Genomic DNA, 288358 nt, shown 5'->3' with positions numbered 1-288358 from the left:
TTCACAAAAGTATTATAAATCGGATTTTGTCCATTAAAAGGATATTCGAGCATCGTCTTTTCGTAATCCGGGTGGTGAAATCGTTATATTCCTTGACACTAATCGATTAATCCCGTCCGCAAATTGCTGCACCTTGTATGGGATTCCTGCGAAAGTCGTTTTCATTCATCAAGCAAATCGAATTCGAGTCCATGGAATTTCAGCTGGACAACGAATATATCTCGCGAATACGCCAAATTTACGAAAGGATTTTAATTTTCCACGGTTGCATAATACTCGGGTCTCGGAGCTTTACGTGTACACGTAATTTCGGGTATATTAATTTTACAAATTTCAGTGGAACGAATGAACGACAGTTTTAAAAAAGAATGGAAGAAAATTAATTTTGCTTACTTTGCGGCCAGTAAGAATTGGTTACAAAATGAACTTTTAATGTCTCTCATTCATTCTACTCCTCCAGAATACCCTGCAATTAACCAAATCACCTTCTAATTACCCGAGTCAAGATGCACCAGCAAAGATGAAGCTGCGACCGCTTTCTAGAAGAAAGTATGTTTCTCACGCTTGAAATTATAGCAGCGCCAAGTCATCCCATTTGTTCTTCATCGTACTTGTAATCGATCCATTAGAACAATTTAATCTTCATCGTTCCCCTTACAGTAGGTTTACATTTATTCGAATTGGGTTTACCCGAACTAATGCTATCAACCACCGTCACAGTACCCGACCGTTTACTGAATATCCTTCTGAACTCCTATTATCCCACTACAATCTGCGCAATGTACCACTTATACGAATTAATTTTTTTGCCCTAGTACAGGTATTTTTACAAAGGAAATCACGTGGTTTCGCCCTATCGCAATTTGAGAATTTTTAAGTCCAAGCACCGTCATTCGAGCAAACGTGTGTGTTATTTTGCGTACAGAATTTCTAAATATTGAAATTTTGGGTTTATTTTTAGTTCGTTGAAACATTTTTTCGCTATAGAAAATCAGGCAACTCAAAGAAAAACCAACGACACTGTTTACACCTAGCATAACTCAGAATCATGCGTAAAGACGCTTAGAAGATGAGGATATTTTGCCAGAAAGAGAACGCCCTCGTTAGTGGTGTCTAGCATTGATGAAGAAGGAAACATTATATAATACTACATCATGTAATACTTTTTATTAATTGTTGATTCTTTTAAGTAGTTGATGAAAAAGATCACAATTCTATTAAAAAAAAAAAATGCATTTGCATTTTTTGTTGCACTTATGAAAAGAGTGAAGCTGTAAGAAAATAGACATTACCATATCGTTCAACTTTTCCCTCAACAGTTCGTTTTCTGTCTCTCATCAAATCCGTAAAACTCATTTTGTAACTCCATTCCCAATTACGTGACATACTCTGTATATTCATAAAAAGTGTTTTCTAGCTGAAGTTTCCGAATGCTTTCGTGAGTCTTTTCTTATCGAACGAAAAATTCCTCAGAAAAAGAGTTTCCATCAAACTCATTGTCTCTCCACGAACGCGGAGGCCTTGAGCGAACGAAATCGCGCGAATTTCAAACCCTTTGTTTCGCTGTTCACCCACTTTGTTATCTCGATCCACGCGCTTATCCGCCTCGTTTATCCCGCGCTCATAAAAGGATCGCAGGGAGAGATCGTGGTTCCGGTTGTGCTCGTTCTTTCTTCGCGTGGCCGTGCACGAAGAGACAGAGATAGGAAGAAAAAGAGAGAACAGACGAGAGAGCGAGCGTGCAGCCGGTACCATGTCACACCGAAATCCTTTTCCTTGAGATATGATTCATTGTTATATGCCCTCGATGGACCACCCAGTGTATCATGCTCTGAAATGCTCGTCGAAGAATCTGAGATCGATACAACGAGCTGCGCCCACGCTCTTTTGCCTTCGCGCGCGCTGATGCACTGTCAGGGGCGGATTGACCCACTGTGCCCGACAGCTAATATTTTTCGACATCGCTACACTGTGATCGACAATGTCTTAGGGATGTGTACTACGTGTACTTTGCTATCAACCAATGTGTTCGGTTTTCAGTTATATTGGAATGTTGCGTTTTGGAATAGGCTTTTCGAGAGAAACCGATGAATGCAATTGATGGTAGAAAATTTATTTAAATTTTAGCGGTAGATGGAGTGAAATTGATCGTGGCTATTTGTCAAACAATGGCTCTCTCATATAGTATAAAAATATGGTTCTATTGGGTTAGCAACTAAGTGATTGCGGATTTTGTCATTAGGTGGCATTGACAAAATCCGCAATCACTTAGTTGCCAACCTAATAGTTCAATGTTCAATGTTGAAGTTATTAACAGATAACTATTGTGGGACGTTGAAGCTAGCTAATTATACAGAGAAGGGCACATCCAACGATTTCTATGTCTTTGGACAACGTTCTGAACAACTTTTTTCTATAACATGTTATCGCCGCTCGGCTTTAGTTTCCGGGATATTGTGGAGTAGGCGGGCGCATTCTTATATAGTTCGATCACAACTTAACTCATTGATGAGAGAGACAACCATTTTTAATATTGTGTAACTAAAAAAGAAAAATGAGTGGGTTATGGGTTGAACTAGTAGCTAGAGTAGTACTCGGCCGTCACTAGGCGGCTGGCAATGCTAGCCTGAAATAATTTTCAATGAATCTCATCTATAACCCATTCATTTATCTTTTTCTTATCTAGATTAAAGATGATAGGCATTAATGAGTTAAGTTTAGATTGGGTTATACAAAAATGAAGCCACCTATAAGCCAGAATGAAGCGTAATGAAAACTAAATTTAATAAACGTTTTTCGTGAATATGCGGGGAACGAAGGCCGAGCAGCGGTTACACATATAGGAAAAAGTTGTTGAGAATGTTAACTAGGATAACATATTTCAAGATTACTGAAATCAGTGGAGTGTGCCCTATTCTGTATAATTATTTAAAGTTATAATAAATATTATAAGTAAGTCATTAATAATATAATAAATAATAAATATTAAATAAATAAATAATTAATAAATAACTGAAGGAGACACGACTTACTGTTTGACTACGTAAAATTGTGCCTACGACTATATAAACACACGTAGAATAGTTATGTGCATCAGATTTTTAACGCTCATTATTCAAATCAAAATATATTTCTTTCACTGCAAGAAGAGATTCTTTTAATATTAGACACGAATCAGTGTCCAGTTCAAATTTTATCTGGATTAGAACAGTAGAACTAGAGCTTCCAGAATGGCCAAAATAACCAATGTGTAGCTTCCAGAAATTGTATACTTTTACAGCGGTGCATGTTTGACAGTTTCTACAACATTTTCTAAAATATACGACTAAAAGCTTCTATTACATATTTTTTCATATACCATATTTCACTTTTATTTCCTCGCTACTTTTTTTTCTAATTGTCGATAATTTTTGTATCTTCGCTTATATTGTATACTACTATGACTATACACATATTATTCTCTTAATCACCGATCACATTTCTCCTTCAATGACCATTGCACAGACCTAGTATCACTATTAGTCAGGTCCATTGTACAGCAATTAGATCGAATCATAATAAACGAACTGCAGATTTTTATGCATTTATAGGAAATTCGAAGATGCAAATATGGAAAAAGTGCACGCAATATACAGAAATATATAAAATATACAAAGCATAGTGCTGTCTGTAATATTTAGCAGGAAAAGAATTTCCTATCTAGGTTTCATTTTTATGATTATATATATACATAACGCATAATACGCAGAAATATATGAAATATACAAAGTAATACCTGTACGTATAGTAGATAAAATAATTTTCTACCTACGTGATTCTTAATTATATTCATAAAAATATGAATTTGCATAAATATCCGTAATCTACTAACGAGCATGTAATTCAAATACACACCGATTAGATAGGTTTGCTATCGATCCGCCCCTGCACACGCCACGCTATAGACTATAGAGCAACAGGCCCACCTGGAAGGAATCGATACGAGAGATATCGGGATAATCTCACGGCGCCGGCCGAATTAGAGGTCTAGCGAGTCTTTAATTGAACCCCTGAATAATGATCGTCGATCTCATGATAGGACAATCTCGTCACGGGGGCGGTCGTCCTTCGTTTCTATTCGACTTTTCAGATTACTATCCGGACTTCTACCTACATGCATGAAACATTCTCGCAGGCAGAAATCAATCTGATAGTTGAGCTTGAAACGGCTCCAATGGTATTTATCGCGATGAAATCACGAGCGATGTTTGAATTATTAATTAGGAACACAGCATCCATTGCTGATGCATTGCTTAGTCGTCATGTAATTGATGTTTAATGCGGAGGAAGAAAGTATTTAAGCTCTTTGACTGTAATTTATCAAGTTTCCTAAATAGTCTCGACGAATGGTGCAATTTAATATTAGCTTTTTGTGGTTCTTATGTTTATGTAATATTATTTGATGATTTTTATGGTAATTGTGTTTGTCATAGTTAGGTATCTATATAAGTGCACATATACAAGTATTCTAGTTTCAAATAATTTAGAATATCAACGATACAATTGTAAAGTTACTCTGTCGTGTTAAAAACGACTATGATTGCCTATAACATGATTTTGAATGATTAGCAATAGACTGCGGATTTTTATGCAATTTCACATCTTTATTAACATAACTAGAGATATGGAACCTATGTAAATATTTATTTCGCCTATTAAATATTATAGCAGGTACTTCACTTTCGATATTTCTTATATTTTTTCATATTACGCACATTTTGCGCATTCTTGCATCTTTAAATTTTTCATAAATGCATAAAAACTCGCAATCCACTGACTACGACTAGTGTGATCTATACAACTCATTCGTAAATTCGAATTCTGTAAATTAGAACATAAAACGTAGATATACGTATCCCGGGAAAAGGAGAGGAAAACAGAGCGCGTCGAAATATTTTCCTAGAATTAACAAGTACCAAAATCAATTTTCGACCTGTGGACCACGTTTTAACTGCCAATCTGCTGTTATGAGTAATTGAAATTGAGCCTAAAATAATTAACCTAACCCCTTCTTTCCACGCACGTTCCTTTTTGCACAGCAACACTAAACCCACGCTTACGCACGGATACTATTGACTCCTTCAGTCCAAATCGTAGCACGAAAACTCGTTCCTATTCGATGGATTTTATCTGGACAAGCTACAGATCCGTGCGCGTAATTAACGAAAGAGCGATAGGCTTTCGTTGGACTGGCTCTCCCAGGAGGGACGAATATTTGCCCGTGTGAATCTTCGCTCGAATCTTTTGGCCACTATCAAATTAGCGCGGCCATGTCCAGATAAAAACGTGTTGGCAATTATTCGAGGATACGGTTGCTGTAACGAGAGCAGCTGGGCTTTTGCCTGTTCTCCTGTCGATTCAGGGTTGGGTAGATGTACATGTTACTTTTGGTGTGAGGTAACGGTGAATTTTCGATTTGTACGAAACACTCGATTATTGTGTAATTATTTTCAACTCATTTTCTGTGAGTTACATTGTAGCATGCTGCAAGAAAATAAATGGTAAGATAAGACTTGTAATGCGGTAGAATTTGTGGGACTTAAATGGATGTAATATATTCTTAATTTAAGAAAACAATTTCTCTTAAATATCTACATACACTGCTGACCATAAATATAAAAACACCTGTTATATATATTGGAAAATTCAGATTTTACTTCACATTATATTTTAAATCAAAAGGCACGTAGAATATGAATGAACCAACAGATTCATGATAAAATAACTAGAAAATGAAAGCTATAAAAATATTCACATTATATTACGTTCCAATACTTATAGCTGCGAATGTATACATATAACATTAGATCAATACTATTAAATATTTCTTAATTTTATCAGGATGTTGTTATTATTAAGCTTGTACCTTCTAATCTATAAGATTTGACTAAAAATACTATCTTACTCTATTACTATTTTCTTACTCTACTGCTCTAAAGCTATTAATGAATACCAACACATAGTAACAGAATATTCCTAGCCTCTTTGTAAACATTTTCCTATCAACACAGGATAGTTGCAACATTCCAACAATACGTATTCATCTCCAATAATCATCCCAAGTGCAAAGAAAATATGGAGAAAAAAAAACGAACAAAAGTGCAGACATTTTGCAAAGAGCAGATAAAAGGCTTCGATGTACAAACAAACGGTATTGCCAAGAGTTCAGAGTTATCTCTCTGGTCTTAACGTATCTCGAAAGGTTTCACTACACAAAGAGTAGAAATCTCGAGTGATGCAATATCAAGATCGGAAACTACGCGTTTAGCCAGTTCGATGTTGATAAATAGTCAAAGGCGAACGAGCGAAGCAGCGGTACACTGCATGGCTAAGATTCTAAGACCGTCTAAATCATTTATCGTGCAAGACGATGATGATGACCCGTTTGATATCTCGGTCCAGCTGGAATTACACGGCCAGATGAATGCCCACACTTTCCACGTAAATTCATCAACGTTCCATAACGTAATTGATAGCGCCGCCGCTGCACCGTTGGCGTTGATAGCATTAAGATCCCAATTGCGAGATATCGATAGCCTTCCAGATATTTTATCTGTCGCCGCGATGGCAGCTCGTCGTCGAATGCACACTTGTGAAATGAAATCTTTCTGGGCCGATTCGATACTACGTTTTCTTACAATTACCTTCTTATCGAATTTCTAATCTCTCATTGAAAAATTAAAGCTTTCTGCCATTGATTTCTTGAATTACCATTGAAAGAACCTTATATACTTTGTTCTTTTTATGTTGTTGTTTTTAATTGTAGTAAAAATGCAGGGTGCCATATTTTAATATAATACGTAGATAAAATTAAATTTGTATCTATATATTTAAAATCTTAATTCTATTATAAATGTTTCCGAATTTTGCGTTTTAGTTTTAATAAGCAGAAAGATTTTTACTGTTTTAACCCTGCTACGTTCTTTGGGCCATTTTCAATCGGATCATATTTCTCTGTTTTATTTAGATTAGGAAGTAATTTCTCTAGAGAAATATTCTGATTCTTAGGGTTTCTCTTTTCCATGAAGAAGTGACCTGAATATTCTCGAAACGTTAGAACAAAGCGCAACGTAAAATATTATCATACTTCTCTTCTTTATTAAACCTGGGAGGTGTCCACTGACTTATGGACGAAAGGACAAAATTTATAATTAAGATTCTCAAAAGATTACTCTGGAATATTTCCAACAAAAAAAATCCAATTTCTATATCTTCTATTACATGTATCTTTTCTGAAATTAAATGAGACTTACTACTACTAGTACTTCTTGCATAGTGAAAACTAATCCGACATAATTCCACGTTCTATGTTTATCAGCAGACGTAACGAAACAGTCTGGTAGGTTTTTATCGCCAATGATCTTAGCGAAAAGAATGCGTCTAATTGCCGACCGACAGTTAGTCTGCGGCTTTTCTTCGACTTCTGCCTTTCAGAGACACATGTCGTCTATAACAGGATCTCCTCGAAGTTCTCAGAGAATTTCACAAGATTAGGCCGACCATACGTCAGCGATGATGAAAAACGAGAATTTTCACGGTGATTGGTCGCAGGAGGGTCGCAAAAACTGGAAGCTCCGCTAACTTTGGATCGTTCAAAAGGATTAACCAGTCGGTTAACCCGTGCTCGGTGACCGTTAAGTCAGATCAGGTGTAATCAACAAGGTAATCATGTTTGATTGTAGCAATTAAGTCCCGGGATGCAATTAACTAAAATACGGCTCCCATTAAGAGGATAGAAATCCCGCATGATTCTTGTTAGTCAGAGATTTTAAGAGCTATGTAGGAGTTGATCATTATGAAATCAAATTTTAGATTCTAATAAACGTGATTCGTAGAAAACAAGTTAATATTCATTGAGTGGTTTTATTATACATTCTTTATAACGCTTGCTTATACCGAGAAATATTTACATATTATAATTTTCTATAAGCAATATGATTGAACTTGAAGATGTACAATGGAAGCAGTATAAAACATAGAATATATCTTTTGTAAGACGGATAAATAAATGCTAAAAGCTTGGTACAGTTATGAAAATATGCTCACTCTCGAGTAAAGACATTACGGATCTCGCAATAATGTTTGGAATTTTCAATCAACCTGTCGAGTGTTCACCAATTGTCGAATTATTTAAATTTAATATTCCAAGAACACTCCTATATACTTTCAATATTAAACTTAAAAAGTTCCTACTAAGAATTCCTTCGTCACTTATTTCCATCACAAGAATCCAGATCGTCGTGTTAGCATACTGGATCTCAGAGGAACACATCAAGAATTTTTGACTAATGTTAGTTTCATGAATCAAGGAAATATCATACATTACAGCACACACGGCAAATTGCAGCTATTAAACTCGACTCCCTCAAAAATGAAGACACATTGATGCAAAAACGACAGAAATCCACCTCTTTTTTTTTGCTCGAGACCACGCCACATAATTTCTCGAAACCATAGTGAACTCTCCGTTCGCTTAATTTCACCAGAGCAGAGCGTCGATCATTTTTAAATTTCGCACTGGGCACGGATGAAATATGATTTTCCAGCCACTGATTCGGCGCCGGTTGACGAACTGAGGCGAAACCATGCGTTTGCGTTTCTGCTTCGTGCCCATTACCATCTGGCGCAATTTCGGCGATAATTTATATCCCAAGCCCGTGGTACGCACCCTGCTGCGCCCTTAATTCCAGAATTAATCCCCGACCGTGTGCGACCGATTAATCTGCAATCGAAAGCGTGCTACCGACGGAAACGATTACGCAAGTTCGCGATGGCAAACAGTGCTGACATTGCTGACGATAATGAGTCACTTTGATGCAATCGGTGACTACATTCTTTTTTCTTTACGCGCCGCTTAGCCGCAGGTGACGTTGAATTTGTTACAGAGCGGACGAGAATTTTCCATCGATCGTGAAATTTGTTATTTTTGCGAGTAAATAATACAACAAAATTAAGATATATCGAGAGAATAGTCGAGGTTCGAAATAATTTCAGGTCCTTCTTATAAGATCTTACTACAAATTAACCAATTAGTAATAGACACCCTGTATATATTCGTTGGCAAAAGCATCAAGAAATTCTGTCTACGCACTCGGTCGCGGGAACCAGGTACCATTTTCTACCTGTCAAACAGTACTGCAAGATCAATCAAATACCAGTCGATAGATCAAAAGGCAGACTGCCATGCGAACTTATACACGACCATTCATAACAGAACAGAGAGTCGCTTAAATCAAAGTTTAAACGATGGAGCGTGTGGCTGCTCGATGGAGCGTGTACCAGGGGACACCGTTAATTTCCGAGCGATTCGTTATGCGAGCGTCTCAAGGTTTGCGACACAGGCTCGGCCGTAATCGTCGTCGTCGTCGTCGTCGTCGTCGACGACGACGACGACGACGACGCTGGCACCGTCTGACGCCAGATAAGCCACGGATGCAAATAGAGATTTCCAGCTGCGAGAGATGGATGACGCGACCGGTGATAAATGGTCCCCGCGATATTCGTCCGGCAGATTTCTTTACCGCGGCACGTTTCATGCTCGCCACCTACTAGATTTTTCTTTTTTTACGCTTTCTACTCGGCGAGGGAATCAAAGAGAGAACGGCGACGTTGAATCTTCAGTGGCGTATTTCGAGAGAACTCGCCACCACACCGTGATGAATCGGCCTTGAATGGCGTATGATTCAGAAATTGCGATCAGGGCGCGAGTTAAGTTGAATATTTCAATTTTTGAGAATAATCAGTGTCGGAGTGTGGTCCGTGAAAGGCATGATATTTCTTGGAATGTAGAAAGACGACAGTTGCAGTCAAGGGTGTGTCAATTGAATTATGCATATTGTGTTTACTCATGCCACTCGTTTTAGTTATTCTTTTCTACATTCACTTCTATACATAAAGCCAATTTGATTTCCAGTGCTTTATAACTGGAAAGAAAATTGATTGTTTCGAATTTATGAAATGAATTGAAAGAATTTGTTTGCGAGTTACTCGTTTTTTAAGTTCCTTAAATTTTAAACATAACGTACAAACATTTCAAGTCGATCTTTGCATTGTTCAAATATTTTAGTGTGGATTTGTAGGCATACTTTCCAGGAATATATTAGATTACACGATATTCGATAATACTGGCATACTTGTGATTCTTTCAGTCGGTTTCAATCTGGTTATTGATATGCTGCGTTTTACTCCGATGCAACGTTTTTTGCACGTCCTAATTCACTTTTTCACGGCAGACCTGAAAACTTATCCCAAAGTATCACAAATATGTCATTTCATAATCATCGTGAAAGTCTGAAATCTAAAATTCAACAATATTATTTTTGTCCAAGAAAAAGTCCAACAAAAAGTGACATCGTCAAAGTATCTTACTAACTAGAGCAATTGAAATAAAATCTAGCTCGTGTACGAAATATCTAGGATACTTTATAAACTCGGTATACCGAGTACCAAACAAACGAAATTGACTAACGTTGATATCGAAACCTACTTAGAAGAAACAGAAGAAACTAAACAAATTTCTATTCTCCGTTATCGATGAAGAACTCAATAAAGTATTGTATTATGGAACACTACCCCAATCGTATAATTATTATAATAATTATGTAATAATTAATTATATGAATATTGCAATAATTACTGTAATATGTATGTAAGTACACACATGAACATAAGGTATTATTGAGTATAAATATGTAATGATTGTACTAACTTATGCAAATTAATTTTAATCGTGTTCAATGTAAGAATAAATAAATAAATAAGCATAAAAATAAATAATAATAATAAACGAAATTGGTGAAAGCAAAATTCTCAGCAGGACCGTCGGTTAATTATCAGAGAGAGATATCAAATGCTCGCGTCCTCAATTTCCATTGAAAACAGAAGAGAATCTTCCAAATTTGGCAATGTTTCAAAGAATAATTCAGAACGGTTAAAGAAATTAACAGACGACGCCACTATCTTCGATGATTTCTCGGGTCTCGATCCCTAAGGGCACGAATATCCGAAATTACGCGAAACTTTCATTCGTGAGTCGCCAAATCCGCCTAAAGATTCATGATATTCCATCGGCTTATTTTTCAGTAGCGATCATGCGGACGAAATCAAAGAGAACCGGTTGAACACGAGCGAAAGTCGTCAGTTAATGTTCGCGATCGCTTGATACCGAGTCAACCAGATTAACTCGTAATTGCGCTCATTATCGTAGAATTTGATTCGAGCATGTACAACGCGATTTTTTTTTGCTGCAAATATATGTACGTGTACTTGCGTGTGTATGTAAGTGTACTCGCATTTGCCTTGATTTCGCGAGAACGCATGAAAATAGAGATTAATTGAAGGAACGTGACCAGGTACGGCTCAATCGCGAGATCGTAAAACGGGTATAAAATCCTGTTACTGAAGAACCCGCGTTGGAAATGAATCGCGTTTTACACACGAAAAGATTGATGAGACCCTGAGGATGAATCATTTTTTTAAATTGCCCTGTTTGGGCATATTTTTGGTTGGTTTCCTAACGATCGGAAAATTTTTTTATTTTATGCGATTCTTATGTTCGAGTTAATTCTGTAAGTTATTCGAGGGAATTTCTTCTTATGCTTTTAAATTTTGTAAATTCTTATAGAAATTTGAACTGCCGTTTAAAACTATTTTTCTTCAAATTCATGCTTTCCTTTCTCTATTTTTCTTCTTGTTTTCGTGGTAGCATGATAGTACTTACATTTATATCAAATGAAACTTACAATTCTCAATGGTATTTTTATCAAATTCAATGCCTAATACAACAATAAAAGAGAAGCTATAAAATAGAGGGCTCTCTTTGGAAGAAATCATTTCCTCTTAGTATTTTTACGGCTAAACACTTTACTTTCCAAAAAATTCTTTTTTCCGTTTCTTCTTATTATTCTTATTAAGGCAAATTTAAAGATACAAAAATGCACGAAATACTATGTGCAAAAATATATAACATACGATATGTGCACATACATGTATATATATTTAGTACTTGCTATAATATTTAATATTGTACATGAAACAAATGTTCGGTTACGTTCCATTACTTCAGTTGCGCTTATAAATATATAAATTTGTACAAATCCCTGTAATCTAACAAAATCTAATTATCGCATCATTCCACTCAGAAGCACTGTACATACCACATCAAAGATTAATCATCTAATTCTTCAAATTCCCTAGACTCTAATCAGCCTATGCTCCACTCAATCCCTTTCATCTCTCGTGAAAAGAATTCTCCCTCGTCGTATCGAAAGGCCATAAATCAGCCATAATTCGCGCTTCGAATTTCCATAATTCCATCTCGACGAAAACAATAATGCAAGGCGAGCTCGAAATCATCTCGTTTCCAGTTCTTCCACCCCGGAACGTCCGACGTGACAATAAAAGATAGTTGGTTGGAGTGACACGGGCCAAGAACGATAATTCACGATGATACGCCGGGTGACCCCACCTTAATATTAATGGTCGCTCGACGACCCCGCGAAGATTAATAGACGCTCGCGATGGAACGCGTTCCCTCGCTAAGTTCTAGGGAGTGCTAGCATGATGTACGGAATGCAAAGTAACCCGCGACTCAACGTCGATCATTGGTCATTTCAAAACGGCCACTCTCTAGCCTTCGTATGGCTTCATCGATTAGGTCGTCCGTATATCGACGATTCTAGCATGTTAACGACCAACCGCTTCCTCTCTGCATCCGTGTCTGTGATCCTGAATTTACTTGTCATTTATAAACGTCTACGCTCGAGTTGTTCGTCATTTAACTTGGTCGAGTACGTTGAAATTGTTGGTGTCTTAATTAATGGAATTATTTTCGTGTTCCTCTTTTTCTGGTGAGAACTATGTAGTTTTAATAGAGGGACATTTCAGTGAAAGTGTTATAATCGATTTTATGAGTATGTTTTTTGATTGTGGTCATATAATTATAGATGTATATGTAATTATGTTTAATAGTTGATAATTGATATATGTATGATTCTCTACGTTTCGCTCTTGTTTTTTATTAGTACGTTCGATTCGACGTTTCGCGAGCATTCCAGTTCACTTCTTCGCTAAGAAGAAGTGGAAGCAAAAAATTGATTAAAAAATTTTTAATGAAAAGTATGAAATTTATAAAAACACGATTAAAGGGCTGTAAGTTAACGGTAATTAAATCACCAAAGAACGAATTGTCACGTAAATTAAAATTAAAAATCTAAAAACAGTTTGGCAATTGCTTTGATTTGCTGAATGGTATTATATTTTATGACACGGAGCACCTGGAATAGAATTTCTAATCGAGTAAGGCAATCGGATAAAGTCTTAAGTAAAAATTTATATCATTCATTAACTCGTAGCTGTCAGGCGGATTTTACGTATTTTTCTTACTTGAGGGCCACAATATGTAAATTAGAAAAATTTACCAAATGTCCAGCTGGACAAATTGTAAAATACAAATTAAATTAAAAAAAAAACCATATGTAAATTGAAACCTGCACCATAGCATTTAAGTTTCGAAAAATATTACTTGTACTTGACTACTTTTTATGTGACGATGTTATCTAAATGATTAGTTTAGTGATGATTATGAAATGTATCTGATTTTAACGATCCTCAAAAATTTAATAGCATCGGTCACCGATGACCACCTTGACAGTTATCCTGTCAAATATTATACATATGCGTGTTAAATGTTATGCTATATTTTAAATATTTCACATGTAGTGGTTATAAAAAATATTCGTACACCATTGGCATACTAATTAATTAAGCCAAGCAAAAAGTTGACACTATAAAAATGAAACGTATATAGAATCTGATTATCCGTATATAGAATAAAACGCTTCAATTAGTAAATAACTATGTGTGTCTATACTATTTTTGCATATTACGTGCATTTGGTACACTAAATTTCAGTATATGCATCCATAAACATTCTTAGTTTATTTATGTGCAACGCAAAGAAAATAAGTAAATCAATAGAAAAACCAAAATTCCATTCTTCATCAGTCCTCTTTCAGCCCTAAAAACTGAAACTCCTCTTAGATCCAAATTCTCCGCAGTCTTGATCGGCAGTAGATCATTTTTCTCAGTGACTCGCGGAGATTATCATCTCCGGGTGAATTTCCGAGTCGTTTTAAACTTCGTAGTCAATCGTAGTCCGAAAAGACGAGCGTAAGACCACGCGAGGTCCATCACCCGCTGCGAGGGCGCGACGAATTCTCTGCGAGTCGCCTCCCGCGGCGTCAGGGCGGCTGGAGAACAATTTCCTCGTCACGCGGAAATAGTCCGCCGCTCACCAGGAGTTGTCGAAACCCGAGGCACGTGCCTCTATCCGGTTCCCACGTGCCGTTCTTCGTTGTCTCGTATTTTCGTTCTCGTCGCTGTGAATAGACCTCGAAGCATGGAACATCTCGTGATTTTGCGTAACGGGCGACGTAACAGTCCCGGCATCAGTCTATTGTCTTTCACTTACCGCCATCGTTTTCTTCACCAGGAAACAACCCTCGCTTACGATCCTTTGTTCGCTGCTCCAACGAGCAACTCATGTAAAAAAATAAGAAAATAAGTTTGTAACTCGAGCGGGTTAGGGAGAGTTTCTTGGGAGAGCAGAAAGTTTCTCTTCGTAGATTTTTTGGTAGATTCTGGATGTTTCTTGCGAGATGTTTGTGTGCTTTCTTTGTTCTCGAATGTAGAAGTTTCTCTTTACTTGTTGTGTATGTAAAATTAGATTCGTGTGATATTTGCTTTTAATAAGAAAGTTTTATAGGACATTTTAAAAACGATCTCCAAAATTTTGAATTAGATATATGTTATATGTTATAGAAAATATAGTACATTTTCATTGGATTTTATTCATTATCGGCAAACAATCAAATTCTTCGTAAGTAAATTGATACCCTTGAATTTCTTTCTTACAAACTTTTACCTTTATCAAAAAAAAAGGTTTTGCTAACGAACGGGTGCACGGTCAATAATTTTATGCAAAACTAGTTTTTTTACGAACATAATTAAAAATGGAACCTGAGCACAGATTTGTTTCAATCTCTAATATTAAAGGTTGAAGCAAATAAGAATATTACAACGATTGACATACTATTAAATTTTCTGTATATTTTTGCACGTTATATGTATTCTGTTACATTTTTAAATCCCGTGTAAAGGCATAAGAATCCGTAGTCTAAATATTCATAAGTATTCCGAGATTTCTTTAAATTTGTATAAAAGCTTGGAACAATAGAAAAAATTAAATTAGGGTATGAACAGCTCAATTAACTTACAAAGCGTGATGAAAAAAGAACTTCTGTACTTTATATCTGTCCCATTCCTATTACATTCCGTCATTCTGCGTGCATTTCGAATTACCGTAACCTTCAATCTCTTCAGGAACGATCGCAAAACGAAAAGCAGAACATTCTCCATAAAACGAGTACGTTACCTCGACGACGAGGTCGCTCATTAAGAGAATCTTGAGGATAGAAGATCGGTAAATAACACAGCCATTAAGACGTACGACTAAATTGGCGTCTGTCGAGCAGGAGGGCAGAACAAGGATATTTCACGAAACGATTCTACGGATCGCGATCGAATGAAATGTCAGCCGCGTGTTCGCGGCACAAGGCAAAAGGATCCTGGAGAAAATGCGGTAGCGGAGAAAAAGTGGTAGTCACCAAAGACGATCGAGCCTCACGATCGTTTTCTTCGCCTATGGAAGAGGTCGGTTGATATCGCACAGACTAAACGAATCGTAGGCTCGCTTCGAGTGACACTTACGAGCCTGCGAAACGAATTAGCCGATGTGGCCGCAAAAAAATCACGACTATTCCTAGTCCTTGAGGTCTGAACTCGTCGGTCGGGTGGCAGGTGCGAGGCTGAAATATTCAAAAAAAAGTCGCTGCCTCCGTCTTTCTTTCTTGTTTGTTGTTCGTAGTAGTTCAGAGGGACTAGGAAGATCTTCGAGACAGCCAACGAATGAATATCTTGCTCGCGCTATCTGCGAACACGGCCGCGAACGAGCACGCAACGATCTCTTCGACTAGTCGTTGAGATTGTTTAATGATCCACCTGCCATCGCGATAATATTCTCAGTCGATTTGATTAGGAAATTTCTGTCGGCTGGCGAGATTTATATTTGACGATGCCACTGTTTTTACACGGAGAAACACTATATAATTAATTATATGAATGATAATGCGAAAGTGGAAAATCATGATTTTTTCATTGAACGTTTTGTTCTTTTTTTTTTCATTTTTTCATGGATGATTTTGTTCAAAAACTATAATATACACGAACACCAATAATCATCGTAAAAAAATCTAAGAAGAATATACACAACGTTCCCCCAATTTGTATTACATTATCTAAATCTATTATATTCTTCCTCTTAAATTTAAAAACATAGCATTCTGCCCTTAATTTAATCATGAACAATCGTAAACTTGATCTTAGAACAAGAAAGTAAAGAAAAGGATACACATATACGATATTTCTATGTACAACTGTCTCTACATATAGCTGCTCTTCTCCTCGACTATCACGCCACACATCCTACCCCTAATTTAACCACGAATCATCACGAACTTCCTTTTCCACGTTCTATCCTTGCGTGTCCATCGAGCCTCCTAGGAACAAAGACACCAATCTAACCCATCCATTTGAGGAGCCGTGATTCGCATCGTATTCAATCGTTCGTCCCAATCGAGCGAACAACAGCCGAAGCCTTTTTCTTCCGGCGGCGTTCCGCGATACATTTCGCTTCACCTGCCACAAATGGCGGAGGCGTCGACCGACATCGAGGTCTTTCTAGGCATCTACTAGGCCACGCTTTTTGCCCGTCTCACCAACAGACCAAAAGAACGTCGGAATATCTGCTAATACGTTTCTCAGCCAAGAGATCACCTGCCGGTTCCTTTCGTCCTTGGATAATTGTGCCGGTCAGGATCACTGGGCCGAACAGTTCCGACTCTTCTAGCATTCGAGGTATGCCACGATTTCGAAAAACACACGGAATCCCGTTCGACCGAAAAGCCAACGTTCGAAATTCGCAGCGATTAACCCCGTAATTAGCCGGTGAAATCCGAGGAATGGAAGTCGACAGTCGGAGAATGGGATTTGACGAATTCTTTCGGTAGAATGTCACGATCGTTACGTAATTCGATAGCCTTCGGTCCGCGGTATGATTTTCGGGCATTTGGGTTTAGAAATGTCGATGTAGTCTTAAGAATTTTTAATTTGGATAAATATTTAATTCGTTACTATCTTGATCTGTATCTTTTATATATAGCTATATCCATGTTAGGATAAAAAAACAAATGGTACATAAAATAAATAATTTCTTTAATTTTATCAAAAATCTACATTAAATTATCAAAAAATAAAAAATGTAGATAAATAAGTAATATGTAAAAGTTAATGGATTTTCAGAGGACCTTCGCCAAAAGAAAAAAAAAAAAAAAGACAGAACTCTAACGAATACGTTGAAAATAAAATATGTTGTTTAGGTAAAATTTATGTTAAAATATGAAATTTAATTGATGAAGAGACAATCGCTTATTAAGAGATATACATATACAATTTACAAATCTTATTCTAGAATATCTTGTTAAAGTAGACTGTAGCATCCTTCTACATAATTACGAGGTATGATTTAACTGAAATGTTATTTAGAAACATATTACATTCCTAATATAAAGAACTTGATAAAAAATTCCTGAATTAATTTCATATCTTGAAGAACCACTTTGATCTCAGAATAAACTCGTATTCTGATCATGTCATCCCATTTCAGGTTAAAAAACTAAGTATAGACACAGTAGCAAAGAATATACAGAGCGGTCCGTAATTCATGGCATATAAATAGGGTCAGGGAGTGTCTATGGGTTAAAGTAAGACAAAAACAAAAAATAGCAAAATTTCATTTGGCCTTTGAGAAAATAGAGTTTGAAAGTTTGTAAAGTATACGTAAGTTTGCTTAATTCCTAGCTAGACAGGAGTAGATAATCGATAGAATGAAAATGAGCCGAAAATGTAGAACATTTTTCTTCCGAAGTCTCACTTTTGAGAACATTAAATTTGAAAATTTGTATAGTACGCGTGACACATTAAAATTCCATTTTCTCTAAACCGAAGCCATGAGCGACAAAATTTTATTTTTCATTTTCAACTGTAATTTTCAACTGTATTTTCTCATGTAAAATAATCTCTTGTCAAATGTCTAACCGGAAATTGGTCAAATTCACGTATACTTCACAAACTTCCAAACTCGATTTTCTCAAAAACGAAGCCTCCAACGCAATTTTATTTTTTATTTTTATCCTATTTCGAGCCATAGAGTCTCGCTAACTCCAATTGTGTTAAATTGCGAATCACCCTGTATAACAAGATTAGCAAAGAATATAGATTATAGCAAGATCAAAACATACTAGAATCTTAAAAATTTACGACTTTGTACGAAGAAACAAGAATCACGGAGCCTTCAAAGGACTCTCAAGAGATCAGAGCAATCTGACGAAATAGCTGACCGCAATTAAACCGACGTGCCTTAAATCAAACTTGCGCAGCTCCCGGACCGATTGTAATTCGGCGATTGCCTTGTTTAATTATGCGGAATGATACATCGTCGATGGGCTTATGTAAAATAGCCAATTAAAATGAAAAGCTTCCACTTGGTTTCCAGTAAAGCCTTTTATCAACGGGGCAGGATTTAACAGCGCGTCTTCCGCGTCTTCCCTGACCGGCGAATTCGAAATAAGGATTCTTTATGTACGGATGGAAATTAATGGGACGATAAAGTCCCCGTTAAGTTTGACTGGTCTCGCATCGAAAGAGCCGATAAAGGTATTCCATCGACAGGAAATGAATTAAACGAACCTCGTAACAACACTAACAACGACATGCAAGAGGTCTTTCATCTTTCTCTTATTTCGTAGCTCGAAAATTTCCGACTTCGTTCGGTTCGTTGGTTTCCCGCGTATACTAATCGAAAGGCAAGTCACGAAACGCGAAAGAGATCCAACGATACGAGGGAATTTTATCTCGAGAGGTTCGTGATCTTGATGGTCAGAATTTTTCGGATGCCGGCGTTGCAAAAGCATCTTTAAAGCCGCATGCCGCGTTCGTTCTCTGGTTTAACGATGTTACGCAACGAGACACGCTCGTGAACCATGCCATATGCAAAATTTGTGAGTATATCGAGTTGTTAATAAAACACATAATTAGTAAATATTATGCAAGTTCAACGGCCTCGATCGATCCGTTATCATTCATTTACGTTTTCTTAAATGTCCCGCTTTGTACGCTGTTGGCGACCATAATTGCCTTACCGTGAATTTCTGTCAAAAAGGAAGGACGTAAATCGACACCCAGGACCGCACAGAGATTCAGTACCGAGGTCCAGAAAAATATTTAAACGTTTGAAAAGGTAAAAAGTCGGGAATTATTTACTTTAATTAGTACGTAAGGTATATATAGGTCAAGATTCTGCTTCTTATTTTTTCAGAGTAAGCAGATTCCGTATCGAATATTTAATTGATTTAATAAGTTCAGTACTTCACAGAAACATATTTTAAAATTCTTCATCGATGCATTTGGAAGAATACAAAAAAGAGTTGGTGTGACAATCTAGCCAGTTTCATTTTTTAACCATCGTATCATTTTTCTAAATCCTACATTTAGAGAATTTTCCAAATGTTTCGCGTTGTTTACATTCTTACTTGATATTTTGAATAAATTGATACTGAAAGAAAGTGATTTTTAACTAACACGAAATACGAAATAGCAATTGAAAAGAAATGATAACAATTTAGCCAGATCCATTCTCTGAATATCGTAATATTTCATTATGATATTATTCGCAGTTTATTAACAATTTTTTCGAGTCATTTTTAATAAATATCAAGGTATCAATAACTACCCCTTCGATGACACGATGCTGCTTTTTGCATCATGCCACACACGTTCTTCATCCCATCCCCCAGACGATTTAACGTTTACACGCGTGCCCCAATTTACTGGAGCCTGCCCGAGATTACTTGAAACTCATCGAGGACCTCACCCCGTCGTTTAAACGACGCGCACCTTTTTACTGTCTCTGGGGGAACACCGCCACATCCACCTGCGGATGACAATCTATTACGAAGAGGCGTTACCCGTGGATTCCACCTCGACCACCGTATGTCGGGAGGCTCTCATCACGAGAGTTTCACCTCGAGTATGGTCTAATAGCGGTTCCCAATTTTCCCTTCGATTCCCAACCCTATCTTTTACGTTTCAGAGAGTTGCCATTCCTATTTTGGTCGAAAAACAAAGCGAGCTTTCGTTTAAAGTTGGAATGGGAATTACATAGGATGGTGTAAGGGGAATTTGCAAATTTTGAATTTCTTTATACTATTTTATATTGTTGTTTTTATATTTTATATACTATATTTTTATATTGTTATAGAACTCAGCAAATCTTCCTTTGGAATTAAAATGAGAACCGAGGAATTGTGAAAGTGATTCGGAAACTTTTAATTGTTATTTTTATCACCTTTACAGTTTTAATTCAAGAGGATTAAGAACGTTTTCGAAATTGCGAAAAATGTTTAATAAGCCGTGGGAATTACAGCTATATGCGTTTCGAAAATTGAAGGTTCAGTATAAATTACATATTGCAGGCAAAAAAAGGTCCGTAAAAGAAAATAAAATTCAATGTTACTTTATTTTGAAGTATATATACTGGCATATGGTTTCCAATATACAGCGTGAAAGTGATTATCAGATGAATCGTTTTTATTTGTCGAGGATTACAGAGGAATTTATCGTAACAATAAAATCCACTTAATTCACTGGTTTTTACACGTCTTGTCGAAAGAAAGTAGGTTGGCTGGGAAATTGTAAGAGATTTAAAATGAAACCGATGCTGAACACGCTGTTGACGAAGTCCGGTTGAGAATCACTTTTCGAACATAATATAATTTAATGATCTACAAGGAACAAATCCAATACTCGTAAAATCCTAATAAAAGTATCGGCAGGAGAATAAAACGGCAATAATAAACCTAGATACTCGAAATTATTGATAATTATGGTTCATTTAACAAGATAAATCTATGTAAAATGTTTTTATCCATCGAAATGTCGAAATTATTAATTGAATACAATTGTAGAAGCCTCCTCGCATGATGTTAGCAGTACACATAGTATTATACGTATGAAAAGTATTTTGGCAACTTACATTTCAGCAAATTATCCAACATACGGTACAATTAATTTTTTAATTCCAAAGGAAATTTCTTTTTATAATCTGTCTTTCTAAAATTTATCATTTAAAGAATCACCTCTTGCCAATCTTACTCCATCGAAATTCCGTCACATCTTGCGTTCTTTATTTTCAGTTCTAACATTAAATTAAAGTATTCCTTTGTATATATCATAAATTAATTGTAATTAATTGCAATTAACTAGCTTAAGATATTTTTACTTTACCTAAATTATAAATTCCAATATTCACATTAATATATCAATTTATTCATAATTTCTTACATACGTAAATAGTATTTGCACGTATTCCTATACTCCAATGAAGCGTTTTTGAAACAGGTTTTACACTTCATTTTCACAGTGTGTATCAACTTCTTGTAGTCATATAGAAATTCTATAACAAATACAGTACAAATCTACAAATAGGTATCTTTTGTATCCACTGTAACAATATTTCTCCGAATTCAGCACAAACATAAATTTCTCCAAAGATCTGTTTGAAAGATGCTACTAAAGATAAATTGAATCATAGAATTAAAATGAAGCACGTTTCACGCGTCACCGATAAAAGTACCGCTATCTGCGGGCGAAAAAAAGTGGCATCGTCGTTTTCGCGGAATTTTAACATCACGCGCGACACCTGCGTGCGCGTTACAAGCGAACGGGTAAAAAGTCGCAAGCTTTCTGGCTGCTGGTCGGCCGTTAGGTCTGAGATGAAATCCTGGAACAAGGGCAGGTACCGTTATTTCGCAGCGTGAGGCGCGTGCCCGGCGTCAGCACGCTTTCGCCTTTCGACCGCCACCTTTTTCCATCTCGGCCCACGCAGACACATAGATGCTCGCCAGAGATGACAATGGATAAAAATTTCGCCGGCGCCCCCCCGCGAGTTTGCCCACGATCGAACCACAGAAGCGTTGCAGCTAACGTTCGACCACCTGTCGAGAGAAAGCTCGTCGCTCATACTTTGCCCTCTGCTTCGAGACACACGGATCGCAACCAGAAGGTTTGCCAAAAACTGACCAGCTTCGACTTGTGGGATTTCAAGTTTCTATGCAGGGAATTCGGAGAAGTTGTAACGAGAAGAAAAGACTACCTTTTCTTCTTTTCTTTGAAAATTGAATAGATGATGTTGCAAATCCTGTTTTCTAAATTTACCTCGAAATTCCCTATTGTCAACGTAATATTCTTTTAAAAAATGAACTCATGAAGATAAGTAATTGCTTTTTAAGATTTAAACATTAAAATCGTACGTATTTTATGTAATGAAATTGAGAAATTAAGAGAAAGCGGAGTTGATTAGTTTAGTTTCTGGGAGATTCATACAGGTGTTTTGAATAACTGAAACGTTTTTCGAAAAATAAGAAATGGTTGTGTCAATCTGAAGATTACACGAGAATATCGACATGAAATATAATCAGATGATATGTATGGCATATGATATATGCGTCAACCTATGTTTGATTTTCAATTATGATCATAAAAAAGATTTTGATTTACTTAATTCTAATTAAAATCACGAGAAATTACTTTGATTTACTCTAGTAATTCAAAATGATACTTGAAGCGCATCACGATAACTAAAAATATATCCAATGAAAGCCACCTTAAGCCGTCAGAAATAATAAAGAATTTTTCATAATACAATAAAAAAATTGGTACGAAACAGAAGAGACAATAATCCCATCATTAGCTAAAAGATAAAAAAAAAACACCAAATTCCATAATATTCAATAATCTCGTCGTCGCTCGATATTGTTATTTAAAACTAAACACCCCAGCAGAACTATAAGCAGAATCAGAAACCAAGGAGTCGTAAAAATCACGCATTACGGAGAAAAAAGGAATTGGCTGAAATCACGCGACGAGAGAAAGGAAGAAAAAATTATAGTCGAATCGCAGAGAGTGTTTGGCATGATTCTCGACCAGTCGATTGCTCAGAGTGTTCCATTGGCCAGATAATGGTCAGGTAACAACTCGAGTAATCTGCCTACGCAATTTTACTGGATCAGCTCGAGGCGGCGTGGCTCGTCGACCTCCGTTCGTTCGTCGCGCACACGTTTCATTTGCACGAACACGCTCGTGTAGATACGGTGCACCGCGCAGCGGCGTTCTGCGTGCAAAAGTCAGCGTGAAGTCGTAACGATCAGGTCGCCGTGGACACGCACGTTCTGGCCCCAGGTTCTCCCACACGTGTGCCAATAGAGGCGAAACGATGTAATTTTCAGTGCAATTTGCGGATGAAACGGGGAAAAGTCATGACAGACGGGTCAGTCAGCGGGATTCAGTCGCTTCGAGGATAAAATGACAGAGTTCTGACTCGAAAAATTGCTTTCACTGCGAGCATTTCATTTCAATTTGAATTTACTATTGTTAATTGAACGTAGTAACTGGAAATTTAATTGAACGACAGACCAAGTTGGTAATTTATCGACTGGAAATTCTGTAGATTCAAGAAATAAATTAACTTTATTCCTTATAATTAATTCTATAATCACGATCGACAAATGGTAAACAAACTACGAAATAATGCTAAAAACAAGTAGGTCTTAAAATTTTATGTAAATGTTGATACCTCTTGTCAGTGGCAATTTTATAATATACCGTGGAATGACACATTTGTCATTTTATCCTTGAAAGGAGACCTGGACAAAAAGAAAGAATCGCAAGTGGATTTGACCTCGATGATTTACTCGCGTTACTCTTTACGATGCAAGAATTTTCGCGATCACCGATTGATACAATTGTAAACCACACTTGAAATGATTTCACGACATTTTTCTGGATTTTTCCTAGTCTGCCCTGAGGATGTTCACGAAACGTCGAGACATAGAATTAACAATCTAAAATAACGTAGAATGTTACCCTAAACTATAGCTATGCTAAATATATCGAAATATGACTCGTATTGGATCGTATTGAATGGTTAAGTTTTCGACTCAGCCGACATTAATCACATAAGCTCGGAGATCTCGTAACGTGAAACGTCGTCATCACCCACGTAAGACGACTTTACCACGCGTAAAGTACTTTGTCCAAAAGGCATACAAAGCTCGTGGAGTAGTTGGAAACTCGTGTCCTTCCACGTGCACCTGACGTCTGACATGAATTTGGATTTTTATTCGCCGGACCCCCGTGGATACCTCATGCGCACCGAATTCACCGCCAATTGAAATACGTCCAATTATTCGACCAACTACTGGCCAAATCCCTTTACGTCCACGTGGATAAGAAGTGTCCACCGGCTCCGATCGTCTCGTCTTTTTTACGCTCCGGGACGATAATTCGCCCAGACGCGACGCGACGCAACGAGGCAGCCAGAGGTAACGTGGTATCTGTCGCTAACGAACCGGTAAGACAACGACGCGAACCGTAACGTCGCCGCGTAAAGTCGAATGGAAACGAAGGACCGTAAAGTTACCAAGTGACAGCGGTACTAAAATCAAGAGACCGTGCATTAGCGCAAGGGTAATGGTCACCCCGAGGCTCTGCGAGCATCGTAGGAAGGTAAGCTGAACACGCAGGAGACAAAAGATGACGCGATTAAACTGCATCTAAAACGCGACGACGCGACGCGACGCTATGACTGTCTTTTCCAGTGCACAGTACCATTTAAGGAATATTCCAAATTACATATGTTGGATTTTCATTTGCTTCTTAACATTTCTCTTGTCTTTTTCAAAATTGGTTTTAGAATGCCATATTTTACAGTTGAAATTCTTGACGAATTTTTCTGTTTTTATATTTTTAATTCGGTTCTCAATAGAAAAAGGTTAGAATGTTCTATATTCAGCGCGATTTATGCGTTATCTTTTAGAATCGACGAGAATTTTTTAATTCGATGAGTTGCAAATTTGTTGTTTAATTTAGAATTTTAGATACGGTTCATTTTTTAAATTAAGTCGGGTCGTGTATTTCTAGTTCATTTTGATGTAACATTATTACTAAAATGTAACTCTTTTAACACATAAAGAAAATAGTTTGTAAGATGTTTAATACTAGTGATGACTACGTTTCAGTAAACATCCTAATAACCAACGACTAACAACCCTGAATGCTTCTCAATCTAAAAATACTTAAATTCCATACAAAACTTAAAAAACGAATATTTATTTGATTATTTATACATTTTTTAAGATTAAAAGATTTCGAGGTAAATGATTAATAGATTATAAGATACGTATAACATTATTGATAACTTCGTTTCAGGAAAAATTCTAACAAATCAAAACTTTCTATATTTTCTTCATCCATCGATCAATAACTAACAACATACAGCTCTTTCAAAACACGAAACAATAAATCATTCCAATCTCAATAGCACTCTCTTTGCTCTAAAAATACCTAAAATCCATGCAAAATCTACCCACACCTCCTTTCTCCCTTTTCAACCTACGAAAGTAAACTCCAGTCACATTCCCCTTATCATCGAGGAAAAATTTCAAAGCAAATAGAATAAGCTATCGCAAAAAAGAAATAAGTCAATGCTCGCCCCCCAGGGTTTTCTTTCAACAATAAACCGCGGCAAATGATTAATCGACTCATTGTACTCGGCGAACAATCGGTAGTCACGATCGTGGCGTGTAAACGTGGCTTTAAGTGCGGGTGGGGATGTCGAAGCGTGGCGGAGCGTGCTGCTCGCTCGACGAGCGGATGCTTCGCTCGCCCGGAGCGAACCGATTACCTTTCCCGGCGCATCAACCAGTTCGAGATTTGCTCGCACGCCACGTACCGTGCAACGAGCCGATACTTTTTTCCTTCCAAGGGTCTTTCCACCATCGAGAGGGAGACCTAGACCCCTCTGTCATTAACGTGCCTGGATCGATGATACCTCTCTCCCAACAACGATTCACCCTCGCCTTTCATTTCTAACCAAAACGTACGCTATCATTCCTATACATGAAATGTGAAAACACTTTGCACGTTTGTATTTTTCTTTTATATTTGCTATGCACTGGCAAGAATTGTAAGTATGTACTTACATTGGTATGTAAGAACATCAGCAGAAGTGAGAAACAATTATGGGTAGCTTGATATACGATTCGATCGTTGTATTTTCTTTTCAGTTTCTGCCTGAATTGATATGTAAATGCTTTTTCTTTGGATTGAGTGAGGATCCGTGTGGAAAAAGTACGCGTGGCGCCAGATAGAAATGTATTTCTCGAAAATGCAATGTAAGATATTTTGTTTTAGGAAAAATTTCTCCCCACTTTTAATATATAGGAAATTTATATTATAAAATGTATTGTAAAAGTTTGTAAAGCGTACTTTAGTCGTTTATTAGAACTTGTGTTTTGAATTGGTATTTTAGTATTTTGTATTATCGGGGAGTGATATATCATAGAAATTTCAATTATCAATATGGGAATCAATAATTAGTATATTCTACGAAATGAACTATACACCATTTTCTTATTTTTTGCATGTTATTAAATAGTAACTGAAACTCTTTCTCTCACAAATTAGTATGTACCTACAGAAACAGAAATTACTATTGTATCCCAATTGAACATAATATTAGTACTTGCTGTCTGCCAAAACGCTGGCATACTAACTCACAAACAATATGTTAAATTAATCCACAAACACTCGCAGATATTTTACAACTTCCAGCAACTTCCCTAACTCAAAGATGCTGAAATCATTTCGAACAATAATTTACATTTCTATTAAGGTGTCAAGTAAGGTGCAACAAATGAGTGCCGAAAATTCTTGCATCGTAAAGTGTAACGCGACTAAAAATCATCGCCGAAGCAGATCCACTTTCGTTTCTCCGAAATCCAATTTCTTTCCCGCTGTTGATGCAATTACCGTGCGAAGGTCAAATATATAGCACCGCTTTCGTTCGATATACGTAGGAAGTCCCTTCTTAAGGCACCTATTAAAAGAAATAGGCCCTGATTATACTTGGCCGAGTGAGGCACACAGCCGCATCGTTCACGAACGAAAGTGAAGGTCCATATCGTGGACAACGGTTCTTTTTTCTCGATACTTACAAAGTACGTAAGAAGCTCTCATTACCCGACCTGGGAATTCGTATTACACGACCGAGCACGTGAGAAAAATTACTCTGTACTCTCGCACGGATATGCAGGCGTCGTAATCGGCACCGTTGAATCGCATTCTTCGGCTACGGTGGCTCACGAAAGTATTTGAACACTTACCATACAATTTTCTTACAAGTATTTTCTGTGCAGTATACGAAACTTTTTAAAAACTTCGTTGGCACTATAATGAGGCACGACTATATTGATTACAGTAGTAAAATTGGAAAGCAGTCCGGACATGTACATACATGAATATACACATATGTAAATGTATGTCAATTATTCGTGACATTAATGAGCCTCGATATCCAGTAAGACCCCAATTTTAATGCTTATTATATGTTTAAAATGACTGTTTTATGCTGTATACTAACTGTTTATTAAGTGTATTTTTGCAATAAATACGATGTGACTTGTATATATATTTTCAGGTTGGCTTCAAATTTTATTAATATAATTATGAGTCGTGTCTCATTACATATATATGACAGTTTTCTATGGTAAATATTTTAGTTTTTTCATGAGCTACTACAAATATTGATTCATAACAGATGTAAATTTCGTCACTTCGTTCCGAATAGTTAGCGAATTATTGTGGTCTACGTAGAATGAATTATTCGAGTGTGATGGCATTAAAGAAAATATTCGAACGTTTTATCACCCTCGGGAATTTTCTTCAACTCATAAGTATGTGTATGTCGCGTGGGAATAACTTGTCGTTAGTTTACCAAATTGTGCGTCATTTAAGCGTGTTACTATGAAGTTCCTACGGCGCAAAAAAATGTCTCATTACGATTAAAATGGCCAGTGAATTTGTAATGCAAAATATTCTATAGAATCTTTTAAAGCGAGCATAAGGTTAATGAAATTCGTAACAATACGATATAATCGCAATTTATATTGAACAAAAAGAGATATAATTAAGCTAAATGGCAACCAAATTGAAAATTAACTATTAAATATTGAAATGCTAATAATAACAAATAATGCAAATACCTAAAAAATAATTAAAATGTTTCTAACTAAATCACTGTAAAATTGTTTAATTCTAAAAACAGCAAACACGCTTATAATAAGCCAACATTTCTGAAAGAAGAGAAAAATTACAAATTATTTTTTAAATAAAGGAATAATTAGTTTATACGTAGTTCGTGTTCGTAAAGAATAATTTCACGAAACACAAATATGTGACTGCATTTCTATTTCCACGAACAACGTTGTGTTCGGTTCTCGTCATGGGTGCTTTTCGCTGATGATGGTGATGGTGCACGGTACTTTTGCGTGCCCGATGCGTTACGGTGCTGTATTATCTTCACGAAAAAATTAGTACCTCCGGCGAGGAACACCCTGGACCCGTGCTTCGACCAATAGCAGAGTTTCGTACTCTTGTTTCATTGTGTGCTTTCAAGGAAGAACCATCATCGAAAGGGTGAAATGGCAGGCCCGATAATCTTCAATTTTTTATTCTGAGCTGCTTTAAATATACATTTTTCTATCATTTCTGAGAATTTGTGCATTAATTAAAATATTTTAAAATTAAAATATTTTATTTAAAATTAAAATATTTTATTGTTACGATTTTCGATTAAAAAGATATAAAATTTTGAATAATTAACGTTATATGAATAAAAGATTTCATGTGAATTCTAAATATTGTAGAATCTTTATGTGCTACATACATATAAATTTTCGTTCTTTTACATGTTATGATATATTAAATTTACTTTTTGAAGTTTAATGGATTATAAAATTTTTATAAATTTGATATTTAAAAAAGTTCACTAAATTCGAAAGAAGTTTGAAATAAGCTCAAACGAGGAAACAACACGAGCAAGTTCTGTAAAATAAAAATACTTTAATAAAAAAATTTTTACCGAATTAGAATTTTTGTTTAGGAACAATGGGATTATATTAGATCTTGTGCAGGCGTCTCATTATGCGGAATAATAATTTTTTTTGTTTTGCTTACTCCAAGCTCGTAACGCACTTGCCAGTGGAAAAGAAACAAAGAAGAACTTTGACGCACCCCACCGCCAGTAAAACCCGAATATATTTTAAACGCCCAATTTGGCAGCCGTAAAAACAACATTTATTTATGGTGGTTCGGCCATCGTTGGAAAAAACCAGTGCACCAGAAAATTATGCTGCTCGAGAAACAGCGTTACCCCAAGACGTTATCGTTTCCTTCTTTTTTGCTTAGCCGTGATCTGTTTCATGCTCGACTGTGAATTTTGCAAAGCAATCTATTTTGTCTAGCACGTCATATATTGAACATATTTGCAACGATAAAATTTACATAAATATTTATACGCTTCAAACAAACATGTTTTTCAATACTTGACTGATACAGTACGATGTATTCGAGTATTCGTATTTGGAAAACATTTATTTTATTTCATTTCGATGTTAGTAAAAAAACGTGTCCGAATTTTAATCTATAATAAATATACCGAAGACTATAAAATATATACACAAGTTATATAAACACGAGCTTCAAATTCAAACCTGTCAATCATTATTAGCTACAATTATTAGTAACAAATTAACTATTACCAATCACGAAATTGTCTATTTAAGCCCTTAAAAATAGTCTTAACGTTGTATTATCTTCTCACACTCTGAGAATTTGTTTAACGATCAACAAAGAACCTTACCACTTACTCTTTTAGAGCGAAGTTTCTTAAAACTAAAAGTTATGAAAATCTATCTTTTTTCTGCCTTCTATTTTACATTAAACAAACCAAATAAAATTACGTAACTATATATTACCAATGTGCTCGAAGCTGCTTCATTAAATCGTAAATAATTAAGATACCAAATTGCAATTAAACAATTCCTAGATCTCGAAATTCTAGCCGAGTTTCAACCGTACACTTGTTTTTAAGATCCAAATTAAAACTTCCATCATAAAATCCTCCAACTGCATAATCAAAGCCACGTACCATCGACCGTTATATACAATGTCTACAGTGAGTATTTCTATTATACATATCCTTATTTTTCAAAGAAGCCTTTTTCTTATCAGATTTCACATTTCATTTTCGTAGTATTAAATGTTTGTAGCGATATGGAAGCATTACCAAATGATATGAAGCTTAATAAACCTGAATAATAAATATGAAACTTATGTTGCTTGGATTAATTACAACACATAGTATACAGAGTTTGTCGAACAACATGTATAAGCGTGGTATGAGATGATTGCTTATGAAAAAATAAGGAAAAGATATAAAATAAAATTTAAGAAGATAATGTTTGAACATATTTGGCTAAGAATCGACCTGACCTACGAGGATATCAATTATTTTTCTTTCCAAAACAAAGCGTTTTGTGAGCAAATTTTATTCTACATTTTCGACTTATGTGTACATTTTCGACGGTGTGTTTCTGTCCAGTCCGAGATTAGTCACGTTCAAGCATGCTCAATACATTTCCAAACTCGAAAACGATGTATCATATGAAAAACTTTTATCCTATATTTTTTTCTTATTTTTCCATAAGGAATCACTTCACGTTCACTAGCACATGTCGCCACCACCAGACCTTGTATAAATAGCATAATAAATGCAATGGTGTACAAGCAGTTTTTGTAACCACTGTATTTCCTTCATAGCAACCATACAGCCTACCACAACCCCATATCTCTATCTTCATATTTCCAAGCTATTTATGCGCGTTTATCGCTGTTTATCGATAACCTTTGCGCCTCTCTTCTAGGTTCTCCCACGAGCATCATGATTAGACACCTTCTAGCCGATCACTTGGTTGCGTGGTCGTAATTATAAGCCAGCAATTAGAGAGGGAGAAATAATTAATAAGTGGCTGGCAGTGGTGAACACGCGAAATCCACCACGAACAAGGCGCTTCGTGGGAAAGGGCGAACCGTTTGGCCGGATTCCGGGATAATGTGCCGCCATATAGGAACGAATGTTCCAGGACCCTGGGGAATATCGCGTGACCGCTCGTGGGATGTTTGGAATGTTACTCGAGAACTCGAATAACCAATGGTTATGCCGCGCAACCTTCGTTCCGTATCGTTAAAGGCTCCAAGCCGCGTGCAATATCGTGGAAGCTGACCACGACGTGCGCGCTTATCCGCGCAGACGTAATTTGCCGAATTAATTTTCTCCCGGTGTTGGGATGCGATATCAAAGGAGTCCGACACTCTCGTCGCAGATTCCAAAAGTTCGACTGAGATTTTAAATTTAAAGAACCTTACCAGCGTTTTGTGCATCGTGAGTGCCGAAGCGTGAAAAATTTCTGAGGGAATTGTGAGGGAGGGTGCGCCCGGAAAAAAGGATTTTTTTAAAGGAGGAACGGCAGTATTCATTTCAGAGTCCGTTGATTTAGAGAACTATACTTTTTGTTAGTTTCTTAATTTCATTGCACCAGTACACAGTTAATGTTCGATCCTCATTTCATAAGGTCACGGAAAAGGTGTGACAAATAATAATGAATTATAAGGCAAATTTAAGACACGGCGTTTTAAATATCATTGCTTTTTTGTACTTTTTAATTTATCGAGGCGATCGATATAATTTTTGAACATTTCAAATATGCAAGAGTTTTAGGTTATAGGTAACTCGGAAATTAAAGAAGTTCATCTGGAAATAAAAATAAAAGCTAATTTCATTTACGATCTTGTTTTGTACGGGAGTGTTAATTAATTTAAATTAGGGAATTTAATATTTTTCTTCGATTTTTTAAAGGTGTGTATATATTTGCAGGAATTGAATTATTTAAATTAGAGAACTATATTCGATATTGAAATGAATAAAAGTTAAGATACTCAATTATGGTAGTTTAGATGTTCGTTAACAGTCAAACCACTTGCATTGGAATCTTGCGATCGATGTTGTCACGACCGCAATGAAGTCATTATAGCGATTGATCTTTCACGAGTCAATCACAATATATTATGCGGTTAACCAAATGAACGTTGAGCACATTAATAATCGATCGCTTAAGCACGTTGGTAGAATCGATAGTTAAATTTATTGAATCTTTCTATATCTATATTGAAAGATACAGTGTAATCAACTATAATTTAGACATCCTGCTAGACGATGGACTTTTTAAACGATAATCATTGTACTATGTATTATTATACTAAACGAGTTTGCGCGCGTGTGTGTGATACGCAATTATTAATAAATAGGCAAATTTTTAAATCTTTAAATTTTCAAAGTTCGAAATCTTCAAATATCTGAATTTTTAAATCTCCAAATTTTCAAATGTTCGATGAAATATACAATTAATCTATATACTGGCCAACATTTAATCTGCTTCAATTTACTCAGGAAACGAGCAAGAACACTGCAGAATTTCTTATTACACGGAATTTTGGCTCCCATCCTACGAAAATTTGCGAGGACAGCGTGAAATAGACGGTCTACCATAATTGTCCTCGAGACACGATATTGCCTTCGGAATTAAGGTCATTCGATATTCCAGTCGGTACTCATAAGCATCCCGGGACCATCGTTACATCGCATTATCTTGCTCTTCGATGAACCAAAAATCCGAACTTTTGTACCCTCTCTTCTTTCTTCAACTTATTCTCTCTCCCTATCAACATTTTGTTTTTATATTTTAACCTCTTTCGACACACTCTTCTGCTTCATATGTTTCTTATCAATCATCAGACCTTCTTTAATCAAAGACATTTATAATCTTTCCATTTTCCGATTTTTCGTGCCAATTTTACATTTATCCGTAGGATAATATGCTATGTATTAATGCTTATAAGAGGAGATAGGATAAAGATATGTACACACCGAGCAATAAATCATCAGGCTTATGAATGAAATATGTACATAGGAAACGTCATGTACATTATATAAAAAGTAAAGGAATGGAACTTAAATAGAAATTTATTTCACGTCCCAAATATCATAAATAATTCAATACTCTGAACGTTCAACATATTTTTATATATTGTGTGTATATTGATAGATGAATAAGAATCCACTGTTTAATTATCATATTCCATCCTACGTTATTTAATTACACTGTCGCTCAAATTTGTGGATATTTTGCTGAATTTATCTTACCGATACATGAATATTAGTAAGATATATGAAGTAATAGAAATAATGATGAGAAGCAATAATTCAAAATGGATAAATATTGGTCTTACTTGATTCTACTTGTGGCAAAAAGCATAGAATTAACACTAGAGAAATATTCTTTAGTCATAACTTTAAAAATATACCAAAATTATCAATCTTTTGATTGAATTTGTACTTCACAGCGATGCTATCAGCGACAAACAATAATTATAGGCTGCGAATTTTTATGCATTTATACGAAATTTAAAAGTGCAAAAATGTATAGAATGCATATAATATAGAAAAATAAATAACATATCGAAAGTATAATATTCTTTGTAATATTTGACGAGTAAGACAACTCTGCTTAAATTCCATTTGTTTACTTGTTTTTAAAAATACATAAATGTGCATAAAACTTCCCAGTCGAATCATTACAAAGGAAAATTCTGACATAGAGGATTCCCTTATCTAGACGATCGCAATTTTCTATTAATTTCTATATAACCGCATATACTTTCATACATCACGAAACGCATCTATGTAGTAAGGTATCATTGAACAAGTATGGACAACAATAATTTCGTAGAAATGGGACGAGCGAGGTCCACGGTTAAAAAGGGGCCGCTGGAACGTAAATCAAAAGTCGCTCGATAATAAAGCCAAGCGCACAGGAATTAAAACAATGTACGATAATTAACATGCATTACCCATCACCAAACATGGAAGCAAGGAGTCTCCGGGCTTTGTAAGGTAATACACACGTTGCGGCCATCGACCAGGCTGTAAATCACGTTGCATTACTATCAGAGAGTAACCGCGGGAAAGTCACGACTACCATGTTTGGCGATGTATTATGCAAATTTTCGGGGAACTTTATTAGCAACGTAAATCGTAAGACCGGTACAAATCGTGATCCTCCAGCTGAACTTGGCGATTCACCCCCCCCCCCCTCTCTCTCTCTCTCTCTCTCGTCAGGGAGAGAACTGTAGCTTGGAATAAAAACATCTCTCAACAAAAGTCCCAGAAGCTAAAATGCTTGTTTCTTGAAATATGAAAAGGTTGGTGTTTTCACTGATAATCATGGAATTTGTTTATCACCCCCCTTTTTTTTTTACCTTATTTTTGTCTGAAATTCATTGAGTATAGAGTATTTTACACGGAAGACTGAATTCTATCAACAGATATATGGTTATTTAGAATTGAGCAGGAAATGTCTAACTTAGTAAAAGCATTAATTTTTACTAGAAATAAAATTAAAAAATAATTTTCACTGGTACCACTTTGAAATTTGTGATTTCATAATACAAAGATTTTGGATTTGATGTTATTTATCGAAAGATATGAAACAAAGACTCCATATTATAGCATGTGTTCCATAATCAATCCACAAGCGATAACAAGTGCACTCCGATGGCAATCCAATGATTTCCAAGCTGCATTGATGCAAACGTACACCAACTCGAATATTTTATGGCGTAAGACTTGGTGCTTACTCTTGCATATATTGTCGAATGATCTTAAATTACGGGTCGTTGAAATCGTCTAAATACGCTTCATTCTACCAGAAATAAAAAAGTACAACAGCAAGCAATTTAAAAAAGTGGAGGTGATCTTGAAATCTCCAACTACAAAATTATTATTACTGCCATGTTATGGCACAACATGTGTAAACGAAGTTTCTCTATATTTTTTAAAAGAACGGTAGAAGTTACAAGACGTTTATTGCAGATATATATTTATATATGCAAAGATTAGTATACAGCATGAATAGTAGTCTTAAACATACAATTAGCGCAAAAAATGATTTCACTAAATTGTTGTTTATTAACGTAACGAATAATTGATAAGAGTAATTGATGATCAAATACGTCGATACTCTTTGCAAATTATATAGTTTCAATAAGTATCTCTTTTAATTTCTATAGCTATACATTTTCAGTTTCGTTACAAATTTTGCCAATATGATTACGATAGCCGTGTCTCGTTACGGTGCTAATAAGATTTCAAAATGTTTTGTATAATGCAGTGATAAGAACTACTTACACACCATTATATTTGTTACAGAATTTACATACTAATTAATTAGGTCCAAGTATATTAAATTTCGTATTATTAAATAGCACTTGGCTACCCTCACACAATTAAAAATTTCTTTCATTAGAAGATAAAAAAATGTTCCTAGGAGAGTTCCAATATTTTCGTGAACTGATATATCTAAAAGCGGCTTGAGAGGAAACGAAAATTTGTTAAACTTTTGGAAAAAGCCATAGCCGAGTCAGAGAAGAGTACAAACTCGATCAAAACTGTAAAAACCTCATCAACCTCTCGCAAAAGGGCGATGCATCTCCCCGAGACGTTCGGTTGCCTCACGGAGATCTACTGGATGACCGAAGAGGCATTTGAAAAATGTCGGAGCATAGTCGGCAGTTTTACGATCGCAGCTGCAAGCCCCCGGCGCGGCGGTCAGCGTGGAGGCATTTAAGCAGAATGTTTGCAAAGTATCCAGCAAATCCATTAAATCTATAATTTAAGAGCGAGCGGGAGATATATTTCAACGCGAGTTTCGGCTCTCCCGTAATCTGCCGAAATGTATTTTTACTATCTCGCCGTAAAAATAACAGTTATGTTCCCGGGGAGCGTCGAATCGGCTAGTAAGTATCAACCGATTTGGACGCACGATTCACCGGTTTCCTCCGGTTTCAAGTTTTAATTAGGACCGCGTTTAATTAGAATATCCAAAGAGACGCGATCAAACATTCCGAGAAATCGTCTGCGAATTGTGGCCTTTAGTGGCGTCATTTCGACGCTTTCAGGCATCTTGGCGCTTTTTATCGCAGCCATAATAGCAGTTGGTTCATCGAAAAAATAGCGGAACGAGAGTTTCGACTTGCATTTTCTGGTACAAGGTGCTTCCGAGTTATAGATAATAGCCTGAGTGGCTGATAGAGGTGATTAGAAATGTCTTAACAAGCTTGTATTTGGTGGTGGTAGGTAGTTTTACGATTTGTGGATTTGTTTCGGTTTATCGAATGATCTAGGCAACTGTGGATTCTTCGAAGATTCTTCGATGAGAATAAATGTATAACGAGCTGCCCAAAATCCAAGCTAATCAACTCTATTTTCTAAAAGTCTCTTGATTTTTGTATTGTTCTGTACTGTTTACATACTTAAATAACAAAATAATCAATTTGATATTACTTTGTTAAATAAAATTAGCAATCAATCTACGAATTTTTCTCACGGATTTTTCTTCTGAATTTTTATATCTTCATTTCGCTCTAGTTCCATCAAGTAGAAAGGTTCTTAATAGCTTAAGGAAGAAAGATGATTTCGGCATAAAACTGAAACTCGAAATCGTACATAATAGTAACGGTTGTTATCAATTCGCCCTGTTTATAACGATCACTTTGTGCGCGGTATTAATCTAGAATTTAGAGCATTTAAATAATGTGACTAGTGATGTACTTGTAAATCAAACAAAGATAGCCGAATAATCGTTACAAAAAACTTTGCCACTTGCTATTCCACGCACGAGCACGAATTAAATCGTAACGTAAAGAATTTACGATCACTGATCGCATTAACGTTGCGCAGACCATTCCACTTTACTGCTATAATTAACTTTCTGCATCTATAATCCCAAAGTATAAGAAAATGGACTTCAATCAGGCTTTCTTATGAAAACCAGTTATAAACCAAGCCAAAGAAACTTTTCCAATGAAACTTTCATCGACATTGCCGTGTAATATAAAACAATTTCTAACGTCATAATTGACCGTTTAATGACAATCTCGAAAAATGGCACTCGCCATTGCTATCTCGAATAAACGTTCACCGTACGTTTGATCAATCTTAAGTTCTCACAAGTCAGGCCAGGTACCTGTTTCTCAGAAAGTGATTCCTCATTCGACCGACGAAGGCAACATGGTACTCATTAGCATCCTTTTACGTCCCACTTTCAGTCACGAAAACGGTACGTCACCAGATGGTCTCCTCAACGTGGAACTACCGTGTTACGTACACCTGCCGCCTTATTCTCATTTACGTGTACACAAACCATGCTCGTCACTAGACTGCGCAAAGGTCACACAGTCGAGGTACGTAAATTATCGTTGAAAGTCAGTTTCTTTTCCACTAACAACTGTGAAAATTTTACCAAGAGAAAATAATTAATTCCTCAGCCAATTGTCCTAGGAGCGATTGACAGGTCAAATCTATCATACGATCAACGTTTGATGATCCTGCTGGTAATTTTGCGTGTATTTATTTCGTTGCGTTTAGTATTGAAGAACGAAACTTCTTCGTAGTATCTGTTTTCAGAAAATTGTATATTATATTGCTCTTGTGTATAAATCTGCTATTTTGAGTTTCGAAACTGCTGTTCTTTGTCTCATGCCATTTCAATCATCGTCTCAATCATAATGACGAGATCATTTTTTAAATAACTAAATAACATTACTAAATAACTTTTTGAATGATAAAACTTCCATATGTGCACAAAACGACCACGTTATAAATGACATAGATTTATAGAAGCAAACTCGGCTCATTACTCGCTTCGCGTGTACGTGCGTTCGAGCATAAGGTAAGAGGCTCGCGTGGTCAAATTCGCCTGGCTGTTTCGGAACCTCTAATTTGCGTTGGTCGGATATTTTTATCGGCCGCCGCCGCCGCGTGTACGCTACGTACGCCACGAGGCCACGGCGCTCTCGACTTATTTGCATTTTTTCAGCAAGTTTCATTAACCCTTGACCTCGGTCGCGGTGTACGAACGCGGCATAAGGAAGCGGCGAGCACGTAAAATAAACCCGGCTGAATATTCATACCAGCCGGCATTAAATATCCCGACGACGATAAATTCCGGCTTTCTTCGCGAATTCCTCGATCCGCTCTTTTCTTTTTCTTTTTTCATTTTTCTTCTCTTTCTTTCCCGTCTCTTTCTGTTTTGTCCATCTTTCAATTTTTACTCCGAGGCATTGAATAGAAGGTCTTTGCGCGTGACAAGCACGAGCGTCATAAAGTTACGCGGAAGCAGATAATGAATTGAGAGACACGTGGTCTCATCGTTATGGACAGTATACTTTACACGTACTACTCCATCGTACAAAGAATTTTCTTCGTTGACGAGTTCCCGATAATACGATGATTGCGCAAGTCTTTAGAGATACGCCGTTTCTTAGATCATGGATTTTGGAGAAGAGGCACTGATAAACTACTTTGGTTTGCGAATGGATGCACATTCTAAGTTGCAGTTAGCCATGGATTCTATGTTAGCTGTTTTAAGTGTCATACGTTAAATTTTTAATTTAACCATATGATTAAAAATTAAGTTGCGCTGAATCATTTCACTGTTAAAAAGTGTAATTTTTATTACGGTTGTGGACGTTTGTAACAGAAAATGAAACTAGTATCGGTTTAATTGAATGGCGTATCCTATATTCCTTTTAATGGTTTCTTGTAACTTATTGAATGTTGATGTTTCGTCTTTATGCCAGTGAATTCTTTGAAATAAACAAGAAATTACACCACTATTTTTATAATACACCAAGAAAGACATGTCACGGAAAGAAAAGAATACTAATGTAGTTTTGATAAAAAAGACTACTTGTAATTTATCATAGAAATTATCGTGAAATTGCAAAATTATCACAATCAATCGTAGCAGATATTATTATACATAAGATACGATAAGATACATAAAAAAAGGTCGCGGCAAATTTAAAAAACAAAAGGAACAACCTCTTTTTTGTTAAAAATCTACTGCATAATCAAATGTTATTATTAGAAAGAAATTACTTATGTTTTTTCAAGCTACTATAAATGATTCATATTTTCATCTAATAAGCAGCACGATATTTATATTATCGCTTCTTACACAAAGCGACAAACAATACTGTATTCGAATGTAAATGTGAGTAACTGAGATTTGACCCTATTCACTCTGAAACTCTAGAAAACCTCTGCCTTGATCGGAACTTTCTAATCATTAGAAGTCACACACCCCCACGGGTTCGGCAGCAGGTCTGATACAGGTGCACCACAACGCCTAATGGACGAAACGAGTTCCAGAGATACTGCCGCATCATTATAAAACGTTTATTTCGGCATAAAAGTTAAAGTACAACGTGTTGGAGCCGATGACTCGCGAGTAAAATACTCGCTCTTTGTAGCTGACCCTTATCTCCCCTTGATCGACCCTCGTTTGACCTATTCGGTGCCTCTTTCTCTTGCTCCCCCGTTTTCTCTTTTACTACGTTCTTTCTATTTCAATGTGCGAGTGATTGTACGTGTGTTTTAGTATGGACAATTTTTAACCGAATAGATTTTCATCCTAATAAAATAGGCGTCTCTCTCTCTCTCCCTCCCTCTCTCTCTCTCTCTCTCTCTCTCTCTCTCTCTCTCTCTCTCTCTCTCTCTCTCTCTCTGTTTCTCTTTCCCGAGGGTACTCGATTTCAGATAGTCAAGCTAATCTAAAAAGGGGACGATAATTATTCCAAACTCAGCGTCATCCGGCCTCTGACTATGCTCTCCCTCTCTCCCCCCTCTCTTTTTCTCTTTCTCTCTCCTTGGATCATTGCGGTAACGCAGTTCAGAGTTTACTGAATTTTCATCGCTATATGGCTCGCCATGGTGGATATGGTTCCGAAGCACAGTGACAAACGATAGGGGAAAATATAAAGACGAATGGACGGCGACCGAGGAAAATTTGTTGGAGGTTTTGGTGGATTATTTGTTCAGGCCTTTGACGTTTGAGTTGAGGATATGTAGGAGGTTGGAACGATGAAAATTATTGTGAATGATTTCAACTATCGATATGAGAGGATATTAACTAGTAATCCGATATCAAAATATTTAATACGATAGCATAAACTAATTTCGAAATTCATAGTAAGTTTAAGTCCAAAACTCTATCTTTCTTCTTTGATTTAATAATCTATATAGTCGGTATACTCTAATATTTTTTAATAGCGTACGAATTCTATCAACTTTTCCCAATTATCGATCAGTTTCTTAAAAAAGCGAAATACTTCTTATAAGTCTGTTTCATTCCCCTTAACATGGCTAATTCAAAATCATTTCCATTTCATAAATAATCTAAGTCTTCTGCACTCCACTACACTACTTCCTAAACCCTGAAAAATAAAATCTAAATAATTGTCTATAGCCAAAAATACCCTGCCATCAATCTCCACGAACTGGTTACATTCCATCTTCCACCCTTGGCCCATCCGCCATTCCATCCTGAAACTACAAGAAAGGAGTTGCAACTCGAAAGCAAAACCAAAGATCCGTACGTACGTTCGTGGCAAGTTTTTCCCCCCTTTGTCGTATTCATCAGTATCCATGGTACTTCCAACATGTTTAAGAAACACCCTGTATTTAACGTTTGCACGGTCGGTCGCGCGCGCGCGAGCTCCGAACGAGCACGCCCTTATTATGGCCTGAGGCCGAAAAAGTCGCGGAAGTTTCGAAGTGCATGCCGCGGTAATCGATGCCACCTGTTCATACGCTTCTCCGTTTTGAAGAAAATGCAACCGGTCGACGGTTATATTCAGGGAGGGGCAGACAGAAACGAGAAGGAGGAGGAGGTGGAGGAGGGAGAGAAGGAGGGGGGAGGAGGAGGAGGAAACGGGTAATTCTCGTCGGTTTCAGGTGAACGTGTATTAAAAGTTGGATCATAAAATCGTTCCTTCATGAGGGTAACGTTCATCCTTTTAATTGTGCAATCGTGTAAAATCCATGTATTTTGAGGAACAGATTTGTTGGAAAGAAGAATACGTTTTAGTGGGTTGGTGGAAATAAAGCTCGCAGAGATATTGTAACGATATACGAAATCACATGGCTCGAGAAAAGGAGGCTGATATTTGAGGATAACTATCTTTGGTGAGCGTTGTTTGATTAATTGTAGTGATTGCGATGTTTCCTTACTGATGAAGTTGGTACTTTGTGCAGAGGTTTTTCGTTCGGACTGGTTATGTCTTTAGAAACATGAATTTGATAGATTCTGGAGGTAATATAAATTTCCGTTCGTATATTTCTCCTCCTTTCTTTCCTTCATTCAAAAAATTCTTTCTAAGTAAATAGCACTTCTCTAGAAATTCCACTTGTTACTTTATTTCCGAACAATTCAAAAATAATCTTCAACCTAAACCTACGACTTTCAACCTTTCTTATTTCATGGCACACATAGGCTAGTTGCGGAATTTTTTGCGTTTTTATATTTTTATGGATGTTATTAAACAAATGGAACTTAAATACAAATTTGTTTTATCCAGCAAATACTATAATGAACACCCTAATTTTAATTCTTAATTTTAAATATATAAGTGAATAATATAAATAATAATATAAATTCTTTATTTTCTGTTTTGGATATTTTACATATTTTTGCATATCACATGCATTGTGTATACAATTTAAATTTAAATGGAAAATTTAAATTTCCCATAAATGCATAAAAATTCGCAGCCTAATAGCTATTATCATTAAAAGATATATTATATTATAATTGATTCAAGATAGGGCATTCACATCGAACGGCTATTATTGTTTTTATTTCCAATCAATCTAACAAGAAAGAGGTCAATGATTCGCTGATCATTAATCGTTTATTAATCAATTAGAAAGTATTAATATATATAAATAAAATGTTAATATATTATTAATTGTGAAATATTTCACAAATTCTTACGGCACATCGGTTGAAAATCACGGATATAAAGTATAAGATCTCCTCCAAGGCAAATCCAACAAATTGCCATTTCGCATTTAAAAACCAAGAGATCAAAAAAGCACGTCATTTCTCAAAGAGGAAGCTCGAAGTCGCTTTAATAACACTGGCGAGGTAAACGAGGGGAGGGGATCGACAAAGAGGCAGAATAAAACAGAGGAACCCGTTCCGTGGATCTCGATGCTGGGGGGACCACCTGTAGGCTCGACACCAGCGGGGCAAACCGCTAGCAAACCGCAAGACGCGATAATTACGCCGGAGGCCTAAAAGCAAAGGTGCGTTTCAGCGAAGATGCCGCGAGCTGTCCGACACAGGATAGAAAGAGAGCGAACCAAACGTAAAACGAAAGGCGAAGAAGAACCAGAAGGGGACCACGTGGGAGAAGGAGAAAAATTGCACGACAAAAGAAGAAGGGAAAAAAGGAGAGGTAAATCGTAACAAAACGGTGAAGCCACATAAAAAAGCACTTAAAGGAGGAGAAGTTGCGCGAGGACGAAACGAAGAAGGTGTAAGAGGATGAAAAGCGAAGAAGTAGCGAAACAACGGACGAAACGATTTTGGAAGGAGAGAAAGAAAAGCGAAGAAGCGGTAGAAGACGAAGAAACGAAGCAAGAGTTGCGGCCACGGGTGCACCAAGCGTGACAGTGGGTGCACCAGCACCTGCCCATTCTTGGAGAGCTCTGCCGCGCTGTGATTTATGGAAACAAAGAGTGGATGGAGCGGGAAACACGGTACGACCAGCTTCCTTCTCGTTGACTTTCGATATGTACTGGGGAACAGAGGAGATCGGAGTGTTTGGAAGAATATTTGGAAATGGAACGCGATTTTTTTAGCAAAAATCGTAAGTGGATATACTTGTACTTACGCGTCCGTTAATAAATATTAAAACATATATAAAAAAATAAGGTATAATGTCATATATAATATAGTAGAAAATTACTATATATTATATTTGTTTGGAACCTCAGACTCAAAGAAATCATATTATGTTCAACATCGTAATACAAACCTCGTCAATTATTGTATATGTAAACGTTGAATATTTTTTCTTTTTTTTTTTGTTTATATTCATTGTATCTCTCGATTATTATATTAATATACTATTTTAGTCAAGTTTGGTTTGTTCATGTTATTAGATTTTTGGTTACATTACATATTCTGTCATGTTTTCTATGTTGTTATTTGATCGCGCGGTATATATAATTTTGTTAGTCAGATTTAAATTTTGGACTATCTAATTCGTTTGAAACCTTCAATAAGGTTAAGAGCCAAAAATTAAACAGCTGCTAACATAAAATCGATAATTCATTATTACCTGTACAATTCTCGTGAGTAGTTTTCATAATTTTTCTTCAAAATTTGAATCGATTAATTACTTTTTAAGCAATCTAAATCAATTATGACGTTCGGTATGAAATAAGCAGGTGTTCTAATATTTATGAACTGGAGTGTATTATGAGTGGATCGAAGGTTAAAGAAGACAGTTCTAAACACTCTTCGTAATATAATGCAATGGGTATCATAGTAATATAAGTAAAGATTTGGAGAATTTGGCCTTAATTCAACTATTAATCTTTAACTATGAAATCTTTAGTGTCCCAGATGCCACAAATATTTTAGTAAATTCGCTTTCGAAAATGTCCAACAATCAAAGTCTAAATTTTAGAAGAGGAAGCTTACAGAAGGCGAAGAAATCTAAAAGTTACGAGGTAAAAACTAGTATAAAGGAAAGAGATGATCCTAGAAAAAATTTATTTTTAGAATACACATGTACGCTCTCAAACATCCAGCAAGTATTTCCAAACCCTTTAACGATTTCCCTCGCCTTTACATCATAACGCCATCAAAGCGCAACAGAACCATTAAAGGAAGCCCAGGGAAATCCGAAAAAACTGCAGGAAGCTTCACGCAATAAAAGTCCCCATTCGAGGCTATTACGAGGCACCACTATCCAAAGCACGTCAAAATAATCCCGGTGCATGGAAGAGGCGTGTAAAAATCGCCCCGTAAACGACGCCGTAACGACTGTCTTCGATAATTTATGTATATATACATATATAGGACTTATTTATAGACTAGTATTTATACATATGTATGGCCTTCGAGATACCGATGTGTATAAAATCGAGTCAAGGTGACGAGATCTTGAAATAGTTGAAATAGTCAAAATGATCAATTTGTAATTCTTTACGAAAACGATAAAATTGAAAATGGAACATCTTTCATATTTTCATACTTTCACTTACACTGCAGCAATAACTATTTCACTTATAATGCGACACTTATTGAAATTTAATACAAATTGAACATTTTAAAGCTCTTATTTTCTAGTTATTTTATTGAGAATTTCATTCGCGTTATTCGTACTTTGTAATGTAAAATATAAAAGCAAATAAAATTTAAAAATTTGTTAGAATTTTTCGATAAATACATAACCAATAGGTGATTCCATGTTTATAGTCGGCAATATACACCTTTTATGGCAATTTAAATAAATTTTACCCGAAATTTTATGCAAAAAGTACATTTTTTAAGGAAATCAGTTTGGAATAAAAAGTTCAAAATGGAAAATTATTAGTTATAAATATTTAGCAATGAAAATTCTTCTAACAATAAGTTTCTCCTCTAACAAAGCAACGATACGTTTTTCGTACATCATCCATTTGGTCTCTTTGAAACACATTCCATACTTTCTCTAATCATCAATAGCTTTAACACAAAAATTTCTAACCTATATCCAACTTGTACGCGTTTGTATTCTTAGATGGATGGAAAATCGTTTGAGAAATCCCCTGTCGAGGAAGCGTTTCATTGATCGTTTATCGATTACGCAGCGATCGACCCACTTCCTCTCCCTCTCCCTCTCTCCCTCTCCCTCTCTCCCTCTCCCTCTCTCCCTCTCCCCCCTCTCTCTCTCTCTCCCTCTCGTTCCCTCTTCTCACGATTTCCAGATATGATTTACGAACGAATAAATCTCGCTGAACGATTGCCGGTTAATTCGCGCGGACGCGATCGACGATGCATTCGATCGCTGCCGATTCACCGACCCTCAACAACTCTCCACTCTTCTCGCTGGCCTTTCTTTTTAATCGAACAACATCCCCTCGACGTAATAACCGTTAATAAGCGCCTTTGCCGCCGTTAAGTACCGGCGCGTGGGCGATCAACGGAGAAACTTGGAACGGCCCACAGGCAGGTTGTTTGCCGGTGTTTGTTGCTGTTGCATCGGTTCGACTGTTTTTCGACCAGCTGGCAACGCTCGAGCGCAGATTTACGGCTATTCCGCGCGAGGAATCAAATAGGTAGACACGGGAAGTGCTGGCATTTTATAGCTTGTTTCGATAAATTGTGATTCGTTACGGAGAATTCGTATTGGGTAGCCCAAGTAATAAGGATTTAATCTAGAGCAACTCTTCCAAGTAGTCTACAGTGAATAAAATACTATATAATATCTCTCAAATTTTTCATTTATCAATTTCTTAGCAATTTCTTAGTAAGATTTGATTTTATCATATTATATAATTTACAACGTCAATAAATTAAAGTTTCTATAGGGAATCCCGAATTATAAAATAAGTTACGATCTGACAGACCATCCACAGTCTGTTAATGATGACGCTTTCGAAGAAATTATTGACATAAATTCTAAGCAAATATCTCGACGAAACATAATAAAAAAATAACTAATAATAGACTTTGTAATAAAGTTTAATAATTTCGAAAGCCGATGATGAAATTAATTTTCTGTATTTAAAAAACCAATATACAAGACCTTACAGAATTACAACAAGACTCTTAATACACAAAGAGTCATCGTTCGATGTATCTACTCTTTTCAACAAAGTTTTTTACTCCATTTATACCAGACCATCATCACAACCCTTGTAACTATTCCAAAACTCAAAACTAGTGACGCTCATTTGAATTACAAACGATTCGACGTTCTTCAAGACCGACAACATATAATTGTCTGTCGATGAGAAGTAGGCTTTAACTCCTTTTAAAACTCCTGAAAGTCTTGCAACAAGTCTTAGAAATATTGAAAACCTCGAAAAAGTCTTAAGTGTAAGCACTGTAAGTCCTGGAAGTCTTGAAAGTCACTCGCGTAAATGTATTTCGGATATCTCGAATTCACTACATATTTCTCTAATATTTTATGTCAATGATACTATTTGGATTAACGCGTTCAAAATGCTTGTAAAATACTGACTGCAAGCCAAGCTCTCAAGCTTCAAGACATTCGAGACCTTCGAGACTCAAGATTTCTCGACTTCCAAGATTTCCAGGAATTTTAAAATCCAGTTCTACTCGAAGTGATTCGAATTTTTTATCACACGCACATACTCGATGCGATTCGAAGTGTTTGACAACCCATCACTGCCCAGACTCCGTTCCCCATCCCTTAGATAAGATGCCTCTATTGATCAATTCGACGGAATTCCGCCACCAGTTTAATTTAATTCTCTTCCGTTGCTCGATTTTCCTTGGTCGGTGGGATTCGTCGAGGCAAATGTCTATCGTTTCTTCCCCGTGGTAATCGTCGTAGGCCACGTGAAATAATGTCCGTGTCACGGGGTCCTTGGATCTTCGGGGCACGCCCACACGGAAAGTTCGAAAACATTAGCGGTCAAACTGGACCGGTGGAGCCCGTAAAACGATGTTACGCGTCGTTCGTCCGCTTCGTCTTTTCTTCATCCTTCCTCTTCATCCTTCCTCTTCATCCCCCGGTACGGTTGTAGCTGCACGTGGACGACGTCGTGACGCTCCAGGGCTATCGTCACGGCTCTCCTTTCTCTCTCTCTTCTTCTCCCTTTCCACTAACCGATTTCCAGTCGGTCCACGCTCGTTTCTCTTCGAGAGCAGCACGAACAGTACTTCCTCGGTACTTACGACCGTCCCCGAGTAGTTTTATTCTGTCTGGCTGCGTGGGCGGGAGCGGGACGATGCCGATGCAGAGAACTTAGGGGCCATCTCCATTTGCCGATTACTCTGCCTCGTTCTCTCCTTCTTACCCTTCTTCTCCTTCTGTGTCTCTTCTCTTTTTACTCTTACTAGAGTTTCACTTTCTGTCTCTGTCTCTGTCTGTCTGTCTCTCTCTCTCTCTCTCTTTTTCTCGTTATTCTGTTCGAGAGTATTCGTCCTCGTTTCTCGTTCTGTCGACTATCCTCTTCTTTCTTTCTCGATAATATAGCGTATTCTCCCTCTCTCTCTCACTCTCTCTCCCTCTCTCTCTCCCTCTCTCTTTGACGAAGGTGTTTCGTCTTTGTCATCGATTCGATACCGCAAACTCGCCTCCGGTATATACGCTGTCGAGAGTTCTATGTCGAAACGGCGCTCGTGAAATTGAAGGTTTCGCTCCATGGGGGCGACGACGAACGTTGGCCCAGTAAATCCCATCTTTACTGAAATTGCTCGACGAGAATTTATCTCGCTCGCAAGGGAGAGTCCGTGCTCGCGTCCGCCACAGAAAAGCACCCCTTTTCCGCTTTGGCCGCTTTCGAGCTCGAGGCGTTTCTTCGGACTCGATTCTCAGATGGATAAATTTCTTCTTTTTTTATACTTGTCTCATTGCGATGAAATTGGATTTTTTGAGTAACCTCCGAGGGATTGAATTCGAATAAAATTGTTGGAGACGGTATTTGTTACACCTTAGTAACATTCTTGAAGGCGGTATGAACTTAAGAGCTGAAAATGGAGAAATGGTAGAATCGATTTTTGAGCGTAATTCAGGACTAAAAGTGTTTGGAAATAGAATATACAAGTTGCTAATTAATATACTTGCTGAGCACTATTTATAGACGACAAGTCTAAATATCCAGGCGTTGCGTATAAAAGAATGTTATACTGAAAAAGTCATACCTTTAGTTTAGTTTAGATTAGATTAAATTAGCGTTCTCCTTCAGTTTACAAAATCAAACTAGTTGTTACCAAGGGATGATGTTGTTTAAGAGCCAATTTGCTTTCATTTCTTTTTTGTAAATTCATGCCTTAATTAACATTCGTGTGCATGAATCTTCCTCATCTCCTCGAAATGCCCTTGTCTAGAATTGGCCGTAAGTAGCGATCACAATTTATTAACGCCCCATAAGATATAAGAGCATCTTGCGAAGTATGCTATATAGATAAAAGTACCATAATTCATAATACAATCATTTAAATCTTTTCTCGATGCATTCATGTCACTTAAAAATTTGTTTTTAATATTATGAAAATTTTGTAAAAAAATTCACTCCCTAGTTATTCTGTTTTTATCGATGTTTGCGAAATAATTTTAAAATATTTGATTTAACAGTGATTTTGAGATCCGTGAGCAAAACCGAAACATATCAACGTGACCGCATAAATTCCTTTTCATTGGTAGTAAAATAATACGACAAACGCGAAACAGGATTATGATGCCATAAGCTCAATGGGGCGGTGCAGGAGTGTCGCGTTGGTAAATGTTAAATGAGTGTGTCACTGATATGAATGCATACCCCGTGAATCGATAAGAGTTTGAACTTTATAAAAGATTGCTTGTTCGAGACTTTACGATTAACCGCGAGTGAAACGATATTCAATGAAAAAGTTGCCTGTGCGCGTAGGATGGGTGGTCTTATTTGCATGAAATAATTTAACGAAATATTTTATTTCGTCGTAGCACGCGTGGGTTATGTCGCGGCAAAGAACATTCAAAGAAGATTAGCAGCGAGTTCTGGTCGATAAATATTTCTTAGTAAGATAAGTGAATAAAAGTAGGACGAAGGCAGATGATGAATTTTCTAAAATTTCAGGACTTATACTATAGTACATTTTCATACGTTTCATAGTAGGTATAGTGCGTACATTTTCAGCTCTAATCATTTATTTTGATATTGAAATTCGAATCAAATTTTCCAACATAAAATCATTGAAATAATTTACAAACATTCAAATCATGATACTCGAGTTTCCTGCATTAAAACTCAAATAAAAAAGCTATAGATTTTTATACAAATTTATATTCTTATCAATATCAGTAAATAAGATGAAATCTAGTAGATGGAAATAATTGCTGAAAATTATGACGAGTACTCTATATTTATATATTTTATATATATATAATATATTTTATATATTTTACTATGCACGTTTCAATTTGCAACGAATACGTGGAAATGCACATCTTATAAACAACATTAAAACTGTAAAACACAATGAATACAAATATTACTCAACAACTCTATTATACAAAATATTCCACTTGGTATTTCCACAAACCACAAAGCATTTCGTTAAACTGAATCATACAGATATTAAACGTAAAATTCGTGCAAGTTTCTGCCATTGTCGAGGGGCAGCTGCATCTCAGCGCGAGAAAAGCAAAGAGGAAATCAAGCTAGCCACGCGTTGACGGTAATGTGGCATCATACGTTCTGACAAACGCTTTCGGAGCCGCGTCAGTCGGCCAGATGAAACAGTACAGTGGTTTTATGGTTAATGCAGGCCACGCGTGTCTTATATCATAATAATGCAACGCAACAAGTCTTCGAAGCGGTTGCCTTGCTTCTACCAGTTCTGTTATATCTTAACACACACGCTCGCACACATCGAGCTCGCGGTCCGTGGCGAATTCTTAGATGAGATCATTTTCTTCGCGCGATGCACGCACGAGGGACGCAATCAGACTTTCCTCTTTAATGTGGCCCCGCCGCGCCACGCCGCTTCTTAGACGAGTTTCACGCTTTTCTGATACCGATCAGCGTGCCTTCGTTTCATGACAAGGGTGAAAGTTTATCGACGCGAACATTAGGAGATCGCGTGGGAATAGGCTAGAATAATCGCTTCCTATTAATTCTAGGTGGATACGGTTTGTTCGATGGTGTTGATGATGGAAAATGTGGATAATGGAAGTGAAATATAATAGAGAATTATCTGGGAGGTGTTTAGACAGTGGTTTTATTGTATTAGAATGTTAGATTGAATTATTTTGTGAGGTGTATGGGTCGATGAGAAAACGAGAGATGGTTTACATTAATTTAATATTGTTTCAAACACTTCTATAAGCCTTTCTTGCATGCATATTCTATGTATCTTAAATATCGTATATATATATAGAATATGCATGCAAGAATTTCACTGAATTCTTATAATAATTTTTTTGGATAATAATAATTAATAAAGAAATCTGGGAACAATTTCTTAATAATATCCAAACTCAACGACAAATACACAAACTAATAAATTCTACGTTCCCTTCAAAACACTCTCTATAATTACGAAACATATCTTTTATATCTCATATCCCCCTGAAATCTGTAAACGATTCCGAAACAAAACCTCGAAATATGAAGAGAAATGTATGAACTATTAAATTCTGTTCTTCCTTTAAAACGTTCTTTATGATTATGAAACCCAACTTCTACGTATATGTATCTAATAACCCGCTTACCCATCAAAAATCATCTTCCATGTCAACTTACAATAATGAACATAATCAACCCTCTCTCTTCTCAATTTTCACTTCCATCCCAGAAACGATTTCTTTCCCAAGCAATTCTCTTAGGACAGAGTCCCAAAGACAGAAGAACCAAAAGCTAAAAAACGTTTTTAAAGGGCTCGTTTAACGTCTCCAGGATCCTCCGGAACACGGTCCTTTCTTCGGCCAGTGCGTTATTTTTTTGTCGCTCGGTTGCGGCCAGACAAAGGCAACTCGACAACCGTAAAGGAAAAGAGAGATAGGAGAACTTTTACTCGCGTGGGCCCGGAGGCGAGGCGGCAGTTCGGTTTTTGGCCACGCAGAGGTAACCGGAGTGTGCCCCCATGGAGGCTTCAAGGGCCACCTGCCCTACCAGAGACCCCTTTTACGTCCACTTTATTAGCTATTATTATACGCGTGCTTTGGCTCCGGTTTCTCGCTCTTTTTCTCTCTGTCCAGCGTTCTGGTTCCGCCCGCGCCTGTTTAGAAATATTTCACCGAACGTTCCTTGCCTTGGCCCGACAACCAACGAGTTCGTTAATCCTACCGACGCGACGTAGCCTAAACAACGTGAACCCACGAAACTTCACGTGGAATCGTTCTGTGTCTCGCGATCGTGAGACTTTGTGTTTTGGCAATGAAGCATGATTATTTATTTTGGTCAAAGTTGAACTAACCGTAAAGTATGATTCCACAGTTCCTGTCGATCGTTTTAATACATTTAAGTTGTAATTGCAGATATTTCGCTAGAAGGTGATGTAATGTTGCACGGAAGAAGCGCGTTAGGTGTTTGAAACTTATGGAACAGTGTAATTTAAAAACTACTTCTTCCCAAAGTGCGTCTGAGAACCTTATTCGGGTTTTCTATTTAATTGTGGAGTTGTGAGGTTACATAGCGGTCTTTGAAAAGAGAAATTCTTTCTTAAGTTTAAATTAATTTAGTTAAAGAAACTGAGTAAAAAAATTGGAATATAGTAATACGATGCTTTTTCAAACGAATATTATCTATAGATCACGAAATATTAAGTATATTATATATGTTCACAATGCAAGACAGAAATACATATATTTAAACTTAACAGATCGACTGTTGCAATAATTCTTTTCGATTCCTTTCGTTTGGAATTATTTTATTCTTGAATAGAATGGCGATAAGGTTGTTCAAGTGTTACTGAATGTTATATTTCTTCCAAAAAAACGTCTTTTTTCACTATTTTTTTACCATATGATTCACGCGGTTCGCATAGTTGTAGTTTCTCACTGTAGGTAATGCGATAAAGACGAAACAATTATCTCTAAAGACTAATTCGAAATTTAGTAAACCATATTAATCACAATCAAGTATGGAATTAAAGAAGACGCTAAAAACAAGATGACTCATAAATTCCATGTAGAATTATCCAAACATCAAACAATTTCCAATCGTAAACGAGCTCTAAACGTAATTACAATTGTCCGAGAGAGGACAGAAAAATGATCTTTACGGGATTCCAAGACTTATTCCAGTTCTCTAATGCAGTTCAACAAGTTCAACCTCCTAATGCCACTAATCTTATCAACAGCTGCCGTTCCTATAAATTAACAGTCGGTCTAAATTACATAATTAGCTTTAAGTGGTGGCGATACCAGTCACGGTAGAAAACTCAAAAATGGCTGCTACATAAATTTGAAATCCCGGTTGAGTGAAAGTCTAAGTCAAGAATGTTCACGAAATAATAATGGCCGCATAGTGTAACCTAGGGTCATTTATCTTTCCCTTCATCCGGTAGCGGTTGTTCGTTGCTCGCGAACCGGATTAATCGATATTCAAGACAATCTCATTCAGAGTTCGCCGGAATATACGTAGACCGCGATAGAGTCTCCAACACATCGAAACCAGCTTTGGATTTTCGATGATGAGGCTTCACGGGCAATTATCTCGAACATGATTGCTCCCGAGCCTTTTCAAATACGTTCTAACGTTACATCGTTTGGATCGAGCACGATTTCCTACCTAGAGATTTTCAGTGTCTTATGAAACTAAATATCGCTCCATGAGAAGGAGGAAATGGATTAGACAGCTAGTGTTTTGGCAATAAAGCTGGATGAAGGGATATAGAGGTTTTAATTAATTGGTAGTTTCAGTAGTTTGTGGCGTAGAAAAGGAAATTGTTGTCTTTATTCCAGTAGAGATCACTGACGTGGATGTAGCAAGGTTAATTGATAGTATATGTGCCTCTCAAAAGCTAAAATGATTAGTTTTTTTATCAATTTCTCAATTTCATTACAGAAATATACGATATTATTAAATGCTAAAGTAAATTTAAAAAATTAAGTTAGGCAGATTATTACTTTTGTCTATATTTCAATTTATAGACATGATCAATATATGTATGATGCTTTTGAATATATGTATACTTTTGCCTTTTGCCTTTACTGAGTAAACAAATATTGATAAAAGGAAACATATACTAGTAGTTAAAAGTTTGGAATGTGTTAAATGAAAAGTGTTAAATAAAAACTAAGAATCTAAAAATAACTTAGTTTACAATACTTTTTAGTCAAATAAATTTGTCCATGTAAAAGCAATTAAATTTTCTGCAACAAGTTATAATTAACGGTTTAAAAATAAATTAATAAATAAATATAAAAACCTAAACGCTTCAAACGAATAAATTCAAGATAGTAAAATCTGGATTATGTGCCAATTAAACATTCATGATTCAGATATATTTTTAAATATATCCATGAATATATGAAAACTATATACATACTGCTATTCATATGTACGCATACACTACATAACAATATACTAAACTAGAAATATCTTCAAATAATCTATCACTTTCATTTCCCAGAGTATCAATGAAGAACCAACATCTTAATATATAAAACTTGGATTGAAAAAGAAATTTATTCGAGTTTCATATTTCCCTGAATTTTGTAAGCAGTGCTATTTTAATAAGTAGGAACTTGGATTATTTTCCATACCGTGGAAAAAGAAGACTGAATGATGTAACCAGTGGCACCGGCGCCAAATGGTAATAAACAGCGATTGACTATCGGCGAACGCGAAGGCGTGCAATTTGTCGCGGCTATCTGCGTCCTCGAGCTCGGCCCCTGTACGCGGTATAATCAATATTGGCAGCAACCAGTCTCTGATAAGGTTGCTGGTTCACCTACCCAGTGGCCCCACTTCCTTCGTTGAAGAAAGTACAAGAGAATGGACTACATCCGATAACACACGGTGCCTCTAGAGGAGGCCAAGGTTCTTCATCGGGCCATAACCATAACCTAAAACGGTAATCTTCTTTTGATGGACATAATCGATTAGAAATATCAAAGAGACCGAGAGACTTTTCCTTTTACGTTTCGAAACCTGATTCTACATCGATGTTTTATGTATTTATACGTCTTATTCGATTTTTCGATATCTAGAATTAATATCAAATCTTTTTGTTATAATCATGTACAGGAAATATAAACAGGATGTTGGAATATAATAATAATTACGTTCCAAACGAAAACTGAATCAAGACTAGAATTATTTAAACGTTTGAAAGAAACGTTTTCTTCGGGCGAATATATAACAATTCCGCGTCACGTGTTAACGTAAAAACGTGAAATTAATATCCTCAAAATCAGAGAAACAAACCGAAGAAATTCTTCTATGTCTGGTATACCTAATAATCCAATTACCACACATAAAAAAGAGCTAATATTTCCAGACTCGTAGAAACTGAAATGAAAGTAGAACGAAAGAATTTTCTTCAGTCGCCTACAACAATCCAGTCGCGTGTTATTAAAGACAAAATGACAAGAGCTTCAAAATACTGAAATTTATCTATATGAATAGGAGTTGCAATTTCGCGTTATTTTTAATTCCGCGACATTTGTGTCGGATTAAGGATTTGGTTGTTAGATCTATATACACTTAATAAGGAAACAAATTGTATTTACTCAGATAATCATCTTGAACCATAGAGATCAAAATCGACTGCACAAAAACACAACCCAAATATAAATTCAACCTATAACAGTTTTTTTTTTTAGAAAACAAATTCTAATTGAAAAATTTATTATGTCAACGTCATAATAATGATAAAAGAAATATATATATAGATTTACAAATATAAAATATATGTATATATGTATATGTATATGACTATATGTATATAAAAGAAATAGCTATAAGTAGCGTGTAACAAAATTTCTTCTTTTGCTTAAACCAAGGATCACCATCATGTCGAAGCGTCATGACGTCAGGTCATCGGTTACACGCTACACGCTCGATTTTGCTAATCCCGAAATCCGCAATCATGACATTCGCCCTAACTCCTAAAATTCGTCGTACAAAAATATACATCCGCGACTCTTCGTCTTCTAACCTGTGAATATCGAAAGAGATGGACCTTGGCACGTGTCGTTGCGACACATAGTCCCGCAATCCCTGCGGGATCTCGTATTTAACATTGTATAGGATTAAAAAATGATGCGGGATTGCAAATTTTTATATTTAACAGGGAAAGACATTTTGATTTATTTACTTCTTTATTAAAATCAGCAAAAAAAAGACACTCGGGTTATTCTATCGATTCGATATGATACTTGAAGAGCGTCACAATAATGTGACTGTGGATTTATGCAGATTTATATTTTTATAAAGATCATAAAGAAATAAAACCTCAGCAGTTGCACCTACTAAATGTTACAAGAGGCGTTAAGTTCTACATATTTGCACTTTTAAATTTCCTAATGATAACTAGAGAATGTATCTGGAAAAATCCATCAGAAATAATAGTTCTTCGAAAAGCATTGTAAAAGTGTACGAAACGAATGAGACAGAAAACTCGTAATTCGCTAAAAAAGAAGAAGAAGCTTAATATGATCAGAACCTGCACCGCAAAGTGACTCGAGCTGGCAAACGCTACGAATCTGTAAATATATACCAGCCACTACATTCTCGCATGCTGGGCAACAATGCCGTGATAAACTCGCGGGAATGTTTTTAAAAATATCTAGCCATTGGACCGCGAATATTTTCACGTAGCGATGCTTCGTTTTCGCGTGTCTAAAAGCGAGTCCGCGTTCCCATAAAAGCAAAAGAAAAACAACGAGAAATAAGAGCGATTTATCGTTGGGACGCCATAACGTTGTACAAAGGAAGAAAGCGAATCGGTGAAATTTTTACCCTGAAGTATTCCATGGTACTTGACGCATACTTTGCATATCCCACTTTTCAAAGCAAACGCGCCACGACTGACTTTCCTGACTGAAAGCACGTGCGTGCCTGTCATGTCGTTCGCGCATACTCTTGCTGCCTCCAACTCGTCGAGAGAGAGAGAGAGAGAGAGAGAGAGAGAGAGAGAGAGAGAGAGAGAGAGAGAGAGAGAGAAAAGGACTGCGAATACCGAGAACGGATGAGGAAAGGAAGATTTAAAAAGAACCTGATAATCGGAAATTTATTGGTCGTTCTAGGTGTTCGCGAGATTCTGCATTGAACTAAGGGGTTGTCATGGTGGTTCTCGTGTTGTATAGCGTGTAAAAGGTATATGCCGATATTCGCGTCATGAGAATAAACGTTCTGCTTATTAATTTATATTTTATTTTTCTATTATTAACCCTAATTTTGTTAGTAGGAATTTATTATAAATTGTGATACCAAGAAGTATGATATTTGCGTGATAGAGTTTGTGATAGAATTTGGTACACAGAATGTTCGAAAAAGATTACGAAGTCCAAAGAAATTTCCCTGTTGCCTGTTATTCTAGCTAAGAGTCTGTTAATGTATTTATTTCGGAATATATTCCGAGTACCTGTGTAAAATTTCGGGGATTTAAATATTTTTTAGTCGCGAGCTATGTTACGGCATATAAAACATCCAATTTTTGATAAGTTATATTTTACTGAATCTTAAAAAAGATACATACATGCATAAAAATTACAAAACTAGAATCTGCAGTCTAGTTATTTAAGCTTTTAGCATTGTTACACATCTTTTTATCCACAAAATTTATCTTATTTTTATCATTTTAACGAACTTAGCCGTGTTAAATCGATACATTGAAATAGGAAACACCCACTGTCTAAAACTAGACTTGTCACACACTCGCCAATCTGGTTATAGAAAATATTGAAATTTCAACGTAGAACACCTACAAATCTATCGATTCACACTACCAATTTTGCGTGTATCCATTGGAATCAGAACTGTGGCCATAAGGAACTCAAGAATCCGCGCGTTACCTCGCGCGTGGCCATATAAAGTGGCGTATCGAGCCGTGGTGTAAGAGTCGAGATCTAGCCGCGATATATCGACGAGGGAGGCGATTTCGCGTGGCCCGCACAGACGCGTGACAGTAAATGAAATATCTTGCGACAGGTTGGAGGCGCCACGCCTCTGAAAGTCGCTGCTTTTCAGAAAAATCGTGGCCGAGCAAAGGCCACTCGGCGGCGTTCGATTAAAAAGGACAAGCGTGAAACATCGAGAACGCCGTCGTATAATTTCTAGGGCAGAATGGACAAAATGACAAGGAAATCGCTTCTCCGTGGATTAATCGGCGCTTTCTTCGCTCGCGCCTGTATTTGCGAGCGATTTCGACTACGTTCGGCGACGACAAAATAAGCGTAAAAACCAACCAAACCGACCATATGGTAAATATTATTATTTATATTACACCAAATTCGAACGAGGACTTGAAAATATTTGAAAGATTGAGTCGTTTTGATGTTGGATAATCTTTTAAAGAGTTAAAATGGAACTTGGATCACTGTCTAGAACTGTTTTATATGACGTCTCTGATTATATGTGTTTCTAACAATCACTTTGTCGGAAGTAGGTAAGTGTCCGGTAAGTCGTGGAAAGGAGTGCATATATATGTATTATACAAAACAATTTCATATCTCATTAGCGCTGTTATGAGACGGCTATCGTGACTATATTGATAAAGTTTAAAACGAATCTGAAAATGTATGTAAAAGTTACAAGATATTTATTGAATGCATATAGTTCGCAAGGACCATTAAAATATTTGAACAATCAATTTTCACTTTGTTAATAATCCACGATATTTGAATAGATAACTTTTTGCGCTAATTGTACATTTAAAACTATTATTCATGCTGTGCATTAACTTTTCACTGTGTGTATTTTCGCAATAAGTGTCTCGTATTTTCTGTGTACATTTTCGGCTTGATTTCAAATTTTACCATTATAATCGTCATAGTCTTACCTCGTTACAATGCTAATGAAATTTCAACAAGTTATAAATATACGTAAATAAGATTCTATTTCTAGTCTTTAATAGTTAATAACTCGATGCGACATTAAACAAATGAATAAAGAAAAAAAGAATTCCATTTTAATTTAATAATTAGAATTCATCAGAATCGGCACACCCGTGAGGCGAAGCATAGAATAAAAAATTTCAAAAAGCAGAGCGTACTAAATGGAATACAGAAACAACTTTAGCACGATGATCATATTTAACAAATTCCGCGCAGAAATTTGTAAGCTACTCGGATTCTCAGAAATCTTGACGTGTTTATGTCGCGAAGTATTTCCAGGAAACTCGCCATCGTATACCTATTCGTATTTTCGTACTCACGTGCTCTTGTGAATTGTTTAATATATGAAATTATGTCGTGGTTCATATTCCGTAGCATTACAGAATTACTAACAATTAGGATATTTTTGTTCAATGCAATCTAACAAACTTATACACTTAACATCAGAATTATCAAGTATTAATATATATGTACATATCTATTTGTAGTTAAAGTGGTATGATAATAATAAATAATAAAAACAATACATACAGTTACTACAAAAAATATTTGCATACCATTGTATTTACCATAGCGCTTATATACTAATTAACTAGGTCTAAGCACATTAAATTTTGTATTATCTAGTAATGCTATTATGCGATTATGAAAATTTCATATTATGAAAATGGAACGTAAACCTGATAAAAAAAACGCTTTCTTAGAAAGTAAGGATATGTACAAATATTTTTTCTAGCTTCTGTATAATCGTGTAAAATATTAATATATTGTAAAGTGAATATTAATATAATTTCTAATGATTGTAAAAGTAAGGATTATGTAAGTTATAATCTTGAGAAATTTAATAATTCCAGCATTAAAATCATACAATAGTAAAGATTATTCCCAATTTAAAATGTCCATTAAGGGTTCCTTGTAATTTTATTTATGTATATAAATAGTTATCAAATATAGCTATTATAGTGTTTGATTCGCCCAATTAAATAAAATAATAATAATAAAAAGGCTTGCTCTGTAGAAAATTGTAGCACATGTTACAAAACTACGAAGAATAAAGGATTGTTACAATCACGAATGATATCAATACCGCGGAACAATCTGAAATGGAATATCGAGGATTGTAAGTACCTACTCGCATCGTTCGCTCCACATTTGGCTCGTGCTGTACATTGAGGCGTCGCGCGTTGCGTCGATGCAGATTACAGAGGCACAGCAGAGAAGGCGAACCACTTCAACCGGAGAATACTTAATGCGGCGCACCTTCAGTGGTACCTACTCGACTTAATCTTAACTGACGTTAAATCGGCGCCATGTCTTCTTCGAATACGATCGCGTCCATCCCGATGAAACTCTCGATACGTGGTCTCGCGTCGAGAAACCGAACCATGAAAAAATAACGTGTAAACGTATCTTACGTACAAATTTTACGATAGAAAAAGAAAAAAAAACGACTGATTTGTGAGAGAAAAGACAGTAGAAGTCATGAGCATTAGCATGTTCGAAAATTTACACTCGCTAGTCCAATATGACGGTCATTGGACGCAACGAACGTGAAAAAGTGGCAAATACGAACGAAACGACGCTAAAATTTATTGCGTGTTATGATTCGTGGAGCAACCATACGGACGTCTCACGACGAATGCTCTGCGTTCTTTAATAATTAACGCTGCGAAATATGTAAACAATCGCAGGTACTTCATATATATTGGCATACATACTAATTCACTTTATTTTATAATAGATTTCTACGTCTCGCAAGCGATTACTAAATCAAACTTGTTGAAAACTTTTTCAAACGAGAGTTTGGAGTTTAACATTCAGAAAAATCACCCTCTATCGTAATACCCTTCTTTTAAGTCCGGCATACGTAAAAGAAATAATGTTCATATAGCGTATTTAAATTATTTTGTAAAACTATTCTTATATACCGATAAAATAATGATTATTTTCAAGATTGTTTGTTCTGAATTGTTCTTTGGTTTGTTATGATAGAAAGGGACTAAAAATCTTGATTCCTCCATTATATTGTCTTGATCCCATTTTACGCATTATAACGGTTATTTTTGGAGAATAGATACTTCTAGAGAATAATGGATCCGAAGTTTTGAGATGGTACGATGTTGAAATCCATAAACTATGGAAAATATCGAGTTTCGTGTCGTAAGATAATTCACTTTAATGAGCACTAAATGATTGACGACTTAAAACGTGCTCGATGCACTTGCTTTCGCATGCATCGATGATAGATCCTCGTAAACCTTCGTCTTTTCTTACAATCGGACGATCTTCTCTAAGAAATTCAACATTGAAGAACTTATCTTTAGAAACATTATCTCTTCACTGAAAACAAGAAAGGTATAATAAACCATAAATATCTTTTCAAACCTATCAAAGAACAAAAAATTCGACATGAGACTTGAATACAGCTAAAATAAAATGCTAAAATTCTAAAAGCTTCTCAATTAAATTAAGAATAAAGCAATAATACATTCGTGACAGCGATTTTTAGTTATCTGATTTAAAATATGAAAGTATCTCATCGAATATTCATTTATTATTCGAACAGACGTGATTCTTCGATATTTGGAAAGAATCGCGTGTTAATTATCGATCGAGCTAAAAGTACTGCACTGTTTTCTCTGGCAAACGATATTTATAAAAACGATATAAAAGCAACGAATTCATCGAAATTCGGTATAATTTTTGCAAGTGGAATGCTTATCGAGCGTGCACGCGTCACAATGGCGACCCGCTCTCGTTTCTGTTCGGCCGTTTTAAAGGAAAGAGGAAACTGCAATCTTGGACCACGACAGGGTGCCGAGATAGAGGCAATCTGCAAACACGAATTGGCCATTTGGCGGGCGTGGCGTTGCGCATGAGCGTCGCATAATTTGCTTTGGATTCGTGACTGCACTTTTTTTCTCGTTTCTCTACCAACCCATCGTCGGCACGACTCCGTGCAACACATGCCGTCATCGTTTTCTTACAAATGCAAACTTACCATAGCGATCAGTACGTTTCAGCCAGACAAGAATGAGAAAAGAAATAAATATTCTTAAGGAAGGTAACTTTCTTAGCTTGGTAAGATCCGCTGGTATAATTTGATATATAGGTTTTGGCAAATTATTGGTGGCAAATTGGTTTTTGAAGAAGCGTAGCTATGATAAGACGTTATATTGCGAAAAACAACAATCTTGTTAAATACGTGCAACTCTTAGAAACTTAAAATAACTTGGAAAATAGTTCTTCTTGGAACATCTTTAAAACATTGAGAAACAATCAAGAAATGAGTTTATAAAAAATAATCTAGTAAAATCTGAAACAACTAAGATCCAAAAAAAAATCTAAGGAACCCAACAATCTAAAAAATCTAAAATTCTAAATAATTTAAGAAACTTAAAAAATGTGAAACAATTTTGAAAAATCCGATGATCTTTGGAAATCCTGAAACATTTAAAAGATCTAAAACGTGTAGAAACTTCAAGAAGCAGAGGAATCCATAGAAGGACTAATAACAAGGATTAATTTATTTTCTAAAAGATCTTTTAATCGCACTCTTAACGATGATATTAGTATTAAAAGAGAAGGTATAGCACTATAAATGTTTTAGTTGTAACAAAATGAAAGGACTCCGACTGCGCCTTCGTTCAAAAATTCTAAGGCTGCACACGTGTCTGCGTTGCAGCACGCATATAAGGGAACGCGAAAACAGGGCCGCGGGGCCTCTTAAAACTGCCTTAACTTTTGAGACTGGCAATTATACTGGTATTTACTGCCACAGCCTCTCCCGAAACGCCATTGTGCTCGCGCCAACATTTGCATCCCTTGTAAGCGCGACTGTCGATTGTTTTAATGGCCGCTCCCGCAGGCCTTAGCCCATAAACTTCATTGTTTAGGCACGCCTTTTTAGGCACACAACCGCGACGTTAGAATCGCATAACGAGGAAGGATGTATGGGCCTATGTTAGAATTCAACAACATTCCATTTTACGTGACAGCGGAATCTTTTCTTTAAACACCGATGGTAGTCCGAAAGAAATTCAGAGGAATACTTACATAAAATTAAATAAGAATAAGATATTTTTCAATTAAAATTTAGAAGCTTATGATATTCACAGGTATTTTTACAAGATTGCAAATATGTTCGCAGAATGATATAATTGGAGATTGTATAATTGTGATATACATATACAGTTTTGCTTCGAAATAAGAAGCACGTTCTTTATAATCTTGTAAGTTATTTGAATTACTTTTCTTTATCTTCCGTCAAGAGCGTTGTCAGTTTCTTGAAAAATGAAAAGCAAAATTCCTACATATTATTGCAAGAAATATTCAACTTCGATCGAACACAAAACACGAAAGTTTACAGAATAGCATCTAATTTGAACGAATAATCAAATCCTACTTAATTACTCATGCAACGGATAAGTCCTCCCTCGAGATTCTTCAAATCCACCTAACATCTGCGTCAAAATACCGATACCTTCGGGCTCCGAGAAAAATGATCGAGCTCTCCGTCATTTGTCAAAAAGAAGGTACACGCTGGCCCTACAAATTCATTCTTTCAATTCACGAAACAAAATTCATGATCAATCCTGTGGTCCGTTCAATTTTTCTCTGGAACAAGCTAAGAACGAACATCCTGCAGCTTTACGAAAACGAGGCTCGTGGCCCTAGAAATGGAAATTCGAGGGTGTGTCTCTCGGGTCGTCGCGTTTGGGATATAAATTCCTGCACAGGACTCCTGAAGGCGCGTGGAGAGCTCACAGTGTTCCCCTTTCGACCACCCCGCTGCGAGAAGTCACGGGACTTCGCGTGACGAATTTCAATTCGTTACCGTCGCCGCGATCATCGACGTTCCTCGCGACGCTGGCATTAATTTCAAGCTGCGGTACATATCGCATTAATCATGAGCGCGCGGCCAAATATTATTACAAATCGTGGGGAGAAATCGACCAACGGGTCGAAGGAAACGGGTATCGCGCGAAACGAAGATCGAGTCCCGTTCGATAATTACGGTCCGGGTGGGCTATCACGTGGTATCGCTCGTAAAATATCGTCCAATTATAATATTCATTTGCATCCGGGCCTTAATTAAATTACAGCGAGCCAAGGTTGCTTTTATAAGGTGTATAGTTAGGATAGAGGCGCCAATCGTTGCTCCAGGATCAACGGTCAAATTAAATAGAGCAATTAAATAGCCAGGCCCAGCCAGAGACTGCTAATTATCCGAGACTTTTAAAACAGAGGATCTCGGGGTATAATCAAAGCGATTTAGGAAGGGACCAACGCGACGGGGTGCCAGCCGCCCCCCCCGTTGAGATAGCTCTGGCCACTCGTGCAACTCGAAAACCCGTGCTGAGCACCATAAACCCCCTTTTCTTTTTGAAGAACGTGTGCAACTACTACTGACTGCGATTCACCTGCCTGTTCGAGAACCGGATGTATAGGGTCGATAGAGACGAACCGTCGATTCTTCGTGAAACCGGCGAGAAAAATGCCACCGAAACTGACGAATCTAACGAGTATAATCTCCGCGCGTCCTGTCGCGTCGGTTTGATCGATCGCCTGGTGCCTTGGCCAACATCCTTATCTGCCCCTGGGGAGAGAGAAAAGGGAGCTCGTTCTTTTGGACGGTCGTTAAGCTAAGCTTTGAACCGTAAATGTTGATAGGGAAGCGGTTGTGCATCAAGTTTTTCGGACGATGCTGTTTGGCATTTTGGTGATACCACCAGTTGATGGAATTTTTTGGATCCATCAACTTTTTGAGTGAATCAACTTTAATAGTGGACTTATTACAGTGATTAAAATAACAAGACTTTTTAGATGCGAACATTATGGTTGTAAATGGAAATTTCAAGGATTTCTTTGGTCACTTACATCTAAATTCATGCATGAAGGTTGAACACATTAAAGCATGTACTTACAACGCTATAATAAATTATTGTGTATTGTCTTACATTTTGAAATTTTTGTTGAGTTGTTTCTTTTTATAGCTTGGTTTTATTCATACACATCCGCTATTCGAATATAAAAGTGTATTTATAATATAAAATGTTAGAAAACATGGAAGAATAGAATATACGACGTACACACTGTGACGATCAAGTATCAACTAGTTGATCTCAATCGAACAGTGGATAGTCTTATGTGCATCTCCGTAGCATATCTTTCCGAAAAAATTAAAAAGGAGACTTAACCATGTGAACTCAAAATACAGTGACTGCAAAAATTATTTGCACACCATTGTATTTATTATTTCATTTAATACCAACTAGACCCAGGTTAATCTATTAAATTTCGTATCATTAATAGTACTTCCGTAAGACTAGAAAAATTCGATACTATCGTAGTGAAATATAGAAGACGATGAAAGAATACTTCATTGAAAAATAATGGCACGTACAAATACCTTTTGTAGTCACTGTATTTCTTTCGAATAGTTCTATCACACTCTTCGTACTCTAAGTTTTTCTTTTTTCAATCTCTTAACCAATACGTGGATATTTTCACGAGAAGAATGTCACATCGGTTTTTATCGATACCGAACTAATGGAATGACTATCCCAATCATATCCTAATAGGACAAAAATGCTAAAATATAAATCAATCGTTTCTTTCACTTTTTTCAAAATCTTGAACGAACGTTGAAAAAATGGAAAAGGAAGGAACAAATTGCAAAAGAAAAAGAATCTTTCTTCTGCATCCCTTGGACAGGTTCGATAAAGCGGAACTTAAAAATCCGTTCTCGAGGAGTCGCTCGCGATCCAACAAAAAAAGTAAGATCATATTTCTCCATGGCGCTCATTAACACGAAGCTCTCTGATGAGGTGTTCTGTCCGAACACGGTGATGCATTGTCTCGAGAATTAGTTGGTAGGCGCACGCTCACGAAATCGAACGCGGTCACCCCTGCGGATCTCTCTTCCCTTTCATTTTCTATACAGAGAAGACGCCCGCAGTCGATCACTTTAATCGATTTCGCCTGGCGCAAGAACCGAACGGGTCGTTAGATCGGCTTGATGAATGGCTGAATTATCGGCACGGAACCGCCAATGAATATCGTTAATGAGGGTGGCACGTCCTGGGGGAGGTCGCATAAATTTATCCCTCCCCCTCCATCATCCCCTTCTCGCCCAGGCTTCTCGACGAAATTTAATTATTCGCCTGCCCTCTCTAGGCTGTTTTTTCTTTCCTTCGATGCGAAAGGAATGATCGATGCGTCCAGCTTCGGTTCCGATGGCCTGCAGGCTTCTTTATTCGCACTGACGCGTCGCTTTCTCTGTGTGCTAAGCTCCTTCAGAGAGCTCTCGTTTTTATCTCGGACGGGATTTAATTCACTTTTGATTGAATTGTTATGTGTGACGAGAATTAAATCGTTGAAGGGACGGAGAAGAGGTGATGTATCTATATGAGAGGGTAAAGAGACAATTTCCTAGAAATAATTCTGTTCTAAATTCATTTAAAAGTTTATGTGACGATAAAAATCTGGACATAGTAATTTTTCAAATTGTAGTCGTTTGAAAAAGGAGCTCGAAGTATCAATTTAATTTATGATCAATTATTAAGATAACAGGCGAAAACCCATTGCTATGATTAATAATAAACGAGATCAAAGCACAATTATCAGGGGAGTGGCATTAGCGATTGCTCTATCTATAATTAGATTGGAGGTCACGAGGATAAAAAAAAAGAGAAAAACAAAAAAAAAAAAATAAACAAAAATAAAGTAGTTATGTAACAGAAAAGAAAGTCTGATGTTAACATATTTTATTCTCGACTTTGATATTTAATATCTTGCGTATGTTTTAGTAAAATAAATGACAGTTGCTTGTATTAATTTGGAGTTGAACGAAGTCAAATCTTCGCACCCTCAAATCTCTCAAAAGTGCATAAACATCCGCAGTCTACTTACAATTAGCAATCCATGCACTTGATACCATACCACCCACAGTACCTACAGATCACAGGACGAAAATCTGGCGAAATATCACACTTCCGAGAACCTTGTCCCAATTAACAGCCACGTATCCCGATCTCCGTTGGTCGAGAAATCTCACGAGTCAAGACGTTTTCTAATTAAGCCTCATTGTTCCACGATCCGCGCGAAACAAAGAACGTTCGTAAGTCGAGGTGGGCCGCGTAATCAAGCGTGAAAATAAGACAATAGAGAGAAAAAGCAGCCGTGTGTCGGTCGCTTTCGTCTGTGAAACTAACGCTTCTTTTTTTCCCTTTCTCCTTTTACGATTCGTCGGGGTGGCGGAACAGAAGTTACAAGACTCGGGTAATCGGCGCTGAAACGCTATTTAACGAGGCCGATCTTAACCAAAGCCGATCGTGCGTAACCGGAACGCCGAGACAATGGAAACTACGAGAATCTAAGACAATGCAGGTGCCCGAAAACGGGCGGTCCATGATGAATGGATGACCAGGTTCCTCGTTTCTAGGGACGCTTTTGAAGAATTGTGTAAAGAGGAAGGCGTTGCCGCGCGATTAGAACCGAAATTGATCCTCCATCATTGCACCTGCCACGCGTGTAGGATAGATAATGTGATCGATATTATGTGAATTCGTGGGGATGATTGAAATGGATGTGGTGCGGCGTTAATAGGAGTTAAAAATGACGAGAATCTTAAATGTGGGAAGAAAAATTTGGTTTTGAGACGATTACGAGTGTGTCAAGCATCAAGTCTCCACTCTTCGAGTTTCTTAAAGTTCCCAGCCTTTACGCATTGCGCATTAAAATACTACAAGAATTTTTCATTTATTCAAAATAAAAAATTCACCACAATTACAGAATATTATCAATTTATTAAAATAACTGAATAACAGAAACTGAGAAATAAAGAGGATATAATTACGAAAAGAGAAAAGGCAGGTTTCCCAGATCAGGATAAAAAATTCATCACCGTTATAGGAACATTATCGAACTTATTAAAATTCCCAATAATCGAAAATGGAATGAGAAGAATAAGGAAGATATTGATACGAAACAATGAGCAGAGAGATTTCCTAATCCAGGATAAAAAATCTATCACCATTATGGAACATTATCAACCTCATTAAAATATCGAATAATCAAAAATGGAGGCTAAGGATCTACGAAAGAAAAGAGAGGAGGTTTCCTAGTTCAGACGCAGCGGGACATTCGATCGCTCGGCTGGATAAAAAAGTGGTCCAAGTCTCTCTTCCTCTCTCTCTTTCTCTCTCTCTCTCTCTCCTTTTTTCCTCTGCAGGTTAAGACCAAAGGGTCCGAAAATAGCCCATTTAATCCATGGGGCTCCTCCTACTCAGCGCTATTAGCCTTTTGCATTTTTCCCCTATGAATTCATCTCCGAAAATTAACAACCCAATTAAAGCAGCTATTAACGACTCGGTATCTCATTAAACCGGGATCGTTCGCAACTTTTAATGGGAGGGGGCACCCAGTTTTTGTGGAAACTCACAAACGAAACGAAGCAATTCGGAACGAATTCTCATTTGAGGTAGTCCAGGCTCTATGATACGTTCTTATCGCTGTTATAGAATCGAGAACATAGCCCTAAGTCTCGAACACCGTAATTGATGCGAGTATGAACTCGATATCGCGAGTCACGTGTGCATACACGTGGTTATCACGTTTTAATGGTCATTAATATAACTTCATGTAACACCCACGCTAATCGTCATCAGGTGCCTTCCAAGAAGAAAGAAAAAGACCCGATTGGATTGGGGTTAGCTCTATTCATTGGATGCAACATAGTCACACTATCGCTTATTTTCATAAAATTCTTTTAATTATGAGAAATCTAATAGACACTTTAACGATTTGAAGAAATTCAAACAAAATCTACTTGATATTCATTGCTAAAGGGAATAAAAAGTTCCTGAAAAAAGAATTTAATATAATATTAAATTGAATATTTTAAGGATTTGAAGAAATTCAAGGGAAATTTACTTGAAGGTATTCATTGTTGAAAAAATACAAAGTTTCTCGAAAAACAATTTAATAGAACTTAAAATTTGTCTTGAATTTATACGAATTTTCCCAATAATTTGATACTTTATATGTACGTACGTACATATTGCACTACGTAGCTCTATCGTTGAAAAAACCTTGAAAAAGGAAGAACACCGAAGAATCGTGTCTGTAGCGAGCGTTTGTGGTCACTGATTTCACCCTGAAATTCTTAAGGTCACAACGATTTAAAAAGAAGGCACCGCGGTCGTTCCACAAAATTTAACGCTAAATATTTCGTAATTAATAACGCCGGCTCCACCGGTGGGAACCGGAGATTGCGGTTTGGTACTCTTGCTCTACCCATCGTTCGCAAACAGTTCTATATCAGAGATTTTCTGGAGTCGAGCTCGTTCGATCGTAAAACCGCGAACGACCCCTTTCTTTCTCCGCTATTTCATTTCTTACTCCTCCGTTACCCGCCATCGTCCTCCGCCTTCGCCGACAACCGAAGAAACTTCATGCTTCCTCAAATGTGAAATCGACGATTTGAGACGTTTACGAGTCGTTCGATCGTGAACGCGTGAACCAGTGGAACGAATCTCGATGTTGCTTCAAATGGGACGTTTTTGCCAAGATTGTACAATGTTCCGCGATTCGTGAACAGACATTTTGGTATCTGTGGGTTCTGCGGTGATACTGAAAAAGAAACAAACATGTTGAAAAATAATGCTTATACAAAAATTAGTAATTTATGTTACTAAACTTAATTTTTCACTGGTCTTGTATAAAATACGGCTGTTTTATAAAAAAGCAAAGGTATGATTGGCTATCCATTCATTCTCGCCTTTGATCCTTAATTATCACGTGTTATGCAAATTTTATCCTCTACATGAGATTCATTTAGCTCTTAATAATCAAAAACTACGTAAAAATCGGTTTTTCTCATAATACGTTGCTGTATTGTTATAGGTACTGTTAAGTTATTATGCATAATGTATGTATTATATATTGATAAGTTATTATGTATTAAGGTATGTATAATGTCTATTATCTAATACATATTGTTTATTATGTATATGGTCATTGTGGTACTAACGCTAATAACGGCAAGGTAGGTATGATCTTAAACAAATACATAAATAAATAAAAGATGTCTTTTATTATTATTCCACGGGGGATGATAACACCAATATTTTCGAAATATTCGAGAGACTAGCAAAAATACCTACATATATATTTAACTTCAAACCAAAATAATACAGTATTAGTTAGCAGATTATAGAATTTTTAAATTACGTACTTCTATACAAATTTATAATTTTACTGAATTTTAAAGTTACTCTTCTCTGGTTTTCATTTTTACTTAATCAATTACAATATTCCAACTTTTACACAAAAACCAATAAGAATATTCTAATCTTTTCCTATAAAACAAGCAACACAAATTACCTTCGACAAATCTCCTCGAAATATCATTGATATAACACAACATCATATTTCACGCGATAAATTATCAGCGAATAAGTCCGCCGCCGCGATTGCACAACGATTTACCTGTAATCGCAGCGCACCTTCGCTTTGAAGCAACGATAAATCAAACCTACTAATCAGTGTCGCGGATACCTGCAACGAATTCCCATTAAATAGCGTTTATGGGCGTCGTCCATTGGACAATTAGCGGTAGTCATTAAGAGATACCTTAACTACAGAATCGCGTTGCCTGGCTGTCGTTTTTTCCATGCGAAAGGCGTGAAACGCGTTGCTAATGGGTAGCTAGAAGTCAGGACGAATAATCAGTCATCCGTGAGATGCATCGTGGTTCTGATAGATATACGCGTGGCATAGTCCACGCGAGAATTATGTGACCAATATTATATTTATCGACTAAATATCATTATTAAGGCAGCGTAATTTCCATGTGTGGAAACGCCATTTTTAAGATGAACATTCGGGGCAAAAGGTTATTTGAAATATGAAAATTGGAAATTGGAAATGAAATTGAAAAAAGGAGAAAAGAATTCTTTATTAATCTCTAACACTAAAATTGCTAACCCATTCGAGATGACTGGTACCAGATGTTTTACCTTCGCAATTTAAACACGACTACAAACATGTATTTATTCATGCACGTATATATTAATGTTTACTTTTATCGCGACAGGGATATGATTACATATATTTATTTATTTTCGTCATATTGTTGTCATACTTAGGGACACGTATCAAACAGGGGTAGTTCTAGTGCGAAATGAATAGTATTGTATAGTATTCATAGCTCATAGTTATTTAAACGTTGTACATTTTGTTTTGAATGCTTTACTTCACTTCTACTCCAGAAATGAAGATTTGTTGCTATTGTTAAGTCACAAGTATGATCCTTTAGTGGAATAATAAACACAGCTTCCATTGCATTATTGTGCCTTAAATCTAAATTATTCAAGCAAATGTTCGACTTTGGAAGTCGTTCGAATAATTATTACCTGTGGTAATGTGTCTGCCTAAGATTTTCTGCTTTATATACCATATTCGAATCTACTCATAATTTATACTATCGGTAAAGTATCGGTGTAAATCAATAAATGTAAAATCTGGCCATAAATAAACTACTTTTCTTTCATAATCTACATGTACTATTATTTTAATATCTTAGTGTATGCGGCCTCCGAACAGAAATACATCCTTAAATAAATTATTCATCGCAGCGACACGCTTTCGAACTCACCATGTGGTTTGTCATTAACTAGAATTTTGACACGTTTCGTCTGTTTTGACATGTATATGCGAAACTCAACAGCCAATTACACTTGAGACCTGCTGATTCCGATGTTCATACTTATCGGCACCGCAAATGTTTGCTAGGAACTAAAGCCATTCACGGTACCCTGATTTCGAGGAACCACGCCGCTAGTTATCGTTCCGTCACTTCGATTCTCGTCATCGACTGATGACTGTTCAAGCAGGATTATCGACCGATCGTGCGAATTCTAGACATTTCAAAATAACTACTTTAGCGGTTATCAGAATAATTGTGAAATACAGTTACTCGCAATAATACTCGAACAGAATATTATCTCTGTACTTGTTGCTAGGGAAGATAATTTAAATAAGAAGGGTTTATTATAAATAAACAATCCCTTCTTGATAATAACATTTAATTATACAATAGATTTTTATCAAAGAATTGTCATAAAACTTTCATTCCCACGTCGCGTTAATATTTGGACAGTTGTTTACGCTCTACGATATAGTAATTTTTAAAAACAATTCCATCAGCGAAATAGATTTATTTTGCATACTTAACGTCGGAAGAAATTAATACCGATATATAATATAAAGGTGATATAATAAAAGTTAACGTAAATAAAAATTACGTAATTATTATTACTAATTACAGCAGATGTTATTAGAACACACAGAGAAGAGGACCGAATCGAATTTAAGAAACAAAGAGAGCAACCTATTTTTTGTTAAAGATATGTTGTATAATGAAATATATAGATATTAAATATAGTTGTTATTAGGAAGAAATTGTTTACGTATTTTCGAGGTACACTAAAGTATAAACAACACGCCTCTTATGCGAACCAACAAATACGGAGATATTAATGTAACTTACAATTTGTCGTATCATAACTTCTATCAGCCGATTTAAATTGTATACGCACAATTCAAGACTTCGGAGTTATTAAAAAGACGAAGTACATGCAACTTGCAAAACTGTCGCGAAAGGAAAAAGAGGTTCCGATACAATTACTCCGATGATCAACCAAAGGATCAATTAATTTTTTCCCGTTTATCCTAACGGGACCGTAATCGCATCGATCCATCATATTTCAATTGACCCACGAATTAATATGTCACTTACGAGGCAGAAGGCGAATCGAGCCCCGTTTCTGGCTCGCTGTTAACCCGTTAAGTCGTTAAATAATCAGTCGACAACACGCGAGGAACCAGATCACAGTCGACGTTACACAAGTCAACGTACGAGTTGATAGTTGCATTCTCTTCCAGTTGTACGCACCTGCAGACACAATGCTATTTATTCTATACAGAGGCTCACAAAAATACAGTAGATAGAGCACAGTAAGTACAGTATCTTCCATATATTAGGTTGTCCGGAAAGTCTTTCTTTTATAGACATGTCTTTTACAACAACGCATCTTTATACAAACATGAAACCTAATCAGTCGAACGTTGTAATCTTTATCTTGATAGAACAAAATGGATCATACGTAATTCGATAAAATAATATAAAACGGAAAATGTTGTGTATACATTATTTCCTTATAAAACAAAAGAAACTTTTCGGACGACCTAATAGATACTAATTAATAGGGAGATAAAAATTTTCTAATAATGCAACTTTCTGATAATAGAACAATTATTTTTGTGATATAAAATTTCATTTGTTCAGATAAATATCAAGGAAATTGTTAGTTTGTTTTACTTCTAAAATAATCTTAATCATCACCCTCCAATCATTCACGGTGCAATCTTTTTCCTATTCTAAAATTCCTAGGAATATTGAGGATATTGAGAAAATATAGAAATGTGCCAAGATTTTTAAACAAACACAAATTTACAGAAAAACGCGTCAAAATTCCGCAGAAAGAATAAGAAACTTTTATATAAAAAATTTATTTAACGATAACGAAGCACACGTTTTTGTAGCCAAAAACACCTCTTCACGGTATGAAAGTGTTAAAAGTCTGGCCACGATTTCGGCAAGGAAACGGATTTCGTAGCGAGAGGCGCGAGGCGACGCGCTCGACGCGGCTCGTTACCATTCGGGTTAATTGGCCGGCAGTGGTTGAGCCCGAGTGGGTGCAGCCGTGGTTATGCCCACACAGGCACGCCGCTAACGTAGCCTGTTGTGCCCGGTGTTGCACTCGCGACTGCCTCGAACGTGCTGCAATTATTCGCCGCAGTTTCGCGTTCCGCTTAAGTGTCACGGTGACGCGCTCCGACTATGCCCTCCAAACGCCCGATGCATTCAGGCCTCGCTCGTTACCTCCACCTTTCCTCCCCCTTTTCTCCCTCTTCTCCTCCCTCTTCGTTCTTCCACGCTTCTTTCCTGTCTTCCTTTCTTTTTTTTTTCGTTCGTTTCAACGAAGAACGAAAGCACGTTGACTGGTTCGAAAATCGGCAGGGCATTACGCTTCTTTCGTCTCTTTCTTATTTCGTGCTGCTTTGCTAGCTCCTTTGCATAACCACGTCGAACAAAGGAGTCACTCGAGCGACCAGTTCACAGTCGAAAATTTTTGGAGTCGGCGATTCTTTCCACCGTGACGAAAAAGACAACAGGGGGAAAGGAAACGGATCCTGCGCCGCTTTTGAGAAACGACGCTCGTCGACAACGCTATTACGTGATCAACGCTCGTGATTCTTTGCCGCGATGCGCGCCGATCATCGAGCCAGATACTCGCTCGCATAACGCACTGCTACCGGATGCAACTGGCACTCACACGTGAAATTTGCTCGATCTTGGATTTTGGGAATTCTTGGAAATTTTCGTCTTTTTCTATTGGAATTAATTAATTCATTTTGGGAAGTGTATTAATCAGCGTCTTTGTTCAATGATTGTTCACTTCTTCCAATTCTAATGTGACGGAAGGGATGAAAGATTACATATATGTTGGACATTTTACCTAATCCCGATATTTCAATAATAAATCATGGTTCTTTCAAGCTATAAGTGTAAGCAAATTTTTTATCGATAAGATTAAGAAATACCTTTATTTTTTCAGACTTTTCAAGAGTGGTAATCCTAAAGTTTACAACTTGTGATATATCTAATGTAATAAAATTAATTTCCGATTTCGGACTAATCTATAATTATTAGATATTTGTCCAAATTCATGTTTTTATAAATATAACAAGAAAAATGAAACTCAGCTAGGAAATTGTCTTATTTACTAAATATTATAGAAAGTACTATACTTTAGATATTTTACGTATCTTTATAGATATTATATGCATCTTCGCATCTTCAGATTTTCCATAAATGGAAAATTAATTTTATGATTATACATACAATTATACACACTAACAAAATTCTATCTGACTAAAATTGTATAAAACGCAATGTAATCAAACTGCATATTCTGTCCTTGTTAATTTTGAAAAATAAGTTTTTCAATCGAACTAATAAATATTAATAACTGTGTTCTTTGTATATGTTTTAACGTTCCCACTAATCTGTAATACTACCAAGAAAAGGAATTAAGAAGTATTATCGACTATAAGGACAAGTCATTAACTCCAATTTTCCTCTTCCATACACGGAATCACGAGACGAAACGATGCGAGGAGAGTCACGTGGAGCTCGAACGATCTGACGTCTAACTCTTACTAGCAAAAAATGCATGAACAACGCTCGGCACGATTGCCGCGCCGGTTTTGAAGGATCGTGGGTGCGCCATTGGGATCCGTATCGGCGAAGCAGCTTCACCTTCCGGAACCCGACGATTCGCTCGACTAGCTCTGTTAATCGAAAAACGAGCGAGAGACGAAGAGGAAAGGGAGCGAAAGAAAACCATTCGGAATCACGAAGTCGAGAGGTCAGAACCGGGTCGACTGCCACGTGCCTAACATGATATGGAACAGAGTGCATTGAGTCCCGTTATTTTCCTATAGTCTGATCTATCATTTTTCCCCCTTTTTTTATTGATCGATTGAACGCGAATAGAATTCCCGTTACTGATTTAGACGTCATTGAATCAAGCAACGTCTAATTTCACTTCTAAATCGTATTTTTGCGTACATAGCTTGTTACATTGTTTATTTGCTGGATTTATATCAATGATTTTTATTAAGATATCATAAACTCGCAACTTTTGTTTGTCTATTACATAATGTTTTGAGTATAGTTAGAAATACTTATTGTATCGTTATTATAATTTCATCAATTATCTTCATTTTTTGTTTTGTGGAAATAAGCTACTCAAGTGTTATAATATATTTGCTAATGTTTTACGTTATTTATTTGAAATTTTTGTTATGCAGTTCAATTGAATATTTTGTGGGACTATTTGTGTATATCGTGTATATCGAAGCGTGTTAAACGAAGAATTCATTAGGAATTCATCTTCACGTGTGAGATATTGGAGCTAGGTTGCTGGAACAAATAACACTTCCAAGTATTTTTCACTTACTTGATTCCTTAATTCATTCGTTTGTATCGTACTACTTAAAACCAAGCGGGGGATTGCGTGTCTGGAGAATATATAACTTGTTGAAGTTACGAGGATTGAGTAAATCACCAGAGCAGTCTCTTATCTAGACGATATTTTCGTTGTAGTTCCTTTAAATAAAGAAACATAATAATGTAAAAATGAAATAGACGCGTAATATGTTTTGCATAAATTTTTTTTCGAACTCTTAATTACAATGTAGTTCTGTTAATTAGTATTTTATCATAAAAGAAGATAGATCTTCCTCTTATTTGGGGTAATTTAAAAATTGATGATTATAATTTATCAGAATTACTTACACGAAGTATAATTATAATATGCCGTCTGTTTCATACGAATGAAAAGATAAATAACGAGTAGAGGATCTACATTTGAAGGGAAATACCGAATGGAAGTGCAGACAAAGCGATCTTCACTTTCAGACGTCACTTTCAGCGGCCGTTCCGACTACTGAGTTCGACCGATGCGATACGCCTAGCTGCTTAAAATTCACACCTCGAAGTTCATCCTGCCCTGTAACTTTTCCCAGACCTAGGCTACCATGCCTATTTGCTTCTCTCACCACGGAGCAACTATATCTTTTGGCTCTTGACGAGGACGGATTGGAAAAGCACGTGATAGGATTCACGCTGCGACTATGCTTACATGGCAGGATATTTTAGTGATTACGAATTTCAACCGTATTATTGGTATATTTTGTTTTCTTACGACGTTTCGATCCACAACATTCTTGTCCACTTTTTCAGGGCAGACCTGAAAATAAAGGAAAACTTGGAAACACAATCGCACCAATAACACGATTGAAACCTAAAGAATTACTAATATGTTATCTAATCATCGTGGAACTTTAAAATTTAGAAAATTTGACTATACATAGCCGATGAATCGTGTGCACTTTTGAGACAAAAATATAGATTCTTTGAGGCATATTTGATCGCCGAAAGATTATTTGCTTAAATCATTTTCCTAGGCTATACTTGACAAACTAAGTAGTTAGGTATCACCTATTCGAATGAAGATAAAGACGCGAATAATAAGAACCTTTTATTTTTTTTTATAAGTTATTAATATCCTTTTAAATCCTTAACAAATTCTTAATCCGTCTATTTTTGGGAAACTATCATGCACAAAACAAGAACAAAGACCTGTACCTAATCCTGATAATCCTATGATTTTAAAGCTTGAAACTCGAACCCTAAACATGAAAAAGGAAAGCAAGTTTTCATTCATCTATTCAATTTCACTAGCATTTATTCTCTATATCAACGAGCTCCAATCGATATTCTACGTTCTACATTGAATAAAAATCTTCCAGATACAAAACCAAAATTCCAAATTGAATCTTCTAACCTTAATTCAAATTTCACACTTAGTTTCTCATCAATTTCGATCACGCTCCAAGAAAATCAAGAAAAAGACCTGCTTCTATCTACGTAAGTACATACTCAGTCCAATAATACCAAACAAAGGCAAACCATTAGTAACAAGGAGCGAAGACTATGCTAATGATCGAGGCACACATTCCTGTTAACGCGTAACTATTCGTTTTCGTATGCCCTGTACGCATCGTACCACTCGTATATGCGCGATCCAGGCTTCCCGGGGTATGCACAGATCGTGCACGCACGCATGCCTGTGCGTACGTGCACGCGTGCAGCACACAGGTAACGTTCGGCTCGTCACTCACGTATGCAGATGCGATAGACACGAGAGATGGTCGCGATGACTGCGTCATGGACGGTTCCGGCTAGTGGTGCGCAGTTCCCTTTCGGTTCGTATTCTCTAACCGCTCTCTCTTTCCCTCTTAACCCCTTGCCCCTTACTTTTCCTTTTCACTTGCTCCTCTATGCGCTCACCCCATCACGTTTACGCGAGCTGCACCAGCATATACAGGGTAATCCAACCAGCCTCACTTGCGCAACTCTTACATATTTCAACTCTACACGTCGGACAAACGCGTTGCTTTTCTTGTTGCAACAGGCTTTTCGATGACTGAAACAAAAGATCCTGTGGTTTGGGAATGTTTGATGAATGAACGATCGATCGTGCCTGCGAGATGAATTTCCACCGGGAAGATTATTCTGACAGCGTACAAAAGATCCTACGTTGTTGTAATGAGAAATTGATAGGGATAATTGAATTTGACGGACGATTTCTTATTGACCAAATGATTCTCGGTAGAATGACGTAAGTCTTTTGAAAGTTATGATTGAAATCAGAGACAGGTAGATCAGATACGTTGAATGGAAATTTATAAGCTGCATTGTTTAAAGTGTACCAGACACTGTACGTTCGGTAGTTCTAGAATACTCTTGTTTTACAAAATAAAAATATATTTACAATATATAATATTTTATGACCCTTATAATTATCCAAATCTCTTTTTATCTGACTCATATCGCTAGGCTATTATCCATAGCTGAATTTATACGAGTTCTCTGTAGTTCTCTATATTCGATAGACACGAGCTTTCTATATCTTAACCAACTAGGACTAATAAAAACTAGGACTAATAGAAACAAAAACTACGCAAAGAATTACGCACATTACGACATTGATAAACAGACTGTGGATTTGTATGCATTTATGAAAGATTTGAAGACGCAAAAATAAGCAGAATACATATAATACACATAAAAAATATGTAAATATGGTATCTTTTACATTCGATAGATAAAACAATTTTCTACCTAAATTTTAGTTTTCAAATTATGTCCATAAAAGTATAGATCTGCATAAATATCCGTAGTCCACTAACGAAAAAACTATGTTGTTCTGTCTTGTATCGTTAAACATCTTCTACACCAGTAAAAACCAACGTGACACAATAGAATACTTCAAACGTTGTCCAACAAGAACACCCTAAAAAGAATCATATGAAAACAATACACCGTGTCAGAGATGAAAGGGCCACCCTGTAGATGATACGACAGCGTATATACTCGCATGGAAGTGTCCGCGAATATCCGTGGCTGCACGTGTGCCCCGGTATATACACGAGACTACAAAGCGTGCCACGTTCCGGCGGGTGTGCTTCCTCCGGGTGTCCGCTCCAGTGGGCCAAACCAACCGGCCAGCCCCAACCAGCTCCAACGAGCAGCCGGTCCGACGACCATTGAGATTACGCTCTCGCTGCGCCGGCTCGCTTCTCCGTGACTCTCGCTTTTCTTTTTCCCTTAAATGTCACGCGCTCGAGATGGGTCCGTTCGATTGTCGGCCCCTCGGCCGATTTATTAATTTTACCTGACCACAGGACAATCAGAGACCAGCCGATTCGATGATTACGCTGATTGCTCATAATAATGATACATTCTTTTTCCTACGGTTTCTTCTTTTTTTCTTTGAAGAATTGTTCGGCGTGCATTTGGTTGGTTGTCGATTGGTCCAAAGGTTTCGGAACGATTAGAGTAAAAAATTATCAATTCTTCGTAATATTTTTCGCGCGATCTTTTTCTCTATCTTTTTATTCTTTCGATGAATGTAAGAGACGAAAGCCGAAATATTTATGTGTTATGTATTCAGTGGATGAATTCATTTTAGTAGTTTTCGAAGGTTCGATTGGATGTAAGTTGATCCAATACATCTTGAAACTAGTTGAAACAGAGTATGGTATTCTTCATTTTCCTCTGTCAAAGAGTACATTTTATTCCCCTGTTCTCATACTCTCATTTATTATTAAAATTCTTAATAAACGACTGTTCAAAAAATAACAAGGTTCGACCAAATTCATATTCATTCGTACGATATGTGCCATAGAAAAGTGAACTAGTCGGCCGAATACGTATTTGGCACCTATTTGTAACAGCATGCACGAACATCATAAAATATAAGTTTATACTTGTTAGTACCGTTTCACTACAAATGATTCACCCGTTCGATTCATTAAAATTAGAAGAAATTTTATTAGAAATTATCTCTACTCTGTTCAGTGATCACTTTGGATAAAACGTAATGTTTTTCAACGAATCATCCACGATGATCATCTAAAGTGAATGGGCACAAATTCGACTTAATAGCTCGAGTATGGCAGCGATCTTTGATCAATGTGCGATTATCGTCCGATGTGAATGTCCTGACTTCAACCAAATATAATATTTTTTTTGGTATGTCGTAGAATTTTAGTAATTAATTTATGTGTGCCATGTGCCATAAGATGAAGAAGGTTGGAAATTGCTGAAGTATGGAGATTACGTAGTGTTGGAGGAAAAGATTATGGGAAGTCGAAAAATTTTTTGAGGGACGTTTGTGTTTATGAGATGTTGAGAGGAATTACGTTGGTACGTGTTGTGAAATGTTTCATTGTATTTGAAACGTGCGATAATAGCATGATTACTGTTCGCTCAGTATGGAAACCTGTCAGACCAATTATTCCGATAATAAGTATCAATTAACTCTGCCGTGGCTGACTTGATTTCTTGTTAGGGATTCACCGCGCTGGAAAAATATTCCATAATCTACATGAGAAATTTCCATATATAATTAGGCGTTGACAAGTTCCTTCGAATAATCAGACTTCCCAGAAGCCTCCTCAGGTGATTATTATAATCGGAAACACCTGCTACCCGAAGAAAAACATTAATTAAACAGGTATATTATTACAGACGTTCTCAGATAAAGAATCATTTCTTAAAAAATGGTTGAAAATAGAACTAACGCAATTGCTTATTTTTCTTTGAATATTCAAAGTATTATAATCAATCACAAATATGAAGTGTAGAGTACTCTATACAAATTTTATTTTCTAATTCTTTATTCACTAAATCCAGAAAGTCGATATAATGTAAAAACTGAACTATATTGTCTGTAATTCCCAAAAGGTTAAGCAATTCCCAACTTGTTCAGACCATTCATAATCTGCACGCATAACTAACTGCCCAAATGTACAGTGTAATAAAAATCTATTTCACTTCGCATGGTAACCAGGCAACATTGTATGGGCGATCATCATTCTCTACGGTGAATTGTATCGAATCTCTCGATCGTTTGCTATCGAACGATCTCGTGTCCACTAATGATGGATGAATCGAGTGGTCAGCCATCGTATAGTGACGTAAGCGGATTAGCCGTTTTCGATTAGCCTCTAATCAGCCGCGTTGCTAAAAACTGGCAAGACCGGTATTTACGTGCGAGGCAGATCGATCACGGAACAATCGAGCATCATGGAGATAGCAATGAGACCAGGGACAAGGAATGAACATGTTTATCGTGTATATGTCTCTGTCACTGGGCCACGAGTAAACAGCTCCCGTGGTTTATCACGAGAAACCGCTTCGATTATCGAGACGTTTATCAGACGCGAGGCTCTAGGTTATCGCCTAGCCGACGCGACATCCCTTTTTCCTTTCTTTCCAATGGAGTTTCCTTGTCTGACGAGACTTAGAAAATGACTTTGTGCGCGCAAGACATGAGTAATCAAGAGCGTGGATGCGTTTCTTAGAACTAGTGAACTTGGAACATCCTGGCGATCAACCGGAAACGTGATTAATCTCGATAACACTAGGCTGATGCGTGTGACATACTGATTCTTCAAACTCTGACCTTAGTGAGTCAATATTACTTACTAGTACGTTCAAGGCGGCAGAATTTTTACGATTCTTATTTCCTATTTGAGACACACCGAATAAATTCTTTTATTTAGTTTTATCTAAGAAATATCTCGAACACACGTTAGACTGTTCCAAAAAATATTTAATAAAAAATGATATCGATATCGACGTCGTCACTGAAGGACATCCTCCTCGATACATACTAGATATACTGATACCATATTGAATGTGTTAAAGTTTAATCTATCGTTGATTATCGAGCATATTAAAGAATAAAGAATTTGCTATAAATGTATTCAATATTAAAGAAAGGTAAAATGAATAATTGAAACGTTTGTGTAATTTTTTCATGTACGAGATTTTTGCAAAAAGTGCAGTAAGAATTGCCTGAACATCAGTTTAGCATTTAACAAACATATAATGTTTTCATTGTTTTAAACGAAACTGTAGCTTTATCCAATGTAAATGAAAATCGTGGAACCGGAAAAGTATATTAAGGAAGATACTCGTATTTGGGATTCTGAATTTTATACATAAGACAGACTAAGTTGAAACGTAGAATAATTGATAGGAGAATTTAAATCACATAAGTAAAACGTTATTAAGGTTGTACGTATGTATTGGGAAAAATATTTACATTATAAGTTGCATTAAAAAGAACAGCTGCTTTAGAAAAGCGCTCGTATGTAAATTTTGCAGCTATATTAAAATCTGGAAACCCGTACACTTGAGGCTTCAATTCCATTTATTTGCAAATCTCAGGTCACATTTGGAATCGATAACTTTTGTATAATCGAGTGGGAAGAACCATTTCGAACACAGACTTTCTGCATTCATTGCCTATCGGGCTAATATTCTTTCATCAATATGTATAATTTCTAAGTTGAATCTTGTTATATCTTCGTGATAGAACTTCTCTGTTAGTTCAACTTTGATAGAAAAGTGCTCTATACTCGCTAATTCGAGACTTCTATACAATTATTGTGCAAAAGTTTCGGAAGATTAATTTGTGTAGAATCAAAAGTTTGTCGACCCTTCCACTGCTAGATATATATTCCTGTGACAATACCTTTTGTGTCGAATAAATATTGTAATTTAATTTCGTATAATTCTTACCTTAGATGATATGTAAAAATCAAACAATACGCAGGTGTCTTGGAAAAAATCTCTTCTCATATGAAATTAATTAAAAAAGATACAAACCGAGTTTTATACTTCTCAGATAATATCTTCAATAAGAAAAAAATCGATTGATTATACGATATACGGAATCTGTAAAATGGCTTCAGCATGTTGGACGTGCATTTCGCAGAGCGCATTATTAGGAATTTAGCAGTGAAGGGGTTAAATCGATAGCTCAGATAATCCAGTATCCACTTCGTAATTCTGTTTGGTCGTTAATCAGAGCAATAAACGACGAAGAAGCAACCTTGAGATATCGTATATCCCGAGGAGCTCGGCTGGTCTCAGATCAAACCGCCTCGTTCCCATCACTAGGCAGCAGTCGCGGGCCTGGCCGGGTCACGAGGATGACCCAGAGCGTGACCCCGACGGAAGGATAGCCGCGATGCCCCCTGCGCGCACGCGATAACACGCGCGGTCGTAACGCCGTGCTGTGTTTTTCGAGCCTCTCGCTCTCCCGGAGAAATAAGAAGCCGAGCCGTAGGTCGTAGGTCGAAGATACCGGCGCACGCAAGCCGGCTTTTGTACGCTGCCGAACGGACACGAGCTGGCCCCACCGTGGACAGAGAAAAATGGACGAGCCACGCGAGGGAGAGACCCAAGAACGGCGTGATTCACCCTGTGAACCGACCAAGAAGTCCGGGGAATAAGCTGGAACGCTGGTTTATGAGCAAGGCGGGGAAGATTCGAGGAACTTTATGGAGTGATGCGTTGCACAGGAGATGGAGTGTAATGTGGATTTGCACGAGAAAAGGGATTGTTTTCCAGGGGGGTGAGAAGAGTTAATCGCTTAACGTACAATTTTTCTCAACGTAGGCAGCCAAAATGCACAATTTCTTCTTGGCTATATAACAATAAGCGTATATTTTGCCGTAATTATAATTCTAATGCTATATCTCGTTTACACCTTTAACTTTGTTCGTTTCATTATTTGACTATCAGATGAAATAATTTCTTATTTTATTCTTTATTTTGTGTTTGAACAAATTTTGATTTAAATCATTTCTTAAATGCTTCTTAATCCTTTTATATCAACATTTTGAATTGCGTCCGATGCATACAGATTCTCTTACAGTGTCTCTCTGGAGTGTAATGTGATGTTGTGCAGGAAAAGGGACTGCTTTCTATTGTATGGAGTGGAAATTAAGTAATTGGAGCAGTAATTTTTATATAACTATACAATTGTTTGTTAAGATTTTTTAGATGTTTGAACGAGTATTAAAAGATATAAATGTAATATACTGAGGGAATTGCAAGTATACGTAATCAATTATTAGCTAAATTGTTTATAATCTAGAATATTGTGGAGATATAATAGAATCTACATACTATATGAGTGATGTAAGAATGAAATCGGACATAAAACAGAACCTGATAGCATTTAGATTAGGCATTATAGATAGATTAGGTTAATATATAACAATATTGTACCGATAAATGAGAGAGATTGCATTCATTTAGGAACATTATAGGAGAAGAATATAAAATATTGAGGAAAGAAGAGAGAGATATCTATAAAAATAAGGAAAATTTTTACATAAATAACGTAACATTATTAAATACTTTTGTAAGATATAAACAACGGCGCATTAAGAAATGGTATAACTGAATGATTATAGAAGATTGCACGATTAGAAGTATATAAAGAAGAATATTTCTTTCTTGATACAGTAACCGTGCAATATGTATTGAGGACAGGAAAAACAGAAGGAAAGAAAATTCAACTTCGACTTCAAAATTTTTTTTAATAAAATTAAGCGCCAGGACGATAAAGAGAGCTACGTTCGTCGTAAAAGTATCGAACGATAACAAGATTGCACAATACCGTACGTGCAACTACTAGCAGATTACACCACATTTCCAGGAAACTAAACCAGCAAGTACTTCACAAAACTGACAAACAACTGTACAATATCGGCTCATATCATCGTTCCTACAAAAAATATACACATTAAATAAAATAGATAGAATGTTCCAATTCATTCTTCTTTAATCCGTAAACGTTGGAACCTGTTACAAAATCCAATTACAAACTTAACACGTCGGGAACGAAATTATTAATATCCGTTTTAATTTCTCAGTCACACTTATTTTAAATATACTTATAAATAGCAAACAAAATACGCAATATATACATGTATAAGTCGCTCATACGTCAAAATATTTCAAAATCACTAAAACAAATAATTTTTACATAATCAATTATCATATCTCTGTATATTTTTTCGAATTATACTTGAATTAAACAAAATCTAAAAATCGTATACGAAACGTATACAACAACATTCTCCAAGCAATTAATCTCAAAAAAGGATTATAAAAATCCAGATACGATCTGGCGTAAAAACAGGAACAAGATAAAAGACGTTCGAACCCAGAATGAAAAGAAATGAATGAGAGAAAAAGAAGAAGAACGAAAATAGAGGCAGAGAAGAGAGTTTCGTCGGTGATCGAAAAACGACGAGAGAGGAGAATCGACTTTATCGACGACGGAGACGATTCTTACGAGCGACCCGCATGCGCCGATAACACCACGCGGAGGTCGCGGGAAAGAATACCTTTTAGCCTCTTTTATCGGGTTCTACTCATGCGTCAATAACGGCGGTGGCTTCTTCCACGGAGATAATGCCGACCTGCCGGTTCAAGAAGGCCGGAATAATCGTTTTTGTGAGACACGAGCATGCCCCGACAGTGTGCTCCTCTGCGTACACGCGATCCACTACACGTGCTTTATGAATCTCGTTGCCTGTTTACCCTCTTTCTCTATCTCGCGCACAGATACCAAAACTAATTGCGGTACACTGTCCTAATTGATATCTAATTTAGGTTCTGATGACGATTTATCGATGAACTTCAATTTTAATAGTATCCTTTTTGTTCCTGATTTTTATACTTTTCACTTCGGTGCGTAGCACATTACTTTTTCCAACTACCACATGCCACATTCGGCTCTCTCAGGTTTGAATACGAAAAGCAACAGTTAATTGTAGCGTATACTATTCTAATGATATCTAATTTAGGTCCCGATCGCGACTTCTGGATGAATTGCAATTTTTTTTATCTTTTAGCTTTTTATTTTTACTTTTCTAATTCTGGAATGCCACGTTATTTTTTTTAAACTATTACACGTCACACTAGAAAAAGATTAAAGAATTTTTATTTGCAATTATTTCACAATACAGCAATGACAATGTGTTCACGAAATACTCCAATGTACCGTTTAGTTTAAATTTTTCTATACGCATTGATTGTACGTACCTACTTTATATGTTCTGACACCATTTTTCTGAAGAAAATTCGACCCAAGCTTTAAAATTGTATACTAAATAACGATATAATTTTTTTTGAAAAAATAACGGAATATATTATGATAAAAATAAATATAAATATACATATTAAAAAACTTACTTGTATTGCCTGATAAGGATCTTTCGAAAGTCTGACAATTCCAACAAAATTGTTGCCTTCTTACCTATGGCCACTGAAATCGTCCAACAAATCATCCCTTCTTCCCATCTTGCGCGTAGAAAGCAAAGTGCGATTTAACGACGTTCGAAGTGCAAGCAAATTCCGGTCGAGGGAAACGTTAAGGCAACGCGTAACGTAATAATAAACACGGGGAAAGTACGGTCGCCGCTGAAATTTGTCGATGAAATTATTTATAGTCGGTATAATGAGTGCCGCGAGAAAAATAAACCGACGACGACAAACACATGCCGTAGCTGCGGTATGACGCATTAATAGTTCACGTATAATATAATATGTACGTTGACTTTACGATTATTTGTATTCGCGCTCAAGTGCAGCCGAGAGTAATTAAGTATTGGTGAAATACGGCGTACTAACTAACCGCTTTCCAGCTTGTTTACAGTTTCCAGCAGTTAACGTTTCCCTTGGCTTACCGAACGTGTCATCCGCCGAAGGATATATTGAATTCTAGTAAAATTTCGTAACGAAAATCCTCGATTCAGCTTTGGTGCAAAGTCGATCGCGTTCGCGTCACATTTTATGTCGATGATCTGATGATAACGACGAAATAGAAACAGTTATCTTGATTAGAAAATTTTGTTTCCAGCTACTTCAAATATGATGGTCAATAAATTGATATTACAAGTAGAATATTAAAATTTAATATGTTTTGTATAAAGTTATATACTCACGAAAGTATTTGAACACTTACCACAGAATTTGTTACGAATGTATTATGTGCATTATATGAAAGTTTTTGCAATTTTGTTAACGCCGTAGCGAGTAGAATACGAATATTTATAAAAACTTATATTTTTATGGAGATAATTAGAAAAATGGAAACTAAGTAAAGAATTATTTTATATGCTAAATATTGTAACGAGTACGGTTATCCTGGATATTTTATATATTTTCACGTGTTACGTGCGTGCTGTAATATTTGCACCTACAAATTACCCGAAATGCATTATCCAAAACCAATTTGATGATGTATATAGAAGTTGAAAGTAATTCGAAAATGTATGAAGATGTTACAAAACATTTATTGCAAACATATAATTGACATTATACAACATATACAAACATATACAAACATATATAAACATATAATTGTATCACGAAGTGTAAGATTCGATGATGCATTACCAAAGTGTCACTTTATATCGCGACTTATGAATATGTTTCATAACGGACTGTTCAAATACTTTGATGATCTTAGTGATTTGTACGCTTCCAATAAACATCTTGTAGGTAACTTCTACATAACTACATTTTCAGATTCCCTTCAAATTTGATCAATATAATCACGATAGTCGTGCTCCGTTACAGTACTAATGGAATTTCAAAATATTGTGTAGAGATAATGTATGTACACATAAAAAGTTTCGAAGAGTGTTCGAATACTTCTGTGAGCCACTGTAAGTTTAACAAAGTTGCAAGTCCACTATTTATCACTAGAACTATCAAATTTGTCTAAATTACACGAATGACTGCTTTTGGCAAAGTTGGTACTTCGAGATGATTTATTTTCATCGCTTTAATTATAATTATCTGTGTAAAAAAATTTGACTAGATTCTAGATTACACACATTTTACAAAGTAACGATAAACAACTATATTGTGGAATTAAATGGAAACTAAGAAAAATAGAAAGAAATGATAATTAAATTCGTACTTTTCTTTCGTGTCAAATTTTTTATTAAAAAAAAAAGCGACGAAACTTACGAAACTGCGTAGTATATAAAACATTTCCTTTTCCTCACATTATCAATATCTTTAAGCGTGAGATATAACGATATGTCGTTTGCAGTATTACCGCAAAAGCACCAGAACAAAAGTCCCCGACCCCAGTGCGCCACGATGTCGGTTGCTGATTATGTCGGAAAGAAAGAAAGGGGAAAAAATAAGAATTAGGAACGCGAGTCTGGCGGAAATTATCGAAATAGAGCGTTCTCGACAACTAATCTAATCTGAGAAAGGAAAAGTCCGAAGCTCTATCGGTCTGATAACCCCTAAGATCATACATGCAATCTAAGCCTTTCGAGGGAACGGACGTTTCACGATTTAGGGTTTCTACAAGACGAAAAAAAAAAAAAAAAATACATGAAGATAGTTCGTGAAATATTATCATAGTTTTGTAACCCTGGAGTTAATTGATCGTTTGTAATATCGAAGCAAAAAAGGAAGAGGAGACAAATCGATGACAAATGTTGGATTTTGCGATAATGATTTTGACGATATAAGAAAATGAGGATGAAAATACATCGTAAAACGATCACTGTTGCATTATTACGTTCACCGTTTGTTTCTACGCATTTTTCTAGTAAGCAAGTTGGTATTAAAGAAACATTCGCAGTGTATTTAAGGTGATTGCCCAATGGACTTCAGTTTTGCAATTAGTTGGTGCGATAGCCAAAGAACTTACAAGAGAAAGTTAGTATAAATATATTTGTAAATAAAGAAACTGCTTTGTTCGCTTTAATAACTTAATTATTTTTATGCTCCCAACGAAGATTGAGATATAGAGATTATAAAGTATTCTAAAGTAAGAATTACTACCTTTTGCAAATTTCCCTAATTTCTTTTACTCTAAATCACTTCTGACAAGCATAGATGTTAAAATATCAATGAGGATAATCATCACTATAATGAGAAGAATTACAATTTCCCATTCTAAATAGCAAGTTTACAAAAAAGAAAAAGAAAGAAAAACGAATTCTAGTACCTCATAATCGATCTAGCTATCATTAAATTTGATCAAAAATCTGTATTCACGCTAATTGATCGCCAAATATCTAGAAATTAGAAGTACAGTAAAATAAAAATCCCATTTCTCTAAACTGTACTCATCGTAACAAAATCTAAGTCCGATTAAATGACTTTCTATCGACTGAATTTACCTATATGTACCTGAATTTATATCGCATAGATTGTTTGTTCCTCGATAGATTCGGACAAATGGAGTTCTACTCTGCAAGAACACGGAATACGAGAAACAAATGCCCCAAGATTCTTATTCACTGTCCAACCATACGTCTGAAAGCGATAGCACAGGCTACGGCAATCAGTCTTCGCGATTGAACTGGCGAAAAGCGAGACGACCTCGAGTCCACGAAGCTTTTATTGACGACAAGCGGCCGATTGGCGCATTAAGTCGGCCTATCGCGAGGCGGTGATAACGATAGCAGCCTCGTGCGCCTCTACACGCAGCCTGAAACCCGTAGAAAGTTATCGTAGCCCCACACGAAGCCGACGTTCGCGATTTATCTTTCGGCGACACATAAACACTTATTAACGGCGTATACTCATTAACCAGCGACTCGTGTCTGAGCCGCATGCAAAGGTTATCGCGCGATTCTACAGACAAAAGAGCCGCATTTGCGCGCGAAACCGGCTGCAATTCGCTTCCACAGACACTTTCGATCGAATTATTTTCGATGGCTTAAAAGCTTGATGATCTAAGGCAAGAGACATCTTAGATTTAAAAACTTCGCGATAAATAGGTGACATGGTGTCCATAAATATTTAGCAAGCTTGGATAATATGCAAATAATATGTGTATTTGAATAATACGGGATGCTTCAAAAATAGATGGTCATGTATTTTACTGTAAAGATGAAGAAAAATTCATATAAACATAGGTCGGAAAACTCTTCATTTTCAAAATATTTTTATAAATATCTTTTTTAAAACTTAAAACTTAAGCTTAAAACTTACTGTAAAAAGTTGTTGAAAATGAATCGCTTACAACAATACATGCACTGCATCGACGTTCAGACGTTCATCAACTATCGAAGACGTTCAAAAATTCCAAGTATATTTGCGACAATAATCCGGTTTTTTAGTGTTATTACACTCTCCATCAGTAATATTATTAAACTAATGTTTTCAAACGTCTCTACAAATAAAAATACGGAAGAAGTCAAATCAGGAGAACGTGCAGGATGCCAATGATTGGTATAATTGTTATAAAAATATTGAAGCGAATAAAATGATTCAACTTACTTAAATAAAAAGCTATTTGGTTGATTTGATCAATTTATTCGAATTTCACACAAGATAGTTATTTTTTCTATTTTATGGATACACTGTTAACGTTAATGTTGCTGTTAAGGCTCTGTTACTCAAACTACGATCGGACGTAATTTCAATTATACAGGTATGAAGCATGAACACGTGTGGATATATTAATATATGTGATAATCTGTTTCTATTTAAACAGCTTGTACGTGTCAAAGAAGGGATAATTGAAGTTGTAACTAATGAACTTAAATGAAGAACTGGGAGGATAGCGAACCTCTATTATCAGAACTATCATGTCTCCCAATTTGTTCCGATAAACGAGATTCTACCGTACATCTGATAAACCAAAGAAGTTATTAAAATCTCCCCATACTACCATCCGACTAAAACATCAATTCTCCAGTGCATCATTCAGGATGAATAATATTCCTACAAAATCCTCCATCATCGAACAATTATACCAGCACCGGGCAATTAAACGTTGATTTATTAACGAGGTGTCGAAACATGCTTGTCAAGCAACGAACGCTAATTTCTTCCAGTCGGTTGTTCACTGTACCGATCTTTCGCAATCGGCCAAACAAACACGAACAAACACGCGCATCCACTTATTCGTATAAATCATAATTAAATCGGGATGACGGACAATCATTTGTATCGGTTTTTGTCCCCGGAGCTAACAGAACGACGGCGGCAGCTGCATTATCGTGCATTCCCGATGCACTTTCGATCGCGATGAACCACCGCGCCGGTTAAACCAGTTTTCACGTTCTCCATGACGATTACGCTCGTTCACGATCCAAAACGATTCACGCGAGAACGATCGTACCTACATCTCGGATTCTTACATAATTTATCTTAATCTTTCCGCGACGATCGATTTGCACGATTCATTATGTCATTTGTCACTGGTCGAAAACCATTCGATCGCCACGATCTTTCTTCGGTTCGATCGATTTGTTTCCTCGTGTCTCTTTCGTTATTTCTTTCCTTTTTTTCATCAGTCGATCGTCGCAGATGCAGCTGCCAGCAATACTCGTAACGCACGAGTTATCCTTGACATTATACGTGCGTTACCAGAACGAACGAGAGTCCTCTGTTGCGAAATCACGACGCGTGCACTGGCTTTTTATGATTTCAATACGCCTCGCGGCGTAGATGCAGAATAAGAAAGAGAAGGGGAGATGAGATGGACGTAGACCTCGCTTGATATGTTCGTTCTCCGATCCGTTATTACGCTTGCGTAATCCCTCTCGGGGCCTTTTTCCAGTAGTCGTTCATTAACGAAACCTGTTGCTCGAGAGAAACGAAATCGGTGAACGTATGTACGATCTCGAGATTTAATTCGTGGCAGATGCAGCTGTGCGTAATAGCAGGACCTGTTTCCTGCCCGCGGAAGTGTGGCGAGTATTTCTGTAACAGGAAGGGATGAACGCGACGAAAGATCGTTTCTTTTGCATATGTTTCCCTCCATCATTTTTTCTTTCTTTTGGATTTACATCTTGTCGACGGTGAAACGTGCACCAACGGAATCTTTTGTTCGGCCGATGGATATTGCACGTTTGCAGTCGTACTCGCCGAATCTGTGTCACTAAAATTGTTTGAAATTTCCAAACGTAAGTGTACTGTAAGTTAATAAACGTAATATAAGTTCGAGAGAAATACATAATCCAGTTGTGTTCCGTGTTTGAAATTGTTTTTTATCGAAGTGACTACCACTTTATAAAAATGTATGATGCTAAAGGAAACAGTACACTGTAGTAAATTTTTAGGGAATAATAGTAATGATTAGGTTCGAATTAGTAGTTTGTAACTTTTACTATAATATACTTTTAATTAACTTTTTTTATTTGATTTTTGAAATAAGAAGAAACGAGTATCATATAACGTACAATGTACGTATTGAATTGAGTAATAAATTCGTCCGTCTTTTACTAATTAACATATTTCAAAGAATGTTATAAAAATTGTTTAGAGAATGTAATATTAATAATAATATTTGAATTTTTTATGAAATGGATTGACTAAGTTTCTTCTTGATTATATATAGAAAGACTTTATTGTATGAAGGCTATAACGCTTAATGTGTTCTTTTAAAAAAATGCATTTATAGAAAATCAAGTTGTTATCGCTAAATGGAATTGTTTCTTGCATTTAGAAGCACAGTACTACACTATACTATACTATGCTATGTTATATTACAGACGTATACATGATAAGTTCCTGGAAAATTGTTAGTTTATGATCTTTTATGATCCTTTTGAATTCTTCTAAATTAATTTTTTCTTAAGTCGCTTAAGAATAAAAAATTCCAAAAGTTAGAATAAAAGAACAGTATTAACCTTGCTGCATTTTTTCTGTCTTTTTTGATCCAATGGTATTGTTAAAAATTAAAAATATTTTATACTTGAACACGAAAAATCACGACAAAATCGTTATTGGTATAATTTCTCAAATTCACATTATACATATTTTTAAAACATTACCAAATCTTTTTTGTTTCCAAATCAAGGGTAAAATTAAAGTGTCAAAATTCAAGAAGGGTTCAAAAATCGTTGACCATCACCGTAAGATGATTCCTGCACCGACGAAACGGTTAACGCTTCCACGCGCATAATGAATCAGATTGAACCCTTTCTTGGACTAAATTAACAGGCGGCAGATGCACCTGTACGAACAGCGCAACCTGACACGGAAGCACAGCAAGCATTCCGTAACAGGAAGGGATGCTCCCGTGCCTTAACCCCTAAAACTCATCGGGCCGAGGTTTCCTGTCGCAGGAAACGTTCCAAGTTCAAAGGGGGCGGCCTGGTCGAAGCGTGACTATCATTTCGACAGGCTGCACACAGTTACGAAGTTAAGTTGTTGTTGGTATTACCGACGTTCCAACATTTTCTATGGTTTCGCTTAACTAAATTGCTCCAAGCTTTTTGTACCTCACGCTTCATTTCGTTTGATATTTCCTCCTAAGCCCTCGAATTGCCAATGGTAAATGGTTTGGCAAAAATTATCCGAGAATAGTAAAAATCGTTTGGAAAACATTTACAATTCATTTACATTTACATTTACTCGTGTTTCTAAACAAGTTTCCAAGTTTTGCCTTATGATTGGCATATAATTTTCAGATCTTTAGTATTTTATACTTGTCCTTTATTTCGAGAATCCTAGGATGGATTTATGGATTTATCGAATTTTATGTATCTGACTTTCCAAACAAATTAAAAATGCATTTTGTCAAAATATTTACGCTTACATATATATAGGATAGATATAGGAAGTATGTATTTCTAAGGGGAATCCAAAACATTGAAATATTCAATTTACGAAAACCTTGAGATAAAATTACGTCAAAAGTTACGACACCTTAAATTTTGTCAACGCCAAGGAAATAGCAGGACATTATTGATACAATAGAGGATCTACAAGATGTCGGTATAATATTAAGCTTACTATTTTTATGATTTCATGTAAATGTAACAGCTGTATGTAATTTTTGTAACGTTGTATTTTATATCTTTTTACTTCCCTTTTTTTAACAGAGGTAAAAACTGAATGAATTATGTTATATTTTAACAATTTAAGGAACATACATGGTTTTCAGCGACGAACTGTAGTAGATTCTTTGTAGTAGATGAATAATTTTCTAAGTATTCAAGAAGCGCTATATGGCGTAAATACAGACGAGAACCTACGAATATTTTATCTTTGTCTTTAGAATTAAAGCATATAGAGATTTTTAAAAATCGGAAGACTTCGATAAGATATATAATTCATGATTCATCATAAGATATATGATTTACCATATTGAATGTATTAAGTAATTCGCTCTCACTTCTCTGTAATTAGCGTGTGCCAAACTCGAGAAATTTCAAGATTATACATATCCAAACGAACGTTACCGTTATTCCAGACGATTGACAGTAGTCAAGAACCGGCAGCTTTTCGTTTCTCTCGGCATTCCCGTACCGGTAGCCGCACGAGACATCTCATAATTTGTAAGGCATGTATGTAGTTAATAAAGTATTTGTTATGTATTATAATCCAACTCTATGGTTTTCCTAATTGGAAGTGCATTGGCAAGTTAAAAAGAGCATAACGCATACATACGTATTTAAAAACCCTTCGACAATTTATTCCATGCAAGACGCGGGTACAGATACACGTCCAAACTATTCGGTTTACCATGGAGATCTAAATTTCTCACTGCATATACATATGATTATCTTAGTCACTTTTTCTGTCTCTGTCCTACATTCAATAGTGTATGGCCACCGATTGGAACCGGGCTTGGTATTTATGTAAATAAATACTTCTTATATATCCGGAAAGGTATATTTCCCAGAATTATCTGACTCCTGCCGTGCGTACATCAAGAGTAAGAGCGAGAAGTAGGCAGTGCGAATGAGACAAAATAAATAGAGTATAATACATACGATACCGTAGAGTCAATTCGTTTCTCCGATACCAGTCCAGATTATATCAATGCGAATCATAGATAACTTATCATGGTCATATATTCGGACAATATTGAATTCCAATATCTGAAGGAAAAAATGCGCCTTGGTTTTGAAATCGGCTCGCGAACTACTTTCCCTCTTTTCTTCTTCTATCAGCGACATCGATATGCCCGCAATTATAATCGCAATCGTACGAGATAGGTAGAGATTGGCCGTAGTGAGGACATCAGTAGAGCAATAATTAGTGGCGAAAAAGAAATTGCCCAGGCATACGTCGATATTCAAACTTCAATCCGATGACACTAACCTCGATATCACTGTTTACTTGCCATCAATTCAATTTCGAAGTCATATTCTGCTCGTTGTCACAGTGTTATTTTCATTATTGAATATGAATACACAGATGAATCGATTAGTAGGTTTGTTTACCTCGCGCCATCATACACGACGCAATTATCAAATACCTACTTATAAAATATACTTTCTCACATTTCTTATTGTAAACGCAGTTATTTTAGAACATATACATTAAAAAATATATATACGTATATTTTTTCGATCGGTGCATGGAATTTCATTAAACCATAAAAAGATTAATCCTTTGAGCACTATGAACGCATATATGCGTTCTCACATAACCATTCAATTTAGGCTAAAAGTGTCGTTAAAATGGCGTGATAAAAAAGACGTATGGATCTTACCCACCTCACATTCTGATGATTTCATTGAAACAAAAAAAATTAATTATCAAACTGGCAAACTAAAGCGAAAACCAAAATGCGTATCAGACTACAATGCTTTGACGAGTGCAGTTGATAAAAAAAGTGCTAATAATAAAACTGGAATATTTGAAAATTTTTATCTGCTTCTAATAAAAGATATTTTGCAAAAATACCCACCAGAGTAGAGGCCAAAGGAGGAAGAGTTCATTTGGACAACCTTCCATTTCGATTAATAGAGAGGCATTTCCCTACATTCTGCATAACTAAAGAAAATAATAAACATTCTTCACGACGAAGATGCACTGTTTGCACTAAACATCACAATTACAGGGCAAACTCGTGTTACGAATACAAAAAATGTAACATTGGCTTATGTATTGAACCCTGATTTGAGATTTACCGTATAATACAAAATTATTAAATTTTCAATTTAAAAGATATAATTTAAAACTTTTATATTGTTCATGTTATTATTGCTTAATGAAATAAATGGTTATTAAGGCTTTTGAGGTCATTACATAATTTATTTTAGTTACAATCAATATTGATGATGCAATGAAAATTCAGTCTGCTCAACTTGCGCTTTTTCGTAAAAAATACGCAGCCCACGGTGTGCAACATGAATTGTGTTTTTTTTTATGTGTAAGAGTGGACAGTCCACAGCGCACGCTTAACGTCGGACAACGCAGCACTCAAAGGGTTAAAAAAATGGTTGTTGAGGAACGAAGTATAGAATCATGGACAAAGTGTTTTCACAAGGCACGTTTAGCGCAGAAACGATCTATCTATCCGTTACAAAATGGAAAATGTGTTTACGACGGTTCGAGAGTACAATGACAATTTTCCACGTACCAGAGGACAAGAAGGTGGCTTACTTATTACATTACATAGGAGCTGAAGCTTTCAATATGATTTCCAGCAAATTATCGCCAATCGACCCATATAAGCGAAAGTATGCAGATCTAACGGCCAAACTGGAAGATCATAATGCATAGACGGTGCTAGAGATTGCAAAAATTTATCGTTTTCAACAACGGAAGGAAACGAAACGCGAATCTATACAATAATTCGTCGAAGCATTATATACGCTGAGTGTCAGAGATTACAATTTCAGAGATTATTTAGGAACAGCTTTGAGCAACCAATTCGTCTTTTTTGCTGGCGAACTAATGGACACAAGTGTATTTGTTAAAAATAAAGGATTTAGATTTTGATAAGGCAGTACAGATTGCTACTTCGATGAAACTGTCCAAGAAAAACAGCGAGCGATTAGAGCAAATCTCACCAGCACGGTTCAAACAAAGAGAGCAGCAAAGAACAAAGATATAACGCGACGTCAGCAAAACCGTGGCTGATCGCGATATGCGTCTGATAGATATTGTGTAAGTGGAGATGAAGATTTCATAGTAAGCGAAGATAGCGGCACGGATTCCACCAATATCAATACACGGACAGCGATTAATCGGAAGGCCTGTTTCACATGTCGGCGATACGCGTGTGATAGATGCCGAAGATATAATAGATTAAAATACGAAGCTGAGCATTTGGAGTGTTACGAGGGGCAAGAGCAAACTCAGTTCGCTCCGTTTAATACATGTACAATGTATACCAAGGCTTCTCTTCCTTGTCTTGTATAATTGCCAACATATCTTCTAAGAAGAATTATATACTTGTTTTTTTCTTTTCTTTTTTCTTTTTTTTACTTTTCCACAATATTGTTTTTGAAATCTGTAACACCTACAAATTGTCTTCCTTTTCCCTATAAACGTCTTCCACTAATTCTACCCAATCACCGATTGCCAGTTTGTTACCGCTCATTTGTTTGCCTATTAAATCAATGTTCCCCTTTTCACTCTTATTTTTCCTGTTAGCTCTTTTATATAACATCCAAATAGATAAAACTTCAAAATTCATCCATTTCTCAAAGAAAGAACCTTTGTCCAAGACGTGTACTTAGACGAGAAACTACTCTCAACTAGAATGATGAAAACAAATGATCGACATAAGAAGAAATGAGATCATATTTCATTCGTAGAAATGCATCATCTTATATGCGCATCGCGGTGTTTTTCACACAATTCCGGTACACGTATCGGGGTTCGCGATATGCGTATGAGATACAGATGCATATATGTATCGCCGTGTGAAAGTGGCTTCACTTTTATTCGATTTTTCTACATTTCCGACATTTCCATGCCGGTAGCTGCTCGAGATACATCGTAGTATGTCAGACATATAGTTAACAAAATGTTATGCATAACCCAACTCTACAATTTTCTTATCTACGTAATAATATATTTTACAAAACATTATTAAAAATCTCAGAAAGGCACCGCCATACAGCGGCTACATGAAATATTGGCATGCATACTTATTTTTCAACGAAAAGCTATTTTACAAGATCCTACATTACATTTTAATGATATAAAACTTTTGTACTACTAAATGACACGAAATTTAATATACTTCGATCTACAATAATTAGTATGTAAATATTACAATAAATACAGTGCTATGCCAATACCTTTTCTAACCACTGTACAAATCTATGAACTATTCATGAGAAATTACCAATTGGTAGTCTTCATCATTCTGATAGCTTCAGTGTTAACAACGTTTAACTATGAAGAATTACCTTCCCTTGATGGGTTAATTATCAAGTTTCCGGTTGTTTCGTGACAGCACGCATCGAATGCAAATCTGAAGGGAAAGTAAACAGCGGAAATAGCCGGTGTCCGAGCGGGAGGCTTCTACGGCCACCTGTCCTCCGATACAGAAATCAAAAGCGGAAGTCTGCCACCGTACAGGAAGCATCGAACCGTGTCACTAGCTTCTCGTCAGCCACGTTGCTTCCTTCTTCGTGGAATCAGCTTCACGATACAGGAAACGACGGCGAACTTTGGAAAGCGGAAACTGCGAATGTGTCGAACAAGTCGCGGATATCAACGCTTATGGTGTCCACGGAACTGTCCCGTACCAAGTAAATGTCATGTCCATGAAATCGAATTAATCTCCGTTTGATTTAAGTTAAAGTTAACGAAGTTGCTTGTCCGCAGCTATCTCGGCTTGTAATGGATAATGAAATTCTCTTTCTCTTACGATCAATTTGACTTGTCAGCTTGTAACGAAGGTTACTTGAGAGGAAGTTTGAAAATACGTTTGAAAATAAAATGGAGGGAAGAAATATTAATAAATCATAAAATAATTGATCGTGTTATTCTATGCTTAGTTTTTAGAAAACTGTGAAATGAGATCTTGAAACATCAACAAAGAGGTGAAATACAAAAATATACCAAGATCGATATGGAGATACTAAAAAATTCATTCCCTTTGTTATAATAAGAATTATTCATATCTATGCTAAAAACCAAACTTTATATTATCCGTTCATCGATAGTTACATGTGCTGTAGATTGTAAAACATACATTTTTCGTTTCGACATATTTCAAGTTTTGCATTTGACGCATGAACAAATCCAATTTTGACTACTTTACAAAAATTGTTTCACATTATTGTAATACAAATGGACGCAATACAAGATAAATGAGAAATTCACTTTTTTTTATATGTATATTTTACTTACAGTTGGACCACTTTCATAATCACCGGCACATATACAAAAGTATATTCTCGAAAGTGTATAAATTAATATGTAGTGTATAACTAGATAAACGAGACTCGCCACACAAATAATTTACCCCCTTTGAACCAATTAAAATAACATTACTTAACCAGCGAAACTAGCGCTGATTACTCCAAAGTAAAATCGAAATCACCGTACTTTCAACAAAAATCAGTAATGTCAAACTTTTAATTATCGTAATTAATCTTCTTCATATTAAAACTTCATATCAAAATACCAAAAGACCCGATTAAAATCTTGATGCGATCGCGAGGATCGATCAACGTAATTGTGATCCAGGCCACTCGTGCTTTCGTTAGGAGAAATTTCGTTTAGATGGCCGTCGGCGTATTGCCCCGGGAGAAATATTAATAAGTTCATCGATGGAGACTAATTGTCGGTCGTATGTATCGGTAATATGTAAATTAAAAGTCGGCGCAGAGAGAGATATCTGCGGCTCGGTGATTTTTCGAGGACGACCGCCGATCGTACGAGCTAACGGCCTCCTACCCCGACCTCTCTCTTTCTCTTTCGTGGGATTGAGCAATCAGGTAACCGATTATTTTCCTCGCACCGCGAATAATTACCGCACTTTAATCCGATCCACTGTAAGTCATCGATAACTCGCCCCGCACACCGCCTAATAAACCTAATGACCGATACAAAATTATCGTCGGGTCGTATGAACGTACGAACGCGACCATCGCGGCTGATTAACGATAATAATAATAATTCCAGGGATTAACGCGATTCCAGCGTGTTTCCAGCGAGAGTTAACGAGCACGAGTCTTTGACGTGACCCTTTTTGTCTCGTTTAATAGACCGATCCGCTTTTCGATGAAAATTCTTCTCGGATCATCCGGATAAATTAGAACGAGGCAGAGGATTGCTTTGGGAGAAAGTTAGGAATCTTGTTGATGGCTTTTAGACCGTACTGTTTATGGAATTTTTTGAGATTTAGTTTTTAACCATGTTAGGACCTCTCAGAATTTCTAGGTCTAAACTGCGACCTTTTATGTATTTGTGGGACATCTGAAGACACTAAAATGCATAGAATGCGTGTAATATGTAAAGGTATTTACACCTTTAAGTCTATTCGTCAATAATACTACGCCATAATTTTTTAAATACGACAAAAGCTTCCGACAGATCAATTTATCGTCACGATAACAAACGCTCTTTCTTTCCACGCGCCTCCCTATACCGAATCACCGCCATCGAAAAAAATCCACTTGCTCCAAGGTGCAGCCACCCTCTTCGCCGTTCCTTTCCATTAAGAAGAGCCATGAAATCGCGTCGTCTCCAATGGAGCGAAGAAAAATTCGCGGCGGGAGCTAGACGCTCGAAACCACCCCAGGAAGGTGCATCTGTCGATCTAAGCCGTGATTCATGGTGATCGCTCGGACTGTATAGAAAGAACAAGAACGAAGCGGAAAAAGGAGAAAGGAGAAAAAAGGATAGTCTCGACTACCACGCGACCGCCCAACCCAGCCTCTGCCTTCACGGGCTCCCATGTAAAATATCCCCTCTAACATTCCTTCGAGCGGACAAACCTCTGTAGATACCCCACAGCTAGGCCAGGGATTTTAATTACCACGAAGCGGTTATCAGGTTAAATCATACTTTCCGTCTTATTTATGAACGCCCTAAACGACACGGTCGCGTCCAACAATTTATACGCGTCTAGCTGGTTAATTAATATTTGTCGCCATTCACGCATCACCATGGTCTTATACTGGATGGTTGCCTATTTTTTTTTCTAAGAGAGAGAAAGAGAATACGAATTAGTCGAGCTTTAATTCGACGTGACACTTTTGCGGCCATGCTCACGAGGCTAATAATTAAGTCGTTAAAAGCATTGTTGGATGCTTGGGATCATGCTCCTTGGTTACGTGCAACTTTCGATTGTGACGTATAAAGACGATGGGTTTTAGAGGGTTTAGAAGTGTTCGTCATATTTGTGTTTTAATGTCAGAGTAGGTGGATTGTTGATTGTTAGACTCGCCATTCGTCATTTTGGATTGGAGCAGAAATTAAAATACTTTCAATAAAATTCAACGTATTTTGTCGATTTTTAATTGGGTTTGTATTTAAAAAATTTAACTGTTTAAAATTCATATTAATGCCTTATAATATACAACACATATTTACTATAAAACTATCTTATATTATTATATTATTATTCTTATATTATTTTATATTATTTGCTACAGAATAGTAACTATTACAAAATAAAATAATTTAACGGCAAACACTTTAAGTACAAAAAGTTACAGATCATTCGTCACTAGTCTGTGAATTTTTATGTAAATTTATATTTTTACAAAATCTTTTTATTACATAAAACATTTGCAATTTTTATCAACATTGTAACATTGTAGATAAGGCTGTTATGATTATAATAGCAAAATTTAAAGTCAACCTGAAAATGTACACCTATATGTGGAGATTACAAGATATTTATTGCCAACAAACATATAATTAGTTAAAAATTTAGGATACAAGCATGACTAGCCATTTTCAGCTTATTACTTAGCTTATAATAAGTTAGTTAAATATAATCTCACTTACTACTGAGAATATTATTGAATATCGAGATATCGAGAGACTGTGCAAAGTACATACTTCTATTAGATATCCAATCTATTAGATGTACCAATCTAGTCATGATAGTTGAGTCTCGTAACGAGGCTAATGAAATTTCAAAATATTTCGTATAACACAAATAATAAAATATATCCATTAAAAGTATCTACAAACGTCCTACCTACTTTCCTCAATCTGTGTATGTTTGTATTTTCAAATTTCATACAAATGCATAAAAATCTCTAATCTACTCGCCACTAAATTTTATCAAGAAACATGCAACTCGATCTCTTACCATATTTAACTTATACCTATACATCGATTGAAATTTCTGACAAGTCTTTAAATCTATCAGTATAAAAAAAAACTGAATCTCCAACGAGCCAGAACGACGTTCAAGTCGTCGTAGATTTTCCACGATGATTTTCCTCGGGACGAAAGTCATCGCAGGCGCCTCGCCACTATACCGCGCGACTCTATGAAATGACGTTCTAAACATTAAGAAAGGAATTCACATTCGAAATACTGTAAATACGGCGCGTAGATGTAAGCATCTTTTACGTCGGAGGCAAAGAGGCGGAAAAATTCGTACACTCGTATTTACATACATAATGTAGGGTCTAATGCGGCCGGTTGCCGCTACCGCCTAGATATTCATGTTTCAACGTTGGATACGCGTGGGCTTCGACCAACTGTTCTTGCTGCGTTAACTTCCAATTTTATGCACAGCCATTGCAATTTGTTAGAAAGATTTCATTTCAGCCCCGCTTCATGGTATATACGCACATTCTCCACTCTTATTACGCTAAAAACTCATTTACTTCTGTGTTTCGTTAACCGAGAAACGAGTTGACTCATCGTTTGGATCGTCAATATTTAATCTTTTTTCAGTCATTTTCGATGCAATTATATTTTTCTAGCGTTAAAAGATAATTTCAGTTTGGACAAAGTATGAAAAATATGAGGAAGGTCTTATCGATATGCAGAATTTCAATGTTATGTCAAACATCTTCTTAAAACGTTAGAAACTGTTTTTGTTTGCTAAAATAAAAGAATTAAATTCAACCTTTTCTTTTTATTTATTTATTTAGTTTTTAATGTTCTGTTACATTCACTTTAAAAGTACATTATCATACTAAAGTTTGCGATGGCTGCGATAATGCTTCGATCTTTGAATTTCTACAATCTTGTTCTCATTTTAGCAGACGAAAAGGATTTGTAATAATTTAAGGAGATGTTTCATGTAGTATTTAAGCGAGAAATCGTGTATACCAATAAGAATTTTTCATACTCTGTTCAAATTGGAGATATTTTCTAACATTAGAAAAATGTAATTAGATGAAAAATAGCTGAAACAACACTGAATTAATACGACTTTCGTTATTAACTCTATAATTATTCCATAAGAAGTTTCTGATTGGAGAAAGAATAAATTAGCAGGATAAAGAATCTACTATATGTTTACACATTCTTAAATCAAATAATAGAATCCTTTAAATAATTAATATTAAAATGGTGTCCTAGTAATTTTTTACTAAAATATTCGTTATTACTTCTCCTTTGTCTATAGATATCATATCCACATTTTCCACATTTTATTTCAACAATAAAAGAAACAAGAATTAGCACATCGTCTCCATTAAATTAATTATTCCCTGTTAACACCGTTATCCTACATTTGTCTCCATCTTCCAATAAACTTTCAATGCACCTGCAAAATAAATCACAAACCTGCAAAAATAATGAAAAATAATCAATCGAATTCCTTTCCCTCTCGCAACCATACGGATTCGATAAATACCAGCACCCCGACTACATCTGAAATCCTTCAATCGATCATTCCAAAATCGTCGTCTCTATTACACTACACAATCCAGTAATTTAGCTGCCCGCAAAAAGGAAGAAACGTCGTGTGAAACAGAAAAAAATGAGGTCGAAGATCCAGAGAGAAGAAGGATTATCGCGCGGCGTACGAAAATGATTAATTACATGGCGCGGCGCGGCGCGGCGAGGAACGAGAGATACGACGTCCTTGGTCGGCTTGACGTGACAGCAGCACGCGGCAGCGTGATACTTATCGGCGTGATTTACATCGCAGCTAAAACCGTTGACACGCCGCGACTTTCCCGACCGTGCCACGCCGAGTTACCGTGCTTATCCGTGCAATTAGACACTTGGTCCCGAGATCATCGCGGCTCAATTCGACGACTCGCTGGGATTAATGTCTTCTCAGAGTTGATGAATAACGATTGCAAAGGGAAAACAGCGAAGAGAGTTCAGTCCCACGCGAGTCGCAATGAACCGAGTTGTCGAGTCGACGTGATTTGAACGTCGACAGACAAGATTTTTGAGACCGACTGTGTTTGCCAGACAAGGATTCTAGGAACGCTTGTGGATGTTTGTGAGGCTGGCACAAGTGGTCTCTGAGAGTGTGTTCGTGACGCGTTTGCGCGTTGAGTTCGTGTGCAATGGGTATTTTCAAGAGTAAAGGGTAGAGAGAGGGTTTAGATACGAACCGTTTACACATCACAGTGTGTGAACTCCGCTTTTTTTAAATTTTTGAAATCGTATTGTCAATTTTTTGTTCTTCCTGCTCACATTTGTCTGTGTTAGATTCAAAATTTTTGGCTTAACCCTGCTACGATCCTCGAATTTTTATATTTCAATCTTGCGCTCATTGTAGCAAACAAATCGAATTAGTATCTAACGTCATCAGAAGAAGTTTAGTATAAGGTTGAAACAAGAAAAGAAGCATAGCAATAAGACCTCTTTCATATTTTGTCCAAATTGCGAAGGTATCTGTTAACGCTGGAAGGTAGCAGAGTTAATTAACATTAGAATTACTAGAGTGAACGAAATTTGTAATTGCGACTGATTCGTAATTTTTCATGGAAATTTTGTGAATTATGTTGTGTATCAACTGGATTGATATAAAGAAAGATGGTATAATAATAAAAGCTACTTATACCTTAATAATACTTCAAAAATACACAGTGACTACAGAAAGTACAATATATGCACATCATTGCATTTGTATACAATTTATATATAGGAATTAATCAGATTTAAATATGTTATGTTTCATTTATGACATACGTTACATGACATTTGGAAGTACTGTTACATAAATACAAAAATTCTAGATAACAGTAATTATAAAGCGTTTTTAGCTGTCTAAATAGTTAAAACTGATGCTATATTGAAGACCGGAATATGTTGTTTTGACGATGGTTACGAGGATATTTTATACGTATACTATGTAAACGCGATATAAAAAGAAGATCGACTTTTTATTTATAATTGCACGTAATTATACTATAAATCTTTAACAATGACTACGTGGTATATTATCTTTTAGAATAGACGTCACATACTTACGTAACTAACATCGTCATTAATTTCTTACTTATTCGTCGTTCTAATAATAGAAAAGAGGAGAAACATTGGAAAATCGCTAGTTATCAAATGTGATGTACGTAGACATTTGACTGTCTTTCTAACTTTAAAGAAAAAAATTTTCCTCTTCGTAATTGATATTAGAAATATCTAAGCTTATACAAATTTTGGGCGTTTAAAGTTCAAAATTTCCCCAAATTAGCTAATCGTAATCGAAGTGTCCATATACAAATTCGAAGCGATTCAAAATGTTGCATATCCCGTTACTATGTAGAAGCCACGAGGAGTAGATACGAATTTTGTTCATCGTCATGCTCGATCTCGGATCGAAATTAACGCACAACCGAGAACCGTATCCCCGGAGCCATCCTTGATGGAGCCACGATCCGAAAGTCGTTAACATTTTCTTTGACCTAACCCTACTAATTGCATGGCGGCAAAGAGACGCGATGCCTCGAGATGGTCTCACGAAATTGTTGCTAACACTGTAAGAGATCCTGGCCGGAGGGTGCAGCCGACGCCTCGGGGCGGGCAATTAAACGTGATTATCCTTCATTAAGGACGAATTCGAAGGACGGGGCACAGGGAACCTGGTTGCGTAATTGTGGGAATGATTCGTCGCTGCCTTCTCCTTCTCTTCTTTCGTGTCTCCCTTTTCTTTCAGTTCTCTTCTCGTGATGGTAGTTCACGATTCACGATCCTCGCGTGCACCCACGCTGAAAATCGGCTTGGATAACCTCCGAGCATTCGTGAATACAGGGAAGATGATTGCTCCCAGTTAGTGGAAAAAAGCGTGGTCCGGAAGGAGCGTTCCTTCTTTCGAACTCGATGAAATTCGCTCGAAATTGAAAGCGTAGAAGCTTCGAAGGCTTCGTAGCAAGTTTGCCTATTATTCAAACAATATATTTGCAAAATGTTTATCCAAATAATATATTATCTTGTTTGGCTATACGTTATTGTGAAATAATTATGCGCTAGTTTATTTGAACATAAAATGATTTTTCTCTTGATCGTTTCATTATTTGACTATAAAATAAAATGATATTTTATTTTATTCTGTATTTTGCATTCGAGTAAATTTTTCTTTAAACGATTTCTCACTTGCTTTGTTATCCTTTTAGATCAACATTTTGAACTGCGCCAGGAATATAGATTTCCTTAAAGCGTTTCGCATACACAAATACATATTATGCGATATTTAAACAATTTTCGGAGAGAAATAAGAATGTAAAACTAGTGTATACATAATATAAGTTAAAACTAGTACTAACTGTAAAGAGTATTCAAATGTAAAGAGAGTCTTTGTTAAATGTAACGTTATACCACCGCCATTTGCTCTGCGGAGAAATTGTTCTCATTTGCTAATAAATTGGTTGAACTAATTCGTTATTTCAAAGATTGTTATTTTTTATTTCGTTCCAAATAAAATATGGCCGTAATTTATTCGTGATTAGTGGCCATCGGTAGTCAAATTTTTGTTCGAATGAAAATCAAAATGTGGGAATTTCGGTGACTGGCATTTCGGTGTGGTTGGATTTTTGTATTTGTCGCAAAATTATAATCGGGTCCATAATTGGTCAGTGACGTTACGAGAAGAAACTTCATTGGAACGTTAATGGCTTCGAGTGTTTAGCTTAGAAAGTTATTTAACACGCTTGCATTATTGAAATACTGCATTCTTTAATAATTATTCGACAGGAAAAATTTTCGACCAATATTTGATCAAAATTTACTTTAACGTAGATATAATTAATGAAAGAATTTTTAACCTTAATTGCATTACGAAAATTTCGCTTTATCCAGCGCTATCACTTGATATTTCAAATTGCGATATCACGAGTTTCCAAAGAAATCTGATTTTAAATTCACCAGAATTTAATAAAATTAATCAGGAAATCGTACTTTAACTTTTGTTACGAAAATTTCCCACTCTTCAACGATATCATTTGATATTTCAGATATTGGTATCAAAATCCTCCAAAGAAATCTGTTCTAAAACCCATCAAAATCTAGTTTAACCTTTACAATTAATCAACGAATCGGACTTTAACTTCCGATTTTGAATATAGCTCGCAATAAAACAACCTAAAATTCTGATGAAGCGACTTTTATCCTTTGTCCAAGACATCGAGACCTCGAATAACACTTGGTCCAATTTTTCAAAGACCCTTTTCCTCGTTCGCCGGCGAATAAACGCTACCAATATTCGTCTGATTCCTGGCGGGCAGCGCCTTGCACTTTTATCTGCCGTTATCCGGTGTATCATTATCACGACAGGTTGTTTGTCTTGCGAGGCGAAGGGGAAGTGTTCCTACCAAATGTATGCCGCGAGTCAACACTTGGTGCGCGTGGTTGTTTGACTGTTTGACTTTCCCAGAGCAGAGAGGAGCGGTTCTGAACCGTATATATCTACCTGCGAGGCTCAGGTTCTAAGTTTCCTCAAATGTTGTCTCAGCCGGGTTAGATACCACACGTCGTGCAGTTTCAACCCTAGATAACAGCGTTCTTCTTCGAGATTAAATTTCTTGTCCATCAACCAGCACCGCTGATGGAGCCATTTAAAAAATTCCTTTCGCGTTTTGACGACCCATCATCAAATGACTATCTTCTTTCCTTACTATTTTGCTTTTGTCTTCTCTTATCTGTATAAATATGGAGAAACGTATACGCTGAAGATAGATTTTAATTTGCTCTAACGATGGCTCGTTAAACTATGGATTGCTTTGGAATCCGTAATATCAATGAAGAATTGAATTATGAATATCTTTCTGGAGATCGAAGGTTGGTAAATACAGGTGGAATTTGGAGAATTTTGAATTCTTTTTGTATCAACAGACTCCAATTTTTTACATTTATCTATTATTTATAAATGTAAAATACATTTTACAGTTATGCCAATGTCTAACACCTTTTTACAAAAATGTGTATGGTAAGAAGACACTTGTACTAACAAGAAAGTGCCGAACTGTATTCACAAGTATCTCATTACCATTTTTTTGATAGTTTCAACATTTGTACTCATTAATTCCTTCGGGTCACATTTTTCTTCTACCGATAAATGCGAAACCTCATAAACTTTTATCGCCTTTTAACTTTCTACGATATCGAAACTCTTTTTAAAAATTGTTTAACATCAAGAACGCGTTGAGAGAGAAAATAGAAGAATGTAGAAATGTATACAAACTACAAATTTGAAGGAAAACTCATGAGAATTTCCCAGAATGAACAAGAAACTTTTACACAAAAAAATGCCTACCAATAACGAAACAACATAGTCTAAAAATGCACCGCTGTAATGCTAAAATCCAAAAGAACTCGATTTTGAAAACTCAACCGTACTTTGTCTTTGTTACAATTACATATAATTACATAATTTATATTTACAGCGTAAAAGCATTCGGAGAATTCTGCGCGTGATTACCGCGTGTACATTTCCATTCTTCAGTGTCTGTATCATATCACGAATGTCGTCAAATTCCAGCGAAAAAGAAATCGGTTATGGCGATTTCGACGCGCCGAGGGACACGCGAATTTCATCGCGCGGATGTCGTGATAAACATAAGTACGTGTTCTGGCACACGTATTGCGACGCGGCGCGGCATCGTGATGTATTCGACGATGACGTTTTCGTCGCCTCACCTTCGGCCTAATCGCGTGATGGTGTACGACAGGCACGTTTCTGCGTTTATCGGCGGCAACGCAGCAATATGCCTCATAAAAATTCGCATAACGTTAACGACCGCCTACGTCTATCGGGCACGTGTTGGAAAAATGGGACGCGAACTCAGTAAAAAATATTTTATTTTCAAATAAGAGCGATCCCTTTTGCTCGCTGTTAAAAGCCAAATGATGAAGTGCTGGCAATTTTTTTGTATTCCTGGAATAAGTGGACCAATCACCTTTATAAATGTAAATTGCAAAGTAGACAAAAATGATGTTAGATATGCTACTTTCTAATTACTATAGAATTTATAACTATTTTTTAGTCTTGTATGACTTTACAGCCATAAATATGCTCTGAAGTGTAAATTTATATAATTAGATTGTATAAAATTTTTCAATTAGATATCATAACAATCTTCATTGCTTTCTTAATTAAAACAAAATCCTTCGATCAAGAATTTTATCGGATTTATTCCACTTATCTCAAACTTTGTGACCCTTTAATTGATGTGGAATCATGCCAGTTTAAAAATTCTACAATATTCCTCTAATTCTACTAACCTCGGTACAAAAATCAAAATTTCTGCATAATGTTACCGAGACAAACAAAAAGTGATTATAAATAAAACAATGCCAGCAATTTTGCTGACTTAGCCAAATACTAAATCTCCTTATTTAATAATTTCTTTGCAAAACTCTAAAATTCAAAAAGCTTCTATTGTCCAACCAACAAAGAATTAACGTAAATAAAAAATGTTCTCGATTCGACAGTGTCTCTACAGAAATTCAAGAATAAAGAAAAAGGTGACACTATAACGAACGAAAAATCTAAGCAGAGTATTTATGAATATATTGCATCCCATGAAGAATTATTAATGGAACGCGGACGGCTATTTATATAAATTTTTGTACGAATATAATTTTGAAAAATGAAACCTAGGCAAAAATTTGTTTTAACTACGAAATATTATAAGAAATACTACGCTTTGTGAAATACGACAAGTATATCTATATATATACAGATGTATGAAATATCCAAAGTATATATATATAATATAAGAACGAAATATAAAGACGAATCGTAAAAATTCAAGGTTGATGGAAGAAGCATGAAACGAAACAGGCTTTCATAACGAAGGAAACACACAGACCGGCTGGTCTCCAGGTTTCCGCAGTGGTCTCGGAATATACCCGGGGAAACAAGGTTGCATTTAATAAGGTGCAGCCGTCTGACCTTATTTTAACAGATACGCCGCTATTTGATCAGGTCCACCGCGTTGGCACTCGGTGTATATTTGTTTTACGTGCCGTTCGTGTGCCTGTCGCGAGACGACTTAACGAATCGTGGAAAGAGCTGACGCCGCCGCGTGTGCACTTAAACACGTTTTCCAGCGGAGGCACTCCGCGCGACCGGGGACACGTTCCTCCGTTTTTTCTCTTTCCTTTTCTTCCTCATAGTCATCTTTTTTCCTCCTTTGCCTCACATTTACTTAGAAGCAGATGCATTAGAAAACTCGTGTGACGAGCCTTGACGCGCAGCGCCACGATCAGAGAGGGCAGTCAACGCTGTCGAGTCGTCTGTTTTACCGGGAAGCGGAAAAAATTCTTAGAACGCGAGGATACTTGCAGTTTAATTGGCCTCCGCGTGGAAAAGGAGTGAAACATATTTGTTTTTTATGCGCTCCAACAGATTTCGAATTCTTTAATGTCATTTTTTTCTAGGCTTCCTCGAGTTCTTGAGTTCTTGGGAAATGAGAAGTCAGAGACGACAGACTGGAGATAAAAATGTGAAAGCTAGAAAAAGGGTACATCCAACTCTGTATATTTTTCAAGTCTTCTTTTAATGTCAAATTTCTTCAAAGGATGAAGCTTTTAACGACGTAGTAAAGTAATAAAAAATTCAAAGGAACATTCTCAAAAAATAATTATTCAAACATAAACATATGTACTTCTAATTTTCTATAGCCAGTAAAATTGAATAATTACGTTACGTTTAAGTTATGAAATCGATTATATCATATTGGACCATATTTTGAGTCTTCATTGTATTAGATTTGTAATAAAGAATAATTTATGATTAAGACATTAATCGCTTTCGTACATCAAGTGGTTATTATCCTTAATGAATCAATCTTATTAAAATTGCAGAATAAATTGTCTGACCTTCATATCTGTGATTCTATAAAAGACAACCTGCTTTCTCGTTAAGAATTTTACAAGAAATTATTTATCCTATGTACCACATAAGACATTTATATATGTGTGTCGTAAAAAAGAAAATTGCAGCACTGAAAAAACGTGTATCTAACCTCCTTCTATGCATATAGGTACCTACAATTTCCACATACTTTCTCCAGGCCTTAGACGCATTCCGAACCACCATCGAACATCGTTCACAAAATTATTTCTAGTAATCTAAACCAGTATAAGCCTATGTATAACTTTATAATTGCAATATCAGACCAAACAAATTTCCATCGTTTCAGTCTTCTATTAACTTCTTTATTTGAATAAATTTCTCATATTTTCCCAGTTTGATGCTATCGAACAATCGGGAGCGCAAGCAAATCGTCTCAATTTAGGAAATAATACCTTTGAATTTTAGCATCTTCGAATTTCCGAATGCCCGAGCTAATAAATTTTCAAATTTTAAAATATTAAAAATTTCGAAAATTACCGAAATTTCGATTTCTAAATTTCTTAATATCTATGATATCCACAAACCTTGATATTCCACTAGCGCTTTGTTTAACTAAATCCATCCAATCGTTCATAGCTGGTATCGAGCAATCGAAATCGAGGGAATACACGCGTCGATTCGCGCATACCTCCAAATTTATTTACCTCGTAATAAGGCACCAGGTATCTAATCTTATCAGACCAAACAAAGAGCGTAGAAGTGACTGTATCGAGGCGACAACTTCTTATTCACGTGACAACCGAGTACCATCTGTATCGATTCCCGATACGTTCCTATGCGATCCATTTTTCTTGCTCGTACCATCGATATTCCCTATGCCGTTCATCCGGCTCCCGAGATAAGGCGTTAGTCAGGCTACCCGGTTTTCGATAAAGTTTCCTTGGATCGCGATGAAACGGTACTTAACCGAGCCAGTAGTTGTTTCGATGTGTAATTGGGTCATTTTATGACGGTTGGCGATCTTTAATCACAGATTTGAAAAGTAACGTTCCACGAAACAGCAAAGCGAGAGATGAAAATATTCCCTGTTCCGTTGTTCTCGCTTATTTTTGCGCACGTCGCGTCGCCAGACCAGCCGAGTTCGTCGCCATTACGCCGTCGCTGATAAGCTAATCGACGCTGTAAAAAGCACAGTTCACGGGTGACATCGTCGTTTCGTTCACGATACTTGGGCCGGTACGATAACGCGATACGACCCGGAAACCTTCGATACACCTGTTTCGGAGCTCCAAAGATTACCAGGGCTTGCTGAGATATAAAACAGCATATATGGGGTTAGAAAAGGTTGGGCAGGTTTTAGAGTTTCGTCGAAATTCGATTTATGAGCAGAGGAAGAGGTATGTTATCTTTTGTGACAGGAGAAATTTTGTTTTTGAACGATGAAGAAATTGTGAAATGTATTTTTGCAATAAGAAAAGAACCATAAGAAATCGAAACAGTCTTCTAGTACATACATGTATATACGTACGTAGTATGATGGGACCGTGTAGACAGAGAGGTACGCATAGAACCTAAATATTAAGTGAGAAACTCAAGTAGTATACTTGGTGCTCGCGCATTTCCTATTTATTTTTATTATAACTGGCTGGAATTGTTGAAAAACTTATTTAGCTGGATGCAAAAATATGACGAATGTTTTGAATATTTTAATTCATCTTCTATATGACCAAATATTGTATATTTAATTCTACGACTCTTTCCGATATGTGTATCTCAACTGATTCATAGCTGACACATAGAATTCATGTTATCGTTCATATTATTTAACCTACCTATGTCTACGAAGCGTTGCTGCCAAATGCCAGATATACACGACTGCTCCCGAAAAATAGCGCAATAACGTGATATTTTATCACTGTAAAAGCCTGAAATATCAAATTACAAAGAATTTCTGGTTCTTGAAATGTCTATAAAATCGTCAGTAGCTATCCATTTATACGTAACGTTTTTCACAGATATAGACACGTGTAACAAGCAGCCATTGTATATAACAATATATTTAAAAAACATATTTCTGTTTTCTTGTAACGAGGTTTGGGAAAAAATTAATTAATGTAATACTCAAATTGTAATTGATATCTTTTGAAAAGAATTAAGCAAGAACCTAATTGCAATCTTCCATAGTCGCAATTTTTCCTGATTAAATTATTTTACTTTCCATTGTTTATAAGATATTTAATTCGCTTAAGATGTTTATCATTAATTATTAAATCATTTAGCATCAATATAGAAATCAATTTAGAAATCATTTAGCATCAATATGAAATTATATAATTGTAAATAGTACAATAAGTAATAATAAAATAAGACATAATTCTAAAAGTACAATAGAAATAGATCGATTTACCAAGATTGAAATGCTCCTCCAACGGAAAGCGCAAATCTTTCGAATCTGTAACAATATGAAAATTTCATTAGAAAAACATGACCTAATAAATCTCCTTAAAAAGGTTCCTGGCATATTATCGCAATAACATATGGAATTCTAAAAAAAAGTGATGTATAGGTAATGTTCGTGCTATTAAAATTAATGCACCAATCAACATTCCTGCACTGGTGTGCCAAAGAGAAACGAAATTAATCTTCTTAATCTATCCAATTTCCTGTTCCGATTCACATTATCTCCATCCTTTATCACACTTCCCTCTAATTTATCTTACAAAATCCACGAAAAACAAGAACACGAATCAGAAGAAATCCCATTTACTTCTAACACCTCTAATCACACTGCATAAAACATAGAATATATTTATGCTATCCTCTACAGAGAAATCTATACATTTGCGTCGCTAAAAGTTTATTTGAATGTTTATCGCAAAGTCTATTTTAATTTTGATATATTTTGTTAACATTTTTTTCTATTTTGTTATTCCATTTTACTCATTTTGCTATTCTATTTGTATTTCATACTATTTACTTATTTTATTCTACCTTGCAGGGCTAAAGTTCAAACTAATCTTTCTATGTTGTCATTATTACCATCACTATGCAATTTTCTTTGATAATTCGCTATTACCAAAATAAAATCTCTGCTACAAATTATTATCGTTAAATTGCGGATATTATTTTTTTATAAAAAATTTGAAATTGTCAAATCGTGGGAGATGCAAATAACACAAAAAGATACATAAAATATCCAAAGATTATTCTGTGAAAATTGATGAATAAAACAATTTTCGACAGTTGTTTTACTTTCTTAGTTATATTCTTGAACATATGAATTTGCATAAAAATCTACGGTCTAATTATAGAATCAAACAATTATCCGCGTAACAAACATTAACGGACACTCTTCAAAGCCCCAAATCCATCCTTCGAAAAACAGGAGAGTATCTCGCCCACTCGTTGGCCGACAAAACTGCACGAAAAACCACAGAGACACGTTGTCCCTTTCGAATTCCCGCGTAATTTCGCACGGTCTGCGGCGAACAGGAATTTCATCTCGCTGGAGGAGACGATCGCCAAAACAAAACACGACTCTGCCGCGAATAAAACGCGTCCAGGGTGGCCCATTATACCCTCCTCAATGACAGCAGATTATCCGTGGTCCTCGAGGGCGCGGCAGATTTTCGTGCAGTGGTCACAAGCCGTAATTTCCTTTTAACCAGCGCACCGCGTTATCAGAGTCTCGCGAGGCGACTTTTGCGCTCCACGATCATTTATCCTAGCGGACAGGTGGCGAAATGAAGGACCACACGGCTCGTTCAATTCCCCCGATACGCATGCACACCTGAAGATTTTCGGTACGTGTACACCCGGATGTACGGTTCTGATCGCACGAACCCGGCCAGCTTCCGTAATTATGACGATTGGCGCGCGATTACGTTTTTGTTACGGGACGCTGATGGGCTGCTTGGCCTGGACGATTGCGTTCGAAAGAGCTTCGTTTCCTTTCTTTCTTTTACCTTGCTGCAGTAATCTCAGCAGAGGAATTACTTGGGTTTGATACGATTTCGGTATGGACGTTTGTGGGGAGGTGTTATGTTGAGCTGTGAAGATCGAGAGTGGAAATTGTTCGAACAATTTGTATGCACGACGAAGATTGCGATTTGGGATGAGTAACAAAATTTCAAGCGCTTTATGCTTTGTACATTCTTTCTATTATTATTTAAAATCATATCAGTTGTCAGTGTTATTAGAGATTACTTTCTTGTCAAATATATATTCTCGTTCTTACTAGATGCTCTAGTAGATGCTTTAAATATCTACTAGATACTATGCTAAGAAGATATTTTCACTCGTGATAATCTCGAAATTACGTTAATACGAAAACAGAAAGGTATCTATAGAGTTTTATAAAAATGATTCACAATATTGGAAAGTTTAATTAACTTCTATAATTACGCGTTTCTTTTAGGAAAGTTCCCTTACATTAATACCTATGACTCAAAGGACCACCGAAGAAGAATTGGTGATTTTTGAAAAAGAACATCTGTTCGAAAACTTCTCAAGGCAACGAATACGATCTGTGATCGTTAGATGTTTGGTAAAAAAGTGGATGGGCCAACAAAAAATCAATATTCCAGGGCGTACGACGAATTGAGATACAAGGTAGTTGACGGCGATTAGAGCTACCGGTGTGGCCCGATTCTTGTGGTGTGACTAATCTGTAATTGGACAGATTCGCAAACCACCGAGCAGCGAGTCGTCCCACGAGATCTCTACCTTCGAAATTGCAACCTACCTGTCCAGAGACTTCGTTTTAACATACGCTATGTATATTTAATCAGTGTACAGTACGTTATATAGTTCTATAGTTATATAGTTCTATTAATACAAAAAATTCCTTTTTCAGATAACAGAGTACAGATTCGCTTCATTGATTGCGATAAGTAGTAATGCTGATAAATTAGTGTCTTCATGATTTTTATAATTTTTAATATTGGTAATAATACCTTGATCTTGGGCCTTCTTGCATAATTGAAGTAATATTAGTGAAACTTTATATGTCACAAGATATAAGTCACCGGTATTAATTATTTCTTTTGCATAATTTATTATGTATTATATTAATTTATCATATACATGTGTATATAATATTATTATATTATATATAAAATATTGTAATGTATTATTCTGACATCTCATTATTGTAACGAGACACGAGTATCATGATTATATTGGTCAAATTTGAAAGATAATTTATTGAAAATATATGCTTCGCGAGGGGACCACTAAAATATGTATTTGACCAATTGTTAAATTAATCATCTTATTTATAACCCACGATATAAGAGTAATTAATGAAAGCATTTTTAGCATATTGTATACTAATTTTCCATTAAGTGTACATTTAGAATAAATTGTCTTGTAACTTTCTACATATATTTTTTCATTGCTCTCAAATTTTATTATTATAATTACGATAGTTGCGTCTCGTTACGGCGTTACTGATATTTCAAATATTTTCGTATAATACATATAATATATTCATAAAAAAATACTTCTGTAAGTATTGGAATGCTTTTATGAGCCTCTCTCTTTCTCTCTCTTTCTAAGTTCTCCAAGTTAATTTTATAAATTATGAAACAACCGACTGTCTTTTTCAATGTAAAATTAAAAAATTGCCCGATTTAAAGTTAACGATTTGTCAGTTATAAATTCACTAATATTATTGGTTAATAAATTTTCCTGATGTAATAATAGTAGGAATAGAGAGTCCAAATTTACAAGCAGCGAAAAAAGGATGTTAGCACATATACTGTCAAATCCAATCATCCAGTGTTCCACACACACTGTCAACCAACTAACAAATATATTTTAAATCCCCAATAACCTGGCCATCACGGCCTTCCGGCTCCCATATCCTCAAACTCAACACCACTTGTCAAAAGATTAACGCAGTCTGGTCGATTTCTCTCGTACTGTCAAAGAACATTTCAGGAACTTCAGGAACGTTTCATTGGTAGTTGGCCAGTCGCGATCATGCGATCACGGTCGTGGCTGTCGTCTTGGAGAAACGCCAGGAAGGACCTTCATCCTGATAAATGATGCTCGCTACCGCCGTCACGGAATAATTACGCGGCTCTGGAAACACGGGAAGCGAGCTGGGGAAGAAAAACAGCGGCGATCATGGCGCGCCCAAGCTTGAAAAATTAAAGGCGAGTGTCGCGTCTCGTCGCGTCGGTACGAGCGGTGTCGAATCGTCGAGCTTAAGGGGATCCCTTGACAAATGAACGGCGGAAAGGAAATTGCAGGAGAAACGCGGGTCCCACTGACAAAACTTCTACCAGGGACAAACGCACACTCAACTGGCCGACAGAGAAATTACATTCCCGGGAATATGCTAAATTATGAAGCGAGCAATCAGCTACCATGGGGCGCCAGCATGGATGCAATCTCGCTTTTTGGTCTCTGTAGCACCTGGTGAAACACGGATGAAAAATATAGCGGACTGAAATCATCTATTTTCGTGTTGCCGCGTCGACAGAAAGGATCAAATGGAAACTTCGAATAAGGGTCTAAAGCATACACTGGAAACTATTAGATGTTTAACATTTGCGATTGGTAATTTTGCAGTAATTCAGTTGGAAAAGTATGAAATTGCAAATTTCTGTAATTAAGTTAATGGAAAACTATGAAGAGTTTTCTTTCAAATAGCATGGAATGATGGATCAAAGACAAGTTTTCGTATATTGTCATTAAGCTTTGATTTGACGACGCATATAAGATGCATAAAGCATTTGTAAATTCAGTCTTAATCTCAACAAATGTTTTCTGAAGAGGAATATACAGTCGCGAATATTACAATTGGTTTTGTTCGTAAAAGAATCGAAAAGTCGTAAATTTTTACATGGCGTTGGGGCGTTAAGATTTCCAAGATATCTTAAAAAAGAAAGAGATTAGAATTTTCAAAATAATTGGTTACGAAATAATTACATATGTGTTGAATACAGTAAAGGATAAACGAGGAAAGCAGTCGTTCGAAAGCTTCCTTCTGTGATATAAATATAAAAGAATAATTTCTATGAACATCAAATAAAGAACAGGTTCCGCAAATTATAGCCACGAGGATATGAGATGCGACTCGAAACTTTGTCATCATACATGTATGAAATATAGATAAATTTTTAAGATCCTGCAAATGTAAAACCACTTAAATTTATTCATGGACTCGTTAATCGTCTCTTCCCACAGAAATCTTTACTATACTTATAAACGCTTTATATAATACATGGTCCAAAAACAAACCAAGAATTAAGTATTATTTCAAAAATGAAGATTCTTTCACTTGTACTCAAACATTTCATAGAACGCGGAAAGATTTAAATAAAAGAAGCAAGACCATCGTTTAAGAAGTTACATATTTTTTATAGCTTCAAAAGCTTTTACTTTGATAAATGCGCTATATAGGATACGAAAGACTTTAGCGACAAATTTTAAAGACATTTAATATTAACAAATATTTGATACCTGACACGATATTAAACCATTTGAAAACAAGAACCGTAAAACACTGTATAAGCACGAGAGTGCAAATTCTTGAATGAAATTGACCAGAAGGTAGGCGCGCTGCTGAACGCGTCAGGAGTCAAGAGACGTTGGAATTTTTTTTTAACCTGGCGACGATGAGACGAAAGAGTCGTTGTTGCTGCAGGCATCAAGTGGAAACGAGGGTCCGTAGAGCTATTGTTAATGAGAGCGCGTGGCGTAACTCGAACCGGATGAAGCCACGAAGGGTGGCACCGGTAACTTCGATAATTAATACGAGGCGGCAGACAGTAATCGATTCCTCTCTCCGTATTCTCCCCTCTTTTCCTTTTTTTCCCTCTCCCCTTCCCCTTTTCTTTCATTCTTTCATTCTGTTTTCGTACTTTCTTTTTCTCTCTCCTCGTCTCTACACGCGTGTTCTCGTGCTCGGCGCAGCGATTTCATAGCCAGGAATTACGAGCAATAAAACGCACCTGTTTATTCATGACAGCGCCGATTTATTTGCGATACCAGCCACGGTCCATGATTATTGGGAACGGCCAAAAACTGGCCAAATTGCCCGACCAAACGAGCAGCGAATTGTTCTGCATTCGTTCGTATGTACCGTCCTGCATCGATGCTACGTACCGATCGTAAACGCGTATCGATTTCTTTGATCTCCAATCTGGTGTATCTCTCCTTTGAAGAACCCGTAATAAGCCTGCATCTTTATGCGCGACCTTTTTTTCTCTTATATCGAGAAAATACGTACTTTTGCAGCGGAGATGCTGTCAACCGGCAGTGCATTAATTTTCTCGTTCTAAAGGAAATCGAAAATTAAGCGGAATCAGTCTTAATTAGGTATGGGATTAATCAAGAACGACGTTAATTTTCGGGGTATAGGACGAAGTCGGTGATTTATGTAAGTTATGGAGAAATTGTGTGAAAAGTTGTTACAACAAATGGACTGGTATATTTTAAGAATTGGGTTCGAGTAAAATTTGCGAAATAAATCGATACTTTAAAATCTTTCAAATTTTTTAATTGCTTGCTAAAAAAGAAAAAGATTGAATTATAATTAGAAGAGATCTATACAAATTTCTAACAGAAATTTTTACCTCTATATGTTCTATTTGCAAAATTAACAACTCTAGTTCTAACGACTAATAGTATTCTAAAATTTCGATAGCACTAGGCATTCCGTTTTAACACGAATTACTACTAACTACACTAACAATATTTTAACCAGCGAAGTACCCGTTTACAAATAAAACTTTATTCGATTCCAGAGACTCAACCTACAATTCTTCAAAACCTACCAAGAAATATCACAATACAGAGAACAGCCACGATTTAATTTTTCTTTTCAACCAAAAATACATCTATGTACCTTCCCATTGCATAATGTCGATGAGTTCATTTTACAAAGAACATCGCTGTGAAATCCCCGTTGCATAATTGTCACTTGCACGTTCCATCCATCTTCAGTGAAATAATAACAACGTTTCGTAACTGATACCAGGCACGTGAGACGTTAGCTCGTTTAGCAAAACTGCGATATTAGAGAAATGTTAGTGATTAAGCCTCCGTTGCGTGACGTACTGCTAACTTCATTATCACCGTCTCACGAACACGTCCACATCTACGTTATGACCCCATATACAGTCAGTCATAAAAGTATCTAGTTACGATATATTCTATCTGGAACCATGAAAAAAGTTGCAACAAATGTTTATCGTTCTACTGCACGGTATTAGCTCTAAATAAAACAGATTGCACAATGAATGATTATGTTTCAATAATCGAGACCATCAGATTAATTCGCTATTTTTTTACAGAAATTTTATAGAAATCTTATAGGAATTTTATAAATTTTTATAGATAAAAATGACTATACAATATGACTATATATAATATATAACTACCTGTTATTTTAATTTCTTTCATACAAATGTAACATTTTAGTCGTCCATAATTCAATTTAGAACTGAAAACAGAATACTGGCGCGACTGGATACTTTTCTAACCGACTGTATACGTACTCCTCGCGTTCAATGAAAAATAATGCACGACGTGACGCTATTTTCAAAACGGCCAGTTAATTGCTCGCCATCCGGTATATTAACGCGACGTTCTTTTCTTCCTGTTGCTTGGGTGGCGAGCTAAATAAAGAGCTTCGAATTAGGGAAAGAGACTAATCGTCGTTGGTTAACGTACAGCTTGGCACCAACGATTCGTTTGACTGATGATTCGGGCGGAAAACGGCGGAAATTCGTGACGTTAAGTGGTGGTAAACGCAGTCGCCGGTCAAGGAAATCGTCGTTTTTCAGTGTCTCTATTAGAGAAACATCGTCGATTTCATGGATTAATGGAGTGTACTTAACTATTGAGCTGGATGGTTGCTTCAGGTGAAACTGTATTTAAGCGTCACTCGATCATGATATTATGCCACCTTTCTATGAAAAAACAAATTTTTTTTCGTTGCACGAAATAATTTAGAAGGTTTATGGATAGTGTGACGTCAAATGGAATCACATTAGATATCGATAATTTAAACAAAACGGAAAGATATTGATAACTTGAGAAAAAAAAGACATATCGATAATTAAAAGAAATTTAAAGAAAACTATATTTTGTTATGTGCGAGCAAATGTATTTTTCTATAACGTATTGTTGCTCTGCTATATCATTAAGTTATTATGTATTATGTGTTGCGTGTATTATGTTACAGACTGCAGATTTTTTATTCAAATTCATACTTTCGAAACATAATAGAAAAAGTAAAACCTTGGTGAATAGTGTTTTTAGTTACTAAGTATTATAGAAAGCATTATACTTTGCTCTTTTGTATTCTGTGCAATCGTGCACTTTCAAATTTCCTATAAATGCATAAAAAACCACATTATATGTTATACATTACGTATTGTTATTATGTACATATAGAATTATTCTAATCACTAGTAACCACTATAATGTACTGTACGTAATAAATTCCAAAATACACGTTCTAACGTCAAGGCAAATCATCCGATGACAGCACTTCCAGCGGCGTCAAAAATCAATCGATGGAATATATGAAATTCCAGGGGAACACGGGATAGGCGCGCCTATTCTGGCTCTCTGTGATGCGTTTGTATGTATTTACGAGCTGGTCGTTTCACGTGTTTGCATGGTCGATGCACAGTGACTGGCAAGTGTGCGTGTGCAACATACTGTGACTTTTTGAATGTGTGAATCGGAGTGTGTCGCGGAGGATACGCGCGAGGGGCCCTGCCAAGCGAGGTAATGACTGGAGCTTCCTGCTGTTCACAAACTGCACGGGAAAGGGAGTTCGTCCCCCGTGCAGGATATCCGACATTTAATCTGATTTCTGGATTACGCCGCCGCCGCCGTCGCCGCGCCGCGCCGTCGCGTCACGCGGGCAAGGGCTGAAAGAAGCACTCTCTCGCTCTCCCCCTTTCTCCCTCTTTCGTTTTCCTCTCCCTTTCACCGCTAAAAATAATGCCCCGTTTCGTTATCCCTTTATGAGGGACCAGACGGGTTTAATGCATCGCTTTAGGAGATTGCGAGGGGAGGTTGATGTCTATTTGATTGGTTATCGGAAGTTCGAGTTGCGTTTGATACGGTAAATGTGTAAGCTTTAAATCTGCTGTAGATTATAGAGTATAGGCGTATTTTTATAGCGTAGAACAGCGATTTTCAATCTTTTTCATCTTATGGTATGCATGAACTGATTACTAAAATTTTGCGGCATACTAAAAAATGTGTCATATTTGGTTCATTCAGCTGAGACTAGAGTCGAATGCTTGCTGTTTGCACGAATTTCTTTTATCTTTTATACGAATGAAAAGTTTCATTCCTTTCATTCCGTCAGAGCTTCCGAAACTAATATTATCATTTATTTTTCTGCTGTATTCTTATTGTTCCATATTACGCTTGCTCTATTTGTAAAAAAAAACAACGAATTCTCTTCGATCCATAGAACGATACATTAGAACTGTCTCTATCCAAAGTTGGTTTATCAGAATTAATGTCATCATAGTATCCGGTTTACCGAATATGTTTCTGAACTTTTATTATTCGACTCCCGATCACGCGATATATCGCTTATATGAATTAATGTTTTGCTTTTAGTATTCAGCAAATATTTATTACTGTTTCCGCTTGTACCCAAACGAGAATGAATGAAACTAATGATTGGAACGAATGAGCAAAACCCAACTATATGAAAACTAGCTCCTATTATACGAACGAATAAACAGCGAGGCAACTCCCATTATTCGAGTGATCCGATACGTCTTGTCTCCCGATCCGTGTCGTCCCGTGTTTAAACAATTTTTGTAAAATTATATTGTCCTTGTGCAGGTGCTTCTTATTTTATAAATTTCCTGTTATTCCCGTCACTATATATGGATCATGTTTCCAAATACCCAATCAAAATTTATCTTATCATCTCGCAAGGTACATAGAAACAAAGGATATAGTCGATCACTAAAAATTCTTCAGATGCCACAGATTTATCGTGGATCGAATCGGAGCATCGACCATCGTTTAAGCAAAGCGGTGTAAATTTATCGTTCACGGAGATTCCTTGATTACCCAGGACCCCGTAGTCTTCCGGTTTCACGACAATGTTGCCTTCTTGTTTCGACCGTGGGAGATCGTGCGATCTTCCCGATGTTTTCTTCGCATACCCATAGCCGTGGTTAATTGGTAGCCAGCAAAAGAAACGCGGAGGCAAACGCTTTAATCGCCGTTATATCAGCGCAAAATAAGGCTATTCTCCCGGACATGCAGAAAAACGTGGAAGGTGCATCGACTCTTATATCGCATAAGCGGCGTCTAACGTTGCAGTAAAACGACACGGGTCGCGTTTAATTCACGCGACCGCGTGTCTGGCAAAGACTTTTGTTCCCGTACCCTGAATCGCGTTTCCAGCGCATGACAGCAAGGTGTGAAAGTTAAAAACGAGCTTCCATCAACGACTCTTGTTCCACGCTCAGAGGATGTCGCTGGGAAATGGAGCGTTCTTTGGCTAACTCATAACATATATACTAACAGAAGCTTAGTTGGAAAGAGGAAATTCTTTTATTTGACTATTCAGCCCTTGTATCGATACTCGGGCACCTGGATGCCCACCTGAATACATCTTGTGAAAACGTTTCGCTTCCCAGCGATAATTTTTTAAAAAACCGCCCGGATCGTCGCGATTTGAACCTTTTAGAAGCGAAATATCTTTCCCATATCCTTAAACAAAGAAACTTGTTAAGTCAAAGTTCGTATAGTCGTTCTCGTATAGGGGTTCTCGACTTGCCTACTTCTAGAAATATGATATCTCATATTTCTATAATCTGTTATTAAATAAATAAAAGTATTTACAGTACTATATATATAATGATTACAGACTATAGACCACATTGACTTTATCCATTAGAAAGATTCGGGTTACGAATTCTTATCGCTCAGGCGAGAATCCCTTTACCCAGAGGTCCTATGAAAACCATCGAGATTCAAACAAATGTACAACGCTCTGCATGTGTTTGTGAAATACCTGACCAATGGGATTAAAATTAGCGATCGTTTATATATTTTGAAAACCGGTTTCAAGCTTTCTTCCAGGCAACAATTAACGCGTGTAAATTTGTAAGATTAAGATTTACCCATGATGAAATGGGTTTATTATACGAATTCTGGAAGTGAGCACCCGCTGGGTATCCTGGATATTGAAGAACGTTATACAAGAACATTGGGAGAATTTTAACTTCTTTTATGTCAGAATAATTATTGAATAAGTACGTAGCTCCCTATTCTTTAGCTCAGACGGAATGATGTTATTCAAGGTACATATAACTTCGTATAACTAAAAAGTGCCATTTAAACTTGAGACGGCCTCGTGCACGCAATTCTTGGTGACGGACGACAGAGAATGTAGGCTGTTTTGTCGACTGTTGGTATCCCAAAACAATAACATCCGCGACTCTTACAATTAAAACCGCGGTAGTCCTTAAGAGTATCACTGCTCCAAGCCGCTATCGAGTTTAAATCCTGATTACACATAATGGTTCCGCTAATGAGCAATACGATACTCTTGGAAATGGATCGAAACCGCACAATGCGTCGACCTTGACACGTGCATCTCTTCTATACAGGAGTCGCCGTTACATGTACGTTAATAACATATATCGATTCTCTAATTAATATTCTGATGTATTAAGCGAATTAAGGGATAAACAATCAAGTAGTTACACTAAAACTCTGTTTATACGAAGTCCCTTATTTGAACAATTTTGCCATCCTAGGCAGTACACTATTAAATAAATTACTGGTTAAATTCACGTATCCGAACGTAAATTCCAACTACATACATACATACATGAGCGAAAAATCACATATGGTAGAAAAATGAGTGAACTTCTATTATATGAACATCAATTGTATAAACTGTTTACCTTTTCACAAAATTTGGATAAATCAAGTACCATTACACATTGTGAATTAGATTGTTATTATTATAAACGAATAATAACATGGAAGAATACCACTAACTACCGCTCAACCATATGATTGAGGAGCATAAAAAAAGAGTTAAATCTACGCTGTGAACGTGGCATAAGAAGGCACGGGTCGCAGCGTACGTCCACGTGAACTATGGTGGGGATTGGCGTGCGTCAACTTCTCCCATGGTGGAGCAAGCCTCCTTATGCAGTCTCACCGCTAGTGCATTAGTCCGCGTGCATTCCTGGAACTTCGTTAACAGTGTCTTTAAATCAAAATAGAGGCATCTAATTAACGTATACGAGCCTCGAAACCAGAGAGGGTGCCTCAGAGATGGAGGAACATATTTATGAGCGGTTCTTTTGCTACTAAGACGATAGTACTCGCCTGGCGATGCCAACCCTTGTCGCTAATAGGCGAATAAGTAGAAAAAGTCTCGCCGTCGAGTCTCACGTGAAATATAAATCGCCGTTTCAAAGGTACTAATATATTCTTCCGAGCATTGTTATGGATGCTGTGTAGTGAACTGAAGTCTCTCGGCGAATTGCAAAACGAACATCGTTCGATAGAATGTTGTTTCTCTCGGATAATAGGCACGGTCAGTTCGGTTGCATACGCCGCTGTATAAATCGGCTGGTTCGCCTTGTTTTTCCAGGCGTTTCGAGGGTAAGCGACGCCGTTCGCGCCACTTTGTCTCTCGTCCCTGCCGGAATGCAGAATTTATTGCGCTAACGAGCTGTGAAATACTGCCGAGTTCTTTCGGTGACTCGCACTGGAAGAACCAAGGGTTTGTGCGTTCGTTAGCAGATTATGCTCTCGAAATCGAAGCTTAAAGGATTTTAAGATATTCGCTGTAGATATTTCATGACTTGCTTATTGTCTCGCCTAAAATACAGCAGGATCTCGATTATCAAAATTAATTATAAGACTGAGGATTCTTATGCATTTATAGAGAACATGAAAGTACGAAATTACACAAAATACACATGATATGGAAAGGTATATAAAATATTCAAAATAGGTATAGTGATTCCTATAGTACTTGAATATTACTTGAAGTAAAACAATTTTTTATCGACAATGAGATTCTACGTTTTCATTTAAGCATCTATATACTCAAAAATGTGGATTTGCATAAAAATTGACATCCTACTAAATAATTGAACAAGAATAGGGTGACATCGAATTTTTTGAATAACCGAACGATCAATATTGACTGCTTTTCATATGAAAAGTGATAATTTATTGCACATTATTACCTGTATGTACATGTTTCAATCATTTTCTTCTTGATCTTCCAATTTGTCTTCGCAATTTTTCTAAACCAATAAATTAAAAACTTCTTTTTAAATGACTAGTTCCGCAGGACTGCTTTTCGTTTGTGCTTCATACCATCTGTTCCTGCGTACCAACAAGCATGTTTCTGTAGCTATGAACGCTTCTGAATACATTATAATATGCTGAATACCGTTTACAGAAATATTATCCTATTCATCGCTGTTTTCGCTACTGTTATATCTTCCTTAAATTCTGTCAATCTTTCTTCCTCACATATATGTTTAACAATGAATTGAGAATCTGATTGATGAATGTACAGAAAGTATGGTGAAAGAAATTTATATATCCGATATTGTTCGGATAATTGGACGTTCGAAATAAGAGTTGCTCGGATAATCTAGGTTTTACCGTACTGATATTGGTAAAGTAATATAGTGAAGTCTTATTGGCAAAGTACTGTTCCCCAGGTCGAGATACGACATATTGTATTCATTTAAACAAATAGACGATTAACAGCGATTGATATATATTTAGTACAGGTCTATTCGGCGTCTTACGAAAGACTAACAGCATCAAATCAATATTACTATTCTCTCTGTCTGGCTATTGGTAGCTTATTCTACTTCTCGAAACGAAACTTCGCTCGATGTCCGTAATGGTACTAAAATTTCAAAGTATTTTGTCCTATTGTGTTGAGCAAGAAGCGATTACGAGTGAGAGAAATCCCAGTCGATAATAATTCAGACAACGCGGAATAAACATTGAACAAATCTTTCCTCTTCCGAGGTCTTTCGCAAGTGGAATGTCAGTAATGCCATCGAACTTTTATAAACGATTATTTCATCGGCGAATTCCTTTCCCTGTATCTAATCATCGAATTACCATCCGCTTGCATTACGACAATCGTTTCATTCTTCCCTGCGTTTGTCATATGAACTGTTTTGAAACGAGAAATTGGTAAACTTCCATCTATTCGATCTGAAAATATGCATTACTTGCACGTTCGTAGGGATACAAGGAACATTCAATCGGCGATCCGCTTACCGCAAGTCCCGTGTAAAGTGTCGAATTCAATTCTCAAGCCAGAACGATTCGTTCGTTTCGGTCAACGTCCCACGAGCTCGGATTCGCGACGCTAGTACACGCTGCATGCCCGTGACACGTTCACATGACCCTTTTCCGCGGCGTCACAGTTCTCATGAAACCATATACGAGTATACGAATGAGAGACGTGTCGTTACGATACTTCCGGCGAACAGTCAACCGCCACGAATAACATTAAAGTATAAATAATGCAAACGGGAAGTACTTGCTGTAACGAACGAGATCCTACGCGTCGAAAATCATGGTTTTCCTCTAAATTCATCAATGTACATGAAAATCAGTCGTTTCTCTTTCTGTTTAACACTGGAACTACCAGCCTGTTAAATACACTTGAATGTTCTATGTAACGTATAAATCATCATTCAAATGAAATTAATTAAAACAATCTCTCTATCCGAATAAAAATCGGTATTAATCTTGGTAAAAATACTTGTATGTTTTCAGTAATTGTAAAAAAAGAAAGAGTCTGAAGTCAGTCATTTTGACGAGTTTGATAGTTCTAATGTTACACAAATGCACTAAAAGGCTGATGAAAGTAATTAGCAATAGTAGAGAGTTTGTTAAAGAGCAATTTAAAGGTGATACGAAATGGAGTAGTCAATAATCTCGGAATTCGCTATGAAGTTAGTGTATATTTTTTCATGGTTCGGCTACGATGGTTTCTATTGAACATTATATATCAAGGACTAGCAAATACGCTTCTAATAAATACTTTGAAACTTCTACATATATACATTGCCGAATCCGTTTCAAATTTGACCATTTTTTTAAATTTAAATTTAAGATAAACTGTTTCTAAGGGTGATCGAATACTTTCGTGAGCTACTTAATTTCGTAGCATCGATCGTGATTCTTAAATGGAGAAACCAACGAAAGATACATTTTAATAAAGTTCATTGGAAAGATCCATAAAATTATATAAAAATTTTAGGGAAGAAATTGTCAGTTAATAATGTAGTTCAAAGATGAATCGTTTAAAAAAGTATGTTTCTTAAAAGAAGCATCTTTTTTCACTTCAACTTTTATCGGATATTTAATGTTAAATACGAGATGTATTTTTTATTCAACGTCTTTTTAGCTCGCTACGCTGAAGAGGATTAGATGCGGAGTTCCAACGTTTCGAGTTACATATCTCTCAGCACTTTCGTGTAACGCAAACTGCGTTAAATATAATAACGAGGTGAACAACATAGGTATGATTAAAACGGAGAAATATTTGCTAGTACTAAAAAAAACGTTTGATAACAATCTTTCTAAGGAATTTCTGATGGAATATTCACTTGAGCGTCTTGAACGTTTCTAGAAATTCTTAAAAAATTGTGAAAATAGTCATTCTCTCCTTCTTTACACAATAAAGAACTTTCCTTTAGTTCAACAGAAAAATCTTAAGCTTCAAATTTCAGCAACATAATTGAACGATTTCCTGCTTCGAATCGATCGAAACTAACAATGTTATCGAAGTTTTCACGAAACCATCACAATTTTCTCAAATGAATCACAGTACATCGATTATCCAATCACTGTGACATACAAATCAATCTGATAAACGTTAATAACACGCGAGTTATTGACTATGCAGGCAAAGATTCCAGATAAAAAGTAAAGTAAATAAGATATTAGCCATAATAACTTTGAATAAAAGTCTGATGATAGAAAGATACGTGCGTAAAGCTAGCCGTCCACACTCATCTGCAGACAATCTGATCCGGCGATCATCGACGGACAAGGTATGTCGCACTCTTTTCATGCTCACGCCCGAGTACCCGGCTACCCGCGGGAATTCGCAGATCCCTAATGGCCACATCTAATTATGCTATTATGGTTTATCGGGCGTATTGTATATTTTTTAATTTGCGGAAGAAGAAACAAAAAATCATGAAACTGTTGTAAATAGGTAGATTTTTAGTCGAAAGTTATAAGTAGACCGTGGATTTTTATGCATTTAAAGAAAATTTGAAAATATAAAATTGCACAGAATGTGATATGAGAAATATATAATAAAATACATATACTTTATGTAGTGTATATAATAAATAAAAAATATATAAATAAAAAAAATAAATAAAAAATAAAATATACAAAACCCTTATATGATACTTTGTAGGTAAATCAATTTTCTACTGACTTCAATCTTTTAGTCATCCGTATGGAAACGATTTTTTGCAGTAATAAGTCTAGAAGGCAGCTCTGAACTTAAGAATTTTGCAAAGATGTCGAAAAGTGACCAACATTTTATTACAAAAAATTAATCCGAAAATGGAAAGACGCGCGACGATCGTGGCAAAAGAAAAAATGTCGAAACAAAATAGTCTACCAGCGAAAAGATAATTGAACTGAACTGCGTGTTGCCTGTTTGCAACAACATTTATCCGTGAACGTTGTCTCATGTTTTCCATTACAATGGACACACGTCTGCAGATAATTGTCTGTCAGTGTAGACTAGGTTTTCGTCGGCGGACTGTCTTTGGACTTGAATTTTGTCTCCCGTTGTTTGCGGATTCTTTACGAGAGACAGATGCGAATTGTCTATGACACGTGTCTGCGGACAATCGTCTGTCAGTATAGACGAGGCTTTAAACAATTTATCGATATGTTTCATCAGCCTAAAGTTATCTGTCTTTTATGTCAAACGTTCAGGTAATCCAAACGTGTAACGAATCATACGTAGTATCTAGTTCTCAAAAATTAATGTTGGGGCTAATCAACCTTTTTAGGGTAAAACATATATTCAAGAGTAAACAAGGTATAGATGGTAGTCTACCGTCATTGACGAACTAACGCTGTCGTTGTTATCACACTTTCAGACAACCAAATGTCTAATGAATCATAAATACATGGTAGGTATAGAAATGAATTCCGTCCGACTGCCCCGACTGACTGACGTCCGAATACCGTGAAAATGTATTTATTTTAACTTTCAGTTATCGCCCGTAGAATTGAACTTTGAATTCACTCATTATCTAAACGCCAGTTTGTATTATGTGAACGAAAAATAATAGATAACGAGAAAAATAATTTAACTTCAATTATACTATAAACTGTTTTTCCTCTTTAATTTCTACGAATTTCATTGATTCAGAGACATCGAGTTTCTATCGCGATGATATTCGCAAGCTGTTAGATAAATGATAAAAGGTCATCTATACATAGCGGATTTTTATGCATTCACGAGAAATTTGAAAGTGAAAAATGCGCAAAATGTAAATAATTAATAAAAATGTATAGTATATCTAGAATGTAGTAGTGTCTATAATATTTGGCAGACAAAACAAATTTTCAATTAAGTTCCATTCCTTTAATTGCATTAATAAATAGACTGCAGATTTTTATGCAAATTCATATTTCTAGAAATATAATAGAAAAGAAGGATCCCGCCAGAAAACTGTTTTATTTATCAAGTATAATAGAAAGAACTATACTTACAACAATTTATACAAATTTTCATATTATGTGATTCTATATTAACAAAAATATGAATTTGCATAATCTGCGGTCTATCTAACAATACGATTCAAAAAGAAATGAAACCTAGACAAAAATTGTGCAGATAGTCATCAACAATAATGGAAATTATTTCGATAATCAACCTACATACGTACGTTCTTTCCAAGTAAAACTTAGTCGCCACAAATAGAAAAGAATTCATTTTAACATTTAATGGTATTCAAAATTCGATGTTGGGAAAAATCGACATAGTTTACGATAGTATATTTAAATTTAAACGAGGCTAGGCGGTAGTCAAGGATGATTAACGAATGGGAAAACCAAGAAACTGGCAGGAAACGCGAGTCGCGGAAGCAGTTGCGTGGGAGTAGCCGGTCTTGCGACTCGCACCGGATATTACGCGGTATAATAAGAGCAAGAGTCACGCGAGCACCCATGTGAAGGAAAATTTACGATGGTATTACGATGAAGCATCGTTGTGTTCCTTCATCGTCGTCGTCGTCGGCGGCGGTCTCATAGCTGGCGTCACAACAAAATTTCCGAGTCACGCGTATTTGTGCACGAAATCGCGTGGAATCGGCGAATTCCGGGATCTTTATTGGCAATGCGGTCAGGCGAAACAGGAAACCATAACCTACCACACAAAACTATGTACGTGCCTTCGACGCTTACGCGAGTAACTGGCCTCGTGACTGGCACGTCACGCCGACCGATCGGTCTCCATACGCCAAGGCCGTCTTTCAATTGCTACGTTTTACGAAGTGACGAAGAATGCCGTCAATAACGAGCCGTGTATTAACTCGACCAACGAAAATACGAATAACAAGCCGGTTCGAGACACGCTGTGAATAGCAAGTAAATTAGTATACTGGTTTTCGTTGACTCGTTTTCGTATTCGTCATCGATCGATGTGTAGATAATGCGTAAATGATGCGCAAATAATGGTTCTGGATGGTCTGAGCTCAGAACTTCCCGGAGAAGTTTGAATATCTTTACGATTGACTAATGAATTTTAATAACTTGGTTTTTTTTATGTTCATTATATTCCCGGTAATTCTTTGTTACAACTTATCAGGAATCGTAGATCTTTTTATATTTAAATAATAAGATATCGTATCTTATTATTTAAGGATAAAAAATTCGCAGTCTAGAAAGCCATCTATCGGCTCTGAATTTCATATTTGTAATAATTTTTATTTTAGTTCTTCCTCAAAATTTTCACGCGGATGACAGAAAAATGTTCGTATCTTGATATTTCAAGTAAGTAATTATACAACGAAAGTTTTAAAATCGCTCATGACTCATAATGGCTTATTGGAACTGCACAGTGTCGATTGCTTCAAGAAAGATGACCAACAGGCTATAGTTACTGACGATATTATTAAGGCTTCTTGATTAGATGATCAAGCAATAGAATCGTATTGATAATGATTGTAATTTCTTTGAGGGAAGACGATTTGAATATATGTAAGCAGTAATAAGCCTGCATGTCTATAATATAATAATTTAAAAGAACGAAAGAATTTTAAGAAAACTCTAATGATTACTCTATTTGTATATGTTGTCTATTTGAATATGTTCATGCATTTCAATATGTTAATGCATTCCTTGAAAATGATCACCGTTGGATAACAATAATTAGTTTCAATACTGCTACGTTATATTGTAGTTAAATGCTTTGTAGACGTAACATTTAAGTTCTTCAAAGATTGCGTGCGATTTCATGGTAAAACAATCTGATGTAACAATTTCGACGACTGCTATGTCCTAGTCACGTATAATCATTTGTAGAATCGATAAATAACCTCTTTGTTATATCATGCGAATTACGTATTGCACTTCGCATATGGAAAAGTTTCAGCGCAAGTTTCGATATATGTTATATTTTTTTCGAATGTAATTTTGTTGGAATCCTTCGAAGAAAAAAGAATATTTAGCAGAAGATAATCGATTTTCTAAACTCTACTCTGGTTCATTTCTTTGTTACGACATCAAGCTTGTATCGACAGATTTTCAATGAACGTAACAAGATTACAAAATTTCATAGATAATAGATACAACGCAAAACTTAAAATAGAGAATTTAAAATAAAAAGTTAAACTAAAGAATTTGTACAGCTATCCCTTAAACGGAAAAACAGGGTGGATCAAGTTCCTTTCTCCAACGTAAGAAATAACGAATTGCTTGACTCGTCCGTGTTCCGAGTTAATAATAATCGATAGAGCTTTTTTTCTGCAGCGCGGAATCGATGGAAATTTCTGTGTCGCGCTCGCTCGTAGTCTAGAAATTATTTTCCAGGCAATTACCCGCGGTTTTTATGCGGACTCTCGTCTAGACGATGCTCATTTACGTCCGTGTCGGAGCGAAGAAACGAAATGGCAGGTAACGAGGCGCTTGACATCCGTCAAAGAACTGGCGACCGACGATAACGGTGCTCCAGAAACGATAACCAGTTCGAACTGTCTGGCTCGCCGACCAATCGGGATCATTGACTCCCTGTTATCGCAACGAGCAAACCAGATGTCTACTTCGACTCACAAATTTTCGCAAATATTTTGACCGAGTCACAAGTTTCAAACCGATATCAGAAATTTTACGACGTTTCTTCGAATATCGTTTTACGTCCGAACCGCGTTACAGATCTTACATACGAACGTCTCTGACCATGTTTTTGAACTCTGAGTTTCATTCGTTCACTGTTCTAAAGTGTTAGTAACGAAGAATTAAAAATCTATAAATATTTAATAAGAGGAAATTTAAAAGAGGAATTTTAAATAATACATGTATGTATTATTTAAATACAGCTAACAATATATTTAAATTAAAGAAATGTGACTCTTGAAATTCGTTTGCGACTTTGTATATCCATTAAGAACAGTTTTTACCTTTTCTATGTGGAAAATAATCGATAAAAAAAACGTATTAAATATTTTGGGGAAAGGGGAAAATATTATGAAATTAAGTAAAAATTAGCGTACCTAAACTTATCTATATTCTCTATTTATTTTTGAATAAACGAAGGATTCGCATTATGTCACAGAGTGGAGATAAGAATTTTGCGCAGAGCGAAAAATGAAAATAAAAGTAGTTAGATATAAGCGGCTAAACAAGAATACGAGCAAAGATTAAAAATGGTAATGCGCACTGTGGATTATCTTATTCATTCAAATAAGAAATATCGATGTTGTTCTTGTGGTGATATGTAATTATTGCATATTGTGAGCTTGATGATTTTACCGTTAAATGACAGTATGTTTTGCATAATTTCTTTCTTGAGGTTACTATTTACGTTAAGTAACGTACGATCGTTACGTAACTAACGCGGGACGTAGTGATGAACTAATTTTGGAAGAGTTTCTTTTCATTCAAGACGATATAGATGTGAATATCAACATTAATATTTTGTCGGAAAGATTTGTCCGGTATATCGACCGAACTTACTTGTAATATCTCGATAAATATCGTACAGAAAATTCACATTGAATCGCCGATTACGACCCGATACATTTTACATTTACCAATAAAATCAATAATAATCGCAACTATGTTATCTAATAATAAACCTATTTCAAGATCCACACATAGCCAATAAATGAATTATTTCCTTCATCCACTTTATCAAATAATCAATTGGCGAATTCGAGAATCATCTCCTATTCTTCTCTGGAAATTTATCACCAATCCTCAATATCTACTAACACACCCAAAAAAGCATAGTCATAATTCATTCTGAAATGGACGAGTCAACTTAAACCAATACCCAAAGATTTTCAACGTCAGTACCAATCAATTTACAAACCATTCTAAGAATCATTATCTATTTTACTCTGGAAATTTACCATTATTCCCCGGCATTTTTCAATAGATCCAAAAGACCATAATTTATTCAACGCCAAGTATCTTTGTCAAAGTTTGTTGAGACTATCAGAGAATTTCCCCGAGCATTACTCACGCAATCATTGACACTACCGACGCGGCAAAGTTCTCCAAGAAATTGAGTGGAAGCGGCATGGAAGAAAAACGCGATTGATGAAGACTCTCCGCAGGCTCCGTGGTGTTCAAAGTCCGCGGAGGGTGTCATGTGCCATCGAAAGCGAGCAATATCGATAACGCAGAAACGCAGACGGAACGAGAACAGCTACAGTCGTTAGTCGTTAATCGTTATCGATTTAATTGCCTCGATCTCCCCTGTGAAGCCTGTCGCAAGAGGTCGTGGTCCAGACCGTGGAACTTGGACGCGGATCACGAGACGCTCGACGGATTTCTGTCGACCACAAAGACGAACGGCGGGTGATTTCCTTTCACAGAGACTCGTGTTTTATCGGCCTCCGACTAGAAGAAAGACGGGAACAGGGAGAGAAAGAGGGAAGCCTAACCATGCATTATAAATTATAAATTTCCACGAATAGAATCCCGCAGCCAAACATTCTCTGTGTATCGAACGATCACGTTATTCACGTTCACGGGCACGTGGCCAAACGTGCCGCGAATTACTTTTCAAGACGACTCGCATGCGCGCTTCAGATTCAAGCAAACAGCTGTTTATTGCGTGTTGCAGCGAATTTCTGTCTCGTAACTTGGAATACAGGATGTTCGAGTTCCTTGATTTTATACATACGATTTATGTGGAGTCAACTTTCCATTCAAATGATCACGATTAGATGATCTTTTCCATATTTCTTTTTAACATTTACATGCACAAATATTTTATGTCCACTTTTAGCGTTTTCGAGAGAAACAGTTGTAAAGGTTCAATAGTACTTAACAATTAAATAAATACTTTTTGCATTGTACTTATCTTTATCGATGCTATTATAAAAGTGATTGCGAATTTTTGCATTGACTTTTTTTATCAACATAAAATTACAAATGTCATTGATGGTTCTTGAAGATATTTCGATATACACTAAATATGGTAAACAAAAATATGTTTTTGATGACATTTATCAAGTAGATATAAATTTGATTTGTAAACACGACCTAAAGTAACAGTTAGAAATTACGTGTTCTATATAAAAAGTTAATTTTCTCAAAATGTGGGCAATGTTCGTGCAGTAAGCCATCGATATCCCTTACTGAAAAATTATGGAATATTATGGAAGATTATGGAATTTTTCTCATTTTTACATAAATAACAACATATTTTAAATGCAATTAAGTCAAAAATCAAATAATAAATATTTCTCTCGTGGAAGTATCAAATATCGCGTAACAAGGAATGGTAAAAAGAAATATCAAATGTAACTGTGGGAATTTTTTAGAAAGTGGGTGATATTTCGTAATAATCGTCGCGTCGAAAAGTATCCAAAGTGCCAACCTAAATTTGTTAATTCTAAGCTAAAAAAATTTTCTCTCTAAACAATTCAAAATATAAACTCAAACCTAATCTTCAAACTTTAACAATAATTCTACGGGTAATTTCACCATCGATTCGTTATAATATTTCACGGTTACCACGATAATCTAAAATTCTGTAGAGGAAAATGAAATTTGTTCGTTCGAAGCGTTTAGTGTACTTACAAAGGAACGAACAGTCATTCGAGTATATCGGTGCAAATCCAGGCTCGTTAAGCCATTAAATGACAACAGGCCCCGCGGGTTATCGTCGCGCTAATAAAGCCGGCGTTGCGGACACGGTACAACGATAAGAAAGCTCGTTTTATTTCTCCTAGCTCTCGATCTTCGTCGTAAACGTGCGTAACACGCGAGCCTGTCGAGGAATCGAGATAAGGCACGCAGATATATCGGTGAGTCGACGCGAACCTCGTCAAAGATTGCGCTAATACGGGACAACGCGGACGATCAGCCGACACGCGGCTTTTACGCTGACTCAGAACCACGCAAACACCATTTTTAATACGCTGCCATGTATTTTTTCTCAGTTTTGATCGATCGACGTTAACGCAAGCGAGCACGGGGTAAATACTTCATTGGCAAAACAAGTTTTGTAATTTAACGTTGTTTTTATCGTTTCCAATTGCATTTCAAGTGAAAGTTTTATCAATCTACCGTGCTAATTGCGGAAGTATAATATAATATTATACATATTAAGAAGTATATATATTATATATTTTAATGTCTTCTTCTAATGATTTAGTTTCAAATAATTATTAAGAAGATACACGAGATTTTTAATTGATAATTTTTGCAATCCAATATATCGAATATTTTTTAATACCTTCCCCTTTTCAGTGCTTTCCCTTGCGTCACACAAAAATTTCCTACCTACCTTGTCAGAAACCGCGTCCACTGTCCTCAATTCATCTTTATACCTTTCTAGGACTTTACAATATTCAACGTTTCTAAAAAATGTCTTCAAAAACGCACTTTTAGTCATCGATACAGTGAATCTGCCCCCAAATCAAGAATGTAAAAATCTTACATAAATCCTACTTACATATATATACAACATACATTTAAAAAAAGGACAACCGAGAAGAAGTATCAATCGTCCAATGCAAAAAAGTCCATCTTTAACTGTCAATCTGACGCAACGTCGGCCACTAATTGCTTTTAAAAAGCGATAATTCTGTTGACGTTGATTCGGCACAGCACGAGCCGGATTTTTCTCGGGATTTCCAGGTTGTTCCCTCGAGGCCTGGCTCTCGTTAATTTACATTGGACGCTCGATGAATCCTTCGGGCACGAAAGCGGCCAAAGCAAATTTGCTCAGTCCGGTCACGCGCGCACCGCTCCTCAGCACACGCGTTCCTACGTTTACCAGTGTCATTATTACCTGACGAGGTAAACCGAATGCGCAGGCTGGTTAATGGCAATGGTAGAAAAGAGAGCTGAACGAAAATCGAACGGTGAGTACACGTCTGTCTGACGTCGTTCGCGCCGACACGTGCTTCGCGGCTTAAGGAGATGTTTTTCAAAGAGATTAGGAACGTCGTCGCGTCGTGTTACTCCTTTCTGCGTCGTCCTTTTTCTCTCGTTGAAAGCGTAACGCTTGCTTGAAACGAATTTTCCTTTTTCTTCTTTAGGAAAGATGGGGTGTCGAAGAGCTTAGTAACCCCTTAACTTGGAGTTTTCTTTGGTCTTACCGGTCAGAAATGCACGATTTTGGTTTTAGCTTTGCATTGTTTTTTGGCTATATAATATATTATCTTGTAACTCTAATGTCATATCTTATATTATTAATATAACAAAGTACAAAACACAAACCAGGATCTGAAAGAAAGCAAACATTTTTATAAACATTGTTGGGAGAATATTTTCTTGAATGCGTAAATATCTAGTATATCAGTATTATTTATATTCTATATATAGCATTGTTAGTATCATATATAAAAATGTAAAATTCCTTTATTTTGTCAGTTTTCGTTCTTATAGTAGCATTTGATTAACGTAGCCACATTCATGATAGATATTTCCGCAATCACCATTGGAAGGAGTATGTGTGACTTTAGAAATATAAGAATAGCATTGCTTTACTTGTTATACATCTACGCCTTTTGTGCAAATAAAACAAACGATTATATCAAATACGAAAACGTGATTATGTTTTTAGTACGAAAGCGTTTAGTTGATTATGGTCGTGTCTCACACAGGCATGGGCATGGGCTTAATTTTCTGTGTAAAATTTGGTTCGTAAGGTAAAAAAGCAAGTTCCATTGTTAATCACTTCTTTTCACCACTTAAATTGACAAAACAAGTAGGTAATAAACACCGGAGATTTTTTGTAATTTCTGTAAAAACGTAACTCTACGATGTTGCTTTTTTGCAACTATAACTACATTTTTAAGAAAAATCCTAAAACCTTCCACAGGCTATTATGTATATCTTTTCCATGCATCTAATGTTTGAAAACGCTTATTCAATAATAAACATATTTGAAAAAGAATTTTGTTTCATACTGAACAATCTTTTGCCATTTACGCATCACAATAAAGTCTCGGACTCCTCTCAACAAAAAAATTTTTCACGCTCCATTATTTTCACAGTTCTTTACCACTCTTCCTACAGAGTAATTATCACAATACCTACATTGCAACTACGTATCTAAAAATCAGCACATTCTTTTCAGAACACGAAATCTAGAAGGTTTTAACCTGCAACGATAATGCATCGGCAATTGCTCTATACTGAGCTAATATAGAAGCAACATCGCGAGAGCAGAACACAGGGCAGTTTACCAAAGATAAGCCCGACACTATGGCTATAAGGCTATGGCATCTTCAAGGCCATGATACGTGAAAACACTACCGACTTACAACGATGTTCGGTTCCTCGTCGTCACGGTCCTACCTTCCTCTCCGTGTTAAACGACAATTTGCCGGTGTTACGCCGTCGAGAACACAGATGCTAATTGGATAATTATATGCAACATCTATTAAGCGGTGCGCGGTCCCGTGTAATCTTCGAATTTATTTTGTCGAAGGAAAAGAAACGTAATGGAAAAAAAGTAAACGTAAATACACGAAGGAACATGGATTGCTTAATAACGTCGAGCAACATGGCGGAACGCTAACGCTTGTAAAATATATAGGGTGATCCGTAATTGATGATTCACATGGGATCAGGGAGATTCTATGGTTCAAAATAAGACGAAAATCAAGAATAACAATATTACTTTACAAAGTATACGTAAATTTGCTTAATTCTCAGTTAGATAGGAATAGATAATCGATAGGATGTTATTGTACATGTGAAAATGAGTGGGAAATGTAAAACAAAACCTTCTCGCCTGAGACCTCATTTTCGAAAAAATCAATTTCAGAGAATTTGCCTAGTACCTGCATACCGGACTAATTCTTGACTAACGCAGGTGTTCAAATCCCATTTTCTTCAAAACGGTGCCTTAAATAACAGAATTTTATGCTTCATTTTCATCTTATTTTGACATATAGAATAATTTCTTGTCATTTCGTGATCAAGTTCACGTGTACCTCACAAATTTTCAAACTCGATTTCCACAAAAACGAAGTCTTCGACGCAATTTTGGTATTCTTGATTTTCGTCTTACTTTGAACCAGTGAGCTTTCCTGACCCCACTTTTATCATGAATTACGGACCACCCTCTATAGTATTCGGTTGATACTATTCAGCGAGCCACGCTGACGTTAATCGGATAATTCTACGCGAGCCCTGTCGTGCGTTAATTTAGATATTATTCCTTGTTCGCGACGTCCACCGTAGCTGGAGAAAATTCCATCGGGAGAGTCGTGAAAACAGCGACCAATGGAAGGGGTAATTATGATACCACGGCGGAAAATAATTAAACGTTTACCTGCGCTATCGGAACTTTCAGTATTTCGAGCGAAAACTCCGTTAGTCGCTAGCACGTATTAATTTGAGCCTCGGGAATGATTATACGGTAATTCGAATCTGTTCTTTTGGATTTATGGACTATCTTGTTCCTCGCTGATTGAATCTGCCTTGAAAATTCCCAAGTTGGTGGTTTTTGTCTTTGCATCGTTTTACTTCGTGTACATATATGGATGAATGATTGATGCTTCATTGAAATGAATGGCAAATGAAACGTTAATATTCAAGAATATCAAAATTATTGGGATATGCTTCACGAACAAGCTTAAGTTGGATTGAAAATGTTTTCAATCATAAGTCTCGTCTCCGTCGAAACAACATCGGACAACTTTTTGTCTCCTTTAATCTCCGTATTTTCAAGTTCGAAACATTTTCAAAAAATAGCAATCTATAGAGACATTTTGCTTTATACTGAAGCAACATTCGACAACTAACGGTGATTTTTTTAAAAAACAGGATCAGCAATAAGATACTTGTTCGATGTTGCTTCAGTGGAATCGAGACTGTATGTTAAGCCTCTGCCTTCTTAACTTTCATCCCTGAAAATTTTCTTTAACCCCTTAACTAATAAAATTATGACTTCCGGTCGACAAAATGTATAATTCTTTTATGTTCTAAAATACTTCCATGCACGATAAAAAATCTAAAAAAGTCATATTTTACAAGTACCTTTTGTAATAATTACGCAGTGTGGTAGATTTTGAAACACGGAATACACAATCCTTTTAGTTTCTTTTTTATTCCCATTTTGCAAATATGAATAAAGAAACATACAAAATATCTTGATGTTATTTTTATTATGTAGAAAATTATTGCATTGATATTTTGGAGAGTACATAGAAATACGAAAAAATGGGAATCAGGTCAAGTTAACTTGGTTGATTAAGGCAGAAGGTTAATAAATATAAGTCAATCGAATCAAGTGTTAACGACATCAGTTAATTTCATTCTAATCAAAATTTCAAATAAAAGTATAAAAGTTTCTTCCACTCTAGCCTTCCTTTAACATAGGTAACTATATTATCCTTTGCAATTGAAACTTATCCCATAAATGAAAATTTAGAACTTCAAGCCATATATTTCGAACAGAAAACATAAATTGTACATCCGTCTGTTGAAAACAGCTTTTGGACACACACTGTTTCTCAACTTCAACATTGTCCATCGTGTAATAGAATACACGGCGATTCGTTAAACCATTCAATTTTTACGAAACACCATATTAAATCTCAACGATACAGAGACGCCATAAAGGCTGATCACCGATATCCTTCGACAAGAAGCAGGACGTTCACTGTCTTCGAACGTTCATAACGACCATCTTTCTTTGGCCTTTTACGATACCGGATGCCTAAGTTCGAACGGCAGAACTCAAGAGCGAGAGAGAGAAAGAGAATCCATGGAGGCGTGCACACGCAGTAAAGAGTAAAGTTTAATTGCCAAATAATAATTAGACGAGGTAAAGCTCGCGACCCGGCGTAATTTACGATACTTCTAGCCTACCTCCTACCGGTGATAATAATTTCCATAAAAATTACGAGTGGCCCTCGACGTGGCTCTCGCTGCATTTCCTTTCGCTTCCTATATATGTATATATGTATAATGACGATATTCCCCCTTTTCCTTGGCTACTTAATTTGCGCAGTGCTTTATGAAAGGTCCTCGCCCACGGCAGTAATTTACCCTTCCCGAGGGACAGACTCGTGTCCTTGACGAAACGCCATTTTTTTCCCTCGTCTCCGTCAGTGGATAGGCTTGACACTCGTTTCTTCGTGTATAGAATCCTCTGCTGGATGTGTATATGGAAATGATTATGAGTTTCCAGATAATAATGTTGAAATTTGCAAAGCTTCATTAGTCTAAGGCGCGCAATAAAAATTATAAGAAAAAATATCAGCACGTGAGAGTTACAGAAGTAGAATATGATAAGTAAGTACATTTCTACTGATTCTCAGAATTTTTATGTTACTTTATGATTAAAATAGGAAGGTTTTAACATGGCTTAATTGAAAAGGAAAACAACCTGTTAGGTTCAAAGATATTACAACTCTTCTAAATAATTGATAAGTAATAGCAAGTTTTGTGAAAACCGAAGACATAATTGTTAAGACAAGCAATATTTTAATATTTATCGGCGTTATTCTGATGTTATAACTTTGAAGAATATGGAAAAAAACACATATTTAGGAACAAAATAAAATAAAAACAATTTTGATAAGATTGACAACGTAACAAATTAATAAATTATTTCGTTGTGAGAAATAGGAAATTTGAATTATCGTGTCCTCTCTTGTAATCTTCATACATAACTTTGTATAATAGCTCCACCTCAATCCATATCCTGGAAATTCCTGAAGAGGAATCGTGGTTGAAGAACGCCTTGGAATTCTATGGTATTTCGCTTGGGTGAATTTCATCTTTCTTCCTTGATATCTCTGATATTACACGTTTGCTGTTCTCGATTTTCATTGAAATTCTTCGTTTTACCTTCTCACGTTGTTTTCTTACTGGCGAAATTTATTATTTATCTGTATCCTTTTATTATTATTGCTTGTATGTATCACCTACTATTATTATTTGCCTCTACTTTTATCAACAAATGTAAAGTCAATTTTTCTTCAACATGGAATACCTATATATATATATATATATGGTAAATTCATATGTCATAAATATGCATGGTAGCATGATTCTTACTACTAATTGCAGACCCTGACCTGTATGCTTGATGCAGTTATAGTAGATCAATAACTTATAATTTACATCCAAACGTCTCAACAAATATGCGCGTTTGAAGAAAGAATAATTCAGACGACATACTGTCGCTACATTAATTGGCTACTTGATACGTTAATTTAAGTGAAATACGTAATTTTATAATGATTCTGTAGAAGAAGAATTATGGAGAATCTTTGTGAAGAATTTTCAGATTGACTGTGTGATAATATTTTAAAATTACAAAAAGTGTACTGATACAATGAACCTTGTGTAAATAATATTATCAAACCTTGAGACGCAATGTACAAAAATAATTTAGGATTAGTTTGATGCGGGCGTTTCTTCGAGAAATGTGATGTTCTGTTCGACGAGATGCATTGCCACTGGTAATGATTATTGCGATGAATCTGCAAGTTTGAAGCACTTGTGGAACATCCCGGAGCAAGTCTCGTTCACGCATCTGTATTTATCGTTGAATGCGTGACGAATTTGTACGACGTCCACGCGCGAATTAAGTTTATTTTTTATTTAAATAATACTTATACGTAATATACGTAATACTTATTATTACGTAATACTTGTAGTTCCCAATATGAAAAAATAAGAATCTTTCGAAATAATATTTATCATTTGCAAGTTCCATTCGAAAGTGAAAAATATCCAAAATTTATTCTTCCATCAGACGTCAATTTTACAAACTCGTAATTTCATTACGACATAATATTCGCAGTAATCTTCTTTTCAGACAATGAATAGGAGCAAGTGTGATACGTCGATCGAAAGCTGATGTTTCAAGGATTACAATGGTTATGATCCGAATTGATGCAAACTTGTAGTTTTCGAGTCTGCATAGTCCCCTTACCAAACGACATCACTACCTTCCCCACTCTGTGAACTTTTTCAGTTTAGACAAAGTCTTTAGTCTTTGACAATGCAACGTCGGGTCATTTGTCATCAATAAACTACCTCATGTATAGTCTAAATAGTCTAAACAGTCGATATCATCTATATTTCATAGCTCGGCGTCGAACCGAATTTGAATCGCTGGTTATCGACTTCCCAAACATTCGCTCGAGCATCCTGCCGAAGTCCTTACCAAGCCAAAGGTCCAGTCATAAATTACGGTAAATAGCAGCGAATTATCTGACATTATAACGAAGACGCGTCGCTGTTAATATACATATATCCTTGTAATACATAGAATATTTATTAACTAATTGAAATTGAATAAAAAATATTTACTCTTTTGTGTAAACAAGCAGTATTCAATTGATATCTTATTGATATCCTTATCCACACCCATTTCCATTATCTCTCCATTTATTTTTGTCCGAATACGCATTTAGTATTTAGTATATACCGGGACTAAATTTTCCCACGAATCACAGGAAAGTGATTATGTCTCGTTAGTTTAAACAAGCAACAGCAGCAGGATTATATTTCTCTTTTCAGAAGAGGCTGTCCTCGCGTTCCGCGTCTTTCGCAAGGCTTTAATGACCACCACGTGGTGCTATCATCGGAGGCAGTACGTGAGAAACACGGACGAGTATCATCACGCGGTGACTCGCTAAAATTATCCGTGCTTCGCTTTCGAGGCAACACCGAAGGATGAGAATTAAGCCGGCGCAAAAAACGACGAAGACCGTGAAGACGAACGATGGTCTCTTCGGTTTCTCAAAAGACTTCTCCTGGGAAGGTAGTCAAGTGGAACCTTCCCGTTTCTTCGCCGACAATGTTCTCTTTCGAAGATTTTTTTCTCTGAGTAATTTTTTCTCCAACCGCAAGAGACATTTCTTTCTTTTTCTCTACCATTGCTAGTGATGTTTTGGGGATCTTTTATTTTACTGAAGTTATGGTTGTTAGTTTATATATTGCGAAGTCTGGTTTACAATATGTACTTTGTTGGACTTTGTTGGATAATACTTGGTATTAGACTAAATACTTCATTCAGAATAATCAAGAAAGGCATAGATTTAATTACAGGTCTCTCTTTGTTCTTCGTTATATTCTACCCTCTATCAATGTACTCCTTATAGTTATAATTTACTGTCAATTATAAGATCATTCACTATACATGTATTATTTTTTCATATTATTACATATATTATGATTGTGATATATGAAACTATAAAAATAGTATGTGTTGCGTAGGAAAAAATATTGCGTAAAAGTAATAAAATCGTAGAGTTGAATTGTACATGACATTATTAGCTACATTCCTTACAAATACTAACTACGATATGTCTTGCACAAGTCGTATGGCTACAAACACGGGAATGGCGAGAAAATCGAAGATCTGGCGGCCCTTGGCTACCATCAATTGTCTCTAATAACAGTAACGTTCGATTAAATATAACCTCGAAACTTCTCAAGTCCGACATTCTCTAACGCTATGAATATCAAAATAATATGTGCGACGAAAAAATATAAATTAACAATAAACATTCGTCGATTTATTCCCAAAATGTAAAACACCGATAGCACTTCACCAAACCCGGAGCACGTGATTAATTGATCGACAATTAGAATGCAGCAGAGTTTATTAATTATGCAGCGAAAGTTCCGCGACGTTGCACGAGTCAGTATCTCGAAAGTAAATTAAGGATCATCAATTGGTGGCATACTCATTAAGAACCTCTCACGAAGGAAGATATACGAACGCTTGCTGAATGTACACGTTGGATCTCAAAGAATATCGCAAAGAATACAAATCGTACGATAAAAATAAATAATTGGAACAACGCGAATCAATTTTAGAAACGAACCAATAACATTAAAAAATTGTCTTTCCTTTCGAACATATATGCATTTCGATCGATACATTACGCTTTGTAATTATAAGATCCTAGTATCCCATAAAGCTTTGTACTTTGATTAAACGAAGATTGTGAAAAATATTTTGCATCCGATGGGAAATATGATTCACGAGTCATTAATTCATTCCAATTATTGGCTGGAAGTATCTCTCAAGTCGAACAGTTCGATATTACTCGACCGTTCAACCACGTTCGTCAGCATAAGGCTTGATATTTAATTATTGAGGCGGGTATTAACCACACGGTTAATTCGCAGCCGGCTCACTACGTGTCTTATGATTAATCACTAAGCTGAAAGCCAACCCGAGAAGTAATCGTGCAATCAATATGTAGAAAAAAATTCCCAATACACTGTATATTCGTTCGGTAATTAATAGGGGTAACTCTCCACAAGTATTTAAATTATATTCATCAATTATCGGGCGCTTTGAGGTAGCCAGGAATTTTGGAAAAAAATATGCGAGTTATTTGAATTTTTTGGAATAATGGCACGAGTTAGTGCAGCTTTATCTTTTATGGGTTGTTTTGTAATAAAAGTTACAAATTAGTAATTTTCTATTCAAACAATGAAACATTTTCGAATTTGAAAAAAGGAAGTAATTTCTGTGTATAAAAGAGCAACTGATTTCTTTATATAAAAAGAAAACTAGTGTTTGAATCACTAACATGTTACAAAAATAACTAGCTTCGTAATTATTTTGATACAAAATTTTATAAGGTATGCCACTATCTTGATACATCTTTGTCAAAAATTAGCTTAAAGAAAAATGTAAAAATTTAATTATAAACACGGTTTCTTCAGATTAAAAACTTTGTTACTGTTACGTTCTATTTATTTGCCGACGAGAAGGTAGCGTTAACTGACGTTTAATGCAACTGGTAATAAGCTCCACTTTTAACCTGCTATGTGCAGGAATACTGGCACGGGAGAGGATTAAAGTTGTTCGAAAGTAAATTAATATGTAATGATTTATTCAGATCTTACTTGATTTCGATATTGACAATTGACTGACAGACTGACGGATATAAAATTCTTCGATTGACAAAATGGTAATTTTTCGGCTGACAAAATGATGATTCTTCGGTTGACAAAATGATAACTAACTCTTCGATAGACAATGGTAATTATTCAGTTGACGAATGGTAATTAATTAATTAATATTCGATAGACGACCGGTAATTATTGTATACTCGATAGACGAACGGTAATTATTGTATTTTGATTTCTCTGAGTCGCTACATTTATTTATGTCTGTCGGAGATGAAAAAACGTCGGGGTCTTTCTTTTGAAAATGTTTGGGAAGATCGCCAACGTTTGTTCAACTGCTGACTTTGTTTACAATTTAAATTGTCTTAATATCGTTATAAAAACATAATTAGGTAAATATAAAAACATAGTTAAATAAGTTTTCGTAAGGTAAAGCTTTTAGCGGCTTTAACTGCCTTTCACTTCAAATACTGTAAACACGGTTTCAAATAAACGTTTTAAATTACCTTGATTTGAAAGAAATTACCAATTTCACTTTCGCTCTACGGATCGCGCGGGACGTGACAGTTATCTATTTTTTCTTGAAATCTCTCATATACATCTTAAGCGTCGTAGTAGATTCACGCGTTTGATCATGTGTATCGACCCTCGGATGTTTTAAATGGTATACGCAAAATCTACGTATGCGTAAGATTTTCTTTTCCAATGCTTAGCAAAACATTTGCTTACAGCACAACAATCATGGAATCAATTTATGTGAAACCCTGACCTGAGAAAAATAAAAGGCTTCTATAGTTAAAGAAGGTAGCTTAGTAAGCGATACACTTTAGAAGAATAACGTTCTCCTATTTTAATTCGGGGCGTCATATTTATGAAGCAAATTTAGAGATTAATTGTTTTAGTAACACATTCTCATTCATTGTCATTCTCATTCTCTCACATTCATGCAATTTTCACGATTTATTACGCTCCTTAATTCTGAATAAATTAATTGTGTTTTACCTTGTGCTTACGATATTTTCAAAATCAAAACTTCTTTTTAATTATATAATTAAGAGATAGACCACGAACTTTTATGCATTTATTGGGAATTTGAAGGTACAAAAATGCACCCAATACATACATTTAAAACTCATCACCCTCAACGGATAAATTCGAAATAGTGATTCTTTTTGTGACAATGATCCGAACGCATTGCCGAACGCTGAGTTTTACTCACCATAGTCAAATTCGAAGCAGCATATAATATAATAATAGAATAATGTATATAAAAATATTTATTATAATATAATATCTAGTAAATGAAACAAATTTCTATTTAGGTTCCATTTCCTTACTTATGTTCATAAAAGTATAAGAACACATAAAAATCCGCAGTCTATTAACCCTTTCACTACAGAAACCGTACTAAGTAATTCTGTGAATTGCGTCATGAATTGATCATGAAGTCATGAAATCCGCCACAGTGAATCCGTAAATTTACGAATCCCGCATAAAGTATAATCAATCGATTAAGCCAGAAGCATAAAACTCATTTAATTTCAGTTTAAAATTTTCAACAATTTCGTACGAGGGAAGGTGACTTCCAAGATATCCGAGTATCGTTTGATCTTCACACATTTAAAGTAAGAATTATATTAAATTAAATTCAATTGATAATTGCAAATTTTATTTAGCACAGAGTAAGCTACTCTTCTTCCTATCACAAGAGTAAATATTGCAATTTAGATTTAGCAATTTAGATTGTGAATAATTATTAATAATTTAACCATTTTCCAGACTCCTCGTGAGAACTTGAATCTTGGTTGCAGCTTGTAGGTACAACAGCGTTCAAAGTCAACGCTTTGGTATTCAGTTTAGCTTATAATCGTTTCACGAGCAAAAGGAAAGAACAAAGGAAGAAGTAGCTAAAGAAGGATGCGGAGAAGACAAAGAAATCGATGATACGACACGGTGTCCGCGACAGGAGAACACTATCGACTTTCTGGGCTCGCGATCAAGCCCTGTAGGTACTTTAGAGAATACGACCAGACGCGTTTTGCGCATCACCGAAGACATTAAACACGCCAGATGCTGGTGCATCGCTCGTGTAGCCAGCTTCTTACTTTTATTCTTCCTCTTCCTCTTTCATTCTCTCGTCATTGTTCCTCTCGATTCGAGTCTCCTCCTCGAACGGGGGCCACACGTTTTTGGTCGATCGCCCGTGGCGAATTTTTGAATCGTTCAGAACTGGTCAAGGAAGAGACTCTGCTTTTGCATCCTGGTATTTGCATCGTACCGATCAACGCATCTTGCATGGTGATTATTTTCGATACGTATTGATTTCTGACTTTACTCGAAGTTCTCCTGAAACTATGCTTTTGAATGAAAATATTTGTATTTTTTCTGTATTTATCACTGATAAATAGCATTTCATACAGTATAATATATAATATTAGCTGTTATAAAGTTTGAACGAATGTCTAACACACAGCATGCAAAACTTGCTCCAACGACTTTACTAAAATTGTTTAATGCTTCTCAGTACCAAATCCTAGTCCCCTCTAAAATTATATTAAAACGAAGGATGAGCAAAGCCACCCTCTTTCGATTCATTAAAACAACCAAGTCTCATCATCTAAATTCCGGGAAGAAATTTCCATGTCAAGGAACAATATACGTCTGAGTGGAAGATCCGAAAATTGTTTCATAGTGGCTGGAAGGAAACGTTCCGAGAAAATCATGCTGAAACCGTGCCGGGTGCACGTCACGCACCAAAGGCGAACACGGGAAATATTAGCGGCACTTTTTGTCGGCTCCGTAGTCGTATCGCTCTTTGTACACATTATTGTTCCACGTACGAACTCGCTGTGCTTTCATACGACACGCGTGTACAGTGTTCTCGTGTACAAAGCACGGTAGCGATATGCATATGCGAACGGTGTATGTTAATGACGTTCGAAGAGCCACGCTGCTCGCTACAGCACCGTTTTGAATAATACCGGGAGTATATCGTGTTTGCCTGATAGGAGCGCTGTGGAGCCTTGTAGCAGTACCAACGAGATGTTTCTGTGGTATAACTTTCATGGAAATTTCAAGGTTGATGTGATAGATTTGAAAAAATTTAGAATTAGAAAATTTGTATTTTGCTGGTAAGTTGAAAAGATAAGATCGATATAAGCATACATCTTTAAGATTGTAACCGGATTTAAAATTTTATAAGTGTATAATGTATGAAAGTAATAAGCTATTTGTAATTTATTCTGTAACGTATAATGTACAAAATATTGTAAATTATTTCTTCATAGGAATTTAAGGCGTTTCAATAAAATACAGAAAAGAAAGAGTAAACGGGCACAAAATATGATTCATGAGCGATCGCTGTTACCATTAATGGAGACTACAATTTGTGTTACTCTTATACTCGCAACAGTACTCGGAACAACATTTCAATATCCATAACATTCTAAAAAATCTACGATATTTTCGAATGAAATAATTTCACAAAAATTTCACATAGTAAAATAATAACAAAAAATTTGCATAGGATTTCATTTCTGCTTTATCCTTCGTATAAAAGGGAGCTAATATTAAAGCCACTAATATCCTGCAAAAACAAACCACCAAAATCCTACAAAACGAGAAATTAAACGAATCCCTCGAGAAACCACCCTCTATTCTGCGATGCTACTCGACGATCTGAACAGCTTCCAACTTGGCGGAGCGAAACGGAAGCGGGCAAAGCATGGAAGAAGCAAGACAGGGTCGAGCGGCAGCCTCTCTACGTGCAGGAACTGTAAAACGATCTCGCCGGTTCACGCGAGATAATATTAATCTCCGGTCTCGTGTCGTGCCACGTCCTGTAGCACAACGGCATGCACGAAAGAGGCAAGAGAATCTGTCGGCGCAGCGGCGCCGGCGGCGGGAAATAGTGCTCTTGCTCTTAAGGTCGCGGGATCACGTGCACGTGGCGTGAAGCATCGCGTGGCTCCGTGGGATCGCCAACCTTTTTTCCGCTGGATCGGTGCACGCACGTTTGTTTTCTTCGACCGGTTGCATCTTCGTGTCAGGCTTACGCAAGCAGATCTACCAAGATGAACACGACGTGTTTGATTCGTGGATGATCGTAGAAAAGTCGCGTGGCGAAAACGTGCTACAACGAAGTTTAGTTCTCGCTAGTTGTTTCTGAGTTTGAGATTCGGGACGAATGCTGAGAGAATTTTTAGTGGATTAGATGTTAGGTGTTTAATATTTTCATTTAAATAAAGCGGTGATAGCGCACATTTTTATAGAAGAGAGCAGAGATGAAATAGTGCAACGTTTCTAAAATTTCTGGATAGGTGGTTTTTATTAAATTTACCACCACTGACCCTGCTACATTTTTTCTGTCATCCCTCGATCCAATTATAGTTTTCTAACGTTAATAAATATCTTCGCAGTTCGAACAAAATATAAAAAGAATTTTATCGCATGGTTTCTTGTTTGCTTTAATTTTATATCAAATATCTTTTCAGAACGCTATAAAGTCCTTCCATTCGTTAAAGTAACGGCAAGATTGAAATATAGAAATTTAAGAACAGTAGCGGGGTTAAGATTTATCCATAAGCAATCTCTAAATAACAAGTTAAATATCTTAGAAATTCCCTTATAGATCCTCTAAAACCGACATTTCTCGAACTTAAATAAAGACGTACATACAAGAGCATACATTATTCCGCAGAAAATGTTAACACTTTACAAGTAAAACGACAACCACTACCTCTTTCTCGAACCCTCAATTACCCGAGCAAAATGTAACGACCCAATCTGTCCAAGTACCGCCTAAGTAGAATAAGAGATTGCCGATCAGGCGTGTCTGACGCTGATCAAGCGGACAATTTTGTCGTCGTACGACGACAAAATTCGAAGCCGTTACGTTAAGACATTAAGAAGGAAAATGGTAATCCGTGAATGGCCCCGCAATCAGACAGAACCAACCACGCTTACTTTTAAACGCGTTCCCCGTACGAGGATCGTAATCGATAGCGATGTTATCACTCGTTAGCACGAGCGCGAACGCGTGGCGACGAGGCCAAAGATGCTCGAAAGAAGCTCCAAAAGAAGCTCGAAGGAAGCAAAAAGGAGGAACGGAGAAAAGAAAGAGAGCGATACATCTTTTCGAAGACATCGATTTCCATTCGTTTGCATGGCCGTTGAACATTATCATCTTCGCCGAGTTTATCCGGCAAGACATCATCGTGTAATTTCCGAGCGCAGATTATATAGGGTGGCTGGCTCCGATTCCGATCTCTCGCGCCGCGAGTCATGTTTTAACTTGCTAAACCGACTCTCTTGGCCAATCGTAATTTTCGTTGTTCCGGCTGACCCGCGGATGCTCGTGCGCGCAGTCCACCACTTCGAGGACATCAAACGAACGACCTCTCTTAATAGCGTCGCACGCTCTGCGAAACAGCCCGCCCTGGTATTATCCGCCTCACAAAATCGCGTGGTCCGTCAGGCGCTTGTAAAACCGACGTTTCGTTAAAACCCACAAAAAAGGAACATTGAGTTAGACATTGTCGACAGAGGTTTTACGGTAATCCCGAAGCCCCTGTTATGGTTGAAGATCTATCTTCTCTTGTTTCGGGAAAACGAATATTTCAAAGCGTTTTCATTGTAAATGTTTTCTTCGCTAGATATTGTAACAAACAGTTGTTTCTATCGATAGTCAAAGCGTTTTGGTATTGCTCGAAGATAATTGCATATTACATTTTGAAGATTAATTAAAGAATCTATGAATATTTGATAAGAAAAGTTTAAATCCTTCCAAACTCTCTACAACTTTAAATCGTTGTACATACTTGGCAGTGGAAGAATTAAATACGTGATAAAATTACGCAACTACTTTACACTGGTTGTAAAAAATATTTGTTCATCGTACACAGTACATTGCACTCTTATTTTCCAACGAAGCGTTTTCTTTATCAGGTTTTACATCTCATATTCATAGAATCAAACTTTTGTAATCATATGCAAGTACCACTAAATGATACGAAAATCAATATACTCGAATCTAATCAATTAATATATATGCATAGTAATTAGAAAAAGTATTTGCACATCCTTGTAGTTATTATTGCATTTGCGTACTAATCAATTAGTTCCAAGCATATTAAGTTTGGTACCATTGAATAATACCAATAGCCACTGTAAATGCAATACTAAATAATGCACAAATATCTTTTATTTTTTACTGCAGCAACCACGGGTACATAGATCAAATCGATGGCGAGAACCTTTCCGAAACTTCCTACAATCTGAAACCTACTTCCACCCTCTCACAATCCACAAGAACCTTCGTACTCCAAAAAATCCCATCTTAACACCGGTTCACTTCACACCTCAGCCTAAAAAAGAAGACTCTCATTTTTATCAAACGATCCAAGCAAACCGACCGAGGATCCACGAATCGAAGCTCGCGCGTTCGTGCCACAGGGTGAAACGGTGCGATCGGCAAAAACCTATGGGTTCGAGTTATTTATTGGCACGTTCATAGGACAGAGAGGACGAAGCAATACGATGAAGGTGGAGCTTGGACGGTGGACAGAGGCATCGGTACCCCGTACCCGGAGATATCTTATCTGAGACACACAGTGCGCGGCGTGGAACTCGCCGCGTATACTTACATCCTCGCCGTGGGCCTGATACCACTCGTTGATAACGGACAGACTAGTATCTGATGTACGGGGCAAAAACAAAAGGCGCCGTCCAGCCCTTCTTCTCTGCTCTCTCACCCCCTTCCTTTTGACCGGTAAAGCCTCGAGCTCGTCGACTGTCTACGCCGCGATGCGGTAACGAGGATCGATCTCGTTGCGCGGTCGATTTATATCGCCGGGGAATGTTTTATGTCGCACGAGGATGCGTCCGCGAGGGAACCACAGGAACACGTGCAGAGGAGCGCGTCGCGTTATCGGATTCGAAAAGGCCGCGAGGAACTCCTCGCATGCGAGACCGGGGACCACCACGGAGGAGTATCGCCGATCGATCGCAGGTGCAGGGTATTCCACGCACGGACCGACTATGAAGTTATACTCCAGGCTCCGGGGGGTTATGTAATGCGAGTGTTGTGCAATGATGCGAAGTGAAGATTTTTGTCGTCCCTTGGGGTGGGTGGGACGCAGGAGATTCAAGGTTACTTCCGCTTTGATCAGTTTCGGAAGTGTGACTTTGTTTTTCGTCATTCCGTTCGCGTTAAAAGTTTTAATGGCTTTCAAAGGTATGACTTCGTTTCTAAGCTTGGGATCAGCTGACCGACATTAGTTTTCGAATATTCAATACCTCTACCTGATCTATATGTAGGTAATGTTTGGAATGAAAGCTATTTTCGTTACGTTGTGGATTCGGATGACTTTGACGTAGTTTAGTTGAATTTTATTGACTGAATTTATTGTGCGATCTTAATTCAGTTATTGAGTGCTCGGTGGATCTGATCTATAAGTAATGTTAAAAATGAAAATATTCTAGTTATTTTTTGATATATAATTTATACTCTACATACGTAACAGAGACGAGAAGATTAATATAATTTTAATAAAGATTCGTCTATTTATAGTAGTTACAATAAAAATGTTGGATTATCGTTCAGATGAATTTACTTTAGACGCTGAGTCGACTTTAATAGGTTTTGGTATTAATTTTAAATAAAACCAGAATTAGCGAGACAAACATAAATAGAATTCTATTTAAATATAAGATTGTAGAGTTAGCATTGTCTTTTCATTAGGATACATCTTCCAAACGATCAGCACAAAGACAGCAGTCATTGGCGCATGAAACGAACGGATGCAACTCGGTGCATCAACCTTCGAGGAAAAAGAGGCGATAAATTAGGCGAGTTTATCGACGATCGTTCGCGCGTGTATAAGCTTCGGTTCAGAAGCTCGGAGTATATGTAGACACGTTTCCGTTTACATCCTTTCGACGCTGAGAAAGCGGCAAGGACTCGCGCAGCTTTCGTTCGCTGCATAAAAAGTCGGCGTATTGGTTTTACGTTCCCTTATTTATGAGACCATAAACTCAGGTCCAGGATTCGCTAAGTGCAACCACGCGAACTTTGCAACCGAGCTGCCGGCTGCACATAATCAACAGTTCTAGAGAGAATGTATTAATAAATTTCAAAGTCAATCGCGCGACGGTGTCGATGACTGGATAAGATTTATAGGATTTCTGTTCTGATTATCCAAATGGAGTGAACATCTTCGAATCGAAATAAAACGCAAATTATTTGAAATTTGTCTGACTTCTTTACTTTAGTATAAAGTCAGCTTTATGATGTTAATTGTGGAACGTAATATCGTTCAAGTGTCATCCTTGACACTTTTTTCCACTATATTTTCACGCAAATGGAACTAAAATTCATCAACGTCGTCTATGATATTGTCTTTTAGCTTGTCAATCGTCTTTGGATTATTGTTCTTATTCTCTTATCCTCTTCGTGAAATTAAGCATCTATTGTATTACGTAACAATAAATGTCTACAGCGTTCAGTGGTGATTTGTTTATATTTTCTGATTAAATCTATCAAGAACAAATGAAAACACGCCGGACCGTTTCTCACTGTCAATTGTTGAAAGTTGTGACGCTCAATTCGGATAACCCTGTAGGAATGTTATTGATTCGAACTATCCGAAGATACTATTATTCAATGTGCAAAATATTTTGAACGTAAACTTTGAAATATACGTTTGAGGTATACGTTTGTAGTGAACATTTGCCTTGATGCTTGTGTATTTTTCCACATTGAATTCCAATCTGTAATCAGATTTTTCTATCATTTGTATTTTTTTATATAATTGTATCTTTTATTAATTAATAGTTGCTAAATTTGTAGTCATTTTTTCAGTAATAGTTAATAATAGATAAAAGCAGAAGTTTTTCAGGGAAGTAAGAGATGATTGCATGAGTTGAGACTAGTGTGCAGAGGCGGCTGGTTGACTAGAAATCCGCAAAAAGCAGTCCGATATCTCAACCGGGGTAAGGTATTTGTTCTGGGTAAGACTATCGGAGACGTAAACATTTTTCGCGATAATCGACAACGAGGAGTGTCTCTGTTATCTAGCTGTGAACTTATACGACTGTAGATAACAAAAGCTAGTTCTTCCGCGACTCGTTTCAAGTCCTGTAACTACTTTCTACGAACGCAATCGAACTAAGGTGTAAAATTGATTGTCACGAAAGTTCCCGTATCTACGTTGACTAACAGAAATCTAAGAAAATACATAAAATGTCAAGGATATTTACCTAGCTAAATCAAGATAATAGCTATGTTTTCTCATTAGTAGTTTAATCGTATGTGTAATTTAGAGAGAAATTTTTAAATTCCAAATTTTCACCAGGATATTGAATACTAGGTGGCATTCAACAAATACAAATATATAAATTTTTCATTGATATGTTCCAGACTATTTTCCAAGTTCACATTTTTCAAGATTGATTAATTTCCTTTATTCTTTATCATCCCTTAACCTTTCCCTTATCTGCCAACCTTTTTTCGTCCATCTTCCCTTTTCTTTATCTTTCTCATTTTTCTTCTGTCATTCTTGTTTTCCCTTATCTTGTTCCCTTTCTTTCTTCTATCCATTTCTTTCTTCTCCCTTTTCCCTTTTTTCCCTCCTGTTCAGAGTTGCTTTACACGGTCGTGACTCCAAAGGTATGGATTCTCGCTTTGTCTTCATCAAACATTACCTTTCTCTCTTCTTCCTAGTTTCATTTCCCCTTTCCGTGTTCATGAAGGATACTCACGATGGATTTACACGCGTAACGAGCTTTTTATCGCGGCACACGTTGGAAACAGGCGGCAAGTGTGCCGCGAGTTCATCCAAGATCATTGGAGAGGATTTACCGCGGCGCGATCCTTAACTGGACGTATAATGCCGACACGACGGAAGCAAGAAGCCGATCCTGCGTTTGTTTCGTTAATAAATGATCGTTTTTATCCAACACGGAATTGGATGGGATAGCACGATGTCTAGAGATACTCGTAGCGTGATCATCATCGTTGCGAGAGCCTGGATTAGCCTCTTCAGCGACTTGTTTGTGCCATGGGGATTGGTGATACTGATGCACGGATATGGGAAATCCGTGTTGTTCGTAATGTGGCGAACATTACGCAAGGAAGAAGCAGATAAAATTTGTCACAGAGATATTAAAGCTAGGATAGGTCTAAGATACTCGTTCGTTTATCTTCACATAAATCTTTCTCCAGAATAATTTTGTGACGAGTTCTCGTGCTATTCCAAATATCGTAGATAAATAAGAAACATATCTTTCTGCATCGCATATTAAAAAATAAGTATCTTACTATTATACTACATTAATTACGCAATTACGGAAAAAAGTAAGAAATATAGTAACTTTTTCAAGATATTCTAAGAGACAAATACAATTTGACATATAATTTATTTTTTTGAATCGAAAGAATTTCATTCTAGAAGTAGTATATTTTTGCAAAGATACGAGCATTTAGTTTAGCTCGATGACATATCTTCCTCCATTTACCGTAATGTTAGTCTATACTTGCTACCGTGTATATTTCATCTTAGAATTTGATCCGAGAACATCCAACTAATCAGGACTGAAAATCGACGAGGGAGAGGACGACTTGTTTAACGATTTATAATAAACGATACTGAGTTCCAACTTGTTCGATACACTCCGTTAATCAACGACAAAATTGATACACATTTCGCCACTGATACACAGTTGCGCAGAGAAATTTTCATTAAGAATCGCAATCTTCGCGTTCTCATTCCTTCGACGACAAGGTATACACACGTAGCATGCGCCATTCTTCGACGTTGACGACGCGAAGGTCGCACAATTTCCAAGTTTTCTCGACGTTTGTGGGAACTCAAAACTTCTCACGTCGAGACTAGATACAAACGGGCCGTGAGGATCTCTTGCAACGCACGAACTACATGATGGGAAGCGTCTGATTACTCCCGTCTGGATTCCCTGGCGGCGGATCATCGATATCGATCCGGATTCCAGCCGTTTTACATATCGCAATTTTCAACTCGTTCTAAACGTTTTATCCACTTGTTGTTGCGTTAATTTCATTGCAACTGTGTGTGCTCTTATTTCGTCACATTTTACATTCACCTGCTATCAATATGCATCGACGTGTGTAACATTTGCTACGAGCATTGCTACGTGAAAGAATGTCGTATCTTATTTTTATTTCTTTCGGCGTAAATATGATTAACATAGATAGGCTGGGAAATTTTCTGCATATTTGTAGATAAACTGCTCTTCGCTTTCAGTATGCTAATATAAGATTCTGGTTTGGAAGGAACGAAGGAAAAAGTGAACACCTTTTTTCATAAATATCAGAATACTTATAAAAACTTACGTATACTTGGAAAATCGTCACAAAATTATTAAAGTTTCTGAGCATTATTATCTCATTCCAGATGTTAGACTTAAAGAATACATATTTAACATTATGAAACTAATCAATTTAATATGATAAAGTTACTACATTTTCTCTTATCTGTCACGTCTTTCGATTACAAATTTGACCAATTTTGATATTCATACCATTTGTGAATTTATTGGCATCTGATTCCATGTATGCTAAAAACAATTTTACGCCACAGATTCGGGTTTTGTGAAAATTTCTTGTAGTGTTTTATCTGATTCGTGTTCAACTTTTTCGACAAGCTTTAGGCTAGAAAATTACGGACGTCAACATATACCTATTATACTTTTCTATATTACTGCAACTTTCAGAGACAGATCCAATAATGTTTCGCTATGTATTGTTGAATAATGAACTCATTCTCATTCGCATTCGGAAGAACGTTATAAAAATTATCTGAAGAATGTAAAAGTACGTGTTTGGATCTTGTGATGAAATTTTTAATTCTATACTAATAAAGACATAAATTCACTAGATAAGTTTCATACATATAAAAATCGTAATTGCTTAATGTGCTCTTTTAAGAAGACGCAAATAAGATACGGTAATAAAGAAAGACGTGGTATTCTATTTTATTGCACTGGTTCGTCGCCTCAAGGGTTAATAATTCAAACGTAAGGTTAATTTAGAATCGCGTTTAAATTTAAAATTAAATTGAATTTCCTGTGTAGCTTGAAATTAACAATGCACCATCCTATCAAGTATTAATAATACTCTATCTCCAAGTACCGGTTTTCGTGACAATGTTAAGATTTATGGATTTAAAAACCAATTGGTCAAAGCCTACATAACTCACGAACTAACGTAAACGATCCAATACGTTCGTGACCACAGACCGGAGACACACAGACCTACATCGGTGGTTGGTGGGGCTATCGACGAGCATTTTGGGGTGTGGGTTTTCGTGGAACAGCAGTAAAGCCAGTCGAGGTCGGGCGAGACCGCAGATTTATGCGTAGTAAAGGCTGGCTAGCCGGTCTTGCTCTTCTTCATCCCCTTTTTTCCCTCGAGGATCGCGCTCGCGCGAGCCAGGCCACGCGAAGAAGGACATTAGCGTTGCTTTCGTCGGTACTTACGAACAGTTACCGCGTAGCATCGTAAATTATTGCCCACGCCCCGAAACTTTCAGTCGTACACGGACTTTTCGACTGGAACAATCGTTTCCAGCCGACGTGGTTTCGGTTGAAAGAGAAGAAAAAAAGAGATATTTAAAGATCGTTCGTGAAGCAGAGAAGGCTAAAATCGCGTATAAAAATCGTTCTTCCATGCGTTCTATCTGTATTATCGTAGCCTTATGCTATATATGTATATATAATTAGCAGGTTAATTATAAGTTAAACGCGTTTTGAATAATTAGTGCAACTGATTGATGGCGTTCTTTTGCCATAACGTAAAGATGCAGCCGAGTTTTTACCGCTTTTTTTTTTATTTCGAATCTTGTGAGAAGTGGTAATTTCCTTCGAGCGTTTTTGTGTTCCTAGGGTTAATTTATGGGTGCAGCTCAGAAGCACTGGCGTTTATTGATTTTCATTTTGGATCCTGTTTTAATTTGGTTCCTCGTTCAGCGCTTCGTTGAAGCGCGTTAAGAATTATAGCGATATTCAAAGATAATTTATATAAAAGTGATTAAAGGTATTTCAGCACGGAGATATAGTTGACCGATATTTAAACATAGATCGGTATATGTACGTTTTCTTCCTATTTAAATGACATTTGACTATGTCTTTGTCTTAATGTCAAAGAGCGTAACTTTCGCTATAGGAGTTATATAATGATGTTAATTACAATTGCGTATTAGATACACTTGCCCAGTTTGCGGTTAGAAATTACTGCTTAATTAGTTTCAACATCGGCTATCGTAATTAGTCGTGTGAATATTCATACCTCAAGCGTATGATGCAGGTACCGTGTTTATATAAAGAAATTTCTGTTTATCACGTATGTTACTACTTCTACCTATCTGTTAATAATAATTAGTCTACAAACTTTTATGCAATTTTATATTTTTATTAATATAAATAAATTAAATCTTAATTAAATCTTACAACAAGTAGTTCATTTTGAATATTTTTTACATTTTTACACATCGATGGCTTCCTGGTCAAATATTGTACGTCGACTTTTATCCTTTTCGAGAAAAACGATTCTAAAAATTCAATGATATAAAATTACAAAGGCGGATCACAGATTTTGAAAATATTTCTACATAAACTATATACAATAGATAAAAATATCATTTTCCGCAAATTTATGTAGCAGATATAAATATGATTTTTATATAGCATAAAGAAACAGTCAAGAACTATTTCTGGCATATAAAATAAACAGTTACGTTTAACAAAAGGCGGACGTACAATGTCTGTACAGTAAGCCATCGATATTATATACGATTTGCACACTTTTGCATTTTTAAATTTCTCACAACTACATAAAAATTCACAATCTAACAATAAACACACCGAAATACTCGATCCCCCTAAACCATTCACCCTTGAATCACACCGAACAAACGTTACAATTTCGAGAACGATGTACCGTCTGGCGAGCCAGCGCGTCTGCGGCACGATAAAATCTTCATAAGGTCCGACTGTTCGTTATCGTTTTCGTCGATTAATCGGGCAAAGTCCCAGCGAAATCCTTACCAGGTATTACGACAAGGTTCCCGTGGTCCGTTAACAAAAGATCGAAGGGGGTGAACGAGGAGAAACGACAGAGTACAAGGTAAACAAAGAAGGAAACGAAGAGAAGAAAGAAGCAACGTGGTTGCTGGTCCACGTGGGATCAGCGGCGATCGTTAAAGAAATATCGACGTCGTATGCGCCTCCTTGCGAGCGGTCCACGTCGAATACGCCGGAATAGTATCTGTAATGCGATCGCTTTGGCACTGTATGGCGATAGCATCATTAACCCTCCGTGCGGCGAACGCTGAATAAGATCTTGTTATGCGATATCCGACCGTGGAGGGATAGCGGTCGCCCTCTCGCTGCACAATACTCGCTAATTAAACGACCGGTCGGCCCGCCACCGCAGATACCAGAGCGCGATTGCTTTGTCTTGGTCCACGCGGGGCTACGCCACGCCACCGCGGCCCGAATTAATTGGCGGCGAGAAAATAAATAGGGAAGCGCGGCCGATTCTCGCGGACGCGACGCGACGTACCACGCAATCCACGCCGGCCTCGCAAAGTGCCTGCCTTTCGCGGAAGTTGCGAGAGTTTTGTGAAACGGCAGATGATCGTAACGGGGCTTTACTATACGTGATTTCTAGATTGCGGATATTTATACATTTATGGGAAATTTAAGGATGTACAAATTGCATGCGGAATGTACGCCATGTACGAACATGTACATATATAAAATATTCAAATTATGGTACTCGTTATACGTAACTACTTATTAAGCGAAGAATTTTCTGTATCTAAGTTCTGTTCCTTTAGTTCCGTCTATAAAGATTCGTAAATTTGCACGAACATTCGCGGTTTACATAGTGATTTCAGAAGGAGAGAATTCGGCTTCTTCGAGGTCTTTTATAGGTTCTTTCAACACGTTCACTGCTTACGACGCGTATTCGAATCAGCACATACATACATACTTACGTATTCATACGTATACATACGTATTCAGCAGGTATGTAAAGTTTCACAATATAAAGACAGGTAAATGTTTTATTAGCCCAAAGCATTGTACGAAATGAAAATCGACTCCACGATAAACGTGTTAACGCTCGTGCTTGTGTGAGATGCAGCCAACCAATCATTTGTAACATATTTTTTGTAGTAATAAATAATCATATTCTCGTATTTGTAAAATCACTTGTCTTCCTTCCATTTCTAATCTTGTGTTTTGCACCTTATAGTATATAACGTAAAATATAACATTAGTATTGCAAGAAATATCTTATTATATAGCCTAGAAGCAATTTCGTTAAAAAAATGGTGCATTTTTGACCGGTTGAATCGAATAACGTTATATGTTAAGGGGCTAAATTATCTCGTATTAGGTGTGCATCATTATCATCAAATTCACAAGTTAATAGATCCAAGTTGACACAATCCAAAATATTTAAAATTAATTCTACAATAAATGCTTTCAAAAATATTATAGTAATCTGTGAATAGTGAAAAAAAGCATTGGAACGTTAGTTAAAAGTAACCACAAAATAACAAATTCAACCATAAAACAAGAAAACTTTTACAACTATATTTTATAAGTTAGAAATTCGCCGATAATGACTGCTACAATAAAATGAAATTGTAAAAGGAAGTCTAGGCTACGACTTTTCACTTGCCAATTCAGTAATATCGTTAGTCATTAAGAGTTCAAAATACCAAAACTCGCCACAACCACATAAAATCTGAAAAACACATCCTTTACTATCATACTTTAATTTACCTATCAACTTCATTTCACATTTCACGCACCCTAACAAATTACATTCTGTAAAATTACCTACGAGCATATACTCCTTTGCCCATCCATCATGCGGGTGATCTACCAAACAAAACATGGCGAGCCATCCATCTTCCCCGTTTCTCTCTGCTATCACAACCCGGCAAAACTATTCGACTACCCTCCATCGCATCGTGCAGAACCAAAGCCACAGAGATCGGATACGATTCGTTTCTTACGGCCACGCGATCGAAAGCCAGCTACACACCCGGTCGATCTCCGTGTTACAACCTGCCAGTCTTTAAATTTCACGGCGAGCATCGACGTGCTAATCGCACGACAGTCCAAGGAGAACCTCCGGCGGAATGAAAACATTTCCAGCCGCGAGTGCCAGTCTGTCCAAGAATGGAGCCTTAACCGGCGATAAATCGTCATCCGATCGTGCTTGAAGCTCGCTTAATTGGCGGTATCGGCGACTGGTTCAGTCAAAGAGTTGTGAAAATCCGGCGTAACCTGTCGCCGGAAGACTGGACGCACGTGTCACTTCTTTTTTCATCCTTTTTCTTCGTCGTTGGCGAACCAATCGAGGAATCCCGGTTAGACAGAGCTCGTAGAACGACCGAGGGACGCAAGAACGAGCTTACGTTCTTACTTGGGAACGGAACAGCTTCTTCTTTTTACTTTTTTCTTTTTTATTTTTTCGTTCATCTTGTTGGTTCTCCAGGCTGTTTCAACAGGCGTGGTCGAGCAACTGACGAGCGCAAAACTTCCCTTGAATCGAAAAGTATCGTCCACAAACAGTATGATGCTGGTCTAACCTGTTGTCAGGAATGTTCCTTTTCTTACAATATCCACTGAATTTCTTCTCGCGTATTACTTCCTGATGTGAATGCATCGAGGGTGTTTGGAATTCGTGGAATTCGTTCCAGTTACAATGTTAATTCGTTTCGTAGAGAAATTAGGTTCGAATCGATGAAATTATTATGTTTGGCAGAGACGATGTTAATTGGTCTGGAGCCCTGTAATTATTGGAATATTTTACTAAATAATATAGCACGAATTTTTGTTTAAAATTCTTCATCGCTATCAGCAACAAATTCTTCAGGTCCTTAGAGTATTCATTTTCTTCTAACTAAAAGAGTTTTATGAATAAAAAGCGTGACGGCATTACGTCTTGTTAAAATTTGGTATTGTACGAATCCATCTTCTAATATTATAATAAATAAATTTAAATAAATAGAAATAAAATAAAAATAAATAAAAGCAGATATCATAAAAATAAAATAAAAATAGAATAAAAATACTGAACATAATTAAAAATACATTACATAAAACTAAAGTAAGAATACAAATTCTTCTATAAGCCAAACTACCAAAATACCATTTTAAATTCTCCGCCAGCTAACCAGTTAAACCTCTAAAAATTTCACGTTGCGCGGCCGAATATCCCCTCCATCCCTAGAGACGATCCATCATTTAAAATTAATGTGATTTTAAGACCAGACGACGATATCGATAACAAGATAATTAAAAATAGGCGCGGCTGGATTCTTCGTCAGCCTGATACATCCGTTCGTGACGACAAACAGGTGTGGCTGTCTCCAAAGATTGCGTAGGAACGTCACGCGGGTATATTTGAAAACAGGTGTTCGAGCATCGATAGAGAAAGGTGTGCTGGCACCATTAGATACGCGTGCGATCGTATATATGCATATTACACAGTCCAGTTAATCCGACGCGTTTAGGAGACTCGATGACTCGAATATTTAAAGGTCATGGGTTGCTCCTTGAACAGAGCCAATGACCTTGATGTCCAATGTATTATAATTATAATATATTATAATATAGATTCATAGTATAGTATACATTTGTTAAATCTTAAATTTAAGAAAATCTACAACGTTACAGTAATTACACAGAATACTGGCGCGCACCTTTATTTTACAATGAAACGATTTTTATCAGATTCTATACATTTTATTTTCATAGTATCAAACTTAGTACTCAGTCATGATATGAAATTTACTATACTTGAACCTAATTAATCAGTACAACTTCTGGCAAAAAGTTTTCGATCACGAAATTGGCTAAAAATATTCATGTTTAATAGTTGTAAAATATTATTATACGTGTATATCGTTGAAACTAAATAAGAAAGTAAAGGAAGCTTGGTCTAGAGTAAGTAACGATAATATATCAGAAATTCACGAAAAAAAGCTACAAAATAAAGATGATACTTTTAGTCAATTCTGTATTACTCTGTCTGATCGAAAACATTTTGTCAGCTGTTTCATGTAAATGTTATAACAACTAAAATAGTGTGCCAATACCTTTTGTAGCCACTGTACGTTCACAGCAATGTTTCAAAATGGCACCACATGTGTACTAAGATACCAAGTTAATTGAAAATTGTTGAAAGTCCAAAGAGAAATAGGGTACGAATAAAATTGTTAATTAGAGAGATTGTAAAATTAGAGAAAGATTCTCTAAAGGATTCTTTGTATTAGCGTTGATTTCATATGACAATGGATTTTCTGTGGAAAAGAGTTCATGAGTTTTTTCGCTGATGACGACTCAGATATGATGAAATGTATGAAGACTGTGATTCCTTTAAGCTATTTACGTGGTCTGGAAAGTAACTACAATGGAATCTCGATAGTTTAATTAGCGATAAGTTAGTTAAGAAATGTAGAACAGGACCACTATTGTACCGAGGTTAATGGATTAAAGAATTTATGAGGCATATTCGTTCAGAGAAAAAGTCATTTGTAAACCCAATAGAACGCGATGGATTTTTGAATACAAAACTAAAGTAATTACATGTAGGTGCGAGAGTTCTGGTTATACAGAGATACTCCTTCGATAGCAATTTGTAATTATAATGAAAGTTTCTAATTGTACACTATTTCATATGTCAGCTCTCCGATTCTTCTTCTTAAGCTTTCAATGATTGCTCGTCGTATTTAAAATGTTTAAAACATTCGAAATGACGATATCGTTCGTGAATTTCATCTGCATTACATTCGACTAAAAATTTGTCATCGAATATTTATCTAGTAATTGCTCATCGTTCTAAAGAGAGATAGATGCTGAAAAATAGCTTCAGCTTGGTAATCAGTAGGAAAGATATAGGAAATATGTATATAGACTTTCTTTATTTTCTAGCAAATCGCTCTTAGATGAAACGATTTAGAAGAAAATATTTGTCTTAAGGAAAAATTCTTCTGCATTCGTATAAATTTTTACAAATATATAACGATATTGTGAAATATTGGCAACGTATTTCTCCATGTTAATTTAACAACTTAAGAAATCATTTTAAAATACAAAATCTAAATTGATGAAGTTTTCTAAACCAAGCTAATCTAAACCTGTCGTGGATCGCTTACAATTCGACTCGTTTGAAAATTACATACAATTAGAACTTGATAATTTTCAAGAAAATCGTTTACTTTCCACCAAACCTTTCTTGTTCCATCAAAATGTACAAATTATGCAAGCTAAAATGACACAACACGAAACATGCGATATTTTTTTAAATTGTACAAGTACCTAAAACGAATTATTCGTCTATTAGACAAGAATTCGTAACGAAATAATGAATCGTCTGTCGGATAACAATTTTACGATTTCGAACCTATCCGGAGAAATAAATCGTGGAAGATACTTTCCAACTACACGCAGTTAGAAAAAAAGAAAAAAGGAAAAATCGTCGTTAAAGCGGTGAACAAACACTTGACAGCTGTCCGGCGATGAACGCCGTGCCGCGCAAAAATCACAAGGTTGACTTTGCCTCGGTACGGAGGAGTCGATGAACATGTAAACGCAGCTGCAGGGCTTAAAGGTCCGTTCTCGAAGGCAAGCAGCAATTGACGATGCAATCGCGGGGGATGCAACGATCCGCGAACGGAGATTCTGATCGTAGCCTGTACTTAGGTCGCAGGACGAACGAATGCACCCTCGAGGACTCGCCATTGTGATAGTAATTGCCTTCACCTTCGATGGGACCAGAAACCGGATCACCACTCGTTCGATCCAGATCGAAGATCGTGGTCGCGTACTGGACTTCGATCCTTCCTTGCTCGTCGCGTAAGGTCACCGAGAAAGATCTCTGACATTATCTCTTTCTTTTTTTTTCTTTGTGATTTGTTTCTTTCGTAGATTAAAGTTTGAAAACGTTGGAGAACCGTAACGATAGAGATAATGATCTGCAATGTCGAGTGATCGATACGTGTAACATGATTAATCTCCTATCTTCTCTTTTTATTTTGAGGTATTTAATGTTTGTATATTTTATGTCTTTCTAACATGGAGTTTAAGAAATTTCAATTGTACAATTATTTATTAATTATGTTAAGTTCGTTACATATTTCTATCGATTTTTTTGTTCTGTCTTTTAAATTTCGCAAGTTGTACAAGTAACTAATCTTTTTTCTGCATTGCATCTATTCTAGAGTTTTCCCAAAATATGTACATATTCATTATTTATAAGAAATTTTTTAATAACGTGCACCAATATTTTCTACACCCAATGTAACTGTGTTTGGAACTTTGTAAATTTTTGCGGAATTATTTCGAAATAGGATAGAGAATCAGGATTACCATTTCAAAATGAAGAAAAAGAATTCCACGTTCTGGCATTTTATCGAAGGGTATAATTAAAAAGATAATAGAGGAAATGCCTGGGATATTGTAGACTTACAAAACATGTATTATGAAGACTTCAACAACCACTAATAAAGCGATTGATGCATACAATAATAGAGTAACTAAAAGCGTAATGTTTTCTTCTTTGAAAAAAGAAGAATCTGCCTTGTGAAATGCTCTACGTCCGAGCTATTGAATTCCCATAAAAAAAACATTTATTTTAATATATCCAGTTACAAAAGTATAAAAGAACTTATAATACTGTACAATTCTACATTCAAGATACTTCACATTATCAAGGAATAGAAAACATTATCAAGGTAACCTTAGTATTTTAATTCTTCTGCGACGCTGGAAATGGTGATTAAAACAATATAAAGCAAATAAAACAAAGAACTTTGCTTTCCACAAATCGAATTCATTTACTATCGGTGGCTTATTGCACAAACATTGTATGTTCACATTTAGCGAAAGAATGAATATCTTTTTGGAAGGAACCGTTCTAAAGATTCTATGGCATTTTCTAATTAAATAAATATGTATTTGCCTTTATCAATGCTACATAAAATTGTTTGTAAATTGTACGTTGATCGTTTTTAGCAACATAAAAAATACGACAAAGATGGATCATGGTTCCTGAAAATATCTGTACATAGACTACGTAGAGTATTATTTGCGCACATAAATGTGATTTTAATACAGAGTACAATAACTAAACGTTAGGACTAACTAAAAGTCAAAAACTATTCGTTACATATAAAATCTCAAATTTCATAAAAACTAAATATACAATATTTGTTTAGCAAGCCATCGAACTAACCAAATTACACAAAAAGAAGTTAAAGGTACCGCGAAGCTCAATTTGTCATTTTAGTCAGCGGCTGCTTCAAACAGCTCAATCCTACCCGATTCGATCACTTTTTCCCGACGCGGCGTTTTTTCCAGATCGGCGTTTTTTCGGAGAGTTGCCGAAGGCGCAAGATAAATGGCCGCGCGGATATTCTGCCTGCGGCATGCAATCAGCTTGACACAATAGGTTCTTCTGTAAACCGGAATACGTCACAGCTAATGGTCCACCTTGAACCCGTTATCCTGAGGACTCCATTTGGGCTCCGATTGGGCCGTCGAGGAGGGAAAAGAAGAGGAAACAGGCGAAGATAGAAGGAGAGGAAAAGAAAGAAAGAACAAAAAGGGAACCGTGTCGAGGTGTATCTATGCCGGTGTTTCAAGGGTGCAGCGAGATATGCGGTTGCAGGTTGCCGGCAAAGGTCGTCGGGAGGCTTCGAGGTGAAGAGTTCCCACACTTCGAGGCTGCCTCGAGCGCGGAGCGCTAGAAGCGCATGGGTCAGACGCCTGTGCGCGCCTCGAGCGACGATCATGATTCAAGTAATGTTACACGAGACGAACCCTCGCGATCCAACGTGTCTTTGGCAATACATATTGTGATTTTAGTGTTCGACACTTGAGGCGAAGCACTGAGATATAACAGATAAGAAAATATTTATGAAAGATTCGCGGTACTTGTAGATAAAGTAGCAAGTATTGAAATTTCCTCTTGTCAAAGGATAATTTTAATTTTGAAATTTATTAGATGGATCTAGAATCTGAAACTTGGTGATAAGAACTGATATAACAGATAAAAAAGATACTTCACGAAAAATTCATGGATTTTACTGTACATGAAGCGGGGAGTGTTCAAACTTGTTTTTGTCACAGGGGTAGTTTTAATTTTGGAATCGATTGCAATTTGTCACTGATTATTTTCTTTTCTTATCAATCGTGTATTATATTTTTGAAACAACCAGTAGGATACAGATACGTAATATACATATACTTGAGAGATTTTCAATAGCCAATTGACATTAGATATATATATATTATATATTAGATATAAGATATAGATCTTCCAATAGTTCAAACAGCACTTATATATCCTAATCGATAATACACTGAGCGTAATAGTTAGCAATTTTAAGGCAGCAATTTAGAAGTGTCTCTACTTTTCAGCCCTCTTCATTAAATCACGAAGTATGTACTCGTGGAAAGTACTACTCTTACAAATTCTTAAAGATACTGTTCATTCGAGAGGTCAAAGTACTCGATACGAAGTATTAGAAATATAAACAGATAAAAAAGAACAAACAGACATACTAAGATAATAATAAGGAAAAAACATTTTGATTTATTCGATTCTTTTTTAAAGTCAGCAAAAAAATAAAATGCTTTATTCTACTGATTCAAAATGATAGTTGAAGTGCATCGTGAAGCTAAAAAATATATAGGATGAAAACCATTCCAAGCGAGCAAAAATAATAGAGTTTTTCAAAGAGCAACATAAAAGTGGTATGAAGATGAGGGAAACGATAAACATATAATTCGCTAACAAATACATATATTAACAAGCATTAGATGCGAAATTAAACTTACACGAAAAAGAAGCCAAACGCAAAATCACATCTATATTTCATTTGCTAGCGGCTTCATCGTGCCTTAGTAAGTTGCACGTGCTCTAGGACGAAGCTTGCTCGGAGAACGTAGAGTTTCCGACATAAAAACGTACTTTGCGTGTCCGGAAGTCGAGGAAAGGAGAACTGGTGCCTCGTGTAACAGCGTCTGAAAGTGGCTCCAGGCACGGCGCGTGCAGGACGTGATTGTGTCGCGGATTTCTTCTCTCTATCCGTTTCTTCATTCTCCGTATACAATTCTCTTCGTCTGCCACCACCTTCTCGCCGTTCATCCCCTACCACGCAGACCCGCGCCTTCTCGTCGTGCGGCTCCTTTTTGCTTCTCTTTCGCTTCTCCACGTTACGATAGAGCGGACGGCTCCCACCGCCTCCGCTCGACCGCGACTACACGACTACACAGCCTCGGCTCGTGCTGCTTTTGCTGCTCTTGCTGTACCTAGCAGACTTCCATTGACGTAGGTAGCTGGGGTTTCGAAAAATACCTCCAGCTTCTGCCACTTTCCTCTCTATTTCCTTTTTTCAGGAAGTAGCTCCACCTTCTGTCACTTTCTTCTGCCTTTCCTGTTTTTCGAAAAATAACTCCGGCTTCTGTTACTTTCCACTCTCTTTTCCTTTCTCTGCCTAAACCGTACGGAGGCTTGATCTCTCTGAATGAAAAACTTGGAAAATGTTTACGTTCCTTCTCTATGACTTCGTTCTTATTGGCATGCTGATTTTTAGTTTTAAACAGATTCTAGGATGTGTTTCAATATTGCTTCGTAATACAGCGTCGGGTTTTTGTATGGTCTCTTTCTTTGGAAGTAGGAAGATACTTCCTCGTAGTAGGATTATAGCTGCCTATGATAAACGAATAAATTTGAGTGGTGAGAGGTAAATTATGGGGTACTTAACTGTGATACAATTTATTCGATAATATCCAAATGTTAAGATAAAGAAGGCGAATACACGTTCGTGAGATAATCTATGTGTGGTAGAGAAAATTTAATTCGAACCCATTTATTCGAACATCTTACCATGCAACCTTGTTGTTACCTATGCTCGTTGTTGTGCTCTACTGATCCAGAGTAAAGACAATCGGCAAAAGTCTCTTCTTTCTAGGTTTAACATAAAACAATTTCGCAAATGTCATACAGGAACCCGTATAATTCTTCTTTAATAAAACATTTTTCACGAATGATTCCTATAAAACTTCCCAGAAGATCTAAACTCTGACAAACGTCCACACTATAGGAACACAAGAAAATCCAGTTCCAGAGCTATTGAATCATATAAACCATAGAAACCGCGTCTATCCGACAGCATTTGCTCCATTTACAACCTTTTTCTTAAGAAAGTGTCTTCCCTTTGTCTAATGGATGGGAATCGCAAGAAACGTAGAAAATCCCACGAGTGCCGTTTTCAATCAGAACGCCAAAGCCACAGTAGTATCGGTTCACCGTGTAACGTCAGTGGAAATCGTGTCCGATCACCGGTGGCATTTCACGAGCGATTGCTTGGTAATCGTCATCGCGGTCGACGTGTCTTCTTATCGAGGGCCGGTGGATAGGCCACTTGACAAATCGGCTTGTTAAGGCCGGTAGTTACGCCAGTGTTCCTAGGCAAGGCGCGTGGCTGGAATGCGGCGCGACCGTGCTGTCGCGAGCGACTGAAACGCGTCGTGGCCAATAGGAAAAGGGAATTGAGAAGCTGGCTTTCCGGCTAGCTGGCGTCAAATCAAACGATTCTGCAGACGTGAAAATATCCCACTTTTTTTAAAATGTCGTTCCACTGCTTTTTTCCAGTAAAAACTTGGATCGTTGGATTGGGAAGCTGGCTCTCCAGTTAGCTGGCGTTCGATCAAACGATTCTGCAAACGTTCCGCTTTCTTTAACGCTAATCTTACCAGTTCCGGTCAAACGACCGGTTTCAAATTATCCGATTAATCAGTTTCTCAATTTTTGTTAATATAAAAATTTACATACAGTTAGGTGAACAAAAGAAATAACAATGAATATACAATTTTGAATTAAATTTTGAAACCGGTCATTTGACCGGGACTGGTAAGGTTAGTGTTAAGTCGTTCCACTGCCTTTTGTACGTCTTTTCAGTAAGTAGAAACTTGGGTCGTTGGACTAGATCAAAGAATGGTCGTGTTTCTGTTGTATTTGTAAAAAATGTGCAGACGTCCCCTCTTTCCAAGGTCGTTCTCAACGTCCAAGGTTTGACCTTTATCTTGTCTTTTTAGCAAGTAGAAACTTAAGTCGTTAAATGGGTTTTATTTCTGTTTTTATTCTGTTTCATTTTTGGATTTTAATTTCGTTTGTATAAAAAAGTCAACGATATGGATCTGTGACACTCTTTTTCAAAAGGTAGTTCTGCAAGAATTGTGTTCCTGCTTTATTTGTAAAAAAATGTGTATTAAGATATATGATCATTCTATAGCTAAGAAGGGTAAAACGTGATGATATAATAATAATGGTGGTTTGGGAGACAGATTTGCAAAAAGCGAGGATGCCGAGGAAGATGAAGCAAGAGATATTTATGCAAAGTTCCAAGTCCTACGTTAAGAATCTTTGAAATATTTTATGGAAGGTAATTCCAGTAACGTGCGTTTAGTGATTCAACGAGTAGAATAAGAAATAGTTCCATTGAACGAGAAACAGAGGAGAATCCTGCATCCAAAGAGACGTTTCTAAGAATTCTATTAGTTAACCACAAGTTTTCAACAACACCTTCACGTTCCTTTCACGAAAAAAGACAGAAGGATTTTCCGAAGCACAAATATTATCAGCATAACAGCGATTAGTAAGTAGATAATCACACCGAGGATATCGATGAATTTTCTTCCTTTAGCAAGAAAAACAGACCATTTATACTTTAAACCTCTAAAGCAATTTTTAGAAAATGCTCTCTCTCTCTCTTTTATTTTTCAGCTTAGTAAGTCAATTAACTTTATTCTCTCGAAAATTCAAAACCTCAAAATTGACAATTAAGTCTCTCTTGAGAAAATTTTTCAATAACCATATCGTCGATTATCCTATCTAAACCTTTCAAGCTGGCCAATGTAACGTTTGGAAAACGAAGACTACTAAAGTCCACGAGACGCAACACGCGCCTTCGAAGAGGAGGATCGTCGCCAGGGGCTGTGTCCTTTAATCAGCGACACTATATATCTAGCGAACGCACGGTGCTTAATAAGAGGGACCGACTTAATTACGAGGATATATGGCGAACGACGGAGGCAGCAGTCCCTTCGAATCGCGCGCACCTTGGCTCTCTATATCGAAGCTAAAGTCTCGATTTGCATACCGAGTCTCTCATTCTCTCTTTCTCTCTGATCTCGCGAATAAACCACCGTGTTGCTACTCTTTATTTCTCCCTTTTTCTCTGTTTCTCTCTGCGTCTCTGTCTCTTTACCTCTATATGTATATTCGAATGGACACCAAGACACAGATGTGTACGCCTCCGCAGCAGAAATATTATTTCGAGCGGTAGAAATTCCGGTACGCGTCGTTTCTTCCCGTCTTAACGACCCACCTAATGAACGTTAATGTCTAAGGGCACAGATTCTGCGATTCCGGCGCCACCACGATATACGGTCTCTGCTGTTTGCGCCTTCCTCGTGGATTTTAACTCGGTCTTCCCGTTCTCACGCGAGGGTGGGTGGTAAATAGGGAAAAATTTGCATAAGTATTTATGGAGACAAAGAGGAAGGTTCGGAAGAACAAAAGGAATCTGAACCAAGGGCACTTGAGTGCTCGAATATTTAGAGATAATATTTAAAACATGTTTTCGTATTATTTGGTCTCGTTGTTTGTACTTGATCTTGTATTTCACTGTATTGGAGTATCGTTAAGGTAAAAATTGTTATTTGGTCTTTTACATTAGAAGCTTCATCTATTGCAAAATGTTGTAAAATCCTACAGACAGATAAGTATTAGAATAAATAAAAATATAAACGATTCAGTGACGTAGAATGAGTCGTAGAATGAATGCGTCAATGAGATCTCTATATAGAAAATATAGATGTTCCTATAATGTAGGGCTTCTACGATACATACTTCCATAGCTCTTACGAAGAAACCGAATCGAATCTCAGCATCAAACAAGTATCGAATCGCATGACTTTTCGTCGATAGCGTTTCGATAAAAGGAAAAAAGGGGGCGCCAAGTATTTCTGGGCTACACCTACCTGGCCGAAGCGAGGCAAGGGCATCGATGCGCGGCACGAATCGTGATTTATGCAGTGGTACCACCAGGCTATATGGGACCAGGGTATATCATTGTTGCCATCACAATGGCACGAAATGCAATACTCGTACTCTATCGGGTGCGCTTTCGCATAATGTGTCATAAATAGGCGGCACACAACGCCGCTCGCATACCGTGCTGAAACAATAACCATTGTGGTGGATGGTGGGCACTACCTATGGGCTCACCACTGCACCGTGCCGCGATGCCGACTACGCGAAGCGCAAGATTTTTATCTGAAGAGAACCTTGACGCGCAGGTGGTCTTATCAGCTCGGGCGGAAACACCTCAGTTCGAAGACCATAAGCGTTGAATTCGAACGCAAAACCTGATCAATGGCATCGATCGTTTTAAAAGACGCAACTGATTTGTCGTCAATCGTCTAGCATAGATACTTAAACGAGAATATGAAGGTCATATGGGAACAACACGATAAGTAGATCACGAATATTTATGCAATCTATTTTTGTGGAAATAATGGAAACAATAAAGCCTACGCAGAGATTCCTTCATATAAATTAATAGGATTAATTAATATTTAATATAGCAGCTATTAAATAGTATTACGAGTACTATATTTCTGATAGTTTACATACTTTTGCGTATTAGTGTACATTTTACGAATTTTTATACCTTTCCCATAAAAGAATAAAAACTCGCACTCGAGTGATAAGTCACATTGATTTTGTTGGTTTTTTAATTTTGATATCAATTCATAGCCAAGTGGGAGTACCTTAATGCAACATAATCAAAAAAGCGGAGTAGCCTCTATATTTAGAATTACGTCTTTTAAAAATAGACGATAGGTAAATAATAATAATTAATTTCAATAATAAACGTGTTTAGGATTAAATAAGCCCATTTTGTTTGAACAGAATTGATTGACCGTGTTTATGAGAAGATTTCAGATTTTAAGATTGCACCCCTGCAAAGAACAGAAAATATTGCTTATCGTTATACCGTAGACTTTCATGTATTTAAGGGAAAGTTGAAGGCGCAGAAATGCACAGACAGGCATAATACGGAAAAATATATGAAACACACACAGTGTAATATTTATCATAAAGGTGGTACTGAACAAACTAAACAAATTTCTTTCTAGATTCCATTTTTACATTATATTCATAAAAATATAAATTTGCATGCATATCTTTACTTATCTCTACTTATCATCTATTCTCCTATACCTTTCACACATGAACACACAGAGTGTTTCGTCAACTTTAAAAGAACCACATGCTACAAAATGCTATACATCTATGACAATATTCTATTTTTCATTCCACGTTACAGCTTTATATCCAGCACCTTTGTTCCTAAACCACTACCAACAAAATCCCCCATTTCTTTCATGCAAAACGACTACCGACTTTGTCGATCTCAACGGCATTTCATCGTAAAATAAAGTGCTGCGGAACTGAAAGTTCCATTTAACGGTACAACTTGTGGTCGATCGTTTAGTTTTGCTCTTGATCTTGCTTTTTGGATGACGATCGTGTTTGCGGTTCGCGAACTGGTGGCGCGTGAACTTTCCTCTCCGAGCAACACGCCATGTCCTATCGTGCTTCGAGTACACCAGGAATTTGCTGGCAGAACCTCGATTATTTCACGACTTTTCTGCCTGTTGTACCTCGGCTCTAAAACCGCAACCTTGTACCGACGTTTTTGCCAGAATCTCTTGTTGCTTCGTCGCCGGGAGTATTCATTCAATTTTCAATTTCATTGTCCCGCAAAATGCCGCAGGAAGAATTGAGCTACAACTTGGACATTGTTGTACATTTCCTCTTGGTGCACGTCTATTTGGATTCTTTCGCTTCATCGTTATATTTTCTCCTTTTTATAGTAAAAGAAGGCAGCTCCGCTTTCCAGTAATTTAACTAAACTAACAAAAACCAATTCAAATCGCTTTTCCAAACGTACTATAAATTCATAACCGATTAATATTTCTAATAGTAAATTTTCGCACTTTTAAACATCAACGTTACACTCGTCTAATAAATTTAATTTAAATATTAGACTTTCTTATTACGCAAACCTTTCAACCGTTAATGTGAACGAATTATTGCTAATATATGAGATTTTCCATTCCAATTTCATTCCAATTCTAAAAAATTGCTTTTTAAATTAACGTTATAATCTGTTATATCTTCGATTTCAAATTCGTGCCAATTCGTAGAAAATATTAAAATCCTATATATAAATATTGCTTCATGCTTAAATTACATACTAAAATTTTGCATATTTGTACGTAGATGTGTACTGCTATATACTTGTATTGCACGATTTGCTCTATATTTAAATTACATATTAACGTTTCGCGTGCAAATATTGCTTTACGTTCAAATCGCATAATTTCCAATTATACTTGACAAAATTTTCAATTTCAGTCGACTCGAACATGACTAACCTCTTGCATTCGAAGCAACGACCAGTCAAGCCACGTATTCTTTTCCCCTAAGCTCCGTCTAGATTCTGAATAATCCCTTTCAGCGTTCCGAGAAGCGTAATCCTTGCAACCTCATCTTCGTTTCAAACTTCTAGATCCGCGATGTGGGAGTCGACTAGTGGCCGACTGCTGCGCTCTCGACCGTGGGTGTTGGAATCCTTTCACGGATGTTAAAGATGGTTTACGGGCTTGCGAGGCGCCCGACCTTGTTCACCGTGGCTAAAGGTCGGAACACGGCCGTATGCGGCGGAATATTAGATGTTATCGCGCGATCCGTACGATTCGCGTTGTCTTGTCCCGCCATGAGGAAGCCTCGACACTCGCGAGAAACGATTACGAAGGCATACTGCAACCGATTTGTATTTATCTGTCGTGTGTCTTCCCATTCGTGTGTTCTTCTTCGCGTCGTTCGTGTTGTCAGGTTCAACTAGTTTGATCGAAACAGAAATTATCACCGCGATTGCGAATGTCAGAGAACAGATACGCTGCAGAATTATTGTAGAACGAGGATTTTGGAGAAACGATGAGATACTGGAGAATCGCAACAAGGATTGTACATGATGCAAAAGTCGCGATTAACTTACATGTTTCGATTCTCTTTCGCCCGCTCAGTGATCCTTCGTTTGTTTACGTATACCTTTTTTGCTTACAGTATCCTCAAAGAAAAAAAAAAATCTAGAGTTGTCGAATCTGGCGATCGAAGGCTAATTATATCTCGAATTTCTGGAAATTAAATCCCGAAAATGAGACTTTATAATTGGTGACCGAGATGGCTAATTGAATCTCGAATTTATCGAAATTACACTGCTGGCCATATTGGTATTTAGTATAATTTGAATATTTTTACCGCTTTTATTTTTTAGTTATTTTACTATGAATTGTACGAATACCTTATGATTTTAAAACATAAAGTGAAGAATTAGAATTTTTCAATAAACACAATCGATAGGTGTCCTAATGTTTATTACCGAAATAGCAATATACTAGGTTGTCCGGAAAGTGTGTTTCTTTCGCAAACGTGTTTTTTAGAACAGTGCACCTTTATACAAACGTAAGACCAAGTCTGTGAAATGTCGAGGTGTTTATCTCAACAGAACAAAATGGATCGTACGTAATGCGACAAAATAATATAAAACAAAAAACGTTGTGCGTCTATTATTTCCTCATAAAACGAAAGCAACCTAAACCTTTTTGGGCAACTTAATAAATCCCGAAAATAAAACTTTAAAATTTCGGAAGCGAATGAAAAACGCAGTAACCTTCCATGATAAATCTCTCAGGTGTACTTTAAATGTTGTGGAAAGAAAAGAAGGAAAAATTATATCGAAAAAAATTAAATACTTCCGATCCTCTCATAAATTTTGCATCAGCCTGTAGACGCAACGAAATGTTCAAGTGGGATATGATTTAGAACAGCGTTCGAGTAGACTTGCGAAGAAATTATCGACATATTGAAATGAAAAAATATAATTGGTAGATGACGACAGATATTTTAGAAAAAACGATCTGAGCTTCGAGGGTGCGATATCGTAACAGGCGTGGGTGATACTGGCACTCTTTATACATACCAGCATAGTTCCGAGAATAGTGGGCAAAGGTCATGCATGACGCATTCGACTGAATGAAATTTGAGGTGAATACTTATTCGTTTAAATCACATATTGCAGACTGACTCATTTTACGTCAATGAAAACATAATACGCATCCTGTAGTTTTTTAAATGTTCCATTTCGACTCCGTGACGCATGATCGTCGTTTTTACTTCGAATGGAAATTCTTTTTAGGAAAATTAATAAAAATGTGGTACTAATATATTTACGTAACGCGTTGTGTGTTACAATAATTCCCCTGTAAAAGAATTTTCAACACATATAAGAAAAGGAGAAAGACTATCGTATGAATAAATTTACGATCATTTGTACCGAGACTCTTGATTTCTAGAAATTTCCACTGCTGGTGAATGGTATCATAAAAATTTGCAAAACGTTATGGGTTCATTTTTCAAAAGTCAGACGACTAATTTTAATAGAATTCGCCATTTTAGCTTTTGTATAACCGATTTATCATAACATATCAAATCGATACGTATGACAGACGAAGATTAAGTACATAACAGAACAATTGCTTTATAATTTTTGTCTCTAAGTGTTATTTTCCACCAACATATCTAAGATTCAGATAAATTTGAAGCTCGTTAGCATCGTTAAAGCTCGATAGCTTTAAGCAAATAAGCCAATAGGTAGAAAAGTATTTACATAACACTAGATGAGCTTTTCCACCGAAGCTTAAGCTAGTGGCTAGACTATTATATAGGGTATTCTAGTAACTATAGGCAAGCGAGTGTAAAAGCAAGAGTGTAGTGTAAAAGCGAGTTCTGTGTAAAAAAGTAAGTTATTTTCGCGAAAATCCGATTTGAAAATCTATCGATCAATACACCAATTAGTCTCATTCCCGATAGAACAAGAACGAATAATCGAAATGAAGTTATTCTATATGTGAAAACAAGTTGAAAACGTAGAACAAATCTTTTTTGTTTTTAACACATCGAATTTAAAAATTCGTCTGAGACTGTATTGGTATTTCCCATTTTCTCTCCATTTTCTTGAAAACAAGGTCTTGCTCGCAAAAATTTTATTTTACTTCTAGTCGCGTGCCGGAAACAAAAATAAGTGGACGTAGACAGGTAGTAATATCAGTAGGTATCAATAAAATTTAATCCAACTAGTACTACTGTTATGTACATAAAGTTCTTTTTATTATATGTATTTATGTATATCATTATAGTACATAGATTATTTAGTAAGTAATTGAAATGAATATTTACGTTTTTGTGTAAACAGACTGTACTTAACGAAACTTCATTAATACTATTCATTAATACTATTTCCACTATTTTTGTCTGCAATTGTATTTTCTTACGTAGAACGATAGTTCGGTGATCGTTTGTTCGTATCCAGTTAAGAACTAGTCAAGTAAACCAATACATTTTTAACAAATTTCTAAATCCGGTTTCCTAAAAAAAAGAAGCGTAGCATGAAAAACGTTATTCTACACATTCACTATTACTTATCACTGCCCTGTACGTGCTAGCTAGTTTACATACCGTCTACAAGTAAATGAACGAAATATTCGTCTAGGAGCCACCACAGCAGTGAAAGTTTGCTTGAGAAATGAAAATACATCCCGCAGTTGTATGTATATTTTTATGTTGGAAGAAGAAATCGCGAGACATGCCTCTCACTGAGAAATTCAAAATTGTAATTTTCACATGTATACAAGATCGTTGCTTCGTCTCAACATCGGATAAATTTTTTTATAGCCTCGTATCTAATTTATTCCATACCAAACTTACTTAGGTTGACCTTCTGTCAGATTAATTATCGTTAAGCACTTCAAAATCCATTAGCACGAACTTTTCAATTACTCGCCATTTTAATCGTCCATCGAGTAACTGGACATAAATATTCAACAGGAACTTGCTAATCTAATATTCGAAGTTTAACAGGAACATTGAGAAAGTGATCGGTTTGATGCAAAACTAAGCACAATGATTAATTATCAATTAACTGTGACGAGACGAGGTCTCGTCGAAATATCGATAAACGGGGACATGACTCAAACAACGTGTCACCAAGGGCCATGCTGGCGTCATCATGCGCCGATTGACTCATGTGCGTGGGCAAGGTATGCGAAATGCGTACGACGACCGGTGCGGTGCGAGAAACGACGCGACGCGGCGCTCCCGCGCTTTTCTGGGACACCGATAAATCCGCGTGCGAGCCGATATAAAATGCCGATGACGCCAATGGTGACAGGGAACAAAGAAAGGAGAACGAAAGTGAACTATTATATTTTGAAAGGAGAGCGAAAATACCATTACGATGCAATTAGTATAGTTAACCATTGTTAAAATGGGGAAAAATTAAAGACGCTACGCTACTGGTAGAAATTGTAATATTTTTATTTGAATGTAGCATTCGTTATATATCTTTATATCTACTTGATAGATGTTTGAAAAATATTAATTGTCACAACTAGAGCGGAGATTTTTGTGCAGATTTATATTTTTATGAATACAATTGAATCCCTGACGTAGCACCTATGCAGAAATTTTATTTACCTATCAAATATTATACAGAGATATATACTTTGGATATTTTATATATTTTCGCATAGGTATCATGTGCATCCTATGCATTTCTGCATCTTTAAATTTTTCGTAATTTCACAAAAATCTGTAATTTAGTCCTATAACATTAACTATACTTTTGGTCCTATGTAAAACTTTCTAAATCTGTTGAATTAATTCCTACAAGACATATCTTTGAGCCTAACAAGTAGGGGTCATTTAAAAAATATCAAAATCAGAAATCAAAGCTCACCATGTTTTTTTCTTACAATCTTCAATTAAAATCTTCAATTAAAAAAGAAAGAATACGACATCCAGCCTTTTTAAATATTTTTAAGCATTTATTACATATTAATACCATGTTATAATTAGGTAATTAGAATAAATCATGGTTTTGCAATTAACGTATGTCTTGTCAAGAATAAACAAAGACTATATATATATTTTTTTTTTATATAATAAAACATATTTTAATTTTATAAAATAAAAATATATATATATTTTTTTAAGACTACTATTCATACTGCATTAATTTGTCACTAATTGTAAGTGTATATTTGCGGTAAATGTCTTATACATTATATTTACGGATTACTTCCAAATTTCAGTATTATAATCACGCCAGTCGTGCTCCATTACAGTACTAACGAAATTTCAAACAGTCTCATAATATATTCATAAAAATTGTATATGGTAAGTGTTAGAACTTCGAATACTTTCGTCAACCACTGTATTTGTATTCTTAAATGATAGTGTATGTAACGCACGAACGGTAAAGCCACCGTGCCCCGTGCCCCGTGCCACGTGCTCTGCTCGGCGACCGATACGCAAGCCTGGTTGCAGAAACTTAGCCGCCAAAGCGCGTTTCTCTTTTCTCCAAACTATCGACTCGATATTCCACGCATTCTTTCTCAACCCACAGCTCAAACCGCACGAATATCGAAATTATCTCCCAGTGGAAGCAGTTGGTCTTCTCGCGCTCCAAGTACAAGAGTGAGTCATAAGAGGAATGGGAATTCAATTTTAAGATTGCACATAGTCCGCGGGTTCCGCGCCGATTTATAACGGTGCGGCGACCGTTTTCCGATCGTGGGTGTGAGCAATTCTCCAGTTCATCTAACAATTCCTCAGACTCCCACGCGATTCCGGGGCGACGACGACGACGTGACTTCGGGCGTCGACGTCTGTTCCCTTTGTGTTTGACCAGCGCAGCGTAACCGAGAATCGCGCGCTGACTTTATCTTCGAGGGACACGGCAATTCTCCTCTTGACCCGTGTCGATCAATTAATCTCCCTGTCTCGGCCAATCCGAAAAATGAATCGTGAAATGCGCCAGACCTCGCGCCACTATTACAGCCTTCGCCTCCAATTAATTCCGCCGCGCATTCTTCGCGTGTATTTCGATATTGAAAGACGGATAGTGGGATGGCATTTTTTGTGACCATTCGTGAATTAAGAAGTTGAAGCAGTGCATGAACAATGGTAAAACATAAGCCTTGCGTCCGAGTAGGTATGCAGTTTTATGATACGCGTGTGATATCGATTAAGATGAGAGATGCAAATTAAAAATCATGAAATTTTGAAAATATGATTTAAGATAATCGATGTAGAGTACAATTCATCGCCCTAGTTCTTAACTGTTCTAATTCAAATTTTCAAAAGAATGTAATTAACCACACATGCCTCATAGATATACAGTATAAAGTATAAACAATACAAATTCATGATAATATGATGGAAATTCTATTTAGAAAGTAACAAATATTCAGTTCTTTCGTGTCCTAACTTCACACGATAATATTAAACTTCATAAATTTTAAACTCAGTTTTCTCAGTTTGTGAACTAGTGGAGATAGAACAGTTAAGAATTAGAGCGACGATATACTGTCGCACTCATTAGTGTGTGAATACTTTGATTTATATCAAGGGGGAATATTAGTAAAATATATGAATAAATGGCAAATTAATAATCGAGAGGAATATTTACCATTTTCTTGTGGAACCGACAGATATATACATATCATATAAAATATTAATTGTTTATGTAAAATCTTATCGATCGTATGTATATTATAGTTAATCGAATGCACGATTCCTCTACGAATGTTCTTAATCAATTTTAGATATTAATGCTAGAATTAGTTAGGACAGTTCATCTGTCAGTTTGGAAGTACCTTCTCTTTTATCCATACGTTGATAACTAAACGAACAAAAAATAACGAGCTCGTTGAATGATAAAACTGCATCATATCTGACAATTACATATATCAATGTTTATTTGCATATTAACATTTTCAGATAAATTATATCGTGTTATAATAGCCTATATATCAGGTCTAATAAAATATAAAATCATCTTGAGTCTTCCTATTTGTACACTTGCAACTACCTTATACTGTGTTAAAGAAAGCAAGTATTCGTATATTTTCATATTTAAAATTTCACGATACAGAAATAACTTTCATAACTTGTACAATTTTATGATATTGTCCTGAAATATATTAGAGTCGAGTGAATATGGTAGATATTTAGTTCGAATATTTCGGAACACAGTTTTTCACAGAACCAATGTCTCTGACAAAATAAAACTTAATGATCGAAGAAAAGAAAGCAGTAAAAAGAGCTGCAAAATTATTTCTACATGCGATTCGCCGATTACTTTTCTTAAAAAGGAAGAAACCACCTGCAATAACTCTACTTGATTACAAATCGAGCTAATGCAACTCGCAACCGTATAACTTTCCCTCTTGGAAAACTCAACTTTCCCACGGCTTAAAATTGACAACAAAGTTACAGCTATTTAAATTGTGATCATAAATCATAATCTGATCGCAAAATGAAATTACGTAGATGAGAAGACTTCAAAAATAGAATCTTATAGCGAACAAAAGTTCAGAGTAAATATTAAAAAAAAAAAAAAGAAATGGAGAATTTATAAGACATTATAATATACAGGGCTAAAAGATATACATAAATACATAACCATCATTGAGATTTTTCCGTATAAAAGTAAATTTGGTTTTCACTAAGGAAAATGAGATTTTCTACATTCCAAGATAAAATTCTATTACGTATGTATAATGACGTACAGAGGAAAGTTGAAAATCGATACATATTTGTTTCTCTTGTCAGTTATAATTAAACTGCAGATTTTTTATACAAAGTCATATTTTTATGAACACAATAAAAAAAATTGAACTTAAGCAGAAATTTATTTCATCCACTAAATATCGTAAGAAGTATTCTATTTTGGATACCTTATATACTGTGTATTTATGCACTTTTACATTTCCCATAAATGCATAAAAATTCGCGGTCTAACAACAATTCAGTTTTGTAAAATTACAGGATTTTTTCCCATTTCACTATTTAAACTTTCTTTTCGCCGTTACTGTTAATTTCTAATTATTATACTGGTACAAGGAAAAGCAGCAGACTTATAAAATAAATGGATAAAACTAACCTTATCCATAATCTACCTTGAAGATACTAATTTTTACCGAAATAACGATCATCTAAAGTTCCAATTATAATTTTTCGTTGGCAACCATTAATCTTCCCAATCCACAATTTCTTGACTTTGCTAATCCCAGGTAATTGAAAAAATCATGTAACCAGAAGGAAGTACAACCTTTCACAGGCTCCGATATCTCCTGAAACGTTCAAGTGAAACGAATACAAACTCCATCCTCGACAAGTACAGACAACACGCGCGGAATGTCAAGCTGCGAATACACGAGGCGAACGAACACACGTAAGAAGCGTTCATCTGGAAGACCAGCCAAGAACGTAAACCATATTCCACGGCAACAGGAAGAAGACCACCAGGAATCGTTGGACTTAGTAATTGCATAACTCTGGAGGTCGCGTCAGTAACAAGCGGCTCGTTTCTCAGATCCTTACGATCGTAAGGTTAATCAGAAATGACTAGCATTCTGAAACACTGGTTCCTTATCCGACTATACATACCGATGATTTATTGCACAAATATAGTATGACTGTTTTTAGCGTTTCTGAGAAAAACAGATTTAAAAATTCACTAGTACTTAGTAATTAAATAAATATCTTTTGCGCTGTATTTATCTTCATCGGTGATATTACAAAATTGCTCGCAAGTTGCGTATATTCGTTTTAGCGACATACAATTACAAAGGTGGATCATGGTTTCCGAAAATATCGTTATATTACATATAAAGTATATACTACAATATATAAACTGCATACAATAAACAAAGATATTATTTTCGACAAATTTATCAAGTAGATATAATTGTGATTTTTATACAGCATAAAGAAACAGTCGAGAACTATTTGCCGTATATAGAAGCTCAAATTTCATAAAAAGTAATACGCGCAATATTTGTGCGATAAGTCATCGATATATTCCACGATCTACGAAACATACACTGGCTCGTGAAAGCGTTCAAACACGTAGGAAACATTTATGTATTGGGTTGGCAACTAAGTGATTGGGTGACATTAGGTGGTAATGACAAAACCCGCAATCACTTAGTTGCCAACCCAATACATATTGTACATATATGTCATATAAGACATTTTGGAATCTCATTAACGCTGTAACGAGACACAGGTGCCATCGTTATATTGCTCGAATTTGAAAGCAATTTGTAAATGTATATAGAAGCTACAAGATACTTACTGTAAATATATATTTAGCAAGAAATGAATATACAGCACGAATAGCCATTTCAAGCATTGTATTACTCTTAATTAAGTATTAAATATGTTTCTACCCAATATTGAGGTTTATTAATATAATGAATAATTGACTTTAAGTACTTTAGTAATTTCTTTGAAATATATATTTGTGCTAAATATTTTGTAATTTCTGTATACATACATATATAATATATATCGTTGTTACCTCTTTCCTTTTGACCTTTTCCATATTTCGTTTTTTCCATTTTATACGATGTTGCAGAATTGTACGCATATCCGCGACACCTGACTTTTCGGAAAGACTCATCGATAAATCACGATTTCCTCGGGTCTGAGTCAAATTCGGACGAAAGCAAAAATAAGGTAATAGTGTGCAAGGAGGGATACCTTGATCTTTTGATGTTTTATGGGAGAAGGAGAATGTTAAAAATTAGCATTTAAAATAAATCATCTTTAAATTGAATTCGTAATTAATCAAACGTAACTTTCGGGGTCATATGATAAATCGAGAAATGTCACCTGTCTGACTGGGTGATAACAAGAAATTTACTTATTCGATAGAGTTCATGAATAAAATATTTCAATGAAATAAAAAAAGTGTCACGAGATGATAGATAATGATGATAGCATTGTAATAACAGATGGTAATTACTAAAATGAAAATTTTGACCATGAATTTTGAATAAACAAAGATATTATTTAATTCGCTTGCTAGCATTGAATACTCTATAGAGAAGATGCACGTGTCAAGGTCGACGCTTCGTGAAGTGTCTAACCATTTCTAAGAATATCGTATTACAGATAGCCAGAACCATAAATATGTCATCAGGGTTTACGCTCGATAGCGGCTTGAATGGCGATACTACCGCGGTTCTAATTGTAACCGAAAGAGTCGCGGATGTTATAATTTCGGGGTGCCGACAATCGACAAGGCACTCGACGTCCTTTGTTTTCTGCCCCCGAGGATCGCGTGTACTCTACATAGGGCCGTCAGGGCCGATGTCTCGGTGTCACGGTGCCTCGTGGAAGACGATAAGCATTTTCTCGAAGAATCTGACCACGAAGTGGGCAGGCCGAACCCTCTGGTAAGAGGACTGACAATGAAAAAATTCAGTACTTATCGGAGAACTTTAAACTTTCGCGATCGATATACGTATTATCTAAAACACTGATAAAACAAAAGATCAAAGAATCAATTAATCCGCGTTATTTCAACTTTCTTATAATTAAACATCCTAATGGAACTTTCAACTTTGTTTTAAAACTCTGCTGAAACTATCAATCTCCCCGTGTCTCAAGGAACACGGTAAATAATTAATACCACTCAACGCTAATCCCATTACACTTTCTATTAAACTTACAGTTTCTAACGAATAAATCACCAACTTCCACTCGGAAGTCGACTGTTCAACTCGATCTGTATATATATTTATATACAGAGTGTCTCACATAATTGAGACAATCTATAGCTCTGAAACAGTAAAAAATAGAAATGAATTTCATTAGACAAAAATTAAATGGCTTTGAATGATGAACGATCTGTTGTATTTGCTCACTCTGAAAGTGATCATGTCTGAAGCATTTTAAAGTCACCTATACTTGTTTAAATGAAACTATAAATTTTTCTATACGTTAGCCGATACACTTGTTGCTTCTTTATAAAAGAGTATTTGGTCAATTTGTACGTCTAAAAATGATTAATCTTAAAAAATATTTCAATTTTAATGTCGTCAAATTTACTGTGCGAAAGACAGGGAAAACCTAAACGCAATTCTGCGTATTTTTTCCTTAACTCTCATATGCATAATTTTACAAAATTAAAATTAAAAACATCTTTTAAACTAATCAATTTTCGGCCAGAATACTTTAACACGTTGACCATCACGGTGGTCATCGGTGAGCCACGTATTACTAAATTTTTTAGAATGATCGAAATGAGATGAAATAGAAAATTTTCGAAGATGTGAATGATGTAGATTACATTTGAGAAAAAAGTGCTCAAATACGATAGAACATAATATTTTGCAAAAATTGAATGTATCGTGTAAGAGTAGTATACCTATTTCGGTTTATCACTTCCAAAATATCGGCAAAATATATGAAATTCGTATGGTCAACGTATTGATATTTTTTATAGAGAATACAAAGAGAATGCACATCGATTGATGTATGGAAAACTGTATAGTTCTATCTGAAAAATACAGATGATCTTAAGATATGCAAAACTGGGCCACCTACAGTAGATGATACATCGTATGACACTGTTTAAATTTGTCGAATAAAATTCTTTTATATCTTAGACCATTTCAGGATGATAGCTTGTCCCGGTTGCGCGAGACACCCTGTATGTCTCGAGATTTAATCGTTTTTCTTGCTTTCGTCGCGCGACACGCGCGAAGAATCGCAGCTGCGCCTGCGCACACGCTCGCAAATAGTTTCTCCGTATAATTAATTCGCACGATCTTTATTCCTACACAGAGAATTAATAGCTAGCAGCTGGACTGTGACCACATTTTACGCGTGTCTCGATAATTTCGCAGAATCAAGAGCGTAGCTATAAATCCAAGCGATCTAAATGAAGTTCGTTCATGGGAAACCAGTTCGTGCAAGGCCAGAGACGCGAGCATGATTTGTCATAGTGTTTCACCGTCTTGATTGTGCCGCAGCCACGCAATTATTCGGTGCTTACGACTAATTTAGATGATTAAGACGACATAAACGGCGCAGCCCCTGCTCCAAAATAATTCTCGTATTTGCGTTCCCTTTTTTTCTTGGCATTCTGCTTCCTCTTCCTTCTGCTTTCTTTCGACTTTTTGCTCTATCGTATCGTTGTCGAGTCTCGTGCGTCATGGCGGCTTATAATTATTCCATTACGAGAGCAGATTTATGTCGCGTCGCGCGAAATTTCTACCCTGCTCCAACGACTTCCGCCTCGCGAAACCGTGAGAAACGCGCCTCGCTGTTCCGCGAAAGTTGATGAGCGCTTCGACTCGCGGCTCTTGTCATCTCGTGTGCGTAACCACGGAAGTTAATTAAAGCCGCGTTTACATTAGGAAACTACAGTTATCAGTATCAACCAAGTATCAAGCAAAGTTGACGTTTTGGCTTTCAATCGTTGAGCCAGAAATAACCCATTCGTCTGATTTTGGTTCAACGACCTATTCGTTTCAACCGCAGTCGCCTAATATAAACGCAGATTTACAGAAGTAATTGATTCTCAATAGAACTTGAAAATTTGAATAAAATTTTATTATAATTTCCATATCGCAGTTACCGGTATAAATGTACTTAGAAATTAGGACAAGCTTTTGCCAAATTCAAGCATTGTTAAACAAAGAAATTTAAATGCATTATAGAACCGATATGAACATATGGTATCCAAACCTGGGGATCAGTATCAGACCAATATCGAAATACTACAAAGTATTTGGACATTCGATTCTTCGTTATATTAATAAGTCACAATATGTAAGTGGGTCCATCCTTAGGAGGAACTGTACGTTTAAGACTACTACTCATACTATGTATGTATGTACATACCTATTAATTTTTCACTAAGTACACGTTTGCAATAAATGTAACGATCTTCTAACTTCAAATTCGTTGCAAACTTTATTATTATAACCATGATATTCGTGTCTCGTTACAGTGCTAACGACACTTCAAAAAAATTTCGTAATGTAGATAATATATTCATTGAATAAATTTTTGGTAAGTATTCCAGTACTTTCGTCAGCCGCTGTATTTACTGCAGACTAAAAGACTCGCTTATGGTTAGTAATTAACACGTTCAGGCCCGATTTTCACTTCCTACGTGCTGTATGCTGGAAAAATAATTTTCATACAATACCTGTCTATATATCGTGAAATTTATTTATTTAACACGAATTATTAAGAAATACTTTTTCATAATTCCCAGATCTGCAGTTCGCGTATAACATTTCAATCTATACCATACTTAATGTAAAAATAGGATGCCGACCCGAGCGAGCGTCATATGCGTTGAACAAAAGAACAAATGGCAAATAAACGTAGATATATTTAAAAAAACGAATAATAAAACTCTTTTCGAACGACCCTCGTAAACTAACGTCTGCCTTCCTTAAAGTCGGCACCAAACTGAAACCACCCTCGCCTTATAAAAGAACTCCGAAGGGAATCCGATAAGGAGTCGAATGGTAACTGCTCCATTTACCAAGGCGGTCTACCTGCCACGCGAAGATTTACAATATTGATCGCCGACGCGGCGCTAGGATAACCGAAACAATGTGGCCACGATTCGATTACGATTCCGCGGTTCATCTCTCATTGCCGCCTACGGGGTTCCGTATCGAGGGAGCAGCCTGAAATTGCCAGCTGCGCCCCGCCAGATTTATAAAGGACCGGTCCCGGACCCGTGGCCAGTCGCGATCCGATCTTGTCGATCTTCTCTCCGGAGCTCGTTTGTGCAAGTGTGTGTCAATCGAGTTGCCGCGCGACTAGCACCGTTCTCGAGTCGAGAACGAGCTCTGGCCCGCTTCCCATGAAGCCACTGTCGGCGGCAATCTGCGAAAGAAATCGCCTCTCTCATTGGTATTCCGAACCGATCTCTCCTTCTCTTTCCCTCCTATTCTCCGTCTCCGGTTTTGTTAACCTGGGATGGAGCGCTCTATTTTACGAGCAACTCTGTCTGTATGATGCGGACAAATTGGTCAGACGGCGCGAAAATATTTCACCTGTTTCTTCGTTTCTTCCACCGGGGCTCATTGGACGGTTATGACAACGGAATTTCGGTCGGCCGGCTCTCAGTTCCGAAGAATCCGTTTGTAGCACGGTACGTGAATTTAATTACGGGTTTATTGCGGTCTTCTTCGATGGACAGATTGGAATGTTACTCGAAGTTGTACTTTAGTTCTGTTACGAGTATTGAATTTTCCATGCAAAAGCAGGTTTAAATAAGCGTAAAATTAAAGCGAAAAACCACGCATATCAATACTTCTTTATCTTTCTCAAACTTGTTTAGATAGAAATTTTAGAAAAATATATGATTCGATTGAAAACGACCCAAAGAGCGCAGGGTAACGTACAATTTTTTTCGACCTAACGAGTCCAAAAATGCACAATTCGTTCCAGCGGAATTGTTCCTTGGTTACGTGCTAGTATATTTATTTTTAACTATGATGCTATCTTCTGTATGTGTCTGTTTTTAATGCAATAATATGCACAGCAGAAGGGAACACAAAAAAGCTAGAGCTCTTTTAAATACGATTATTAGTACAAAGAATGTGTTAAAAATGATTGGTTTGTTGTGCCCGTATCTCACACATACTTGTGCATTTTGTATGGTTAACTGTGCCCCTATCTCACATGGATATGAAGGTTAAAGGAGTTACATACTCAAGATCTCATTATGAGTCAGGAAAGTTTATAGATTAAACGAGAAAGATTCGTTTGAGCTAGTTTCTGCAAATATAAATGTTACAAATGTATTTATAATGGAGCCAGTGTATGATTTGAGAGATTTGCACAATCGTTTTTTCTCTGTTCAATTGTAATTTGATGAAATTAAGATTAATGTAACAAGTATATACAAATACACAATACAAGTACGCTTGGAAGCATAGACAATGTTTGATATATTAGAGTGATTAAATATCTCTAATTAGCCGGTCGATGACTACCTTAGCACGATTTTAGAAATTAATTTCAATCTAAAGCAATTACAATGCAGGATATTAGTTTTATTTACCCTCATTACACAACCAACCTCAATCACGATCATACAAACCAGTTATATCTGAAAATAGTAAAAAAGAACAGTGCGCCTCTTCGTGCACTTCCTAGTAAATCATTTTTTCAATTTCACCTTCTACAAACAGCGATTGCCTACAAATCGATTATTGAACAGCTACGAGCCAATTAAAACAAGGGTAATAACAGCCTTCCACTATTCAATCATCCTCTGATCGCACAAATTACAATGCAATCCAGTAATCGTGAAACCGATCCCTTGTATCTAGATCGAGATACTCTTCCTCATACCACGAGCAAACATTACCGTTAAAAACACCATCACAGAAATTCTACTTGCTGGAACAAAGAAAAAGTTGCACCTGTTCGTCTATTTCTCCCTATCGGTAGAACAATAACTTGAACGAACGTCGAAGGCTCGCGATTCTGTGTTCGTACAGTCCCGTTCATAAGTATTACAGCACCTCCTCCCATATAAAATATGACCAATTGGTTTATATTATCAGGGAAATGATTACTCAAATATGATTTTCGATTTATGCAAGATAACGATGCAAGAACTTGTAATAGCTATTTTTATGAGTTACAAAAGGAACAACATAATGTATTAAAAATCATATCGGTCTCTCCAATCCCGTAATTTAAATCTCACTGAAAAAAGTATTGTATGAAACAAATGAAAAGACAGAAATGTTTACCTAAAATGTGAATCGATATTTGGAATTAATTAAGACTAAATACGATAGAAAAATTATTAATACGATTGACGGAATTGTTGATGCCAAAAAGAGGAGATGTATGAAGAAAAGGAAAAACGAGGAATGTCCATTTTTTGTCATTTTCTGTGTGATAATTCTGCGGAACTACTAAACCATAATGATTATAATATAATATATTAATTAAAAACAAGGAATGTCTACTCTGTACTGGAATAACACTCGGATAAAAATAATTAATATTCTATTAATCATTTTTTTTATGATATCTACATAAGGTACACATTTCATTTTATGAAAAATACAGTTAAATTCATCAAATGTTGGTCATTTTCCAGTGAACTATTTTAGTTAAACTAAACATAAACATAATTTTCTCAACAAATAAAGATATTTTGTGACATTTCTTGTTTTTCCCCCATACTCTCGTATAAAGATATTAATTTTTATTACAGCGTTGAATGTATAGATTTGTTATAAATTCATTTATAAAATAATTAATACCGAGTTCCAATTCGTTCCAATACTTGTGCACGAGGGTGTACACCAGTCTGTTACGACATAGCGATCGTCGAAATGGGAAGTTGTTAAAGCAGCTCAACCGAAGGTAATTAAAACTCTTAATTATCGGTCGGCTCGCGTACAACTCTATCGTCAAGTCGCGTTTCTACGACATTCTCGAGAATCGTAACGAGTCGAACGACAAAAGAAAGGGCGGCACAACAGACAGAACGAACCAACCGATAGAGGAGAGAAAAAAGAAGGAAAGAGAGAAGAAAAAAGAAGAACGGAGGAAAAATGAACAGAAGAAACGAGTCGATAAGCAGAAACGCTGCTGATGCTGCCGATGAAGTGGTGGTCGGCCTAATTGGCTTCCGTTGCTCTGTCCATGGGCCACCGCTTTTCCCATAAATTAACTTTACGCGACGCTTTAATTAAAGCACCGTGGGTCGCGACCCACGCATATTTCAAAGGGAAAACGAGGGACCTCTGCACACCGGGATCGCATACCGTCCATATTGCTGTTCTGTTTATTACGAATTCTAAACCGTGCCTCCACTCATACGAGCGATTCTTTATGGTTCTATGTCAGACATTTAATAATATCATTCCCTGGATGTGGGCAGAAGGTTTAGTTGGTCGTTTTTAAGGGAAGGGGGAAGGGGAGAGATAAAATTATTTTGAGATTCTGGTGCTTGAGTCTGTGGTGAATAGACATGTTATAGCGAGGGGTGCAGTTGAAAGTTTTAGGAACAGTAAAGTACAAGTTAGATACTTTTCAAGTATATATGGTGATCCACGCAAAACGGTGGAACAAGCTATAGCTTTGAAATGGTAGAAGATAAAAAAGAACTTCATTAAGTTAGATTGGAAGTCCATTACTGTCCATAAGATATATATACCTTATTTCATGTCGATAAAAATATTCCTTTGATTAGTGAAAAGTTTAATAAATTCACATACCAACAACAATATAAAAAACTATTTTTCTACGTGATAAAACCGAAAAAATTAAATATTTGGATTACCAAAAAGAAAATTCCTTTTATCGTCGATGTATTAACGACCGACAAAAGTCTTTCCTTGAAAATTTCCATATCAATGAGTATACAGGATACGTTGAGAGAACTTTTCCTGTTCAAACGTTGGAACGAATTAACACTGAACGGATGATAAGTTTATCTTCGGTGCCGCCACGGCGTAAATTGAGAATTTTTCGAGGAGATCGTCGCTGGTTAGACGAACGTGTCAGCTGGTGCTCGCGAAAAAAGACTTCCTCCACGGAAGGTTCTACATCGTGTATAGAATTCCTTGTCGTATACCAAATTAACTTGGACGAGCTACTTTCGGTTTACCCTGTATCGAGTTCCACGCTACCGGTATACACTCGAGGCCATTCGATCTCCCCCAGAGTTTCAGCAATCTGGCCACCTGTCATCAGCACACGTCTACTCCGTCGACGCACCCTCATGAGAAAACGTCAACATCGAAGAAACAAATTGGAATGATTGTTAGCAACGTAACGTGAAAATTTCACGCGCTATGATGTAGGATAATTTGGATTTAGTAGTGATTTAGGTGGAAGATTGGAAAAATAGATTTTAACAAACAGAAACAAACAAACAGAATGTTTGTTAGATGACATAGTCGAGATCCTTCGGGTTTCGATCGTGTTTATAACTCTGCTGCGTTTCCCGAATTTTTATATACCAATCCCATTATTGTTTTAACAAGTAAAAAGAAGTAGATACTATTTTTTAAGGACTTTTATATAAGATTAGAAGAAAATTTCATGGGTAATATATAACGAGGGTTCTTTTATATTTTCTATACACTTAAGAAACTTCGTCGTCCTAACCCTTAACTGTTCTAACTTCACTTTTTGAAAAAACTGTCATCAATCAACCCACATATGTCTCATTGGTATAGAGAATACAAATTCATCATGAGAATTCTACTTTTAAAAAGCAACAAATATTCAGTTCTTTCGAGTCCTAATTAGTTGCCCCCTGATTCAACGTATTAAACAAGCCACCCCAGCTGGTTGCGTTCACAAGTGGTTGGACTCGGTTTTATCCAGTGAAAATCAGGCGCACCCGCGCACAGCGTGCATCAACGACGAGATAAAAGTAGAAGAAGCGAGACAGAAGGCGCGCTACGGAGCCTGCAAAGGGTCGAAGAAGGACGCGACGACGCGTACCGGACGTAAATGAACGTAGATCGAGGAAAGATGGAGAAAACAGAGGGGTAAAGGAAGAGGTAGCTCAACTACCGTCCGCTACCGACGATAGCGGGCCAACATGGGGCCCAATTAAGGGAGCTACTCGGGGCTCTATCTATTCAGAGGAGCAACTACGAGACTCGTGGAGCAGATTCGAAAATGTCAACCGGACGGACGTGTCGCTATATAGATCGTTAAAATACCGCTTGTTGACCGTGCCACTGCCGAAAACTAGAGACCATTCTAACGTCGCTCGGTATCTTGTTTTCTCGAGCGATGCCTCTCCCTCGTCTCTCCTTTTCCATTACAGAGTCGCCGAGTCTTTGTCGTTTAGATGTTGGCGATAAGAAAATTAATTTTCCGACACTCCACCGTTTCCAAACCCAACTCATGTACGTCGTACATGAAATGCTGGGACATAGATGCGTCAGATCACGTAACGAGCAACGTGAACTTTGAAGTTAAAGGACAACGAAGCGAGGAGTTGGTGAAATTGTGATGTGGAATTCTAAGTTAGATATGCAGGAAGAAGTTTGTTAAAACAAAATAATTGGGATTTTTGGGACGAGTACTACGGGTATCTTTAAAAGAAGATTTCGAATATTCTCCAAGAGGAAATTATTTTTCATCTGTAAGAAGTCACGCGAGAATTACGAGTAAGGATAATTCGAGAGTTGTAAGAAACTAAATAGGAATAATCGCATCGCCAGACCATTGTCGTATTTTATTTTACGCTATATTCCCCGATTAAACTCCTAAGATTTAAACTTAAAAAGAATCTGCAACTCAACCGCTCATTCCTCCTTTATTTTACTTTAAATCGCTACCTCTCATCGAGTAAACTGACGAACCCCACCAAGCAAAATCTCCATCGAATTCATTAAAACGCTCTGAAAAAATCAACACTCCGAAATGGTACCCAGGATAAAGTATCCTCCACCAGACCAATCCGGACCACGTTCCGAAAATTCCCAAGATCTTCGAAACCGCGGTTATTTATTATGCAAAGCGCGACCAGTTCGGAGCCGGCTCTCGGTCAGTCGTGCTCCTCTCAAATTGAAATTCTGGATAGTCCTTCCGCGGAACCTTTACGGTACGGGGAACTATTAGAGGGTAATGAGTTTCTCCGGAGCTATCCTATCTCTATGCTGTATGGTAGCACGGTAGTGGCTCCGCTTATCTTAGCTGAGATCCAGTTCAGCCACTCCTTTCTCTAGTATCCTCCAGGCGTCTTTTGATCCCATCCGAGGACTCCACGGCCACGTAGAACCCGTACGTTCTGTCCCGACAATTTAAAGCGGCCATTTCTAAACGTGTTCGCCTCTCTAGGAAAGGCCGAATATCATGTATTTTCGGCGACGATAAATTCCACGCTGCTTTTTCTATCGGCTCTACGCGCGCCGACGTTCCATCGCTTTTGCATTAAGAACGATAATCTCATCGGTAGACGTGTTCCTCCCCCCGTTTCAATATCTTGAATAGCTTTTTCGTGTTACTTACAGCGGACCTGGCGTTGACTTACTAATTCCGGGGCATTCCAATCGCTCGAAGATTCCTGATAAAACGATACTTCCCGGATACGTGGCGTGCTTTATTCGCTCTCCCTTTTGTTCTTTTTCTCCAATAGTAAAGTTGCATTCCGTGCGCATCACGATTAGTTTGCAGAGGTTTTCAGACAGGATGGTATTTCTTGAAGATTGGTGATTTGTTTTTAATAACTTTGTCTGGAATTTGCGGTTCGTGAACAAGAGCTTATCTTTTGCAGAGATTTCAGATATGTAGTTTGTGACACTTGTGGAATAACCTGTCTATTAACCGATCGATTCTTTTACTTTCCTGTTATTTGTTGATTTTGTGTGTACATACAAACTACGAATTCATTTACGAACTTTCGCTTCTCTGTTATTGTCGCGTGTTTTGTTTCGAAATTACCTCAAACTACAATATATCAAACTAAACTATAACCAAACGCTCCCCCCATGCCAATAAAAATGAAAACAACCAGTTTTTAATTCCAAACCATCTTAAACTGTTTAAATATAAATTTATTCCACAGCATATCAACTTTCTGAAAAAAGAACAATCCAAAACAATACAAAACAATACAAAATATAACGGATTATTCACGAAACATCCTAACACAACCTTCAAGCTCGAATCGATTGCCAAAACGCCAACAAGTTGACGTCGCTCATCTCATTCAAACTCTTACAAACGGACTCAAACCGATCGTTGTGATAGGACCGCGTGTCTAAACCAATTGGCATCGTACGAAGATCGGCGTGTGCTGTTCCATCGAGTTAAGTCGTATCTTGTATGCTACAGGTGGGCCAGGTTGGGCTCATGCACGGGACCAGGATTAATATTTCGAGCACGCTCGCGCAAATACAATGACTCGAGCAAAAAGGCCCAGGTGAGGCCTTCCTGGCAGCGATTGCCGACAAACCAACGGGTACACGAAGTAGGCAGAGGGGCGAGAAGAGGCAAGAAGGCTCGCAGAGAACGCGGCGTGCAAGATTGTACCAGTTTTTCGATCGGCTATTGATACCATTGAAACGGTCCCTCCTCTTTCCCCTGTATATGCATGAGCTTGCGAATTTCTTTGGTGGCAGCACGCCCTTCGTGCCCGTAAAACGAATCACCGTCTACGCGCGGCTTTATGCGCGTTTTTCGACGATTCCACGTCAAGCTGTCCCGGCAGGATGCCACCACAGAAAAAAGATACAAAGGTACGGCGGAGAGTATAGATATCATCGATCGGTTCTTACGCGGTGAAATTTAAACCTCGACTGCGATATATTCGACTTTAAACGTTTGGCCGCTTCGTTTTTCATTCCTTTTTTCCCTTGATTTCGTGGATTCTCCTTTACGGGAGGAGGTGTTTACTTTATAGAAAATATGGTATGGTAACGTAATTAAAGGGATGATTAAAAGAATGTTCTGGACATTGTGGAGTTTTCATTAGGAATATCGTGTGCGATGAATATATGTGTGCTCGATAGTCCATGGATTTGTGATTTGGTCTTACAAATCAATTTAATGAAACAATATAATTTTGTTCAACAGTCTTATGTGCTTCAGAGAAAGTAGATGTAGTTCATTCTACAGTATATAAGTTTGAGACGTATTTGAAGAAGTATAAAAACGTAGCCAGCAAAAATTAGATAGAAAACTTAAAGCCAGACATCCACAAAACCATACTACCTATTGATCTACACAAATGTCTAATTAATTCTACTAATGGGCTAAGGATTTCTATGCATGTATAGGAAATTTGAAAGTGCAAAATTGAGTAGAATACACGTAATATCAAAAATATATAAAATATCAAATGATATAATTTTAATCCTATTCTCAAAAATATAAATTTCCGTACAAATCCACATACTGGCTATTAGCCAAGTAGAAACCGGTCGAGAAGATTAACCTGCATAAACAAAAATCAGTCCACAAATTAGCCAAAATCTTCAGATAACCGCTGTTCAAACTATCCAAAAAGAGTTTCGAATGTTTTATCCGAGTCGAATAAACGTATCAAAGGCTTGTTAGCCGTTGGAAGTGGACTCACGCGATGCTCGAGGTCCAACGATTCACCCAAGCAGCCAAGACTCGCTCGTTTCTCCGTAGAATGAAGGTTTATCTACTGATAACAGACGAGAATAAATTTTTAATGTTCGATACAGCCAGAAGCCAATTATCATGACTGTTCGCGAACATAAGTTGGCCTTGTGTTTTTCCGATCGCCTTCGTGGTTCGTCCTGCATGAGGCTCGAATCTTGTGAATCGTTTGTGTTCCTGAAACCAGGCGAACAGCTGGCTCGTTCGACACCTTCGCGGCCTCATTAACGCCATCGGTGTTAATTATGTTCCCGAGAAACGGCCTAATTGCCGACAAACCTTCGACGGCGCGAGGCGGTTGCGACGCAAGTTTCCAAGCTGTTCGAAAGGATTCTTCACGGTGGAGCACCGTTGACTCTAAACGAGATCGTTGGACGTGTTTACGTGCTAAGCAGCCTAATAGAACCGATCCAGAAACTGGTTACAGATGAGATTTCGGGGAAATGATGGGCCGGGAGACGTGCGTCTCACGGTTGATGAGCCGACAGAGATCTTCGAACAATGAAATCAAGCAGTGTAAAGGAGATAGAGACTTAGGATAGAGTAGAGAATAATTCTAAGAATAATCTTTTTTTTTAGAAAGCTTTTTCTACAACAATTGTTTGAAAAATGACAAAAGAAGACATTCTTCGTTTGTATTTCGTTAAAAATACGGGTCACTTGATTTTGTTAAAGCGTAACGATTTATGTGGGTAAAATTTAAAGAAATATTTCTGATTGACTTTCTTGAGTTTTATATAGAAAAAGAACAAATTTCTATGTAAGAAATAATTCTATGGATATATTCGAAGGACCAAGCGTTGGATGAATACTTTATCTTTACGTAGAAAAGAAAGATAAAGGAAGCGAAGTATTGATTGAAGTGGTAAAATATAAACAAATTGCGTAGAAAGAAAAGTAATGACTTCGAAAGAGTTAAAAATTTCTATACAGAAATAATTCTACGAACGTATTCGAACATTTTATTTCTATCTTTGTGTTTTATTTTACGAGAACCATATAACGAATTGAATACGATAGACTGTCATCTAAGATATGATCTGGAGCAATTTGTAACGCAAGCACATTAAATTTTATTGCTGACGTGACTGGCGTTAAATAAACAACGAATCGCTTCGATGAACGAAATCTTTTCCTCGACAAGCGGGACGAATACCGATCTGTATCGATACAAAAAACTCATTTCAGTTGTACAATCGATTTCTATCGACGATTTGACGTGCGCCACGTGCATCATATTTCGCAGAGCAACCTCGATGAATTAAAGATACAGCGCAGGTGTCGATGGAATCTTTCTTCAACCTTCGCTCGAGACAAGAACCTTGATTTGTCGATCGTATTGTAGCTTGTACTTCTATCAAAACGCACAAAAAGAAATGAGATTCATGTGTTATTCATTGGTAAGTTTCCTTCGAATCAGAAAGAAAAATCGTATGCGTTGAATGATCGATAACAATCTTATAGAACTGATAATTACAATTTTTCTAATTTATCAAAAATTGTTTTAAATTTCAGACACATTCCTCTCTTAACTTTTCTTTCCATGTATTTCAATTTTTCAAATTTCCAAGATTAAAATAAACAGACTACCTAAAACGCCAAGTAGGAAAGGGTATATACAGTGGCTAACAAAAGTATTCCAACACTTTTAGAAACGTTTCATATCCAGATATTATGAAAAATAATGTTGAAATTTCATTAGCACTGTAACGAGACACGGTTATCGCAGTGTAAGTATATCAGTAAAATTTGAAAGGATCCGAAAATGTATATACAAGTTACGAGATACTTATTGGAATGTACACTTCGCAGAGCACCAATGTGTTTGAATTTTAAACAGTCACATTTTTAACAATTTTAACAAAAAAGTCACAATTTTAAACAGAATTTTAAACAATTATTCACTATATTAATATACATATATTTATGTATTAAATATAGCGTATTAATAAGCATATGATATATATATATATATATTCAATATAATTAATGTTAATAATAATAAAAATAATATATATATACATAATATAATATTTTATTTTATTAATGTACATTATAATAAAATCAATGTATAATAATATATATAATAAGCACAATATTTAGCGAGACCATGTTTATCACTAATTGCATATTTAAGACTATTTTTGATATATGCTAATTCTTCACCAAGTGTACTTGCTTATGTTTCCAATAAATGTCTTGTAACTTCTATATACATTTCTCGATTGCTTTCGTTAATATTCTAATGGAACGTTACTATTCGAATTACGATAATCGTGTTTCATTATAGAGCTAACAAAATTTTAAAAGGTTTCGTCATAACGCGTGAAAAATTTTGTGATAAACATTCAAGTGCTTCCGTAAGCCAGTGTATATCATAATATTATTAGTATTGGGTTATCGGATGAATCTTAAATCTTTTCTAGTACGAATTATAAACTTTATTACACCTTATAATAATACGTTTAAACCAAATACGTACTATTCTGTTCAATAATCTTCTGCCATTCTACTATTATGCCATCCGTGTGGAATTTTTGGTTTTTCTAAGGAAAAACATGATCTTAGAAAGGTTTATGACTTATCTGGTAACCCAATACAAGCATTTTTATCAGACAGGAAGAATCTTTCGTTTTTCTTAAACTATAAGAGAAATTAATTTCCCATGAACATCGTTAAATATTGTAACGTCCACTTATACATGACCCTAAAAACGATAAGAAAAATCGAAAGGAAAATGAAAAAATCGTCATCGAAGAATTTCATCAATTACAAGGAACACGGTTCGTTATCAAAGAACTCGCAGCCGGCTAATGGGAAGTTTACAACCTGTCGCCGACGGTGAGCGCACGAATCGCGATTTCGAAAGGCGTAACAGCTGGTCGCGGGCCGCTAACAAGAAATTCGTGCGAGGGAACGCGTCACGCTTGCGTTCAATACGAGCTGACAAGCCACGCTAGACGATCGTGTAATAAAAAAGAGCCGGGCGAGGAAGAACAAAAAGAAAGGAAGAAAAAATTGCAAAAAATCAATGTGTAAGCCACGGTATTCTACTCTGTTTCGTTCTTGTCGATTCGTATCGTTGACAGATTTAAGTAAGAGGGCTAACTGTCTGTTCGGTTTAATTGGGACGCGGAAATTTCATGAGATGTGAAGCGGATCTCATACGCGCCGGAATTCATTTTGAACTCTCTAATGAATTCGAAGTACGCCGTTATGTCTGAAAGAAAGCGTAAAATGGACAGGGTTCTCGCCAAATTTCGTCCAATTTTGCATGAAACATGGTCCATGATAGGCCTCTTGCTTTAAAAACATCGAGCGACCGATAAATGGCGCAGAATGTCTTATTTTAAGCCGGGCTGAGTTTGCGGGGGCAAAAACGAGCTATTTCAAGCAGAAAAGCGAAAGAAACATACAGGGAGAACGATACGACGTTTTACGAGCCACGACGCGTTTTTCTCGTTTGCGTTCTTGTTCGCTGATAAAAATATCGACGAGTTTGGGAGGAAAGATCGTAAGAGCTTCTATCGATGCTCAACGTGGATGACGTTGAATTGTATGATTATTGGATTTTGTTTTTCTATAAAAGTCTTCAAAACTTCTTTCTATCTTTACATTTTAACTGTCTTAATCTGATGTGCGGTTACTCACAAAGGTATTGCGACACCCGTATCGTTTACGAATATGTCGTGTGTATGTACGTAACATTTTGAAATATCATTACTACTGCAATGACACGTCACTATCGTCGTTAAATTAGAAAAATTTGCAAGAAATCTGAAAGAATGAACAATACGAGACTCAAGATATCTAGTGCAAGTATATATTTTGCAGAGATAACAAAAACATTTAAATTGTCAGTTATCCAATATATATATGTCGGAGATGAAAGGACATCGGGGCCTTTCTTTTGGAATTTTTGGGAAGACCCCCAATACTTTAGTCTAGACTTTTCATTATAGCGGTACTTAAATAATAAAACTTAGAAGTAATTGTTTATAATTTATTCCGATTATATGTGCCCAAGATTTATGACAATAGGCTTAGGCTCGAAGTGACACAACGGGTCGCTAAACGTAGCCACGGTCACGGGATGGACGTTTTTACCTAACAAAGGTATGAAGTAATTGTATAGCTCTCCTTAAAAATATAGTTGACCTGAGGGGTACAGAGAGGTATGGAGAAGAGTATATAAGTGCAGTTCCACTTGGACTGAGGGAGTTAGTTGAGTTCTACTTGTACTGTGGACAAGTAAGTTGAGTTATACTTGAATTGTTTGCCAGTAAATTCAGTTCGACTTAGACTTTGGAAGAAAACGTATTTGCTATCCCGTTGACCGTGGATTCGCTATTGAACCTAAGATCACTATCATTAGCATCTCGAGTATCTAATCGCCACTAATCATTTTGTACCGGTAAATATCATCCATATTGTATAACAACAATGACTAATCCAAATGAAGATTCGTTCATATCCCTAACCCTAATGAGAACTCGACATATATATAGGCTTGTGATAAAATATACGAATCCTTTTACGGCTAACTGTATATACTATATACGACGCATGCCATCTGCAACGTTGAACCATTAATGCCGATCGGTCCACAGGCCCATAAAAAGCCAAGCACTAGCCTAATTCAAATCTCTCTAAAAAGCAAATTATTTCAAATTACCAAACTATTTCCCTGCACAAAAACCTTTCTCGAGCCATCTAATCATCCCAAAGCCGCATTATGCTATTGTGCCAAAGAATCTGTCCCGAAGAAATGCTCGTATTATCACGAGTCTTCATAGACTCTAAAAAGCCCTTCTAGAAATTTGAATGCATGTATAGACGACATAGAGACACGCGAGCGGGACGTTTACGCTCGGACCATGAGGTCTAAGATGCGGGACAATTATAGCGAAATAAAATATTTCGGAGTTCGAGGGACACGGTGGATAGGGGATTCGTTGGGTCGCAGCTGTTAGATCGATTTGGAAAATTGGTCAGGATCTAAAGTACTCGCTGCACGTAACATGGCGTGACTATCGCACGCGACCACAGCCGCACAATAGCCAGTCGTAATCGTTTCCCTCGAAAAAAGGGAGCAACTCGTGGCCTGGAGCTCTCTTTATTATAATACGGGCTTGGATCTTGACAGGCTGAGCTGGCTGACGCGAGCCACGCGACTAGGTATCAACCATTCCAACAAAAGTCATGCAGGTCTCTTTGGCCTTCTTTACGAGGTTACCTTTCCGTTATCTTTCTTCCTCTCTTCTTTTTTATTCCGATTCGATTCTGTTCAGCATTACGCAATCGAAGCGTTATGGAAGCTTCTCGAGGACGTTTAATAGCTGGCGAAGGGACACAAAGTTCTGGTCGAACCACTTACAACTAGTTAAACTGGCGAACGAAGTTTGAAGAATGTGAAGCGACGTATAGTTTCAGACTTCGAAAGTTTGATGTTGTTGTGTGAACATAATTTAACAGATAGTTGTTCGTTTAACGACGTATAGAAAAAAGATAAAGATAGCGTAAACATAGGAATACCGCCTCGCATCTTTTCTGGTTTTCCATATATTAAATTTGACAACTTAAAGTCAAAATATCTGCTAAATTAACAATTAATTTTTCGATATAAACAGGTTAACACCTTTTTATAGGGAATGCCGACATGGAACGATTAATATACTAAAAAATATATGGTCCTATTAGAAAAATTGATGACGACCTTGAAAGTTAAGAAAAAGTTTTATTCATCATTGTAAATATCCCCCAAGTAGTATAGCTTTGTCCTGTGGAGTTTTTTATAACACCATTCTTATATATTCTTTCTGATAAGTTCTTTATAAACCCATTTATAACAGATGCATACTTAGTAGCTCTCATTTTATTGATCTACCCTGTACATAGCTCTAACAATTTTCCGCAAGAATATACGCTTATTGATTAAATTTATTTGAATTATTAAGAATATGCGCGAATATGTAGTAGATACGCGAATTTTACCAAAGTATACGAAATTAACAACGAATTGGTAATTAGAAGTAACGTATTAACCTCTTACCAAGTTACTAAGATATAAATCTGAATTATATATAAATCACATAGGTATTTACCATATGAGCATCAGTAGTTCTATTAATATCAGAAGTATTTCTAGTGGTTTAGAAGATTTTTTTTCAGTTGTCTTGTAATTTAAAAAATTAAAGAATCTGGAGATAAGGAGTTTGTCACGTAGCAAAGTAGTTGTATAAGGTATGACAATTACAAATATCAATTTTGTTACTATATATTGACTTTCGAAAATCAACTTAATCGGTTTGTAATATAATATTACATTAACTTATTAGTGACTATTGATTACGAAGAAGCAAACCATTGCAGTTTGATTTAATTGTAGTTTTGTAATTAAGATAGATATCTTGTCTTATACGATACTTATACGGATATTTTTGATCGGTAGTGTACTTCAAAACCTGCGCAACTCCATAGCAATTAAGCAAAAAATTCGACAAATTCGCGAACGGGCAAAAGAGACGAAGGAAACCGAAGCGACGAGAGTCAGAAAGGGTGTGCTGGTTGTTAGACACGGTTATGAGAAGCAGTCTCCGGTTTTATGCCCAAGCTTGTTGGGACGGTTAAAGAAGCGCCGTGTTCAGACGGAATATCGGCGAGATTCGTGAGGCAGAGCCGGTGTTCTTTACACCTCGTTGTTTCCCGCAAATTCTCATGCTTGCCGGCCCTAAATAACCGTGCTAGACAGTCGTCGGGTTATAAAGACCTGTCCGGGAATAGCTAACATTCTCGCGGAGTCAGCGTGCACGCGTGTCCCAGAGCGCTGATGAAAGGATGCAGCAGGTGCTAAAAAGCGTAGGACAGAGGTCAGAAAAAATACTGATAGTTGAGGAAGTCCGGAGCCTTGCAACTTCCTCCTGCACGAGAACACAGATATGTTGCTCCGTTAATGGATTAGTACAAGGCAGCCCTCAGCCTGTTTTTTCCCATACTTTTATTAGTACCTTGTCTGGTCTAGAGAAAAATGGATTTCGTTTTTGTGGTTGACTGCTTTCAAACATTAGAACGTTTTTCATAAAATGTTAGAGTTTTTGGGAGATGCTCATTGATTACTTTCTTTGAAGGGTGAGTGGAGATTGGAAGCATTCGCGGTTAAGAATTGAGTCGTGGAAGACGAATGACTAACCAACCTCGTTGCACTCCTGGGATTTTAATGTCCCAATCTCGTTCTAGTTTCAACAAATACAAAGACCTTTAATGTTTAAAGAAAACTGTAGGTAAAATCGAAACGAAATGTTACGCGTAGCAACAACGATTCTTGTATATTTTTCTCAAGCTTAAGAAGATCTTTAACAATAGAAAAATATGATCTGATCGAAAATTATGTATTAGTAGACGTACAATTTCTATATTGATCTAAATGTAGGGCTCTTAATTATTTTTGGCTGAATGTAATCTAATTAGGATATTAATATAATAAAGAAAATATTAAAGTGTGTGTAATATCTAAAATTTATAGTAGATATGTATTGTAAAAATAAGTATGAGATGTTTTCACTTACTCATGAAGCTGTCATGAATCCACCTTATGGCCACAGATTTAAAAAAACCTGCCAACATAAAAGTATTTATATACTTTTTTATACTATTTATATACATAATTAAAACCACAATATTTCTTCAATTTTATCAAAAACTAAAATTTAAAAATCAATATTTATATCAAGATTTAAACCAAAGAAATTTCCAACACAAACATATCGCAAACTAGACTTCATCTACACTATTCGTTTCTATTTCACCTCTTGTTTATTTATTTTTTATTCATCATTTTTTATCATTTATTTATCTACCCCAAACATCTTATTCGTATTACGAGACACGATTCTCGTATTAGTAGACTGGGGAATTTCGAGTGAATAAAGCAGTCTACGAGGCGATTCGACTCGGTTTGTCGCGATACGGTGTCATTAGGTGATAACCAGTTCGTGGCGGGGTGCATAATGACGAGGGTAGACGAACACCTAAAGTAATAGAGTTGAGAAAATTAAAGGCCAAAATAATTCCAACCTCCGGAGCCATTTATTACGAGATTCCGACTGTCTGAACCGTGGTTCGAGCGCAGGTGATGAATACCTCGGAAATGTTTAGTAACGAGGCTATCAAAATTACGTTCATCCATTCGACTCCACCTGCCCGCTGGTGCCCAATTTGAGCTTGCCATTTGCAACATCAAAATTCTTATCTTTTTACGCGTGTTCATACGGTCTGGTCACGTTCATCGTAAAACTCGTCATTTTATTGATGAACTCTTATTATAACAACTATCAAGCCAATCTCGTGTTTAGCTTATTACGGAGAATGAGAAATTACATAATTGCCCTTATTAGCAAATGTAGAAATTGTTATCATCTTGAAAATTCCATCCGTAAACGCACTGCTTCGAGATGCTAGATTAAGAGAACCGAGGCTTCAAATACAGATTTTTGAATCTTCTTTGTCTATTATTATAATCATAAAAGATTTTTAAGAAGTTATATAAGTCAAAAGAAAATAAAAGTCAGAGGAAAGAATCGAGAAGTATTTTGATATTAAGAAGAGACAACAAACTTTAAATAGACACACGATATAAAGGAAATAATAGGTACATCATTGGAAAGAATTCATTAAGAATTCACAAAGAATGAAATCATAAATAATAAAAAACAAGGTAATGACATCACAACTAGTAAAATTTATTGAAAGAGTACAGTTTTTCATATGTATACTACAGTTCATACGCGTATGGATACTTTCCTTGATTTATATTAACGGTACATGAATATTTATAAAATATACGAATTAATGATAAATTAACGATGAAAATCAACATTTAATATCTTTTTGTGAAATCAATAGATATATATGTTATATTATATTTATAAGTATTATACATATATAAACAATTAATATTTCATATGATATATATATATGTATATATTAAAATTAAATATATAAAATCGAAAAGTTGACGTATTTGAAATCTTATTAAAAGAATTACTCAGAATAACTCTTTTATCAATTTAAAAGAACCTTCTCTAATTTATCTATACATTGACAATTAAACGAGCTGAAAGCAATGAATCACATGAAAAATGAAGGCAATTAAATATTGAATTATAAGATTGGATCATAATGCTTGACATTTTCAGATGCTAATTCTTTTATCGTGTATCTACTTTTAAACGCAAATTTTATCATAACATCAGCTCTAATAAATATATATATCGGCTCTAATAAACTATAAAATTGTCTTGAATCATTCTGTCAGTTTTTTTGTTAACTAAATATATTACGTTAGAAAAATGCGAATGACTATACATTTTTTAGCATTAGTGTATACCCTACTAAGCGAAACCTTCAATCAAATAGCAGCAAACAGTCAATCAAAACTTCTAATACACAGCGCTGGTGCAACAAATTAGTACTCCAGACAGCACAGAAATCCTAGAAACCCGCAAATTACCACTCTCTTATTTTTGCCATCAGCTTACTAAATACCGTACCTACGATTCATCGCTCGCACACGTGACCAGTAACGATGATAAAGCGCCATATCCCTAATGAGCGTATTTCTTTTCAACTGATTCGTGGCTGCCCTTTAATCGAATCGGGGTGCACAGAAGCACCGGCGTGTTCGATCGATCCAGGATCACAGTGATCGAGACTCATCGAGGAATCGCGTAATTGAAGTGGACGACACGGATGACCACTTGGCCAGGCGTCGATATTAAAATTGATCAATTAGCCGTCGGATGCATAATCGGCCCGTGGCGTTCCACCTCGAGGCTTCGTTTCATTGACCATAAGCATTCGAATCAATGTTGGTAATAATCGCGGACCGCCGGCCGTAATACATTGATTAGCTATCGACTGGACATTGAAAAAGGGGCGCGAGATTCGGCCAAAAGACACCGCGGCTGGTCGTATTAGGCCAGATTGCTCTGGCCAAAATGATTTTATATGAGAACCATGCATTAGCTGGCCGCGAACCCTTGAATTTTCACAGATACCGAACCGTTCGAATGACAGACGCACTTTCAACAACGAAAAAAAGGGAGGAAATCAGTCTGACTAACAAGGGTATCGAAATTGCAGCGGTGTCGATCAGCTCGCTAAGTAGCTCGAGCCCTAAAGGGTCGATATGCATACGAGCAACTTTGAAATCGCATTCATATACCCTCGTTCGACGAAAGACAGTGCCCAACAGCCGACCTCCTCCTCCTCCTCCTCCTTCTATTTCTCTCTGTCCCTCTTCTTCCTTCGTTGCAATCATCCCGCTGAATTCTTCTGCGAGCTATCATTCGCACATTTACAAGCCCAACTGGCCGAACGGTGTGAAAATTACAGGCGCGAGATCGGCCTTGCTGAACGAGCCTGTCCGCTGGGCACAGCCCTAGAACTCCGAGATGATTGCACGAGCTGCAACTCGCGTGGCCCCGAGTCTTCGTGTCTCGACATCTGTGCACGGTTTCGAGATGGTTTCGAGTTGCAAACGTAGAGTGAAATCGAACGATTTTTAATATACAGTCAGTTACAAAAGTCTACGTACATCCTTCAAATATATAATATTGTAATATAAACGTAATTAGTGCACTTATGCCAAAAAGACATACAATGTTAGTAAAGTACATTAGTGTAAAATATAATTAAATCGCAAGACTCATAGATAGAGTATAAGTATCATTCAAAGTAGAAAGGCGTAGATGAAATAAATATAATAAAAACACTAGCTCTATGAATTTTTTTGACACATTAACGATGTAATTTAGTCATGTAATTTTTTAACAATAAAAATCTGCCTTCTTTTCACGTCAGATCTCGTATGTATCTCTTTATTCTTATTTTTCGAGATTATTTTAAGTGCGTTAGCTTATTAGCTAGCACCTACGTACCACGTCGCCTGATTATTTCAGGCTAACTGGTCGTTTAGGAGCACATGGTAAATTGATCATCTTGCGCGTATCACGAGTTGAGATGCGTGCATCGACGCGATTAGTCAGCTTCGCTTCTCGCACCTCTGCGTTTGTTTACGCGCCTAATTAGCCTCGTAAACTGAAGTTAATACCGTAAATTAGGTTTGTGCGTGCGCGATGTGCATTGCATGGTGCTTCGTGAGCAAGTTTATGAAACGCGATCCAATTTCGTTTTTCGCTGATCGAGCATTCCATATTTGTAAAATGTAAAAAATAAATTGAGAAAGATGAAACCTGCGAAGAAAGTTTTATCTGCTAAATATCATAAGAAATACTATACTTTGGACATTTCATATATTTTCACGTATTATGTACATTATAAAATCCAGAGTCTAGCTATGATAAATGCGATGTTGTATCAATACTTTTTGTATTATGTGGCTATTTCATCGTATTGTATTGATATATACAGCTCTGAAACAGACATTTTTGTTGAATTGAAAAGAGAGAGAGAAAGAGAGAGAGAGAGAGAGAGAAAGAGAAAAAGAATGATGTACAATAGAAACTTGTACAACAAACTTCTACCGACTCTCGATTCTTCTAACATTTTGTAGGAATAATAATAATGGTCGTACAGAGGAGAAAATAAATTCCCTACGAGGTATCACGCGAATCCATAAAAGATTACACAACGGTACGATTAGAATTTATCGCAATTATTCAGGTTCATAAAATAGAGTGTCAGATAATACTAGTTGTATGTTGAAATCAGATAACCCATCAAATCGCAATTAACATAAAATACGAACAAGAGACATCGCGTCGTCACTACTCAAATGTTATGGAAACGGCAATTAAACGAAATTGATTCACAACAACTTAATGGAAGCCAATGTAGGATCGTAACGGCTATCGAGTTTCCAACAGAAATCGGAACTTCTTGCGCGTTTATCCAACGATACGAAGGTTCGTGGCACGTTAATCGCACCATAATTTTGTCAAACGCGTTTGCACACCACGGTGAAAGCAGCGGATACAGAGTTGACCATGCTCGTAAAACACCATAGACATCGCGGATGCTATTGACACAGAGACTGGTTCCGTACCGAGTATGCAAATAGTATAAGTTGCTTTGGTAATTTATTACGCAAATTATATGAATTACATTAGCGTTCAGCCGTAATAAATTATCGTGCTATGTAATTTTCGTGGTGAAGCCGTGAGGCATTTTATTGCTTCAATCGGTTCGGTTAGAAAATATATCAATACATGTCTCGGTGGAAAAATCGACGAACGACGGTCGTGTCATGCACTAACTTTATTACTAGCCTGACCTTTCCACGTGCATGAACTGTTGCGCCTGATACTATTAATTTTTGGGACAATCGCCACAGCGAATAGTACCACTATTTCAGTCCTGTGAATCGGTTCTTTTGTACTGCTCGACACTGTGAATATTGTGAAATCGAATATATGCTTTGGTAAGTCAGAAAAATTTGAATCTTGAAACCTGATCTTTCCAACTTCTACATATATTAGATATAGGAGAGATTTATCTAGCGAGTATTTCTCAATTGATAAGATAAATTTACCGTTTATTTTGCCCTCGATAATATGCTGTATATGGCAATTCCCAAATAATAATACCGATTGAGAGATGTTTCGTTCCGATTCTGATACAAAATCGAATTTCGATACAAAAAGTTTGTCCGATGAATTTAGTGTCACTGACAAGACACATATTTCATTAATGTTTTTTTATCTCCACAATACCAAGTGGAAAGAATATTTCGCAGAATATATATCTTAAAAGCAAAATTCTCTAAACGATGAATCTTCACCTCACTAACGAATGTTTACGAATAACTCTTAATAAATTGTGTAATATTTTCCTCAAAATTTTCCTATTTTCAAGTAGACTACCGAGAAATGACATTATTCCCCATCAATAACTAATGAACCACTCACGCCGGCTATCTCGTAGCTTATCAGGGATAGAAAGATCGAAAATCGAACGACGGAAAAGTGTCTCGGTCAGTGACGAAGCGAAGATAATTTGTCAGCCACGTCGAGACGCTCCTTCTCGACGATTCTTCTCAGTTTTCTGACAAGATCTAAGGATCCAGAGATCCTACGAAAATATGCCGGAGAATAATGGATCTCGATTAGTGACTGCTCGCAGTTTCCCCGCAGACTAATGATGCTATTCAACCTCGACGAGAACTTTTTCCAGGTGAAAGGAAAACAGCAGGTTCTATTCGCCCATCGCCTTGTCTTCGCTTTTTTCTCTCGCCATTGTCGATCGCCAATTCTGGCAGGTAGAGCATTGTCCTTGGCCACGTTTTGCCCACCTCTGTGGCTGGCCCGCTGCAATTTTCTTTGTACCGCGAACAATAACCAGAAACGAGGAAGAGAATCGTTCTCTGGGATTTGCATAGTCTTGAAACGTCATGTTAGGGGATAAGTTCTTACGGCGCACGTGATCTTCCGCGAAACGCTGGTGTTTCAAGAGTGATTCTCACGAGTGGCATCGATCTTCAGTTTCTAGGGTTCAGGAAGGAACAGGTGGTTGAGTGCGTACGTCACGGGTTAAGAATCATGCCAAGAATAATAGCAAATCTTTGTTCGACGCTTTAGAGAGCAAGCCATCCTTGTTTTTTGTTGACATCCATTCTTCTTTGATAGATCACGTACGTCGAAGAAGTTTTATCAAGTTTCGTTTGTCTCTTGGAAATAATATCGAAAGAACGTTAAATATTTTACTTCTGTTACTTTATTTTTTCTACTTTATTTTTGTGAAATATGTCGATTTTACTCATCGTTATATCAACTGTATGTAGTTGTAAATTCGGCTACTATTTTATCGACACCGTACTTTGTAAACCTATTTTTGTTTGACAGATTATGTAAACAAGTAGATATAAAAGGAGCTTAAAAATATAATAACAAGGAAGAAAATATTTTGATTTATTTAATTCTTTATTAAAATGACAAAAAAAAAACACTTTAATGTTTTCATTCTATTGATTCAAGATGATAGTTGAAGTGAATCGTGATAACTAAAGAATATATTTGATAAAATCCATCAAAAATAGTAAAGAATTATTCAAAGAACAATATAAAAGTTGTACAAGATGGGAGAAACAGTCGTAATTCAACTCGTAATTCGCTAATAAAAGAGATCTCATGGAAATTATATTTAAAAAATTAGCTTCGACATCGCACGTTACCTTAATGATAGTTAAATGTTATTCGATTAATATCTTAGATTTAAACTTTCACGATAATTAGATAACAAATTTTTGATTCTTCGGGATCCGATCGTGTTTTCATTAAAAGATGGCCTGCCGTGAACGAGTGAACTTGAATGTTCATGAAACGTCGGAACAAAGCGTGACGTACTGATACAAACGCGACTGAAACGCGAAGAATCACAAATATGCTAATTAATACCTTGCCATTCCAAATCGCACACATCAAAGACAAGATAATTTCCATTATTTAAAATCAACTTTAAGTCTTATTATATGACAGTGAAAAGCACGAGTTTGCCAATGGCACACTTAGGCCGACGAAAAAAAAAACGAACATCCATAAAATGTTGGCGAGGGAGAACCGGACAAAAGCAAGAGCAGACAGAACGATTTCCTTTTGAGAACCGATCGCAGACCAGTCTGAACCGCGCACGTGTATAACGGTGATCCATTTGGTGCTCGTTAGGAAGGCGTATTGAAGCCACGGTGAAAGAAAGATTAATCTCGTTGTAATTACTCCTCCTTAGTTGGTTACTGCTCGCGCCTTTCGTGATTTTTCATTTGTAATCGACGATGGTAATATTCATTTGTAATCGTCGATGCCGGACCGTTAGGGTCATTTCTTAAACTTTCTAAACCGCGGGCAATACCGCCCGACCAACAGAAAAAAAGCAATATATACATAAGCACGTTATACATATACCGCAAAACGTAAATTTGTGCGAGTTATTAATACATTGTTGGGTCAAGAGTATCATTTGTTGGTATGATTCGTGGCGTTGAAACGAAGATTTTAGGTATGAAGAATCGTTGTCATTTGTTGTCTCTTACTTTTACCTGACTCGAGTTTCACTCGATAAAACGGAGTGAATGTTGGGTAAAAATTAATTCTTGTGTAAACTAAAGTTGAGTAAAAAGTTACTCGCCATTTATATAAGCTTCATTTTAAGTATTAATGTTTGTAACTGTTGGGTTTGTTGTCTCGTCCTGTAGAGAAGAATAAGGTAAACGAGGTTAAATATATTCTGGTTAAAAATCTGCAGCAAAATATCGCCACATGGTTAAGTTCTTTTACCATTCGTTAGAGTCACGCCAACTTCGAATCAAATCGAAGGTAACATAAATCGGTATTAACAACTAGAAACGTCATACTCGATATCGTGTGTCTAATGTCACTACCGTGGAAATCTTTGCATGCGGAAAAATTCTCGAAACGATATGGATAACCATTCATTATTTTCCAAATCTTTCAAAAATTTCTTTTACTTTTACCTTTGACAGGTTTATTCTTTATTTGAACAAATGTCTTTCTTTTTCATTAAAAAAAAATTGATTGCTTACAATATCTATTCTTATCATAGCTTCTATAGAAATTCTAATATAATTAGAAAATTTTAATTCTCAAGCATTACAAATCCAAATTTTTTTATTTATTACATGATGATGTATTACATGCTCATACATGTATTTGTAGATGGTGTAGATGAGATTTCACTTTTATAAATATCTCAAACTCATAAAAAAGTTCAAATATTCAAACATTCATGATGTCAAACATAAAATTTCTAACATTTCTTAACATTGAACAAACGTGGTACTTTACGATAGAGTACTGTCACAGAAAATTTAAAAAGATAATTAATTCATCCATAAATTTCAAACATTTGAAACACTTTAACACGTGTACATGCAAAAATTTATGTTATTCTGAATTATTGTGTAAAATCTAGAACGAATCTGAAAATGTACGTATACCTAGAGGCTACAAAATATTTATTGGAATCATGTACTTCGCGAAGATCACCAACCTATTTGAACTGTCAATTATTTACTATATTGATAAGCCACAACATGTAGCGGGACCATCTTTAGCACTGTCTGTTTAAGATCGCTATTCATACTGTATACTAATTATTCGCTAAATGTATGTTTACAATAAATGTTCTGTAATTTCTATATACATATCCGGATTAGTTTTAAATTTTACTACTTTTATAATCGCGTCTTGTTACAGTGCTAACGAAATTTCAGAAAGTTTCGTATAATGCATATCATATATTCGTTACAAAATTCTGTGATAAGTGTTGGAATACTTTCCTAACGCACTATACGAACTCGTAGCTCGTAGATCTTTAGATACATCTACCCTACTTTACTGTGTTATTTTGAAGATTACTCTGTATCTTATATATGTTTAATTTTCTGCCTTTTTCACTAACAAATCTTATATATTATATTATAAATAAATAAATAGGCAAATAAATAAATGTTTTACCTCACAAAAGAGTCACAAAAACCTTTTCTTTCATACCGTACATCATACTGTGCAAGAGAAACGTGCTTGTAAATTGCGCTGTCAAAATGTGACTCATTTTAAGGAAATGTCAGCACGTAATTACACGTTACAAGCTGCTGTAACCTGAAATCCAGGGACTCCCCGATTTCGTCTGCGGCCCACTGACTGCTTCACTCGGTGCATCATTCACCTACATACATACGAATCTGAGTAATGTTAATCGATCCTCAATTCCCGTGCAACCTGTTGCATTTCCGTGGAATGCTGTATCTGTGACGCAGGATAATAAGTTGTCCTATGCATCGATGCGAGTCTGCAGCGACGTTACTGACGATATCGACACCTCTTCATTAGCTGCGTTTAATGCAGACTAATAATGGAGAAGATAGAAGAGCATAACTGTTTAACATTCCATTGATACTTCGCCATGGAAGTAGATGAGGAATGTTTAAAAAGCTATTAGACAAGGAAGATACTAATTCAAGTTGAATCGTTGATTGGTTGTACACTAATGTTCAAAAGCATATGGATGCTTGCGTACTTTTGGCAGAATATGATTGCTTGTTTCAACATTACAAATGAAAAAACCCAGGATGTTTCATCCATATGACGTGATAAAATCAACTTTCAAAAATTAATATGTAAAAAAAGAAATTGACATCTATAAGCGTCGAATATCATGGAGCAATTTCGTTATATAAGGAGTTCATCACGCTCAGTTCTTTCGAACGTTAAACTAACACTTAGAAATTTTTTATGTATATATCACACATTTCGAAATTTTATTAGCATTGTAAGGAGACACGAACAATTAGTGCTACAGATGCTCGTTAAATATTGTAGCTCGAATAATTGGCCATTCAAAGTTCAAATACGTCGATGGCCGTTGCGAAGTATGTACCTCTAATACGTATCTCGTAAATATATATATATATATATATATATATTCAGATCTGTTTCAAATTTTACCAATACAATCACGGTAGCTGCATTTCGCAGCTGTAATCACGAGTACAACGCTAATGTGATTTAAAAATGTTTTGTATAATATATTATATAGATAAAAGAAGTTCCTAATTATAAAAGTGTTCGAATGCTTTCGTCAGCCAAAATAGATACAATAAAGAAGATTCTTCCACATTAATATCTGAAGTTAGTTAGCACTAGGACGAATAGTGCATTTCATCTAATATAAGACTGATACGATTGACAAGATTTTAAATAAGTAAATAATTTGTATTTCATATGATTATATGATCCCTGATTAACTTATCTAAATGATATTTACGTACTATTATTATAACTCGATGTCCACATGTTTACGAACCGCAGTGTACGTTAGTTTTATTGGAATATTTTTTGCCCCCTGGAAGATTTATCGATGATTCGTAATATCGTTTTATTGACTGTATCTACTACTATAGTGAAATTTTACGCGCAGAAACAAGGATATCAAATTAAATGAAAATAAATACAGTAAGAATGCGTCAAACATCTCTCATGTATAGGTACTTGAATATTATACAGATAAAATTGGTATAACAGGGTCGTTATCTAGTCTTATAAAGTATGTCGTGTAAAATGAGGTTCCATTATAAGAACTTTATACGAACGTTATACGAACATATGTATTTTATAAAAAATATCTATAAAAATTCAGGTTTAAAATCATTCTGATCGCCTACAAGCAAAAGAGTAATATGCAGATCATAGATAATTTTGAAGACTGCACATCACTTTCTTTCTTCACCTCGAAGTCTCCTTAAAAAATTCCAAGGAACTAATGATCCATTAGTCCTCTATCAGTTCAATCCTCAACACTATGCCGACAATCATTAGCATTAGACACGTCAGTACCAATTATAAAAGAAATAAAATTTGTATAAAAACTCAAGCTTAAAATCGTTCTCATCGTCCACAAGTTAAAAAAGTAATATGCAGGTCATACAGAATTTCTAGAAGACTTCACATCATGTTCCTTCCTCACTTCGAACTCTTCCTAAAAAAATCCCAACAAACCAACGATCCATTAATCTTCTATTGATCACATCCACTCTATCGACACGACGATCATTAGCATTAGACACGTCAGCATCAGCCACGTCTCATCGCGAGACACACTTAGCCACCGATCTTGAACCAGCGTGGCGATGCATCAGTCTCGTAATAAGTCGATAATAACAGTAATGGGGGCGATAAGGGAGCCCCTAAACGCCCCTAAACGAGGTCTAATTGTACGGGCCAGCTGGGAACGTCGTTGTAGTCAGTCGTCTGGCCAAAAATTCAAGCAAAAGAGAAAACCACCTCCTCACCCTCTCGTTACATCGTTCAAGATTTCACGGACTAGTGTCATTAATTTGAACACCTTCCGCTAAATCGCGGCGAGAGAAACCGCGGAACGAGCCACGTCCTTTGATCACAAAAAACGAGGGTGCTGCTCGCTGCAAGTCCTCCGCTGCTCTCGAGTAGATAATCTCACCGGCCCTAAGTGGCAGGTATAACCGCTTACTAAGGGTACAGGTGGCACTCTCGCATTAAGGACAAAGTGGCCAACGGACGTATTTTTAATAAAGATCATCTCCACCCTGAGGCCCCTTTTCGTGTGATGGAAATATTTTTTGCCTGGACTGGCCTCGATTTGTCTCATCCGAAGACGTCGGCCATTTTTCAGATCGGCGATCATCGAGTCGGCGAAGGTTATGGGCGCGAGTCTGGTTTGCTCAAATAATGATGGAATGATCGAACTGTCGCTGGTAATTTGATAATACTTGTCGCTGGTTCTACACTTATCTGGCTTGTAGTTGGTGACGTGTCAGGGAGGAGGTAAGTACAGTGTTTGTCACGCTTTCATGTGATGGCAAGTTAATTAATTTTGAGTTAGGAGGTGTGAAAGATTGATGGATAAATGCAGGTGTTTGAGAGGTCAGTTTCATCGTGAATGAAAATTAGGGATCGTTGAAGCCGCGCTTGATCATGCCTCGTTCCTTTTTTTGAATGAAAGGTCTGTCATTGAAAATTTTGTATGGAAATGTAATTTAAACCGACTGCAGTTCTACTTTGAATCATTCTCTCATTCAGTTTATAATTCATACTATATGATTGGAAATTCAATTTTTCTATGATCTGAGATTTAACTATATGCAATTAAGAAATTGAGTTTATTTCAATGTTATATCTATATTTTATTATTATTTTATTTAATTAAATTATATATGAGAATTGATATTCAAATGTATCTTGTTTTCGAAACGATTTTCATGCAGGAATTAAGTCAATTATATGTATATTTTAATCTCAATTTCTTACCTATACTATTACATAACTATACTTTTACTTGACCAGTAACTTTTTGTAATTCTGCATTTCTTCACAATAAAATAACATTTAAACTGAAAGAATTTTATATAATAAAGTCTAGAAATCCCTGATAAAACCACTTAATTACGTACCAAGTTTCAAGTTCCATATATAATCTGTATAATTATGAAATCGAGCGTAGCAAAAGAGTTTGGGAAGATTACCTTTATTAAATTTACAAAAACCCGCAAAAAAATGGAAATTTGAATGTCATTGCGATAACATGGAACGAAAAGTTGTCGAGTAATTATAATAAATCGGTGCAGCGCTACAAGAACGATCACGCCACACGTTTCAGGCAAATTGAACCAGGAGAAAGAACATATATGGATGGTACACATGTCAGTGTCCGGTTGGCTGGCTCTCTCGAATCGATCGTTTTCTACCTGCTTGCCGGGCGTATCTTCATTATCAACGATTATGGTACATTATTATCGCATATTTGCCCCTAAACGGTCCGATCGATCGCGATCGGCTCGCTTGAAAGGCGTTTCGAAGTACTTCATGTAAATTCAACGCGTTGCTCTCGATGAGCTTACACGCGACACACCGTACGTGCATTACCAATTTACGCACGTAATTTATCGCGGTACACCGTGTACGACATAACTTCCACCGTTATTCACTTGGCATTCTAGGATTTTTCATTTTTCGTATAAGATAAATACAGTGTTTTTAAAGACACTATTTTCATCACTATTACATCGTATTTTTAGTCATAGCGATTTTTTACAGTGGCTATGAAAAGTAAATACTTTTTGCAAATGCAAACCGCTGTATTTATCGTAACATTTATATACTAATTAATTAAGTCCAAGTATATTAAATTTCATATCATTTAATAATTTAATAAAACAAAAATTTAATACTACGAGAATGATATATAGATGTCATATCATAGATGTATGGTTTTGTAGCCATTGATTGTATTATAAATTTAAAATGCTCGTTAAAGTAAAAGGACGAGATCTGATGATTTTGTATTGGAAAGTTCTAAATAGAATAAAATATCAATATACATGTATTACATATGCCGGAACGTTCTGTCCAATTTTTAAATGAAAATAAGATTCTTCACGAAAGACTATTAATACTTATGGTTGTGTTAATGTATAACATAATTTCTCTAGCTGTATATGATTCAATATCGTCTTTCAGTAAGTATATCGTTTGTATAAAATTACTCGTTCTTCTTTTGTTGTAATAAATTCATTTACTAGTTCTATACGAGGCTCACCTATATGACCCAATTTTTCTTTCTTAAATTTAAAAAATTTACAAATCTCATCGAATATACGACGTAAATAAGCAACTACAGCTATAATGTTCCTCTACTGAAGCTGGTAAAGTATACAGTGCCATAAATGTATAATTTTCAAAGGACATTGTCCGGGTAATATACGAGAAAAACATGCGTCTGAACACGATTGTAAATTAAAAAATAGTTATTCTCCATTATTCTCCCAACACTAAACATCTTTTCTGATGAAGTCATTTTTGCCGAGAATGTGTTACGTCTGTTCGAATACTCAACTATTAAAAAAAGAATGCGTATAAAAATCTAAGAGTAATTAAAAATTTCATTAATAACGAAGGTAAAAGTGAAAAAAATAATAATTTCCTTAATATAAAACAAACCACAAATCACGAAGTAATAAATCATGAAACGGTATTTAATATTTATATTTAAGGGGACTACGATAAAAATCTGGCATCGACTTGGTGACATTGTTGGGCATAACTTCTTGGAGGACCATTTTCTATAAGTCTGGCCCTTTTCACCTGCCTGGAGGACTCGTACAAGAGACAATGAAACTTTGACGAAATAAAGGCGAGAAGCTGTACCACCGCGCATCGTGGATCAAGGACTAAGAACACGGGTCGAAAGCCCTTTGTTGGCCGAACAATAAAGATTGGGGAAGAAAGTGCAAAGGGTGTGATGCAAGGTGTCATGACCTGGTATTGTTTCATTATAGCTGGACAATGCAGGTCGTTTGGGTAGCACTGTGCACATACTACCACTACGAAATTGGAAACCACTCCCAGAAGTAGACGTTATCGTTGTTGTTGTTGTTGTTATTACTGTTATTATTATTATGCACATCTGGAAAGCTAGAAAAATTAACGAGAAAATGTGCAATATCGATCCTACTTTATTCTAATTTTAACAATTGAGAATTCTCAGATTACAACTCTACGATACAAGAACAAAGCAATACTAATTTTATAAGCCAACTTTTAAAAATATTTTATCCATATACCAAACTTTCACTCATTAATAAAAAAATGGAAAAAAAAAACAAACGAAAACGCATTGACTGATAGAAGAAACGTATCTTCTTCGATTGAACGACAGAAGTTTCGTGTCTATACTCTATAGCTAATACTTCTATATTTAATACGTACCTATGTATGTAACGTTAAGTAATTACCAAAATGAGAATAAAACAGCTTCCGTATTCGTATATCGACATGGTAATATTGTAGTTATGAATGTTATAAGCTGAAGAGGACCTTCGATGAACAAACGAACCAACCAGCATATGGAATTGCTCGCTAAATGGATTTGTTACACCGCTTCGCTAACTTAACAGCTGCGTTTCACGCTGAAACCAGACTAGCTTTAGACGTGTAATTTTCGAAGATCCTTCGGTCAGATAAATCGCGACACGTCCGTTAATCGAAATCTTGTACCTTCTTATCCAACACTGTTGTAGCTGGACCCTGGTCTTGTAAACCGGCTCCTTTTTTACATGGACGCTTTTTAGATCAACGTCATTATGCGTCTGGTGTTTCATAGTCTCAACAGGTCGTTCTTAAAGACTGTAAAGAAGAGAAATCATAGGGGACTTTAAAAACGTGCAAGAAAGAGGATCATAGTAATCGTTTCCCTCTCTACTGGCGTGTGATAATCCAACGCGTCAATATATTGATAGTTGATCAGAGGCGAGTATCTTACCCTCGTTGGAAAGCATCGATTATCAGGCATACGAAAGTTCGCCGTTTGTGGCAGAGAAACATTGAATTTTAATTGAGTAGGTTGAATAAGCAGGTTGTCACGCCTAACCGATCATCGCTTACAGTCTGTTAGCAAATGGAATTTGTCGTGGTTCTGTGGTTCACACTATAGCGTGAATAACGATGTGCAAGGAATTTGAGTAGATACTTAGAACATATGTATAATTAGCTGCAAAAGTCTGCACGAACATAACATATTATAGTAAAAACGTTGACTCTACGAATTTTTCGACACATTAGGACACACATTTTAGGAATATAACACGATTTGTTCACTTTTATATTTAATAAAAAAGAGGAAAGTAGAAGGATATATGTAGTATAAAATGTTACAAAAATTACATACACCTGTTATACCTGCATGAAAACATAAATTATAACTGTTAATATCTTATAGGTTTGGGCTAATAATTGTTATCTCCTTGGCGTTGAAAAAATTACAGATTTTGTAATTTCAGATGTAATTTTAGGGCGAAATTTTTGTAAGTTAAGTATTTCAATCTTTTGATATATAAGTATCGATGTCTAAATATAAATATTGTTGTGATTAAGTGCGTTTTTAATTTTTTTGATAACTCAGATACACAAAATTCGATAGATAGGCCCCCGTGGCTAATTGCATGTTAGAGAGAATCTGAGGAAAACAGGAAAGTGAAACAGTGTAAATTATTTGAGGTCATACAATACAATATTCTATACTCTTACGAATTAAAGAGAACTATTTTCTATAGAATCGAGGAACTTAGACGCAATATTAAAAATATTCTTTTATCATACTTAACAAAGTTTTAAAATTCAGAAACTACAACCATCCTTGAATCCTTAATCCTTAACAGTTACGATCATTAATTTTTATACGTGAATCTCACTCTCGTTTAACACGTTGAATGCCATGGGGATCGCCGGTGACCGGCACTCGACTTGATTGTGGCGCCGTGGGGGTCACCGATGACCGGCGCACCAAGATTAGTAGAAATACATTATTTGAACAAATGTCTATAATTATAGATTTTTATTATTACCATCGTTACTACAATGGTGTAACGAAATTAATATAAAACATATAAAAATATGTTTTATTTATACATGAAATATACATCTATTATATGCGCCCCCACCAGTGGCTGCCGAACATAGGAAAAACCCCCTATTTCCGTGTTTTACCTTAATGAAAAATAACCCTAAGAAACGTTTCGACTTGAAAGATGTTTGATGGCAATTAAAGGTCTTGACAGTAAAGCAAAAAATGCTAAATCCTGTGACGGTTCTTTAGGATTATTGCAGATCAGAATAAGTATGACCAAGGGATGAATTATGGTTTGTGGTAGGACCCGGGACGTAACAACATAGAACAATTATTTAGCAACGCGAAGAAACAATATGAGATAATTGAAAATCGTAAAAATTAAGTGAATCGAGTGAAATTGCACTACAGCGCCATGGGGGTCACCGGTGACCTCAGTGAGATAAATTCATTAATGATGATTATACAACGTAACATATCTCTTGTAGGTAATATTTCAACATTATATATATCGCATAATAAAAAAATTCATCGTGGCGCCACGGCCATACCTTGTAAAACTGGCGTGGCATTCAACGTGTTAAAAAAAAAAACAAATTATGATAACGATTCTTCTACATTCTCCTCAAACTCCAGACATTTTGTACGATATAAAAAAGCTATTTTCAAAATAGCTATTGTACAAGCATAAAAAATCAGTGAAAAAATTCCGCCACTTTATCTGCTATCTTAAAAACAGCCTTCTAATCAAAAAAGGAAGAACCGACGAACTCTTCACACCAAATTGGACGCTAAATATCCTTCGTAGATCATGCACCCTTTGAAGCGCAACAGGACGCCGATCAACGACTATCTGACTCAGCCTAAGCCCGTAAATAATAGCCACTGATTAGAAGCCACGGAAGGCGATAATAATTCAAAAGGTGGTGTTTACGTTGCTCCCGTTACCTCGTTCTTTCTCGCGTTCGACAATCGTCCACGGGGCCTCGTTAAGGGAAGCCCCATCCAAACCGATCTCCGGGGAAATTAATATTTCGGCGAGATGAAACGACTTTCCTAGCACGATGTCAAAGGAAGCAACGCGGCTCCAGCCGCCGATGAATACGATCTCTGTAATTAACGTGGAGCCCCTAATGACCGGTCGATCCACCTGTGTGCTCCAACGTCGGACACGCTAGCTCGAGCAAAAGGTGATCCGAGCCCGTATTAAGCCGAATGACTCGCGCGCCTCCGACACACCATCACCCCCTACGGTAGTCTCGGCCAGTTAATATCTAATTATTTCGATGATCAAGACCACGTGAAACGGATAGGGAATAAGATGGTCCCGGGATAATCACCAGACTCGAGCGTGATCGTATAAAAAGTCCAACGTCGACCTGTGCCTTATTTTGTAATGCTCGGACTTCTTAGTGGCTATGGGATAATTGTGATTTGGAAAGAGGTGTTGTTGAGTTCGGGTTTTTTTTCAGAAAAAAGAGATAAGGTGATTATAATATCGCAGAAGGTGGGAGATAATGTGTATGCTGTTTTATAGATCGTTTTTTGGAGCAACATGTTCTAGACATTTTTTTTATGAATATTTCTTGCGAATGTTAGGTCTAGTGATTTTGCGATTCGAGTGATTTTTGTAGGCGCCAGAATGTTTGCAAAAAATTTTTCGACGCAATATCATTTTATATCAAATATTTTGAACACTTGTTTCGGAATTAATCGAAGCGTTTTGTATTTGTAAAAAGCTCTTAAAAAGATATAAAAGAAATTGGATGTCAGATTTTCTGAGGCATAGATGAAACAGTACATTCGAACAGAAAAGCACGATTAGTATCTTAATGACGAAAAAGAAGTAATATGAAAAACAATAATTGGCGTCCAATTTGTACGAAATATCGGTAGATGTCCTAATACATGGCTACTTATGGCGGACAATGTATTCACAACCAGTCTACTTTCAAAAACCCGTTATCGGTATTCCTTCACTCCCAACTTAAACGTCAACAATGAAAAATGCGAATCTGAATCACGAAAAAGAGCGCATCAAAGGCTCCCGCGTGCCAGTCTATTTCATTGTCGGACCAAGATGTCAGACGTCTCTCGTCTTAGAAGCCCCCGGGACCTTCCTCGTCTCTGCACGAACGAATTTGCTACGAGTGCGGTTTACTGTAAACTATCTAGGTCCACCAGCTGCCCGTAATCCGCCACCCCCTCCATCCTGAGCCGGGGAGCACGTCAGAGGTCTGTTCGCGGTGAAAAGAGGGGCTGTTATCGCGGTCCTATCTGCGATCGGTCGCCGTGATATTTCTAACAGGGCCCCTGGCTTCCTAGTCCGTGGCCCATAGATCTTGCCAGATAAGATGTGCGGTGTTCGCGAGGCCCACCAGGGGGCCACACGGCCTGTCCATTGTGTTCATTCGTGTCTTCTGCGTCCTTCACGGAGCCCCGTCCTTCCAGCTCTGCTAGCCCCTACCACTTTTTCCGGCTGGCTCACTGCTGATTGCTCGCGTGCAATTACACGTCTCTCTCTCTCTCTCTCTCTCTCTCTCTCTCTCTCCGTCTCTCTCCGTCTCTTTCCGTCTCTCTCGCATCGGTACCGCTTTGCCCGTTCGATTAATATCGAATTCCACCGGTTTTATTTTCAGAACGCAAAGGGATCAGTTGGTTTTTCCAAGGTAAATTCTTTTATTCTTACAACACTATATACATTTTGTTTTATGAATCTTTGTTGAGGACTGAGTAATTGCAGATTGTTTTTTACTCATGCTGAATATTAACACGTTGACTGCCCAATACGAGTTAGCTCATAGTCGACAAAAGCAGTCAAAAAATGAGTAATGAATTTTCTACAGACGCCTAGCATGATTCATTCCTTGATATAATACTGCAAAGTACACTAATAAGAATTTACTATTTATTTAATCTTTTCTTGAATTAATAAATTAGAATGAAGTCTTGAATCGATAAATTAGAATGTATTACTCTATAACCCAACATGAACTGTACTTCTACTCATTTTTTCTATCACCAACCAATTTCCAATTATTACAACCAAAATTATACTAAACAAAACAAACAAAAATTTCCAAAATTTAACAAATAAATATTAACAGTACGCTTCAAATCTTCTCAAGAACGTTTAAATCTTCGACTTTGCGTTAAGCAAGAACAAAATCACAAACATCCGCGTCATTCAACCCTTTCCCCTATCGGCGTATTCCATCTTCAGCACGTACGGCTCGCTCACTCGTAACTTTCCTCGATAATGCACCCCAACTTTCTTCTCTCAAGATTAAGTCAGAAACCCGTTCAGAGATTCGTTTCTCGGGATCTCCATTTTACGATAATCGAGATACAAAGAGAATGGAGCGAAGGATAAGAACGAGCCGCTAACTGGGACCGTATGATCCCCGAACCGATTCCTAAGAAAAGGATCGACATAAACAGTGTTGACCGAAACGATTGCCGACAGATCTTGCGGCCTGCTCTCAACGTGCAAATATAACAGTATCCAGAGAGATAACCGCGAAAGGTGTCCAAAGCACACGGATCCCAAGATATCCTCGTCGCTTCTATTGCTCGCTATCTTAGATCGCAATCTCTTTAGGGAGCGTAGGCGTCACATCATTGTAACGCTGGTCATGGCGCCGATCATCGGATAACGTGACATGACACTGCGACAGTTTCCGTCCGCCAAGCTTATTGCCCAAACTCCTACTCTCTTCCATGTCGCAAATCCTAAATCCAACGCTTTTAAAACCAGAGAGTTTCGACGGTAGAAAGAATTAAGATTTTCGTACGGTCGATCGAAAGCTATAATACTATGTTCTTCTGGTTATATTTGAAGTGGAATATCATTGGTTATGGCTTGTTTAATGAAATATGGATGGATGCAAATTGAGGATAATTGAGATAGCTTTTGCTTCCTTTCTAGATTTACACAATTATTTAATCCTTCTGTTTTGACTCTTTAATAGAAGGTTGCCTATTAGAACTCTGCATATATAAGAGTCGATTGTGCAGTTTACACGTTTCATAGCAATTCGAAAACCGCTTCAATGATTGCTTATTTTTGTCGACGCGATTTAGATCTCAGTTTCCTGCTGCTACAACCGTATAGTGAGTTCCGAATCGCATTCTATGCCCGACATGTTATCTTATTGCTTATGTACAAGTGTTTATTTATTTTACTTTATTATCATACTTTTTAAGTTTATACTTCCACTATTTTCCTAATTCGGCGTTATCGTTATTACAATAGAAATCACTCAGGAACTTTCGCCACACCCTGTATCAATTTAATAAAACGGTAACTGTGTTTTTATGAGTAAAAACTAGGCGTATATGTATATCACACATCTTTTCGTATAATACAAATGTTAATGACCGTGTGAGAACAAATATATGAGTACATATATATACACTTTTCGTATATATATATATATATATATATATATATATATATATATATATATATATATATATATATATATATATATATTAATGGCGTATTAGAGAAGGTATTTTCTCAATCAAAGGATTAATTATTTACATTCAGACAAGTTTCTGATACGATCGACTAGTAACTTTAGTACACGCTTGAATGAAAGCATTGGTTTTATAAAAATAAATCATAAATGTGTCCATGAATTTATTTGTTTTCGTATAAAAAGCTAAACTTGCATTTTAAATGAAATTCGCAAAGAGATCTACGTCTAAACCTACATTTTATTGCAGCAAAATAACTGCTAAGGCGTATATTTTATAAAATGTATTCGTCCAAATTTATCCATCGAATCCATCAGCAACAGAGTAGTGTAATACCTGAGGCAATATCTCGAACTCTGTCAACCATCAAATTCTTTCGTTCCCATCTAAAGCTCCATTCACTCTTCATCAAACCAAAACCTGACAGCGTTTCGAAATAAAGAAGGTAGGCTATCAAGAGAATAAAATCTGCTCCAGTGAGAACCGAAACGATCGCATCGCCGACGCACCGATCACGATTGGACCTAAGTATTAGATTTCGACAAGAACGTAGCAAGCGTGGGCCCAATTTCTCGAACTACTCGACTGTATCCGCCCTTTCACGGATAATTTGATCTCGTTGACGATAAAGACGTACAATGCCGGTCCAACCATCGACGATCAGATATCTCGGTGGATAACGAGCTGGATTGTACGAAGACTAATTGGTTAAAGTGCTGTGTACAACGCAGACGCCGCGTGTTTCGCATTTCGAACGCGGAAGCACAGCAACAAAGAAATTGTTCCGCTTTGGCTTCGTTCAGTTTCAGAGGTCAGACAAATTCCACGCTCATGATTCCAAACAAGCGATTTTCAACTTTTTTCATCTCGTGGTTCGCGTAAATTAATTACAGTCGAGCGTATAACGCAATTTATAAATATATATAATCCATAAATATAATTGCGACCACTATGATAAAATGCGATAAACATTTTGTTTCTTTTTTCTTTTGTATTTTGACACACTTTTCGGCTTCTTGTTCAAAAACGCGATACATACTACTTAGCTCTTGTCCATATATGCATATTGAATCAGCGAAGCTGATAGTCAAATTTTGTTAATCGAATGTTCAGATAACGGGTATTTCGATAAGGAAGATTCTACTGTGTTTCATGTTTTAAAAATTCTCGCCTCTCGCGGCACATCGCACCGGTTGTAAATCGCAGTTCTACATGATCCAAAGTATTTCTTTTTGACCGTCAATCCGTGAAAGCAGAATTCAGAAGACACGATGAAATCGCAACTCGCTGATTCACGCGATCGAATTAGCTTTCGCTTCGATCTCCACTCGTGCAATGAACGAGTTTTTGTTACGCGAAAAGAAACGAATCACGTGTTCTGTATGTAATGCATTCGATTCGCGGAATCGTCTAAATTGTTTAATGAAAGAATTGCAGAGAATTGATACAAGGGTATAATGTGATTTTGAGAGCGGATGCTGATTGTTCTGTGAGAGAAGAGAAAGTATACGAAACGAGCAAAAACCGTGTTAATCTGTTTTACCGCTGACAAAAACAACCCGACGCGACGCGTCATTGACTGGTAATTGTGGCTTATGTATCGACTTTAAATACTGGGTCACAAGCACGCGGCAATTATCCAGATTGCTGGCAAGCCTCGGGTTCCTGGATGAGGAAAGCAAATTGCGAGATCGTGATACGGTTCTTCGGTCGGAACATCTGTAAAAGATAAATTAATTTCTTTTCGCGACGTTATCTCAGAAAATTGATGTTTTATGTAAATATATATATATATGGAATTATGTCTAGATTTCCTTTCTAAGCTTCTTATTATATCTCCTGCTTGATTTCATTGATTTCATGGGTCTTTAAAGAATGAGATATAAACTGCAATGTTATCCTTGCCATGAAATACTATGATCTAAACTCTAAACTAATGTAATGCAATGGTTGCTGAATCTTACTGTTAGTAACGAAAGCAAAATCCAAAAATCTCAAAACCATTAACGAAACCATGCTTTTGTACACCATACAAAGTTATTCACGTATTGACACTCATTTTTCTACGTCGCCAGTGGTACTCTTCTAGTTCTAATTTATCTTTCTTCTAGATCATTGAGGAACGAAAATATATATAGTTCTCGTTTTACCAACTTCCACTTTCCGAATTTTTTGCTTCATTTCAAATTTGTCTTATGTTAATTTTGAAATACATAAAGGTTTGGTCAATAAAATCTTTCCTTATCTTTTAATATTCCATCTATATTTTATATATTCCTCCTTACGAACGTAACTCTTGCTTATAACATTATTTCTAAGAAAAGTAAATAAACTCCCGCTGTAAGAATTCCGGCTTTACGAACGATCGTAAAGATGGGAAATACCTGTACTTCTCAATTTTGATATTTCAACCAAAATATTAAATCATTAACAACATCACGAAATTATAAACTAAAATAAAATTGTTGGAATGCTTCATGTTCTGTAATCCTAAAATATGAAAAACGTACAAATTCCATACTTTCAACACGAACTAAGTTCGTTGTGACACGTGCACGATTTCTGATAGAATTAATTATCGTACAGATGCGAGGAAGGTACCGCCCAAAAGCGTAAGAAACACGGTATTTCCTTCGAAACGCAATTAAAGCGATGTCACGGTGGTACGTACGCGTCGTAAAAAGAAACAAATCGACCAACTAAAATTTTAGGGGCAAGTTTTATGCTTCGAAATAAAACCGCGCGTCGGTTTCCAGCGAGTTTCCTTCGGTCAGGAAATTTAAATCTTCTTCAAGACGAGCACGTGCCTTTACGGCTGATCGTAAAAATTGTCGAACGGCAAGAGTGGCAAGCGTGGAACGAGTGTGCTACGGTTTAACCAAGTTTACGTAACGCGGAATCTCACGACCCCGTTTCCTCAGAAGTGTCGCACGAAACTCGTATTACATACCACCTTTACGAACTTTCAGAAACTTTCGAGCGTACTTCGAACGAAATACCAAGTTTTATGGAGTATGCGTGTGCTTGAAAATCGATTCTATCTAAATGTATTTTCCAAACCTGTACGATTTTCAAAGAATTTGTCGAATTTCCTACTAAAAGATCTGCAAATTGAGAAGATAAATTTTAGATTTTGAAATTTCTGTAAGTAAGTACACATGAAAGTTCTCTTTTTCAAGATTTGTATCTTTTAGAATACGAATGCTTTAAATCTTCGATTGTAAAGAATCTTCGGCAGAAAGTTTGATATATCGATCAACCTTGATAATAAAACTAGATCAGTATTTGCACACTACAAAATATAATCTAAAACTAGAAATGTTCAACATATTATAAGTATCTCCATAATTCAAAGAATTCAAACTTGTTTGGAAAAAGCTCATAAAATAACGTTTACTCAAAGAAACTATCTTTATACTTCGTTACGTAAAATGTCACAAAGGTATGTATGTGTAAAAAAAGTAAAAATTTTTCTAGTTTAACAACAATTCCAAAAACAAAAAGATAGAAAGGCGCGAGAACGTATTTCCAGCAACGTTCCTGTTCTCTGAGATGTCAGAACTATGTGACAGAGGGATGCAGAAAGGTGTCTGGTGTTGTGAGAAATAACGGCTAAATATTTTCTTTGGAATAGAATCGACGACAAGCGACACAATAACCAGGACAATGAGAAACTTTTAACGCGGCCGTACGACAAGCACGTCGTACACGTATAATCCGCGGGGTTTCCTGCCGCTATCTTCGCTCGATCTTGATCCTGGATCTCCAGGTTCTAGATCGCTCCAGATACACTCAGCTTCTTCACCAGCTGCTCCACGCGGTTCGAGTCGAAGACTCTATATCCTATGGAACGACGAAAAGAAAAAAGACCGCCAAACATCTTCAAATTCTGAAAATCGAACTTGATTATTTTCCTTTTACTCTCAGCTGATCTTTCAATTATCAGAACTACATTCTTTTCGTTTATTTGATAATGGTAAACGCAGCTAAGTAATCTCTACAATGCGTAAAGTTAGACAATTCGAATTTTGAATTCGAAGAATTAGTCGAGTAAAAATCGATAAATGGATTGAATTGGATATTTTATTAAGGTTCTGATTTCGAATGTAAAATTCATAAACAGTTCCGTTTCGACCATAAATTTCTACAAGACATAGAGTGGTCCTCGATCACAAAAGCTAAATCAATAATGCATGGTGTCCCATCAAGTATCTTTATATCCTTGAACGTCAACCAACCCATAAATCCGATCAAAAATTTAGGGAATAAATAAACTCTATTGATCAAACTTGTTGAATCCTGATCTCGACTTCAGATCCCCGATGAACATTAATATATAATAACAATTTCCATAAAACCACGAAAAGATCTACAAGTCTATAAATTATTCTGTCCTAACACTTATAAATTGCCTGATACTCCAATCAAAACAGAACATTGATCATAAGAAATACATGTATTGGAATTTTCTAAACCCATATCAATTCTCAACTTATAAAATCATCCAGAAAATTTACCAAAACGTTCATAATTATTCCATAACCTATAAATTCTTATAAAAAAACAGATGAAAAACGCAATAATAAGCTGCAGATATTTTTTAAATTCATATTTCTCTGGATATAATCAAAAACTGAAATTTGGCTAGAGAATTATTCTATCTGTTAAATATTATAATAGATATAACAGTTTGCATACTTTACCACATACACAGGGTGGGGCAATAAAATGGTAACAATTGAATATGTATGTATCTCCGTTATTAACGATTTTTGTTTACGAAATTTTGATTAAAATTTATTTCCTTTGTTAGATTTCAAGGTCATTATCGTCTTTTTTCTAAATTGACAAGACGCCTTCCATTCAATAGGTTTCACAAAGTAAAAGTTATCTGCTAAACACTAATGATTTTCCGACATAAGTAGGTTAATAACTTCTTGTAGAAAATGCCAAGATCTATGTATGAAATGACTAATGTATCAGAGAATATACGACTTCATTGAAAAAAAAACGGCAATGACCTTTACATCTCATAAAAAATAAATTTAAAAATATTTTATTTCGATTCATTCTTCGTTGTATGTGAGCCTTCAAGTATCACTTTATCTGGACTTTTTTCGTACGACCATTACTAACGGAGATATTTAGATGCTGCCATTTAAGTGGTCCACTCTATATAAATATGTATTTCTGTGTATTATGTGCATTCTCTGTATTTTCGAACCTTCAAATTTCCGCGGATAGATACTATACAAATCTGCAGTCCGTCAATAATAAACTTCTCTAATGTCATACATGACACTAATTCGTGACTTCTTCGGTAGCAAAGATTCAAGAAAATCATAGATCCGCGATCATCGAATCGCCCTGTCACGTTATCCTCTTTTTCTTCGTTGTCTCTAACAAGGGGGGGGACACGGGGGCCGAGTCCTGTTCGCGTGTACATGTACAACGAGCGCATTACGCGAGATTTAAGGTCACCCTTTAGCATCGACAACGTCCAAGGGCCTCCAGGAACAATGGCTGACCATTTTAAGAGAGAGCTGTTCCTCGAGGAGCATTTTATTCCAGGAGCGTAACGAGCGTTACACGAGGGTACCACGAATCGTCTCGAGTTCCTGAAACGCTGAGGATTCCGATTCACGGAATGAAAGCGGAATACAAGAAGGGATTGGTGAAACCTCTCTCTCGCCCTGCTGGAATTCGAATTCGACCCACCGCTGTTTCACCGCAGCCGCGTGAATTATACGCGACAAAGGGGATGGAACAAAGGGCCAAAGCGATATGCAAACAAACGTTTCAATTATTCAACGCTCGCCGAGACCTGGTCGTTTATTCGATTCCTTGAAATTACCCCCGATTACGGCCAGCAATGTGTCCCCGGACCGAATCTCGCTGATTTTAAAAGAAAACGCGCGGTGCTCCGTCCAAATATTTGCATAATTGCGAGAGAATTCGGCCGAACCCAACGTCACATCGGAATTCTCGTTGAATTCATAGGGTTGATCGTAACCTGGCGCTTTCTCCGAGTGATTTCGGTTGGAATGTCTGATGTTCTTACGGAAATTTTCTCCTCCCTAGGCGATAACTAATCATGAGAGGATCACGAGAATAATCTTCATACGTTTCTAAATATCAAAATCTACAATTACCTACATTAATATTCGGATACAGCACTATCTTTGTATTTGTTCCTTTATATAAGAGGAGATAATTTTAATGCCATGTTGCTAAGTTTACGAAAATATGAACAACCTATGTATCGTAGCTTTGAAATACATAAACAATGTCTTCCTAATAATAATATTTAACTGTACAGAATCCTAACAAAAAAGAGGTTGCTCCTTTTTTTTCTTAAATTCGATGGTCTTTTTTTTCGTACCTTCTAATGATATCTGCAACAATTAATACTAAAATTATGCAATCTTTACCCTAAGAATAAGATTGCTAGAATGAAATTATTTTCGAGCTACGATAAATGATTTATATCTTCACTGAACAAGTACGATATTTAAATTATCCTTTACAATAAAGAGATAATGCTGTGTCACAATATTAATGTGAGTAACTGCATGTACACTGGCTCGCGAAAGTATTTCAACCGTACCATAGAAATATTTTATGTCCATATTGTATGTGCCATATAAAACATTTTGGAATTCTATTAGCGCTAGAATGAGACCCAATAACTATCATACACAATATGTATATATATTGTTGTGATATATATTACAACAACTAACATTTCTTAACATTATTGCATTTAACAGAACTTCGACTTCCTCGTCCCTCATTATTCAGTAATCAAGTTTTTCGACGTGCACCACTTTTACATTATTTTTATATTACTTTTATATTAAATGACTCATATATACCTACCTATATATGTGCCTTATATAACAACATCAAATATATAATAAGAGTTAAAGATAGTCCCACTGAATATAGACGCTTATTAATCCACATACATATTTTGCTGAGATAAATATTTAATCAGTCAATTATCCATTACGTAGATTAATAAGCCTCTATATTCAGTGGGATATATATATGTATATATATTTATATATTTATATGTTCAGTGGGTATATATATATATATATATATATATATATATATATATACATGTCTCGTTAAAATGCTAATTGGACTTCAAAATGTTCCGTATAACGCATATAATGTATTCAGAAAGATTCCTACGAGTATTCAGATATTCTCGTGAGCCTGTGTGTATAAATTGCTTCTACAGACTTTCGCCTTTTAATATTTCCAATCGTTTAAGACCTGACTGCAACATCCCGAACGATCCTACACTCAAAAAGCTGATTATCGTTACTGAAGAAGAGTCTAAAAGTCTCGAAGAAGCAAAAGCTATCCAAATGCACGAGCCAGCACTCTTTTCGTTCGCAATCAGATAAAGTAAGACGTTGAAAAAGCACACAGGATTATCCATCGCAATCAGACTCGCCCATCTCTTCAGCAAGTGGACGAGTAGATCGGAAATCTGCTGTCTGACGCAAACACCGCGAAAAATCGAATGCTTTTACCTCGACCAGATGAAGATACGAACAACTTTTCAAAAAGCTGTCTTAAAGGTTGACCTTTGAAGGATAATCGCGTATCGATTGCCATCCGGGTGAAATATCGCGCTTTCGCTGACGACGGCTCAATCGGCCCAGAAACGATGGGTCCTCGTGGACGAGAACAGTCAGTAAAAAAAAAAGACGAAAGCAGAGGAAAAGTTGTCAGAGTATTAAGGTTACCGTTGCTCGTCGCGTCATGGCGTTCGTTGACGAGCAATTTTTCACGGTTCCACTCGGTGTCTCGCCAGTCTTCATTACTTTCACTAAAGGACGCGTGACGTGGCGCATTGTCGCGGCTATTAATTTTACAAGACACTTAATAACATTCACGGAACCGCGCTTCGCGAAATTCGATAAAACCACGAAAGTTTGTTAAATTCTTGATACCGTTGAAAAACCATGATTTACGGCTGATTGTTGAATGCTACAAAGCATTGTTAATGCAACTAAGAAAGAATTGACGATTATTTGAGGAAATGAGACGATGAATAATGAATGCATATTGATAATCACTGTTTTGTGGAAAAGGGAAGCTTTAAAGGAAAGGTTGGATCGATGGAAAAGCTAAAATTTAGGACTTTGGAATATTGCATCTGAAAACTAGTAAATGTGTGAGTTGAGAAATCGAAATATTAAAAAATTCAAATATTCGACATTATGAAAATTCAGAAATTTAGGAAAGTGAAATTTCTGAAACGCGGATGTTCGAAATAACGAAAATATAAAACTATGAAATATTTCGGACAATCATAAAGTGCTACTCTAATACCTGGCACACGAATACCGTTACATACCTCGATACATCATCTAAACTAATCGATTCAGATTCACAGTTGAAATTTGAAACGCAGTCGTAATCTGGCGCTAGTTCAGGAATTACTAGTTAAACTTAAATTATTAACTAGTTTAGTAATTCAGCAAAAACCTGGTACACCTGTACAAAAGAAGAAAATTGCTAGTCCCCTAAATATTCGTTCGATGCGACCGTTTAGACGCAGTTAAGACTGGAAATACACGAATCGCTGATATCCCAACATTTCGAGCAGGTTTCTGTTGTTTCGTTGTACTTGACCACCTTGCGGCCTCGTTTTCAACACCTCTAAAACAGGATGTATGACATTAGCGATCAGGATTACGCGAGTGGAATAACGGGCTTCGTGGCCGGTCACCTTGATGCTGGTAATTTATGCTAATGGTCGAGCAGAAAATTTTAGGGGCCCTGCGAATTTGGCACCGGCTCGACCGCCTCTTCGATGATGATTGTTAGATCTGGTTTCGATTCATCGAATATTATGGCGGAACGCCAACCAACGGGTGAGTATTTTGCGTTGTTTTTAAGCGCCTGCTCCGACATCGACGATCACGATCGTAGAAGGCAATCGTCAAGATTTTTCAGTTGAATTTCTTTATTTGGAAAATTTTATGCAGTTTGAATCACGAAACGCGTTATACTATTCTGTCATTAGCGGGCTAATCGACAATTTTCTTGTCCGGTATAACATGATTCAAAGAGACGATCATTTAAGACGATCATTGTAAATATTTTCTTAATCCTTTTTCCTTCGAGTATTCAAAGTTACCTCCACTTTTCTAGGGATGAACCTATAATTTTTTTTACACGCACCTTTTAAAGGATATTAAGAGAAATTCGATGAATATCATAAAACAAATATCCTTTTCCCATCTGAACCAAAGGAGCATTTAAAAAATAATCTAGTTGAAAGAATTTTGCATGACCTTATTACGAGGAATATCGCTATTGAAACATCGTTTAAATTAAGATAAAGGACATTTTTTGCGTTTTTTTCGGTTCAGATGGAAAAAAGATATTTGTTACAATATTTGTCGAATTCGTTCCAATATCCGCTAAAAGATACGAGTAAAATTATTATAAGTTCATCTAATATGAAGATATAAAGGTAACTTTAATAACTCCGAAAAAACTCTCGACAAAAAATTTATCACGATCATCTTAAAACTGTGTTCGAATCGTGTAATCATGTAATGATAAACAAATTTTCGATCGATTAAGAACAGAATAATCTATGTAAACTGATCACGTTTCGTGGTTCATCCAGTATAGGATCGTTTCTGAGAAGATACTTTTAATAAAAGTTGTAACCTTTAATTATCATAATTTCATCAATGCAAAATATACTAAAAAGAAATTTCAGAAAAAAAAGGAGCTCATATTGATGTAATAGAGATGTTGAGAAAACTCGACAAAGTAAAAAATTGCGGAGAGTTCATATCGAACTAACGAAAGCTGTCTAAAATTGAAAGAACCTGTAAAATAAATTTTTATTCGCCGAAATAAAATTTAAAGTATATTTTAAACATTTCTGTTGCGAATTCATTAAGCAAAATTCCACTTGTACGCTAAATATTTGGACAACAACAAATCAAATCAACCAGACATTATCCGGTAAAGCAATAGATTCTCATAAAAAGTAGCCAAGTCTAGGTGGAGTATCGAGTGGACTTTACCTGCAGCAAGGTATGGTAAATGGTCGAAAGTTACGGGGGCCGCCCCATAAAACGAGCATAAAGAAGGTCAGTGTATGAAATTCATAATGGACGTCGGCCCTTTTCAAAGACGTTGAGCCCAGCGTGATCTTTTCTCTCTTTCTTTTCAACATGCCCCATCACTTCGTCATATGTAGATATCTATACATACATACGAGATAGTGCACGTATCATCGACGAATGTATAATATAACGATGTATGAAAATGAAATCTATCGCGCGATTAACCAAGAAGGAACACGTAGATGTCGTAGACGCAGGGGGGAAGGATTGAAAACGGCGGGGCTATTAAGCAAATTCGAAATTACGCTTGCAAATTTCGAAATGCAAATCGCTGGCGGGGGACGCGTCTACGCTTTTTGCGACTATAAATTTCCGCTTTAATTGGATCGGATTATTGTAATTCCGGCGGGGCTTATTTATGAGGCCGTTTCAGGCTTTAAACTTGTTTCCAACGGCAGCAACCACGGGGCCTCTTTATTCTCCTTCTCTGTTCGCGGGCCGTCTCAAAACTAAAAGGCCGAATCGGTTATTAAATTATGGTTAAAGCTCTCTCGCTCTCGTTTTTGTCGGCAGATGAGCGAGAGGCTTCTCTTCTTTCGCCTGTTTATGCATACCATGGACAGAAGCTTTGTTAAAGGCCAATTTATGGAAGACAACGTACGCATGTACGCACACATGTGGGTAAAGAGGGTGTAACAGGGAGAGAACAGGTGAATTAGGATGGCTCTGTCGATGGCTGATTTTCGATATATCCATCTCTTTTGGTGAACCAAACAAGCTGCCAGTTTCCCTCAGATTTATTATACATACATGTATATGTACAGCGCCACACCCGAACACTGGACAATGTACTTGACACCTTCGTAAAACGATACCGTCGTGTGGTTCGATTAATTTATCAACAAGCGATTCTGCATTAATGTCGCCTATATAAGAGACTTGCGAGAAGAGAAAGAGATTTCTGGTAAATTAGATGCGTGTTTGAAAGATTATTGCGCGAAGTGTTATTACGGATATCAAATAATTTGTTAGAGATTTTAGTAATATATAAATTACGAAAATGAATCGATACATCGATATTGTCTCTGTTACAACAGTAAAGTTAACACATTGACTGCCACGTAAATTTGATATATATGTTATCCTGGAAATCGCAATTAATCGAAATATACCAAGCCATAAATATTAATTTTTGCAAAATATTATACCGCACTTGTGCATCCATTTCTCTGACAATACTATCTAATGCATAGTCACCTACGTCGTTGAAAATTTGTTCGTTCATACAATTTTTCTTATTTTATTCGTTCTAAAAAATTTAGTGAAACGTAATGGTCACTGATGGCCATTGCAGCCAACCTGATCAAAATGCATTGTTAGGTATTTCTCCCTTATGGTTCCAATTAAATACTTTTTAATAACACCAAAAAATAGAATTTGTTCTCACAATCGCCAACCTAAGCTTCAATACCAAAGTTTCCAACCGTTGCGCACACACGGTTCGATTCTCGCCAGAAACTTTTACTGCTCGAGAAAAAAACCGTGAGCATACATAAACGGCATATTGTCCTCAGCTACTATTCTGCATGACTAAACATCCCAACAAAATAGGAACCCTTTTACAAGCCATCAATCAATACATAAGAGAAGAGGTTGATCGTCGAACGTTTGTCCTCTTACTCTGACTTGTCCAACAATCTGGATGTCTTCCCATAGTGACTTGCACTAATAAACTCCGTATGTATCCGTTAGGGTGAACGTAAAGGATGCAGGAAATTTTAATGGCACCATTTCGTCCGTTTAAACACAATAAAGCGTCAACAGATCGCGTTGCGCCCTTCTTACAGAATTTACTTTCATTAGTTACACCGTTTTTTTTTTTTCGCGAGTCATTACGATCCAATAATGTAAAAAGACATCTGGTCGAAGGTAGCACATCTTACAAACCCTCCCGTTTACGACGAGCTGATATTCAAATGCGCGAAAATTATAGTGGCACCGTGATATTCGAGTTTCATTGAATCGTTCTGATGATGGTTCCACGGAAAAAGGGTTGCTTCGATGAAATATTAAAATTCATGAGTGCTCGACTATCATAAAGAATCTCGACCGAATCGAAACACCTCCTGTCGATGCTTCTAATGACCCTTCTGCCGATAAAGTTACGCTTCTTTTTATAGAAAAAATGATCGCGTGCAGATGCTTGAGTTTATGCCGATGAATCGAAGCTTTATGTATCATAATGTATTATATTAATCCATGTATTTTCTGATACTAAAGAACATACGAATCACTCTACGTAAATAATTTTTCATCTAAAACTGAATTCAAGTATTTAATCGCTATCACGCGACTGCAGCGCGAATGTCATATATTTTATCCTGGAAGCCGCGATAGGTTGGAATATACTAAACCATAACATTTAACTTTTGCAGATTATTATATTATCTTTGCGCACTTTTTCTTTGACAATACTATCTAAGTCATTCATATTGTTGAGAATTGTTTGATTCGTGAAATTTGTTATTTTAACCGCTCAAAAAAAATCAATAAAATGTGAATTACCGATGATTACCGTTGCAGACGATGCGTTAACGACTGTTAATGTTCCATTACTTTAGATAAAAGGACAAAACAAGAATCTTCGAAGAAAAATTTAACGTGGAGGTCCAAGATTATACGATCAAGTGGACTCGTACCAACTCGGAAACAGAAAATATGTAGACGAAGAAGCAAAAGGGAAATGGTTACATAAGAAAAACTCCGTTGACTGCATTTTGTTGTGTCTACTGCATAACACAGCTTCTCCTGCTGGTGTTTTACACGGGTCGGTGCATCGATTAACCTGCATTACGAGGGGTTCGCTGCTAGTCATGCAGGCTGCATCGGTAAGTCACGAGTACAATGTGTATGGCAGCAAAGAAGAAGAAAACAAAAACCTTCCAATCTGCTGGATGTCTTGCAGCAACATACTCACGATGTTTTTACAAATTCTTTACAAATTATGCTCAAATTTAACGTAGCTTAAAATTCTATTGCACTCGAATTACTATTCTTTTAGATTTTTATAAGAAGACGTAATAATCTTTTCAATCTGCTAATCAAGAAGATGAATGAACTCATCATTGAAATTGCCAATCTTTACAAAATAAATCATAATATCAAATGACACTGAAATTTCATTGTACCATTTTGTCGGTAGCATTTAAGAAGAAAGAAAAATCAGAATTAAAGTTCTAAAAAGAAATTAAAAAGATCGAATACTATCACAACAATCTATCGTTCTTTGGAATATGGAATCTCACTTAAGGGGGGTGTCCTGAATTAGACTTTTCTAAAACAGCGTCTTTTTGTGATTTTTTTTAGAAGGGAAAGAAAGAAATGAAGTTATTGAATTTTGAGGTATGGTCTTATATATATTTAACGAATACAAAAAAATGTTTTTTAAAGTAAGAAAAAAATTATAACAGATTTCTAAGCCTATTTCATGGGCTGCAGTTTTCAATCGGCGGGAAAGATCCACCTCGAAATTCTTGACTGAAACAAAAAACCAAAAAAGGATTAAATTGTTTAAAGAAAAAATGTGTTTTATAAAAAGAAAAAATAAACTTTAAGGTGCTACAACAATTATTTCAATAAACTTTTTGACGAACTCTTTTAGTTCATCGAGAAGAAACATATATAATAATTTAATCCCTTTTTAGTTTTTTGTTTCGGTCAAGAATTACGAGGTGGATCTTTTCCGCCGATTGAAAACTGCAGCCCATGAAATAGGCTTAGAAATCTGTCATAATTTTTTTTTACTTTAAAAAAAATTTGTTTGTATTCGTTAAATATATATAAAATCATACCTCAAAATTCAATAACCATTTCTTTCTTTCCCTTCTAAAAAAAATCACAAAAAGACGCTGTTTTATAATATTCTAATTCAGGACACCCCCTTAAAAGTAACATAAATTAAAAAATACAGTCATTCAACATAAATTAACATAAACTGCCGACTAAAGACCAACATGCTCCCTCTGTACTAACCACTAGACGATAATCCTTCACGCTTCCACGTGCCATTTAAGCATCGAGCTGTCCTCTTACATCTTTGAAGCACCTTCCGTTCGTTAAACAAGTAGAGAAATAACTGACCAAGGCAACGTGTATTAATCTATCGAATGAAAGGATAAGGCACATGATGCACAGACAATTTCAAAACCAGCCAGGCTGGCAGCTTAGTAAGATCGAAGACACATGTGTTCACCGTTCACCTGTTATGAGTCAGCTGAACCTAAAGACTTTGAATTCAAGTACGTCATCGAGATGTTTTCTATCAGCAGGCTTCTACGTAATCACGCGATATCCTGGCCAGCAACCTCATGTATCGACGTTCCTCGATCGTGACATGGAACGCCGATCGCTCGATCGATCGTTATTAACTCTAACACGATACACAATGCGCTCTTTGTTCCATTTAAAAAATTTAATCACTTGACCTTGATGGTTGAGCCGCTTTGTTTGACCAGTCAATCTACTGCTCCGCTATTTCCTGTGAAAAGGTGTTTCCTTGCTATATTTTGTAGCCATGAATATTCAATTCTTTGTAAGTGATTTGTAAATTTGATAAAAGTTATTATACGATGATTTTGAATAATAATGCAAGAAATAATTTTGAAGGATCTCCAACGAAAATACATAGTTATTGAAATACCTAGAAATATTAAAAAATTTAGAGAGAGAGAAAATTTCCTATGTCGAGAAATTCTCCTTGTTAATTTTCTTCCCGTAAAGGATACTACATACTTCTACTTAACATTCGAACGAATAAGTTATCAATGAAAGTAAAGATTCATAGTCCAATTAATAAAACGTAGAATACAGAATTGAACGAAGACGATAAACATGAAACGCTGATTTACTACGAACCGCTGACCATAATTATAAAACACTGATCCCTATTTCAGTTTCGTAATTTACAAAAGTCGTGCCAATTCTTCATACCTCGTTAAAATCGAAATGATTGTTAAAATTACTCTAAAAGTAGGACCAAAATCTTCTATTTTCCAAAACCAGGGACGCCATTCCCTATCCCACCTAAATCTTCCATTCTCTGAAACCCCATTGCGTAACCTTGCAATCCCACCGTTTATAATCTTCAAATCCATCAGCACTTAGATTCACGGCATACGGCACGAAAAAGTAGCGAATGGGTCGACCCGATTTCTCGACATCCACAATCCAGATTTCTCTCCTGATTCCCCCTAGTGACCGTGAGCAAAATGGCCGCGAATCCGACAAAGGGTCCAGCCGAAAATGTTGAAAGCTTAATTTATATGCGATTTCGCGGCCGTCCGCATTCTCACAAGAGAGACCAAGGAAAGAAGACTTCTTCCCCATACAGGGAACTGATTTCGATGCAGCTATTTCGTGGCTGTTCTAGGCCACCCTTTCCATCGACTTTTTTCCCGAGCTCCGTGCCAGTACGCTTCCGATGCTAATAGAGCTCGATTTCTCGATTATTTTGCTAGGTTGGCCCATAGAGTTGGCGTTGAAACGAAGGATAGAAGGCGAACGATAGAGAGATAGAACGGCTGAAAGCCACCCGGGTCGAGGGCAAAATACCAGGAAGGCAGATGTCGGAATTCTATATGTCTCCTAGCGCAGAATTTACATCCTACGGCCCTTCCACTTTGCTCTAGGACCTTACGATCGATACTCGCTTTATTTAGCGAGGTTTATGGCCTATCCGCGAATGTATCGTTTCTATGTTTCTCTTTTCTTGGGCCTGAATAAGTATAGTAATGGGGATTCTATATGGGTGGGAGTAAGTGGAGTGTCGAAGGAAAACATCAGCGTTCAATTGGACGTGAATTTTGTATTTATTGAACGCTAGCTGCATCGTTCTACCTACTTACGTATTTTGCGATAAATTTTGTCTCCATTAGAGTAAGTGAGTAGGTAGTGTTATATGGTGGAGACACGTTGCATTTGAATTTGAATTTTACAAGTCTACTGTGATAACTTTAGTTTCAAATGCGGTGTAGTGGCTAAGAGATGGAGAGAATAAAATTCGAATAATAGTAAAAAAAATTTTGGGCCGACATACCTTAGGATTCTAGGTCTCTTGTACTAGAAATAAAATTGACAGAAAACATCAGACAACGCTAAAGTTATTTCTAATTTATTTTCCATGCAGATTAGAAATATAATTCTGGTCATATACCAGAAAGAATTTTATCTATTCCGAAAAATAAATTTCACTTCTAACACTTTGGTAACGCACAGTTATAACAATCGAAACAAAGTATCATTTTTAATTTCACAGTGACTTCAACAATCATCCCGAGCATAAGTTAAGTCGGTTAAATGAATCGTAAAATCCGTTTAATATCGTGACGCGTCATAACCTAGTTGAATTTACATAACAGTTCGTTTGGTGGCACAAAAGCTAAACCGTCTAATGGTTGAATATTGTTATTCAAATGCCTAGTGGATACAACGACAACATAACTCGATAATCAGTCGATGATATATCTTATATTAATGACGAGTCGAGATATATGCAGATCGGATTATAGATTAGACGAAGTAGTGTTAAATGACGGCCTACCTGATGAAATTAATGAGAAACTTAATATCTTTGGTTGAAAACTAATCGATCGTATCGGTTTATTATGCACGAAAAGCATCGATCGTCTCGTGCTGATAAATCATTTAAATTCACAAAGAATCGAATTAGCTGTTCTTTAAGTTCGTCTACTAAGAGGATTTGGTTTCGATGTTAATCCTGACGCGCCTATAGTGGTTAGAAGGAGAACGACGCAATGCTGCAGTTTTCTTCATTGTAATTCTAATGATTGCTATTGTATACTTTGTGTGTAATAGAATATAGATGCGGAGAAATCTTTTCAAGTTAAAATCGTATGTAGGTGTGTTAGAAGTTCGGAAGATCTGCTGGAAGATGTTAGCTTCAGTAAAATTTAATAAAACAAATTATAACATATTTATATTTTACTGTTATTTAATAATACTACTTATGTTAAATTTCAAATTCACGAATTTTCAAGTTTCAAATTTCCAAGCTATTGTATCTTCGATTCTCCAGAATTTCAAATATCTAATAACATATTACTTTATTTATTTATCGCATCATATATGTATATATGTGCATGTATATTGTTAAAAAAATTCCAAATTTTTCATTTCCAGGCCTCTATGTTAAATAAAAAAAATTCACCGATCTCGATCATGCGAGAGATCGTATTCCCTGGTGCGTCGTCTAAAACGCGATATAAAATTCATACACGCTGCAAGCACGATGTGCCATCATAAAATCGCGTTATACAGCGTTGCATATTTACCAGACCAGAACAAAATCTAGCTGTATAAATTTCAACGGCGTTTTTTACGAAGACCGCCCCTCAGACCTAAGCAAATCGAGCTGAAAAACGAAAGGGTGACATCATAAAGATCCCATGTGTCATGGCACACGTGTCACTAAGCAACGATACCAACTTTTTTTGCTGGTTATACGTTGCCTCACCTGCCCTATCCATTTTTCCCTCCTTATCGTTCAATTCATTTAATTAGTCATATATAACAATAACGATCTCGCGACACCTCTTTGTCATCCCCTATCTTTTGTCTCCTTTTTTCATGTTTCCATCTTTTTTCTTTATTATTATACGTTTGATATAACGTACAGTATCGATTTTATGCATTCGATAACGTCCACCGAAAAAAATTTCACGCACTTGCAACCAACCGCGTATTTTTTTGCTTTATAGCAGCGAACGGTTGATCGATCACACATGGCTGGTATAAAAATTTTTCACGACCGGGATACCGCGTTCATTTGCATGGCGATTCGGCTTATAGTTTGTACTTTATTTGCACAAGCACCCGGAGAGGATAACGCGTTTCGTTTACGGTTGGACGAAAGGCAATCTGGTCGACAGGTATGCCTACCGGTCGGCACTATTACAGGAGCTCTGTGTTACAGTTAGCTTTTCATTAATTTAAGTTTCTTCTCTTAAAAATCATAGAAATTGATAACTGTATGTAATTGTGCGATCTGTGTTTACTTTTGCAACATTTGCAATCTCTAATGAAAATGTTCTCGATTAAAACGATCTGCTAAAGTGAAACCAATATATAAACCGAATACATAAATGCTAATAATTCCAACATAATCATCCTTCGATTCGTAGAAATTGAGAATTGTAGGTAACTGAGCAATCTATGTAAACATCTGTAACAATTTGTAATTAGTAATTCCTAACAATGATGTTTTGAATTGAAACGATCTTCCGAATAAAAAAAAATGCAACAAGATCCTAATACATAAATCTAATCTGTAATTAGAGTGGGAATATTTATGCAAATTTATTTCTATTTAATTTCTATTTATTATTATTAAATATCGTAATAAATACACAACATTGCCAAATTTTCCATAAATGCATAAAATTTCGCATATTAGGATTTATAATAAATCCTAATATGTGATCTTAATATAGTTATTGCTCGATTCATTTAAAAAAGGAAGTTTTCATACAAATACTTTTAAAGCATTGTGGAAAACATCACCGTTTTCTATTCTACATAATTATAGCTGAATGATGAAATGTGATTTTTTCAAATGATTAGAACGCAGCTTTATAAAGTTATAAGTTATATTTTATAACGATCCACAAAACGTCCAACGGAACGTACTTTCAACCTATGCTATTTTAAGAGCCAGCAGTAACGCAACTCCTCCTTAAGGTCCCGTGAAAAATTAATCGGAGGCCATTTTCTGGTCGACCTCCGTAAAGGGATATACTTAACGAAATTATCGAGCGCGCGCGCGCTGCCCTTCGCGTCTATTCCCAGACTGATTCCATCCTTCCACGTGCAACTCACGATAATTCTAGCCTGCCGGGACAAAGTGGGCCGCAAAATGGACGCCCATTAATGCCGCTAATGATGCGTCCTCTCGCTTCACGATTTTCATAATACCTTACAAAGTTTGTATTTTATAAATATCCATATTCCCAAAAATTCTATGATCCCTGAGTAGATCCATGGTCACGCTCGCCTCCACGAATCTCCCAAAGTTTTACGTTGATCCATTTTAATTTCGATGCAAGCATGTCTCTCTGTCCCAAAAACACGCGCAAAAACTCTCGCAAATCCCGGACTTTATTCACTGGTAAATCCAAAAATATCACCGCTTACCTCAGTTTCTTCGTGAAGAAACTTTCCTGCGTGTGTCTTTGTACGTGGTGAAGAAAGGCGGAACATTTCAGAAAGAAATCGAAATCGAAACCGTTCGCGCGCTTTCGACTGGAGGCAAATGAACGGTCCGGGAGTAGGCGTCGCATCGCCTCACGAATCGTCACGTTTAACACATTGACTGCCACGATCGTTATCCGTAACCCACGTTCTATTAAATTTTTTAGAGCAATCGAAATAAGATAAATTTCATAGACCAAACAATTTTCAACGATGCGAAGAACACACAGTGCCCTGTAAGAGTTTCCAAGCAAATAGATTTTTCATTTTATATTTAAGAAACGGTATTTTAAAGAATTTTAAGTAATATCATACAACTATACATATAACAGTGTTTGTGAAACATACTATTTTCTATTACTTATCAGGTCCTTATATCCATTATTTTACTATTACTATTAACTACCGACCTATTATTATACTTAAAATTCCTTTACATATCGCTTCTTGAATATAAAGATAAAAATTCATTCATCTATTTCATTCGTATATTTCAATCTATTGCAATTCTCAGGGAAAGATATAGAAAATTCGCGTGGCAGTCACCGTGTTAAACGGAAACACGTGCACACTTTGCTGGTGGGCGTTGATTTACGCGTCTCTAATTGTTATACTTTGTACGGAACCGTCAATTAAGCGGATATAGCTCATTCGCGTGTCTTTTCTGGCCTATCATTGTCTTGCCTCTCCCTTATAGAAGATCGTTAGATACAGCTTGTGGAGAATGCTACTACTTGTTCCATCGTACGAACGCAACAAGGCGGCTATACGTACACGACACACAGACAGTAGCAAGACACGATGTCTCCACGACTAGGTAGAGCCTGTCTAATGGGAGGTGCACAAACTACGTAATTGCTCGAGATTACAGGCCCGAGAGTAGACCTCCTCCGTGAAGGCAGCGTGTTCCTTCGACGGTAGTTAAGCTGCCTTTTCCCTCGTCGTTCAACTATAATTACCGCAAGGTGCAAACTCGGAAAATTTTTCTCCTGCGCCACGATCGTTCCGTGTAATGCCAGGCTGCATGGTCGCGGTATTGTTTAATGGGACGTTAGAAAAGGCCAAGTTCCCTTTCTCGAGATAGACGTTTAAATCTAACGTGGGACTGACTAGTTATGGAAACAGCCTGACAGAGTAATAAATAACAGGAGCGTTTAACCTGGAAGGTTCATGGTGAAATTGTACCGAGAGACACGTTAAACGGATGAATCTTAACGCGTTCAATGCTACGTTAACGCGTTACAATACCAACCTCAATGACGAAATTTTTTTCAATTTTTTTTGCTTGAGAAGCTTTAAAACAACTGAAAACGTACGTTGAAATTTACGTTGGAAATGTGTGTTGGAATTATTAATTTAATCAGGAATATTAAAAAATAACAAAGACACAAATTATGTCTGTATCACAAGAATAACAAACAAGATTTAATCACCGACCGTTTCCGGAGACAAATCGTAGAAATGTCGACAAAGATTGCAGGAACAAAGCAAAAACCGTTGAAAACGGTTACAGCGATAAACGATCGAGCATGAAGATCTAAAGCGGTCGCCGCACTGCCCGACCGTAGGCCAATGTTTCTATATCGATTTCGTCACACAGGAGCACATTCTTGTTCGTATATATGTACTCGACCTCTACATATATTTACTTATATGTACTACATGCATATGTATATCGACTTCGCACTGGACGTGTTAAGTGTTAGGGAAAATTTGCGGATGAAATTATGTATTTATATAGTTGTATCAATTGAATATAAGTCTCTCTTATATCATCAATATCAATATCAAGAACATGCGATTCGACGGATTATATAAGACATTATAGACGCTTATTATGTTTTAAATTTTTATTTTTGTAATGTTTGTTTTTTGAAAATTTATAATGGAAATATTTACAACGGAGCAACGATTAAAAATCTTCAAAAAATTAAGCCTCGATTACTCTTTGTGATATAACGTTACACCAAATTGTAGTCTTTACAGAATGCAATTCACATTGATGAACAAGTCCAGCGTTTTACATTTTTCAAACAAAAATTTTAAAACATACGACAAGAAAAGAATACGGTTTTTGAATGGGAGAACGACATATGGGGCACCCTATAGAAATTAAAAAAATATGGGGTTGCACATTATATAACTAATCGTATCATTATTTACTCATCTTTTTAATCTATATAGCTAAGAACAGGAAAAAGCATTCAATCTATTCTTGTAATAAAAAAAGTGAAAATTTACACATTTATGATGTTGGCGTAAAACAGACGATATTACGTTCATGATATTATATAGATTTACTAAAGAAGCAATGATGAAAGAGTGTTATACAATTACCAAATCCTTTTGGGATGTTATAATAGTAATAACAGTGTCAAATTACTCTAAAAGAGCGTTCGTATGATTGATATTATTGTTAATATTTCAGGGTTCTTTTTATTGACAACATATGTACATATATTGATCGCCTAGATCTAAACTCCAAAGAGCCCCTTACGTTCGATGCTGTTGAGAACCTTAAATATTGACAAAAATATAGATAATAATATCGACGACGATAACGATCGCTCCGTAACGAACCGACAGTCTAAGTTCACCAAAAGACTTTAAACTATTCTGTTGTAGTACGAGAGATCGTTCACGCGAACTTTTATCCGACTGCATCGAAGTGTAATTTAATGCAATCGAGCCATTTTAAAACGAAAGGACAGTAGAAAAAAAACAAGACAGGCGCGTAGACTTGTAGAAAAAATACGTGTTTATTTGTTGAAGTTCTATTACAGATTGATGATAGAAAAAATGATTAGAATTAGGCAAGTTGCTGGCGGTGGACACTCGAATTTTCTGACTTGGAATTTTCTCGAAATGGAGAGAATGGAAAGAATAAGTAATTGGTGAGTGCATGTTTCGAAGAAAGAGGAGCCTAATCCTTATGTACCGATCACATCAGGTAGCAACAGGCCTTAAAGCGACTGCACGCGACATTCCGTTGTCCGACTAACGGTTCACAAGCAATAAAACAATAAAAGGCGCTGCGTTTAAGAAAAGAAAGAAAAGTGTGCCAATTCTGAAAAATTCAGCGTTGTTGGGTCTTCCTTGTTTATAAATCCTTAAACTATTTCTTAAAACTCGATGTCTTTATAATGGTATTGTTGCGCTGCAGCAGATTCCAATCTTCAAGCGACCGAAGACGTCAAGATGTATATTGATCAAGCAAGGAAGCTTAAACGTCTCGTTTAGCTGTTTCAATATGTAAGATGATACCTGCGTTTCTTCGCATTCTACATTTTCCAAGCGTGTAGGCGAGACATCCTTATGTATCTGCTGATTAGCTTAAAAATGGGACTTTTGGCGCCTGGATGACTGTGTCTTGGACGGACGTTCGTAATCGACTATGAAAACTGAAGTTTTTCAGAGGGTAGCAAGGGGTTTGTTTGGATTCTTTAATGGGATTCAAGTCTCGTGCTGGCGCAGCAAAACATTCAGATGCTCGTTATTCAACGCTACAATCATTCAACGGAAAAAGACATTGTTTCAATGGTTTTTCGATAGGTTACGAAGAATATTAATCGAGGGACCAGCCAGACAAAATCTTTCACAACAAGACTGATTCGATTCGAAATTTTAGCTACATCATTTTATCTACAATACACGTTATATTTGAATCCGCTGAATACAAGTATGTATGAAAAGAACTTTAGAACGTTGAAGCTTTATGAGATTCTAAGCTATTATGAGCACAAGAAAGTAAATTTTAATTATATGTAGTAGGGAAAGACATTTTGATTTATTTAATTCTTTAAAATCATTAAAAACAGATACTTTCATTTATTTTATCGATTCAACATAACTGAATCATGATAACTAAGGAATATATCTGATGAAAGATATCGAAAATAGTAGAGAGTTCTGCAAACAGCAACATAAAAGTGGTATGAAATGGGAGAAACAATAAGCTCATAATTCGCTCATAAAAATGATAAAGAGTCTGGAAAATTTCCCAAATTGAAACACCGTAATATCAGAACTCAAGTATTTTTTAAAACTTCACTCACCATTTGTAGACCGGAAAGTCATAAAGTTGCAACATCCCGACCATTTACCATACTCAATCTGCAAACAGAATGAATAACACATATATTAGTTCGTTATAGTCGTTTAAATTTCTTCTAGATTCTAATGTTTAACAAATTTGGTGTAGGCAGAAAATTATACTTGATTCCTTTGAATTATATCAAAAGCTTCTCATATAACCTATTCCTAGTCCTTCCGTTTAAAACGACGAAATTCCAGGATGATTGCGCGAAATCACGGGAATTTTCTCCTAACCTTACGATTAAAGCAATTTAAAATTAGTCACCGAACGCGATTACGTGTTTAAACGCGGTAATTCCAGTTGGATTGGTCAGAAAGAATTTCCGGGCGAGAGATACGCGTGGATTCAGCGGGAAGAAAGAGGTTATCGACGAAGATTTTGGAACAGACAGCTGCCACTTACGGTGGCGTCACGACTTTCGGCCCTTCGGGACCGTTCTAGGGACTTCTTTTCCCACCCTGTAATTTCCGCCTTCCTTGAAACGGGATATTTTCTAAAATTGCACATTCTGGATCACCACCCTGCAGGCGTTGTGCCGTTGCGCCGCGTGGATCGCTTTCGATCGCTATGCCCTTTTAAACCGTTAAATTAACGAATCCGCCGCGCGATCCTTTCCCTCTTTCGGAAACTCTTGCATTTCCACGAAAAAGCGGCAAATATCTGAGAGTAACATTAAATCGTCCTCGAAGAAAATTTCGGAGAAAGTTTATGATGGGTAGTGTTATCCTTTCTCCATATTTCAGAAGAAGAGGGTAATGTAGAATATAGCAAAAAGAAAAAGATGTGTCTTTATTGACACACGTATGTTAAAAGACTAACGAGATAATAAAGAAGCTAAGAACTCTGGGTTCATCAAAATTATTCTTGACGGAATATTTTTTGAATGAAAATCGATGTGGCAAGTTTATGGAAAGCCTTTTAATCAGAAAATCTTCTAAAGGAAAGATCATAAAGCACAAAACGGTTGTCCCTGTAAAAGAGTCAAACTTTGAAACGGAAGATCAATATCATCGGAATAAAAGGTTTAAAAAAGGATTAGTCAGTGGAAATAGGTTTATCGGTAGATCTCCACAGTAGCCCAAAATTAGGAACTAAACGCAGAACGCTAACTTTTTGTTGCTGAATTATGTATTTGAATGAATCAGAAAGAAATTTGAAATAGATGTTTTCCTCGTTTTTAAAAAAATATTTATGTACCCATTTTCTTCCTCACCATTGTTTTAATAAGAGAGTCATAAACAAAATACAATGGTATTATACTTTTTAAACAACTGCAGTACATCAAAAGAGATGACAGCGCGACAGTGAAGCACGAGTTATATATTTGCGGAAGAAGATGAATCATCTCTCGCAAGTGGATGTCGAACAACGCAAAAGCAAGATAAAGCTTCTTTCGATGCGTTCAGCCAGTCGATTACACAGGCAAGCCGAAGCGTAAAACGTTGTACGAAATCCAGACGTGACTAATGTTAACGTATTTCGTGCAGGAAATGGCCCCGCTCGAAACGACCAGGCTTTTTTTTCATCCTCCTCCGCCCATCGTCCTACGTTCGAAACCGGATGGTATTCCGAAAAAGGGAGTGAAGCACCAAAATACGATCAACGAGCATTCTTTACCACTCTGCCGAGTCTTACCTTTAAAAAGAACAACGTAACACTAACAATAGTCAAAGGCTACAGAACAAAATTGTTCACCGTTTTCTTCGAAGTTAAAGCCTTCCAGAGAATGTTTAGTCTGTTATATAATCTTTTTTGTGAATTCTAGGATTCGTTATAAGTAGACCGCAGATATTTATGTCCTTATAGGAAATTAGAAATTGCAAGAATACAGAAAATGCACAAAATATGTAAAGATATACGAAATATAGAAAGTACAGTACCTATTTATTGGACTCTAAATTAATAAATTTCTATTTCCACCTAGACTCCATTTATTTAATTAAGTTTATAAAAATACGAATTTGCATAAAAATCTGCGGCCTAATTATGAAACAGTGATGAAACAGAAAATGTTCTATTATAAGATTTTCTACAATTAATATTTCTACCTAACTCCCAATTAAATGTATCTTATATAATTAATAAAATACGAATCTCAAATATAAATAATCGCCACGAAATGGATATTCCAATCGAGAGATATGCTCTTTTGACATAATTTAAATTATTTTTCTGAACCATCCTTAGGCCAATGCACAGCGCGCAAGAAAATAATTCGATCTACTTATGGTTTCCTGTATCCATTATTCGATCCTACGTTCCTGGCTCCTGGAAGCCGAAGAGCCAGCCGGTAATGGTGCTTGGTTACAATCCCATCCGAAAATATTGGATTACAAGCTTTGACATTTACCGACCGATCGTCACACGTCATTTACACGCTATTCTAGGTTGAAATTTCATGATAGATTCTCGGAAATTAATCTACCGTACTGTGGTACATTGCTGATTATGGTAAAGTCGACTAGGGGATTGTAGCTCAAAATATCGCACGATTATTTGTAAAATTCGAAACAATAATTTCTATCGACCATTATCAGCCTGTGAAAACATACTGTTTGGAATAACTGCAAATGAGAGTGTCATGCGAAATATAGTAATTATAGCATGTTTCTACAGAAGTGGGTTATTAACAATCTAAGATGTAATGTTTATAAGCTTTATAGTGACAAATAATTAATATAATTAGTCAAACTAGTAAAATCCTTAATTATGCAAACAATCTAAACTCTCCATGCTAATGTACTTAAAATGGAAACAATTGTAACTCTCTTGCAGAAAATATCGGGAAATTTTTTTAATTTCAGGGAATTTCAAATTCCGGCACTGCGACGATTAGTTAAGTCCGAAATATTAACATAACAAGTTCACAAAGGTAGAGACATAATTATTTACCGAGCTGGATAGATTACTGATGCTGAGCAGGACCGATTTCCGAGAGTCGAAGATATGAACATTCAAACGAGTCCTCTTGGCTGATAACGAACGAAGGAGAAATCTCATCTCTCTTCGAATCTCATCTGACTCATTCATAATGAGTTGTAATTACATCAGAATAAATATGTGTTATTTAAATTACATTTCTACATGAACTACATTTTTCTTATTCGAGTTCACTCTTTCAGGCACTTTCATATAAGTGTTCTCTGTATGCTGTCCTTTCAAAAAAGCTGTATTCGCGTTGCACTACCGAATCTTGAGCTACCTTTTGGTAGCTATTGTAAGAAGGGCGCACATAGAATCATATCGCATAACCAACGAAAAGGTTTTAAATAGTCAATTCCCGCTTTCGGGAAAAAGCCTTTTGCCTTTTTCATACGCGTCTGAACGTGACGTGTTTTAAAGCGCCACTGTCGTGAACCTTACACATGCATATGAATCTCTGACAAGCACTCTTTTTCTTCACTTAAAACCGCACAGAAAACGGACATTTTGGGATTACTATGCTGATGCTGGTTTTCTATTTCTTCCTTTCTTCTCGATATAGGCAATAAACGCACTCACATTTTCGGATATATCCATTTGATTTTCATACGGGTTTAATTTCTTCCAGGAATCCTTAATAGAATATCCTTTTTTCTAACAATAAAAGCATTTAGTTTCCTTTGTATCTTGTCTCTGTTTCGTCACGTTTCGATTTCTCGATGCTCTTCATGGACGGTTTTTGTTTTACACTCATGACAGCAAGAGGACTTGTGACATCATCGGCAAAGAGCATGCGCGACTCTTCCTTGAGAAAATTTTGACAAACTTTGATAATCACGTTTGTTACTCAGAAGGAATATTCATCTGACGAGCCACGTTCTCGATTCTAGCTATGTGTTGGGAAATTGATGCGTTATGATCCATTCGCTATTCCTGGAACTTTTGCATGAGAACCAACATATTAGAAGCGGTTTTCTGCTCGTGTATACTGCTTAATTTCATTCGTATTTCAGCAGTATGTAAATGTGTTGCAAGTGACTAAATGCTTTAGTTAAGAACATTCAATCGTGGTAAAAATAATACACATGACTTTTGAATTATTCATTGGCTATGCACCTCGTCTCTTGGCTACATTTTACATCATTCACTGGCTCAGTCTTTATACCGTCGACGATCTCTTTTACGCCGTTCGCTATGAAGACGGTATTCACCTGGAATTTCCTAAGGCGGAAATTCGTTCCATAGAATTATTCATATGCGCTTTACTGTAAAACTAATATACTGAATATCGAATCACTGAACAAATGAGATATCTTACGTAGACGAACTGATCAACTATGGCGATTTTAGCACGTGTGTGTCACGATTAACAAAGGTTTTCCTCTTTCGGAAATTTCACGATTCTTATTCCCAGACTATTTTGCGCAATGTCAGGATGTTTGGACCTGTTAAATTATTTATAGTTTGTATAACGGATAGTTTTGAGAGATTAACGGATTGCAAAGTGTACAGAAGAAAGGGAAGAACTTTATTATAATATGTACGAATATATCGTAAGGAACGAAAAGACTGACTGACACATGAGGCGCTGTGCGCGACCAAAAACAGAAGAAAAAGTTTAGGTCGATGTCGGTTAATAGGATCGCGTCTGCTGTAGGTAATACAGAAATTGAATATGAAAAGATACATTTTTCAACAACTTGCGTAAATATCCGCATTCTAATTATAAATTAGGATTTATGAATTTGTATAAACATTCACAGTAATTTTCTAATAAATAAATACTTCAACTAATTCAAACAAACCCTTTAATAATCAAAAAGATCTAAAATCCTTAACATGTGTCCTTTCGTAAAAAAAAATCCAAAAATTCCTACTACTTGAACAAGGGTCTGCGATCAAGATACCATTCTACATAAAACGAAAAGGTGCCGGGCATAGCACGGACCCGCGACAAGGAAGATTTACCGTACCAAGGGAGATGATTTACGCGTGGAAATAAAAAAAAAGGTTTACAAGCAGGACAGTTTCTGGCGCCTGGGAGAGTTCCGGGTCCTCGCGAGCGATAATTTCGATTGAAGTCACGGGGGCGAGATTTCCTGTTTCCGTGATTCACGACCCCGACGCGTGACGGGTGCTTCCTGGCGCCCACGACACCACGTATCCCACGCCGTCATGTCCAGGATATCCAGGAGCCAGCCAGATATCGGCGCGACGCGTGTCTCGACGCCCATCATCGTTTTCCAACGATTCGTATGCAACCTGACCAGCGTCACCAATTCATTAATAAATGGTTTATTGCGCGGCAGCTCGTATTCACTCCTGTCGCGGGCATCGATGCGACGAAGATTCGACGCTTCAGGAAGTCGTGTTTTACAGGGGTCGTAGCTCAGACTACCGACCGCGACATGGTCGGACTGAAGATGAAGAGAAGTTGACTAATTGGAAGTCTGTAAACGTACTTAGGATTTGGGAGTGGTTTGGGTGAAGCTTTGAGAAGCGTTGAAGATGATTTAAAAGAATTTAGAAGAAGATGATTGTTGTATTGTGTAAGTAGTATTGCCTATCCGAATTAATAAGAAGAAGAAAATGTTCGAATGACCAAATATTTGGATAATATTTCGGATAATAAAACAATTACTTTTCTAATATCAAATTTCAAAATTTCTATTCAAAATATTCCCTTGAAAACCTTGAAACATCCTTCTTCACCCAACTTCTCGCGTCAGATCGCATTTTTTACGTTTCAGAAGCCGCCTTCTATTCGCATCCATCCAGAATGTTCGGTTGGCCAGTCGAGCAAGGCCTAGTTATAAATATTCTTTTACAACTTCCTATCGTCTTCCTATAAATCTCCATGCAACGGCCTTCTTGAAACCTATCCTACCACCATCTTTCGCAGGTTTCGAGGAGGACGGGGGCCCTATATTGGCCAGCCATTTACCCGGTGTAAACGTCTCTCGGGACGGTAGATGGGGGAGGAAAGGTGCGAGAGGCAGCCAGGCTCGTTGGAAAGGGGCGTAAAAGGGTCGGGGGCGCAGGGGAGCGCCCGCGGGTGCGGGTGTCATTGTTGATATACAACGCGGTAAGTACGCGATAAGTAGACCCCATAAATTCAGCCAATCAGACGAGCCGCCTCGCGCCAAGCCCTGGCCACCCCGTTTCCCCACGTCCCCTCTGCCACCCTGGCACACGTGGCAGCCGCGTTACTTATGTGTAGGCAGCCGTGTACAGTGTACAGGTCGATCCACATTACGCGCGTGCACCACACCACGCGCACCAACCGCGACCGCGACTCCCACGCGAAAACCAGTCGAACACCAACGGGAATATTTACCTCGGCCGCGAATCGGTTCTATACACAGGGCTCCCATCTTGATAACCTGTATGCTAGAAGTTGCGGTTGAATGCAACTCGACCAGTCTTTAACTCACCGATTACGTTATCGCTCGTGTTTAATGAGCGCAGCGGAATTGTGACTGGATGAGCCGAGGATGGGAAGAGTTCAGTTGAGAATACTAGCGATCATTCACAAATATCGTTCTAATAGAATTTGCGGAACTGGATAATTGTAGATGCAATAATAGAAAAAACGCTGCTAGGGTACAGCTTTAACCATTTCGTGAATATTGGGATAATACGTTTCAAGCTAATATGTACCTTTTGTATGTCTTGGGATATACGCTCTTGAAAATCTTGATCATCCTGGGAGTCTTGAGAATTTATATAGGTTTCGGAAGCTTGACGAGTATTCAATATTTTACAATCGTTCAGATTACTTTTATCTAGTATCATTGACATTAAATATTAAAGTCTGGAAAGTTCGGGTTATCATCAAGACTAGTCATGACTTTGAACAACTTGGAATGTTCACTGTGATTCCAATTTATCGTCGTATATATATACAAGATTCGAAACGATCAAAATAGTTTCAGATCTAATGATCACCTATATGTAATCTTCAAATGACTTTGACCGTCAATGAAATGACCTTTATGACTTCTCATGATCTTTAAACGATCTTCACTCCCAATGACACGACCTCAATGACCTCACAACCTCTAAATTGGTCTCCAATTACAGCATCTCAACAGCCTCTCATGAAATCCATCAAATCCTAACCTCTAGACTCGTTAGAAACGAATTTCGCTAGTAGAAATTCATCTATATAAAGCAGACATTCTCACCTCCGTTCACAAAAATCTTTCTGATTCCCATGCGTTATGGTCATGTAGCACTCTTTATTCCATAATTAATGCAAAAAGGGCAGAGGTGGCTCGAAAAGATTCTATTCCTCGTTCACGTAACCGCGATAACTCAACATAGTTAATCCTGTCGCGTCGGCGTATTAGTAATCCTTAGTTCGCACGTGACCCCGCGCCGTAATATCTCTCCTCATTAATTGCAATTAAGTAAATCCCCGTGGGCACGATCGTGCTGGCGCGTTATATCGCACACATCTTCGCGCGCTGCATCATCCTCTCCACGAGACTCTTCCGATCGAGATGCGCACACGAGAGTGCATTGCACTCCCTGCACTCGAGCAGGGTGCATTATATCGTCGGTCGTGCGTTAATTACGCCGCCGAGAGAACGTTTATCGCGAATTATTTTGGATAAGGCGACTCGAATTCGTGACGCGGCCACATTTGCAAACTTCGCGTAGGAAGCACCTGTTGAAACAACAAACCCTATCACAGCAATAAACTTTGTAAATAAGCTCGCATGGAGATAATAGACCACTACTTTGTATCTTTATTTTTATTTAATTTGTATTTGTATTTGTATTTAATACATTCACTACCAAGCATATTTCCACAATCTTTCCGTTTACGCCTCTTACGCACTCACTTAAAAGTCTTGAGGAGAATTATCACATATATTTGCCGCAAAATTAGAAAAAATACATAGTTAGGGACGAAAGTATTTGTACAGATGAAATGTAGGAATAAAACGATTAATATATATTTTCTGTATTGTTAAATATGTATATAGGAATATTATAAATAATGTCAATGTTTGTGTATGCTTATTAATACAAGTCTTTGTTATAATTTATAATACACAATTCCATATATTTGAATGTATCTAATAATAAGTGTAGAAAATATTGCTCCTTTTATCTCTATATTGTAACTGTGTGAAGACTTTTGTCTTTCACTGTATAGATGAATTATTATTAACATAAATGAGCTATATTATTAGTACTATAATTAATATTATAATAACAGTATATTAATAATAATTAATACTACATGATCAAAAATAATAATAACCTTGAGAACGTATAAATAATTACGTCGATAGAGGATGTAAACAAAAAACTCAGAGATGGTTAATGGTGACTGTCATGGCAATGAGTATACATATGAATCATATTTCTTTGATCCTTATTTCTTTGATAAACCTGAATAATCAGTGGAAATTTCAATCGAAAGATTTGCGAATTAGTTTGAGCAATTTAAGAATTGATTAAGTAAGAATTTAAATAAGATATTGTTAGAGTCATAAACTTTAGAATAACTAGATGTATAATTAGTTATTGAAATATTAGAATATAATAAATGCTAAATCTGTTCTTATTTTCTTTTAAGAATTAGATAATACAGCTTATAGAAATTGGACCATTAATTTGCATTTGCACATACAATGATTACTACTACGAAACTGATACTACGAAAAGTATTTGCTGTGTTAATGTATAGAGAGGATTCGGAGAGAACAAAAAGTTAAAATTTATTTACAAATTATCTAAATTTAGCTCTACATGTAGGCTACTCTCTGAAGGACTCGACAACACACTCGCTTGCTTGTTTGTTTTCTTCTAATCGCTTCTAATCGTCTTTGTCTCAACTGAAACCTGGACGTCCTGCGACGTTCACATACACTCTAGGGAGGGGATGCATACATGTGCTGCTCACTCTTCGCTCCCTCAGTCTCACACGTACAATATAAATGTACTATCTATTTAACATGTACATACTTTTATTTTCTAGTTAAGTGCTTTTTTATCAAGTTACACGTCTCATTTCCATAGTATCAAATTTTTGCAATCGTATGGAAGTACTATTGAATGGTACGAAACTTTAATATTTTTCGACCCAATTAATTAATTATATCTTTTTAATCTAATATCTAAAATCTTTTAATATCTAACTACTATAATAAATACAATGGTGTGTAAATACTTTTTGTAGCCACTATAAATGAAACTAAGTAATCTCAGCAACTGTACGTTTATCTTTTATACACGCGCACCTTAAATCTTCAAGATTTTACTTTTACCTTTTAATTAAATTTCGAAATATTCAAGTTGAGTATTATACATCGCTTGTCCAAATTGCCTATAACAATAAAAAGAGCTTCATATGCAAGAATCGTCTTGATTTGACAATCGAATTACAAACCTAACCATGTTTTCAGAGAATCGTTACGAGGAAGCGATTTTTCATTCTTCATTCGTTTCTCGATCGCTCGGAGGCAACAGCTTTGTATAACTTATTGCTAGAAGAGAGGGGCACTGATCGAGTGCATTTTAACTGGCCGTAAACGGCTTCTTTTTCACTGTCAGCTTGAGAGACTACAGATAGAAGGGAAATCACATGGCTTCGAGCGAGCAGTTAGCAGACTACAAAAAATTTTTTCGTAACGCCCGAGAACAAACGCGATTAATCAGCTCGTTAAATCGACGTATATTGAAATAATCAATTTTATTTGCTTCTCTTATCGCACTTGAGTATTTTGACCACGATCGATAAATCTCTACGCCGATTCCTTAGGTTTCCTTAAATTCTTTTTTCTACCGCATCGTCGATATTTGCTAACAAATATTGGCAGGAAATTCGGGAAAGCTAACAGATTCGACATTCCGCAGACAGAATTTTCGATGGTGCTTAATCTAAACGCGGCGGATAATCCGGATAAAAAGTGTCGTAGACGGAACAACTGTTCGCCTAGTTGTCGTAAAAACTGTGTTCAGGAAGTATAGTGTAGCAAACACCTGGCAGTACGCAAACATTCAAGAAATAGGAAATGCAAATCTGTCGATAGATAATTGCGTGTACGAACGGTCGAGCCGTGCGTCCATACGTTCGCTGTTATACTCTCGTTTGTTTTCCCTGCGCCTGGTCTCTAATCCTCGGCCACGGTGTGTACACTACACCGCTGTAAATTATACGAATACCAAAAATTTTTAAACACATCTAATCACGTAGTTTCAAAAAAAATCAGTCTGAGATAAACGTTGAATAAATTCTCGATATTCGGTAGATCATTACAATGAAAAGAACAATGTTTCATTTTATTTTTATAAGACTATGGAGTGACAAATAATCCTAATATTCAATCTTATCCAATTATTATCCAATATTATACATGTATTTCCTTGGATAGGAAGGAAATTGAAGAACTGAATACATTGTTTAGTGCATTAATTTTTTCAACCTACCATTAAATTTGATAAAGTTCAGTATTTTAGGCTCTAAAAAAATAAAATATTACTAACCAGCTACTAGTAACTTTTCTAGTTTTCTAAACTTAAACTTAAATCATCTCAACTTTCAGAACGAAATCGAACGAATCACTAGACTGTTTAATAAGTTAATTCCTTCAATCGTGTCCCACTAATTTTGTTATCCGATCTCCATAAAAATAAATAATGTTTGCAGCTCTTTTTAATTTATCCGAATCGTTGGACGAGATATCTCGAGTTCTAATGAACAGATATGAGAGATACAGTCGGGGACAAAAATAAATGGACAGATAATGGAAATAGGTGTGAATGAAGTTTAATGGAACCAGTACTAGCGTTGTATGTCTAAATTTTATTTATTATATATTGTTATAGTATACAGATTATTTAGTGAGTAATTGAAATTAATATTTACGTTTTTGTGTAAACAGACTGTACTTAACGAAACTCCATTGATGCTTATTACCATTATCTGTACACTGTACACTTATTTTTGTTGCCACTTACAGCTCGTCCAAAGCATCATGTCAACGACATTGCATTACAAGATATCTCGTTCCAAGCGTATCACAAAGTGCCATAAACGATATTGCATGGCGAGATATTTTACCGATAGATGCGAAAACATTAATCATATCCCATCAAGTTCATTACTTCAATCCCTATAAGAACAAAGAAATGATCAACCACCTACCAACTATCTTCCTATCTTCCTAAACTGAAAGCTTAACCACCCTAACAGAAAAAAGAAACGAAAGAAAGCAGGTCGCCTAATGGGTTAATTCCTCGTACTCTTTCCACGTGTAATGGATTACGCGGCGCGGTTATCAGGCTGTCGTTGAGCATATCGAGTGTCCCGACGCAACGGCCTTACCTGTCACCCTGTGCATAGAAGTTGCGTGCAACACGCAGTAATCTACGGGCCATTAGCCACGATGCCCTATAAGCGGCACACGCGATACACGCTTGGAATATCGAGTGACCATACGACAGGAGAAGCGGAGAAAGAAGCAAGCAATCGGGACACACGAGACACTTCCTCGTGTTGAGCGGCGAGTCGCATCCTTTCATCAGTCTTTCCCCATCCCTTCTCTTTAACCCGAAAAATTCTCTGCGAGCGAGACGCTCTTTCTTCGGGCCGGCAGCCACTGCACCAAGGAGCAAGCAACGACAACCGAGAGACGAGCTGCATGTGGCAGCTGTGACGGCCCTCGTCACGTGGCGCACGTGCAAGTGCAACGAAAACTAAAAAGGAGGGAATCTCGCAGCTTGAAACGAGAGACCGACTCCAGCCGCCGCCGCTGAGCCTTGGCTCCAATATTGTCTACTATCACAAAAAAGTATGCCGACTTGCGCAATTAATGACTGTTACGCGGTATTGATTGAGTTTCATCAAGGTATTCGTCCGTTTTTCGGTGTTGGCATCGTCGCGTCCTGTACAAATGATTGACAAGAATTTTTTGCGACAGGTACTTCTTGAATCTTGAATCGAGGAATTTTAATAAAGGTAATTTTGAATACTTCTTTGTAGGACAAAAAGGTTAATTGTAAAAGTAATTTTTCAGTAAATTAATGCGGATTTTGTATATTGTTTTAATATCTTCTTGCGTCTTTTTCATGATTTAACATCTTCTTAGGAAGTATCGTAGAAATAAAATAAGATACAAGTCAGTGTATTTGCCAATTCGGTTTCCATATTCGTATTTAGTGTTTTATTTCATTCTCAATTTTATCTCAATTCTCTGTGAACACTGGTCGATGTATATTAATAGTATACAAAAAATACTAAAATACAGTGGCTACAAAAAGGAATGGCACATATCCTTATTTTCCAATAAAACGTGTTTCTCTACCAAGCTTTTAACCACATTTCGTCTTTATAGCATGAAGTTTTGATAGTCATACGAATATACCACTAAATGATACGGAATTTAATATACTTGGATCTATTTAATTATCATACAAATGCTATGATGAATACAATGGTACGCGAATATGTACTTTTGTAGTTACTAATATATTAATGGCAAAATGAAATTTAGATCGGGACTGTTCGATGATTACTTCATCGTTTTGATATCACACTGCCGTAAATAGCTACGATAGATTCCGAAAAGCTATAAAATCATCGCGGTAAGAAATACCACCCACGGATCGTACAAACCTTATTTCCTCAATACCAGAATATATTAATGAAATCATACACACACGAGGAAGCATAACAAAATATTAAGAAAATGTTATTTCCTTGCGAGTTCAGAATTTTCTGTCAGAGATTGTGTATTTTTGATCGGCAGTATATGTGGTTTTTTAATAATAAATGTACTTATACGATTTTCCTATCTCGTAGGTATATCATTCTCTTAAAGGAATATCTATCGACTGCCGCCGATATTTCGCGTGGTTCACCCCGGCAGCCTCGGTTTGCCACTTTTTCCTCTCGCGATGCCCGCCGGTCGAAATATATAAATTAACGCACTTATGTAGCACCCTGCGGCTATTCGCTGTTACCCTGGTGCTACACCTGCGTTTGGGGCGCTGAGCGCTGACAATTACCCGGCGATCGATGTATGGCCCCAGGGGTGAAGCTCGGCACACCGAAAACAGCCACGAAAACGAGGAACAGCCGTGCTATTGTCGGCTGGAACGCGAGGGGGAGGCTACGGCGCCGCACCGGTATACATATATGGCAAATTGCAGATAATCGCCAGCCATTTGTTTGCAAGAGTGCATAGTCTTCTCTCGTAAGGTCTCCTCCACCATCCACTTCCACCATCCCCTTTTTTTTCATCCAACTCTTGTTTCTTCTTCTTTCCTGATACCGTTTCTCTTCCTGCGCTCCATACGCCTACGAAATTGCAACGTACATGCATCATTCTTACGCGATTTCACCCTTTCCGGACTAACGGGACAACATAAATTTATGTAAATTTATCTCTATGGACATAACTGAAGGAGAATGTTTCTTTCACTAAATATTACAGCAAGTACTTTACTTTGAGTATTTTATATACATATTTTATTTAACTGCATTAGCATCCACAGTCTAATTATTACAATTTTTCTGTCATCCAGTTGTGAGGTTTATTAGGGAAATAAGATTCTACTATAAATGGGACTACATATCCTATTTGAAAGATTATACTTAATCTATCTGTTCTAAATTTAAGTATACCATAGTTGCTATTATTGTATGACTGCGTTCGTTGTTGAAAGAAAAATTGATCTCAAAATGGTTTTCTATGGAAGAACGTCGGTGATTTGCTTGTGATAGCTCTCTAGATATTCGTAAACCATCTTCTTTCACCCTACTTCCTGCTGGATGCTCGTTTCATTCGCTCGTAATAGGTCGCCTATGCTTGTAACTCCTTTTTCTGTAAGCAAATTGCCGGTCAGACACGGGAACCGAGAATAGTCCAACGTATCACACAAGCGCCGAGTTTTACTTTTACAATGACAAAAATGATTCGTATATTGACGGTTCTTGCGATGCGACGAGCTACATTGGCAGAATATGCTCTGAACCTAAGTTGAAGATGAAGGTTTCTGGCAATAATACGTTTATAATCTTTACTATATCTATCGGTATCTATTGATAGATAACTTCAGCAAAAAAAAATTTGAACCGGTTCTAAATATGTACATACGTATACATATAGAAATTACAAGATAATTATTGGAAGTATACAGTTCGCAAAGTATTTGAACAATCAATGATTCACTATATTAATGAGCCACGATATTTAATGAGATCCTCTTCAACGCTAATTGTGTTTTTAAGTGATTATTCATTTAGCATACTAACTTTTCGCTAACCGTTTGTTTACGATAAATGTCTTATAACTTGTACATAGATTTTCTGATTGCTTTCAAATTTTCCTATTATAATCACGATGGTCCTGTCTCGTAACGGTACTAAGGAAATTTCAAAAAGTTTCGTATAGTATAATGCACGTGATTCAGAAAAGCCTTTTTTGCTAACTATTCGAATACTTTTGCGAGTCACTGTATATTTTCAGATTCATTTCAAGTTTTACCAATATGTATATTCATGATAGCTGTGTCTTGTTATAGTGCTAATGAGATTTCAAAATATCTCATACAACACACATCATATATTCATACAAAAGTGTTTATAACTAGGTACATTCAAATACTTTCATGTTTCAAGATGTATTTTTATTAACCTATTTGCATAAATATAAGAGAAAAAAATACAAATTTGGATAAACAGTAGACTACGGACAAGTTGCTCACAAAAAGTGTTACGGGTCGAATTTTATTTCGCGAAATTTAGTGACGCAACGAGGAGTTCGTTTATCGGACCCGGACACGTCTTTGCACTCGAGCGGATCGCGAACTTGAGGAATCACTTAAGAGAGATCCTCTCAAGGCGTACGCTTTGCATATTACATTGTAATATCTCTTCCGACGCGGCGTGGTGTCGCGTCACGGAGAATGTTGAACGTTCCAAGGGAAGGAAAGAAAAAAACCGCAGCGAAGATCGAATTTCTGCCAGGAGATCGTCGTCTTGACGGCGACGCGACGATATTTTACCCCTTATCCGCGGTAAAGCGACAGGAGCGAATCGGCCGTGACTTTATTATCGTCGCGTGGGTGTACCTTGGTCATTCTGACAACTATTCGCGTGCACGCGAACAAATACAGCGTGGCTTACACGGCTTCTAGAGGATTCGATTCCCGTAGCTGTAACGACGCTCGAATCGCCCGATCTTGATCCAATAATCGTTTCACGGAAATTAATACTAGGTAGGTGTTACATTTGTTTGGTTACCTTGATTTTATCCGAATTTACTGACAATGAGCTCGCCACTATCAGATTTCCGACGGAAAGATCTTCCGAGTGGAATATCTTATTGAATGATAAATTCGTTGAAATGTCACGATAAATTTTTCTTCTATTTTATACAATCGTGCAATGAACTTACATATCTACATACATTACATTAATGTTCGAACGCAGCACTGTATTTATTGCTTCGTATAAAAAGGATGATTTAAGTAGTGTGCTGTTTATTTTACGAGAATATGGATTATTTATCAGATCTTAAAAATAAGCAAACATCATCTTTCTAACAATAAGATTTAATTGTACGGTAGATTTTTCAAATATCGTCGTATTTTCATATCACGCTAATATTTCGATACTTGTTTACGTTCTACGATCTGGCAATCCTTAGAAACAGTTCGAGCAATGAAACATGATTAATTTATATAATAAAGGCCAGAAAAAATTAACACCGATAGTTTTATGATACTCCAAGAAATTTAATGCTACGAAAAGGAAGAGTATTAGTTTTGATTGAAGATAACTTAAAATTTATCGTAGGGAAAGGGTAAAAGTTATCGTGAAATTGCACATTTATTAGTATTAATCGTCGTAGATATTACGAGAATATATTGGAAGCTATAAGGAAGACCGCACAGAATTTAAGAAACAAAGAGGATAACCCCTTCTTCCTTAAAGATCCATTGTGCAATTAGACATTATTATTAGGAAGAAATTGTTTACGTATTTTCAAGTTACAATAAATGGTACATATTCTCGTAAAATGAGCTACACGATATTTTATCCCCTCTTGTATAAATCAACGAATACAAGGACAGTACTGTATTCGAATATTAACCTAACTGTAAGTAAGTGTATGACTCGATTGTCTATATTTTCCTCAATTTCTCAAGTTTATTGGCCAAAAATATAATTATTGTTCAATTTAAAAAAAAATGCATATTTCTCTCCCACGAAACTATTCGTCGAAAGAAGGTCGTATAGACAATCATAAATTCCAATGTGAACTTTAAAAAGTAACATTTCTAATGTTGTCACTTTTTCTGTCTTTTACGATAGTTTATGGAATTGATCGATGTCCAAGTTTCGTTTCATCACTGAAACTTGGGATGAATATATTGATACTTATTGCTTATATTTTCATTTAGAAGCATTCGTATTTTTTGTAGCTAAATATTCATAGTTGGAGGAAAACGTATTACATCGGTAGAATTTGAAACCAATCTGAGAATGTATATAGAAATTACAAGATATTTCTTTCAAACATATGTTTAGTAAAAAATTAGTACACAGGATGAATAGGTATTTTGAAGATATTAAATAATTGACTGTCTAAATACCTTTCTAATGTCTGCAAAGAGCACATGTACATACTTGTGCTAAATATCTCGTAATTTCTACATTTATTTTGAAATTTCTTCCAAATTTTATCAATATAATCGCGATAGTGAAATCTTGTAACAGTGCCAGTAAAATTTCAAAATGGTTCGTATAACACACGTAACATATTCATAAAAGGTGTCTGCAAGCGTTCGAATACTTCCGCTAGCCTGTGTATTTACATTTTGATTCCTCTCTCACAAACACAACTCTTTTCACGACAAAAATCCACACAACCAGTGTAAAATAATAACTATACTACTCCCAATTCTTTGTTGAATCTCCTGGAAAGGTGACCGCAAGCAGTACGACTCCGTAGGGTGCGTATATCTGTCAGAGACACTGCCAGAAGCAAGAAACAAAATACAATCCAAGAAAAAAGAAGATGAAGCGAAAGAGAAGTAACCGAAGAAGGAAGAATTTGACGAGGTTGGCTCGCTAAACAAAGTACCAAACTTATTGTTACGTTTTCCCTTTCGTAAATTCGTGGCAGCTTGGGTTGGTCGCATGGCAGCAGGACGATTTACAAAGCTGGACGCGTGCCTTTTCGTGCAGAGCAACCGACCGTGGATTCGGTCGCAGCCCATTGGGTAGAGTGGAACGACGATGCCCACGCAATGGGCATCCATCAAGGGTCCCAAACGGGCAAAGGACTTTGTCGAGTAATGGCGACTCTACAAAAAGTTTGGAGCACGCGCGGGGCAAGGGGGAAAGGCGCGCGGACAACGAGACCAAGAGCGAACGAACTGTCGCGTCCCGTCGTATCGAAGAAAGAGCAAAGGAGAGGGAGGTACGGGCCCTGGGACGATTCTTAAGGGCCTCATAAAACCGGCAAAGTGCCACGCCGCCACCCACGTGCCTTCTCGAGAAGCGAGAAAATACGTCCAAGCTATGGTGCGGCGAGACGAAGCAGCTGGTGCATCGAGCGTGCCGGTCTATTTGACTTTTTTTAATTTCGACGATATACCGACGGACGTACCACTGGCTGTCAGTGTGGAGAGGAAGATTGCACAGCGGGACGTACGACCAAGAGGGATGAACGTCGAGTAACGAGCGCTTTTCGACGCGAGAACAGCGAAATTAGCGGGTATCGCTGTGCTGAGGGAGATCGGCCAGTGTTTGGTCGAGTGATTGAATATGCTGAAGTCGGGTAAGTTTGGAAATTTAATATGCATGCTTCTTGTAGTTCTAGAAGGCGTGTAGGCAGTCACGGAAGCGTTCCTACCTTTTTAATTATTAATTCGGTAGGTGGCGAATGTTTGATGTATCAAATTGGTAGTTTCAAACAGATTTTTGTATTCGCTGCAGGATATTTTATGTAATAAACAAATACGAGAGAAGAGGTTCAGAATGGCGAAGCTTATCGTGAATTATGAGCATAAACAAAATTTTAATGTACATATAACGATGAAAAACATTTTGATTTATCCAACGTTTTATTAAAACTGCTGGAAAAGAAAAACATTTTCGTTTATTCTATTGATTCAAAATGGTATTCGCAATTCATCATGATAATTAAAGAATGTATGTGACAAAAGTTATCCCAAGCCGTCATAAATAACAGAAAGTTTCTCAAAGAACAGTATAAGAGTGCATAAACTCATAATTTGCTAATAAATAATAATAATAAAGAAATAAACATAAATGATAAAAATAAGTAAATAAACATAATTCGATAAAATATCATACATCCCTGTAAGAAAGATTTTCCTAATTTTATTCAAAGAATGCTTCATTCTTATAAAACATTTTCTATAAAAAGTAAAAATCGTTTAATAAAGCTACCTAAATTTATTAAAATCTCCATTGATATCGTTTCTGCCGTCTTTAGCGAAGTTTCTTTAAATGAGATTACAAAGAGATACTTAAAACATCGTGAATAAATTCGACGGCCATTGGAAACTCTTCGTTTCTCAGCAAAACGGCGGTTTGGTTACTTCAGCCTCGAGCAACTTATTGTTTGGTCCTTCTATTTAACGCTTGGAGCAGACCGTCTGAGCGAACTGACCATTGATCATCTATCTCTTTCAGACCCTCGAGAAATTCGCAAAGAGCACTGAAGCGCATCAAATTTTCAGAAAATAGTGAATGAATTGCCACTACAAAGTGGGTCGCTCGACTCTTCATAAGAAGAGTCCCTTGCAAAGGTTCATTGATGGCGATATCTCGCATCTTGAATGAATTTCGCGTTTTTCTTCGTCAGTCAGTCACAACGCTACGCGATATGATCGGTCAAAAAAAGATACGCAGAGACGGAAACATGAAACGATTATGCATCGGTCAGATGCAGATGCAACTTTAGATAAGTTTAAGATGTGTTTGAATGAAAATTAATTACAAATATGAAAGTGATTAAAGAATATAAGGGAAATAGTATTTAAGATAACTCGAGAAATGAATTAGAAAATTTTAGAACGTGTAATTTCTAAAAACTTCAGATAATAATAATTTCAAACTGGGATAATTTAGATAATCCAGATATTTGAAAATTTGAAAATTCAAATATTCGAAACTGAAAATTTTGTTATTTAAATATCCGATATATCGGAAATTTCAAAATGCAATAGCACAAAGATTTACAAATGGAAGTATTTAAAAATTCGAGTCGTGTATCGAAAAATTCGAAACAAGAGAGAGTGAAAATTCAAATAATATTATGTAATTCGAAATCTGCATCATTTAAATAAGAATGTGAATCTTTGAAAATTAAAAAATTTAAATATCTGATGACTATTTGGAAAATATGAAAATGTATACTTTTCCCTGAACATTTTTGCTCTAAAATATCATAAAAAATATAAATTTTCTAAACTTTTTATTTAGACCTTTACGATCTTTTCTACGTTTCACTGGAAGATCATGGTTCTGCTATACAAGTATCTGTATATATCACTCTCAATAGGCTCTAAAGCATAATATATAAGATCGGCAGAAGTGCCTTTAGAAGAGGAAAACTTCACTTCCCAATAGGATATTCAGAGGATGTCAATGAAAACAGCAATAACCTTCGCCCATTTCTGGAAAAGCCGCAAAATAGGAGAAGAAGCGATTCTCGAGGTACTAGGCTCGACAATTACTTAGCCAATAAAAGAACGATGGGAGTCGATTCACTTCGAATTATTCTACAATATCCCCGCTATGGGTTGCAACGAGAAAGCAGCAACATGGTTGGCTGCAGATGGTCCATTCCGCCAAAGATGAAGTTTAAGCATCAATGAACTCCAAAACCGTGGGCGAGTCTTATCCTGAATGACTTTTCATTCAGAACTCTTGTTCTGTTCTATTCAAAACGATCCTCAACCTTTTCGCAAAACGGAAATCAAACAACATTCACTGCGACTTCCACTTTGTAAGGTAAGTTTCGAACGAATGAAATTTTGAACAATGTTAAATATACGTAACTGAATCGCTTAGATATTGAAATACCTTGGCCCAGCCTTGGGAAAATGTTATTCGGAATGAAATAAAAAATAACAATTTGAAGTAATGAATTCTTTCAATTAATTTATTATTTGAATCTTAGAAATAACATAGAAAAAGTAACTTTATTTTGTGGAAACTCAAATAAGTTATTTTCAAATAATATCTAATTTGAGTTGATTATATTATTCAAATAAAATAAGAGATTTTAACGATCATGTTTGAATCATTTTTCAAATATATTGACTTTAACTGTGAATTATATTATTAACTGCGAATGCAGATCACCTTCGTTCTTAATCCTCTAAGCTAAATCAAAATTTCGTCTTTCAATCTTTTCGAGAAATATTTCTATATTTATTCCATGTTTTAAATGTTATATTTAACCAAACGATTTATATTTATATTTATATGATAAGGTTTTTTGCGTGTATAAAAAAGAGAACCACTGGGTTTGGGAGATGCAAAGGCCGAACCAAGAAGTATAATGTCTTTCATAGCGGCAAGCAATTTGAAAGTGCGACAATGGGAGGAACCGGAACGCCTTCTCGACTTCACTGAAATTCGAGTGCACTCAACTTGGAGTTTCGTGACAATGCAAAAGGTATATGACCGTGCTAAAATCGTCGTTTGCTATACATGTCACAGTCGACATACAATGCATCCAAATACAATGTATTTGAATGGAAGCCGTCCAATAAAAACCAACTGAAATTACGACACAGGAAAAACGTAACATCCGTCATCAATTTCCATCCCAATTACCAATGTTTGTAAATTTTCATAAAACGAATAAAAAAACTATTCAATACAATTTATTACAAATTCTAAAATTAATCAGAATATATAAAAATGAAATATTAAATTTTCAAACTGACTAGAAGTACAAAATATTTGACCACACCCGACTACTTTCCAAGAATAGACAGAAACGTTCAAAGAAAGAAAGAAAGAAAGAAAGAGAGAAAGAAAGAACGAAAGAAGTCGGATACAGAAAACAATGGCTCGATTTTTGCGAGAGCGGCGAAAAAAGAGGAGGAATAAAAAATTTCTATTCTCTCTACTCCCCTAAGCGAAGATGTTTGGCATATTTGTCACATTCGAGTAATTCTACGGTGGTGTGCACCTGCCTCGGCACGAACCGACAACAAGACACAGGGAGGATTCATGGTGAATGTAGAGAATAGTAGGTAGCCGGCCACGCTTGTTCTTATTTGTTTGTTTCGGCCTCGTATCTTCGAGCCTAATCGCTTGGAACCAAAAACTCGGCGAATCTCGCTGGAATTTTTGGGGCAGAAGTGAATCCTGATAAAAATCGTTCCGACGTGTTTGGCTGCCTCTCTCTCTCGCGTCACTTTTGTCCACGTGGAGGAACGAAACTGGTGAAACCGCTCGTCATGAAACAATTTCTCGCGATGTAATCGTCCGTGGAAAGCACTCGAAAAATATAAGAGAATAATGGCTGGATACCAACGCTTTTTAATCGTCTCTAGCTTTATAGTTCGTTTAACAAAAATTATGAAATATTAGGCTATTTAGGAATAGTTCGTATGGAAATGTAGCCTTTTTATGGAATTAGTATTTACTGAACTACAGTACCAGTATAATCCATTGAACATCGTAAGCAAAATATTAATCGTTGTTTATCTTATAATCTTTCTTTCGAAAAACTTTTCTTTTTTAGTCATGAATTCATTGGAGTAATTTCTAAAGAACTCAATTTTATGACATTGGAAGATTTTGTGAAAACCGAAATAAATGGGATTTCTACTAAATAAATGAGATGTCTACCTAAGAGTAAATGAAACAAAACATTCCAACCAAGGTTTAACATTTTTTTGTATAACTTTATTTAGGCAAAATAAATACTTCCATCCTTTCATTTTAGACTTTTCAAATTATCTTGTATATAAGACGTCATCTAGACATCAAATTAACTCAGCTCAAATGCAAATACTCTTTCTAAGCAGAGAATAAGCTTTAGCTAATCGATAATTACAAATTTACCCATTCTTCCACTCCGAACTTCGCAGATACATAAAATGCCACCCAAACAAACTCGGTCCACCTCAAATTCCCCTAATCAATTTCAAATTCTTTCCCAACTTTAATCCACCTGCAAGAAACATCCCTAACTCCGCCATATTTATCACAATTTATCCTTCAACGATCCTCGGGAAGAACTCTCTCCTCCATTTCTTTCTCACACGATCATGCGGCATCGGTTGCTCGCTCGTCGCGTCGGCAAGAAGAATGCGCAGGCTCGCCGTTTAAGGACGCCGATTAGTCTCGTTGCCCTAATCGGTCGTGACGCGCGCGTGTAAAATAATCGCCGCCTGACGAATGCGCGGAATCCTCCGCCGCGCCGCGTCATCCATGATTATCCGGCGTGCCGCGGTTTTATCGTCACAAACGCGAGTTTCTCCTTCGGTCAACGAACGAGTCACCCGGTATTATGGAGCCTAAATCTCTGGCAACGAGCGAAGCAAATTATTCGGAATTCTCCGACCGAAGATGCCTGCCAAGATATACGTCGTGGCCGTTTCGCTGGCCTGTCTCCATGGTCAATCCGATAAATGCATTTACGGTCGCATTGTGCGATAACATACTACGCATACTGTATGCGGCTCTGACTGGGGGAAAAAGAGCTCGTGATTCAACCACCGAAGCACCAGAGGCAAGATGAAAGCTTTCGACGACGCGACTTTTGTACTCTATGGCCTTTCTGAATATACGGTATGGGACGCAATTATAAATTATAAGACATTTGCATATACGTATGTTTCGTATATAGCGTATAATCATTTCACTGCTCAAACCGTACTAACACATTGTGTTAGTTATAACATGTTATATATAATTAGTTAAAATTAAGTAAAGCGTTACTTGTATTTCTTAGAATTTTATTTTGTAAAGTAAAGATCGTAAACATTTCTTCTATGCTATTTTTCATACCAATCTGCTAAGGTAAGTAGGGACGAAATTGATATAATTGTGGCACATTGTTATATCTCGTGAATTGTGCCATAACCGCTGCATCGGAGGTCGTAACGAGTTTCCTCTTTTTCTTCTTCTTCCCTCGATCACCGAGCGATTCAAACATATACCTATAAAGTGTGAAATGCATAGACTGCCGATCATATTTTATCATTATTTTTTCTTATCTGTACTGATACATTAGCGTAGAAAAAGTTCAAGTGGAAACGGAAAATTCAAATCTGGCAGAGACCCATATTATTGTGCCTTAGAATACTTACGATTGTTTTGGTTTACAAGGTCTAGAGGCAAATGAACTTTGAACAGATTGTTATTGCTGTTTCTTGAAATCTTCAGCCAGAGTTACATAATAAGGTTAACTTTTTGTGGTAACGTCCGTCAATATAAATATATGAACGCGCTCCCTAAGGTAGAATATTATTATCCTTTCTTCGATCGGCATAGTAACATTGAGCGAACGACGATTACCACTGGCATGCATTATCTCTGTACTTATTTTAATACTCGTTTCTTTATCAAACAAACCTATACGTTTAATCCACCTCATATTTATTTTATTTTTAAAATTTATTATTTTTAAAATTACACATTTATTTTTATCATATTTGTTACTATTTTATTGAATTATGTATGATCTATTTTATTTTATTAAGATAAAGACCACAACATTTGACAGAATAGGTTTCATGTTTGTATAAAGTTGCATTGTGGTAAAAGATACCTTTGTAAAAGAAAGACTATTAGGACATCGGCTGATATTTAGTAGAAACTATATTTTCATTGCTTTTATTTTCCAAGTATCTTATTATAAATTTGTTACTTCATTCGTACTATACGTATCTTTCAATGTAGATTATAATATCAAATCCCGAATGAAGTAAATTTGTTAGAGGTTTTCAATGAACGTAACGAAAATGTATGACCTGCGGTGTACATTGAAAAACATTGAAAACATACGAAACACTCCTTTTTGCCTGCTAAATTACTATATAATCTCCAATATTTATCCTTAAAGTGCACAACTTCATCCATCGATTACAAATCTTTTCTCAACCCTTCTCTAATCAAAAACCAATCAACATCTTATTCCCTGTAAACCCGCCCCTTCCGCGTCTAATTTAACGCATCACAATTTATCCCACATTGATTACTCACCGAGAGCAAGAATTTCATCCTTTCTAAATCAAAAGCGATCCGTCCACCTCCCACGGGGTTCTCTTTGGCTCAGGATGGAGGCGAGAGGGAGCAAAATAAAAACGAGCGGGTTTCCTGAGAGCCGTGTTCGATCTCGTCTACCCCGGTAGGTCCTTAATGACTTGTACAAATGAAGTTTCGGTAAAAAGGAAGAGGAACTGTTCTGGCGCCCACGGTGCAAACGGCAGCCACTTATCACGGCCATGATGGAGGCCTCGGGAGGGAGTCAAGAATGGGAAGAGGACTGAAATTCAACATCGTTTCCATCGACGAGACTCCATTTCACGGTATAACGCAACGTGCATCCACGCCAAGATAAAAGCCTCCAACTGGCTAACGAGATATAGCGTTCGTTTATTTTCCCACTTAGACCGTCCAACGGTATATAGGTAACCTGTCGGTATTGATACGGAAACGATTCGACGGACTCTTGATGAAGACCTTAACGCCAAAGAGAAGCCACGTCTTTCAGAGTCAATCAACTGTTTCCAAAGGAGCGTTACCGCCGCGTCGTGTGCTTTAGAAGCTGATAAGTGGGAATGGATATTCTTACGCGGCTATGATCTTTGTTCGACTGTAAATTTTGATTCTCTTATTCATTTCAAGAATGGAGAAGATATCGCGGGTGTATTTTGATTCTATAATTACTGAAGATTATGAAATAACAGTATCGTAATTTCACACTCCATAAAATACATTGCAAAAATGTTATCTATCAAAGTTATACAAGTTACGAAAGTAATGGAAGAGGTTACAATATTTGAGATACCAAAGGAAATATGTTCAACAGCGACTACTTGCTTGCCCGTGAAATAGTAAATAATAAAGAATAGCAAAAAAAGAAAAAAGAAAACATTCTGGTTTTATAAAAGACAGTATTCGTAAGGAAACAACAGACAATTTAAAAAAATATTGCATATCATGAAATAATCAGAAAGAAACCCGAGTCGAAAAATAAAGAGATAAAAGAGTACGTGAAGCAACGAGTTAAACGAAAGTTCGATCGAAACAAAAATGACCGAAGATCGTTATACGTTATTAAAACTGAATGAGAAAGTCTTCGAATTCCTAGGTAGGGAATAAAGAAGATGGACTTTCGCTGGAATGCATAAGAATCGAGAGAGGCTGACATGTGTCTACAAGAGCGAAACATCTTCATAAACTTCAATCTCTTCTTCCGAAGTCGATCGGTTTGCCGAAAAACTCAGGGTCTCCGTGTGCGCGTTAATCCAATACTAGTTTTTATCAAGGGCCAGGTTTCAACGACGCGGACGATCGCTCATTGTAAATCGATAGGTTGCTGCTCGATGAGTCCGTGACTTCGCGCAAAAACCAATTCTGGCTCCTTTCGTCGAGCAAGCAGACCGCCGAACGAAGAAATATTTCCCAGGCTCCTCTGATATTACGGAATTCGCCGGGACAACATCATTCGTGCAGCTGCACCGTATCTTGGAATGGAAGCCGAGAACAAATTTTGTCTCGTACGCGGCTAGCGATGGGATCAAGTTCCATTTGCGCGCGTGATAGAAAATATTATTACGATACATATGTTATTCGTTTATTATATCTAGACTGTGAGTTCTGATGCATTTATGGAAAATTCGAAGATGCAAAGATGCACGAAATGTACAAAAATATCGAAATATCGAATTATGCAAAAATATATAAAATATGAAAGATATAGTACTCGTTATAGTATTTAATAGATGAATAATTACATTCCGAAAAATATGGATTTGCATAAATAATCCAATAATATTCCCATAAATATCAGCAGTCTAATTATATTATTATTCATGGATAATGCTTTTAATAGATTCATCAAGGCATTTTCTTATGGAAATCTATATATTCACTGGAGATAATAATCCTGTTTCTTGTTTGTATATTTAATTAATTGAAACAGGTACAATTAAAGTGAAAATAAAATGTTGCTTTTGTTACGAATTATAATTGAAGTCGGAATATCGAAGAATTTTGAAAGAAAAGGAACCGAATTTAAATATTAATATTTTAGAATCACCAAACTTCATAAGTTATGAAGTAAGTAATAAAATATTTTATGTAACCTCACAATTTGCTAAATGAAGAACAAATATTAAAAACGAATTCAGTGTAGCGAATTTTCCCCATGTTGAAATCAATTTTCAAATTATATAAAATGCATTAAGCTTTGATTCCACTCACGGTACACTCGATTCCATCGCTTCAGTGTACCTACGTGATTTTTTTCAATCGTTCCTTAGATATTTCGTCGAGCTTACCGACCGCCACTGATCGATGAAACGACGAAGTCCAGATTGTTATTGTTAACCACCACAGCCGAACTCTCTGTTGCAGTTTTTATTTATACGAATCCTGAAAAATTCGAGTCGAATCTTCTCTGCCTCTTGCTTCCGTTTCTTCTGGTTAAAAACGACGTTCAGTCGCGATCTTCCCTTCTCACGCGTCAAGTTAAACGACGATATAATGTGATTGGAGCTTGAAAGAACGGGGGGAGTTCCGATCCAGAACCGCAAGCGAGCAATTCGCATACAAATGCGATACTTAAGTGGCGACACTTCATAACAAGGCGATTCGAAAACTGGTCCGGAAGCGAGCTCCCCTATCTCATTTCGCCCCAAGTGGCGCACAAACTGACAACTAGGGGGACTTGCTGTTTTCGTTTCTTTTCTCCTCTTTCCTTCATTGTGTTACCACTAACAGCAAGTGTAACGGATTCGATGTACGCTGCACTCGAGGGGTTCAACTATTATATCTGGTGAAATGTACTCTCATTGTCCCTTTGTCAACGAAGGGGGGGGCAAATCAACGATCCCGAGCTGTCTGTAGTTATTTTAGATATTTTGCTTTTGCTTTATTCTATCCGATGGTCGATTGTTCCAGTGAATCTGTCAAACATGTGTGATCAGTCGTATTCGATTTTTTGAAGGATAGCTACATATACTAACGTTCAAAAGTATACGCACATTTGCTTTTTTTAAAGCAATATGATTTAGTTACAAAAGCAATGACAAAAAGACTCAAGATGACTTTATACTTTGTTAGATCTTATATTATTTTTGATTTGGATTTATTTTTGAGAGTTGAGCATCTGTAAATGTCAAGCATTATCATACAGTTTTGTCATTTAAGGGGTTGCCTTTAGTTCGTTTACTTGTCAATGTACCTATATAAAATAGAGAAGAATTTTTCGAACTGATAGAAGGATTATTCTGAGTAATTCTAAAAATAATATTTCAAATATGTCAACACTTGGATGACATTAGTTTAACATACCAATGATAAACAATTAAAATAAACAATTACTATTTCATATGATATAGATATTGTGTCTAACTACAAGGAGATAGTAAGTTGCTTTTGATCTATATAGTAGAATGCGGATATCTATGCAAATTCATATTTCTATGAAAATCATTACAGAAATAGGACCTAGACAGAGATTTGTTTTAGCCAATAAATATTATAACGTGTATTTTGGATATTTTATACATTTTTGTCCCTTATGTGCATTCTATGCATTTTTGTACATCTACATTTCTCACAATTGCACAAAAATCTGCAATACAATCATTTGCTATTAATTCATATATTTTACCATTTATATACATATATAAATTATATATACTTCATCATTTATTTTATACTTATATTTATATAATATTTATGCATATAAATATAAATCGAATCAATATAAATCGAGCAAACTTTTATGAGCGACACTGTATTAAAACAAGACATAAAGATATAAAGATATTAAGACACAATTGTTAGATGCATATTATTTTTCGCACAGACTTCAAGATATTGTTTAGTAATACGTAATCATTATTATCTTTGTTTGCTTATAATAAAATCATTCTTGAAGAATATAAATAGAAGATAAAGAATAAATACTTAAATATACGTTTCTGTAGGGTATGTCCAAGTTGTCTCCTAAAAGGGGATGTAAGAGCTGGATATTAAAATATTCAAATAAAATGACAAGGCTCTGTTTCAAACGAGGCACATATTTTGCTCGGTGCTCCCAACTTCCAACACGTTTCGTCACGAATCGAGAATTGTCACGTGCTCCGTGAAAGAAGATTACCCCACTCGAAGAACGAGTTTCATCCAGGTAATTTCACGTTTGATAAATGACTCGTATATTCAAATAATTTCAACCCCAATTGAACCAGCTGGCTGCTGTTTACCATCATCCTTTTTTACCTTTTTTCAGCAAGTGTAACGGATGCGAATACATTGACCACATTTCCTTTCATCAAAAGTGTCACGTACATGTACTGATAAAAACTTTGTCTTCGTCGTAAATTCGTACACTTCGTGTTCTTCGTACTCTTCATACTTTCGGACATTAACAGCGGAAATGTAAAATGACATACAGAAACATTTAAATATTAATCCTGTTTCATTAAAGTTTCATATAGCAAATAATTCGTCATTATAGAATTCGAAAAGGAATAATCTAGAATTTGAAGAATTTATAACTGCAAAACTGAAAAAGATATATTGAAAATAAACTAAGATAACGAAGAAAATATCTCTTAGATTGTAAGTTGTAACATGAAATATAGGTTTTTTAACATCAATTTTACAAATCTTTTTCCTGTAGTTAATAATAAAAGTATTTTAATTTTTCTAGAAATCTTACGTATCATTTCGAAGTTTCACAGTAGAATTTTCTTTGTGTTATAAGTAATTTTCATCATGTAACATTTACGTATATGAAAGATTAATCGTCAGTGCTAGTATATTTTATGTGATATCTACAATTTAACTACATACATATCTACAATCTAAATCTTGAACTCAAACTTCAGAATTCTACGCAAATAAAATTATTCGAAACTTTATCGTAAAATTCGGAGCATTCTTGAAATGTTACACAACAATTACTTTGTATTTCTGCGTTTTTCCAAACTCTTCGGATATCTCATATAACTAGAAAGGTAACTAGCCAGTCAAATCACGAAACGAAAGCACGCACGTTCGTTAAACAAATAAACCTATCCGGTATATTAATTGCGATAGCGAAACTCATTCTGTTGGCGACACGTTCCCTTCCTTTACGGCGAAACGCTGAAAAATGACCTTGCGACGTCGGCGTCATTAAGCTTCATTTACAATCCACACCTCATTATAATACAGCGGCGTGGTTGGACTGGAAGGGATACCCCTTGAGATTAGTTCGGAAAAAGCAGCTAACGACTGGCGGCGTCGACGACACCGAGAAAAAATTGCTTTTGCAGCCAGCAGCGGCGAAAGGAGCGGAGAGATGCGTGCTGCCGCTCCAGCCTGAGCAATCGCTCATGATTTCGTTGGTTTTTGCTCATCAATTTAAGCCACACCGCTCCTTTTCCAACCCTCTTACCGTGCCTTTCCGACGATAGTCGCCAACTACGCTCACCAACATTCGAAACACTCCGCTTTTTGCACGCCACATCTATTGTTACGTCCTATTTGTGACCGATACGTAACGTTGCCTGAGGCTACTTGAATTACGAACAACTTACATTTTGGTTATACAGGCTGTAACCACGGAACGACAGACAAAGAGGTGATTTCACGAGAAAAAATAACTCCAGGATATGGTCAAAATAACATTTTTTCATGCAAATACGCTTTGCTTTCGGGAAAATCGAATTAAAAAATTTGCTTGGCTAATTACCGGCCGATTGCCGGTAAACAATCAGAAGGAGGTTTATGCTACATGAAATAAATAAGCCTTAGGAAATAAGCCCTAAAATGTGGAACATAATTTTTCCATTTAAGGCTTCATCTTTAAGAAGATAGAGTTTGGATGTATTATTTATAGCGACTACAAAAAGTATTTGCACACCATCGTATTTATTATGGTATTTAGATTAATGATGTCTAAGTATATTAAATTTATCGTGTATCATTTAGTGTTATTCTCATGACATTACAAAAATTTAATATTAGGCTATTTATTAGGTTAATATTAGGTTAATAACTAACTTCAGGAAAATAACTTGCACAATCTGATAAAAGACGCTTCATTAGAAGATAAGGGATTATGCCAATACCTTTTGTAGCTACCATAGTTAAAAATTACTATATCTAATCCTGTGTACTATGATCTTATATACGCGTACTCGATTTTTCAAATTTCATTTTCTCGGAAACAAGGCGTTCTAGTTAAGTTCAAATACAAGTACTCATACTTGTATAAGCTTATATATTTGACAAATTCTCAAGCTCGACTTTTTTGAGAACGAAACGTTATATAAAAATATGGTACTTTATATTTTCGATTTGTTTTATCATCCATAATTAATGGAACACCTTCTATAGTCATTAGACTATCAATGTTTCAAAATTCTAATGAAAATTTTCATTAACTGAACTAAATTCAATATTCTAAATGATCTACTATCGATTATATTATCCAAAACTCATCGAATAAATCAATGCAAAATTGCTGAGAAATATAATTAATGAAAAATTAAAATCTAATAAGGCTAATGTAGCGATCTAAATTTTAAAAAATCTGTATTTAAACTTGTACATATACCTAAATAAAACAAATATCTACCACTTTCTTCAATTTATAAATGAAATATCAACGTAGCGATAAACAAAAATTTTTGTTGATTCAAATCTTAATTTTCTCGTTAAATTTGACAACCCTTGACTTCGTAAACACCTGACGGCTCAAAGCTAGAGTTTTTCAATAGTAGAAACCACACATGATGCAACGAGAGTGCGTTACGTAACAAAAACGCACAGCTACCCTTCCAAGAGTTCAGGTGGCTGAAAACGATTGTCGCAAGGGCATTCACATTACACCCCGAACGAACGATATTCAAGGATATTCATAAGTCTTTCTGGACATGTGTCCTTTCTCACAACACCGTGAAGCGATCACTCTGTATTCTGATTTCTTATTCAGATACGCCGTTGTCCCTTGGTACACCGGTTATGACCCCCCGTCGATTCGGATAAACCCGTTTAATTGAGATCATCCTTACGCGTCAAACAGCCGATCTTCGGTCGAATTGAAAGCCGAAAAGGGGCGGAACAGGAGAAAAATGGTCGCAGAGGTTAAGGGTGAAATCTAGAAAGATTTCATCTAAATATTATATAGAAATTCGTTATTATACCAACATATATAAGAACAAATTCCAAAATAGCTAATACAGTGAAATCGATGTGAAAAATTCCTATCAAAGTACTACGTTTAACATTTTTAAATGAATGAAACACTTAAAATTTTATTTTGGGAAATAATCAAAAAATTGTTTCTATAGTCTTTGTACTTTCTGGTAGTATAAATTCCTGGGAATACTCCATAAAAAAATTGATGCTTTAAAAACTGATAACCTTTAATAGCACAGAAATATCGATACGTTCGCGTTATGTTTTCGCTCTCCTCACGGATTTCAATAAAACCATAAAATTAAGTTAAATTAAATATCGATGGATAGAGCCTGTAAAATATCATAAAAAAGAATCGCACTCAATTAGTCCAAAGGCTAACGTTTTACTTTGGTTTCTGTACACATATTACATTGCATCAACGATAGCGTAAAGCGAATCTATTATTCCTCGAGTTTATTCGCAAGATCGTGATCATTCCTATCGATCTTCGTCCTTCTACGAGGCTGACGCGCTACTCTCGTAAACCCAGTCCGAAATAAACATATCGGACGGTAAGAACGGCATGTCACGTAGGAACGTATCATTCTTAAACGACGTCATGAAAGAGCAAGCGAAATTGAAGATGTCAGCCACGTCTAGACGCTGTCTCGTCAAGCTACCCGTGTCGACCCTTTATCCAATTGCCAATAATAAGTGTCCTTGCCGATGTCAACGACGGAAATGCATATTATCCTACAACAAAACGTTTATATGTTTAACGCGCGTATGAAGCCGCGAACTTTCCCGATCAACGTTTCAACTGATTTCGACGGGAAATAATAATTTGATTGAAAATTATTTTCCGAACGATAAGATATCTTTCTTTAGTCTTTACAATTTATTAGATTTTTCTGATACACTGGGTTATAGTGAACATGTCTTATTCAGATATCTTCGTCACATCTAGTGAAAATTGTGACGAAAAATTTCTAAATTTATCTCGACTGATGAAAAATAATCAAAATTTTGATCAATCAGTAGTGAATGGCACATACTTTAGTTTACTATCTACATCTTCTTCAAAAATTCTTTAATTTTACAACCTATTATATATTATAATATTATTATAACATACTCAAGGTGTAATTATTTATATTTCTAACGACGATCAAATAGATAATGAATGCCTGTTTCAAAAATTTTATGGAAAATCGTATTTCCGAAACTTTCACTGCGACCATAATTTTTTCACGGTCGTCGTATAAGTACCATTACGAGAATTCCGGAGCTCGTTTAGGGTCAATAAAGTCACCGAGGTTCCAGTATCGCAATTAAACGTCGTTCTGACCAGTGCGTCATCCCTTTACTATCCAGTCCTGTGCATTGCCATAACGGTTTATGGTCCTTCATACGACTTTATGCGAGTCAACGTGCTCTCACATAATCCTAACTATTATTAACACACGTATGACAGACACGTTAGAGTCGGATATGGGATTCGAGAATAAAATATCCTGTACAAGCTATCAGGAAGCGTAAAGTGTTTATCCATGACCAGTATGGTGGCTGACGGAGGAGCCTAATACGGAATAGAAAATGGCACGTTCAACGGCCAGGTTTCTGTAAAAAGTGACCATCCTCGTAGACTCAATAGCAGGTCCCATGAGGATTATTTTTCTGGAATGATTTCCGTAGCGGGAAACACGTCGGCTAATGCAATAAAACTATGAAACGAAAAAGAATGGAACTATACCTTTGGCAATTCACATACAATCGGAAACTTCAAATAAGAAGAATAGTTTTGTTATGCCATGGGAATTAAGTTATGTATAAATTACAAAGTTACTTTGTTATATGCAATTTAATTGTTTCAATTTTTTCGGACGAATATTAATATGCTTATTTTAAAGAATATTCTAAGTATATTTAATTCAGAGTTTTATTTAAAAAATTTGTATTCTTTTACGATTTTAACTTTATTATAAGTCTTCGTGTTTCGATATCACTTTCAAGAAATAAGAATACTTTTAATATTCGAGGAAAAATTTTAACATAAAGTTGGAACGAAAAATCATGATCCTTGCATATATTCTTCAAACTAAAAAATCGTTTTAACGATAGAAAACAGGATAGAGTAAAAAATGATCCGCAAGACGTACATAGTAAATTAATGAAACATTCAAGTCACAAAATACTAAAATCAATTTTTTCCAGCACTTTTATATCTTAAGGAAAATTGCGGCATAAAGTTGAAACAAGATTATCTTATATTTTCTCCAAACTTAAGAACCTTTTTAACGATAAAAGGAAACGTACTGGTATCCATTTATTATTATAAATGATCTGAAGAATATAGTATAGTTAACGAAACCTTTAAGTTGCAAAATATTAGTACGAATTTCCTTCAACATGAATCTTCAAACGAAAAAGACATCGCTATATAAACCGTTCATTTTTCCTTTCACCCTAAAGAACCAAGCCACATATCGTCATTATCAAACTATAGATGATTATGCAAATTTATATTTTTATGGACACGACTAAAAAATGCAACTTAAACGGAGGACTCATGTTACTTATTAAAAATTACGAATACTTTTGGATGTTTCTTCTTACTTTGGATGTTTCCTATATTTTTGTATATTATAGGCATTCTGTCCAGTTTTGCATCATTGAATTCCATATAAATGCATAAAAATTGGCAATCTAATTATTATAATAGCAGCCCACGTGTATATTATAATAATTAGATAAGATATAGGGGATGTTGCAGGAGACATCTCTTGAATCGAATTATCCTCTAAAAACGTAGGCACCTGTCGTGATTTACAGTCACCAAATTATAGTTACACGACCGGCAATGATACAGCTCAAACCCGCGCTCAGCGTCATTATCCGTCATGATTGAAACCGCGAGATATACGATCGGTCGCGAACTCGAGCACGGATCGCAGACACAAATGTTTGCCGCACAGCGAGTAACAGGAGAATTTGACAAACTCCCGCTGAAAAATAAGGGGCCTTGTGACATGCTTCATCTCGCGCGAGCACACTCACTATTATTATTTGTTGAGCCGCGTGTTGGCTCGATGTCTCGAGCTGCTGGCTTGATTTATTACGTGGTTGCTGTTGCGGATGTGCCTGCTCCGAGTGTGAACTTGACTGAGAATTGCGAGAGATCATATGGATATGGATACATTTTTTTTTTAGTAGAGGCTTTTGAAATGTTTGATTGATTTTTGGTGTTTGATTGGACGTGTTGATGGTTGGTAAGCAATCTAATGGTTAGAAGTATTGGAAATGTTTGTCCAATTAACAACGATTTGGTTTTATTAACTCTTAGTTTAGATTAAATTTAGATTAAAGTACTAAAATGACGATATGTCGCGACAATTGAATATTTGAATTCTTAGCATAGAAAAATTCTACGTTTATATTGTCTATGTTGTGTACGTTTTGAAAATCCATTAGCACCGTAATGACATAATTACTACTGTCATGATCATATTGGTCACGTCTGAAGTCAATCTGAAAATACATGTAGAAGTTATAACACATAAAAAGTTAGTATAGAGCCGCTACATATAATAAATGTTAAATATGGTTATACTGAATATTGCGATACATAATTTGAAACTTTTTAAACAATATAATCATGATAGTCGGGTGTAATAATAGCGCTAATGGAATTCCAAAATGTTCCGTATAACATATGTAATAAATTCGTCCGAATGTCCGAATACTTTTATGAGCCTGTGTATATTTTATATATTTATCTAAGTTTAATATGTAGGTCACATAGTAAATTGTATATTAGACTTTAAGATAGAGAAAATACAATTGTTGATCACAACTATTTTAGGTTTTACCATAGGTATTCCTTTAAGTATTCCATAAGAATAGAATGCACGATCCACGCAGTGTAGAAATCAAGTATTAACAAACTTGGCTCGGATACTCGATCGAACACTCGATCGAACACTCGACCGACAAAAGAGACCAAATAACGGCCAATACGAGTCAGCTGACAATGGACCGCATATCTGCCTACATATAACTTTAACGAAGCGAAAAAACTTAACTATGCGCAATCTAAACATTTCTTTACAACCAGAAGATTACCATGTATATTTCTTTTAAAAAGGTTGTTGGTGAAACAGAAAATAGAAATACCAGTAAACAGAACTAGAAATATTCCATATACAAATGAAACATGAAAAATATTGTATGATCAATTGGTAATTGGCACAGTTTTGTATGCACTTTAATCTTAAATGTTTGTGTGTATGCGTGTACATGTATACTTCAATAAAAGTATGCTAATAAATCTATATTTTTTACGAATTATACAAAATGTTTCAAAATATGTTCATTTTTTAAATCCGTTTAAACCACATATCAAAATTCTCAAGTAATAAAACACTAATAATTAACTAATAATTAAAAAATTCTACTTGAATTAATCGCAATATTGAATACAACAATGCTATACATATACGTATATTCAAATTCATCAAATCTACCCACTAGAAACCCAAAATTACGATTATATTACGATTTACTAAGAAAAAGTATGTTTATCCAACAATTAATAACATGTTAACAAATATAAAGTCGCATTAACAAGACTGGATGACCGTATAGTTAAGAGCGGACTTTATCCGAAAAAGTCACCCCTTCTCGAATTACGTTCCACTTGGCGATTTATCAATTCTGAGTGCGTGGAAAACCGTGTGATCGCAAAATCTCGCAAGGGATATCCCCTTCCTTGAACACACAACTGCAACATTCCTATGGCTTTTTCGATGGAGACGTAATGGAAAAATAACGACGCCTTCCTACGCGCGACGCGTAACCGCAGGCTTAATAAATAACCTCGGTAACAGGTTGCGCGGGCCGAGCTTGCGCACGCGAGCCGGAATTTAGCATACCGCGTAACAACGTGTAACTCGTGGCCGAAAAGCCAGCGGAATCGAGCCCGCAATCACCTAAACGAGAAACAGGAAGATGAAGAAGAAACGAGACAAGAAAAGGAGCAAAAAGAAAGAAGAGAAAAAAAGGGAGAGTCAAAACAGTGGGTAAAAAAGACGAGCAAGGCTAAAACAGAAACAAGAGGAACCGCGTATATCTCTCCCAAAAACGAGAAAAACCGATGATTTTATCACCGTCGTTCCGACTGGCACGCGGTATACGAATACTGACATTTTTTCAATGATATCTTCTTACTCCTCCCAATTTGTAATGCAAGTCTTAATAAATAAAGTCCTCCGTGCCCGGGGTCCACCTCGCTTGTAAACCGAGAAGATACGCGGACTAAGATTAACAGAAGCAAACAGAAGAGGAAGGGGTTGGAGCCGCTTGGTTGCTTGATGGAAGAGAGGGACGCAAGAGCACCGAAAGAGGAGAAGATATCCTGGTTCGAGGCAACAGAGGCCCCTGTGGGACCAAGAGAAAACGAGACGAAGACGAGGACGAGAACGCAAGGAGGCAGAGAGTAGGGAAAGAGAAAGAGAGTGAGAGGGAGAGGGAGGGAGAAGGAGCAAGGAGAACGGCCGCGTAATCTACGTTTCCATCTCGTGGCGCGCGCGTGTCCGTCGAGATTCTCATCCTCGCCGGGACTCCATGGATGGGGCCCCGTGGATGGGGGCCCCGTGGATGGGGGCCCCGTGAGACAAGGCCACCTGCCGGCTCAGGGAGCCCCATCACCTTTCCCTCACCCTGTACCCTCACTCTTCGCTCTCCCTTCGTCCTCTACCGCTCGCCAGCGAGAAGAAGCTACGGTGGTGGGGACAGCTCTACGGGGTCTTACATTACAGGATACTGCCGCCTTAACCCCTTCCCAAGCGAACGCACCGCTATACAGCATTCTCGCGTTATGCTTCTCAAGCCCGGTGATCCTCGCGAATGATTACGCGGTACGAATTTCTGTCGGCCCGCCGGGAATCTCCGAGAACGACCCCGTGCTTCGCTGGACAGACTTCACTTGATGATTCTTCAGAGAATCAATGTTACTGTGAATCAGAGAGACAATGTAAATTCGATTGCAGATCGAATGGATTTGAATGATTTGTTTAGAATTGGCGAAAAAAGATCGACACGTTGCTTCAAGTGGAATTTACTTTGGAACACTCCTCGAATGGTTAGAAGATCGTTATCTGTGTCACTCTAATTTTTGCACCTGCTACTTCACATGTCTTCATGTTTCTTTTAACGATTGTTTCGAAGTCAAATCCTATTAGAGAACCTACTATATGAATAACACGTCGAACTATCTATGTAATACTAGCTTTTGCCCGCAACTTCCTTCGCATAGACTACTAGCATACAGAACAATATTTAAACAAATGACTGATCATGAATGAAATACCTACATATTTTTTATATTAACAGTTGGGGTATTCTCTGAAGTAAAAAATATTAATCTATAAGAAAGTTCGATTTCAGAATATACATGACGTAAACAGTAACCATTGTTGGTTGACTTCTACATGCACATTCGTATGCACATGCGTATACAATTCAAATACCAGACAAAAATTCCAAAAATTAGATTTTTTTAACTCCATAGCTGATGAGCTGCTCCTGGATGACTTTTTTATTTCTTTTTATTCAATGTACAGACAACCTTCCTGCTGTTTTATTACACGGATAAATATAGATTCCTTTACTTCTGTTTGCTTAGTTAATTTTTTACAGAGATCCTTGAATTAATCCAGGATACTTATATATATTGCTTGGTTGTGATGTTATGTACATTTTGAGTGGCAACATACGTAATTAGGTATTTTTTAGAATCTCAACAGCATCAAAACAGAATTGTTTTTCTCTATTTCTTTCAAAAATATATATCTCAACTTTGAACAATTGTTGGTCAAATTTTACTAATACCAATTTAGTTATCCCAGTATTAGGAATCATCTCTTTGTAATTTCAATTTTCCGTATTTCAATCCGACGCATTCGTCTCTTCGTTTCGAGATTCCGGCTATCACAACTAGCTGCTATTATGCAACTAAGAAATCCTCGCGAATAAAGCAGTCTACGAGGCACATTCAGTAGCGCGATTTCACCGAGAAGCCGATCGAAATGGCAGCGCCAGTTGGCGCGATAGGTTCTCCGGCGGGTAACGATCAATTTGCTAATGTCGACGTGTACGGAGAAAGGAGCAGCTGGTCGAGAGAGCCGACCACTCGCTACAGTCAGAGACTCCATCGATTATATAGCCCTTGGTAATACTCCGATAATTCGTGTCGGCAATTTCCTGGCACAGGTGATAATCTCCCACAACGATAACCTGCGAGAACATGACACGGCTCGCAGCCCCTCGCGTAACCGTGTTTCCTCTTATCTTCTCTTCTTCTCCTCTCGCGTGGAGCATAGTTCGGAAGATGATCGACTCTCGGTTTCGAAGGCTCGTTGAAAATCAGAAGAGGGGGGGGGGGTCCAGAGCGTGTAATCGCGGCAGGGGAACCCCCGCTAAGGTGACCCCGGGCACCCAACGCAGTAAATCCCTGTAGTGGTTCGAGAAATGCGAGACCCGTAAATTACATACTTTTCTCATGCAGAAAGGATCGCGTTCAGGTGCAAAGGTCGGCAGAAATAATGACGGCGTGCCCGTGGAGATGATCTATCCTGCAATATCTTATGGCGTAGCTCGCGGTCATCACGTGGCGCTCAACCGGCCAGCTCGCGAGCTTCTTTAAATGAGCTTCCTGTCTTTTCGTGGTTCCGCGCAAGCGTCTCAGCTCTGATTAAAGCGTAGTGGATAGCAGAGTAGGTATGTTGTACACATGAGAAATGGCGAGATATAAAGCGAATGAATCCGTGAGGAAATTGATTCAGATTGGAATTAGAATGGTGAGGTTTGTGTCAATTTCTATTATTGTATATATTATTCGTATCGTAATATAACAGATAAAACGAAACGCCTAGTATGGTTTTAGTTGATACACGGCTATTCGCATTTATTCGGACAAAGTGTTGTGCGAGACATTATTCATGACATGTATACATTTGTTTATAATAATTGTAATAATAACTAACTGATTATTATTTGATATATAAAAACAGGTATTGTATTTTATATGTCAATGAAATGCCTGAATATATATTATTGCAAGTTGATATATGTATTTCATATTTCACATTTCCATGTCTGAATCGCCCGAAAGTCGATATAAGAAGGAGAGCCCCGATTAAAATTTACCGATATAAACTTTTATAAAACTAAACTTCTTTTACTGTATAATATTCATAACCCTCCACTATTTCCATTGAAAATATCGGAGTACATATGTGCATAGATCTTGAGGATCGTTTATATAACTGCAGCCTTGAATGGGTTACGCCTTTCCCATTAGCTACAAAGTGTTAAACCCTCTCGCCTCGAAGTGATCGGAGTATCGAACGATCGTGACGCGTTTACATCCATTCACCGTAAGGCAAAAGCGCGTTGGTTGATCGTCGACGAGCGAGCACAGCCGGTTTTCGTGACTCGAATGCGTACCAATCTATTTCTCCAGTTTTTCCTCGGCGAAAGAACGAAGCACACGTCCCGTCTCTAACAAAGCGACGTTACTTCCCGTCGCGTGGGTCCGCGCCGTGACCGTGGTGTATCGATGCACTGCGAGAACCGAGTGCATTCACACGCGGCTTCCTCTTCGACGCG

At 36.5% G+C, this 288358-nt stretch overlaps 1 protein-coding gene and 1 long non-coding RNA gene across 2 annotated transcripts; one reads left to right on the top strand and one right to left on the bottom strand.

Annotated features, from left to right (window-relative positions):
• Nucleotides 1-67890: 67890 nt before the first annotated feature.
• Nucleotides 67891-252860, bottom strand: LOC138185488 (uncharacterized). Its single transcript, XM_069124469.1, has 4 exons — nt 251287-252860; nt 248354-248411; nt 204099-204146; nt 67891-68439 (listed from the first exon to the last, which is right to left on the bottom strand). Exons 1-4 carry the CDS (start codon nt 251422-251424, stop codon nt 68270-68272), a joined length of 414 nt encoding a protein of 137 aa, XP_068980570.1. The 5' UTR covers nt 251425-252860; the 3' UTR covers nt 67891-68269.
• Nucleotides 135325-138400, top strand: LOC138185533 (uncharacterized). The gene is made up of 3 exons (XR_011174644.1): nt 135325-135451; nt 135814-136342; nt 137563-138400. It is a non-coding gene; the product is annotated as an uncharacterized LOC138185533 (long non-coding RNA).
• Nucleotides 252861-288358: the final 35498 nt, after the last annotated feature.

This window comes from Bombus flavifrons, chromosome 12 (assembly GCF_040668555.2).
Source record: "Bombus flavifrons isolate JBK064 chromosome 12, iyBomFlav1_principal, whole genome shotgun sequence".
Taxonomy (NCBI): domain Eukaryota; kingdom Metazoa; phylum Arthropoda; class Insecta; order Hymenoptera; family Apidae; genus Bombus; species Bombus flavifrons.
Note: the sequence above shows the minus strand (reverse complement) of the source record. Positions and strands in the feature narration are given on the sequence as shown.

Bases quoted from the DNA above. Each gene is read 5' to 3' on its own strand.
- LOC138185488 (XM_069124469.1), bottom strand. From the start codon at position 251,424: ATGAATGAGTCAGATGAGATTCGAAGAGAGATGAGATTTCTCCTTCGT. The intron at 204,147-248,353 runs GTGAGTGAAGTT...TTATGTTGGCAG, and splicing joins GACTTTCCGGTCTACAAATG to GTTTTTTTAAATCTGTGGCC. The intron at 68,440-204,098 runs GTAAGTGAAAAC...TTTCTTTTTCAG, and splicing joins GATTCATGACAGCTTCATGA to TATCACCGCAGAACCCACAG.